A 288,358-nucleotide genomic window follows, 5' to 3' on the forward strand; every position below is an offset into this window, starting at 1 on the left:
ATTGATTGATTCTTGTATGTGCCCAGACCAGGGATTGAACTGGCAACCTTGGCATATCAGAATGATGCTCTAATTGAGCTACATGGTTGGGGATCCACTATAAAGTTTTGATCAGTAGAATATAATGATCTGACTTGTTTTAAAAGGGTCACTCTGGCTACTTACTCTGTGGCCTATAAACTTAGGTAGGGACGGAAAACAGGAATCACCGAGGAACCGACCACAATAATCCAGGTGAGAGAAGGTGGTAGGTTGGATCAGGGTAGTTTTGTGGTGTTAATGAGAAGTGCTCCCATTCCGGATATATTATGCCAAACAATTTCTGACAGATCGGATATAATTTCTCAGAGGAAGGAAATAAAAATGAAGGCAAGATTTGGCTCAAGCATTTGCCACTTGCAAGATGGCTTTTTGTTTTGTTTTAACTGAGATGGGAAAGAAAGGAATTTGTTGAGAGTCGCTGGAATTAAAGGGCTGTTTTTTACGTTACATTTGAATTGCTTATTAGACATTCAAATAAATGTTGAATGGGGAGTTAGATATATGAGTCTAGATTTCAGGAAAGAGGTCAAGACATAAGATATAAAAGTATAAAAGGAAAATACTCCCATAATCCCACTTGCCAGAGATAGACACTGTTAACATGTCAATTTGCTTCCCCTCAGTCTCTTCATGAAGGTATTTTGAGGGGGGAAAATTCAAAAAAATAGGACCTGTAAGTTAAGCCAAGCCAGAGGCAGTGACATTTTATTTCTTAATTTGATTTGGAAAGACATTGTTGAGACCCTGAAAATGATGGAGGATCACTTTTTATTGTGATAGAAATGCGAAATTTGAAATGTCCTGGCAGAGTATCACCTGGTTCCACTGCTGCTGCTCTGCCAGATGGATCTGGCTGCGTCTGTACTGCTATGCTAGGGGTTGGGTGCCTTTTACCTGGACCAAACTCTGTGATTTAAAATGCACTGCTTTTTGGCCATAATCTTTCCAATTGAAATAGAAAATGGGCAGATGTGGAAACCAGGCAAGACAAAAGAGGAAGTATGCTTTTTCTGCTTTGGCCCAGATACTGACAGCTCGTGACACAAACACTATCCTGTTAGGGCTTTTTAAGTGAATTCCTTTTAGTAGAATTTAGGTCCTAAGGGTAAAAATATAACCTAGAAATTCTGTAGCAACATGGGTGTTACAGACCCTGACATGGGTGGAGAACTCAGCAGGGCTGTGCTAGCTGTGCATAGTCATTGCCACGTGGTTGCTTCAGAGCAGGGTGGTGTGAGGCTGTGGTTCTCACACTGAGGTCCCCTGGAGAGCTTATCAAAACAAGAATTCCTAGGCCTCACTTCCAGAGTTTTTGATTCAAGAGATCTGATGTGGTGCCCAGGAATTTTAATTTCTAACAAGTTTCCAGGTTCTGCTGCTGCTGGTTTGGGGACCACCCTTTGAACACTGCTTAGTGATGAAGTTCGGGGACCCTGGAGCCCAGCTGCTCAGGTTCAAATCAAGGCTTCTTCCTGAACAAATTACATAACCCTCCCTGCCTGGTTTCCAGACCCATGTAATTGGGTGATGCTATTATCTACTTCCTATGTTTATGTGGGGATTAGGTAAACTGATGAACACGAGGTACTTTAAACAGAAGTTCGCACAAGGTAAATATATGTTTTTGCTATTCGTATTAAGACAACCTTCTTGAAAATATTATAGTGGCTCTCAATTTCTGGAAAATGTTTCCTTTTAATATCTTCAATTTTTGGTTAACATTTCCACTGAGGGCATAATGGAAGCTATGAACAAGGAAAGTGGCACAAAACTGAGAAGGATCAGCTACATGGACATCTAGTCATGACCAGGCTGAAACGGCCAAATCTAAACAAACTGAATTTGTGTCTTATCCCACCCCCACCTTGTGTGGACAATTGTAGAACAGCAGCACCTCGTGCACGTACATGCACACACACATGCACACACATGCACTCACTCATGAGTGATGGTACTTCTGTCTCTTGCTTTCCAGCTGTTCATATGGTGGTCATTTGGCCATTTCCCCCCATAAACTTCCTTTTATCCTGTGGCTGAAGTGAATGGCTTTACTTCAAGGTCAGGTTTGTTGACATTCAAGCAGTTAAGTGATTCTTTGGCTGCCCGATCTCTGAGGCATTTGCTCGATCATTACGAAGCCAGGAAATCTTACATATTGAGTTGCGATAATTATTTCAGTGTTTATGGTATTTAATGCAGTTTTCTGAGTGAGTAGGTATCTGCCTCTTTTCTCCTCACATGAAGCTAAGCGATCCTCTAAGAGTTGTGAACCACAGTGAAAATATGTGACTGTCATTGTGGTTCTCCAAATCCCACGGAGTTCATGGCTCACTGTGCCTTTTGACATAATTCTGGCCAAATTCAGTGTCCCTGTTAACTCCCTGGGAATTTCTCAAGCCCTTTCTCACCACCACTGCTGATCCTCAACCCAGAGTCCATGGAACAATCCTTTCTTCTTGGATTGCCAAGTGCTGACGTGGGCTTAATTGGTGCTATCACAAATCTGTGGCCTTCAATGTTGGCTGACCCCTTGATAGTGCATGGATGCCCGTAGGGGCCATCAGTCACTCGAGCTGCTCCCCGTCATGGCCACGGGGAGGAGCAGGGCTCCACTTAACGGTGACTAATGTTTCTCCAGAGGACAGTGCTAGAGAGGCAACTAATGGAACAATAAAATTAGTCACACAAGGCACAATAGTTTGGGACATTTTAATAAAACTCATGCTTTCATGGCCAAATTTCCTTTGTTGTCACATAGGAGCGTGCCAACCGCCTTTTTGGAGGCTGATCTGACAACCTCAGCCTCTGGTTCTTTATGTCATTGTTACTCTTTTCAGCAACAGGATCATATTTAAAAAGCTGCTCATTTTACTGCAAGCGTGAGGCTTCCAGGGCCCTAACAGCCTACCAGAGGGTAAATTAAAGGGCTCAGTGTGGTGACGGATCTGCAACCTGGATGTTTTGGTTATTTACTTGAGTCCCATTTCTTCATAAGCCATATTCTTTTTATTAATTCTGCTCCCCTAATGCAATTTCCAAACTTAGCTCAGCCTACACCTTTGGGATCCCCTTCACTGAGGACTCTTGGAGGAGGGTGCTTGATTCCTAGGCTGGCCAGCCGTCCTCATTGGCTCAGGACTGAGGGCTTCTCAGGATGCAGGACTCTCTGTGCTAAAACCTGGACAGACCTGGGAAAGCCAGGATGAGTTGGCCCCTTTCTGTGGCTCATTCTTTCCTATTACCCCAAAGTGGCTTATGTCAGAACGATACTCTAACAGCCTTGGAACGCAGCATCCCCCAGGGGCCACTCACAAGCCAGCCTGTTCTGTGGAACAGCTCATTCTAAAGGGAAATCTTTTAACGCATTTATAAAAGTTATAAAACCTCCTCTCTAGTTAGATGTAGTTGCGAACACCCTCGCATCAAATATTTTGCTCCCTTCGTGCTGAGGGTACAGCACCTGACTGAAGAGGTTGGTGTCCTCACAACAAAAGTTGCCTAAGTTGCATGGTCTCCACGTGTTTGTTTTCTTATTTCCACTGTTTCTCAGCTGGGAGGCCCGCCTAAAAAGGACAGAAATGGTGTGTCAGCACGGTGGCTCCTTCAGCTCCGCTCCATGTTCTGCAGTGACAACTTGCAACTTTGTCCCCAGGGCCTGACCACGCTTGACCACTAGCTTTGGATATGCCTAATGGGGCCAGGACACTCGTGCCTGGAGAGCGCTGTGTCCTGCTCCCGGTCTGACGGTGCACAGGTCAGCGTCATTATTCTTCACTATTCGGCAGGTGTGAGTCCCACGCTGATGTTCCCTCCCTATTTTTGATTGCTTGGATGGGCCTCGGAGGAGGAGTGGCAAAACACAAAACAAAAAAGCACACCTTTATTTGTCATCTTTATTAGAATCATTTGCTTGGGGAACAAATGACCACTTAGGCATTTTTCTGTTTCTTCATAAATGTTCGTCGTTTCTCTTCTCTTGGGCATGTGTGGCGTATTAAGAATGGACACGGACACTGGGTGTTTGGGGCCCTGTTGGAGCTCTCATCTCAACCTGACCATCTGGAGATGGGCTAAGCACAGATTCAGTCTATTTGTTTTTATTAGTTTTCTCCACCCTGCCACTTCCTTTTTCCCCATGTCCTCCCCCCAAAAAGGTATCATATTTTATCAAACTATAAATGTCACTTGAGAATTTTTTCAATATTGGTGAAGAATGTCTTTTACAAAATTCTTAGTAGTATTGAATTAAACACCTTTTTTCCCATCACTTTTTAGAAAAGTGCCAGTTAAAAATCTAAGTTTCTCTTGATCCTAATGAAAACATTTGATGTAAAATCAGTGAAATATGTCTGTACTTAAACATCAGAGATGGCATTCTCTCAGACACTCAAAATTCCCACTTAAAGAACATTGTGATAATTGATACTTGTTTATGGTTTCCAAATAAACTCTTTATGAGAAACAAATGCTTCTTTCTGTGTTGTTGAATATAAGTCTTAAATTTAATTAGGCTGTTATAATTAAAAATCTACATTTTCCCCTTATAAATCTGAATTTTACAGGCCTACATATTAGCTTTCTAAATGTCAGGCATTACTGCACATTTATTACTACATGATGTGGAAGTAAAACACTTTCAAAGGTTGAATTCTGCTTTGTAAGTAAGACCTAAACCCCAATGGCTGAGCTGTGTTAGCAGAGCTGAAGGTTTATTTTATTTGACTGGTACGGTGTAAGGCAAATGAAAGTGAGGAAAATTTTGTAAAACTAGTCTAACTCAGACTGCAAATTTGGCAAGTCTCGTGGCATTAAGAATAAAGGTAATCCCATTTATTTTTCTTTTGGTTCCCTTGCCTGAGGAGATCTATCAGAAAAAATATTGTTACGAGAAATGTCCAAGATTTTATTGCCTATGTTTTCTTCTAGGATTTTTATGGTTTCTAGTCTAACATTTAAGTCTTTAATCCATTTTGAGTTTATTCTTGTGTGTGATATGAGAAAGTTTCCCTTTTTTGCACATGTCTAATTTTCCCAACACCATTTATTGAATAGACTAATCAGAAAGAATATATGTGCCCCTTTGTTCACTGCAGCAATATTTACAATAGCCAAGATCTGGAAGCAGCCCAAGTATCCATCAGTAGATGAGTGGATAAAAAAGCTGTGGTGCATTTACACCATGGAGTAGTACTCTGCCATAAAAAGGAAGAACATTTTACCCTTTGCCACAACATGAATGGGCCTGGAGAACAAGCCAGTGAAACAAGCCAGTCAGAGCAAGACAAGGACCATATATGATCTCACTCATATGTGCAATTCAATGAACAAACCGAACTGCCAGGCAGAATAGAGAGAGACTCACCGATAGAGAGCAGGCTGTAGCTCTGAGGCGTGGGCACTGGAGGAAGGGGTGGAGGGATTGAGCAAAAGACAGAGCTCGTGGCCTTGGGCATCAGTGTGGTGATTGGGGGGCAGGGGGCGGAGGCGGAAGAAGGCATAAATGGTGATGGGGAAAAGGAATGAAAGAAAGCTAGTACTTTTTTCCTCAAAATGAACTTCCCTCCTAAGTAATCTTCCCGTGTTCTGTTCAATGTACTGAACCCTTTCGAGTGGCTGTGTTACACGCAGGTCCTGGGAACCACAGGGCAAGTCCTCTCAAGGGCTCACACTCGGCACTCCCCACACTGACCACAGCCACACAGTTTTTCATTCTCTTCAGTTTGGTTTCCCCATGGCTTCAAACGCGTGGGAAATGTGGTTGCCGAATCTATTCTGCGGGTACTCTTCTGAAAAACATAAGGTCCAACTCGTTACTTTTGAGACTTGAGGTTCCACCCCTTGCCCCCATGTTATGCAAGCATATTTGATTTTACTTTCAAGTATTTCTTTCCTTTGCCTTTCTTTTTTCTCTGATGTTTTCCTTCCCGTAGAAGCTTTAATCAAAGCTGACTATTTTGAATATATTCGCAGTAACACTGGAGAGGGTGACGGGACACCAGATCTCTGGGATGCCTCTCCACCTTTTCGGTCTTTCTCCCGCAGTCACCGTTCCTGGAGCCTGCTCGTCCCACCGGCCTTATCAGCGTTGCACAGGCCTTACGCTGTCCGCTACCAGCATGCTCCTTACCTTGTGGCATCCACCTCCATGGTTATTGATGCCACTTGTCAGCTGACGCCACGATGGATTTCTCTTCTCTGAGCTCAATTTAGGAACTGCCCTAATTGAATCCTGGCTCTGCCCCTCATCAGCTGTATGGACCTGGGCAAATTTCTTAACCTCTACATCTTCAGTTTTTATGTGAAAAGCAGGTTTAATAATAGCACAAAACTTGTAAGTTTGTTGTGAGGATTAAATGAGTTAATGCAGAAAAATGAATTTAACCATGACAGCAAATAGAAAGGATTGTTACGAGGCCTGCCATAGTCAATATATGTGTCTCAGTCAGTTTGGGCTTCTCTAACCAAATACTATAGACTGAGTAGCTTAAACAACAAGCATTTCTTTCTCACAGTATTGGTGAAAGATATGCCTTCTGGAGACTGGAAAGTGCAAGATCAAGGTACTAGCAGATCCATTGTCTGGTGAGGGCCCCTTTCCTGGCTCACAGGTGGCTATCTTGTTATATCCTCACAAGGAGGAGACCAGGAAGGGTGGGAAAGCCCTCATGTCTCTTACTAGGGCACTACTGTCATTCATGAGAGCTCTACCCCCATGGCCTAATTCCCTCCCGAAGGTCTTGCCTCCTAATACCATCAGCATAAACATTCAGTCCACAGCAACATAATCATACTCTTAGATCTGGAGCATAGTGACTCATTAGTCACTATTAGCTATTATATCCAAGTGCCTATCCCATGTTCTGCTTGGTTTAATTCAAAGCATCTCAAACTCCTGATTGTCTCTCTACCCTTTTGTGTCTTGCCCTTTCCCCATATCAGGAAGGCACCAACTTTAATGTAGGTATTCAAGCCGAAGCCAAGGACCATGTCCTTCTTTATCTTTGCTCCTAGTATTCTAGATGTCAGTGAATTCTCTTATCTCGAAAATTTTAAAAATTCACTCACTTCTAACTCTCTAACCACGTACTGGATGCTACTCTCAAGGCCATTGTAGAAGACTCCTGACTGACCTCACTGCCTAACCCTTTACCTCCCATCCTCACACCATTTGCTCCATGCTCATCACCGCCTGCTTAAAATTCTTCAGTGGATTCCAGTTTCACTTATATCAGGGCCCATCTCCTTCCTGTGGCGGAAAGGTACCGTGTGGTCTAGCCCCCGCCTGCCTCTCCAGTGCTCCTTTTGGCTCCCACCCTTTTGTTCAGTATGTTCCCTTATGTGACCCTGATGGTTCTTAGAAGAAATCAGACTCCTTTCCACTTGAGGCCTTCAACTTGCTGAGCTTGGACACCTTCCCCAGCTCTCATACACTTTTTAAAAAAATTTATCTTTATTGTTGAAAGTATTATAGGTGTCCTATTTTTCCCCCAATTGACCCCCTCCAACTCACTCCCACCCCATCCCCCCGTTATTGACTGTGTCCATGGGTTATGCATATATGCATATAACTTCTTTGGTTAATCTTTTCCCACCCTCCACCCCCTTCCCTCTTTCCTCTGAAATATGATCGTCTGTTATATGCTTCAATGTCTCTGGATCTATTTAGTTCATCAGATTCTTTTGTTCATTAGCTTCTTCTTAAAGAAGACCCTTCAACATTTCCTATAGTGCTGGTCTGGCAGCGATGAACTCCTTTAGCTTTTTCTTATCTGTGAAGCTCTTTATCTGACCTTCAGTTCTAAATGATAGCTTCGCTGGGTAGAGCAATCTTGGTTGTAGTTCCATGTTTTTCATCACTTTGAATATTTCTTGCCTCTCCCTTCTGGCCTGCAAGGTTTCTATTGAGAAATCAGCTGACAGTTGTATGGGTGCTCTCTTGTAGGTAACTAATTGCTTTTCTCTTGCTGCTTTTAAGATTCTCTCTTTGTCTTTAACCTTTGGCATCTTAATTATGATGTGTCTTGCTGTGGGCCTCTTAGGGTTCCTCTTGTTTGGGATCCTCTGTGCTTCCTGGACTTGTAAGTCTATTTCTTTTCCCAGGTAGGGGAAGTTTCCTGTCAATTTTTCAAATAGGTTTTCAATTTCTTGCTCTCTTTCTTCTCCTGGCACCCCAATAATACACATGTTGGGCCTCTTGAAGTTGTCCCAGAGGGTCCTTATGCTATCTTCAAATTTCTGGATTCTTTTTGCTCTTCTGACTGGGTGTTTTTTGTTTCCTCATGTTCCAAATTGCTGATTTGATTCTCAGCGTCCTCTACTCTACTGTTGATTCCCTGTAAATTATTTTTCATTTCAGTTCGTGTAGCCTTCATTTCAAATTGGTACTTTATTATGTCATTGATTTTCTCAGTTGTTTTTATAATACTCTTATTAATATACTTGAGCATCCTTATAAACAAAATTCTGAACTCTGTTAGCTTGCTTGGATCTATTTCACTTAGTTCCTTTTATAGAGATTTCTTCTGTTCTTTCCTTTGTGACGTGTTTCTTTGCCTTAACATTTTGGCTGCTTCCAGGTGTTTGTTTCTATGTATTACGTAGAGCTGCTGTGTCTCCTGGAATTTGTAGAGTGGCTTTGTGTAGTAGGTGTCCTGTAGGGTCCAGTGGCTCAGCCTCCCCAGTCACCTGAGCTGGGTCCTCTAGGTGCTCCCCTGTGTGCGCTGTGCACTGTCCTGTTGTAGTTGAGCCTTGGTTGCTGTTGGCGTCACTGGGAGGAACTGACCCCCAGGCCAATCGGCTGTGAGGACCAGCTGCAGCTACAGCCAGAGAGCTGCTGTGCTGGAGAGACCCCTGTGGAGCAGGATTTACTTCAGTGGGGCTTTGGTGTCCACCAAGTGGGCCCCTTGATTGTCACTCGTGGATGTGGTAGGGTTGTAATCCAGTGTGGTAGAGTCTGAGCACCAGGTGCACTGTCTCTGGGGCCTCCTGGGAGGTGCAAAGTCAGCCTCTGCCTGTGCCTTGCCCAGGGCCACCCAGCACGAGCTACACAGCAAACCGTAGTTGGCTGCTACTTGTGCTGGGCTTGGAGGTGCCCAGGAGAGGCCAAGCTATGAGCCAGTGCAGCTGCCACTAGTGCCAGGCCTGGGGCCACTTATCAAGCCGTATGGGGCAGCTGCTGCTTGTTTGAGAGATTTCAGGAAAGTCCTAAGCATGAGGCTCTAGAGGCCACTTGCACAGAAAAGCCCCTGGAAATGGCCTGGATGAGCTGCAGGTGGGGAGGGGCGGGGCCTCCGGGAATCACGGGGCGGGGCCAAAGGTGCGAGTCAGGAGCTGGCGACTCAAATATGGCGCCTGCCTGCCGGCTGTGCGGGGAGGACTCGCCACAGGAGCCATGGCCTCCGCCAGCCCTTCTGCCTGGGAGGAAGCCGCCCTCCGCCTCTCGCCCGGATCTCAGGCAGGTCAGTTCCTCCCCGAGTGTCCCGGGTCCTTTCCGGCTGCTGCCTGGCGCCGGGTCAGAGGGAGCGTCCGAGTGAGTCCGCGCCGGGCCCTTTAGAGGAGCTGCTGGGGCTCCCGCAGCCTCCGTGACCCTCAGTGACAGTCCCCGAGGGTTTCACATCCCGGAGTTGTGTGGACGTCTCTTCCTGGCCCTGGAGCCCTGGGCTGGGGGCCTGCTGTGGGGCTGGGACCCCTCCCTCCTCTGGGAAACCCCCACCGCCGAGATTCCCTCCCGGGTTTAACCCGCGGCACCGGGTGTGAGCCGGTGGCCGAGTCTCTGATTCAGCCCCGATCCGTCCACATTTCCCCCCTCCTCCCAGTCTCAGTGCCGCTTCAGTTCCCTGGTTGTGGGGCTTCTGTGCAGCCAGATTTCAGGAGGCTCTGAGTGAGGGTGGTTCTGTATCTTAGTTGTGATTTTGATGTGGTTGTGGGAGGCGGGGGTGCAGCTGTTACCTACCTGCCAGCTTGTTTCCTCCCGCACATTTTGAGGGTCTTCATCCATCAAGTATTAGCTTAGATGTCATCTCTTAGGGAAGTTTTCCATCACCACCTGATCTGAAGCGATTCCACTCATCCCAGCCTCATTATTTTCTATCACATTTTCCAATAAATTTCCTTCAGAGATTCTTTTCTCTATTTATTTCACTTCCATGTGCATTGTCTCTTGACCTAAAATGTGCATGATGCAGGGGAACAAGAACCATGTCAGTTTTGGTCATCACTGTGTTCGTGGTATCTAGCAATATGCCCAGCAGGTAATACTCGTTCAATGAATAGTTGTAGAATAAAGGAATGATCGAGTGCCTTGATATTTTCAAGATACCATGAAGGCTCTGAATGTCATCTGAATGACTTTCTTTGATCTGAGATGTATCTTTGCCTCGGGATGAGCAGCCTGAGGCTGGGCTAGTAACTAAATTAGGGGGTGGGGAGGGGGTTGTCTGCCAGGTGTGGCTAATTAATCTGTAGGTGTGGGTGGGGTAAAAGTAAATCTTCAGAAATAGCTGGTGTTTTATATCAAAACACTGTGATCAGAAATTCGCAGCCTCCCCCCCACGGTGAAATCCAGGACTGCTAATGTGCTTTATGATGCAGATGAGAATGAAGCTATCATTGTGGGGAATCATTGAGCTGATTTAGGGAGCCAGACATGCCAGCTTAAAGCAATCAGTAAACCCGGAGTGTTAGAAGTCATTTCAGCCGGGAGAGCTGAGAGAGGGCCAGCCAGTCAGGCACAGTAGCCAAGTGTGTGTAATTCAAGATCACTGCTTAACCAGCCGTTTTGGCATTTCCTGGGCCACTCTGCCTTGGGTATTATCTCTCCTCTTAGAGAGGCTGTGTCTGAAAAAAACAAACTGGTAAACCTTCAGGCAAGAGGTAGGTTTTTAGAGTTCTGACTCATTTTTAAAAATTGAATATTATAAAAATAAAAATGTTCAAAATCATATATAATGATCAGTACGTTTTCCTTTCTCTGTAGCCACCTAGTTCTCTACCCAGTAGAAAATCTCTAGTGCCAGTTTTATGTATATTTTAGTGAGATACTCCATTTCACATACAAATAAGTAAGTATATATGCAATGTGAAAAATACATGAGCAGAAGAAGCACAATGTTCTGCACCTTAATTTTTCACTGTAACAGTGCACACAGACACGCCTTATTCTTTTAAACACTGGCCAACTATTCCGTTGCATAGATGAGCACCCACAACTTATTTAGTTAGATCCTTAGTAATAGACCTTTAGGTTCTTTTCAACCTTTTGATCTTATAAACATGAAAAAATGATTGATTTTTATATATGTCAGTTCCCAATATAAATCAGGTTATATTTATAGAAGTGGCTTTTCTGGATTAAAGGGTATGGGCATTTTTCATTTGAGTTGTTATCTGAATCACCCTCCTCAGAGGCTATTTAAATTTACACTCCCACTGGAATTATGTGAAAATGCCTGTTTTTACACACTTGCCAGCAGTTTTTGTTTTTTTGAAAATGAAATTTTGTGATCTTTGCCTATCTAACAAGAGGAAATATCTATAGCTGTGTGTAGTTAAAAGATATTTGAAATTTTATTCTATTTTATTTAAAAGTTTGTTTTTTCTGATACAACATGCCGTTTATAGCCTTTGTGGAAATTTCAGTTGAGTTATTGATCCTTTCTTATTGACTGGTAACAATTTATCATCTATTCAAGAAATTAGCACACTGTCTGTGATATGAGCTGTAGATTTTTTTCCCCCCAATTTTATTTTGCCTTCTATAGGTTTTTTTCTTGACCTTGATGAATTTTTTGGTGGTTGAATTTATCAGCCTTTTATTTCGCTCTGGGTTTTGTGTCGCACTTAGAAAAAAATTTTAACTGAGGTAACATTGGTTAATAACATGCTTCATGTGTACAACGTAATAATTTGATATCTGTATACACTATAGCATGCTAACCGCCAAAAGTCTAGTTTCTATCTGTCTTATTACACTTGATCCCCTTTCCCCACTCACCTTTCCCCACCCTCCCTTCCCCTCTGGTACATCAGTCTGTTGGAGGTATCTATGAGTTTGGTTTTGTTTTGTTTTGTTTTGTTTGCTTGTTTGTTTCTCTTTGGCGGGTGTGTGTGTGTGTGTTTTATATTCCACATATGAGTGAAGTCATACAGTTTTTGCTTATTTCAGTCTGACTTATTTGAGTAGCATAATATCTTCAAGGTCCATCAAGTTGTCGCAAATGGCAAGGTTGCAGCTTCTGTGGCCAAGTAGTATTCCATTGTGTATGTGTACCATATCTTTATCCATTCACCCATCCAGCACTTCCGTTGTCTCCACGTCTTGGCTATTGTAAATAATGCTGTAATGAACAGAGGTGCATATATTCAAATTTGTGTTTTCATATTCTTTGGATAAATACCCAGAGTGGAATTGCTGGATCATGTGGTAGTTCTTAATTATTTAAGGAGCCTCCATACTGTTTTCCACGGTGGCTGCACCAGTTTACAATTCCATCAACAGTCAGTTCACTTTTCTCACATCATCTTTAACACTTATTTGGTGTCTTTTTGATCATAGCCTTTCTAACAGGTATGAGGCAATATCTCATCGTGGTTTTGATTTGCATTCCCCTAATAACTAGTAATATTGGACATCTTTTCACGTGCCTGATGGTATGTCTTCCTTTGAAAAATGTCTCTTCAGAACCTCTGCCCATTTTTTATTTGGGTGGTTGTTGTTATTGTATGAGTTCCTTATATATTTTGGATATTAACCTCTTATTGGAAATGTCATTTGCAAGTATCTTCTCTCCTTCCGTTGGTTGCCTTTTTGTTTTGTTTAAGGTTTTCCTTGGTATGCAGAAACTACTTAGTTTGATGCAGTCTCATTTGTTTATGTTTGATTTTGTTCCCTTACTGTTGGAGTCAAAGTCACAAAAACATAGCTAAGACTGATGTCCAGGAGCTGAGCACCTATGTTTTCGTCCATGTATTTTATAGTTTCAGGTCTTACATTCAAGTCCTTAATTCATTTTGAGTTAATTTTTGTATATGTATAAGACAGTAGTCTAATTTCATTCTTTTGCAAGTGGCTATTCAGTCTTCCAATATCACTTATTGAATAGACTGCCTTTACTCCATTGTATATTCTTGACACTTGGTCATGACTTAGCTTTTTGTATATGTATGAGTTTATTTCTGGGCTCTTAATTCTGTTCCATTGGTTTGTGTGTCTTTTTTGCCAAAACCATGCTGTTTGATCACTGTAGCTTTGTAGTATAGTTTAAAATCAGAGCGTATGATACCTCTAGCTTTGTTCTTTTCTCAGGATTGCTTAAGCTATATGGGGCCTTTATAGTTCCATATAAATTTTAGGAGTTTTTGTTCTACTTCTGTAAAAAATGACATTGAGATTTTTATAGGGATTGCACTGAATCTAGATTGCTTTGGGTAATATGGACATTTTAACAATGTTAATTTTTCCGATTCACAAATGTGAAATATCTTTCCATTTTTGTGTGTCTTCTTCAGTTTCTTTTCATAATGTCTTATAGTCTTTCACTTCCTTGGTTAAATTTATTCCTAGATATTTTATTCTTTTTCTCACTATTGTAAATGGAATTTTTTTCTTAATTTCTCTAATAGTTTGTTGTTAGTGTATAGAAATGCAATTTTTTGTATATTGATTTTGTACCCTGAGACTTTAATGTATTTATTATTTATAATACTTATTTTGTAAAGTCTTTAGGGTTTTCTATATATAGAATCATGTCATCTGAAAATAGTGACAATTTTACTTCTTCCTTTTCAATTTGGATAACTTTTATTTCTTTTTCTTGCTTAATTGCTCTGGCAGAACCTCTAATACTATGTTGAATAAAAAGTAGGAGGAATGAGTATTCTTATCTTTTTACAGACCTTAGAGGTCTTTTCTCTTTTTCTCTTAGTCTAGCTAAATGTCTGTCAATTTTATTTATCATCTCAAAAGAACAGCTCTTTATTTTGTTGATCTCTTCCATTATTTTTCAGGACTCTTTTACATTGACCTCTTCTCTGATCTTTGCTATTTCTTTTCTCTACTTAACTTTGGACTTAGTATGCTCTTTTTCTAGTTCCTAAGGTCTAAAATTGTTTGTTTAAAAATCTTGCTTTTTTATTTTTATTTTTAAAAATTATTTTAATTTTTCAATTACCATTTACATTCAATATTATTCTATATTAGTTTCAGATATACAGCAAAGTGGTTGGAAAATCATGTACTTTACAGAGTGGTCCCCTTGCTGCTTCAAGTATCCACTGGGCCCCATAACTATTTATCTCAAGATTATTGATTACATTGCCTATGCTGTAATCTATATCTCAGTGGCTATTCTGCAACTACCAATTTGTACTGCTTAATCCCTTCACCTTTTTCACCCAGCTACTCCCCAAATCCCTGCCCCTCTGACAGCTGTCAGTCTGTTCTCTGTATCTGTGAGTCTGTTTCTGTTTTGTTAGTTTATTTTGTTCATTAGATTCCACATATAAGTGAAATCATATGGTATTTGTCTTTCTCTGACTGGCTTATTTCACTTGATATTGCATAACTGTTCACATGTTTATTGGTCATCTGTATGTCTCCCTTGGAAAAGTGTCTATTCAGGTTTTCTACCCACTTTTTAAATGGGTTTTTGTTTTTCTGGTGTTAAGTTGTGTGAGTTCTTTATAAATTTTGGATATTAACCATTTATTAGATGTATCATTGGTGCGTGTCTGGTCCCATTCAGTAGTTTGTCTTTTAGTTTTGTTGATGGTTTCTGTTGCTGTGCAAATCTTTTTAGTTTGATATAGTCACATTTGTTTATTTTTTCCTTTGTTTCTCTTGCCTGAGGAGATATGTCATAAAAAATATTGCTATGATAAATGCCTGAGATTTTACTGCATATATTTCCTTCTAGGATGTTTATGGTTTCAAGCCTTACATTTAAATCTTTAATCTATTTTGAGTTTATTCTTGTATATGGTGTAAGAGGTGGTCTAATTTCATTTTTTTGCTCCCCTGGTTGCAAGTCTCATTGGAACCCTTAGAGTTTAGGGGAAAGAGAGCAATGATCACCTGAGGAAGGAAGCTGAGGGGAAGGCACAGGTGTGCCCAAGGGAGATATGGACACCCTGGGTCTTTTGTTTTGAGGATTTTTATCTATTTTCTAAAGGTGGGAGTTTTAGGGAAGGTCCCAGGGGAGGGTTTCAACAGAATATTCAACAGCTTTCCAATTGTTTCCTTTAATATGCTGATGCATCTGAATGAGCATATAGAGGAGATTGGGATTATTATCTGGTCAGTTTTACTGCTCTACTTTTATCTTGGGTCTGTCTGGCTCTAAATGGGTATTTTGTTATTTATTCCCCTGATTTCATCCATTCCGGGGTTTGGCTGGCACTAATGGCACCAACTGGGTCTCTGTTATCTCTCTCTTTGACTAGGGTGATTTAAGCTACTCACTCTCTGGTTGGGGAGCAGAGGTGTAAACCATTTGCTCCTAAGTGTCCCTGGTTAGGGAAGATAAAATCAAACTGGATATTAATAGCTCAGCCGTGTTTAGCTATCTGTCTCAGTTTCCCTCTTGCCAGGGATTTTCCTAGCTTCTTACTAACCTGCTTCACAATGCTAAGTATTTGTGCGATGTGCTGCCCTATGAAATCACAATGGCTACAGAGTCACTGGGTGGCAGGAATTTTTCAGCTCTGTTATAATCTTATGGAACCACTGTTGTACATGTGGTTCGTCACTGACTGAAATGTCATTATGTGAAGCATGACTGGAGTTCAAGTCTAATGTCTCCTTACTATTTTTTGTCTGAATGATTTACTTATTATTGGAAGTTGGGTATCAAAGCCCCCTACTATTATTGTATTGTTGTCTTTTTCCCTTCAGATCTGTTAGCATTTGCTTAATATATTTAGGTGTTTCAATGTGGAGTGCATATATATTTAGAATTATTATATCCACCTGGTGAATTGAACCCTTTATCATTATATAATGACCTTTTTTATCTTTTGTAACTGTTTGACTTAAAGTCTATTTTGTCTGATATAGGTTTAGTTACCGCTATATCTTTTGGTTTCCATTTGCATGTAATATACTGCTATTTTGATGACATCACCTTATTTTTCTTCAATAAAAATATTCTTATGACTGAATATAATTGACTTCATGGAAACCCAAATAACATTTTCAGTTGGCCTTTGCATAAACAAAACTAAATTAATATAATACTGCTGAAATCATTTTTATTTCTCATCATTAAGCTTTTCTTAGCCCATTTTGGTCCTCTCCTTAGTAACTCAAACATCTGTGGATGGAAATTGAAAATGAGACTACAAGGAAGGACAAGGGATAAAATGTAAAATAAAATTCTTTTGAAGAGAAAGGGGGAATGCATTTGGGGAACAATTTGAGGAATACAATTAAAATATTCAAAACCAAAATGAAAACACATGCCCTTATTTACTCCTTTCTTTTTCATACCCTTATCTTGGCACTGAAATGTAAGCATATGAACAACCAAGATAAACTTAAGATCAAGCCTTGTTGTTCTCTGGCTTTACATATATATATATTTTAAATATATCTTTATTGATTTCAGAGAGAGGAGAGGAGAGGGAGAGAGAGAGAGAGAAACATCAATGATGAGATAGTCACTGAGTCCGCAACCCGGGCATGTGCCCTGACCGGGAATCAAACCCCGATCACCTGGATCCTAGGTCAATGCTCAACCTCTGAGCCACCCCTAGCCGGGCTGGCTTTATATTTTTTAAATCTCTTTTTTTTTTTTTTTTGCTCATGATAATTTCCATGATAGTTTTGTGGATCTTCCAAAGATGGGTTAAACTAATGTTGTGGTAAAAAGAAAAATATCTTGACTATTTCTAAAATGCTTTGTCCAAGTCTGCTGCATAGTAGCAATATAAGTGTCAAAAAAAGCTTTGCCCTAGGTATGAAAGAATTTGATTTAAAAATTTCCCTGCAGAACATGAGTAGTTACATATGTAAAGCTTGTATTTTGGCATCCGGCCTTTACTCGGTCAGCCCTCAACAAATTACAGAACAAAATCCTTCAGTAAGTTATAGAATAAGAGCACTCACAAACTAAGGAACAAAAGGCAGGCCTCATTCTCGGCGGTAATCGGCTGCAGATGAGGAAGAGTTGTTTGTGCATCTGGGGAGTCTGGGGAAGGCCATTCTTGGCTCTTCTTGGAGCTTGGCTCCTGAGCTCTGGAAGCTGTAAGCAGGCTCTTTGACTTGAATGTCAGATGCCTATTGAAGTTTCCTCAGATGTCTCCCTGCCAGATCATTTTTTCCCAAGACTATTTATAGACAAACCAGAAATTACAGTAGAGGCTCTAAGTGATGTTTTAGACTCCTCATTGTCACCACGATGGGGAAAAAGGAGATGGGAAGCGGCAGAGTGGAGAGGATGAATTGCCCCTACTCCCTGGCTCTGGGTTCTTAGGTGACTAAGAAACGAATGCCCTAGGGTGACAGAGCATGTCTGAGGAGCTTCCTGACACTTTGTAAGGGTGCTCCTCAGAGAATTATGTAGTGGAAGGGGTCCATGTAAAACTGCTTCATCTTGAGGCAGGCGTGGTTGGGAGTTGGGGGTTGGTGACCAAAGTCTTGTCTCCTCAACAAGGTAAAATCATGAGCTGTAGTGAGAGTTGTCTCAGATGTTTGTTCAGCTGTAGGAGCCTCAATGGGAGGGGGTCCTGTTTTTCCCGCTTGTCTGTGGAGTCTCCCACAAAACCATTCTTTTCTCATCTCTGGATATACTTTTTTTTTTAACTCCCTAGTAGAGATTATCTCAGCTCTTATTTTCTCCTTAACATTTGAGGGTTGAACTTATGAGTAATATATGTTACACATATATGTGTGTGCATTACATATATAAATATAAATATATATACACATCCATATATACATATATACGCTATATACATATATACACATATGAATATATACTTAATAATTCAAGTAATATTTTACTTTATAGCTTCCGTATGTAACAATTTATTCTCATAAAGAATTATTTCAGCCCTGGCCAGTGTTGCTCAGTTGTTAGAGTGTCGGCCTTTGCACCGAAGGGTCGAGGGTTTGATTCCCAATCAAGGGCACTACCTGGGTTGTAGGTTCCATCCCCAGCCTGGTCGGGGATGTGCGGGAGACAACCAATTCATGTGCCTCTCTCACATCAATGTTTCTCTCTCTCTTCCCCCCTCCCTCCCTTCCATTCTCTCTCTAAAAAATCAGTGGAAAAAATATCTCTCACGTGAGGGTTAACAACAACAAGAAGGAAGAATGATTTCATGCCACTCAGCTGTCAGATGTCAGAGGAGGGTTTAATGCAGAGCCTGCCTCTGAGGAAAAAGAGGGTCTTCTGGCGAGTGATGATTGCTTCTCAAATCCTCTGTTACCTAAGGGCTAGTAAGAAATAATATGTATTTATTCTGTTTTATTTAACCACAAGTAATGAACATCTATTTAACACATATTTGTTTACCATTGACTATGTGTCAGACACTATTATCTCTTTTGCTCTTAACCCTACAAAAATCCCTCTCCTGTGCTGTAAGAATGTTTTGACTTAGTGTTGAAGGAATGTGTCCTTTTTAAAATCAAATCTTGGACTCCTCAGAGCAAAACTTATGCACACCCAGATCCTAAATACTTCTTACTGTCCAGTGATTTGCAATGGATGAGCAGTTAGAGTTACTTTTGGACAAGCAGTTGCTTCCTGATCTAAAGCTTAGCTAACTGTATTTGGTCTAGAAATTAGTCAAAATGCTTTAGCACTTAGACCGTGAAACAGTACACTGAGACTTCTCCTTCTGTCCCAAGATGAGAAAAGCAGAAATTTAGAAAAATAAGCAGTATAAATCATACCCAAGACTTCTGATTCTGAAAAATGTATCTTTTAACCCTGTGTTTGGATAAAATTACAGTCATTTTTTTGTCAGAGAAATATCTTTTTTCCTTTGTTTTTATTCCTTTCTGTTGGTGTCCACTCCTTGTTGTGATAGGTTTCAGAATACTTTTCAAAAATCCTTGCTCTAGCCAGTTTGCTCAGTGGTTAGAGTATCGGCCTGCAGACTGAAGGGTCCTGTGTTCGATTCCAGCCAAAGGTATGGGCCTTGGTTGCAGGCTCAGTCCCTATCCCTGGACAGTGCTCAAGCAGGAGGCAACCAATTGATGTGCCTTTTTCACATTGATGTTTCCTCTCTCTCTCTCTCTCTCTCCCTCCCTCCCTCTCTCTCCCTCCCCCTCCCACTCTCTCTGAAAAGCAATGGAAAAAATATCCTCAGGTGACAATTAAAAAAAAAAAATTCTAGGCTGAGATGTTTATTGACCATGAAATTTTTATTTCTTGAAAGTACAGCAAACTAAGTCAGGAATTTACCCATGTTAATAGAATATTTGAACATACTTATTCTAATAGACACTAGCTATACCATAATGACATGTTATAAAACTCCCTTATCAAATTTCTTAAATTTCAATTTACCCTTCTGTTCCTTTATTCATTGTAAAGTTAGTTGTTGTACCCCTTTTATGTTACTACATGGTAATTTCTATGCCAAGCTTTGAATGCACAAGTTGAATGAAATGCAGTTCCTATTCCCAAGCTTATTTTAAAAATAGATATGTTAAAAATTAATTATAATTGCTTGTTGCTGAGTACAAGAGCATTTACCATGATAAAATAGTACAGGGTGGGGCAAAAGTAGGTTTACAGGTTTTTTGTATGGAAAATAATACACAAATAATAACAAATAATAATATAAGAATAAACTTTGTTAAATTAAAGTGAAATGTGTACAATTAAAAAAAAAAAAGAATAAACTGTGTTTTGCGTACTCACAACTGTACACCTACTTTTGTCCCATCCTGTATATTGGTCAAAGAGGAGAAGTTTATTGACTGTTTGGTAGGGAGCTGTGAGTGAAGGCATTGGCAAAAGTGACACTTAAGCTGGGACAAATAGGTAAATGATAGACACAATGGACAGCAGCAGTGTGGTGTGGGTGTGAAGGTTTTCTGGACTTGTGCAAAAGAGCAAGGAGCATAAAATAATATTGTTTGTTAAGGTAAATACTTGCTTTTTTATTCTTTCACTTGAAAAACATTTATTAAGTGCACAGTTTGACTAAACATTGCGTTAAGAGAAACAAAGATAATTTAAAATTCTTCTGTCATTGAGGGGAAAGGTAGCAAGAAATAAGTCTGGAAAAGTAAACAGGATCATGCTAAATATGTAGATTTTATCATAATAGTCATGAAAAGTTATTGTTGACACCAACTAGGTGAGAAACAAGAACAGAACAGTATTTTTAAAAGATAACGCTGGGAGCAATTTGGAGGAGAGGTTAGAGGGAGGGAGGAAAAACAAAAGACATGAAGCCTCCTGAAGAAGCATTTCAGGAACCCTGGGAGAGATAATTAAGGCTGAGTGACAGCTGGAATTAAGAAAAAAAGTGTTTTATTGCAATTAAATGTAGACATACAAGTAGATGTAGAATCAGTGGGATCTGCGGAAGAGGAAAACAAGAGTATTAAACTTGGAAAATGGAATGGATGATATACTAACAAATCAAGATAGAGAAAATAGGTATAAGAATAAGTTGAAGAGTAAATTAATTATTTGGGAATATATTAAATTTAAAGTTTACTTCTAGACCATTCCATCTGACAGTCTGACTTCTGACTGCTTACTAGATGTCCCACAGGTACTTTAAACTTTGTGTCTCTATGATTTTTGAGTACCCTTGTTACCTTAGACTATCTGTTGGAGCACCCAGAGTCTTCCCTATTGGCCAAGATAGCGCAGGGGAGGTTCTTACACTGAGTGCACTAAAAGCTAGAAAGATGAATGAATAAGGCCCCCTTTAGCACGCCAAAAGCTAGCAAGAGCCATCCCCTCCCTATCCATGTAAGAACCTCTGGCTTGAGCAGGAAGGGGGGATGGTCTTTGAAGCTGGACTGCACCATTCTCCCTGGTCCCACAGCACCTGAATAAAACCTCTTTCCTTTTGTACCAGCACCTGTCTCACGAGTTTGGCTTTTCTTGCAGCAGGCAAGCAAAACATGAGTTTTTCAGTTATACTCTAAGTACATCATATAAGTGGAGTCATACAATTTGTTGCTTGTATGACTTGTTTACTTCACTTAGCATAATGTCCTCAAGGTTCACCCATATTGTAGCATATGTCAGAATTTCCTTCCTTTTTAAGGCTGAATAATAATCCATTTATGCATATACCACATTTTTCTTATCCATTTATCCATCCATGGACTCTTGGTGTGCTTCCATGTTTTAGCTATTGTGAAAAATTCTGCAATAATTATGGGTATGCAAACACCTCTTTGAGACCCTACTTTCAATTCTTCTGAGTGTATATCCTGAGGTAGAATTGCTGTATCATATGGTAATTCTATTTTTAATTTTTGGAGAACTGCTATACTGTTTTCCATAGCAGCAGAACAATTTTACAGCCATTTTACTTTCCCATCAACAGTAGACAGGGTTCCATTTTCTCTTCCTCCTCACCAACACTTGCTATTTTCTGTTTTTTGTATTTTTAAAATAGTAGCCATCATGATAGGTATACAGGATATCTTGTTATAGTTTTGATTTGCATTTCCCTAATTATTAGTGATGTTGAGAATCTTTTCATGTGCTTATTGACCATTTGTATATCTTCTATAGAGAAACATCTATTCAAGTCATTTGCCCATTTTTTGATCAGGTTTTAAAAAATTATTGAGTTTTAGAAATTCTCTATATATTCTGGATATTAACCCCTTATCAGATTAATTATTTGCAAATATTTTCTCCTATCCCGTGGGTTGTCTTTTTACTCTGTTAATATTGTCTTTTGCTGCACAAAATTTTTAAATTTAAAAAAGTCCAATTTGTTTATTTTTTCCTTTGTTGCCTGCACCTTTGGTGTCATACCCAAGAAATCATAAAGGAAAGGATTTTTCCTTTTATTAAGATATTATCCCAAAGTCATCTCATAACTGAGCAGATGATAAAAATATATAGCATTGCTTTTCAAATTCAAGAAATATTTTCTTTAATCAGATGTCAAATATGACTTTGATTTTTTTTCTGAGAACTTAAAAAATATCTTTTAATGCAACCTTTTCTGAAGAGACATTACACTATGTCTAGATCTCTTTGAGAAATCTTACGTGATCAGAAAGTGTTTTACTCTAATTCCCAACTTTGGGTAATATTATTATGCAATATCATTTTAAATTATTTGCAGTAGCTTGGGTAAAGTTTCCCCTTACATAAGCAAATAACTCTCAAATATTTAGTGGTAATGGTTTTTAACATGTGTTGAGTATTAGCTTTTACTTCTTTTCCATATTTTCCCCCCTTTCAACAAATAGTCTAGTAAAAATGGTATTGTTTCAACACCTTTAAAAATGGGGGGGTGCAGGGAAGAAGGTGCCAATGGGAAAAAGAGGACGTCTGTAATGCCTTCAACAAACAAACAAAAAAACACAAACGGGGAGATAAAAAGTTAAAGCCTAATTAGAGACTTCATATAATTGCACATGTAATTTTGAAATGTGGAAGGCATCAAGGTGGGTCTGAACAGAAGGATCCAAAACTGGCTAGACCTTAAATGAGAGGGATCTGTCATATCCTACAGGCCAGCTTCATGAGGCGGGCAGAGGTACAAATATGTGAACGTCTAGAATTATGGAGGCCCCAAAACTAACAGTATTGACAACAAATAAAAACATACACCAAGAGTGAATTGTATTACATACGATGGGCTGATTGCTCTTGATTTCTTTTATAGCCTTTGCTGTGTGTGGAGAAGCACATGAGAGTGGAAGCCTAAGCTCCCCGCTTGCCCTTTCTGGCATGGGTGGGGTGAGCCACAGGTTTCTTCCGTGTTGACTGCAGTAGAGTTGTTATCGTCTATACATTTCTGTCTTGCTAAACTGCCCCCTTCCTGGTCCTTTTGCTGGAGACAGCAAGTTTTTGTTTGTTTTGTCTGTGCCCCTTGGCTTTCCTAGGTTGCTGTGTGTTTTTTTCAATGCCAAGTCTGGGATATATGAGCCAAAAAGGAAAGCCAAAGAACTCATCCCATTTCTTTTTCTTAGGTCTGGAGTGCCCCAACCAGTCCGCCTTCTTCTTTCTAGCTTTCAGAGACTTCTTATGTTTCTTTTATACATAATGTTCAGGATTTTTAATTGTACTCACTGGGAGAAATGGGGAAAAGAGTGTCTATTCCATCTTCCTGGAAGCAAAGTCCATTATTCTATTTTTCAGGCTCTTTGGATCACTTTAGGGTTGTTTCTTGTACACAGAATATATTTGGGCCTTATTTTGTGAGTCAAATTAATTATTTTCTTTAAAGAAGAGGGTTAAATCCACTTACAGTTATTAATATGACTAATACATTTGGTCTCAATTGTCATGATATTTTGTAATTATGCATATTTTGTTGTATTTACGATGTGTCTTTATGAGATGTGTATTCTGTGTGTTCTGTTTATTTATTAATTCATTTATAGTTTGTCTCTAGGAAGGTTTGTATTTTTTGTTCTAAAGGTTACCTTAGTATTTATTCCTTTTAAAAATACCTTTAGCCGAATTGGTATGGCTCAATCGGTTGAGCATCTCCCATGCACCAGAAGGTCACGGGTTCAATTTCCGGTCAGAGCACATGCCCAGGCTGTGGGCTCTATCTCAAGCAGAGGGTGTGCAGGAAGCAGCTGATTGGTGTCGACGCATCAATGTTTCTATCACTCTCTCTCTCCCTTCCTCTCTCTGAAATCAATAAAAAGCATATTAAAAAATACCTTTAGTTCCCCGTTCTTTTCTTTAAACTTTTACTACCTGTTTTATACTATTTTTAAGCATACTTTTATGCCCACCTATTGTTTATAAAGCCATGAGCTTTTTTCCCCTTCTTCCTTCTTTGTTCTATTCCATTTTTTAAGTTGCTTAATTTTTACTTTGTCACAGTATATAATATTTGTACCTGATCTTCCACTTTTATCCCATTTTGTTTTAATCTTATATGTACATTTATATATTTTAATGCACTCACCATTCATCTTTTTGCTGAAGATTTCCCAATCACTTCTTGGTTGAAGGTCATTCTCTAGTAAATCCCTCAAGAAGGGCTGCTGAGTGAAGAATCTCTTAAGGTTTTCCTCACGCCCTGTTGGTGGAAATGCAAGTTAGTGTAGCCACTGTGGGAAACAGTATGGAGTTTCCTCAAGAAATTACAATTGGAACTGCCATTTGACCCAGTGATCCCACTTCTGGGTATATACCTGAAGAAACCTAACACACTAATTCAATAGAATACATGCACCCCTGTGTTCACTGCAGCACTGTTTACAAGATACAAGATCTGGAAGCAGCACAAGTGCCCATCAGTAGATGAGTGGATGCTACTCAGCTATAGAAAAGAAGGAACTCTTACCCTTTAAGACAGCATGGAGGGATCTGGAGATTATTATGTTAATTGAAGTAAGTCAGTCAGAGAATGACAAATAGCATATAATTTCACTTATAAGTGGAATCTAAAGAGCAGAATAAATGAACAAACAAAATAGAAACAGACTCATAGATACAGAAAACGGACTGATGATTCCAGAGGGGAGGAGGGTTAGGGGATTGTGTGAAATAGCTGGAGGGACTGAGAAGTACAGATTGCTAGTTATAAAATAGTCATGGGGATGTAAAGTACGAAATAGGGAATATTGTCAATAATACTGTAATAACTGTACAGTGCCAGGTGGGTACTGGAAATATTGGGGGAAACACTTTGTAAAGCATATGATTGTCAAACCACTATGCTGTACACTTGAAACTAATACAAAATAATATTAATTGTAAAGTGTAAATGAAATATAAAATTAAAAGAGTCTCCTAAGGCCTTATATGTTAGAAATTATTTACTATGCTGATATTTGAAATGTTACAAGATAGGAGAGGCCCTTGTCTCCCCCAGTTGCTCGTGGGAGTAGGGTTCTTGGGGTATGGCTAGAATAAGCATTTCTGGAGGCCCCCATGGGAGGATGAGGTATGGTAGAAAGCTTTGTTTCTATGGAATTACACCCCTGGGTTTCCAAAGTCCCATTTCCCTTAGCCCTGTCATAGAAGAAGTGTAGCTAAAATCAGAGTCCGTGTCCAGAGTTTCCTTTCCATGTTGGAGCCGAGTCCAGTCCAGCGTCAGGCTAGCTTAGCTTGTGTTTCCCGCTGCAGTCCATTAGTCCACTGTGTGTGGGGTCCACATGGCCGTGGGCCATATGGGCAAACTCCAGGAAGCAGGAGCAAAAGAGCCCCACAAGCCAAGAGTCAAGCACAAGAGAGAGAGCTCCTTTGTTTAGGAGACTATGTGTTCCTAAATTTTTCAAGCGCTTGCAGTGGTCATGCTCATTCTGGGCAGTGACTTCTGTTCCCAGGTATGACTGATGGGCACCCTCCCTAGTCACCCCAATTTTACTGAGCATGTGTCCACCTTTCATTTGCTAGATCCCTTCCCCAGTGTTTTGCAGGGAATAGGCTGGTGGTTCCCTGGGGAGTGCAAAGGTGCAGCTTCCTGGTGAAGCTGCCCAAGTGACATGCCTTTAATGTCTGGCCTTCCCTTTGCTTCTTGTCTGTTATTAATAACTAGTTAATTATTATGGTATCAGAAGAACACCTTGGTTGCACATAAAATTCTTCATTTATACATTTTCTTTTATTGAATATTTTTATAAATATCAAATCATAGTTATTTTGCATTTGGTTTTGAAAAGTCTGATGTCAACTTAATTATTTTGACTTTGTAAATTATTTAAATTTTTTGCTTAGAGGTCTTGAAGATTTTATCTTTAAAATCTAATTATTTTACTAAGAAAATGCTTTCATCATTTTCGGGTAATTTTTGCCAGCTAACCAGTGAAACTTTTCAAAATGTAGAGTCAGGTAATTTTTTTTAAAAATTCTGGAACTTTTTCTTGGAATTCACATATATACATATATATATTAATCCTCACCTGAAGATATGTTTTTATTTATTTTTTAGAGAGAGAGGAAGGGAGAGAGGGAGAGAGAGAAACATCAATGTGAGAGAGAAACGTCAATCAGTCTCCTTTCATTGTGCCTGACTGGGGATGGAACCCGCAACCTAGATGTGTGCCCTGACTGGGAACTGAACCTCCAACCTTTTGGTGTATGAGATGATGTTCCAGCCAACTGAGCCACACGGTCGATGCTGGGCTATATTTTCCGTATTATCCCTGTTCCATTGCTTTCTTTTTCTTTTTCAGTGACAATATGACTACTATACCCGTCTGCTATTTCCATCATTTCCTCTCTGGCCCTTCTTCTTTACATCATTTTCCTTCTCTTGCTCACTTTCCCATCTTTCCTGAATGTCCCTTACTACATTTTCACTTTACACTCTTCTGCCTTAGGCACCTTGTAATATATTTTTATTTCTGAGATAATGTTGGTTTTTTTCTTTCATTTTTCCTGAATTTAATCAACTCTTACATTATTTCTCCTCCCCCTTTTTCTTGTTCATTTCTGTTTTCATCTCTGATTACAGCAATTTTTCTATCCTCAATTGTTTGAGTATATTTACCCCCCCCCCCGCCTCTCTCTCTCTCATACAGGATGTCCCCAAAAATGAATGCACACTTTAACCACTGATAGCTCAATTTTGAAAATGGAATGTATTTTAATAAACACTGCCTTTATAATTATTCACAGTGTGTGCATACATTTTTTGGGATAACCTATGTATGGAATGGTTTCTTCTGGTTGTATGTAACCTCTGATCAATGTCATCATGACCTTGGAACTACCACGGTTCCTTCTTCCTTTTATATATTATCTACATTGAGCCTATGTTAAGTTTGCCCTAAACTTTCAATAAATATAAAATTCTCTGTTTTTATATCTATAGATTTATTAACTTGAATATTTCTTATGAAAATGTTCAATTACGCTATATTAACTGCAGCTTAAGAAAGGAAGCAGTACTGACCACCTTGCTCTGAACTTCAGAGACTGAAATATTTCTTAGCTGTGACCTAATGGCTTCATTCATCTATCCACTAAACAAGGTGAAGGAGTGTCTGTCTAGTGCAGTATTTCTCAGACCTGAATATGCTTATGAATTACTGATATACTTGTTAAAATGCGTAATCTGCTTCAGTATGTCTGGGGTGGCCTGCAATCTAGATTTCTATAAGCTCTCAGATGATGCCCATCGGCTGGTCTGAAACCACATTTGATTAGCAAAGTATTGGTGCTATGTGCTTCAGGCTTTTTTCAAGCAATTGAAATGGTCACTTATATATTTAGTTTCAAATTATGCATCTGATATCTTGTACCTCTGTAGTATTTTCTATAACAAAAGACCTCCTTGAGGGGTAACATCTGAGCTGAGATACAAGAAGTCCATAAAATTCTCCTGTGTCTGTGATGCTTTCTTCCTTCTAGAGAGATTTATGGAACCCTGGGCAGACCTTGTGTGTAGAGTTGTCCATTGGTATTTCCTGATGTTCCACTGGTCTTGGAGGGCACCTGGACCCTTATTTCGGTTTTCCCTCAACTGCCACAATATTCTGTGGTCTCTTCATTTTCATTCTTCTTGGAAGCCATGGATTCTGTAGAACCTATTGCCCATCCAGGTACTAGACTTGCTGATTATGAATCTGAGAAACATTTTCAATGTCAGTGTTGGTCAGGGAGCTTTATTGCCTGGAAGTCTTCTGTGCCAGGAGTGAAAGTGCCACCTCATTGAAGCCAGGTATCCTGCATTCAAGTCTGTACATTTTACATTTGAAATTAAGTTTGCATGTAATTAAGTTTTGCATGAAATTCCAGAGATATCTGACAGTGTAAAAGATGACCTTCATAATGGACTATACCACCCTTCTCATGTGTTGAATTAATATTTTTATAAAACTCCTAATTATCTTGGGAATAGTAGAATTATGTTTTATAATTTTTGTGTCAAATGTAAACATTTAAATCAAATCTTGCTTTTATAGACTTCTTTGGGCACATCTTCACTTATCAAAATATTAGTAGACTCAATAAGAAAAAAACAACCATACCTCTCTTCCCTGAGGAGGGGGCAGGAGCTGAGTGGAGGGAGTAAATGGGGGGGGGGGAGGGAAGGAACATCTGTAATACTTTCAACAATAAAGACATAAAAAAAAAAATAACTGTGCCTCTCTCAGGCTCTGAGAGACTCTGCTCAAAGTGTAGTTACTGTATATTTACCTTTTATGATATAAATCAACCAATATAACAACGTAGCATTTCTACTCTTTTACTTTTTTTTTTTTTAATATATCTTTATTGATTTCAGAGAGAGGAAGGGAGAGGGAGAGGGAGAGAGAAAGATAGAAACATCAATGATGAGAGAGTCATTGATCGGCTGCCTCCTGCACGCCCCCTACTGGGGATCGAGCCCGCAACCCGGGCATGTGCCCTGACCAGGAATTGAACCCCAATTGCCTGGATCCTAGGTCGACACTCAACCGCTGAGCCACGCCCAGCCGGGCTCTACTCTTCTTGTACTTTAATCTTTGCCTATTCCTTGTCATTGAGATAAATTAAGATTGAATATTGAAAATTGTGTTTTGAGAGGGAGTTGCTCATCCATAAATCAAATTCTTAGTAACTATGTGATAGCAAGTAAAGTGTAAGTTTGAGATAATAATACTAAGAGGAAAATATAAGTTCATGGAAGAGACTTGGGTACCAAAAATCTCTTAAAAGTAGATTCAGTAATTTGATGATGTAAGTGTAAATGAATCAGTAACATTTGGATTTGATTTTTTAAAGATTGTATATGACTGTTGAAAAATGGGATTCTGCCTAAAATAATACATTTGAATTTTAAAAATCATTTTGGACTTATGCCTAAAAATTATGCACATTCCTTTAATGATCATATTTGGTAAAGAAAGTTTATTTATTTTTTTTTTATGTTCTCCAAATTATAAACTAAGGGCCTCTTGTAGCATGAAGTTGAAGAGATTAACTTGGAAAAAAATGCCTATACATTTACTCAAGCAACAGATCAGACAATAAATAGTCAAATTTTATTTTTTAAAAACAATACTTGTTTCTCAATTTAGCAGGTTATTTTTCATGTCACTTATTTTGTTTAGAATCCTTTCTTGTGTGTGGTTTCTTCTCTTTTAAAGTAAGTATGTACTCATTATATCAAAGTGTTTATGTTGGAAAGAAGAAAATATGACCACATGGTAACCACTATTAATACTTTGATTAACATTTTCCCCTGTGTTTTTCCATACACATTTATGTCATTGAGAGTCTGTGGAGATATTTTGATTCTGATTGTTTTCACCTAGTATTTTAACCTAAGCATTTTTCCACATTATTATACATTCTTTGAAGATGGGTTTTTAGTGACTATACTATTATATCCCAATGCTGTACCATATTTTGCTTTTGCCTTCCTCTACTACTGAGCTGTTTCCAACCTTCTGTCTTATAAATATGGCTAAGATGAACATTGTACACAGTAATTTTCTTTGTATATAAAAGCTTTTCTTGTATTTAAGACGACCCAGAAGACCATGGAAATTGCTAGATCAAAGAATAAGAATATTTGTCAATCTCTTTTAAATTGTTTTTTTTTTAATTGAATTTTAGAGAGACAGGAAGGGAGAGAGAGAGAAACATCGATTGGCTGCCTCCTTGCACAGCCCCCACTGGGGATCAAGGCTGCAACCCAGGCATGTGCCCTGATCAGGAACAGAACCAGCAACCTCTTGCTTCATGGGTTGACACTCAACCACTGAGCCACACTGGCCAGGCTATTTGTCAATCTCTTGATGGAATCATTTTTCTCCAAAAAGATTTCACTAGTCTGCACTCATATTATCAGTGGGAATCCTTAAAACAAAAAAAAACAAGGCTTTTTCAATAACAGGCAAAGTATTTATCTCATTTTAACTTGCATCTATTTTCTTATAAATCTTTTGAGATCTTAGAGCTTTATTTTTATTTGTAGGAGTTCATCCAAGAAATGAACTCTTTTGTTATTTTTCTATTTACTCTTTTATGTTAAAAGAAGTTTTCACCCTGGTTGGAGCCTCCACCTATGCACCGAAGGGTCACGGGTTGGATTCCTGGTCAGGGCATATACCTGGGTTGCGAGTTCAAACTCTAGCCGAAATGCACATGGGAGGCAGCCGATTGGTGTTTTTCTCTCACATCAGTGATTCTCCTTCTCTCTAAATTTTCCTGTCTCAAAAATCAGTGAACATGTCCTCAGCTGAGGATTTAAAGAAAAAGTTCTCAGAGATAAAGAATGGACTGCGTACTTTCTTAACTAAGCTCTGAGGAAGAAAAATCCATGAATGGAGAGTATCTTTCTATTTATTTAGGTGTCCTTTTAATTTTTTCAACAATGCTTTGTAGTTGTCAGAGAATATGTTTTATACTTCTTTTGGTAAATTTATTCATAAGCATTTTATTATTTTTTGCTGGTGTACATGGAGCTTTTTTTAAATTTTATTTTTTAATTGTTCATGGTTAGTGTAGAGAGTACAGTTGGTTTTTATACAGTCATCTTGCACACTCATGATTTAGTTCAACATGTTCCTCCACCTCTGTGTTTCCTGCAAACTGGCAGCTGGATTAAAAGTCTTGGTCAAATTCGGGTTCCGTCTCTTTGGCCACACTGTAGGTGAGGTTGTGTTCTTCCATCAGAAGATACATGCTATCTGGGTTTTGCTCTTTTTGTTGTTAACAACTATTGATGCTTAATAATAGGCCTGTTCCCCGCACCTGGGGTTAGAAAAAGGGAATATTCTAATCGTAACACTTCTCTATCATTTGTTAGTTGTAGTGATTTTATAAAGAGCCTTCTCCTTTTACCTACTCCAAGGCTGACCAGTAGCAGTGTGTATGAGAAAGTCAATAAATTCTTGATCCTTCCCCTTGACATAGTTTTCAAGACAATGAATTGCTTCACTGTCATTCTCAGAAGGTGACTAGTATATTGGTTCACTTTTTAAATATTATGAACCCATGGCTTCAACTCATTGCGATTCTCCAGACTAAAGCTTAAATTGTTCCATATTTGGTCAGTGGGAGCCTCTCCCAGCTGGCTTCCGCATCCTTTTGTAATGACTCTTGCAGTATTTGATAACTTCCTTACTATCTGCTAAGACAGGGTGTTCTTGGCTCAACTAGGACATTTTTTTTGCACTGGAGTCAGTCATTTTCGAAGTTCTGGTTTCTTTCATTCTGAAATATTATTTCAAGTTCATGGTCTGGAAACTTAAAATGCTTATTGTCCCTGGGTTGGTTATTATAGATCATGTTTAGGCTTTTTTTAGTTGACTAAGCTAAAAAATATTATGCGTGTATGCACACAGATAATATTTACATTTAAAAATTAAACACATTGTGGTTTTTTACAATGACATGCCAAGTTACTAGGATTTTATGTGTTACTTTTTCCACAAGGGTAAGACAGTTAAACACATTTTACTACCCATGATAATTCTCTGCTCTGACCATGAGAGCCTCCTCTGGCCTACTGCTTTGTTCATGTTCTTCAAAGCCTCATGTTGTTTTTCTCAGGCTTCCAACCCACTTAACCTTAAAGAATGAAAACTTGAGGATAGATGTTTCCAGGAAGGTCCCTGTCTGTATAACAGCAAAAAAATTTTAAAATTAGAATTTATAACACTATAAATTAATATTGTAAGTGCTTATAATCCAGATACTTTAAGATAAACTTATTTACTATTGAGTATTTGTTTTCTTTATCTTATATAATGCCTTTGATTTAGGCATGTCTCAAAGATACAGCCTTTGAACACACAACTTTATAAATTTATAATAATGTGATATGTAAGGAAGAAAGTTTTTTAAGCAGCTTAGATGGTTCTCATCCACCTTGTACGTTATTTATTGCTTTTGTATGTAAAGTTCTTCTGATCTACTATTTTCCTGATTCTGTTTCATTGTCTGTCTAGTCTCTTATAGCTCACTGAGCTTCTTGAAGACAATTTTTGGAATTCTTTGTCAGGTAGTAAGATCTCCATTTCTTTAGGGTCAGTTAGTGGGGCTTTGTTTTGTTCCCTTGGTGCTGTCCTGTTTCCCTGGTTCCTGTGATCCTCCGGCCTTGCATTGGTGTCTGCGCCTTCGAAGACGACACGCCTCTTCCAGCCTCCTCAGGCCGGCTTTGGTAGCGGCCCTTGCCCCGGGGGCCCAGCCGGAGTGCAGGGTGGCGGCCGTGCCCGGGTCCGCAGTGAAGCCTTGGCTCCCCTCACTGTCCCTTCCCTGTGGGGACAACTATAGGCCGAGGGGATCACTCCTAGCTCCGCACTCGGAAGGGTGATGCAGGTAAAGTGAAGCTGTTCTTACTATTTTCATGCATCTTCGTTTGTTTCTGGGGTTCGCCCAGTTGCTGTTACCGCTCACCTGCAGACCCCTGGGAAGGTGTTTTCTGTTGTGTCTGGTTGTTAACTTGGTGTTTCCGTGGGGTCTTCAGGACCGGAGCGTCCTCTAGCATCTTGCTGACGTTACTTCTCAGCATTTTTTCTGGTTTGGGTTTTTTTTTTTTTTTGGTTTTTTAATGGAAGACACTTTGGCTTAGGCCTGACTCAAATACATAAGATACTTAATTTGAGTTTCTCTTTTCTGGAGTTGTATGTTTATTCAGATGATGGTTTATGAAATAAAGCTATTTGTTTCCATTTATGCAAGTCCTAGTCTGGTAATTAGTAACAGATGAGAAAGAAAGCATTCTCTTTGCATTAAAAACTTTCAAACAGCCCTTTTAATATTGTGGTCCCACTTAAAGATTCCCTTTAAAGCAAGTCACGTTAAGTTGGCTCTTCTGCAGAACAATCATTCTTACAAAGAATGTTTGGTTAGGCTCCAACTTCCCCCCAAAGAATGTTAGGGTCCTAAAAATTACCATAAATTGGTGATGTATATACTGTAATTTCTGACACAACTTGGGCAGCTTTGAATGATTTGTTGAAACTGCTAAGCATATTTTTATGGTAAGATATGTATTTGTGGTATTGTGGGATGGACAGGAATCAAAATATATAGAGCATGGACGACGACATGAGACAAGTTAGCTACACGCGCTCTCCCCGGGTCCCCTCTGTAACCCTAGCGGTGGCGCTGTGGGCGCTTTCCCGATGGAGGATGCTCGTTAGCGCAGAGTCTACAAGGAGCGAGCTTGAAACTTCCCAAGTTCTTTTAACCCCTCTTAATCCTACTTGCCAGTTTCAGTGTATTTCACGTGCTCTGATGTGAAAGGACACTCTTCACATGATTTGGTGCCTAAAAATTGTACCAAATGAGAGTTGATGATCTTTCCCTGGGGACATTTGAGGCAGATCATTTTCCTTAACCGCTGCCCTGTTGACAGAGGGCGGTGTAGACACTGTGTGGAGCCTCTGGCTCGCTGTTTTCAAGCGGCATGAATAGTTGAGAAACTTGGCCTAGGGGCACTCATCTCTTTAGCTCATGGTTTCTTCATCTGCCAAATTAATAGGAATGAAGCGCGTCGTGTTATCTTGGAGAGGGAGCTCCCCAGGAGCTTCCGGGGTGATCTTTCCGGACAAGGGGGCGCCCTGAGCTCCTCCGTCAAGCCCCCTCTTCCCCGCAGCTCGGGCGGGAGAGGAGCTGGCCCCTGTGCTCACCCGCGACTGCGACAGAGGAGCGCAGTCTGCATTCTGAGAGAGTCTAAACAATCTTCAACTACATGTGCTTTGGTGTATGTCTAAAAATAAATATGAATATATTTAAATTGTTAAACAATGAAAGCCTACAGAAAACAAAGAGGAAAATACAAAATTCAAAGGAAATTTCATCTGTGAATACAGGTGGCTCTTGACAGGCAGCCCTTCCCTGTCCTCTTCTTGTACAGCGAGGGCTTCTCACGCTCATCAACACAATCTCGCTCAAGAGCCTACGGATTTTTTTTTTGGTGTTTTTTTCATGCTTTTGAATAAATTTTTAATGAGATTTTGCTTCTGAAAAGGCTAGATTTCCTAATATTTCTTGTGTTTATTTTCCATCTAAAACAAGGTTATAACTGTTTCCTGTAACCATTTGTTATCTTTAAAATCTCATGACATGATGTTGTCTCCTTTTAAGAGAGACAACTCAAAACCGGAATAGCAAAGCTCTCAAGGTCCCTTTTACACCCAGAAAACTACTAGACAACATGAATAATTTTACTCACTATTTCATAAACATAATTGTGTATGCATATATGATCATGCTATTATTTTAATTAGCTCAATACTGCTGTTGAAACTGTCCTGTTTGCCAGGCTCATGATATAAGAAGAGTTGACAAATCAAAAAGAAAAGCTCCGGTTTCCTATAGCAATGATATACAAAATGAAGGTTTCTGTACATTTGTATTTTTTAGGCTGAAAAGAAATAGTCATGTAAAGTGCAAAGACTGCCACAGTAATCATCAATAAGTGGGTTTTAAAGTTTCTAGGTTAAAAGAGGCCAGTTGGTGACAATCATAACACATTTTATAGGATAAGTTAAAAGACACTAGAGATTTGTCAGTGACCTCACTGTCAATTATTTTTACTCTCAGGGTAAGCATTTACTAAATCATTAAAATATTAATATATATGAAACTCCAGTGGAGTGCTTTACTTATTTTGTTCGTTATTGTAATAAAAGTATCAGAGTCTTTCAATCCTATAATCAAAAAGTGGTTTCTGCTTTTCCCTCAATGCTTGCCTAAAGGCCCTGCTAATGCTTCAGAGCAAACTGGAAGCAATATAAAAAAATGACGACTTCAGTAAAGAACTTTACCATCCGTTCTTTTTTTATTTAAATTTATTGGGTGACATTGGGTAATAGGATTATATAAGTTTCAAGTGTGCCGTTCTATAATACATCATCTGTGTGCTGCGTCGTGCGTGTGTTCACCACCCAAGGTCAAGTCTCCTTTGTCACCATATATTGGACCTCCTTTCCCTCTCCTACCTTCCCCCATCCCCTCTCTCTTCTGTGTTGTTTGTGTCTATAAGTTGTTCTGTATATTCATTTGTTGCTTTCTGTTTTATATCACACACATGAGTAAAACCATATGGTTCCTGAATTTTTCTGTTAGACTTACGTTGCTTAGCATGGCCCATCCATGTTGTCACAAATGGCCGTATCTCAGCCTTTCTTACGGCTGAGGATGTGCCGTTGTGTCCATGTCCTACGTCTTCTTTACCCTGTCCCCTGTCGCAGGACACTGGTTGTGTCCATGTCTTGGCCGCCATGAATAATGCTGCAATGGGGTGCATATATCTTTGTAAATAAATGTTTCCAAATTTGCGGGGAGATACCCACAAGAGGGAATGCTGGATCATATGGTAGCTCCATTCTTAATTTTTTGAGGCATCCCCACACTGTTTTCCACAGTGGCTGCACCGTCTACGTTCCCACCAGCAGTGAATGCGGGTTCCCTTCTCTCCACAACCTCTCGACACTTATTGCCTGTCTTGTTGGTAACCGCCACTCTAACGGGTGAGGTGCCATCTCATTGTAGTTTTGATTTGCGTTTCCCTAATTGCTAGGGAGGCTGAGCATATCTGTTGGGCATTCGTGTGTCTTCTAGGGAGAGGTGCTCATGAACATGAACAGTCATGTTCTTAGCCCACTTTTTAATTAGATCATTTGGGTTTTTTAGTGTTGAGTTGCATGAGTTTCTTATATATTTTAGATATTAACTTCTTGTGGGAACAGTTGTTTGCAAATATCTTGTCCCATTAGGTTGGCTGCCTTTTTGTTTTGTTGTTGGTTTCTTTTGTTTTGCAGAAGCTTTTAATTTGATATAATCCCACTCATTTATTTTTTGCCTTTACTTCCCTTGCCTTTGGGGTCAAATTCATAAAATCCTCTATAAGACCAAGGTCCATAAGTTTAGTACCTATATTTTCTTCTATGAAGTTTATTGTTTCAGATCTTATGTTTAGGCCTTTGGTGAATTTTGAATTAATTTTTGTATATGGGGACAAACAGAAGTCTATTTTCATTCTTTTGCCTGTGGCTTTCCACTTTTCCCAGTACCACTTATTGAACAGACTTTCTCTTCTCCCTTGTATGTTTTTGGTTTCTTTGTCAAAAATTATTTGCCCGTATACATGTGGGTTTATTTCTGGGTCCTCAATTCTCTTCCATTGGTCTGTGTGTCTGTGTTTCTGCCAATACCATGCTGTTTGTAGTATTACAAGAGTATTTTCTCTTTGTAGTATAATTTGCAGTCAGGGCAGTGAGATACCTCTGGCTTTGTTCTTTTTTCTCAGGATTGCTTTGCCTGTTTGGGGGGTCTTTTGTGGTTCTGTACAAATCTGATGATTTTTGGTTACATTTCTTTTGAAAATGTAATTAGGATTTTGATGGTGATTGCAATAAATCTGTACATCGCTTTGGGTAATATGGCCATTTTAACTATGTTGATTCTTCCAATCCACAAACATGTAATATCTTTCCATTTCCTTGTGTCTTCTTCAATTTTTAAAAATAATATCTTGTGATTTTTTTCAGTGTATAGGTCCTTTACATCCTTTGTTAAGTTTATCCCTAGGTATTATATTATTTTTGTTGCAACTGCAAAAGGAATTGTTTTTTCTATTTGTCTTTCTGAAATTTCATTGTTAGTATGTAGGAATACAATGGATTTTGGTACATTGATTTTGTATGGTGCAAATTTACTGTATTTATTTATTTTTCCTAGTGTTTTTTTGTTTGTTTGTTTGTTTTGTGGGATTTTTTGTTTGTTTGTTTGTTTTGATGGACTCCTTAAGGTTTTATATATAAAGAATCATGTCATTTGTAAAAAGTGACAATTTTACATCTTTATTCCCAATTTGGATGTCTTCTTATTTCTTTCTCTTGCCTGATTATCCTGGCTAGAATTTCCAGGACTATGTTCAACAACAGATGTTTACCACCCATTCTTAACTATTTACTATATATGTAACAGCCCTAGGAATACAAGTGTCCTCCTCCTGGGAGCGGTTTGATTTCAGACAGGATGACTAGCACTCCTAGTGTAGATGCAGATGGCTTTGTAGCAGTAGACTACTAAATAACCCAAGATCAAATGAATAAAATGTAATTACCTCAGACTGAATGACTCTAAAGAGAAAATTTTATTGTGCTTAAATTTTTAAAATAACAATATGAGAATATGTACCTTTTTTCTCGATTTATCAATTTTAATAGGCTATCCTTTTACAAACTGGGATTTTAAAAAATGATATCTTATTGAATGGACTTCTTGCAATTCAGTATAATTCCTAAATAAATACCTTAATATAAAAAATAAACTAATAATAATTTCAAAAATGTTAGAAAGATAATTTTATAAAAATAAAGGCAATTATTGGTCCTTTTGAGAGAACTGCTCAGAATGGTTAAATATTAGGCAAAATACCTTTAATATGTCTTGTTGCTTTTTATTACAGTATAGTTATTTCCATAGTTTCAATAAAAATGTTATTTAGTGAGGCATAAGTTCACTATTGAGAAACAAGGAGCATTCTTCTCGTGTGGAAATAATGCCACAATATACTCCCTGGTACCCGCTCTAAGGTTTGTGTTTTCCCAGACTTATAGGTAGGAAAGATTGTCACTTTCTAGCAGGACTAGAATCTTAAAGGTCTTAGAGAAAGAGAATTACCTTTACATTTGTAAGTATTGTATGCAAAACTTGGTAGGGCTACATTGGATGGTTTCTGAGCCCTGGCCTTAAAGTACATAGTTATAAGGGCCATAAACATAGTTCTGGCAAATAAAAGTGATTAACTTATGGCCCTTGAAGCTCTACAAAGCCTCAAGAGAGAAAGTAAATCAAGCTCTAGTTTTATATGGCTCTGGTTATATTAACCATATTAACAAGGACATTTTTGTTTATTAATCACATTAAAATAAAATTTTAAAGCCAGCCAAATAAATAAAACATCAAAGTATTGGTACTGAAGTAGAAAATAGCCAAACAAATGTATGTGATCAAATCTTTACTTATGTGGAAATAACATTTGACTAGAAGGTGGGGCTGAGACAAAATGAACAAAATAAACTGATGAACAAAATAGACCCAGAGACATAGAAGCATGGAACAGACTGAGGGATCTCAGAGGGAAGGGGGGGGGGGCAAGGGAGCCGGGAGGAGAGATTAACCAAAGAATTCATATGCACATATGCATAACCCATGGACACAGACAATAGTGTGGGGAAGGCCTGGGGTGGGCGGATGCTGGGGGTGGGCGCATGCAGACTGAGCAGAAACCAAAAAAGTTTTTTCTGTTGGTCAGCTGAAATGTTTCCTTAGTTGATTTTGTTTAATTGTGCAAATCTGCCTTTTATCTTCAGAAGTGAGTCATGTAATCCTTACCTCAAAGTTTTTCTACTGAATTGGTGTCAGTAAAGCTACTTGCTAAAAATAGATGTTTGGCTCAAATAAGATCCTTAACAAATGTTAAATTCACCGTTTTCTGTCCTCAATGATAATAAATATTACCTCTATGATTTTGCAGTGAAACCATTTTTCTTAACACCACAGTTTTCAATTTTATAGGATGTGTTTTCAAAATAGTGTAGTTGGTGGTGGTGGTGGTGGTGGCTTTTGGTTGTGTAAAAAGAGAACCAGTAAGAATGAGATATCGCAGATGATTTTCTCATCCCTAATGTGTACTAAAAATTAAAAGGGTAATATTAATATGCTGTGGATTCAAAAGGAAAATTAAAACCTATCTTTTCATGGGAAGAAATTTTTAATTTTTGGGACTCTACTGCCACTCAGTGGTTCATTTAATATTTATTTTAACTATAAAATGTTCTTTTAAGAATTAAAAATCTAAAATTTGCAGCAACAGATTTTCCAGTATTTTTATTTTGGTGAGTGCCTAAGAGTAGTAGTAAAATAATTAGGTTGGAAAATTTCACTTCTCTGAACGTTCATCATTCCATGTCCACTGATTACTAAACTTTTTTAAAAAATCTATGTTTTGGTGTCCTAACAAAAAACACTGTTATTAGAGAGCTAGATTTCATTTTAAGACTCCTGCCTGTTAAGTTCATTTAATTCAACTTTGTTTTGTGTGTGTGTGTGTGTGTGTGTGTGTATGTGTGCGCGCGCGTGTACATGTGTGTCTGTGAACAGGGGAATACGCCAGGAACTTCTAGAAAGACAGAGGAAAATAAAGTATTATTTCAGTCATCAAGGAGTTCATCATTTATTATAACAAAGTGAATACTTAGCTTTTGTATTATTAAGCTAAGTGAATACTTAGCTTTTTTGAATACTTAGCTTTTTTGAATACTTAGCCTTTGACATTATCCAGCATGGATTGGATAATCAAAACTACTCACTATTTCTCTTTTATTATGTTATTTTATAATTTGCTGAAAGATGTTATGTTAAAAATAGTGAAAAAATGTGGAAAAACTGGTTTCAAAAATCTATGGGATTGCTCTATATTGGGTAAAGACCCACAGTGTGGTGTCTGATTGAGGTGTTATAAAGAAATGCCTCAGTGCTTCAATTGATTTCTGATTTTAGAGACATAATTGATTTATGATCTTGTAGGCATAATTTATTCAAGAATGCCAGTGGTTAGGCATTCTAAAACAGACAAGTAAAATGGAAGCTTCCAATAGTGTTGCAAGAATAATCTTATTCAAATTTTTACAATTTCATTTTCATAAAAGTTTTAGAATTTGAAGAAACAAGTTGTTGTGGAAAAGAGTTAGAAAGAAGAAATGCACTGAATAATTATTTACCGGGTACACTTTTTGGCACTGGAAATCAGTAGATTAGAAATAGGTAAGAATTGGCAGAAGGTTAACAAAGTGACATCAGAGAAATGTTGGTGTGACAGTTCCCCTTGGTCTCTCCCCTTGAAGTTTCAGCAATTTAATAGCTATAATTCAACAAAGGATTCCCTACTGAACACACAAACACACCTGAGAGATCTGCACATTGAAACGTCTGAAAGTGGGCAAGTGGGAGCAAACCCAGGAGCAGAGAAGAGAGAAGGGCTGAGATGGTGCCACAAAATGCAGCCCAGCTCACTGTGAGTCTAAGCCCGGAGAGGCTGGAGACCAGGTTGCTGCTGGTCCTCCAGCCAGGAGGAGCAGAGAGATACAGTGAGCATTCCTGTGGGAGTAACGGGTATGCACTGTGGCTGAACCCAGTGACCTGGGCAGGGACAAACCACAGAGGTGTGATCACAAAGCCACAGAGCTTGGCCACCTCTCCTCACCCTTCCAGAGCTAGCAGCAGGCCCCTCTCTATATCTGAGAGATTGCTCATTTTCATTTAGCTCATTTTCTGGAGACTTCTCTTGTTCTTTCATTTGGGGCTTGATTTTTTTGTCTCCCCATTTTGGCTGCCTGTTTGGGTTTGTTTCTATGTATTAGGTAGGCCTGCTAGGACTCTCAGTCTTTTGGAGGGTGTCTGGTGCTGGCCTATGTCAGACGCTGTTTGTGACTGGCCTTGAGTACCCTGTCTGGAGCTATCAACAACCCACAGGTTGTGGTTCCCTCTGCTGTGGCTGGGTCCGTTTGGACAGGACCAAGATGCACACCAAAGTCTGCTTTTCCAAGGCCCAGGTCCAGAAGCAGATCAGACAGTCTCAAAGCGCCCGGAGTTCTGCCTCTGTTTGGGGGCTGATTAATCTGATTCTCTTAATCCAATTGATTTCTGAATATTAATTTTGTATCCTACTACTTTATTGAATTAATTAAGTTTAAGGCATTCTGTTCTAATAGTTTTTTTGTTGGACTCTTTAGGGTTCTTTCTGTATAGTATCATGTTATCTGCAAATAATGACATTTTTTCCTTTATCTTTCCAATTTAGATGCCTTTTATGTTCTTCTCTTGTCTGTGCTACTGCTAAGACTTCCAATACTATGTTGAATAAAAGTGGTGAAAATGGACATCCTTGTCTTGTTCCTGATCTTAAAGAAATGCTTTGAGCTTTTCCCTTTTGAATGATATTAGCTGTGTGTTTTTCATATGTGGCCTTTGTTATGCTGAGATATGTTCCCTCTATTCCCACTTTGCTGAGAATTTTTCTCGTAAATGGGTATTGGGTTTTGTGAAATGCCTTTTCTGCATCTTTTAATAGGATCATATTATGTTTATCTTTTATTTTATTTGGTGTATCGCATTAATTGATTTGCAGATATTGAACCAACCTTCCATCCCAGGAATAACTTCCACTTGATGATAGTTAATGACCTTTTAAAAAAGTATTGCTGAATTCATTTTGCTAATATTTTGTTGAGGAATTTTGCATTTATGTTTATCAGGGATATTGCCTATAAGATTTTTCATAATGTCTTTGCCTGGTTTTGCAATCAGGGTAATGCTGGCCTTGTAAAATGTGTTCAGGAGCCTCCTCACCTTCTTCAATTTTTCTGAATAGTTTGAAAAGAACTGGTGCCAGTTATTTGAATGTTTGTTAAAATTCATCCGTGAAGCCATCTGGTCTATGATGTTTGTTTGTTAGGAGTGTTTGTTTTTTTTAATTACAATTATTTTAATTACAATTATTATGGGCCCAATTTTGTTAGTATTTATTGGTCTGTTCAGAGTTTCTGCTTTCTTCTTGATTCCGCCTGGAATGTTGTATGTTTCTGGGAATTTATTCTTTTCTTCCATATTGTCCAAATTGTTGACATATCACTGTTTGCTGTATTGGCTTATAATCCTTTGTATTTCTGTGGTGCCAGTTGTCACTTCGTCTCTTTTAATTCTAACTTTATTTGAGCACTCTCTCTTATTTAAGATTTATTTATTTATTTAAATATATCTTTATTGATTTCAGAGAGAGGAAAGGAGAAGGAGAGAGAAAGATAAAAACATCAATGACGAGAGAGTCACTGATCGAGCCCACAACCTGGGCATGTGCCCTGACCAGGAATCGAACCCCGATCGCCTGGATCCTAGGTCAACGCTCAACCGCTGAGCCATACCCGGCCGGGCATGATTTAAGATTTATTAATTTTATCTTTTCAAAGAACCAGCTCTTGGTTTTATTAATTTTTTCTACTGTTTTCTAGACGCTTTTTTGTTTATTTTACCTCTAATCATTATTATTTCCTTCATTCTCCTCACTTTGTGCTTTGTTCTTCTTTTCCTAGTTTGTTTAGGTTTAAGGTTAGATTGTTCGTTTGAGATTTTTCTTGCTTCTTGAGGTAGATCTGTATTGCTATGGATTTCCCTACTAGAACTACTTTGGGCTGTGTTCCACAGATTTTGAATTGTTGTATTTTTATTTTGATTTGTCTCAAGGTATCTTTTGATTTCTACCTTAATTTCATTGTTAATCCACTCATTGTTGTTTAGCTTCCATGTGTTTGTGTGTTTTTCAGTTTTGTCTTTGTAATTGATTTCTAGTTTCATACCATTGTGATCAAAGATGACGGTTGATATAATTTCAGTCTTCTTACATTTACTGAGACTTGTTTTGTGACCTAATATGTGATCTATCCTGGAAAATGTTCAATGTACACTTGAAAAGAATGTATATTCTGTTGCTTTGGGGTGTAATGTTCTAAAAATATCAGTTAAATCCATCTGGCCTAATGTGTCATTTAAGGTCACTGCTTCTGTTGCTTTTTTTGGTCTGATGATCTATCCATTGATGTCAATGACTATTACTTTTCATCTCTCCCTTTATGTCTGTCAGTATATGCTTTATATATTTAGGTGCTCCCACATTGGGTGTGTATTTGTTTACAAGGGCTATATCCCTTTGTTAGATTGATCCCTTCATGTAATGTCTTTTTTTGTCTTTTGTTATAGCCTTTGTTTTAAAGTCTTCTTTTGTCTGATATAGGTATTGCTACCCCAGCTTTTTTCAAATTTCTATTTTTGTTAAATATCTTCTTCCATCCCTTCATTTCAGTCTGTGTGTGTCTTTCTATTAGAACTATGTCTTTTATAGGCAGCATATTTATGGGTCTTGTTTTCTTATCCATTCAGCCACACTATATCTTTTGATGGAATCATTTAATCCATTTATAATCAAGTATTAATAGGTATATAGTTACTGCCATTTTATTATTCATTTTTAAAATATATATATATCTTTATTGATTTCAGAGAGAGGAAAGGAGAGGGAGAGAAAGGGATAGAGACATCAATGATGAGAGAGTCATTGATCGGCTGCCTCCTGCACTCCCCCTACTGGGGATCGAGCCCGCAACTCGGGCATGTGCCCTCACCGGAATCAAACCCTGATCGCCTGGATCCTAGGTCAACGCTCAACTGCTGAGCCACACCCAGCTGGGCATATTATTCATATTTTTAACCTCTTCTCTTCTACTCTCTAAAGAAGTCCCTTTAACATTTCTTATAATACTGGTTTGGTGGTGATGAACTCCTTTAGCTTTTTTTGTTTTTCTGGGAAGCTCTTTATTGGTTTTTTGATTCTAAATGATAGCCTTTCTGGGTTGAATAATCTCGGTTGTAGGTCCTTTTTTTTCATCACTTTGAATGTTTTATGCCTATCACTCTGGTTTGCAAAGTTTCTGTTGATAAGTCAGCTGACAGTTTTATGGGATCTCCTTTGTACATAATTAACTGCTTTACTCTTGCTGCTTGAATTGGGGTGTTGAACACACAGTACAGTGTATAGATGATGTATTCTAGAATTGTGCACCTGAAACCTGTATAATTTTGTTAACCACTGTCACCCCAGTAATTTCAATAAAAATGGAAAATAAAGGTTTTCTCTGCCTTTAACCTTTGGCATCTTAATTATTATGTGTTTTAGTGTGGGCCTTTTTGGGTTCATCTTGTTTGGGACTATCTGCACTTCCTGAATGGGATGTCAATTTCCTTAGCCAGATTAGGAAAGTTTTGAGTCATTATTCTTTCAAAAAGATTTTCAATCCCTTGCTCACTCTCTTCTCCTTTTGTTAACCCTATGATGTTAATGTTCTTACACATGATGTTGTCCCAGAGGTCCTTTAAAATATCCTCATTTTTAAAAATCTTTCTTTTAGCTGTTTTGATTGGGTGTTTTTCACTACCTTGTCTTAAATCATCGATTTGGTCCTCTGCTTCATCTAGTGTGTTCTTGATTCCATCTAATGTACTCTTCATTTCAGTTATTGTATTCTCCATTTCTGACTGTTTTTTTCTGGTTTCTCTCTATTTGTGTAAGATCTCACTAAGTTCATCCATTCTTCTCCTAAGTTCATTGAGCTCCCTTACGCCCTGTGTTTTGAACTCTACCTGGTTGATTGCTTGCTTCAATCTTGTTTAGTTCTTTTTCTGGAGTTTTGTTCTTTTTTAAAATTTGGAACATGCTTCTTGTTTCCTCATGTGTTTTTTTCCTATGTATTAGGTAGATCTGCTGCATCTGTCAGTCTTGGCCAGATGGTCTTGTGCTGTAAGTGTCTGGTGGGTCCCTGTGACACAGCTTCCCTGGTCTCCTAGCTGGGTGTCCCTGTGTGGCTTGTGTGTTTCCTTCTATCAAGTCGAGCCTTGATATCTGTTAGCACATCACTGGGTAGGATTGACCCTCAAGGTCCGGTGCTCTGGACTGGGGAGTCTGGTGTGGAACTGGAACCCCTCACTCTTCTGGGATGACCTCCCCAGCCAATATATTCCTTCAGATTATTATCTGCCACACGTGAGTGTAGGACCAAACTGTTTCATGTCTTCATCTTTCCTACCAGTCTCAACATGGCTTCTTCTTTATATCCCTAGTTATGGGAGTTTTGTTCATCTAGTCTTCAGGTGGTTCTCAAAGGTGGTTGTTTTATCATTTATTTTTAATTTCGATGTGGTCCTGGCAGGAGATGAGCACAGTGTTTACCTACACCATCTTGTTCAGAAGTCTCAGATGAAGGTAGTTTTGAATGCCAATCTTTTAGGTAGTTTCGAATGGCAGTCTTTTAGGTTGATCCCAGTGGAACTCTTCTTAGCTCTTTTCCTGGTTTTCTTTAATATAGCTCTTCTTACCTCTCCTACTATAGCTCTTCTTAGCTTTTTTTCCTGGTTCTTTTTAATATAGTATCTGTCCTACAATTTAGCTTATTGTTCTCATAGAGCTATCAGACTTCGATTAATTACCACCAAAATCACTGTTTTTGAGAGAGTACTTAGGCTTGGACTTTGCCATATTCTGTTGCAAATGAACTCAGTTGAGGGAGAATTTGAAGCCATCTCTTCTTATGTGATATCTTTCTCTGAAAAAAAATCCACTGCTCTGGGAACTGTGTGAGTTAACCCCATTGAGGCCCTGTTTCTGTTTCCTCTTGTTCTTTGAGGGTAACTCTTCAAGGTACCAGCACAAGGCTTTTCCCAAGGTCTCTCTTCATGTATGCGTCCTGAACTCCAGTTCCCCCATCTGATCCTCTCATCCCTATGAGTCAGCCTAAGGCACTGCTCAGTTTCCCCACCTGAGTTGCCTCGTTAGGAATTGGTAAATACACTGAAGATCAAAGCAGTACCTGATGCTGAGCTTATCTACTTTCACTTTCATTCTTTCCTGGATTCAAGCTTGCAATGGTCCTCAATCCTTGTTATTTAGGTAGCTCTCAAACGTGCCTTCACATTAGTGTATGTACTTTATTTTGTGCAGCTGTTCTTTAAACAGAGAAGTTTGCTCTAAAGGAACTGATTGTATCATTCCCAGAAATAAACTCCACTCAAAATTTTAGCTCTTTACCTTGGGTTTCTAAGTCTATTTTGGAGAGTTTGGTTTTTTAACCTCAAGGTCAAGTCACTTTTCACCAAGCTTATAGAAGTCAATGAAGAGAACATTGACCTCCTTGTGCTACTAGAGACGACCTTGATTAGAATCAGACCTGCTGACTCAACCTCTGTGTGAAGTGCCCAGATTTGCATTCTACATTTTTTCTTTTATTTTTAAGCAAAGATGTGAGAACATTTGTACTAAAAGAAGAGACTAAAAGGATATTCCAAGCATTGGCTTGCATATTAGTTTGCTAGGGCTGCCATTACAAAGCACCACAGACTGAGTTGTTTAAAAATGGAAATTTATTTATCACATTTTGGGAAGAGTCCAAGATTCAAGTGTTGACAAGATAGGTTTCTTCTCATGCCCTCTCCATGTAGATGACCTTCTTCTCCCTCTGTCTTCACATAGTCTTTCATCTCTATATGTTTGGGTACAAATTTCCTCTTCTCATAAGGTCATCAGTAATATTGAATTAGGACCTACCTTAATCACCTGATTTTAATCAATCTCTTTAATGACCCTATCTACAAATGTAGTCACATTCTGAGGTGCTGGAGGGTTTAGGCTTCAACATACGAATTTTAAGGGGACACAATCAAGCCCATAGTAACACGGGTAGTGGATCTTGGCTCAGGAGAAATATCCTTTCTGTACGTTGGAGCCCATTACAATTTAGGGTGAAACCCATAGAGCTCCTACAAACCCTTCAAGAAATGGCTCTTAAACCACTGAATTTGGTGATAAAGTAGAGACATCTTTTCTAGGGAATGTCAATGGGTTTTTATTGCTAAAGGTCCTGAGACTGCCATACTTCCTGCCCATTCAAAGGCCTGGGTGTTCAACATTCACTTGAATGCAATGAGATACCTCAGTAGTTTTCAAAAACTATCCTTTTTAACTTAAAATTATCTCACTTATCCTGGCCAGTGTGGCTCAATTGGTTGAGAGTCATCCCGAGCACCAAAAGGTTGCCAGTTCCATTCCCAGTCAGGACACATGCCTGGGCTGTGGGCTTGATCTCCAGTAGGGGATATGCAGGAAACAGCCAATCAATTTTGTGCTCTCACATCAATGTTTCTTTCCCTCCCCCTCTCTAAAATAATAAAAAATATATTTTAAAATTATCTCAACTTAATTTCTTAATTTCCAGAACACATTAGAAAGTTTAAAACGCTTTAACATTTAAAAATAAGTGAAATATTTATAACTTTTCAAAAGAATTTACATTATTCCATTAATGACCAACACTATGAAAAGCAAGTATCTTCAGATTATTGACTACTAAAATACAACAAGCATTAAATTACCAAAATAAGACATCTCACACTGTAAATACATCATCTCTGGGGTGAAGATTTTGAGAAGTTAATTATTTAAATTTACACAGCATATTTACATATCATATTTATCAAACATTTACTATATAATTTTACATAGTTTAAAGCAGTCATTGTGGTAAAAACAAACAAACAAACAAACCCTTCAACCCCTAATCCATGTACCCTGTCCTCAAAGGGTATACAATTTAGCTGGAGAGACACTGAACACCTGGAATGTTACACAAATGTTACAGAAAGACCATACTATTCTCTGTTATAATCTTAGTACATTATATTACCAAAGAGAGCATGAGGACTAGTGAAATGTAAGATAGAAAAATTAAGACTATATTCAATTCAACTAGAAATAGCTGGATTTCCAGCAGGTCAATCATTTATGATATAGTTCAAAATAGCAGCTAAAAGTCGAAAACATTTTGACTGTAAAATAAAGGTTATCATGGTTATAATGACAAGTTCTATATTCCTGTTTGACTTCCAGGACAAGCACAGTCTCTTTTTTCATGTGTTGAACGCATGGGAGTAAAAGATCACAGGAAGTTTTTTCTGGAAACATTTTGGATATCCCGTTCTGTTGATTGTTTAGTATTGTACAACTCTGGGAAAAAAAAACAATAAAATGCTGTCATTTACTATAAACTTTCTTATAAAAATGTAACAAGAAATATGGCATAAATAATGTGTTTACAATAGTGCTATCTTAGAAGAAAAATATGTAAAAATAAAAATACCTATATTTGAGCAAGCATATTACCTTTTCCTTCTTTTTCTATTTTATTAAAAACCAAAAATAATACACCTATTCCCTAAATGCAATCCTATGGCACCACCTACTGGAAATTTAGAATACAACAATCAAGTTATTTCAGTGTAATTACCCTTCCTCGACCACAAGCATTTTAAAAATTATCAATAAAGTGATCAAAGAAATATTCAATATACACATACTAGTGAAGACAGAGAAATTTTACAAAATTATTAGTAAATTTTTATGTTAGGGGAGTCTCTAATGCAATCATTTTTTATTTTGGGTACTATTAACCAGATCATATCTAGATGACCTACTCTGGATTAATGAAACTGGTAATAGATTTATTAACCAAAACACCCACTTACTAACCTATAATGAGAGATAATTGCTTATAAGGTGAATTTGGTTCTATTTGTGTATCAGCGTACCCGAGGAACCTAATTAAGTCTAACTGGATAAGCGTCCCAGGTTGGGTGTTCAGGAAGCCCGCACTGAGGCAGAGTTGGGGTGCAGAGAGATCAGCCCCAGTGGAAGCCCCAGGGAAAGCTCGGGTGGATAGAGAGAGGGGACGGCTGTGAGCACCAAGGCCGCGGCCTGTCCAGGGCAGAGCCCTGGGTCACATACGGCTCTGCACTTTCCCTCAGGCATCAGGGGGAGCCCATGCCAGGAGCTCCAGCAAGGACATGCCCTTGAGGGGCAACTTTCTGCACTGAGGCAGACCCTGGAGGGCCTGCCAGCAAAATGCCCCTTGAAAGGGGATCTGGGTGGCTTCTCTCTGTGTCTGCCTCGGCGTGGGGTTACAGAGAGACTGTAAAGAGATTTTAAGGCCACATTCTCAGCATCGACATCTGAAAGGGTGATTTATGCTGATTTCTGTGAATGTTTCTATTTACTTCTTGGTCATGGTTTATATAAAATCAATTTAAAGACCATGTTTCTGCGGGCTGACCTTTCCTTTTCTGTTTCCTACCTCTGTGTGGGTTGCTTGACCCACGAAGGATTTGAATTTGCTGCCAGATTCCTGCCGTCACCACCGACCTGTAGCTACTGCAAATGGAAGTTCTCAAGCTGAGATGTTTCAGAACGTGTGCAAGGTAAGTGGTAACCTCAAACCCCCAGCCCCGCGTAAGCAGCTTGTAGTTGTAAATTGCTCCCTCCAGAGGAAAAGATGAAAAAGACACGTTTCTTTACGGTCTTCCCTGGGTAGAAGGTTTTCTCCCTTTTCCTGATGTGTTTTCCTTTTGCCTGGGTCCTAGGTTTAATGCTCTTTCTCTGCTCACTGGCCTCAATTACAATTTTGTGGGCCCAAAGATCCAGGTACAGCGAGAGGAGCAGTTTTTCAATTAAAAAAAAAGTGAAATTAAGTAGAAAGTTAATACTAGAATAGGAAAATAAATAGCAAAGTCATAAAAATATGACAAATGCCAACAAATATAACTAAATCCAGCCATCTCAATTTTTTTCTGACATTTTTGACCGAGTCCCTTCATATGCCAGCAATTTGGTAAATTTTTTTAAAGGGGTGATTAGGAAAGTAATTCAGTCTTCCTTTTGGCGTAGTTGATGAAAATGGACTCGGGCTTTCTTCAGTTCTTGGCCATTGAGGCTTTTCTCACTTTCTTCCCAGACTAAGGGAGGCATTAAAACTGCTTTAATATTTTATCCAAAATTGCGAGTATCTTGTTAATGGGGAGTATTGGCCAGCTGCATGGGCAGCCAGGTTGTTGGGAATCTGAGTCCACTGAATTCTTGAAGCCCCGCCAACATGCGTGTCTCCACCGCTCCACTGAAACGGCCCTTGTCGAGACAGCCTGGACTCGGTCCGCAGTTTACTCAGAAGCATTCGTCGTAGGTGACCACTTCCTACTTTTAGAAAATTCTGTCTTCCACTGAAAGACACCAGCTTTCCCTACTTCATTTGATATTCCTCTCTGTTTCCTTTGCTGGTTTACCCTCCAACAAAGCACGTTAATGCTCCTGAGAACTCAGTCCTGGGGCCTCCTCTCTTCTCGCTACATAATCTTGTCATGAATTCCTTGACTTCAACTGCATTTCAGAGCTGCTGATTCTTAAATTCATGTCTCTAGGGGGACAATTCTTCACACTCCAAACTTATAACTCCAGCTGCAAACATATATATACAGAAAATTAAAACATATCAAAGCATATGAAACTGGGAGCAAGTCCAGGCGCTGTGCAGATGTCCTTTTGCAATAACATCTTTCCTTCCTCCTAGAAGTAGCCATCACCCAGACTTATATTATATATGTGGCAATTCTCTTTTTTTCCTTTTTCTTTTTTTAGTTTTAACATTCACGAATGCATTCCTAGAATTTGATTTTAGCTGGATTTTTTTCTTGAACAGTAAATAAATGAAATTATTCTCTATATAGTTATCTTGCTTCTTTCACTATTATCTTTGTAAGATTCACCCTTGTTGATATACGCAGCTGTCGTTGGCTCCTTTTCATTGCTGTGTACTATTCCACCGCATGCAGATCCTCCAATTTAGGTGTCCTGTTGTTGCATATTTGGGTGGTTTCCAGTTTTCGCTAGTATAAACAATGCGTCTAGGAACATTTTTGTATGTGAAAACTGATACACGTATACCCAAATATTAGGAAAAATACTAAGGAATTACTGAGTAATGTACTCCTAACTTCAGATGTTTTAAAATAATGTCAAACGCTTTTCCAAAGTGGTTGCACTAATTTACATACCCACAGTACAATTTGTTCCTGTTGCTACATACACACCCCGCCACCATTTGATAGTGCCAAATGGTAACTTTTTTGCCAATCTTGTGGGCATCTGCTGGTATCTCATTGTGGTTTTAATTGCATTTTCCTGATTACTAATGAGGCTGAGCATTTGTTCACGTTTAGCAGTCACTTGGATATATTTTTGTAAAGCCGCTGTTCAAGCCCACTTTTATAATGGAAGAAAAGATTGTAAATCTGCTCAGTGAAAGTTTGAATTGAATCACCAAAGGGAAGAGTCACGGCCCCTCAACCAATTCCAAGACTCCAGTCAGTTCGAATGAAGGGAAGACCTCGTCCCCTTGAGAAGGTTCCCCGTTTTGCAGCAGAGGTATTCACACTCTAATTCATAACCTCCCTTGAAGGGGCTTGTGCCCATTTGCCAAGGTGGCTGTGCACTGGGGGAAACAATACAATCATTTCAGATATTCTGGACACTGTATTTAAACTGATAAAATTCCTAGGGGTGCAGGAGTGCCATCGGGGTACATACACCACCCAGGGTGGAGATTTATGTAGGTTAGATGATTGGAGTTCCGGGTTAGGTTCAGAGGAACTGAATTCTTTCCGGCAGCTTCTTCCGCAGGGTGGTCTGTGGCCTTCTGCGCTAGTTTGTTTCTGTGCATTCACTTCCTTGCGGTGGGGCTGCCTCGCGCCCGAGCCTCTGCGACACTGCGGCGCGCACTGCCTTTGGTACCCACCCGCAGACTCAAACTCCTCCCTTTGGCCAGTTGTTCTCAGGCCTATGCCTTGCAGGGGATTCCAGTCAGATTTGAGTCCTGTTTTATCAAAATTTATTGGCAATTTCTGTTTCCTGGGGGTCTTAGGACACACAGAATGTCCCCCTTTTCTTTACTCTGCCTCCTCCTATCTGCTAAACTTGATAAAGTCTTGCCAAAGTATTGTGGTTGCCTGTAACCTGGCTCCATCCACTTGTATTTTTTGGCTGCACAAGAATGCCTTGTCACTTAGTTTGTTGAAAATGCTATCTAAGGGTTCTTTAGCTCTCCTTGTTGCTTTTTAAAAAAACAAAAAAAGGACCTGGGAACATTTTAGAAAGCATGGCACCTCACCTAGGCCCGCCCTTCGGTTTTATTATTGCCCGTCCTCTTGCGCACCACAAATGCCTTCTCCCACAGCATTGCGTCTTTTTACCCCTTAGGGAATCTTCTGGTGGACAGAATGCTTGATGTGTTTACATGTATCAAAAATTTCATGTTGATTTATTTTTCTGTGTTAAGAAATCCCTTCGTATTATAGGTTCTTAAAGATACTCCCTCCCCTATGCTATCATCTAACAGACTTACAGACGTGTGATCTGGCCGTCGCGGAACAGCCGAATCAGAGTAACTTCCCTGCCATCAGTGTCCAGGAAACTGGATAACACTTTTTAGTGTCTGGACAATGGAGAGTGCCAAGTGGCAATACCTGAGGGCAGCGAAGCACAGCAGGTAACCCTCCTGGGGACGCTGCCAGACGTGGGGCAATGCAACCCCGAAAGGGAAGCTTTCTTATTGAGAGATTTCCAGGGCTCTTGCCCGCACACTGAAGTTACAAACTGTTACATTTAGAGTTTTTAGTTTTCTAAGAAATTAAATTGCTTCTCTGAAAAGTGATTATGTATTTAAATAATCAAATTTCTAGTGATTGCTAGTCCAAATTTTAAGTGATGTGTCGTGTGGAAGGGTGAGCACAGCATAATGTTCATGTTTATTGTAAGGGGTGGGCATGATTATAACTAGTCCTTTATTTCCTTTCAAGCTTGTGATTTAAGAATACCAGGTTCCAAAATAAGACCAGGCAGAAATTTTTGCTACTTTTCACATAAATTACATTAGTTTTGTTAAAATGTTATGTTAATATTTTATCACTTTAAAATTACTATAATTTTTTTTTACAGTTTCAATTTCTAATACAACAAATAGCAGTAGATATAACTGGCCCAAACAAAAGTTCCTTTAGGTCCTCAATAATTTTTGAGTGTGAAGAGGTCCTGAAAACAAAGTTTGACAGCAGTAGTTCTCTATCAATAATATCAATTAGAAACTTTTTTTTTCAAGTTGGAAAAAAGCTCATTCATAAACACCACAAAAACATTAAAACACATTAAATACCTAGAACTAAAGACAAAAATAACTTTAAAACTTTACTGAGGGACATATAAATATAATAAAAGAGGCAATGTTCTTTTTAGATAGATTCAACAGTGTAGGACACCATAACTCTCTGTATACCAACCTGTGTAAGTCAATGAAATTGCAATAAAAATGCCAGTAGGATTTTTATTTGAAAGACAATTGAATAATTCTAAAATTTATCTGTAAGAGTACAGAGAATTCTGGAAAAAGTGAGTATAAAGGGTGTGTGTGCTGGTGGTAACACTTGACTTATTAGATAGGAAAACATGTGTTACAAATAAAAATATCTTAAATCAAGGTTAAGACAACAGTAACTAAATTGGTAATGGCAGTGAATAGATAATAACAAATGGAACTGAGTAGAATGTTTATACATATCAAACATAAAAATTTATTATCTAGTGAAGATTACATTTTAGATCAGTAAGGGAAAAGAGGAATCATTTTATAAATGGCATTAGACAACTAGGTAATCTTGGGAGAAATTTGTGAATCCTTACCTCATCCCTTAAATTAATATAATTTTCAACGGCATTAAAGACTGACATAAAAAACAATCATAAAAATATCAGAAGAAAACACGGGTATTTCTATAATCTTGGACAGGGAAAATTCTTTCTAAACATGACATCAAAGGCAGAAAGTATAAAGCAGTTCAACAGATCTGATTAAAAATAAAGTCATAAAACAATATTGTAATAAAATAAATGACAGAAGCAAAATATTTGCAATGTGTGTAATAAGGTTAATGATTCCTAATATGAACTATTGCAAATTTATCGACATGAATACCGACAAAGAAAGTGCAAAGGGCATAGAAAGGTAGTTATACAGTAAATGAAAACAGCTATTAACATATTAAAAGTATATTCACTAAAAATAAAAATAAAAATAATCTTTTGACTGTCACTGAAAATTTAAAGACTGATTATGTTGTTCAACTTGGGAGAAACACTCATTCACTAGTGTAACAACGTAAACAAGAATAGTTTTGGTGAAGATCAATTTGACGATTTAGCTCAACATTTTAAATCTGTATACTCAGTAACTCAGAAATTATACATCTAGAAATTAAGCAGAAAGACAAAGGCATAAAAATAATATACACACATATAAGTAGCAGCCTACACTGTATGTTCATGAATAAATACAGTACGTTTTCCTTATAATCAAATACTATAGGGCAGTAAGACAGGTAGATCTATACATACTTTCTTAAAACATGTCCACATTAATTTTTTAATGAAAAGCATTTTTTTAATTGCATGTGTGTGTGTGTACATGTGCACATGTATAGAAAGATGTCCAGAGGCACCAACACAAATGTGTTCAGTGTCTAGTTTGGGTAGATGAATTTGGGCAGATTATTACTTTTGTCTTAATACATAAGCTTTGTTTTATATATGTACTACCTGGCAGATGGTGGGCATGTGGCATGCATGCAAAAAAGTGTGGATGGGCATGAATTCATATTATAGACATCCCTCCACTGCTAATTTTAAAAATAAAGCATTAAATAGCATCATTAAAAGGTCTCATTTGATAGAAAAGAGCAACAGTTTCAATCAGAACCAGTGCATTTACTCTTGAGGTCCCAGAGTTTACAACTACATTCCTGAATATTCAGCGTTCTAGGGTTAACGTTTGGATAAAAAGGAATCTCTGAACTAGAGTGTTGGCTCTTTACCGATTCTCTCAGCTCCAACTGAACCCCACCCTTCGATCCTCTGCTCTGTGATGCTGGTGCTGGGATTGCAAACTGCATTTTCCTGACCTGTTTGCTGCACCCATTTAGGTTCTGCCAATAAGGAGTCCTACTAGATGACAGAAAGTAGGAAAACAAGATTTAATTCCTAGTCATCGCTTGCCAATCCTACCAGTGTTGGCCTAACAGTGTCAGTTGATTCCAGTCTTCAACCACTTCAAGAACTTCTAGAACTACCTTCATTGCATCCCTCTGAAGGAGAAGCGCAGAGAGGCGGTGAACCTCCTCAGACTCTGAGCAACGACTCCACGGGCACCTGGAGCTCCAAGTTTCTGGTAACCCCGACTTACCACCCTTTTGTTTTCCTACCCCTAGGAATAATAGCTGCACCCTGCAGGTGGGATCTCTGGTGTGGGTTTCCCTACTGGACACGGGCTGCTAGAGGTGCTATGGATGTAGTGGAGAGGTTAACGGCAGGATCAAGATGAAGAAACGAGTGCTGAAGGCCAGCTCGCTCAGGCTAGCACTGTGGACGGCGTGTGACTGCTCCAAAGGTACTAACAGAGGAAGATCTCCACATCAGGAAGGGTCCGGGGAGCTCTGTCCAGCAGAGCTTCTGCAATAATGGAAATGTCCTAAAACACTTTGTCCAATGGTAGCCAACAGTCACGTGTCACTATTGAGCATCTGAACTGTGGCTAGTATGCCAAAGTAATTTTATTTGGTTTAAATTCAATAGCTACACGGAGCTGGTGGCTATCGCATTGGACAGTGGAGTTCTAAGGTGACTGGAGGGCTGTAGAACCTGCAAGACTTTATTAAGTTGCCAGATATTTAAAAGGTGCTGGGGTTACGAAAACAAGAGATACCATCTTCCTCTGAAGCAGCTTAGTCCCGCAATGCCAGACAGACATGTAAAAACTCTGAGAGGTTATTCTGCCAACGGTGTGGAAGATGGGTTGTAGGGACAAGGTGAAATGCAGAGGTCACCGGAGCCAGGTCCAGCTGTCCACATGAAGGTCAACAGAAGTAAAGGGATGCATGAGAAAGCAGCAAAGCATTTCACCTGTTGACGCTTGGCAATCAGTGGGAAACAAGTAGAATTGAAAATAATTTCCCATTTCTGTGTTATAATTAACCAAGGGAATGAGAATCAGGCTTGGGAAGCAGCGATGAATTCAGTGCGGGATGGCAAAAGGCAAGGGGCTTGTGAAACACCCAAGTCTGTATGTTGGCCGAACGACTGGAAACATTTACGGGCCCAGAACGCACAGGGATGTCTGCCTAGAAACACGGATCTAGGAGCCAGCACGCAGGCAGTGCAGGGAGTCGAGGTAGTAGACACGGCACCGGGCAAGGGGGAGTCACAAGGGGCCTAGACCACCACGATATTTAGGGGGCGGAAAGAAAATGACCAGGAATGCAGGTGGGAATGAGAGTAGTTCCAAAGAGCCTGTCTCAGGAAGGCAGATTCTAAAAATCAGGAGCAAGAGTAACCGAGTGGCAAACTGTGAAAAGGGCTGATTAGTGAACACCATGTAGCAGAGATCACCGAAGTGTTTCATATACAGAACCCCATCTAATCTTTTAAGAATCCTATAAGGTGGCTTATACTGTACTTCCATTTCATAGATGGACAAACTGAGGCACAGAATGGCTGAGCGCACTCAAGGTCCACACACGGCTCGCTGACCCAGGGTCTGGCCCTCGGTGCTCTGGCTCTAGAGCCTGCACTCTCACACCACTCAGAAGAGAGGTCCCGAGAGTCAGGACTGAAAACATCTGAGTGCAGCTGCGGCTGGAGCACAGAGCAAAGCAAGTCTGCCCTATGCCGCGGCGGCCGATCGGCACCGTGAGCCCAGCCTCTTCCGGGACTCACGTGGAGAGCAGACCTCCCCCAAACGCTTAGCCAGGTTCCTTGGTCCCTCGGGGTGGGCCAGGACGGTTCCTGGACTTGAGGTTGGAGAAGCACTTCCCCACTGCCCTCACTTTCAAGGCTCTCAGGAGCCCACGTGATAGGGCCTGGCTTAGGAACACGCCGAGCTCTGGATTACTGGAAACCAAGGGCCACTTGCTCAAGGACAAACTGATGCACAGGCCTTGGGCTAGTACAAGGCCAAAAAGTGAACTTTTTAGTTTTGTAGAAAAACAATTATGTCCCAAAATAATGGATGTAATTTGAATTTGTAAGTTCATTTTATATGTTTGATTTTTATTTTTTCCTCATAACATAGGGTTTTCAATAGTGTCCATCCTCTTATTATATCCTGGTTAACTAGTAATTACCTGTAAACTTACAGGCGTGGGTGAGGAATCTGAAGGGGAGGATCCTACCCAGTGTCCCCAGTTGTCTTAGTGACACAAAGGCAGCCTCCTGCTCTCACTGGAGCTGGCCTTGGGGAGGCTGAGGATGGGGGCCAAGGTCTGAGACAGTCATTGAGAACTGCATGGAATGAAGATGATTTTCTGAAATTCTGGGTCATGGGCATGTTTGTATTCAATTGTATATATCATGCCTCACTTTGCTTTTATTAGTGTTGTATTATTTATTATTTGATTATTGTTAAGTCACCTCTAGCAAAGATAATTAGAAAAAGGACTGGAGGTTAGAAACTGCCAGAGGGGAAAGGAGAAAGGATGTTTACAATAGATAGTACCTCATTTCTGTGAAAGCAACGACCCTCTCCTATAACCCGTCCCCCTCCCAAACCCACTGCTGCTTACTTGCATACACTATGTAACTATCCAAACGTGGAAAACTACGTGGTCACACTGGTTAACGGTACCTCCAGGCCTGGGTGGGGTAGGGAGTGGGAGAGGGATGTGCAGGAGGCGAGATCAGAACCACTAGCAAAACAGAAACATCCATGATGTGTTGAGTAAACCTGATGAAATAAACCCATGAACCAGGACAAGTCAGCGTGGATTCAGCATTCATCCGGCAAAGGCTCGTTCAATAGAAACACACTGAACTGATGAATGCCCTGTGAGCACTTACTAATTGATCTGTTCTAAGTTTTTGGGAAGTGAAAGTTAAAACAAAACAGATAAAAGAACAGAACTATAATCCTGAGGCTAAAAATCGTATTTTTGTTTTTGGAAAGGAGCTATGAACTGGATCATCACATATTGCTATGGACTAAACTGTCTCTCCCCTCTCCCAAATTCATATGTTGAAGCCCTCACCCACAATGTGACCGTATCTGGAGATACAACCTTTAAAGAGGTAATTAAGATTAAATGAGGCCATCAGGGTGGGGCTCTAATCCAGTCTGACTGGTATCCCTAGAAGAGGGACAAGAGATGCTTGTGTGTGAGCACAAAGAAAAAGGCCACTAGAAGACAAAGCAAGAAGGCTGTCTGCAAGCCACGGGGAGGCCCCAGGAGAAACTAAACCTGCCAGGACCTTTTTCTTGGACTTCCAGCCTCCAGAACGGCGAGAAAATAAATGTCTGTTTTTAAGCCACCAGTCTATGGTATTCTGTTACAGCAGCCTTAGCAAACTAATACCTATACTTTGGATAAAGTTATCATGGACACAACAAATGGTACTTAATCTGCTTAATGAATTTTTTTTTTTTTTTAAGAGTATCCCTAACTCACTTTCCCCAAGCATCAGAGTGACTGGACTTTTGGAAAAGAACAGAGGGACCCAGAAACAGAGTCAACAATTCTGAATCATAGAATAGACACTGGCCTTCTGGAGAAGCAGATAAAGGAGGAAACCCACCTTAGTCTCAAATCTAAAACTAAGCAAAATAGTTTTTAATCACATCCTTGGAATTACAAGTGAGGGAAATACAAAAATTTTCCAACAAACAAGGGATCATAAGTAAATGGAAATTAACATCGACTTAAGGTACATAAAATGCAGGTAGTTTCATTTAGTGCTGTGGTTCTCAAACTTCAGCAGGCATCAGAATCATCTGAGGGACTTGTTAAAACAGATCACTTGGAGAGCTTCTGAATCAGTAGCTTGGTGTGGGACTCACAAGTTTCCAGTCCTATCATGTTCCCAGATGCTGCTGAAGCTGCTGGCCTGAGACCACGTTTTGAGAACTACTGATGCAGTGCATGGTCATTCTAGTATTTTAATGATTCTGAATAGCAGTAGCGAGGCCTCACAGGTTCGCTCACGGCTGCAGTGTTTATAAGAGGTTCCTACAAGTCTTAAATTCTATGTATTTGAATTCTATCTTGTATTATTTCAAAACAATCTGGGGGGTGGAAAGGGGGGACTATAGTAATCAAAATGAGTGTCATTTAAATCAAAGCAAAATCTACCACAGACAACAGTTTTATGAGGTTCCAAGTTTTAAATTACTGCCTATAAATTACATTTAACCCAGTAAGTAAGGTAAGGAAATGTTGCTGACTTAAATCTTAAGACTAGATTAAAGCTGATATAAAAACAAGCAGTTTCTCCAGGTCTCGAAAAAGGTTACTCCTATAAATAAGTACTTCGGGTTCATTACTAGGAATGAATAAACTGGCTTTTAAGTAAAAGTAAATATAATAGTAAAACTTACCTTTGGCACAAGAGCCACACATAGGATTCTCTGGATGTGGCCTGTAAGAGGAGAAATATCCAGGTGGTGCTTGAGTACTTGTTTCTCAGCAGTCAGTGGACACATAAACATAAACCACTTTACCGTTATGGTAGGATATCATTAAATACTGCAGATAATTTACAAAAGCTTTGATGATAGATATAAAATTTTTAAAGTTTTGATAGAACTTGAAGACCAATGCAGAACACAAACTCTGCTAAAGTGGAGAATATAAAATCTGAACCAAAACCCACTGGGATAGCCACGGTATGCAAAATCTACACTCACAGCAGAAACAGACCAAGTCCTGGTCATCAGTGCCGTAGCAGCACATGGAGACCTTCATGAGGAGCATCCTATGACAATTTCGTATTCTTTCCTCCTCTGTCCAGGATCTTTTGTGAGAGGCACTTATACAGAGCACTTTTGGCGGCGCTATAACAAACATACACGTAGTATAATGATATATTTTACTAAGCTAACAAAGTATTGTTTATAAAGAAATTTTTATAAATTCAAAAATAGGTTGTTGGTAACATGATTACCTCTAAAGCATTGATTTTCATTCACAATATTATTTCATTAATCTTAAACAGAAGTTCCATCTATAAAATGTTCTACAGCTTTTTCCTTATTGAAAAGGAGGTAAATAAAAGCAGGTCAGATACTCATAGATTCTAGGTCAACAACAGCAACTCCATTTCACAGCACTGATTAGCAGAGAACATTTTCAATTAAAGTGGTATACAATTTACAAAAATAGAATGATATGTAATGCAAAACATTGTCCTCCATTATGAAGAATATGTGTGTGCGCATTGTGTATATATACATATACATATTTCTTATAAGTTTCACTATTAAGTAGCTCTTGTTCAAGTATTTTTTTCTAGTATTTTTTGAAATAATCACCTTGCTACATTATTTGTAAATACATAAAAAAATAAAAGGTTAATCTAAGAAAAGGTTAAAAGTTTCAGTGTGGTTGACTCAGCCGCTCAATTCAGTGAAAACCTGATTTGAATTCAAAACAGGTTTGGGTGCCATATTAAGTTTAACAACTTAGTAAAAAATATATATATTTAAGTGTCATATATTTAGTAAATTTCCAATGTGCTTTTAGAGCAAAATCAAAAGTTTGTATTAATCTACTCATCACCCAATCTTAATCCCCAAAATTTGTTTATATATTATGACTAAAATAATACACTAATATACAATATACCTGCTTACAAACACATAGGTAGCCATAAATAAAACTTTATTCTTTAATTCCATTTACAAGCTACCAAATGTTATGTATCGTACACAGTGCTGAACACTTAAATGGCTGTAGTCATGGAAGGATCCAGACTGAATGGAAAGCTGTAGATAAAGATAAAAGCAGTAATACTGTAACAGAAAGGTGGCAAAAACATAGTTTTGCCATAATAAAATCAATCAGATTTGTAATTATACATGAGTTCTGTTTAAAACAAAGTCTGAGCGCCATGCGATTCTCAGCTTTATTATTTGCAGTCCAGCTAAAGTCTGTATAGTTACTTTGTATTTTGCAGTCATTAAAATAAAAAAAAAAGTTAAAAACTATAGCAGCAACAAGCAAACCCTGTGACAGGAAGGCAAGGGTTAAGAACTGAAAAAAGTTTACACAGTGTGTTTAGGGAAAGTGTGCGCTGTTTATCTTCCATCAGCAGGAGTTCGACTGAGGGACAACATGATCCGGGCAAAGCGCTCGCACAGTTCAAGCGTGGAATAGGAAGGTAACTTCGGTGGTTCCTGGAAACCTTTAATCTCCGTAGAACAATCGAGAAGTTTTGGCAGAAAATCTGTCAGCTTTTCTTGGAGGTTTGCTGCAAATATAAACAATTAGAGGTAACTAAGGATAGAGAGCAAGTGAGAGAAATTATCGTCGTCAAGATGATTTATTAACGTGGAGTGGCGAACTGATGATTCATTTTAAAATATATAAAATAATTACCATTTTGAGGGAAGAGATAAAAGTGGCAATGGCAGAGATCATAGCTTAGTTTGTAAATAAGAAAAAATAAAATGAATTTTACATAAGGAAAAAATGATATGAATAAATGACATTTACTTCTAACTTCTTTTAATTCCCAACTCAGGTGTCCACTGGGTTACTTGAACTTACACTCCATCTCCTGTCCGAGGTAAGAGCACCATCGGTTTCTCATGTCCTCCACAGCGAGCACATCCTTCTCGTCCATCTCATCCACCAGCAGCAGGGGCAAGAAAGGGACGATAAACTCGTTCATAATAATCAGGCCATTGTTTACTTCTCGATCCTCTCCAGATTCAAACAGCTCTGCAGCTTGCTCATTCAATTTCTTAATGCAACGAGAAAAAGAAGGGGTTTGTTTCCTTTTTTAATGAAATTAAAATACCTGTAAGTGTAAATACTGAAGACGACATAAGTAAGTTCATAAACAGTACTGAACAAATGGCAATTGGGAAAAATAATCTCAACCATTCTAGCGTGGATTAGAAAAAGCTACCTGTGTAACAAAATAAAAGAAAAAAGTGGGGAAAATACTGTTGTCATGTTTTTAAAGTTCAGGTTCAGCTTATATTGATCATCACTATAGGGGCCAATTTTTTTTTATTCTCCAGGGATGAAATGCCCCAATACTAAAGTTTAATAAGCACTCAAAATAATTTTTAAAATAAAGCAATTCAAACTCCGTATTAATTTTGGAAAACTCTTCATCATGTGCCAGAGACTGTTCTAGATGTAGGAGTACTCAAGTGATTAGTCCAGAAAACTCATGGGGCTTACAGTGTGGTACAGGGACCAGGAAGTTTCTTCTGTAAAGGACAAGATAGGAACTATTTTAGGCTTTGAGAGTCATATTGTTTCTGTTGCAATTACTCAACCTTGCCATTCACTGTCTCACAAAGGCAGCAACACATAAGTTATAAATGAGGATGGTTGTGTTTCAATAAAACTTTATTTACAAAAACAAGTGACAGGGCTAAAGTGCAGGCCAAGTACGCTGATCCTTAATCTAGTAGAACAGAGATCCTTAAGAAATACAGATATAAGAGATAGATAAGGAATCCAGGTAAAAGAAGAGCTATAATATTTAAGGGTTTATGTTTATAGCATAACTATGATTTTAAATAATCATAGTTTTAAGCTGAATTTCAAATATAAAAATTATTATTTCTTATATTTGTATTATATGATTCTTGTGCAGTTTATCTTTTAGTTAGGAGAGAGGCTTAAATGATAATTACTCACGCTCTATGCAGCCTCTCCTTTCCCACCAAAAAAGAGAGTGGTAGAGTGATGAAGAAATCTAAATATAAAAATGTAATCATTCTGATCCCATTTTAAGAACATTTATGGTTTATCACATACAATACTTAAGCTCCATAAAGAAGAAGGGATAAAGAATTGAGTGTATTCTCTCATCTTAAGGGAGCAGATCCAGATTATAGACATCATCATGATTCTTACCTCATCAGAGTTTATAGAGTCAACCAATTGCTTATGTATGAGTCTGGAGAATTTGCTCAATGTAAGACAAAAAGATAAAATACACAAATATTATATACATTCAACTTACTAGTAAACATTCTCTCCTATAATGGGATACCAACTCTTCATCATGTCCTCGGTAGGGGCCTTTGGACAAGAGTTCTTTGTTATTCTGATAAGCACAGATAAGGAACAGCAAGGAATCTATATAACTTAAAAATTATAAGAAACAGATAGCATTAGTATTTCATATAAAAAAGTCAACTATAATTATAAAACAATTTAAATAAACATTTACGCTTTGATTATCAAGAACATTGTAATAAAAATGATCTGATGCACAGGAAGCCTGAGAGCCTTGCTTTAAAAATAGGTACATATGAAACCAGGAAATAGTTATGTCTTAAAAGTGAAATACAAAAATCAAAATAATGAAACAAAACAAAAATTGGGAGGAAACGACATAACTGATGAATTCAGGCAGTTCCTTTAGTCTGCTTTGGGATTCATTTTCCTGATGTCTTTCATTTAGATTCAAAATTAAGACTGATGTGAAAAGTCAATAAACTACTTGTTTAACATAATTCCATTTTTGTATGAAGAAAGAATGTTACTTTGTTTTTTGATCACATCACTGGTTCATTCAGTGACTATTTGGTCAGGTTTTTTCTATGCCACAGGCACAGGTCTAGTCACTAAGAAAAATTTCATGACAGAGGGGAGAATATCCAAGGGAGAGGAGGGAAACAGAAAGCGAAAGAATGCTTCTTAATCTGGGAACCCAAGGAGAGGAGGATGCACAGAAACAAAACACTGGCTTTTATGTAGGAAAAGTTATACTTAATATTACTTTATAATTAATACAAGTAATATTCATTTATAATGTTACTTACATCTAGATATTATGAAGTTCAAACTAGTTTTAATAAAGGGGGGAGAGGATAAATGTTTGTGTGTGATATTTGCCTCTGAAATAATTACCCTTCTCTTAACATGCTATAGGAAAAAATGCATATTGATATACATTTGTAAAACTGAAATATGAAAGATATTTTAAGATATCTACAATCGTAACATACCTTTCTATAGATTAATTCAGAAAAATAGAACATCCTAAAAAGTGAAATATTATAAAGAAAAACTCTAGGGTGCACTGCCAATCGGTGTAACTGTTTATTATTTAATTTCATGTGTTCAGATTAAATCAATTCTATACTAGAAGAGTTAAGCGTAGAATTATTTGGAAATTAATACATTCATGACAAATCAAATTACATCCTGAAACTGTCTTGAAAAATAAGTTATTTTATGCATTTACTAAAAATTATTTGTTTTTGAGAAAACCTAAGACTATGAAACTTTATTCTGAAATAATATGGACACAATCTCAGCTAAAGATTTTTTGTTTTACTTATGAAAGAAAAGAAGTGATAGTTAAGTGTTGTTTTATGCCACTTAAACTGAAGTAGTTTGCTGGCACATCTACGTTTTCTTTATACCTATGAAGTTTCCTGTTACAAAGGTCTCCCCTGAATGACATTCATATCTGGCCTCCTGGATCTGAGTCACCTCTCTGAGAATAGCCCTGAAGCCATGACCTCGTTCCAGTTTTCTACTGAGGTGCACAATATGTTCCATATTTTATTACCTACAGTGTGGTGATTGCTGGAGGGGAGAGGCATGGGGGAAGCGGAAGAGGAGAGATAAATGGTGATGGAAGGAGACTTGACTTGGGGTGGTAAACACACAGTACAGTGTACAGATGATGTGTTGTTGAATCGGGTACCTGAAACCTGTAGAATTTTGTTAACTAATGTCACCCCAATAAATTCAGTGAAAAGGAAAAAAATGAAGTTTATAAATATTTTTTCAAATTAGAATAACAGCAGCCCAGTTACCACATTCTTATTTAAGATAAAATAAGATTGTGTGGCCTGGTGGACCCTCTTTTTAGCTTTACTTACACTCCTTACATCACTGTAAAACTATGGTTACTAAAAACATGATTGTACGTCACTACTCACAGAGCTCACAAGGACCCATCAATAAGCAGTCCACTCATAGCTTTCAAGTGTCATGTTTTCATTAAAAACAAGTTTGACAGAACCTTTTGGCAATATTTTATATGCTGCTAGCTATGGTAACTGCTATATTTAAAGTGATAAAATTAACATTTCTTTTTACGATATCCTATAAACATTATTTGTCACCATTACTAACTTTCTGGTTGATCTTCCCAATTTAATTAACATTTGTCATACTAGAATACTGACCTTTGAACAAATATATATTTGAGATAAGGAAATTATGAAATTTCAACTTATTTCCAAATAATATCTTAAAGACCTTTAACATGTTAAAAAAAAAAAGAGCTGATGTAGGTACTATGCAGAAAGTTAGAAAGTGACCGTTTCATCTTTTTAATTTTTAATGAGATAAATGAATAACATTTTGTGTTTATCTGATTTCATTAAAGAATACCTGAGTCATACAAGAATACAGGGGTCCTACTTTAATTTTTCTCTTCCTAGTTAGTTGTGTGACCTTGACAAAGTTACTGCACTGGGGAGCTTAGTTTATCTGCAAAATGCCATTCTGGTCTTAGACACTCTATTGAATTGTAACATCATATTAATATTTCTCTCACATCAATACAAATCTGAGAAATCCTAGTATGAATTTAAATATTTCTGTTAAAGAAATAAAACCATGACCAAAGTAGTAACTTATAAAATAGGGCTATTCATCAAAATAGTTTTCTATTTCAATGACCAATGTGACGTGAATTATCTTATAAACTACGCAATTAGGACTTTAATAATCTGCAGCCAAGTATTACTTTTTACTTCTGTGTAACTTCAAAATTGTGATAAGTGTAAAAATAATAGCTTTGTACACTGTCCACTGAACAGAGTAGCACTGCCCAAGAGAACTTTCTGGAGAGATGGAGGTGTTTTCCATCTTGGCCAACACAGTAGTTAACATATGGAGATACTAAACATTCAAAATGGGGCTAGTCTGACTGAAGAATTAAATTTTTATTTTTGAAAGTTTTAATTAATTCAAATTGTCAAATGTGGCTGGTGTCCACCATGCTGGAGATCATAGCTCTAGAAGTAAAGGTCTATGTTATCATTTAAGAAAAAATAATTTCATTACCTCATTTGGGGAAAGGGAAAGGGAAGGGGGAAGGGAAGAGAGCCGTGAAGGAAGAATTCAATATACCTTTTACCTGGTTGCCATATGGCACTATTTAAAATACGGCACTTTTTAAAACAAATCACTAGTCAAGTAAGTTCATGGTGAAGGATATGAATTAAGAAATATGTGGAGAAACAAGGCAAACTAGTGAGTAATCTGTAGTGGTAAATAAATCAACATCCATCCCTCCTTCTTGATAACAATTAAAATAATAATGAACAACATTATAGTTTAATAAGTAGAAATGCCTTTAACACCATCTGCAATTTATATGAAAATAACAATCTAAAATGTGTTTGCAGTCACAATACATAGAAGACAAGAGATCAGTTTTTATAGTACCTGAAAGTTCAGGCAAAGAGACAGATTGGAAAAACTATATTTGAGGTCAGGATTAGATACAGGAGGAGTATGAAAAAGGAAGGTACCTGAAGGTAGAGATACAAAAAATCCCATGTGCTGGGCTACCAGCTTCTCTGGTCTCCGGCAAACTTTTTGCTTCTATCTAACTCTATGTCATTCTAAACTTCAGCTGTAGTATTTCAGAGCTGATAAAAATGGACACTAATACCAACCTTACAGATTTGATTTAAAATAAAACATACATTATATCTGTAGTATATGGAACTCTGTATTAACTGTGCAATTTCTCTGTAAATCTAAAACTGTTGTAAAATAAGACATTTATTAAAAATATATATTGTGAATACATTTTTCTATATATAAGGTCATATCTGAATATAAATACAAAAATTAAGCTCTTCTTTTCAGCTATGTCCACTTTTCCTTACCTTTCTCTTTGAAAATTTTCTAGCCCAATTATGAGATACATGGTTGTTTCCCTGAATTTCCTATAATCCTGATGCCACTCCTGTAAGCAAAAGAAAATATTAAAAGTATATACAGGAAGATATTAAAACTACAATGAAAACTCTTCATAAAGTAAAACACTGTTCTCATAACTATTTGTGTGGTTTTTTAAAACTGATTTTAGAAAGAGAGAGAAACATCAGTATGAGCCCTGACCAGGACTGAACCGGTTACCTTTCGGTTCATGGGAAGACAATCAGCCAACTGAGCCATGCCGGCCAGGGCTGATAACTATTTCAATTAATAGAGACAAAGGGTTCAAAACTAAGGTAAACTAAAGCTAAATCAAGACTTTAATTTTTGACAAGCAAGACTATTTATTAGTAAAACAATAAATACAAAAATGATTAGACACTGATGAAAAATTAAACAACAAAGATCTCACTAGAAGATAACAGAAATACAAGACAGGATAATCAATCTGGTTATCTCTCAAAAATTCTTCAGTACAAAAGCATATTATGAAAATACAGGCTGGGGCAAAAGTATGTTTACAGTTGTAAGTACATGAAACAGAGTTTATTCTTGCGTTATTTATTAATTATTGTATGATTGTCCATAAACTGTAAACCTACTTTTGCCCCACCCTGTAATTACATGTCTACATCCCACTGAATGCAGAAGGTAAATGAAGTTCCTACTCTAATGTGAGTCAAAGCTTGAAGACTATTAGTTGATGCAGAATATAAAGAAACTAAAAGAAAAAAAGGTTTTAGCATAATAAATTTATTTGACCTTTTACTTTTGCCAAATTTGTGTAAAATTTGATTTTAAATGTGGCAGGCGAACAGTCTCTTCATCTGAGCAGCAGTGAAAAGGATTGATGCACGACCCATTTCACTGCCCCAGCTCCAAAAGCCAACTGCAGGGCAAGTAGCAGGACTCAAGTCAGAACTGACATCAGATAACTCTAGAAAACAAATCATGATCTTTTTCTTATTTAACAAAAATTGACTCAAGGAAATCCATAACTAAAATACAATATAGGATTAACCTAAAAAAGACACTGATAATAAAAGTGCTGAAGCTCTTATATACACACTATTATACGAAAATGGCCCGGCCGGGCATGGCTCAGCGGTTGAGCATCAACCTAGGATCTAGGAGATCATGGTTCGATTCCCAGTCAGGGCACATGCCCGGGTTGCAGGCTCGATCCTCAGTCGTGGACGTGCAGGAGGCAGCCGATCAATGACTCTCATCACTGATGTTTCTCTCTCTCCCTTCTCCCTCCCTTCCTCTCTCTGAAATCAATAAAGATATATTTTTAAAAAAAAGAAAATGAAAGTAAGAAACCTACAGACAGGTTACTCGCCACTATATTCTCCCTGAATAGAAATCATTTTCATTTTTAAGTTTTTGAGGCATAATTTTCATAGCATTAGTAGACCTTAGTAACAAAGGCAAAATTTGTTTTGCAAGTATAAAGTTAGCTTTCTTGGGAAAGTATTCAAATTGCCACTCTACTGTCATTAGAACTGCTTTATAAGTTGTGAGTCATTAAACTCTTTCTGTAAAAGGCTAGACAATGTTTTAGGATTTGCAGTCAACTATGTGACTGTAGTGTGGAAACACACACAACTAAATGGCTGAGTTCCAATGAAATTTATTTATAAAAGTGGGTGGTGAGCTGCATTTGGTTTGTAGGCCATGGTTTGCTGATCCCTGACTTAGAGCAAGACAAAGACATGTGAAATATAAGAAATTCAAAAACATGTTATGTGAATACTGTAAGATTTAATGACTCTACAGTTAGAATATAAGAAGTCTTCAGATAAAAATGTGCTGAATCCAATCTGATGAAGCAGCCTTGAGGAGGGACTGCAGAATCAAATCACAATTAAAATTAAGTCCCATGTAGCCCTAATTTTGGGGACAAAGGTAGAGTTTCAGCAACCAATTTGCTTGCCATCTCTGGCATATGTCATGTGTCCACTGATTTCTGGATAAGTCCCTAGATCCCCTATTATGCCTTATTGTTCTAATTTACCTATTCTTATACTAATATTATTATAAACATAATAGTTTAGGCAGTATGTCTTGATTTCTAGAATAAGCCTCCTTAGTTTGTTCTTCTTCAAGAATGTCAGGACTAGACTAACATCTTTGGATTTCCATAAAATCTTTGAATCAGCCTATCAAACTCCCTAAAATGTCTTGCCAAAAGTCTGATAGAAACTGCAGTGAACCAATAAACCATTTCGGGGAATACTACATCTTTGTAATACCAAGTTTTCCAAACATGATACATATTATTCGTTAAGTTTAAGTCTTCTTTAATGTCTCCTAAAGTCATGCGTATCTTTTGTTAAGTTTATTTCTAGGTATTCCATAGTCTGGGATGTTACAGTAAATGGGGTCATTTTTTAAAAAAATTCATTTTTTGATTGTTACTGGTCTAAAGGAATAAAATTGATATTTGGCATAGGTTTTCATGTTGCAAAGCTCTTACTAGTTCCAATAAATATATCTGTAGATTTTGTTTGTATTATCTAGGTATAAAATTGAAAAAAAAGGTAACTTTGTTTCTTCTTTTCCAATCTTCTACTTTTTGCTTATTTTTGTTGCCTTACTGCCCTGTGTGAACTTTCAGTACCATTCTGAGTAGAAGTGGTGATAGCAGGTATCTCCATTTTCCTGACCACAGATGGAAAGCTTTCAATGTCCACAATTCTATATATTTGTTGTAATTTTGTTTTTGTCTGTCAAAGCACTCTTTAGCAGATTAGTTACCTCGTATTTCAGGTTAACTAAGGGTTCACATAAAAAATGAGTGTTTTCTGTAGCTTTCCTTTTATCTATTGTAATATGGTAAATTAAAATAATTGTTTATGGGAATCTAAAATAATTAAGTTTGTAAATAGGACCAAACATTAATCAAAGGCACTCATGAAAGCAACTAAAAATTAACTGGATTTGTAAATCTAAAAAGACACTATATAGTTAAATACATGTATGAATAATGTATCATAAATATTACATTTAATGATATACATATAAAATATATAATGTTATAGTATAAATTTAAAGTTCAAATAAATATTAGGTATTTGAATTGGTGAATTTAAAAAAAGGTATTAATTTTAAAGCCAAAGTTAGGACAGAAAATTTTGTGCACAGAAATTACTGCAAGCACAATCTCAGTCCTTGTGTGTGCTCTCTCACAAGCGAACACAATCCAATAACAAGTACATAGGGGATTCAATGATTACAATAAATTTCTAGTATCACCAAAATCTGATGAAACAAAAAAAAAATACAGCATGGCTTCAGTAAAGTACAGCATTTAAGAATGCAGGTTCTGCTAACCAACTTGTAACCTGCTGTGAAAACCTCTGGTGGGTTAGTTCGCCCCGGGTGCCGCATTTTCAAGGCGCTTAGCTGCTAAAATGGAAGGAAGATCAGTGAACCACAGAATCCCTGTCTATAGTTTGGCCTCTCAAAAAGCGCATTACCTCGTATTCCTCCAGGTTTACTTCTTCAGGTTTTATCATTTCAAGTTTGGCCTGAGCCACTTTCATTATGTTGTGACACCTTTAAATAAAAGAAATACATTCAATATATTCCTAAATTGAAAGCAAAATCCACAAAACTGAAAAATGTGTGTTACACAAAACTAAACTATCCAACACATATGAAAATAAAATCCAATGTCACTGAGGAAACAACTCCCAAACAACCTTAAGGAAAAATGTACTTTTGAGACCAATGTTGGATAATTACAAAGTACATTAAAAAAACAGCACCAATGATTCTAAGTCAAATTTACCATGTTATATATATTTTTTGTTTTAATATTATAGTCTATTAGTAAAGATAGCATTAAGTAAAAACTGTATTTCTAAAAATAATGTATATTTATTTAGCAAGCTTGAGACACATTAAATTTTATTTTCCCTCAAATGGCATTACTTGCAAATAGTGAAAAGGAATCCAAAATGTTCCTATCATTTCAGGGAAGAACAGAAACAGTTCAATAAATTTGTGATCAGAATCAGAGATAAAGAAATCCCCACAAAATATATGTAGTTATCACATGCATCCTATTCTCTTTTAAGCACAACAGAAATAGTGCATTGACATAGATATTAAGGGTCATACTCAGTCATACTTCTGAGCTCTTTGTGGTCATATGTAACAAATAAATGATGCCCACAATACTACTAGTACAACTGAAATAGCCAACACCCACTGAGCACTCAGTGTCTACTAGGTACTGTTCAAAACCATTTACTTGTACTATTTCACTTAATCCTAAATTTCACAGCAGACACATGGTGAGGCAGGAATTAATACTAGATATTCGTTTTTCCTCATATTCTCTCCTCTATTAAATGTATTTTTCATTCAGTATTTTTGAAACTGTCATAAAAGGATAATCACCTATTTCAGAATTAAAATGCGATTACAATGAACTCCAGACAGCATAAATTTCTATATTCTAAAATAACTTCCAATACTTTGAACTTTAACTGAGACCTTTTTTTTAACAGTATTCATTGTAACTAAATTTAAAATTTTAACATGAGTAAGTAGTTTTATAGGAGCTTCCTCAGAGAAAACATTTTTTGGTAAACCAAAATTAATGTAACCAATTATGTGACTCAAAATATTCATAGTGTAAAGGCTGAAAAATTTTTTTCTCTAAAATATTAAGTCCCACAAGGCTGTGATTATAGCCTCTTCTGTGTGTCATTATATTGCTTAGTTCAGTACCTTGGTTCACAATTAAAGTGTACTAAAATGATTTGAATTATTTTCAGTTCAAGCTTTCAAAGGTCATGATTATAACCTGTAGATAAATTACAAAGCAACTGTTCAAATTAAGTAGTGTCAAATTTTGTGCTGTATTTATTGAAATGCCTTTGTGTATGTGTAAAATAAACATTAAAAAATTACACTGGGACCTATAAAAGACAAGAAAAATTTGAGCCTATGAATTAGATATTTTGTATTTTTAAATTACCTTTCATCAAAACTCAAGTTTCTATCTCCAAACTGTTCCAGTAATGTTTTCTCAATGATTTTCTTTGGTGCCTGATTCTGGATAAAGTAGACCACTACATGATGTAAACGATAATCTGTTTCTGGTGGGGTATCTTCTTGGGCCAATTTAACCAACCTTGAATACTCCAACTTAATGGCCTAGGAAATGTAACAAAATGTCAGTTTTGGTTAGTTATAACAATTAAATCCTTCAGTATTATAACTTTAATTATTCTTACATTCAAAAATGCCTTTTTCCTTTTAAAGTATTACAACAAGGTAAGCACATCTAAGAACACCGCTCCATGTTCCATAGATTAAAAGAACTTTCTAAAGAACTGACCCCATAAGCCTTTCCTTATCACTCATTATATAAATGTTCTTTTTGTTTCCACACAGAGAAGTGGTAAAATAAACAATACATCTAAGTTTAGTATGTATTTTGTAAAACTTAACAAAGCCCAGTCAAAGCCCTTTCAGAGGTAGCCCAAGATTGAGACACTAAGCATCTCCTATCCTCTGCTTTCTAGTATCAGTTTGATATGGCTTCTAATATCCCAAATTCTAGGGCTGAAATACAGTTCCTGTAGAACACCCACATCTGAGAGAAAATGGCTGGCTCTTGAATGGCTAATAATATTACTACAGTTAACTTTTAGCTGAACAGTCCACAAATAAGGGATTTTGAAAAAGCAAGCCCAGAGACTATAGTTACCATAGAATGAATTCCTTGTTGCTTAAAAAAAATTTGCATTTTATTAGTATAATTAATGAATATTCTTACTATTACCACCTTGATGCTGGAGCTTACTTTTTCTTTATAGATAGAAACACCTCATAATTTAAACTAATTATGATAGAAAATAAATACTAATATGTTTCCACAGATGAGCAAATGATTTGAAAAATATTTGCTCATATAGAAATATATGTAGTTATACATCAAATACTGCTGTATACAAGAAACCTATATGATTAACGATAATAATTTTTAAAATACTCATTTGTATTACACTTATATCTAAATTCTAGCTCTATTAACCATAAAATCTTTCGGGTTGCACACAAAATACAGTAAACCTTGGATTTTGTAGATCTCAATTTAATGGACTTTGGATTTAATGGACAAAATTTCTAGTCCATATGTCATATGTGAAAAATAACACCCTGTTAATTTTTAAATGCTTTTAACCACGATTTGCTTATAATTAAATTGACAAATTATTTTTTGTTATTAATTCGCTGTTATTTTTAATGAATTTTAGCAAACAAGCCTTATGTTGGAGAAAACAATGTAGTAATTTCATGACATAAATATTACATATCTACAACTACAGTTTACATATTTAAACCCGAGAGTCACACCCACAAACAATGTTCAGCAACTGATTAGCAGGTGATCACACTGCTTTGCCTGTGGTAATTGGTTCTGCTGTGATGTGGGGTGACTTTCTGCAGCAGTATGAATGGGTGACAGCTAATATTCCCACGTGCAATAGGCCACACCCCAGCCATTTGCATTTGTTTACTCGAGGTGAGTGGTGAATGCACGCATTTACTAGACCTATTCGGTATAAATTTAAAATTACAGTAATACATATAGAAAACTTTTCATACATAGTTAATTTTAATTACACAAATGTGTCTACATTAGTAAAAACAGGTGAACTAATTTTTCAATTTTTTAACATAGGCATTCAGAAAACCTACTTTATTATATAATGGACTTTCGACTTTAACAGACACCCCCCCCTCACCTGAATTAGTCCGTTATATTGAGGTTTTACTGCATATTTCAAATTATCCATTCTACAGAAGGGTTTTTCTTTGTTAAATGTATGCCTTTCTTAAGCAATTCTTGGGCATACAAACATTACCACCTATACAACTGTATTTCATAGAAGGGAGAAAATATAATTAACAAACATTAAATGAAATGTTCTAGTTATATATTGTTATACTTCATTAAGGGGGGAGGCCAATAAGGCCTTTCTATACAGCTTAGCATTATAAATAGAATAAGAATTACCTTATAGCTTAAAATATATACCTTTTTTAGGATATATATGTCATTCTAAAATCTTAGAGCTATGGTCAAAAATAGCCATTTACATTAACTTATCTGGACACATAAGATTATCAAGGTTCACTTCTTGGCATACCTAATTAGTGCACATAAGCTTTGCTTAGAGCTCTTGAAAATCTCCCTATTTTCCCAATTTGAAAAAAAAGCACATGTTCATTTAATAATCAAATTATACTGATTTCGAGAAAAAACAAAAAACAAAACAGTAACTGTTCTTCCTTATTATGGGCCTTAGACAATGAATATTATAGGCTATTATACATGTGTTGTGGTTTTTTTAATATGCAAGTATTTTAGATATTGTGCTTTTGGCCTAAATTGGTATGGTCAAAATAAAATAAATTTGTATTGAGCTTGTTAAAATAATATTATGGTTTAGAGATATAAATAACAACACTAAACAGTTATCCATTTTCCTGCCTACTTTCAAAATAGAGGCTGTGGTTATTTTATAAATAGTAAATATGTTTCTGTTAGAGAGCTGGAACATATATATCTTCTTTTACTCTAAGATTATGTTTATTACTTGTTTTGGCTCTATATAAGAGTCTTCTAATTTTCACAAGTAAATGCCAAATTTACAAGCTATAGGTGTTTAAACCAGTAGAGGTTTTAATTTCTAGGAGTAATTTTTCAAACACACAAACACCCCCCCCACCACCACTTTTTACCAGCATACATTCCTCATTTTTAAAATTTAGTTTTCTAAGTTTTAAAATATTCTGCAATCATATTTATTCCTTCAAATTATCAACAGATTTAGCATGCTGATATATGTAGCACAGTTCTACACAATGTATCACTAATACAATTAACACTGTTAAGTCGGGCTCATATTAGTTTCTCAGAATTCTTGATACTTAGAACTATGCTTGTTCTTTCCATTCTTTAAGTTAATTGTCACAGATACTGCAATGAAACCACCACACATTTACAAAATGAAATGTGGCACTGGTCATCAGGTGATAGAACAGCTTTGCATTTAATTTTTTAACTTCTTTTTCACCAGCCCTTTAACAGGATCCCACTAGTCAGGCGCAATGTTACCTATTTAGTCTTATTTCCTATTACTCTTCAACAAAGACCTCCTCCATCTACTTAGATCAGGCTTGTCTCCAGATACACATGTGCCTTTGTTTCTTAAGTTCTCCACATGCTGATGTCTTTTCTTGTTCATTCCCCATCTACAGATGACTCATTCAGTAAGACTAGTTTAAGTCTCTCAGATCTTCAGTTCTATAGATTCAAATAATTTCTACCTAAACACTTTTTTACTTTTTAAAATCATATTATAAAATCATTCTAAATTTCTAACTTCTTACAGACTTTATTTTGATATAACTATACATATGTATTAGAAGATACCAAATCTACAATATACTCTGTAAGTAGTAAGACCTAAGGGAAAATAGGCTAGACTAAAAGTCAGGAAGCTAGTATATCATTTACTAATTATGACATAGAACCAGTCACATAATTCTCCAAGTGCCATTATCTCTAAAATAATAATATTAGTTGAATACAGAGAGAGTCTATATATATAAATATATGCATATATTTAAAATGTTTATGGACTATTTTTTAAAAACTGACAGTGTAACAGGGATGAAGAAAACCCACTTCACATTCCAGAGGGTCAGCATCATGTTCTTTCACCACAATGCAATACACACAGGATTAAAAATAAGAGGTAGCTCCCAAACTAAACACTTAAATGGAAAACACCAGAAATAAAGGTGATACCAAAAATACAAATTAAAGTTTTAAGTTATAAAATAATAATACATATAACCTTATGCCAATAAACTGTAACATCTTGATTAAACAGATGATCATCTAGAAGAATATAAATTACCAGGATTGCTTTAAGAGGTAGAAAAACTGAAGAGACCCAGCAACACTACAGAAGAACTGAAAACGTTGCCTGAGATATGTACTCAATAAGGGAATCAGGCCCACACTGTCTTAGAGCTCTGCTGTTATGTCAAATGTTCAAAGACAGGATGATTTCTATCATATCTAAACTGCTCCAAAGCCTGAAAAAACGGAAGAGTCTCCTTAATGATTATATAAAGCTAGTTTAATCTGAATATCAAAAATTGGCAAATATAAAAACAAAACTATAATATCAATTTATCTTTGAACACAGATTTCAGCATCCATATTCATTTTAAATAAACACTGTCTACAAAAAGACTATAGAGGAATACATGGTGTTTACAATGATTTTTTTTAGAAAAAGTCAAAGTTAAAATCTTTACATTTTCAGGATTAAAAATTAAGGAGAAACCTGTTCAGCATCTCAAATAGATGCATTAAAAATTTTCTAAATTCCAGCACCAGTGTCAAAGAAAACTCTTAACTATGAATTTAAGAGCGGTTTTAGATTTATAAGAGGAATTGATTTAAAAAACCAATATACTTATTAATAAAACACTAGAGACATTCTCATTAAAATAAGGAACCTCTAAAGTTTTTTTGTTGTTTAAATTTCTTTGCTCTGCTAAGAAATTTGATTCATCTATAAGTCGCAAATTGTATTTTATTTGTCATTTATCTTTAAATTTGTTTTCAGTGACTTGAAATATCATCTTTCTCACATATTAAGCACTATTTATAAGTGGATCTGTTTGGGTCTCTCCATTCCACTGATATATTTTATATCTATGGAATAAACAGAGGAGTAATAATAATAGGCATTTCAAAATTTAAAAAGAGTGATAAAGTTATGCCACCAGGAAACAACTGTTATGAAGCAATGAATTAAATACTAAAAATAGTTTCATAATAGAAAAGTGTTATTACATCATTAAAATCCTAAGGGTGCTTTACTAGGTGTAGAAAAAGATATACAAAAAAGAAATTATGTCTTTTTAAAGTAATTTTAAAAAGTTAAACTAACCCCACGATTATAATTATCATGACTCTCCACCTCCCACCCCCTGTATGCACACACACAAGCAACTAGTGCTTTGAAAATATTCTTCTTTTTTTTCCTTCTGGCCTTTATTTTTGCTCATCATAGTAGTCCAGCACTACCTTTCTCTGGATTTCATTTTTGCATGATAGAAACTTCTGTCTTTAAGCCACTATTTTGGGGGCATTTTCCTGTTACAATGAAAGCTAGTTCTAACAAATAGTCAAATTGGGAGAAGGGCTTAGGTAAATGTCTTTCCTCATTTATTTTTCCAGATCTGCCTGGCCATTAACTCTTTCATATATGTTTACAGGAGCAGACTCCCAGTGGGAGGTTGACGTGGTAACTTACTGCTGGGTTGGTAACTCTTCCTAATTGAGAGGTTAAACCTTAGCAAGTCCACTACCCCAACCTGATGTAAGTTTCACTTTGCAACTTACACTTTTGTCAGTAACAAAGCTAACATTTTCATCACATGGTTTACCACTAGCAACATATATAACACATAAAAAATTGCACTGATCATAATGCATAAGGAAGCCCATATCTAGAAGTACTTAGGCACAGAGTTGAAAAGCTTCCTTCTGAGTTCAAACGCACCCAGCCCCAGCACTGGAGATCTCAAGCCTGGGGTTGTTGATAGCCCCAAATAGGGTACTCAGGGCCAGTCGTAAACTGTGTCTGACACTGGCCTGCACCAGAGACCCGCCAAAAAGACTGAGAATCCTAGAAGATCTACCTAACGTTTAGCCAAAATGGGGAGACCAAAAAACAAGCCCCAAATGAAGGAACAAGAGAAGTCTCCAGAAAAAGAGCCAAATGAAACAGAGATAAGCAACCTCTCAGATATAGAGTTTAGAATACTGATTGTAAAGATGCTCAACAGCATGAAAAAAAATTTGGAAACTATGAAAAATGACCAGTCAGAAATGAAGAATGACATAGCAGAAATAAAGACTACATTAGAAGGAATAAACAGCAGATTAGAAGAAGCTGAGGATCGGATCAGTGAATTAGAAGACAGGGTAGAAAAAATCACTCAGTCAGCGATGCCAAAACAAAAAACTATTAAAAAACAGGAGGACAGTTTAAGGGAGCTGTGGGACAGCATAAAACACAATATTCATATTATAGGAGTACCAAAGGAGGTTGAAAGTAAACAGGGGTTAGAGAACCTATTTGATGAAATAATGGCAGGAAACTTCCCTAACCTGGTCAAGGAAAAAGGCACACAGGTTCTGCAGGCACAGAGAGTCCCAAGCAAGAAGATACCAAAGAGGCCCACACCCAGATATATCATAATTAAAATGTCAAAAATCCAAGACAAAGAGAGAATCTTAAAGGAAGCGAGAGAAAAGCAAACTGTTACCTACAAAGGAGCACCCATAAGGCTGTCATCTGACTTCTCACTGGAAACTCTACAGGCCAGAAGGGAATGGCATTAAGTATTCAAGGTAATGCAAAAGAAGGATCTGAAACCAAGACTACTCAAGATTATCAATCAAGCTGGATGGTGAAATAAAGAGCTTCCAAGACAAAAAAAGGTTAAAAGACTTTATCGCTACAAAACCAGTATTACAGGAAATGTTAAAGGGACTGCTATAATTAGACATAAAGAGAATGAGAAACAGCTAAAAAGAAACAAAATGTCAGTAGATAAGTATCTTTCAATAATAACCTTAAATGTAAATGGATTAAATGCCCCAATAAAGAGATGTAGGGTGGCTGAATGGATAAGAAAACATGACCCAAATATATGCTGTCTACAAGAGACCCACCTCAGAACAAAAGACTCATACAGGATGAGAGTGAAGGGATGGAAAAAAATTTTCCACGCAAATGGAAATGAAAAAAAAGCTGGGGTACCAATACTCATATCAGACAAAACAGACATCAAAATGAAGACCATAATAAGACAAGAAAGGTCATTTCATAATACTAAAGGGATCAATCCAGCAAGAGGATATAACCCTGATAAACATATATGCACCCAATATAGAAGCACTTAAATTTATAAAAAAAACTTCTAGAGGACTTTAAGGGAGAGATCGACAGCAATACAGTCATACTCGGGGACTTTAACACCCCATTGACTTCACTGGATAGGTCTTCCGAACAAAAAATCAACAAGGAAACAGCGACCCTAAATGACACACTAGATCAGATGGATTTAATCGACATTTACCGAACATTCTTTTTTAAATATATCTTTATTGATTTCAGAGAGAGGAAAGGCGAGGGAGAGAGAGAGATAGAAACATCAATGATGAGAGAGTCACTGATTGGCTGCAGCCCGCAACCTGGGCATGTGCCCTGACCGGGAATCGAACCCTGATTGCCTGGATCCTAGGTCGACGCTTAACCACTGAGCCATGCTCGACCGGGCCAGAACATTCTACCCCAAAGCTGCAGAACATACATTCTTCTCAAGTGCATATGGGATATTCTCAAAGATAGACCACATGTTTGGACACAAAACAAGTCTCTATAAGTTCAAGAAGATTGAAATCATATCAAGCATCTTTTCAGATCACGATGGCATGAAACTAGAAATCAACTACAATAAAAACACTAAAAGACATTTAAACACATGGAGACTGAAAAGCGTTTTTAAACAATGAATGGGTTACCAAAGAGATCAAGAAATAAATAAAAAACTTCCTGGAAACAAGTGAAAATAAACACAAAACAACTCCAAATCTATGGGACACAATGAAAGCAGTACTGAGAGGGAAGTTTATAGCACTACAAGCCTACCTCAAACAATAAGAAAAACTTCTAATAGACTCTTTAACCCTACAACTCAAAAACTTAGAAAGGGAACAACAAGAAAAGCCTAAAGTAAGCAGAAGGAAAGAAATAATAAAGATTAGAGAAGAAATAAATGACATAGAGATTAAAAAAACAATACAAAAGATCAATGAAACCAAGAGCTGGATCTCTGAAAAGATAAACAAGATTGATGAAGCTTTAGCCAGACTCATCAAGAAACAAAGAGAGAGGACCCAAATAAACAAAATCAGAGACGAAATAACAACTGACCCAACAGAATACAAAGGATTGTAAGAAAATGCTATGAACAACTATATGCCACCAAGCTAGACAACTTGGATGAAATGGATGAATTCTTAGAAAAATACAACCTTTCAAAACTCAATCAGGAAGAGTCAGAAAGTTTACATAGGCCAAGGGCTAACTGCTGATGGTGTTGAAGCAGTAATCAAAGGGCTCCCGGCACACAAAAGCCCTGGCCCAGATGGCTTCACAAGGGAGTTTTACCAAACATTCAAAGAAGAATTAACACCTACCCTCCGCAAACTATTTCAAAAAATCCAAGAGGAAGGAACACTTCCAAACTCTTTTTACGAGGCCAGCATTAGCCTAATTCCAAAACCAGATAAAGACTCTACAAAGAAAGAGAATTACAGGCCAATATCCCTGATGAAAATAGACACTAAAATCCTCAACAAAATATTAGCATATCAGATCCAGCAATATATTAAAAAGATCATACACCATGACCAAGTGGGATTTATTCCAGGGATGCAAGACTGGTACAATATTTGCAAATTAATAAACGTGATACATCACATAAACAAATTGAAAGACAAAAATCACATGATCTTATCAATAGATGCAGAAAAAGCATTTGATAAAATCCAACACCTATTTTTGATAAAAACTCTCAGCAAAGTGGGAATAGAGGGATCATACCTCAACATAATAAAGGCCATATATGACAAACCTACAGCCAACATCAGACTCAATGGGCAAAAACTAAAACCATTTCCCTAAGAACAGGAACAAGACAGGGTTGTCCACTTTCACCACTCTTATTCAACATAGTACTGGAAGTCCTAGCCACAGAGAATAGTCAAGAAGAAAACATAAAAGGGATCCAAATTGGAAAAGAGGAAGTAAAACTGTTATTATTTGCAGATGACATGATATTATACACAGAGTATCTGAAAGACTCCACCAGAAAACTAGATTTAGTAAATGAATTCAGCAAGGTAGCAGGATATAAAATTAACACCCAGAAATCAATGGCATTTTTATACACCAATAATGAACTCTCAGAAACAGAAACTAAAAAAAAAAATCCCATTTACCATTGCAACTAAAAAAATAAGATACCTAGTAATAAACTTAACCAAAGATGTAAAAGACTTTTACTCAGAAAACTATAGGACACTGAAAAAAGAAAGAGGAAGATATAAACAAAGGGAAAAATATACCGTGTTCATGGATTGGAAGAATTAACATCATTAAAATGTCCATATTACCCAAAGCAATCTATAAATTCAGTGCAATCCCTATTAAAATACCAACAGCATATTTCACAGATCTAGGAAAAAACACTTCGAAAATTTATCTGGAACCAAATAACACCCCGAATAGCTACGGCAATCTTGAGAAAGAAGAACAAAGTTGGAGGGATCACAATACCAGATATCAAGTTATATTACAAAGCCACTGTCATCAAAACAGCCTGGTACTGGCACAAGAACAGACATATTAATCAGTAGAAAGGAACAGAGAACCCAGATATTGACCCATGCCATTATAGTCAATTTTTGACAAAGGAGGCAACAACATACAATGGAGTAAAGACAGTATTTTCAATAAATGGTGTTGGAAAAATTGGACAGATACATGCAAAAAAATGAAACTGGACCACCAACTTACACCATACACAAAAGTAAATTCAAAATGGATAAAAGACTTAAATGTAAGGCATGAAGCCATAAAAATTCTAGAGGAAAACATGGGCAGTAAAATCTCAGACATCTCTCATAGCAATATGTTTGCTGATACATCTCCTAGGGCAAGAGGAACTAAGGAGAAAATAAACAAATGGGACTGCAACAAAATAAAAAGCTTCTGCACAGCAAAGGAAACCATCAACAAAACGAAAAGGGAGCCCACTGTATGGCAGAACATATTTGCCAATGACACATTGGATAAAGGGTTAATATCCAAACTATAAAAGGAACTTATACAACTTAATAAAAGGAAAAGGGATAGAGGGGGGTGGCTGGTGGAGGGGGAGAGAGTAACTAAAGAATTTATATGCATATATGCACAACCCAAGGACATGGACAATGGTGGGGAGAGTGACGGGGGGAAATAGGTCATTGGGGAGAAAAAGGGACATCTGTAATACCTTAAACAAAAATAAAAATTAAAAATAAAAGGAAAAAAAATTATGCAATGGAAAAATAAAAATAATAAAAAAATAAAATAAATAAAAAATGAGCAACGGACCTAAACAGACACTTCTCCAAAGAGGACATACAAATGGCTAAGAGACATATGAAAAAATGTTCAATGTCGCTAATCATCAGAGAAGATACAAATTAACACCACAATCAGGTATCACTTCACACCTGTCAGAATGGCTCCATCAACAAGTCAAGGAACTACAAGTGCTGGCGAGGGTGTGGAGAAAAGGGCAGTACACTGCTGGTGGGAATGCAGACTGGGGCAGCCACTATGGGAAGCAGTATGGAGTTTCGGCATAAGATTAAAAATTGACCTGCCATTTGACCCAGTGATCCCACTTCTAGGAATATATCCTAAGGAACCCCAGACACCAATCGCAAAGAAATTATGCACCCCTATGTTTACAGCAGCGCAATTCACTATAGCTAAGATTTGGAAACAACCCAAGTGCCGTAGATGAGTGGATAAAAAAGGTGTGGCACATTTACACCATGGAGTACTATGCAGCTGTGAAGAGTAAGGACCTTTTGGCCATTGGCACAGCATGGAGGGAACTGTGGAGTATTATGCTAAATGAAATGAGCCAGTTGGAGAAGGACAAGTACCAAATGATCTCGCTTATATGGGGAATATAATAAACAAAATAAACTGATGAACAAAGTGGCTCCAGTAACATAGAAGCATGGTACAGACTGAGGGATCTCAGAGGGAAGGCGGGGAAGGGGATGTGGGTGGGGAGAGATTAATCAGGGAACTTGTATGTTTATGGGCATTGGTGTGGGGAGGGTCTGGGGGTGGGATGGATGTGGGGTGAAGAGGATCAGTAGGGTTAAAAGGGGGACATCTGTAATAGTCTCAACAATAAAGATTTAAAAAAAAAGAAAAAAGCTTCCTTCTTCTGGCAAAAAAGCCAATATAAAATAAACCCAACAAAGATTTTTTTGGTAATGTGATAGGATAAAAGAGATATTAAAAGAAAATCAACCTTCTCCCTCAATTTGTAATAAACTAAGCATTAAAAAATGAAAATTAAAAATATACTATATCTATTTTAAGAAAAATAGGAAGACAGAAGTGGCCATCATTTTAGATACTGTGCTATATACATATGCTATCTGGGACACCTCTATACTACTGAGTGATTGCAGTTTGTATGTATTACTTTTTTTATTCACATGACAGATTTCCTAAAATTACATATTATAAGCTAGAATTTTCCAAATGTTAGTCATATACCTATACATTATTTATAATTATATACATTAATTATAAACAAATAATAATGTTTACATAAGATTACACCCATATATATTCCTCAATTAAAGATGGATAAAAATAAAATGTACAAAAACTTCAGAAATTTGCTGCTGCATAAAAATTAGAGGGTAAACCAAAAGGGAGAAATATATGAGAGACAGAAAGTACACGAAGGACAAAAAGCACAAGGCACCCCAGGGTGATGGGGAAAGGAGATCTTGGAATAAAGGAAATCCAATGCAGGCCATGAGGCTCCAGAACAGATTTCCCCAAGGCAAAATTCACAAGAACAAAACAGGAGATTTAAGCAAATGGTGGAGAACTTAGAAGTGAAATAGTGATACACATAGAAAATTAAGTAAACCAAAAAACAAACTGATTCCAAGGAAAATGAAAGCTGAAGTTAAAAAAAGTATAAGTAATAATGTTTACAACTTTATATACATTATATAAGTGTATAGCTTAATCCTGAGTAGCATACATAGAAATAATACAGAGAATTCTACTTTGATCAAAATGACAAGATTTTAGATGTGTGTGTGCAAGAGAGACAGTCACAGAGACTGTAGGAGGGATAGGAACTGTATGTGTCAGTGTACGTGGGGTGGGAGAAGAAAGGGCTCATCCTTCACATTCCATAGAAGGGAATTCAAAGAAAATGTGTAAACTAAGAATTGTAAAAACACAAGCATTCTAGTTAAAGTTATGGAAATAATGCCAAAAGGTCTACATGAAATAATTGAAAGCTGTTACCATGGGGGAAGGGGTGGGGTGAGTGCTGTTTGTAGTATGTATAATTGGCTCTTTAAAATACATGCAGAGATTAATTTAATAAAAATGAGACCCAATTCAACATACAGATGCCCAACTTAATAAAAAATGACAATGGCACTGTAAACAACAGATAACTTTTCCACAAGAAATAGATGAAAACATTAGAAGACATATATTCAGTGTTTTATACGAAAAGAAAATGTAGACTAGGAACAAGGATGAATTTTTAAATATAAAAGTCTGTTTTTTTGTTTTAAGAGTAGTTTTTCAACCTTTCTTAAGGGATTTTATTAGGGTGATCAACTCATCCTGGGACCATTTTGCCAGAACTTATACAGTTTAGCACTTTCAGTTTCTTCTCCAAAAATCCTCACAGTCTTGGGCATACCAGGATGGTTGGCCATGCTAGGCTACTGCACACAAGGCCTTTGTTTTGTTTGCTATAGTGAAAAAACTACTGAAAATAAACAGTTTTTTAAAGACTGAGTTTGATGACAGCAGAGTAGAAAAAATTAAGAGAAAAATTTAGATTTTTAATGTCAAGTAAGGGCACACACACTTATTGTAGTGAACTATATACCTCAATAACCCCGTTGTGTGTTTTTTAATAGAAAAAAAAACAACCACTAACAAGGTGACAGGAGTGGAAAAATACTGGTAGATTTTTGGTTAATCCAAATAAAATGACAAAATATACCATATTTTCATTTTTCAAGTAAGTAAAAGCAAATAATACTGTAATCAAAATATTGTAAAGATCTGGAATTAGAGGTTTTGAAACAGACTGAGTCATCGAGTAATATGCCAACTTCATGGTCTCACATGTCTTGAGGTGACTAGGATATCAAATGTTAACCACGGGGAAAATGTAAGTGAACGGAGACATAAAAAGATAGTAAATGAATGAGTAATTTTAGAAACAACCCAATAAAAAAGCAATTTAGTATATCATGTAGCAAAATGAAAGAAAAATATTGTAAGACTGACCAACAGTATTACCAATAAGGAAAAAATAAACTATTATCAGAAAATTACTCAATTCCTAGTTTTGCTTGTCAATGCCCTTTACGCCCTTCAAATAAAAACAAAATTCAAATTTCTGCTAACAAAACAGAGGTGCACTATAGGGTAAGTCAGGTAAAATGTCTTGTTTCTGTTGAATTACCTGGATTAAAAAAATAATAATCAGTCTTAGATTCATGCACAAAATAAACGCCCAGAATGTCAGGAGACCATGGCTACAAGAGGAAAAGAGAAATTATACAGGAAAACAAATTTAACTCAAGGAAATAAAACATTTTAAGTTTAATTAAAAAAATAAGAAAATAAATGAAAATGTTAATTATACCTTAAAGAACCCTGCTTCAGGGCCACACCTGTCATATACACTCCTGGATTTACCTATTGCCATGATAATACCTTGCATGTTCGGTGTCATCATGATCTGCCATAAGGGATTTAAAGTAAGAGTTTTTGAATGAGTAACATAAAAAATTAAAAAAATAATTTCTTTACATGCAAGTTATTAGTCCTTTGTTTTTCACTATGTATAAACCAAACGTTGCAATTTGTACAGCAAACGTGATCCAACATGCATTTAAGTGTATTTCAAAACCTCTACAGGACCACATCTAGTTCATATGGTGCCTCTGCGTAAAAGGCAAAAAGGCATCATCTCTGAACCAAAGCATATTAAAAAGACACCTGCTTCTTGACAAATCAGAAAAATGTACTGCTCTCTGAACCATTAGAAGTAGCAGCAATCTTTTTATTTAAAAAGGTGCCTCTTCGTTAAAGCTTGAGGAGCTCAGTAAGCATAAGCTCAATTTCAGCTCTATATCCACCCACTGGCTAGGCATCCTGTACAACCGTACAACCTGAGCATCCACTAGCAGCAGCCCAGTGTCCACAGAACTTAGTGCCAAGGCACATGCACCGTTAAACTGTCACTCCACTGAATTAAAAACAAAGCTGGCAGTAACATAAGCATATGTACAAAAGATAGTGTTAAATGATTAACCACAATTTTGCTTTGTTAATGCCAGAAGGTTCACCCTAAAACACACACTCAGGTGCTTGATAAATAAGTTACCATTTTTATTAAAAATGTAAGTTTCCATAATTTTCAAGTACTAACATGGTATTAAAATAGTTAACTAGAACAGCATACTGCTATTAAGTACTAAATACTTAAGTATATTCTTTGTTTTCATAACAGCTTATTATTCTTAGCTATTTACATTTTAAAATATCTGCAAAATGAAATAACTCAAGGCACTATAAAGCTATTATATTAGAGCTATCAAGAAAGCATATCCATTGCCTCTGACTCACTGAAACTATTACTCACAGTACTTATTTTGAATTATATACTTAGAGTTGCAATAACATTACTTCTTGAGAAAATCCTTCTGATCAGTTCCTACCTCACAAACCTGCTTCTTATTCACATTATGGCCGTGCTTTCTGACACTGGTGCAGTAAAATTAATGTCTTTGTGACACCTCTGATTTTAGTGTCATAAAGACATTTTAACTTATATAGTTTAATTAAAGTCTAGAAAAAAGTTACTTGGACAAAACTCTTTAGTATATAGTCGATTCTCATCTATGCCAGTAAAAAATAACAAATGACAGAATCCAAGGATCCAAGGTCTTCTCTATGCCCTCCCCGAAATATGAGGGGGGAGGGGATCTGATGGGACCAGGAAAACAGCACATTTTCATCTGGATTCCCCAAAAACCATATCATGAGAAGCAAAAATGCCTCTATACTGTTAGAAAACTAGATGAGAATTAACAGTGAAGAGATAAGAAAAGATAAGATGGAGGTCCCACTATGTATAAAACACTGGTAGGCATTCAGCAATGCTGATGAATCATTCAATTCAGTCACATGGAGGTTGCAGAAGCAAAAATATCAATTATTTGCAATCAGGATGTATGCTCTTCTGGCAGGAAATGGTGGGCAAAGTAGTATAATAAATAATTCAAGTAAAACAGAAAATAAAAATTATTTTTAAATGCTCAAAATTTTTGCTATTTAATAACTGAATAAACCTTATTGTAATCTATTAGCCTGAGAGTCAACCAATCCTATGTCTGCATAAAAGAATTAACACTAGAAACATAAAATTATTATTCTGAAAAATTCTGTAAGCTTTCTGCTTACATTTTTATTAGAAACTGAAAGCTCTGTTAGCAAGTGGTAAGGTAATTTCAGACCATGGGTGCAACACTGTATGTCACACAGCAACAGACAAAAGTGTGAGGGTGCAGGCGTGCCCAAAGTAATGGTATTATATAACGAACAGTGCAGAGTGCTATGACAAAGGTACCTCGTCATCATAACCCCCCTCCTTTGACTCAACCACAAACTTCCCTACAGGAGGAATCGCCACCTCTGCAACTTGCTGGTTAGAAGGTGGTTGGCTTGAAGTACTTTCAGGTTTCTGCAGGAAAAAATCATTAGTATCAACATCAGAAAAGAGAGCAATGGAAGCACCAGGTTAATTGCAGAGATCCTTGAGTCTTTCAAAAATCCCTGCATCTGCTTAATATAAAATAAAACCACTTACAGCTGCGTATTAGGAGCAAATAAATTAATACAGTTATCTCCAGCCTTCCCTTTTAATCTCAAACACTAAATTAAGTTTTCATTTTCTTCCCCCTCAAAACATCTTGGACTCTAAATTCTTAAATATAATAAACAGTGCAGTTGCTGTGGCTATCTTCATAGCTGAAGTTTTTTTAAAAAAAAAAATTCCAGTAACTCCATAAAGCCTTTCCTAACACTGTATCTCCATCAAAATAAGATATTCCTCTGCCTTGGACAGGTGGCTCAGTTGGCTGGAGTGTCACCCTGTGCTCCAAAAGAGTGTGGGCTTGATTCCTACTCAGGCCACATGCCTAGGCGTTGGGTTCGACCCCCGGTAATGGAGCATACAGGAGGCAGCCAATTGGTGTTTCTCTCTCTCCCTCCCTCTCTAAAATCAATACACATATCCTGGTAAGGATGAAAAAGAAAAAAGATATTCTTCTGGACCCAGCAGAGTCTGTAGGTTTTCTTTCTTAGAATTTTACTTTCCTATCCTTTCTAGTAATCAACTGTATATCCACCTGCTACCCATACTCTACTGTGCTCAACTCTCTCTCTAACAGCCTGAGACCTAGTAACATTTATTTAGATCATAAGTGTCCCATGAATTCTTGTTTTTTAAAAAGCTGTTGGAAAGTGTACCATTTTTAACAACTCAATCAGGTTTCTTTCTTTTTCTTTTAACAAATTTCACTAATCCACACTGAGTGGAACCTAGCATGAAATCCAGAAAAGTCCACTTGAAGACACTAATACAGCTCATTCAAAAATACCGCTCAGACCTTATTTTACTGAATAGATTTATAAGTAGCATATTCACTATTTACCTATAAACAAATTTCAAAAGTACCTAAAATGCTTCAAAACAGCTTGCTTGAGTAATTTCAAATTGCACTATGAAAGTTTTTCTAAGCAAATATAAACTTTAGTTTTGATATAAACAGAAAACTTTAATAAATAAAGGGTTTTATTTCCATTTAAAATATAGGTACATTTCAGGAATGTGAACACATTCTGACTTTCCAGATGTACCTTTGCAGAAATAATTTAATTAAAAAATAAAACTAACGGCCAAGAATGGCGCTGCTCTTCTGAAAAGAAGTGCTATTTATAACTAACATTTTTAGAAAAGGTATCCTTACTTTATTTGAATCCTCAGTTTTTCAAGAGAAAATAACCAGCTTGCATGTTTGTCATCATCATGAGACAATATTCAGGTTACATCATACCTGGGACATAATTGGTATTCTATAAGTGATAGGCATTACCAATATTATTATACTGTTATGCTATTTTAAATTGCTTATAGTTGAATAATTCTAATCCGATATTATCACCACAAATATCCCATAGAGATACGCTTGGCCCATGACATTTAATTAAGGGTTTTTAATTCATCTAGCATTTTAGAGAGTAATCACTGTTCTAGCTCTCCATTCATGAGCGTGAAATAGAAGCAGATAAATTAAGAAATCTGTCTAGACATTGTGGTGAAAAATTTCTCACAAGAAAATCAATCCCAAACAATAGCAACTTAAGAAAATACAGGTTGTCTCAAAAAAATGTATATCACACTTTGAATAATTATAAAGGTAGTTTATTAAAATGTTATTTCATTTTCAAAATTGAGCTGTCAGCTGTTAAAGTGTGTATAAATTTTTGGGGGGACACCCTGTTTAAATTTAAGGCAAGTAGCAACTGAGAAATGTATTCCTTAGAACACTGATCCTTATAAAACAACACATTCCCATTGGGGGGAAAATGCACTTAGAAAAAAAAAAAATCAGTGTTTTATAAACCTTCCTACTTACCACAGAAGAGTTTCAACAGCACAGCACTGATTAATTATATGGGTGAAAGTTGAAAAATGAAAGAAGCTTTGGGTGCATGTAATAATTCTATAGAATTGTTGTCAAGTTTAGATATCCGAAGGTGCCATAAAAATGTTCATATAAAGAATTTAAGGGTTCACTGAAGTATAGTGGATGCAGTTATCTTTTTCAATTACTATCATGCCCTGTATAAACACCTTAGCCAAGGCTGAATTTGAAAGGAGTTAAAAGTAAATTCCTCAGTAAGTTGCAAAAAGAATTAAAATACAAAGATTTTATTGACTGCCTGAAAGCCACTGAATGTATATATATATTTTAAAAAATCACATAAAAGGTAGCTAGAGAGTATATAACTGCATCACTTTTGCCTCCCTTAATATGTTCAATTATGAGGAAGCTAAAGAAATAACCTAAAATGTGACGAATGTTTCATTTCTAGCAGCCTATTTAGTAAAAGTAGAATTGAATATACAATGGGGGAATAGGTTAAGTAAACAAGAACTTAATTACTTTATGGAATAATACTCAGCCATTAAATATTTTTTATAGAGTTTATAACATGGGAAATGGTTACGTTATAGTGTTCAGTGATTTAAAAAAGTTAAGATACAATATTTTATATGCAGTAATAACGCAACTATAAAGGTAAATCCTAAATCTGTATATAAAAATAAGAATGGAAGAAAACACACTAACATATTCACAGTGTTTTTTCTTGGAGTCCACTTTTCTTTGTATTTCAAATGAAATATTTCCTAAAATATTTAAGTTTAAGGACAGTCTTCTAAAAAGCAAGCTAACACTTGGAGAGTATCTCTCTATGGTTTCTGTGATTCTAAGATTTCCAGGGAATTCTTCTTACACTAAGGTTGAAGCTTAATACATTTTTTATTTGTGAAATGGTTAGGATTTAAACAAAAGGAAACTAACAGCTATTTAGTACCTATACTACATGCTAGGCATTTTCAAAAAAATGATCTGAATTAATCCCACAATCACCTCCATTTTATGTAAAAGAAAACTGAGGTTTACAGAAATTGAGCAACTTATGCAAGTTTTCACAGCTAGTAAAAAGTAAAACCAGTATTAAAAAATCAGGACTATCTAATCCCAAAGTCTGAAGACTCTTTTCATCTATGCAATTTAGTTTCTAAAGTATACCTTTGAATGAGAAGACCCAATAGTGGTTACTATGATTCTAAGCAACTGACCATGAGACCAAGAACACAGGCTGCTTCAGACAGCCATGATTAACATTCTTAGACATGCTGCACGATTTATATAGGCAATGGGGCCAAATGTTCCAGAAGATAGCCAAATGGAAAAATATTTATGCTAGCTGTCAATTATATTCTCTCCATGCCATTCTCCTTCCTCAAGTAAACGTGAAGTATTAAGTTGTTAGCTTATAAGATTATATCCATATTAATAAACTAAGCAATCAAAATTTAGGTGCTGATTTCTGCAAATTTAAATTACACATGATTAGCCAAACTAAAAAAAAAAATCATGATTCTAAATTAAGCTAAGTAATGCTTTTTGGCTTTCTGATACCAGTTAAAAGGATGCTATTTATTAACCATAATGTAAGCTCTAACAATAAAAATCCTAAGTAGCAAAGGCCCTGGCAAATTATGCTACTGATAAAAATATTCTTCCCTGCACCTACTTCTCAGCCCTTTCTCCCTCCCAGTGTTTTTCTATTCTACCATCCCCCAAGAACTAAATGTCCCAGGTTCATTAAAAGAAGCATTTCCCAGCAAGTGTTCTATTGTTAGCAGGTGTTCATCTCAAACTCATTCAGTCTCCAGAGCATTTGCAAAATTTGGGTTAAAAAAACTGTATTAAAACATTATGTTTATGATAAGATGACATATCAAAATTATTCAAACAGAAATGACATAAAAAAGTAATTTCTGATTATTTTGTTCATCAAAACGTAATTAACACAATACCCTATTAAATGGACATTTTGGTTAATTAAAATCTTATACTAAACACCTCAGTGCATTTAGCAGGTTATTGTTTGAATTTAGTTCACTTGTAATATAGAAAACTGTGTTGAAAAACTTTATCTCCTGTTCCCTTTAGTTTTCTAGAAGGGGAATCTTCAAATACTAAAATTAGCTACCATGAAACCTACACTAGAGCTGCTTGTGCTAATAAAATAAGACTAGGGCAAATGAATGACTTTATAATACCAAATTCTTGAAATAACATCTCCCAGAATGTCATATTCATTGAAAACATAGTACAATACCAATGTGCTTAATTTATTGTTATAAAAAGACACAACTGAGAACTACCAACAGAATTATCATGGCCATTTTTGGACAGAAAGCTATTGAAATATGCAGAAATCATATTGTAAGATCCTGCTTACGACTCTAACCTAAGGTATCTGGTATTTTATTGTTAAACATATCCCATGCAACAATGAAAATTATACCTTATTCCCAACTATTCCAGTGTAATAAGACTCGCGATGGAGGGAGGCATGAGAAACAAGAGAAACACAGTTGACCCTTGAACATGGATTTGAACAGTGCAGGTCAGTTCACTTACATGTGGATTTTTTTCAATAAATACTGTAAATGTATTATTTTCTCTTCCTTTTGATTTTTCTTAATAGCATTTTCCTTTCTATAGTTTATTTTATTGTAAGAATACAGCATATAATGCATATCACATAAGGAATATGTATTAATCAACTGTGTATTACCAGTAAGGCTTCTGGTCAATAGCAGGCTAAGTTGTTTAAGAGTCAAAAGTTTATGTGAATTTAGAAAATTTATCTTTATTTTCAAAGTACCACATATGTCCCCTTTTTTCCCCCTTTGACTCCTTCCACCCTGCCCCCACCGCCCCCCCCCAGGCCTTCACCAAACTGTCCTCTGTCCATGGGTTATGCATATAAATTCTTTGGTTAATCGCTTCCTGTCTCCCCCTCCCCCCTTCCCTCTGAGATTCCTCAGTCTGTTCCATGCTTCCATGTCTCTGAATCTATTTTGTTCGTGAGTTTATTTTGTTCATTACATTCCACGTATATGTGAATTTTTAACTGCACAGGGGGCTAGCGCCCCTAACCCCCATGCTGTGCAAAGGCCAACTCATAATGCTAGACGTTCTAGTTCTCCTTTTAAGTTCCCAAATGACCAATTTAATCTATGACTATATTTTTCATAATTCTCTAACAGGAAGATAGTAATTTATTTTTAAAAAGAATCATTTTTTAAATTATAGCTGAGAAAACTACAGCTGGGGCATTAGGTGGTGCCTTCACTCACTGTTCATGTGGATGGAAGACCCTTCCCTTGGCACTGCCTCTCAGACAGCTCACTCTCCACCACAGAGCAGGAAATGTCGTGAGCATGGCTATGTTCAGAGGGCTAAAAGAAAAGTTCTTACCGACTGCAAAACTGTTTCAGGACTTTTATCTTCGTGATCATGGGCTGCCTTGGTAATTGTTCGAATAGTTTCTTCCTTCAAGTGCTTTGAGAGATCGCTTCTTGATGGTTGCTCTAGATATTCTGCTTCTCCCGCTTGTGCTTCATGAGAAAAGAATCAATTGTATATCTAATAAAATCAGAGCGTCTATACTAAGATGACTCTTATTTATTTCTAATTCAAAATTAGGCAATAGTCAATTTTACTATTCTGTTTCAAGTGATATATCCTTCAACACACAGCACCTCCCCCAGAATTTACCAAAAAGAAAAAAAAATCCAAAAGTAATCAGATAATTACTGAAGAAAGTACCCATTATAGTTTATGATACAGATTTCACAGTACATTCTTTTTCCCTATGTACCACTAGCATTCTACACACACACACACACACACACACACACACACACACACACACACCCTGATCTGTACAGCAGCCCTGGACTAGGTGTCCACAGAGAGCACACTGGCTGTTTTTCTGGCCACAGTATTCTTTTTCACACCTACCTGACAAAACCCTAACCCTGAATGAGCCCAACCTTCTCTCTTTTCTAAACCCTGGTAGATGAGTGTTGTCAGAGGAAAAACAATTACAACCTGGCAAACTGGTACCAATATAAATTCAAGACTTCAAATATCATCCCTGCTAACAACTCCCAAAATGATATTCACTACCCATGTTCCGACAGTAAGACCCACAGATGCAAATATACTGTTTACTGGGTGTTTCACAGAAAACTCCAAAGACTTTAAATGGGCCTCTTCTTATCTCTCCAACATAATCTTGTGTCTTTTGCCCTGTGCTCAAAAAGGGACACATACTAACCTTTTTCAGCTTATTGAATACATTGAAGAGATTTAGTTCATACCTTCCATCTTATTTTCTTCCCTCTGCCTGTATGTTCACTCACTCTCACTCCCCTCATCTAATAACTAATTTATCCTTTTGTTTAAATACTACTTCCTTGTAAAAGTATTATTACTAATTACACCATATCTCAGCACCAGTGACATTTGGTGTGGAAGGCTGTCCTGTGCACCCTGGCGTTTACCCATGAGATGCCAATAGTACTGTCCCCAGGTGTCACTTCCAGTATTGTCAATGCCCTTGGGGACAAAATCACTCCCAGATGAGAACCACTGCTCTAAAGGAACTTACACTTCTCATATTAATGCACTTACCACAATTATAACTTAATCATTGTTGTAGGTATATGTTTCAAGCCCATGTCCCCTGCTGGATTTAAGAGCAGGGGTGCTAGCTCCCTTTTGTACTGCTATTTCTTCAACACCTACCACATAATAAAGCAAACAATAACTTAACGGAACAAATGATTAATAAATTAACAAATGAACATGAGGAATAAGAAAGTGTACTAAAATGTTCCATGTTACTGAAATGGATTAAGTGAGTCCTTCCTCAACCTACTGGTAGGACAAACAGGGCTCCTGTTATCCTTTCTAATATTTGATTTTTTAAAAAATCTCTCAAAGTAAAATATTATTAAAAAAGAAATACTATAACTTCAAAATATATGCACAGTCATCCATTTATTCAATAAATTTCAATTAAGCATCTGACTATGTGCCAGGCATAAAGCTCGGGGCCAGGGCTATGATTGGGAGCAATACAGCCAGTCTCTGCCCCATGAAGTTCGCAGTCAACTGTGGAGAAAGTCATTAACCAGAGAACCACAGAGGTGAATTGTGGCACTATTACAATAATACATCCTAGGAATTAGGAATAAAATGGAAGAGGGGTGATTGAAATGATGGGAGTTGAGATAAATGACTCTAGCTGAAGGGTGATGGGCCAGGATGGCAGAATGAGCAGCCCAGGTAGTGAGTGTGAGCTGGATCCGAAAGGCCAGTGTGGCTGGACTACAGCACAAGAGGAGAGATACGGAAGTGAAAAAGTGTTTCAATAAAATGGCAACACGGCAAATTTAAAAAACTTTATTCCAGCTATACTTCGAGGAATGGATTAGGAAAGCAAAACTGGAAATCAGTGAAAGCAGAAGAGCAATATTTTAAGAGGAGAGAGAGTCAACTTGACAACCAATTGGTTTTCTGTTCAAGTGTAAGGATCTGCTCTTCAACTACTAAAAAAGCAACATCTCATATCTTACAGAAGTATCTAAAACCTTGACTTACTAATGAGTCATACTTATTATATTCACAGAAGAATATTTAAAAAGGACTATTTCAAAGACATATAGTCCGTTTGTTGCTAGAAATATAATTAAAATGAACAAGTCTTAGAAGTGGTCTATAAAGAGCCATGCTAGGTTGGCCACTTTGACTCACCAGAAACTTAAAATGTCAGATTCCTGGGTGCCACCACAAACAGAATCTTGGGAATGGGGGATGGGGTAGAGGCTTAAAAACCAGTTAAGCCTAAAATGTATCCAGGACAGAGCACCACACATTTTTAGCCTGCTTCCTTAGTGCAGAATTCTGGCTGTACTTTTTAAATGCTGGCATTCCCTACACAGAGGATCATCCTAGGAGACTCGTTATTGACATTTCCACAGGAAATGACTTCAATTCAGAAAACGTTCAAAGGGCATCTACTCTCTGTCACTTACTGGGCTAGATACTGGAGATTTAAATAGGAACTTCGCTCAGTTCCTGTTGAAGGAACCTGAGAATACAAAGAGCACTGTTCCTTCCACCAGGTCTTACTCTCAGAAACCAGCTGGCCTTTCCTGGAATATCAGCTTATTTTTAACTTTTAGACAGTTATTTGTAGCAAAATCCCAGAGCCAATTCTGCATTACACCTCTAGACAAATTTATGAAATCTTCGGAATGCATTTCATACCAATACTAACCTTTTTAAAATTTTGTTAATCCTCACCAGAGAATAGTTTTCCGTTGATTTTTTTTTTTTTTTTTTAATAGAGTGGAAGGGAGAAGGAGAGACAGAGAGAAACATTGATCTGAGAGAGACACGTCGATTGGTTGCCTCCTGCATGTGCCTCGACTGGGCCGGGGATCCAGCCTACAACCCAGGTACGTGCCCTTGACTGGGAATTGAACCTGAGACCCTTCAGTCTGAGGGCTGATGCTTAACCACTGGGCCAAACGGGCCAGGGCCATTTTTACCTTATTTTTTTGTTTTGGTTTCTTTTTTTTCATTTGAGTATGCTATACGTGTTGTAGGAACTTCAAATAAGTTTTTAGTAAAATAGGAGTACCACAAGTAAAATCATACCTCAGGCATAGCTCTTTTCTCCTTCAGATTAATTTCTTTATTTTATAAATATAGCCTAGCCTGGCCGGGCGTGGCTCAGCAGTTGAGCGTTGACCTAGGATCCAGGCGATCGGGGTTCGATTCCCGGTCAGGGCACATGCCCGGGTTGTGGGCTCGATCAATGACTCTCTCATCATTAATATTTCTATCTTTCTCTCCCTCTCCTGTCCTCTCTCTGAAATCAATAAAGATATATTTATAAGTACAGCCTAGAGCCATGCTGCTTAGTCAGAGGGACACCTCAAATTATCTTAAGATCTTTAAATACATACATATTCTGGACCCTTCTGATCCCAGTTAAGTCTTAGGTGGTATTAGGTGAGGTATGCTGTTTACACGGAGAAAAAAAACACCCCAGTAATTCTGATGTATACACCTATAGTAATGAACTGTTGGCTAGCCATGGCTGGGTGGCTCAGTTAGTGGGAGCATCGTCCTATACACTGAAAGGTTGCCGGTTGATTCCTGGTCAGGGCACATACCCAGGTTGAGGGTTTGATCCTCGGTCAGGGAGGGTATGGGAGGCAACTGATCCATGTTTCTTTCTTACTTGGACGTTTCCCTTCCCTCCTCTTCTCCCTCTAAAAATCAATAAAATATATCCTTAGGTGAGAATTATAAAAAAAAAGAGAGAGAACTGTTGGCTAGATCTCCAAACATAAGAGTCCAGGTAAATTCTCTTTCCTTTCCAGTAAGCAGGTTAGGAAGGTAGCATGAGATAAATCAAATAATACTTTCCCATCAGTTATTACTTTGTTACATAAGACAATGAATGATATTAGATTAGTGATGCCTATGAATGTCATGTTAGCAGAAGAGCAAATACTGATTGAATTAATATTCTTATTGGAATATCACTCAGAAGAAACTAGATTTTAATTGCTCTTATGTTACAGTTTTATTGAGAACATCTTAAGGGAGGAAAGAAAATCACTCTGATGGATTTTATCAGCAACATTTCCTTGCATTACACTTCACTAATCACTCATAATCTTAGTGCACACCTGAGAGATTTAAATATAGATTTTCTTTGATATTTTGAAAGTATTATACCAAATTAAACAAATTATTTGGAAAACTGTGAAGAGAAATAGGAAGATGATGACATGGCATTAAAATAAAATTTGTCTACTAATGAGAGCAGATAAGTGGTTCCAATAAACATTATAATAAGTTTCCTTATTCAACTGTGATTATGTTAAATTCCCCTGCAACAGAGGACAGATTTTAGTATGACATTTAAGATAATGTAGTTATAGAAACCAAACTTTTAAACAATAATCTCATGCTCAAATTTATAGAGTTCGCACATTCTATTTCTACTGACTCAAACAAAGTGCGTATTTCTAGCATTGCCATGCAGGACACAATGTTTCCTATTAAGGTAGTATTGCCACTGCTTTCTAAAAACCCAGTCTGGAAGATAACTATGATAACAGTTATATGTGAACTGACATTTCAGTCTCTCTATTTTTTAGTTATTCTAGCCCCTTTTTGAAATATTTACATTCTCTTCAAGTTTTGTTTTTTTTTAAAAAAATACTAAAATGACAGACATGAAAATATATGCCAAATACCTACTACTGAATTTTTTAAAATTACAAAATAGTGTATGGTAGACTGTACTGATCAGGAAAAAAGGGTGTGGGGCATACAGACATGGCCTCTTATATAGAAAAAATAGAAGATGACAAATGTAAATGATGGGGCAAAGCTGGCTAGCTCTATCAGATAGGAATTAATATTGTCCATTCATGTGGGAATATGTATTATTTTGACTTAGTAGAAATGTAATGTGTTAAGTCTGTAAAGTTGGAGAGTCTCGTGAGAAACAGACAAGATAAAGAGGAGACTCTAGGAATTTAATATTTTTGGTGCCATAAAACATAGACGAACCAAGAATAGAGGTGTAGCTTAACCTTCATCTGAGTGCTTAAGTAGCACTTACACTGATTATGCAGCCCCATTATCCCACTAATAATGAGAACAGCCACATGCAAATGGGATGTGTACAAGTTAAGGGAAGAATAAAACAGTAGCTACATCTTGGGGCAAGTTCGGGGGAGTGGTATGGGGAGGATATGTAGGGAAAACAAGGAAGGAAGTCACAAAGGACTGAAATTGGCTGAAATTGAAAGGAAATACAGTGTAGTTACTACACTGTGATTAGAGCTCAGAAGCCTCTTTGATATCTGCTGAGCTATTTCATTTCCTACTGAAGTAGACAAAGTCACTGTAATGAAACTGCACTGTTGTGAAACCACAGCACCTCACCTGCTCTACACAGTGACCCTAGATGAATGGAAAGAAAGTGCAGTCCTGCTGCTAATAATGGCAGAGCTCACCAGATGACAAGGGAGCTATTTAGATACACTGTATTGCATCTACGTATCAAAACATTGGTATCTTTGCTGGCATAATACCATTATCTTGGTCTTTAAAAAAGTCTAAATCATGCCTCTTAATATCAAAACCAAGGACTCAACTATTCAATTTATATAAAAGCAAGTTACAAGTCTGAATAGAGCTGTGTGTACCTGCACCAGTCACAATGCCATATTGTGGTAATGTAAATCTCCCAATGAAAGAATAATTCCTTCTAAAGTTCAAATGACAATGCTAAAGTCCACCTAGGAATCTGTAAAAGATATTAAACACCTAAAACGCTTCCTAAAAACATGGAGACCTTGCAAAAAAACAAACAAAAGGTCATTCAAATTGAAAAGATCGATCCAGAGTTATAAAAAAAAGAGCCAAGTGAGTCTGGAAAAAAATGTGTTTAATTGATCTCTTTTCATTTCTCCAACTACGACAGAGAAATAGCACTTTTACACAGTAGGAAATACAATGTCCTAAAACATACTCACAATTCAGTGATGATGAAATTAATCTTAAAAAATCAGAAGACATTCTATTTTCAATTTTGCTAGAACATATTTTATTTTTGTATAGTGTTTATTCTAAATATTTTACTGTCTTCATCAGCTAATAATTTTAGAATATTTTAAAAAATTTTTATTTTATACGTTTATTTCTTTGTTTTATAGATCTATACATTTTACTTGGAATATATTAATTATTTAGTTTGGGCTAATTTTGTTTTTAATCTTAAGAACTATGAAAAAAATCAAGTATATATATATTTGAGTATACTCAAAATATATATGGAGTAGTGTTACTTCGCTCAAATATAAAACCAATAAAGTTTATTTTATTGATAGCTTTAAGTGAATTGGTTTGGGTTACTTTTTGGTTTCACAGCTTTTCCAAGCTTCCTGCCAAGAAGGATCAAGCCCAATTAAAGAGGCAGGAGAAGCAGAGGGAGAGTTTGCAGAATCATCTCATTTAACTTGAAAAAGGTACACATAGGTATACATGGATTTTTGACTGCACAGCTGGTTGGCACCCAACCCCACGTTATTCAAGGGTCAACTGTACATGTGGTACACAGTGGTCTCTGGCAAAGGGGAAAGCTAAACTGTGGCCTGTGATTACCTGAGTGATGGAATTTCAGATGATTTTTACTAGCTTCTTCACACTTTAAGGTAGCTATGTTCATTAGTCAATAAGGATCTTATTTTATAATAAAGTATAATATATTGATAATAAAATATGATTTCATAAAATGGACTAACCTGTTGTTACAGAAGACTCTGACTCCCTCAGTTTCTGAGATGCCAGAAGTTTTTCCTGCAGAGCTTTCTGGGCAAGTTGTGCATCCCATTCTTCTAGTTCTTTTTCAAATCGCTGGTTGTCTTCCTCAACAAAATCTCTTAAATCCGGTGGTAATGTTTCTATTCCAACAAGGGCCTGCCCAGTTTCTTTATTAAACTCTTCTGCAAATTATATTTTAAAAACTAATATAAACTTAGGAATTAAAGGAAAAATGCAAAGCTCAAAATAGAATGCATTTCAAGTGGGATTTAAAGTATAAATTATTACTACTTAGCAAATCAATATTATCTAAAAATTAAAAAAACCCACAAATACTCAGAAAAGCAATAATGCAAATAGTTGATAATCCATTATAGGTAATGTTCTCAGCTTTCATTTTTAATCTGAATAAAATATGCAACAAGATATAAGCCAAAATCGCTATTCAAACACTGACATAGTACTACTTTGTCTATTATAAGAAAATACCAGAGGTCAGGATTATTCATGAAGTAAAACCTATCACAAAATGAAAAGAAATAACTCATAACCTTATTAAGTTCAAAAGAGAATTAAATTTTTTTCATCTGAGGCAGTTAAATATAGCAATATATTTATATAAAATTTGAAAACTAATCAACATAGATTTTTTTAAACATTGCATATTATTTAAAAGAGGCAGGAGAAGCACATGAAATAAATTTTCTTTCAGTCATAGGTGGATTGCCTAACTAGTGTTGCTGAATGATTAAATACAAAAGGAAAGTTGATTTTATCAGTTTCAACAAACCTTTATTAAGTGTTTTCTATACGCAAAGCATATACTAGAATATAACAAATAAAAAGGTTAAGACATAGTGTGAGTGTTCCCTGGCTTTAAGCAAATCAGAGTGAAGTAGGAAAGGCAAGTCAACGTACAACTGCAACACAGAGTAAGTGCCTGACGGAGGGATGCTGCGAGAACACAAGAGGCTTCCTTTCGGGCAAACAAGGAAAATTTGGCAGAGCAAATGATACAAAGTGAATCTTGACAGATGATCAGGAATTAGGCAAAGAAAAGCCAGAAATAAGAACATTACTGACAAAAAACAACAACAACACATAAGAGCATACAGATATAAATGTGTGAAACGATTTGGTGTGAACAGAATACAGCAAGAAGTTCACGTATCAGTTTGAAGTGGATGGACAATGGTCATAAAAGAGGCTGGAGGGACAATGAGGCCAGAAAATGGAGGTCTTATATGTCAGGATAGGGAACTTGAAACTAGTCAATGTATGATGTAGTCATTACAGAATTTTAAGCAAGGAGAAACACATCAGATTTACATTCTATAATAGTTAAGAAATAGTTAACTTTGAATACAAAATATATTCCAATTCTCAGCCCTGGTCATATTACTTTCAATTCCAGTTTACTCACAGTAACCCCAAAGTACTTTCTAATCATATCCATCACCCTCTAGATGAACTATACTTAACTAATCATGCCAGAGATCAGAGTCATAAAAAAGGGCTACTTATTTAAAAATATACACCACCCAGTACATTTCATATTCTTACCTTGTATTAAGAATTGTGCCTTATCATTTATATACATTAAACAGTATGCACTGGCATTTCTATAACCACCAAAAGAGTCCCTCACTAGCTCTTCCCATGTTGATTTTGTCACAGCAATATCATTGTACTTCATCCATCTGTTCTCATGGTGATCAAAAATGTATGCCCAGTAGTGCCCGGCATTAGCTTGGCCTTCATGAACTAAAACAGCATGTAAGCGATACGGAACCTAAACATGAAAACGTAAGAGTTAACAGCAGTCAAGCAGTCTGTTTATTGTATCACATTCCATGAAACCCACAAACTATGAGACTGGAGGATACATAGGAGCATGTTTTTTAACAAGAGAAAATTGGCTGAGATTAAAAGTTTAAAAAAAATTAAACTATGAAATAATAACAGAAGGGGAAGAAAAACTAAAGACGTGGAAAGCAGACAGGTATGTAAATAGGGTGATTTTCAAAACTTTGAAAATGTATTTATATGTATGTATTTGTTGACCTATTTCAGTTATTTCTTTTGAATAAAGCATTTATGAATATTTTTAAATAAAGCACATGATTTGTCTAAATCTTTAGAATTATAAACTAATGGCAGTTTACCAAAATGGCTTATTATAGTATACCAGAATTTAAAATGTAATTGAGCCCTATATTTTCTATCATAATCTTAATATCCTTAAACAACCTTATAATTCTTTCATGATTTTATTTTAAATGTTAAGGAAAATTCTGATATATTTCATTATTAAAAATAATAAGAGTAAGCAATAAATACAGTATGTGAATATAACTGAATGGGACAAATATTAATATGACAAGTTCAGCAATTTTAACAAAACATGTAAGAAGAATTTGGTAAAGATTACATAAAATATGTAAATACTTTTTAAAATGCTTACTAGCTCAAATTTAACTTACTTGGATCATAGATTTGTCCGAGTACATTAGTTCAATTGTTCGATGGATTCTGGATATGCTTTCCTGCAAATCTAAGAACAGAAGATGTCATTTAATAATTAACATCAAGTATATTTCCACTGAGACCTGCAAGGTAGAGATTAAAGGTTTTCCAACCAATATGTTAGAAGAATAAAAAAAAAATTCCTAAAACAGTTCTTAAAAACATTATTATGAAAATCTGTATAAAAATATATTTCTCTCTAACTTAATAAAAGATACAGCACAAATTCATAATTAAAACAAATATGGTTCATTTAGGAAACTGTGGAACCAATAAAACTGAATTTTGTTTATAAAAAAGTTTTCAATGAAAATTAAAGCTAACCCCCTTACATATTTATATAAAACAGAAAAACTTTAGAATAAAATAACTTCACTACATATCTTATATAAACATGTAACTGAATAAAAATTCACTATAATCACTAATGGAAATGAAGTTCTGAGACTCCCATTATTCATTATTTCTATTTCCAGTAGAATTCTATCCTACAAAATTATTCAGACAGGGATGTTCACAGGTATACAGTCCATGTAATTTAAAAAACTAGAGACAATCTTAATATCTATCAATAGGGAAATGGTTATAGTATAGCAGCATAACCACACTATACTATAAATATGTTGAAAAGAATCAGAAACAAACCATGGAAGACCACAAAAAAATATTAGTTACTTTAGAGTGGGGAAAGGCCTTCCTAAGCCTGATAGAAAATCAAGTAACCATAAAGAAAAAGACTTCCTCCCCAAACTTAAGAAAATCTACATTATAAAAACAAAGCAAATCCAACATAAAAGACATCAAATAACAAAGACAAACAAGGAAAATAATATCTGAAGCATACACTTTGGGCAACAGGTTGATACCTATAATGTTAGTTTCTATTAAGCAATAAGAGAATGACAAATGGTTCAGTATAAAAAATAGGCAGAAGTCACAAATTTACAGAAAAATAAAATTTCACTCATAATTAAGGAAACATAAGACACTGAAATACCATTTTTATTTTCAACTATCAGGCTACCAGACTAAAAAATACCCAGGGCTAGGGAGGATGTTGAGAGACAGGCTCTCTCACACCTTCAGTGGTGCATTTTTACACAATGGTATACTACTCGGCAGTAAAAAAGAAAAGTGTACCCTTTGGGACAGCATGGATGGACCTGGAGAGCATTATGCAAAGTGAAGCAAGCCAGTCAGAGAAAAACAAGTACCTTATGATCTCACTCATATGTGGAATCTAATGAACAGACTGAACTGGCAAGCAAACAGAGACAGACTTATAGAAAGAGAGCAGGCTGACAGCTCTCGGGGGCCGGGGCCATGTGGAGGGACTGAGCAAAAAAGAGAAAGAACTCATGGACATGAACAACAGTGTGGTGATTGTGGGGGAGAGGGGAGTGGGTGGAGGTACGTAGAAGAGGGTATGGGGGGATAAATAATGATGGGAAAAATAAAAATACATAAAAAATAAAACAAACGCAATCTGCCAAGTCCAATAGAAAATTATCCCAAACTTAGCATAGTGTTCAGAAAAAATACATGCTTAATTGTGTGCTGATAAATTTAAATGTAAACAATTTCCTCAGACATGAAAAATACTAAGAGAAATCTTTACAGTTACTAATGTTAATTGTTAGTCAGCATCATATCCTATTAACTCTCTATTAAATTAGGACTCCTCTTTATTTACATATTGTCTGTAAGGCATCAAGTTGAGCACATAAAATCTAACAACAGATATTGTTTAATATAGTTCCAACCTTTTGGTATAAAACAGTAGTTATTTTAAAATTTAAATCTTTAATTTTAAAAATTGTCAGGACAGTAACAGGGTATTATATTTATGATATATAAGAAAAACTACAATAAAATCATAAAATATTAATGTCACTTTCGTTAAAAAATAAAAAAGGACATTCTAACAACAGTAAAGTATGAAGATCATTTCAGAATAAAGGAGAATTCCTTCCAAGAAAGGACAGATGGCAACTTAACACCCACACACACATGCACATCCCCCCCAGCACTGTCCTTATTTTCTTATTTTGCTACATGCAAGTTAAAACTCATTGCAGGCTGGCTCTGAGCTCATATCATACTTGGAAGTCTCATTAGAGCAGGTTGAACAGTAAAATTCACATTTCTAATTCTTAAGCCTAAAGAAAATTTTTATCCCTTGAACTTCACTGCGTAAACATCAGGGTAAGCACATAATTTCTATGTACAAATATGACGCTGTATGGTGTTTCTCCAATGGAGTAGCTGTGAATCCCAGTTGGATATGAACTTAGAGCACTAAACTAGAAAATCAGACCATCTGCCCTGTCATTAATCAGCTAAGTAATCCAGGGAAAATCCTTCTGTCTCTCTGAACCTGATATTAAGATCATAAAAATGGAAAGCCAGACTAGTTTCTCTTTTTAAAAACCCTTTCCAGAAAAGAATACTTTATAATATTTACACATGAAATCCAGAGTGATTTCCATTTTCAATTTTATCTTTATACATACCCATCTGAGGCAACAGTAAGTACACTATGAGAACCTTCTTACCTCTGGTGTCATTTTCTATTTCTGTCCTCCAGCGATGTAAACAGCTTTCCAGCACAGAAAGTTCTTCTTCTGTTATGTGCCTTGGTGCTGGATGCATGGGCAAATCTGGAGGTATTCGAGACTGAGTGAATGGTTTGTGAATCACCGATCTTGATGAGATGGCAGCTACTGATGTAGGTGATGTGCTTGGCAATTCTGAAGAAGGAGCTCCTTGTTCCGTTGTGCTGTATTTTTTAAGCATAAAATATTACTAAACTTTCCAAACTGAAGTTCTAGACAAAGACTGTGCCAAATACAAGCAATAAGTTGGCTTATAATTTCAAAAGGAAAAGGTCTTTTAAAAAAGGAGAGATGTGGAGTTAATCTAACATCCTAATGAGACCCTTAACATACGAGGGCTACATTATTGTAAGGAAGAAACTACGGCTGTATAATAGAAATGACTTGATCATATTTACCTAAAAGCACCAACAAATCTTATGTGTACCAGAATTATAATGACCTTTCCTTGCTAATACTTACCAACTTTCATTACAGAAGAAAATTCTAATTTAACAGTATTATTTTCATGGATAAAAGGTTGAAACTGTTAACATACTAAAACAACCTAAAGTATAACGCTGAATAGAAAAAAAATTGAAAAATTCAATCCACAACCAAAAAAATCTATTAAAACAATGAAATAAGGTAGCACCCACAAGACACACAATATTCTAAGTGAATCTCATCTTTACAGAGTTCATTAAAATCAATCACAACATGCAACTCCTAAAACCTTCTTCAAAGGGCATCGATTACATTGTGATGTAATATAGGTAGCACAGCTGTCTTTTGTATCAAAAAGACTTTTTACCTTGGTAATGCCTGTGATGGTACGGAACCACTAGGTGGGGAACTAGCATCAATATCATCAACAGGAGAAGTGCAAACAGGTTTACTGGAGGCAAATTCCAATGCATACTGCAGAACATCTACCAACGGAAATCGCTTGGGACCTGAACCATAGCTTAAATATCTGTTAACCATAAAATGTATGAATTCTTTAATTTGTATAAAAAGCAAATTTGTTTTTTTCAATGATTTTTATAAAACAATACAAATAGTTCAATAAATCTCTCAACAATGAAATTAATTTTCAAATGAAAACAGTAAGAATATACATTCAAAAATTAAATGTCCTCCAAAGAAAAGAAACCTGATCAGATTTAGAAACCTTTCTAAAGCTGATTAAGACTGAATGTGTGCATACACTGTTAAAAATTTTAAATGCTGCTCTAACTTGTAACCCAATAGGAAAATGAAAACTGACAGTTTCATCTCCTGAGACTATTTTTATTTTTTAGATCTGTCATCTGGTTTCATGGTGACTAATATTATCTTTCTACCTTATTACCTCTAATTATTTTTCAATATTATTACTGACACCTTTTAAGAATAAGAATTATTGAAATGTGATATATTATTTTTGTATAAAAAAGTTTCAGGGTATTAATTTTCAAATTAACACTAAAACAAGGGAATAGAGATTAGATCAGAGGCTGCAAACTGGCGCCTGGCAGGTCACACTTCAGCCTGGGGACTTTATCTGAACTACAGAACATTTGACAGTCTAGGTTTTGGCTTTTGGAAACAATCTGACACTCTAGACGATACTGAGATGACATTCATCATGACACCACCCACTAGTGTGGTTGGCAGCCACTCCCTCTCCAAGGGTGCTCTCTAGGCACCCCTGCCCACTGCTTACGTTTGACCTGCTGCCCTTCTTCATAAAGCCTCCACAAGGCCCTGGCAGGCATCTGAGCTTGTATCTTCTGGGTTACAGAGGAAAACTAAGTCACCATTCCTCTTAAAGGAAATCTCAACAGTAGTATTTAAGTATCATGAAAGAAGAAACCTCAATCGTAAATTAGTTTATCTTTATATCTATTTTCAGCACCATAAGCATTACCTGTTGTTGGTGAGAATATTTAATTTTAAATACTAAAATATTCTAATGACAACTGTAGTAAATTATTTTAAGTTTCTAACAGAACTCAAAACTAAACTATACAAACAAAAATATCAATTCAGAATGATTATTTACTCCTAGGATCATAAATTACTCAAGAAAAATGTAAAATTAAAGATTACAGATAATCACTAAAAACATGAATCTCTATAGTTAGCTCATAATTCTGTAAAAGTTACAATACCTTTCTAGTCTTTGTTGAAATACTGTAAGGTAATCTTTCAGTCTCTTGATCTCTTCCCTCTTAATTCTTGTTATTTCTCTGTTTCTGTGCATGTATCTTGGCGGAAAAAGAAAAATAGCAATCATTAGTATTTCTAAATATCATGGAAGTAGATACAATACTAGTCTAGACAATACCACATATCAATTCCTTCAAAATTTTATAATAAAATATTAGACAGTACAAAATAGTATTTTTGAAAATTTCTGACAAAATTATAATACCAAAAAAAAAAAATCTTTTATAAAACGTCCTTATAACATTACTTCCAGTAACTATACCTTACTAAACAGAAAAGGGACTACATTTTTTCCTTCACAAATGCTACTAGATATATTAAGCAAAAAGGATTAATTCTAAGGCAATTAAACAAAATTCTTCTCTAAACACAATAATGCTTCACTTGGTTACTAAACTGTTTCAAAACTATGTCACGATGTATCCAAAACCATACCTGTCCAGATATAAAACTTGAGGAAATTCTAATTTGTTGTGAATTTTCTCTGGTCTTCCCAATGCCTGATTAAATTCAAATCTTGACAATTCAAATGTTAACACAGGTGGCAATTCGGTAAACCAATGCTGAAAGAAAATAATAATTAAAAACCTTAATATCACCTTTCTGTTTTCTCCATTCCAATTTTAGGCACAGGATGTCAGCAATGGCATTTTTATATCCATCGTCACAACGCTGACATCACAAAAACTGACTGGGTATGTATTTAGATAAAACTCAACTTCTTCCTAAAAATTTTCACATCTTTTGAAAATTCCAAGGATGAGGGTAACATACAAGCAGGAAAGAGAAAAATCTTCTAACAACTCTCCTTCTTCTATGACAATTCTTTACATTAGAATTTCTAACCCAAAGAGAAAGCCATTGGTTAAAATCATAACTTAATAGCTAAAGCAAGTCTTTTGGCTCCTTCATTATATCACTATTACTACCATGAATGGTACATATATTCATTAGAATCAACTGTACTGTCAAAACCTGTGACAAAGTTGCAAGATGTAGTACATGAAGAAAAATAAAATTTTATAGCATAAATGATCACAATTCTCATACTAAAAACTAGAAACTGTTTTAAACTTAATTTTCCTGCTTAAATTTTGATTAATTTAAGAAAAAGTTTTATCACTAATAAATATGTAGTTCATACTTATGGTAACTATATTTGAAATCTTTTTTTTTTTTTAAATCTTTTAAAATAACTAATAATTAACAAACTAAATGCCTCCTTCTATGAACCCCTCTCCACAAACTTTGGCAACTGTTAAGCATGAAATACAACAAAACTTCAAAAAAATTATTTTCGTAAAACAGATTCAAGTTTTATATAAACACTACTTAAAGACAAAGAAAACTGAACAAATTGTGAATCAACAAATACAGAGGTATAAAATTATGTAACGGATATGTTTAAAGTGCTTATGATAAGCCATGCAATGTATGGCTTTTTACTACTGTAAAAATAAACTGCCACATACTAAGTTATGTGTGATGCTTTCAATTGCCAAAAAATGATACTACATAAATGTCAATAAGCTGAGAGTACACTAATTTAAATTCAAACATTCAAAAAAAGCAGGAATGATGCAAATTTGGCAAGATGGATTTAACTAAAATCTTGAAAGTTGCTAGTTTTCTCTAAATAAAGCTAATAAAAGTAAACAGTTACTCAAACTACTTTTCCCTCCCCAAATGCTAATGATTACCTGACCTGAGGTTTCCTAAGTTGGATTTGTTCTATCTTTTACTAAAAATTGAGGTTTAAGGAATTTGTTTTATTTTATAAATGGGTATTACCTGAAGTTGAGTAGAGAAGTTATGAAAGTTCTAATATCAGAAACATCTCTTAAGTTTTAAAATTTCTTGAACAGATTTGCTTATTTATTTTGTTCTCTCATGGCACTGGCAAAAATCTTAGCTCCAATCCACACCTAAAATTACTATTAAGAATTAAAACAGCCTGGCCAGTGTGGTTCAGCGGTTGGTTGAGCATCAACCTATGATCCAGGATACCCCATATATGACAAAAATACCACTTTTAATGCCTTAGGATATCATTCTCTACTCCATTTTAAAAAAATATATATTTTTATTGATCTCAGAGAGAGGAAGGAAGAGGAAGGAAGAGGGAGAGAGGGAGACAGAAACATCAATGATGACAGAGTCGTCACCGATGGGCTGCCTCCTGCACGCCCCCGTTGGGGATGGAGCTCTCAACTGGGCATATACCCTGACCAGGAATCAAACTGTGATCTCCTGGATCCTAGGTTGATGCTCAACCGCTGAGCCACATGCCCAGCTGTGCTCTACTCCATTTTATGATACTCAAACAAGAATAGAAGTAGATTTCAAGAAGTATTACTTTCATATTTTATTACAGCACTTTAGAAGTGATCATTAAAATGAAATAGTCATATACTTTAATTCATGGGAACCTACAATGGCCAGTGGAAATGAAATGACCTAAACTGGGGGTATGCCTCTCTGGAGACCATAAGAAGTCCAGGAAATAGCTTACGTGCCTTATGAAAGGATGTTCATAATATGTTATGAAATATGTGTCTGTTGTGAATGCATTTCCTGTAACACCAGTGACAGCTTCTCCTTCTATAAACAAGAAAGCTTTTCACTTTCTCATTCTCAAGCTAACAGGGAAAAGAAGAGGTAGTGAGACACCCCCTAAATTTATTTTAGAAAATGTTATAGGTATCTCTAGCTCTGTGATTTTAGGATTATAAGGCTACAGTAATCAAAACAGCATGATACTGGCATAAAAGCAGACATATAGATCAATGGAACAGAAGAGAGAGCCAGAAATAAATCCACACCTTTATAGTCAATTAATATTTGACAAAGGAGGCAAAAACGTACAATGGGGTAAAAATAGTCTATTCAATAAATGGCGTTTGGAAAACTGGACAGATACACGTGCCCCCCAAGTGAAACTAAATCACCTTCTTACACTGCACACAGGAATAAACTCCAATTGTTTACTGGATTCAAGACTTAAATGTTAGGGAGGGGGAGAGATTAATCAAAGAACTTTCATGCATATATGCACAACCCATGGGCACAGACAATAGTGTGGAGAAGGCCGGGGGGGGGGGGGGGGAGGGGCAGATGCCAGGTGGAGGGGATCAATTAGGGAGAAAAGGGGACACCGGTAATACTTTCAATAAAGATAAATTTAAAAAATAATAATAAAATAAAAATAAATTGTGCTGGAAAAAAAAAGACTTCAGTGTTAGACTTGAAAACATAAAAATCCTAGAAGAAAACAAAGGCAGCAAAAATCTCAGACAGTTCTAGCAATATTTTTTCTGATATATCTCCTCGGGCAATGGAAACAAAACAAAAAATTAAACAAATAGGACTACATCAATCTAAAGAGTTAAAGGAAACCATCAACAAAATGAAGAGACAAACCACTGAATGGGAGAACATATTTGCCAATGATACATCTGATAAGGGGTTAATATCCAAAATTTATAAGGAACTTATAAAACTCAACACCAAAAAAACCAAACAATCCAATTAAAAAACTGGGCAAAAGACCTGAATAGATCCTTCTCCAAAAAGGAAATAAAGATGGCCAATAGACATAAAAAGATGCTCAATGTCACTAATCATCAGAGAAATGCAAATTAAAACCACAAAGAAATATCGCCTCACACCTGTTGGAATGGCTGCCATCAATGGCAAGAATGTGGAGAAAGGGGAACCCTATGCACTGTTGGTGGGAATGCAGATTGGTGCAGCCACTGTGGAAAGCAGTACGGAGGTTCCTCAAAATATTAAAAATAGAACTGTCTTATGACCCAGTGATTCTTCTTCTGGGAATTTATCTGAAGAAACCCAAAACCCTAATTCCAAAGAATATATGTACCACTGTGTTTATTGCAGTGTTAAGATCTGGAAGCAGACCAAGTGTCCATCAGTAGATGAGTAGATAAAAAAGATGTGGTACATTTACACAATGGAATACTACTCAACCATCAAAAGGAAGAAAAGTTTACCCTTTGGGACAGCATGGATGGACCTGGAAAACATTATGCTAAGTGAAATAAGTCAGTCCGAGAAAGACAAGTACCATATAATTTCACTGATATGTGGAATTTAATGAACGAACTGAACTATCAAGCAAAATAGAGACACTCATAGATAGAGAGCAGGCAGACAGCTCTGCAGGGGGGTTGGGGGGGATGCTGGGGTGGTAGTAGAAGGATTGAGCAAAAAATAAGAGAGGGAGAACTCATGGACATTGACAATAGTGGTGATTGGGGAGGTGGAGGTGGAAGAGGGCATAGAGGGGATAAATGGTGATAGAAAAAATAAAGTAAAATAACATTTTTTAAAAAGTACAGTAGTATATAACTAGGATATTAAATAAAACCGTGACTTTTTTCTTTCAAAATACTATTTTTCCATGCAATAAAAACTGTATTTATTTTTTTAATCTAACTGGTATGCAAGGCTTGTGAGACATAGGATATTAAAGATAAAAATGATGTTTATATTCCCTGAACATATTTCTTACATAATAAACCTACAGGAGAAATAGACTAATCCAATTTATGAATAAATAACTTATATAATTAGTATTGGCAACAAAGGTGCTTCTAAGTTTATCATGATTATAAATCTGACCTGTTAACAGAAATATTTTCTAGAGAGAATACAGGCATTTTTATGAGTTGTAACAGCTGACTTTCTATTAATAAGTTTTAAATCTTGCTTTTGTGAGTTTATGTTAATGGGGGGAGCAGGAAAAAAAAAGACCTGCCATTCCGCATTCCCCCTAGAACAAACAAAGCCAGGATGTAAACTGAGAACCAAAATCTCCCTACTCAAAAATTAGTTTTAGTCACTTAATTGTCTTTACTCATTTGCCCCTTTATCTGAAAGACATATTTTATACGTGTTTATCTTACATATAATCATTTTTAATTTATTGTTGTCTCTTACATCATTCCAGAAATTTAAAATCTTATAGCCCACTAAATGTTTTAACATGAGTGATTCTGGAGACTAAAGGTCTTCCTAATTAGTTGACAACAGCTATTTCAGTAAAAAATATGTTTTCTGTATCGAAGCACAATCAACAATTTTTATTAAATAATAGTGTAAGAGGTGTTATCAAGGATTATGCCAATTTAGAAAGAAGCCTTAAATGTTTTTCATTGGTCTTTGTAGAGACTCAAGAAGAAATAAACTAATTAAGGATATACTGAAATAAAACTATAATTTAAAAATGTTATTAGAAACTCACCTAGGCAACTGGTAGGTACTAGAAATCAAATTTGCTATTATTGAGACTGATTAAAAACTGGTGAATTTAGAGAAGATGGCAAACCATTGTATTCCATAGGTTAGATGGAAAAACCCAGGAAGAAAGCAAATAATGCAATATAAGGCAATAGGGTATGAAGACAAAGATGAAGGACAAACTAGATTTTTAAAAATAAACAGCAAAATTCAGATTCAATGTAAGAAAAACATTTCTGAAAGCTAGGAATATGTGAGAAAGACTACTTACTAATAAACCGTAGTGTGTTTCGCTTAGAAGCTACTCTGACAAGGAGTATGCCATCCTGCTTTCCCTGCCCCGCCCCCATGCAGCATCCTCGTGGTTGCCAGAGAACACATCACCCTTTAGAGACATCTGCTTTCCTATCCCCTCAAGAGATCCTGGGAAAGCCCCATTCTTGGAGATCTATTTCCCAATCAATAAAATAAATAAGCTTAATTTAAATATTCTTAATTATAGGTCTGTATCAGAATCACTTGAGGAGTTCTTATGCCATGTACCATATTCCTGCCCTAGATTCTGATTTGATAGCTTTGAAGTGGGGCCTTGGCATCTGTTAACAATTGCTAAAGTAGATCTGTGATACAGAGAGAAAAATTATTTCAGGTATTCTCTCTTTCCCTCTTCAAAAAATCCCCAAATAATAAATATTATTTATTTCTGGTTTTGTTTGGGTGTTTAAGGGAAGAAAAGGAGTTAGAATAAAAAATGGTTGATTACATCTTTTAAAAGCACACAATTCAGATAAAATCAATTTATTCTCAAAGATATAAGAACCCACTCCCTTTTTAGATAAATACAGAGAGCATCACAATATTTATTAACAGAAACTTTTTTAAATAGCACTGAGATATTTCATTCATTCAGTATCACACAGTTCTATTTGCAGCTACCACACCATCCACTAGGGACACAGCGGGGAATGGCACAGATGAAGATCCTGACCTCATGCATGGAGCTCACAAAGACACTACCAGCAACTGCTTAGTGATGACTGATTTTAGAGACTCATATCTGTCCTTTGCTTTCTACTATAATAACATTCCCTGAAGAATAAGCACATTTATGGGTGGATGGATATACAGATGGAGCTGGAGAGACAGAGTGGCAAGACAGAGACAAGTGGACACAGATAAATAAATCTATAATATATAGTGTAAATTCTTTCTTTCCAGAAAAAGCAAGCTCTCCCATCTGCACTTCACACAACTATATAGCCATTTTACAAGAAAAGGGGCCTAGTGTTGCCTATTTAGGCCTGGACAAATTCCAACAGTATCTGATATAAGTAATATACATCTATATAAAATTCCACCTTAATATCAGTGTTTTTCTTCTTTACTTCCAGAACTAGCATGCTGTAATGACTGGTATCTTAACTGAAAAGTCTAAAAAAGACTGAAAAATGTCCTAAAGGAGATTATGGCCTATAGTAACTGTGCAGGTTTCCCAAATATGTCTAAGTTACCATCATTCAATGCAAACACGTATTTAGAGTACAGCTATAGAAAGAGGGCCTTAAATTGTGCTTTATGCCACTGTAAGAAAGACATAGTGGGAGGGGGATAATGCAGATGCTAAACTCACCTCTTGGCCTGATTTTCCTGAATTCTCTGAATGTAAAGATTCAATTTCTCCTTCAATCATAGCAGCTTCTAGGCACTCATGTAGATCTTTGAATCCATTGACCTGAAGTGGATACTGACCAAACATCTCAGTATTTTCAAATTTTTTACCTACAGGAGGGGGGAAAGTTAATTAAATTACTGTTCCTCAATGTGGCCTTTTGGCTACTAATTGTATATATGTATATTTATTTATTCTTTCAAAAAGTACCTTCTAAGGGCAAGATACTGTGCTAAACACTGAGAATATGTGTAACAGTGAACAAAAGAGATGGTCCCTGAACTGAGGAAACTCTCAGGCTCTTTTGGAAGAAAGACATTATACACATTAATTGCACATATAATTATGAACAAGTAATTGTTTGGTACTGTAAGTTTTATAAAAGGTGTGGTGAGACAGACTGCTGTGAGAGCAGAGAAAGGGGACCTATCCTAGTCTTTAGGGCCAGAGAGAACAGAGTAGGCTTCCATAGCAAAAGGACATTTATGCTGAGACTTGCGTAGGGGGTGGGAGTCAGGGAACTGTAGAGAATTCTTGGCCAAGGAAAAGCACACACACAGACTTCAAAGCTTCAAAGAACTAGGCATGTCTGAAGAACTAAGAGAGGACAGTACAGCTTGGGGAAGCAACGGAGAGATGACAACAAAGAGGTAGGTAGGTGGGTCAAAATCTACAAAGTCTAACAGCCCTTGTTAAGAATTTTTTCCAGTATATTCTGAGTATAACAGAAAGTCACTGAATTGTTAAATCTAGGAATAATAACAAATGAACTAACAAGCAAAACAGAGACAGACTCATAGAGAGCAGGCTGATAGCTGTGGCGGGGGCTGGGTGGGGTGAGTGGAGGGATTGAGCAAAGAAAAAACTCATGGACACTGGACAACAATGTGGTGATTGCTGAGCGGGAGGGAAGTCAGGGGAGGCGGGAGGAGGGTGTAGGGGGAATTATAGATGATAGATGGAGACTTGATTTGGGGTGGTGAACACACAATACAGTGTACAGATGATACGTTATAGAATTGGGCACCTGACACCTGTATAATTTTGTTAACTGGTGTCACTTCAATATATTCAATACAAGGAAAAAAGGATCAGATTTATGTCTTTGAAACATCTTTATGGCTTTGGTGCTAAGTGGGTGGTAGACTGTTAGGAGACTATTATGGAATCCATTTAGAAATAAAGGTAGTGTGGAATAGGGTGTTACCAGTAAGTGTATGAAAACGGACAATTAATTTACATACACGCACGCACGCGCACACACACACACACACTTATGCATACATACAAGAGAAAGCACCAGTAAGACTTGACTGACTTACAGGCAGGATGGCGAGAGAGGTAAGGAAGGTATCAAGAATGAGACTCAGATTTCTAGCATCAACAACTGGACTGATGTTTAGGTACTGAAGGGGGCCTCACTGAAGGAAGCACAGAGGATTTTTTCCTTTTGTTTTAAGGTCGTAGTGGCCATCATTGTTTCAGAATGTCCCAAGAGATTTCAAGTTGAGAAGATAGTTGGACATATGAGTCTGTTAAGATCAATCCTCTGGTCTGAAGCTATAAATTGGAGCATTGTGGGCTTGCTGGTAGCGGGAATCAAGGCAGCAAATGAGACTGCCTAGGGAATTAGTAAACAGGATAGGGAGAGGGCCTACGCTGAGTCCCAAAGATGTCCTACCTTTAGATATAAGAAGAGACTATAAACATAACTTCTAAGGATCCACACAGAAATTTTAAAAAGCCAAGAAAATATGGTGCTGTATAAGCCAGAGAAGAGTTTTTGAGAAAAGAACAGGAAAAAGGAAGAGGAGACAGGGGAGTCAACAGAATTAATAGCTGATAAGAGTTCAAAACAAAAACAACCGAGAGGGATTCAATGAACTTGAACACATGTAAGAGAGCAATAACCTTAAAAAGATTCCCCTTAGAAGAGGGCTGTGCCAGAAGGGAAAGTGGGATGGTGTGAATACATGGGGAGTTAGCAGGTGAAATTAAACTCTTTAAAGGGGCTTAACTTTAAATAGGATTAACTGAAAACAGTGTAAAGGGAGAAGTTTCTTTATGATATGAGATGCCAGACCAGGTCTAAATATCAATGAGGAAGACACACTAAAGAGGGAAAAGCTGAAGATACAAAACAGCAGCAGCAGCAACAAAAAGCTATCCATAAGACAGTAAGTACAGAAAGGGCTGAGGGAAAGCATGAAGGAATGAGACTCGGAGAACATATGAAGAACAGCCTGTCGATATAAGACTGAATATTCCTCTACAACTGGAGGGACAAATAAAAATAATGTAGTGGTATTAGGAATGGATCCAGGTTGTGGAATCTGAAGCACATATATTTGATGATGTTGTTTTTAAGAACTATGATACAATATTTTGAACACAAAATTAGATTCAAGGCCTTAGGACCCATGGTTAGGTTTTATTAGCTTCATGGTAAATTCATGAAATTTGAAGTGTTTTTCAGACAATGAAGAAACAAAGACATCAGACTTAAAGCAGAACACAGAAATTGTTAACGCAGAAAATGGGATAGAAGACAGTAATTAAAACAAGTATGACTGCCAGGTAGGGTTAGAGAACTAGGACCAGTGAGGCTTGGTATTGACTACAGATTCTTCCCTCTCCACTTTTGTTTCTCTTTTTGTTAATCTTCACCTGAGGATATTTTTTTCTATTGATTTTCCGGGAGAGTGAAAGGGAAGGTGGGGGTGGGGGGAGAAACATCAATGTGAGAGAAACACACCAGCTGGTTGCCTCCCACACCCACCCTAACTGGGGTGGGGAATGAACCCACAACCCAGGTAGGTGCCCTTGACTGGTAATTGAACAGGCAACCCTTCGGTGCGTGGGATGACGCTCCAACCACCGAGCACGCCAGCCAGGTTCTCTACTGCGGGTTCTTGATCCACCACGACAGTGAGCCCACAGACGTGACTTTCCCTCAGCAATTTCAGACACTCATTGAGTGGGGAGAAGATGCATAGCTTAATGAAGGTCAGAGAACAGCCAGGGATGTGCCAGAAGGGAATGTGGGAAAGGGAGTTTTAGATATTTACACAAATAATTATAATGGAAAAGGAAGAAAATGAAGAAGAGGGCTGAGAGGAGCTAAATGGAGGGCTCAGTGGACTATAAGTGCTGGTCAAGTTGAGGGACTTTTTGCCAGGGGGTACTTTAATTAATAAACAAACTGAAATCACCCCACTGCAACTCACTGATCTGACACCTCAATATAACCTTTTAAATGAATGACCAAATCCTCAGCCTCTGTCTTTTTTTTCCAAATTCTAAACTATAAAACTATATTCCAGCATTATTCATCCTAAAGGAAAAACAATTTTCCAAATTTTATACTTTGGCACTTACAAAAGTTGATATATTGGACCATTCAGGATAAACAAGTTCTTAAAAATTTATGTTCTATGTCTTAGTAATATTATTATTTGAAGTATACCTTTGGTCCCTTTTTAGTAAAATCAAAGAGTAACTGGTTAGGCCAACATTTTAAGTAACAAGCATTTAAACTAGATGGAGTAGTATCACTCTTCACTTTATCAAAAGCTAGAATAAAACTCCTTCTTGAAAACTAGAGTCTAAAGAATTTTATTATCTTTGCAAAACTGCAATATGCCAACTATGCTAAATTGCTAAACTCAGCTTTCAACATTCGTAGACTCGAAACCCTCAAAAACAGTGATCATCATAACCCAGTATTCAACTCCAGGATTATTTTCAAAAGATACACCAACAACTGCTCCCATAACCCCTGAATCACAGAAGCCTTCCCAGGGAAAGAACAACAGGATAATATTAACTAAGTATCAATTAGCCCGTGATAATGCACTCTGTAATGCATTCGTTTTCATCACTCAATTCTGTGCTTTGTATATAAATCAGTGGTAGCAATGTAAAAGGAACTCTAGACAGAGTAAGTCATATTAAAATTAAAAACCATTCAAAAAATAAAGAGTTAGTATCAAGACAAAGGAGCTAATAGATATCTCAACTGTAATAAAAAGCAAACGTGAAACTGTACCTTCAAGTACCCCCACAGCTAGGAATCTTCCATAGAATAACTCTACCATGGGGTTCTTTGGCTTCTCTTCATCCCTAAAGCATGTTAAAAAAACATAAATATGGTTATAATTTTGGACCTGTAAATGATAAAGGAAACATTAAAAGAATAATGGCGTAAGCCAAAACGATAGCATGTATGTGTGCTATCACGCCCTCAGCTGTTATTTAGTGTCACCTTGGGTAAGGTAGTTAAATTGACTCTTCCATTTCTTCACCTGTCAACTGAAGATAACCACGTGGAATCCAGCTCGCACGGCTATCTTAAAGGTTGCAATGAATTACATGGGATGCCTTTACAAGACAACCTGACACAGTCTGTGCCCACGAAGTATCTGATCTATTACCATCACACACTGCAGTCTCAGACCTTCAGTCTGTACGATATATGCTTTTTTGGACTTGTTGAGAAGGGGGAAAGCCACCCTTGATCAAATATGCCTTGTCCACCTTCGAGCTGAAGGACTCCACCAGCGGTACTGTCCTGTCAGACTAACAGAGAGCCTCTGTGTGAACCTGATCTCAGCTTGCCCACCCTGGTTCCTCGTTCTTAAAAGCTCATGTTCCTTGTACCTTCAAGGTTCTAATACTAAAATTTACTGCGTGAGTTTCCTTAAACAGTATCTGTATCCAATCTATGATAACCGAGTCTCTGAATTTCTCTCAGGAACTGTTCAAATGCTTTCCCTGAAACCCCTAGCCCACTTCCCAAGCCTATCCAGGTTTTCTGCAAGCCCTTCACACATGACTCCCCACTTGCTTTTTGTCTGTAGACTTAGGAGAGTGCACTTGACTCTTTCCTTAATCCTTGTGTCTTGTGAGTCACTGTATTCTGATTTTGAAGATCTTATTTATTATTTATTTACTTTTTGTTAATTTCCTTTGGGTCCCAGTCACCTTATATGATCTAGTAACTATCAATTATCTCCCCTTTTTCTAAAACGGTTTTAAAAGGTGCTAGAACTTTTCCATTTCTTCAGCATTCTTAAGTCTTACTTGAAATATGTCCCTTTCTCCTCATTGAATCTAATGAAAAGAACTAGGCATGTGGGATTAGCCCTTTCAGGGATCACATTTTAGATTTTTCTGGCTAGATTCTGACCTTATAGTGGAAATCTAAAGCGACCAGCATTTGTAGCCACAAATTCCAAACAGCCTGTCAATAATACAGAGGTAGCATTTGGGCTCCCACATGTCTATCTCAGATTCCTATTTCTCTGTTGACACTAAATACATTAAAGAAAAAAAATGAGTGCTGCTTTTAGATCTCTTAAAACACCATGACTAAATGTTATGGTAACTTACGTCTCCTCTTCAGCTTTCATTTGGAAGGCATCTTCTAACCAGTCTAACAACTTGTGTGTAAACTCACTCACATCTTGCTGTAGAAAGAAAAAAACTAGTTAGTTTTGAGCCTAATAAAAATACTAAATACTGCAACATAAAACTTGCGGCCAGACATTTAAATGTATAATTACTGACTCCTCACAAAGGTATCATATGAAATCTTTTACATCAAATGCAATAAATACTTATAACTTAACCAGAGCATAAAATCAGTATTTGATTAAAAAAAAAAAAAAAGCATTTTATTGATAATTATTGTGACTGGGTTTCACTTTAGGGAAAAAAATACCTATTAAAATTCCAACTTACAAATGAGATTTCTATTTTTTTCCTTTTTATTGAATTTATTGGGGTGACACTGGTTAACAAGTTATACAGGTTTCAGGTGTACAATTCCACAACACATCATCTGTACATTATTGTGTGTACACCACCACTAATGCCCCCATACCCTCTTCCACCTCCCCCAAATTCTGCACACCCCTTCCCCCAGCAATCACCACACTGTCATCAATGTCCATGAGGTTTTTTTTCCTTTTTTGCTCAATCCTTCCACTTCCCCAAGCCTCCACCCCCACAAGAGCTGTCTGCCTGCTCTCTATGAGTCTCTATTTAGCTTGTTGATTCATTTTGTTCATTAAATTACACTAGTAAAATTATAAAAAGTATTACTACTCTCTCAAAAAATCTCTGTAATAAATCTTTAAAAAAGGACCCATGTCACCAAAAAGTTCTTCATTTTATAAAGATTACTGACTTCTCTCTTAGAAGGAAGATGTGCTTTTCTTAATTCAACTTTTTAAAACCATATCCACTTAACTAAGATATCTGCCTGAGTTCAATCAATCACTGACTGCCTGAATACTGAGTCTATCATCTAAACTTCAAACCGATCCTCCACTCAGAACCAGCACATCCATCAACTTCTGGCATCCCTTCCTTTGGTTCTACCTCCTGTAACAGAAAAGCAGGAATAGCCAATAGTAGTTGTACTTATCAACTACCATAATTTCTTCAAATATGTGAACTGAAACAGAAAATTGGTTCATATAGAACCTTGTGGAAAAAATAAATCAATCCTACTAAGACCATCAATCAAAGATAGATAAATCAGGGTAAGCAATTTGTCTTTATTGATCAAAATAGTACTAAATAGCCCAGCCAGTGTGGCTCAGTGGTTGAGCATCAACCCAGAAACCAAGGTCACAGTTCGATTCCTGGTCAGGACACCTGCCCAGGCTGCGGGCTCGATCCCCAGTGGGGAGTGTCCAGCAGACAGTTGACCGGTGATGTTTCTCTCTCATCAATGTTTCTCTTTCTCTATTCCTCTCCCTTCCTCTCTCTAAAAATCAATAAAAACATATCTTAAAAAAATAGCCCCAAATATAAAATGAATTTACTATCATATATTTTTCCATCTAGAAGATGTTTAAAGAGCATCTAGGCCAACTTACACACCTTTAAAATGTTGAAACTAAGGTCTAGAAAGAGTAAGTAAATTACTCCAAAGTCATGTAGCTCAAGACCACTAAACTCAGCACAAAAATCCAGTTATAAACATCTGTACTACCTGCAGCAGGTTAAGTAGTGGCTCACCAAAATATACGTCTACTTAGAACCTCAGAATGTAAACTTATTTGGAATAAGAGTTTTTGCAAATGTAATTAAGGTAAGAATCTCAAGATGAGATCATTGTGAGAATTCTTATAAGAAAATGACCAAACACATGCACACACAGGGAACAGGCCATGTAAAGATGAAGATGGAGACCAGAGCTGTGCAGCCACAAGACAATAACAGCAGAAGCCTACAGAAGATGGTGGAGGCAAGGAAGGCTTCTCACTTAGAGCCACTGGAGGAAGCACAGCCCTGCCAACACCTTCATTTAGGACTCTGGCCTCTAGCACTAGGGAGAGAATAATTTTCTACTGTTTTGAAGTCCCTCAGTTTGTTGTAATTTGTTACCATTGTCCTAACAAGTTATAAGATCTTGAAATCTTCCACACTTTTCTACAATTTTACTTATCTTGCAAGGTTATCTGACAAGAAACCAAAAGGTTTCCTCATTATCATAATACTCTTCAGAAGAAATTAATCCCTTTTTTAGCAAGCCATCTAAAGTTTAAATTATAAAATAATTCTATGCCTGGCCAGGCGTGGCTCAGCGGTTGAGCATCGACCTAGAATCCAGGTGATCAGGGTTCGATTCCCGGTCAGGGCACATGCCCGGGTTGTGGGCTCGATCAATGACTCTCTCATCATTGATGTTTCTATCTCTCTCTCTCCCTCTCCTTTCCTCTCTTTGAAATCAATAAAGATATATTTTAAAAAAATAAAATAAAATAATTCTGTTTTCAAGAGAAATAAAAAGATGAGGCCTTTACTACAACATTTTAGTTTTAAATGAAAAGTTGTGTGATTAAAATTGGCAGTACTATATCCCAATACCCAAGACTCACATATTTCAAAAGGTTATAATTAGAAAGAATATAAAATGTAAGTACAAATTCACTTTTTAAAAAAATATGATGCTTACTCATGTACAGATTTACTCTACTATGTCACTAATGTGTACTTCAGATTCAAGTGTCGAGGAACATAAGAAAATCAAACCTATATCTACCTCAACTGATGTGCAACTACTTCATTGATTTTTTTCCTAGAGAGCAAGAAAGGGAGAGAGAGAAATATCGACACAAGAGCAAAACATCTATCAGGTGCCTCCTGCATGCCCCCTACCGGGGATTAAGCCTGCAACCAGGGCAGGTGCTCTCACTGGGAATCAAACTGGTAGGCTTTCGGGGCATGGGACAATGCCCAATCAACTGAGCCACACCAGCCAAGTGTGCAACTACTTTAAAAGACCTTGTAGAGGTAAAAACAAAAAAATCAATGAGAAAACTAGGTATTCTACACTGCTAGCCCAAACAAAGGTATTTGCATTGTGGCATTCCGGAGGATGTAGCAACATTAACAGATAGTTGTCTCCTGTCCATTCTAACGAAACTAAAGTCTACCCATGTACACACAAGGCTCAATGAAGCTTGTGCTGCCTCATTCTGAAAAATGGAAAGATACATAAAGGTCACTATACATCTGTAGAAAGCTTCAACACAAAAGAGAGTAGCCAAGAAAAAGCAATTCCAGAAGAAAAGATAAGGAACAGAAGTGATTTTTAAAATTTAATTGTATCCTCTGTAGCCACCAGAAAATAGAGTACACATACTAAATAAGAAAATGATGCTACAAAAAATAAAAAATCACACTTAGGATACTGTTGTAATAATCTGGTTATTATTAAACACCTTGGTGACTGGTCAGGAGTATACATGTGTTTCAGGGTCTGAACGCTGCTGACTGGTCATGAAATAACTCCTATCTGCACTTACATTAATTTAAGTACTTTTAAACACCTTGTAGACTGGTTACAACAGAAAAATAGTAGACACAGGGGAGCGTTCTGGCTCAAAATAGCCAGTCAGCAAGAGTAAAGGGAAGACTAGGTAATACAGGCATGCCATTTACACAGCTTTGCTAACTGAACACTAAGTCTGTTCCCCAATGACTGAAGAGGGAACGGACTGGATAAAGGCAGTTTGGAGCATGCCCAGTAAGTTCTGAGTGATGTGGGAAGACATTTACCTGTTACTCACACCTAGAAGTGAAATCAGTGGCCAGAGCAGGCCACTGCAAGGGTGGGAAACCTGAATATTTAAACATCTGAGCAAAGGAGCTGCTCTCTAGGTTTTTGCTCTCTTGGCTCTTGCCTCTCCTGCTGTCTGTGCTCCTGTTGCAGGGGGCACCCCGCCTGGCTCAGGGCCATGTGGGACCCACACAATGGACTGATGGACTTTAGCCTGAATCTGAACTGGACCCAGGGGCAACATGGAATGGGCACTCTGGACACTGGCTTTGCTTTTGGCTCTGCTGGAACCCCAGATGCACCTTTTTCTGGACTGTTAAGGGACACGGAACACTGCAACCAGAGGAATGTAACAAATAGAGCCTTTTATCACATCTCATTCTCCCTTGGGGGCTTCTGAAAATGCTTATTTCAGCAGTAACCCAAGAACCCTACTCTCACTCATGTCTGGGAAATTGGCCCACTAATTTCTCCAGTAACACTTAAACCCAGAAGGAGTGCCCTAAAATGGTGGTTTGGGATCATTTTTAGGAATATTATATTATTTCTTTTGATCTATTTAAGCACTGTTTTAAGACATTAACCTACCAGGCACTGGAACACTCTTAGAAATTAAAAAACAAACAAAAAACTGAAAACAATAAATAAAAGCAAATGCTGGTGGTTATTGTTAGCACAGACTAGCTAGATATTAATAAAAGAAAAAGGAGCAGAACTGGCTAAGCTTAATTAGGTCGTAAGCCACAGCTTCACACACACCAGGGGAGAACAGCAATCGCCCCGCCAAGGAGATTAACACCCCTCCGAACCCCCATTTAGGGAGGACACAATGGCTTTCCAATCTCCCCAGGGTACAACCAGCCAGTACCATCACTATGGGGGGGAATTCCTCGGTGGGCACATGCGCAGGGGAAGCCCAGCAGGCCCAGGGAGAGGTCCGTGCACTAGGAGGCCAGGCAGGAGGAGCTAAGATGACGACGCTGGGGGGAGGAATCTAACCTGGTAAAAAGACCAGAGTGGTTAAGGGGCTGGCCTAGCACAAGCCCTGGAAAGACTGGGAAAGAAAATGGTCAGTCTGAAAGCCCTAGGTAATGTAATCAAAGCTTAGCAAAGGCCTCTTGTTCACCCATCAGCAGCCACGCAGGGTCAGCAGCAGCAAGGGCCCCAAGTGCTGGCTCCAAGCCCAAGGGCGGGTGCAGCAGCCCAGCGCAGGCAGGAACAGAGGCGAAGCTAGCTGGATGGGCCAGAGCCTGGACTAAGAATCAATGGCACAGAATTTCTGGAACCTGGCCTTTCTTCTTGGCTTAACAGAAACAAGGCTGGACTTCTTCCACAGCACGATGGACGAGAAGAGACACATGGAACCTGAGAGTAGTCTTTTATTTCTACCCCAATAAATCTTACCACTACACCTCATCCTCCCATGTGTGGGTCCCCAAAATGCTTTTCTTGCAACTCTGTGGAAGGACCGCACTTCCACATCATGAGCACCGTTTTTGTTCATGTATCGTTGCCATTAAAACAAACAAACAAAAAAGCACAGGGAAGGTAGTGACAGAAACACACACCTTTCAGACCCTCCTCCACACAGCCCCTCCACACATCTACATAACAGAGGTACATCCAAGTGCTACAAAACTACACTGCAAGTGCAGTGGCTTTTCTGAAACAATGTTTCCCCTCCGCGCATTCCTCCTGCACAGCCCCCACGCCTCCCACTGCTGCTGCTATCCTCTGCTACCCTCTAGCTTCTCTCCTGTCTTCCTTCTTCAGTGTTGCTGACCTCTTAAACTATATGTGAGAATGCTGGTTTACAGAGGTTTGCTACTTTATAAAATATTCCCAATATTATTTTAAAGAATAAAAAGCCACCAAATAACAGCACTACATAAAGATTGGAAAATAAAAGCAACAATAACAAAGTTAATGTGGATCAGAAATCTTTTCTGAGTAATTAAGGAAAACTATTCCCTGCCAGCAAAAACAGGCATCTCAAAAGCAGGTACACTGTCCTGGAGCTGGGTTATCATGTGTTTATGAAGATTTTTAATTACACGTTTTAGAGTATTCTTAATTTTACTCATTGTTGTAACTAATTCCAGTCATAATATAAATTATACTTTCATTTATCTTAACACTTTCAAGATCATTGCTTTTTCTTAATTTAAAATAAATCTTCCAAGTAAATAATGTTTTAAATGGCTCCAGTCATTTTTTTTTTTTTAATAAAGATGAATAACATCTTCAACTGCATGAACCTTTGAAAAAACTGCTGCCTGAACAATCAGATTAAGCAAAATACAAATGGTTAATAAACAAGTAAGCACAATAAAGCTACCTGCTGGGAGTCATTTGATTTGAAAGCATCCTTAAGAATCTCAACTGCTCTTGATGGATCAACATATTTTCTTTTTGTACCAACAAGAAGTGCAAATAGATATCTCAGTTCACGCATAAAAGGCAAATTCCGATGCTCCTATTGGGATCAAAGGAAAAAATAAGCCTTTAAATGGAGATTAACAAAATCTTTACTGTTAAACAGACATTCATTTTAAAACTAACCAAAAATTTAAGTAATACAGATTAGGAATGAGTCCAGTATCATAATTAAAGAAGAGTGTTGGTGTCACTGAGGAGAGTCAACGGGGTCAAGCACAAAAAACAGCAAAGGACCTAGGCTAAGCTCACAATTTCAGCATAAATGCCATATATTCATAGCAAATCATGTCATTACCCACCCAAGAATATCCTCCTCATTCAACTCTGTTTATTATAATCCCTTCGATTCAGCAAGGCCCAGATGCTGCTGAGGACAGCAGTAACAATCCTCATCATTCAGTGAGTGCTAACTACGTGCCAGGCACTGTTTAAGTACTTTGCCTCAATAAACCCATTTAAGCAAAAATCCCTTCACCTCCATGAAGTCTTCCCAGACCCCTCCAAGTAAATGATCCCTTCAAACTCCAGATCTACTAAAATAAATGTCTTTCATTCAATAATGAATCACCAACTGCCACTGTCACATGATGATCCTGATTGTCAGACTAATATTAGTTTAATAATTCATCTAGATCCTAATATTAGACTACTGTATCATCTACTTAGTGCTCCTTTGAAATTTTTTTTGGTTCTCAATAAGACTGTAAACTTCTTAAAGACAAGAACTTCTGTATCTCTTTCACAACTTTTTGATACACAAAGCGCACATTCAATTCTTACGGTTGATTAAACCAAAGTATAAAAACAACCCAGTATTATCAATCATGAGCAATTTAGTTTAAAACAAGAAGGAAACTTTTAAAAGGAATGTAATTCATATATGTTAGTAAAATACTTTATGGCAACAAAAGTAGTTCTTATACAGTTAGCTCTTGCAGTAATAATTTTAACATATAAAACTTATACTATTTAAATATTAGAAAAATTTTCCAAGTTTGAAGAGTTGGAGTTCTCAGCATTATATAATTGTAGGGGTGTGTGTCTATCTGTATAATTGCTTGCAGACTAATATAAACAATATAGAAATTAGCTGCTCCCAGAATGCATTAAAAAAAATCCTAAGAAATAGGTGTAAGGGAATAAAATTGATTCCAATATTTTCCATTTGATCCAAAACTATATAGTAATCACAAGGTGCATTGTCTGACATAAAAATGCTAAGTTATGGGAAACATGGATTTTATTTAAGTATAGTAACTTCCATCGTTGATGATAAACATTAAATGCGAAAGTTCTAAATCAGATAGAAAACTAATCCATGATTTTTCTGTGGTACTTCTTACTCCCCTATAATTGTCCTACATAAGTAAGTTTAAAAAATGTAAATACTAAAAATTTTAATCCACAAAATAATTTCCATAAACATCCTTAATTTCCTGAGACCAATTTCTTCATTTATTACTATATCTAGTCAAGTGCAGTGTTTTGAGACACTCCTTGCCAAGTCACAAGGATAAAATAAATGAATGACTTCTGAAAATTAAGTGGAATTATACTGAAAAACATATTTAAAAAGTAAAATGCTTTAATAAAATATTTTTCACTCAAAATTCCTGTGGCTTTTTGAATTTCAAATGGCAAAACTGTAAATGAGGTTAAAAGCAGCTACTGCATTTAGCTAAATTATGCAAATACCGCCACATATAAAAAACTATTCCAACATTGTTCTTTGACTTCCTTCAAACACATTTATCAAGGTATAACTGATGTACATACACTGTGGTATATATTATAAAGAGTATAATTTTATGAGCTTCAGACATGAATATTCATGAAAGCATCACCACAATCAAGATAACGTACCTATCGATCATCCCCTGAAGGTTCATCCCTCATTCCCCTTCCTAATGAACCACAGTCCCTTTTCTAGAAATTTATATAAATCAAATCATGCACTATGTACTTGTGTTAGTCTGGTTTCTTGCAGTAGGCATAATTATTTTGAGCTTCATTCATTACTGTGTGCATCAATAATTCATTCCATTTTACTGCTCAGTGGTCTTCCAATGGTGGTCCACGTTCTACACCACTTACTGTTACATTTTGAACTTTAGTTCACAGAACCTTTATTTTCAATTTGCATTTTCCAAATGACTTCTAATGTTGAGCATCTTTTCATATGGGTATCTACAATCTGCATACCTTATTTGGTGAAGTGTATGTTCAAATATTTTTCCCAATACAGTAATAGGTTACTTGTCTTATTATTAACTTGTGCAAGTTCTGTGTATATTCTAGATATAATTCCTTTATCTGATACACATTTTGCTAATATTTTCTCCCAGTCTGTGGCTTGCCTTTTCTTTTTGTACACATTTTTCAAATATTACTAGTTTTTACTTTAATGAAGTCCAATTTATCAATTTTTTCTTTTATTTGTGCATTTTTGTTACCCTACTTATGAAATCCTTTAAACCCAAGACACTAAAATTTTCTCCGATGTTTTCTTCAATAATTTTTATAGTTTTAGTTCTTCCTTTTAGATCTATAATCCATTATAATTTTTTTCACATACAGGTTCTCTATGATATCCTAAAGTAGAGTGTTCCTATGAAGCCTTTCCTAAGGCAAAATGGTGTAAAGGGAAGAGTGCCCTCTGCTTTCCCAAAGTCTGAGTTATTGCACTTCACTTTTACAAAAGACCTACATTATTAGTACTGAAACAGCTATTTTCATAAATGCAAAAAATCCTCTGGATTTCTAAAGCAGGGATACCTGTATTGTATAGTGTAAGAATTGAGGATTATTTTTCTGTCTATGACACCATTAATTTAAAAGATCTTTCTTTGCCCACTGAACTGTTTTGGCAACACTGATTAAAATCAATTCTCTCTCTATGTGTAGGTCTATTTCTTGACTCCGCTCCACTGGGCTATATGACTATCTTTTCACCAATAATAGAGTCCCTTGATCACTATAACCAGATAATTACTCCTCCAACATTGTCTTTGTTTTTAAAATTGCTATGGCTATTCTACATATTTTTATTTTCCATATAAATTTTTGAATCAGTTTGTCAATTCCTATAAAAAAGCGTCCTGGGATTACGATGGGGATTTTGCTGAATAAACAGATTAAATTTGGGACAAGTGATGCTTCAACAATACTGAATCTCCTGATCCATGAGCATAGTATATATCTCTTTATTTCTTTAATTTCTCTCAGTAATATTCTATAGTTTTGCATATATATCTTTTATCTACCTTACTCCTAAAAGTCCATATTTTATGCTGTTGTATGTATTTGTTAAATTTAAATTCCCAGTTGGGTATTACAACTATTTAGAAATGTAACTGGTTTTTGTATGTTTGTTTTGTATCATGTAACCCTGATAATTCATTTCTTGCTTCTAGTATTTTTTTTGTAGAATACTTGAGATTTTCTACATAGACAATCAAGTCATAAACACAGAAAAACCTGCTTTATTTCTTACTTTCCAATCTACATGCTTATTTCTTGTATTTGCTTTGCAGTACTGGTTAAAAACCCTAGTCTAATGTTCGAAAGAAGTGGTGAGGGCCGGCATCCTTGCTTCCTCCTGATTACTGGGAAAAAGCGTTCGGCCTTTTGTCATTAAGCATTGTATTAGTTGTATATTTTTCATAAATGAGTTTTATTAGGATAAGAAAGTTTCTTTTTATTCCTAGTTTATGATTTTGCCATAAATAGATGTTAGCTTTTTGTCAAACTCTTTTTCTTCATCTACTAAGATAATCCTATGGTTTTCTTTTTTAGTCTGTTACGTAGAATTCACTACCTAACACTAGTGATTCAGCACTCATTTCCGAACATTAACCAATCTTGCAGTCCTGGGTAAATCCCACCTGCCAATAAGGAATTATCCTTTATACACATCCCAGAATCCAACTTGTCAAAATCTGCTACAACTTTTGTTTCTATATTCATGAGAAATACTGGTCTGTAGTTTTCTCTTCTTTGAGTATCTTTTTCTACTGTTGTTTTCAGGGTAATCCTGGACTCAGTGAGTTGGAAAGTTTTACCTCTTCTTCAATTTTCTGGAAAAACATTAAGAGAACTGGTATTATTTGTTTCTTAAATGTTGATTATAATTCACCAGTGAACTATTTTGCTGTTAAATTTTTGGTGGCTGTTCAATTATTATATTTAAAAATTCAATTGAGAAAATATAATATAGTGATATTCAGATTATTTTTTCATCACTAAGCTTCAATAGCTTGTGGTTTTTAAAGTATTTATCTGATGTTTATAATATACCATTATTCTCTTTCATTATCTATGGAATATGCAGTGGCACACCCTTCTTTTATTGTTTATATTGATAATCTATTTCTTCCTTCTTTTCTTTTGCTCAGTCTACCTAGAAGTTCAATTTTACCGATTTTCTTAAAATGTAGCTTTTGATTCCATTAATTTTCTCTATTTTCTGATTCCTATTTAATTGATTTATGCTCTTATCTTTATTCCCTTTCTTCTGCTTTCAAATTAATTGCTTTTTTCCACCAAATTATTGATGTGTAAATTGCTGTCATTCATTTGAGACCACTCTTATTTTCCAATAAGGTGTTCAGTTCTTATATTTTCCACTAACCATGCTTTAGATGCGTCCCTCTCATTTTACTACACTGTGTCTTAATTTTCACCTGGTTCAGAGCATTCTCAACTTTCTTTTTAATCTGTTTTTTGTCCCCTGGGTTATTTAAACGTATATTATTTAATTTCCAACTATCAGGGAGATTATCTGGATATCTTTTTGTTAATTTCTAACTTAATTTCATTATAGTTAGAACACATAGTTTTTATGCTTTGAATCCTTTAAAATATAAAGACTTGTAAATCTAGCCGCTGTTACTTCATCATGGCTAATGACGGAAATTCCAGAATAGCTCTTTTATTTGTAAAATTCCAAATTCCTTCAGGTATTTGTGTTATAATGCAGTTTGGTATTCAACTAAACACATTCCCTTCCCATATGCTTCTCACTTGTGAGTACTGAAAAGTAGGGAGATATTTCTTTGGAAATTGCCTTAAATCAAGACTTTAAGTAACATGATTAATAAAAAGTTAGCTATTTATATGGAGATTATTTCTAAGCATTATGAGCTTATGCATCTTTGTGTTGTCAATATTTAACATATGCTTTACCATCAGTTTGTAATTTTTTAAGCCAAAGATAGTACATGTGAAGGTAGGTAGGGGTGAGATGTTTACAGTGAGAATCTATCTTTTAATTTCTGGTACCTCACAGTTCTACTAGACATTAAAATTATGAAGAGTACAAATAAATATGAATGTATAAAATTAGTTTCAACTTCTAGAAACAATAACCAAGTCTACCTAAAATACAAACTGATTTCAAAGACTCCATCTCTTTCTCTCAATATGTATGCAATATTTATGGCAACCTTTAATTGTTGATAAAAATTCCCTACTTAGCAGTGTAAGCAAATGGTGTCTCCATGATTTGATTAAAGTGATCCCCAAGGGTACGCTATAATCTTAACACAGTTTTCAAACTCAGTAGCAGTAAACATGAGTTACATATAAATGCATTATTAAATAATAAGTGACTAAAGTTACTGACATCTTTTTAAAAACCTGTGTCTTTTATCACCTAGCTGAATGTAGCACCAATCAGTGGCTGGTTAACTACCTATAAATCTCACATTTGCCTCAAAGATGTCAAGTTATAGTACGTGTTGCTGTCACCATGCCAAAATAAAGAATAACCTCATTTGTGGAACAATCTTTTACAAAATTGTGCAGGATTCTAAATAAGTGTCTTTTCTGAATGGAAGTAGAGGTTCTTTTTATTCCTTAAGCTAAAGGAACACCTGGATATGCTAACCCTTCCACTGCAAGAAATAAATTTTTAGAATGGTGCTAAAGACTGAATTTATGTATTTCCCTAGCATTCAGCTGAACCTTCTCATGACACCCAAACTAGCTCTGGTACATAAGCATGGATATCACGATTGTTTACTAGGTAGATTAGAAAAGTAACTTTGTTTAGTAAACATTTTGAAGAATAAAAGAAATTAAAACTCTGTAAAGCACTAAAATCCAGGAACATAAAAAAAAAAAAAAGGTCAAGATACATATGAATATGTAATTAGAAGCAGTAACTTTTAAATAATGCTATGTAAATTATAAATGTATCCCAACGGACACATCAGAAGAGAGAATTGTAGTTATTAACAAATTGTAATAAAGAGCGGCAGCAATCCCAAAACTTTTATGTGAACACTGTGATGACTAAAGGGGTTTTGCTCAGTTTCTCTGGAGGTAGGAGGAGTTGTCAGATGTCGTTAGTTCCCTTTTGAAAATGGCTTGTTTATCAGCCTGACACTTTGTAACCTAAAGATTATAGCCTGTAAAGCTGGTCATAAATCAAGCTATATTCCCATTAGCTTGCATTATAAATGGTTCATATGTTTGCAGAAAAAATTTTCAAAGTTATACACTAAAAGAAAAATGTAATTGAATTCATCATTACTACTAACAATAGGTCACACAAAGTTCAACACTTTAATGAAACATAGCTCCCTTCAGGGCTACAATATGTTTATGAGAAGATCACTGAATACCTACATTCAAGGATATAATCTCCATAATTAATTCTTTTCCATTAAGCATGAATTACTGCATGCATATCAGTCCTATATTTTGAAAAGCTAATATGAACAATATAATAACAACAGTTGACACCTGGTACTTGCTATGTACCAGGTGCTTCTAAGACTGTTACTTGCTTTATCTCATTTAATTCTCACAGCAACTTGATAAATTAATTGCTATTATTATTTACACCTTCCAGATAAGAAAACTGAGCAGACACAGGTCAAGTAAGATGATCCATTTTGCTTTAGCTGCACAGCAGAACTAAGCAATTTGGCTCTGGTGTCTGCTTTTCAGCATTTATATTGCCTAACAATACTGACTTACAAAATAGATTTGCACTACAGAGACTGCCACTACAAAAGCAAGCTCTTAAAGGGATGCTCTACAGAAAAACTTTTGATTTCAACAGAATTTTTCAGGAGACAAAGAAAGATCTTGAATAGTAAATTGCAGCCTATGAAATTTCCTGAAATTGGACAGTCCAAAAAGAAAAAGAAAAGGCAATTACTAAAGTTATACAAAAAATTGGCATAATACTGCCACACAGGTGAAGAAAAATTCGTATTAATACACAAAGAACAGAAAGTTACTGTAGTAGTAACTGAGATAAATGAGTTGACATTCAAATTTGAAACTCAGATTTGATGAGAGGCAAGTGCCTCCCAAATAAACATGATTAAAAATTAAGACCCTCTGTTTAATTTTACCTTTTGATTGCGAGGTAAATCTTGAGCATTTGATGGAGGCTTGTAATTCAGAACTAATCTTCTAAATTCCAAAAGATTAAATAATGACTGAAAAAGAACAACAATTTGAGTAATGTAAGGAAAAATTCTATTAACAGAACTGTAAAAATATGCATTTCAGAGATTTTTGACAACTATACACCTTATCCTAGAATTATTGCAATTGATGCAAGAGGCCTATTTTCTCCCCAAGAAGAAATCAGACTACTTATATTTGGACATACTGTTCTTGATCATTAACAATATTTATTGTACTGCAAAGCCTAAATTACACAAGGACAACTCAAACAGACATACATTACATAATATTAAAAGCTTTCTTTATTTATATTACTCTGTGCCTAATATGCAGTTTCCTCAAAATGAAAGATATACAAATACAAAGACCAGAACTTTTTAAACATATTATATTCACTATAAATTATCTAGAGGTATCAACTGTACAAAAACACAGTACAAATAAATTTATGGGCCAGATGCCTGGTGATAGAGCCACAAAGAAATTACATATTATCTCTAAGCTCAAGGAGACACATAACCTGAAAGGAAATATATAATTGTAACACTATAAATGTGACTACAAGATACAGTAGTATTGTTCACACAGTATAATGAGAGCATATAGAAGTTACGCATGATAACACTTCCTGAGCTGAATTTAAACTATACCTTATAATCCACTGTCATCATGATAAACATTTGTTGAAAAATTAAATAAAATACAATGGAAAATATCAGAACATAATCATACATAATAAATTCACCAGAGTATTGTTTGTACATTGTAGATTTTTTTACATACTTGTATATGTGTAAAGTGCTTTACAAAGTAAAATGTACTCCATTCGGTGAGTGAACAGTTTATAAAGTTTGAAAGTCACTGTACAGGATGTGATAATGTATTAAATCTAAGTAAAGATGGGTTACCAATTTGCTAGAAGATAAAGGACGCTCCACAAATCAATAAGAAAACAAAGGGCTTTTGGGGGGAGTTGGCTATTGAGAAAAGTGGCCCACTATAATAGTTATAGATATATAAATATACATGTGGCATAAGGAACTAAATATGAAAGGTAAAACCATAAATCTGCTAACAGAAACGGTTGGAAAGCATTTTGGTTATCTTGCGATCTGCAACTATTTCTTAATTAAACATATGCACACAAGAGATCCTTCACTTATGCATCCATTTAACGAATGTTTATGGAACACCCACCCACTACATGCCAGATACAAAGGCAGACAGGCAGCAAAAACTAAAATGTATCAACTCTCTGCCCTTGAGATTGCAATCTTGGATGGCAGGTTAAAACAGTGAAAGTAAACGTTATAAACCAGAAATAACGTGAATACAATAATAGACAGGGAATCAGAACTTTAAGGAAAAAGAAACATTTAAAAGCTACAGGAAAAAGGGTTATGAGAAAGATTAAATAAGAATAGTAAGTAAGTAGAGTATGAGATCACAGAAGAAAACAAAGTAGAGAAAGCAAGGGCTTTGAAATATAACTAAGTATCAGAATAACTGTGGAGCTTGAAAAAATACCTCCACCAGGGGCCCCGCCCCTCACCAAAGATACAAAGTACCACAGAAGATTCTCCAGTACACCATAGAATCACTGGCAAATTTCAAGAACAAGATTAGCAATACTCTCAAAGGGCACCACATCCTAGTAAGGTAAGGGGAGGGAAATAACCTCTGGATTCGGGTTTGGGAAGTCACTTTCCAGTAGGATGGTACAAGTGGCAATGAATACTGAAAAATGGGATATAAGTAAGGGAAACAAAATATAGACTGTTCTTATGAGGAATTTAAAAAGAAAGAGAATACTGATAAATTAGAAGAATCCCCACCCTGCTTCTATGCTGCGAGCCCCCACTGGAGAAGTTTCCTTCTTCCTGAACCCCCAGTAGCCTCTCCTCTGGTGTGGGGCTGCTGGTGATGAGTTATTTCAGCTTCTGCTTGACTGAAATAATTTCTCTCTTCATCTTGGTAAGATTTTTGCTAGTTCCAGATTCTAGATGGCCAGTTATTTTCTCCTGCACTTTAAGACAGCATTGCTGTTGAGAAGTCAGCTGTAAGCCTTATTTTTGTTCCTCCATAATGGTGACATATCTTTTCCACGTGGCTACTTCTAGTCCATTGTTTTTCTGTTGTATTATGATGTGCCTTGGCGCAGAGTTCTTTACGTTTCTGTTGTTACTTGGTTCCAACTGCTCCCTAAATCTGTGGCATGGTCTTACTCCATCAAGTTTGGAACATTATTATCTCTTCACTAATATTGCTTTTTCCCTTCCCATTTTTACTCTCCCTCTAGAGCCACAAAGGCACTGTACTAGTGCCATTCACACGTCCAAGTTCCTCTCATCTGTTTCCCCGCCCTCGCCTCAAAGTATCCTTCAGACCAAGTTGACTAATTCTCTTCAGTTGTGTCTAATATGCTGCTAATGTCAGCCATAGATTTCTCAATTTATTTATTTTAATTTTCAGTCCTAAAATTTCTATTTTGTTCTTTTTTATAGTTTTCTACCAAATTTCTCAATCTTGCTTTTATTTCCTGGCATGACTCCATATAAATGATTTGAGTAATAGACATTATATGGGAAAAACGAGAAAATTTAAAGTTCTTATCTTCTAACAAAATTTACATTTGCTCTGGAAGGGAGTAAGACTGGGACGATTTGAAACCCTAGATCAACTTATTCCAACCAACTGTGAGGTGAAGCTGGGATTCAAAAACTGAATTTTTCATAGCTTTTCACTACTTTTAGTTCTTGTTTAACCCCAGGTTCTTCTGTCCCTTCAGAATTCTAAAAATCTGAGGTGCTTACTAGGCTCCGAGTCTGTCAAAACTGTGCTTAGCTTCCCAGCCACTCAGCGGTCTCTTCTGGAAACGTCTCAAGGATAAAAATCAGGCCCAAATTTGAAGCCTACTCTCTGAACTTCCTGTTCTCTCAGAACTTAGCCTCAATTTCTCCCACTTCAGAATTATGGGATGCCTTCAAAAAGTTGATTTTTGTTCTGTTTTGGGGTCCAGGAAATATGACTAGCAAAATAAGAACTAAAACAAACTACTAAGCTAGTACTCAAAGTAGAAGTTGTGATCATTACAACACAACACAGAAATTATTTTTTTTAAGTCCTAAACACTCTATAACCTAAATTACAGTCATAATTGTACTGGTCAACATATTCCTTCAAAAGGGGTAGGACAGGGTAATCGTCACTACTTCCTAAGTTGTGCTTGTGACTGATGCACATTGCAAACAAGCATCCTTTCATTCAGTCCAAAGCTAAGACATGAATTCTGAAGAGCACTTGTTAAAATGGAGTTTGGCTAGATTCTTGGAAATAACAGCTATGAGAGATGCAAGTTCAAACAATTTGTAGAAAACACAAGGACTGAGGACAAGAGAGCAAAGGGCTATATATATAAACTGTCTATAATAGAAAGTACTGAGGGGAAACAAGATACATTCTCCTAGGGGGATTTAAAAAAAAATAGAATGGTATCATATCATATACATATTTCAAGGTGAGGTGGGAACTGAAAGCAGGTAACATGATTAAAAGATAAAGGTCTGCATACAGAGCAATTAAAGTAGAACCATGCTTAACTGACCCCCAACCTACTGTCCCCCAACCCCCTTCTTTACATCTGCTCTGGAAGTCTAGCAACCACGCTCACAGCACACAAATCAGAATCCAGTCTGGTTCTGAGGCGGATAAATCTTCTGTGGTAAAGGGCCAAAGAGAAAAACACTGAGCCACTATGTCTGTGCATATAGAACATATCATTGGTAAGACCGTGGCAGATATGTTGGAGCACTTAAAAATTTTAAGAATAAGTACATAGAAAACAGCAAGAAAAGAAGGTGGCAGCTCTGGGAAAATGGGTTACAGAGGGGAGTCCTGGTGCACCCTTGCAGTGCTCACACAGCATGGGAAACGCAAGCCCTGACGCCTGACTCGCTTTAGCTCTCGGGCTGTACCTGGCGCCGTGGATGAAAGGAAGGGCGATTCCAAAGGGGAGTAAAGAGCTGAATCCTCCTCTGCCTCAGCAGGACGCATGGTACATCACTGACAAAAAACGAAGGTAACAGGAAAAACAGCTAGAACTGGTTGTAGTTGCCGCAGGACTATTAAATAGGGAGGTTTAGCGCAGATTACTGTTGTTTTCTGCTATAAGCCTTTCACTGCTATGAAATTCTTGGTTTTCTCATTGAACTACATATTTGGGTTCTTTGAGGGAAATTAAAGAGACATGAACAAGTGAGGTAACATGTTAAATACCCTGAATTTTTTTTGAAAACTCGTGGAATCTTTTCAAACCCATACATCATTAGGGTGATAGAAACATCTTAAGTCTTAAATTCTTCCATAAATTATATAGGCTCCCTTTTGGTTCATTTATTCACTCATTCGATAATTACATAATGGGCTCCTCTAAGGAGTCAGACACTGGCCTATCTTCTGGTACAGAATAACCTAGAAGATGTGTTCTCTGCCCTCCAGATGTTTGTATTTTAGTCAACCAAGAATTACATGATTTATGAGTGTGGTGAAAATGAAAAGCTACTTAGAACAGAACAGACTTTAAAATTACAGTGAAACATAAAACTTGAAGTGGTTTTTAGACAAAGTTCTCTTTCCACCCATAATTTTCCAAAATCTAGAACTTAATGCTTTACCATCCCTCCCCAAATCGGTATCTTCATACTTCATAATAACCCAAGTTTTTCAAGGTTAGAGGTTACTTCTAGGTGTCTAGATTTCTCTAAAATAATAATAATAATAATAATCATCCCAAGTGCCCTATACTTCCCTATGTTAGGAGTGTGGTAACACCACACTACCAGTTAAACTGAAGAAAAATTTAAAATTAGTAAAATTACTTCAACTGTTAAAAAGGACAAGCAATTTTTTCCAGTCCATTCCCCATCCCAACTAAAGAAACACCAAAAATATGAAATGTTAAGCTAAAGCTAAGGTAGGCAAATGCCACTTAAAGTATAAACAGATGCACAATTCTTTCAAATTTGAACTAAGATACTGAGAGAAGTTTATCCTATGAAAACAGAGTGGTTATCCTCAAATCTACTAACACTAATTTAATTATCGTTTCAATGGGTCTTTCTTACAATACGGTGTGGAGAAATAAGCACCTATTCTAAGTAACAAATATAGATTATTTGCAAATGCTTTCTTTCTTCTTAGAGTTTTCTAAGAGAAGCTTCTAGTCAATGAGCCTCATTTACTGGCCATAGTAGTGCAGAGATAGCATTTACTTGTCTAAATTCTGGCACCAAAGCATACTCATGAACACTCAGATCAAAGCCTTAAATCTATGCTTCATATTTTAAAATGATGTCAAAATTATTTAAATTGAACAATGAAATGCAAAAGTCTTACTAAAAGTGCAAGTAAAGTAAAGCAAGAGAGTCTATCCTAAAATAGCAAATAAAATTTTAGATACTGTTGGCATGTAAGTAAATAATGCATAATCAAGACTAGGAACAAAAGTTTCACTACAAACTTATATTAATCCAGGTATTCCTTAACATTTTAATGGCCTGGAGAACAAATAACAGCATATTAGTTACTAACTAATGCATACCATAGTATATTAAAGAGTGAGGAATAAATCCAGAAAGCCAAAGGAAATCAAATTGTATGGCTTTATGTGCCAGAAGCAAAAGGGGAGGGGGGGAGTTGAAAATTACATCACTGAAGTAGAAAAAAAATTAAAAGTACATATTAATTGCCTAGAAAATACAATTAACAACCTTGTAGAAAATGTAAAAGCCAGTTAGTTGCTTTAATATTGTATCTGTTGTCATTCATACAGGTTTGGAAAGCTACAACATTAACAGATACTTTGACTATAAAAAAGAAAGGGCATACGCATCCAATGATTTAAAAAGTAATTGGGAACACTAAATAATAAGTTGTAATTCAACTGTATTAGAAAAATAAATACAAAATGTTAATTTTCTTAAAGGGTAATAAAAATTAAGAGGATGTTATTATTCATAGATTATTTCATTTCCGGAGATTCTTTAAGGTTTTGAAATCTGAGGGATAACATTATCAATGTCTGAGAATGGTAAAGAATCTGACAACAGTCATATGACATAAAAATTAAAGAAAGAAAACTAGTTGAGATTAAGAAGAGGATGGATATCTATGCACACAAACATTTTTCACTTTGGAGTAAGGGGCTCAGGGAACATTAAGGACTTTCCAAGTTAGAAGAAAAAAAAATGTTAAAAATCTATTCTCTTCTCAAATAAATACAATGTTCCCTTATGCTAAACAATAGTACCTAAAAGACTGTAATTTTATGAAAAACATTTTCTAGTACATACAAATAAATCTGGTAAATCTGATCTAACTCACAAAACACACACACAAAACAACAACAAAATACTAGTTTCATATCTTGGTTACCTCCTTCCCTAAAATTGCAGGGAAATACATACAGAAATATTTTCTTTCTACTCTGACAATTCCTAACAGCAGGAAGGAAGAAGAAATTAGTTTCAAGTAAGAAATTAATTCCAAAGAAGGCATGCTATTCTGCTAAAACTCCATCCTGGGACTGAGGAATGGGAGAATAAGGAATGCTGCAATCTCCAAACTAGTATAGACAGAAAATTACATTAAAACATTGTCTGCAGTTAAGTTTCAAGAGCACAACTTAAAAGAAACACAACCCAACCTATTTCTACTGCTATCATGACCACCAAGTAATCTGCATAAAGATCCTTACCTGAATAACAGCACTAAACCAGCAAGTGTTGCCAACATTCTTTAGTCCAACCGGAGCCCGGTCCTGCCTTTTTCTGTCATAAGGGTTTCGAGAATCCCTCCACAATTCAGTAGGTGTCCTCTTTAAACATGCCTTGTTTTCTGCTATGCTGGCTTCAAGAACTCTTAAGCAATGGGGAGAAAATAATGAAAGAAAAAGAAAGTATTAATTTAGTGCTGTACTCTAGGAAATAGCATAAATTAAAGATTTTAATTACTTAAGCTCTAGATAATGTATTTGGGGAAGTAATATTTAGGGCTATTTTGACCCAAGCAGAGATTAGTTTTCTTTAAAAACATAGCAGTGGTAATGTCAAAGGATCAAGAGACAAGCAGCATTTTCTCTCAGAAAAAGGAAAATTTAAATATAAAGACAATGTTTTTAATAGAAAATATGTTAAATTATGTTTCAACAAATTAAAGGCTTAGCACTAGGAATATAGATAGCACCCAGGTAACTTTTCTGGGAAATCACTGTATTAAAATACATATTTACAACAATTACTTTCAATCATCAAGAAAACAATAAAAACTGAAAATGTACTTTTTTACTTCTGACCATTAATTTGCTTTGCTATAAAAAAAGTGAAGGTACATGCTAGGGCTCCTTTCAGTCCCAGAGATCTGACTCTTTGACAGCTAAATAAAGGAAGGGAATACTTATGTGTATATTTCTTCACCCAAAAGTCTGTCTAGGGAAAAACCCAGTGAAATAAATATCTACATATCAGAATAATGAAAGATGAACCTCTTCAAAATAAACTCACCTACAGAACATCTAAACATATCTGAACACAGCAAGAGCAATGCTATTTTGCTCTTTGATGTTTTCTTGCAACAACATGCTGGGAAACCCTAATTCCCACATATGAACTAACAAGCCTGCTCAAGACATGTATTACTTATTATTCCAAATAAGAATAAATTATATTTAGGTGTTTTACCCCCTTTTGTTCATTACAAAAACCTCAGCAAGAATGAGTTTTTCAGCTCTTTGGGTTCACCATCTTTATCCTAAAGACTTTTATCAGTTTAATGTCAAAACAATATAGCTATATTCTTTAATTATGGGGAAAAAGTAAATGATTCCGCTATCTCTAACAGCATTATTTACAACATGACATTAACTACAATGCAGTACAATTCCAAGTTATTACTTAAAATAACTTATATGAATTGAGGATAACTTTGGGAGTCAGTTTTTAAAAGCAGGTAACAACAACATACTTTAAAATGTAAAGATCAAAGTAAACTCGCATCTTTAAAAATAAAGTTTACACCTGTCACTATTAAGTGTGATAAAACATTAGCAATATACTTTGCCTAATAATCAACTCTCAAATGCAACTTGGGCTGCTAGAGGCTTTTTCTCAAACTATTTACCACTAAAAGGTACCATAACTCTTTGGAAGGCATTTAATTAGATGAAATACCTTCCACGGAGAGATAAAAAGTCAAAGAGCCAACTGAGACTTCCTGCTGTTCAAGTTGTACAGGTCAGCATAATATTACCCAATAATAATAATCAACTGGAAGAAACTGAATTTGTACAAGGTAACTAATTTATACTCAACAGAGAAAGTTAATGCGTAATATACAAAACATAAATGTAACACAAAAGACTGTTGCACGTAAGATATGTTGAATTTTTTATTGACTTTTATAAATGGGAGTGTTTTCTTTTGAAAAAATTTTCCCTTTGTAATGCATAGGTATATTTAGAAGTATAAATAAAGAAATCTTATTTCTATCTTGGTAATTAAAGATGAATGAACTAAAACAAGCAATGAGTTCTGGGAAAACTTCCAAAAATACCTCAAACAGGAAAGAAGAATTAGCACCAGTGGTCACATACAAGCAACAGAAGAGGCACCTTGCAACTGGACACATCCTGGCTAGCATGTACAATAACCACTTAGAGAGAGGCTCCTAGAGCTTATTCTTACAGTATAAAATGGCCAAAAGTCTAGAATTACACTCAATCCTGAATCTCCTGGTGCCTGAGCCTCTACCACTATGCATTTTTAACAATTACAATAAAATACTAATATGATCCTTTCTTAATAATGCCAACAGGCCAGATCAGATTTACCATAATGACTAGGCAATGGGTTGCATAAACATTAATTATTGAAAACCTGAGAATTCCTGATTTCCACAAAATACACCCAATCTACAAAAAGTAAAATACATACGTAAGTCACATGAAGTAATAACGAAATGAGATTCAGCCTCAAGGCCAGATTGAGAAAAACTAGGTCTCATGTTCCCCATAAGTGTCAACAACCTAACCAAATCTACATCTAGACTGCACTGAGGTAATGCTATTCTTCTTATTCTAGGTTTGGTTAAGATTACTAAAATCCAGGAAGTCTGGTGTTCTTAATGTTTCCATATAGTAATTCCTTCACCCTCCTCTCCTGCTCATCTCCTCCCCCAAAAATACACCTCTCTGCACTTGCATGTGTTTGCACAAACAGCGTAATGTAAATGCTTCCTTAATGTAATGAGATATTCAAAGTTTTTTAGTTCCCTGGTTTACTCTCTCCCCACAGGACCTAGGAGGGTGTATGGCCTCAAGTGTACTTTCTAGGAGCAAGGCACTTGCCTGTGCTGTTTGTATTACTACAGGAAAGATACTGTTTTCCCAGCATTCTTCTATACCCTTCATTACAGATTAAATTAGGTACAAACTGTAATAACTGATTAGGGCAGAAGAGACACATGTTCATTGCTCCTCAAAGATACCTAAGATACAAAACCAAAGAATATCCATTTCCTATATAGTATCTATATTTGGGGTGTCATATATATAAAAACATTAAATATTCATGTAACCCTCAATTCAGTCATATGGTAATCATAAGTCATTGGTTTTTAAAGAAATGTTTATTATGATATTCCTTAACCACACCATATGGTAGAATTATGGTACTAAAAGCTGGTGGATGAAAGGTTGCCACGACTTTGCAATCTCCATGATTTAGAGATTATTTATACTCATGCAGTTTTATATCACCAGGGACTTAAAACATGCTTCAATAGGTTTTCTCCTACTACCTCCTCCTGGCTCCTAAGGGACTTAATAAACATATCTATCACACTGCACCAAAAATACTTGTTAATCAACCCCTCTCTCCTCAGCATGTGGAATTTAGAAACACAGATGTTTCATCCCTAGAGCACACATGATAAGTAGGAGGGGCTAAATAAGTTTTTAAAGTAAATAGATGATTAAGATACCTCTTTATTATTTTTTATAAGCAAATGCCCAACCTGTAAACCAAACACTATTCCTAAACCCATGTTCCTTTCTATAGTCCAGTACTGGCATAACATAAACTTTCTATAAAGCCAAGTTCTACATAAGGGTTCCTTTCCTGGCCTCACAAAAGTAAGGCCAGTGGTACTTAACCAGGCTTCAAAGTTTAAAGTATGCAACAGCTACACTCCAGGTATTAGCGTTGCCAGTAGAGAATTTAGAAGGGGGGGAACACTGCAAATTTCAAACAGCTCAGAAATAGCTTATGCCAAAACGTAGCATGCCAAAAGGCAACTTCTAAAGCCACAAGTCAAAACCCAACCCCCCAACGCCCACTACACTTCACAGGCTTTCTTATCTTCCCAACACTGGTCATGACCATGGCATTCTGTAATATAAACAGATAAAAAGATGCTGTCTCTTCTCTTCCACACATCACAGCGAATATTTAAAGCACCTCCTCATGGTAAATGTTCATCTTTTCATTAACATTTTATTGTACTGATTGCGGGTCATTTTTTTTGCTTGCTTTACTTTGTTTTGTATTGTTATTTAAATTGCATTAATAGCAGTAATAATGGGAACATCCCACTTAGATCATCTAAGTCCATTTTGAGGAAGCATCACACTCAGTAGAAAATATGAATTTCATTTAAGCTGTACAGACCCCCCCCCCCAAAAAAAAAGGGGCAGGAAGGGAGGGCGGGAAGGAAGGAAGAAAAAGAGGGATAAATCATAATGTTGATTTCCTTAAAAAAAAAAAAATAATAATTGGTATTTTTATTGGTATCACACGTAAACCCATAAGCCAATTTAAGGAGAACTGACAAGTTTTATAGTGCCCAGCCTTCCAATTTATGAAATAAAATATACTTCCAATTATTAAATATTCATTAATCTATCTCAATGATATATAATAATTTTATTGAAAATTCTTGCACATTTTCATTACATTTATTCTTAGTCTTTAATAGTTTTGTGTTATAAACAACAGCTTTTTAAAATTTCACTTCATTTGTTTTTATATATAGAACTAAAATTTTTATATATTGATTATCAATTAACAAAGCTAAATACATTTTTTTTCTTGGTAAGAATACTTTATTGAGAGACAAATTACACACAATTCTATACAAATCTTAAATATATAGATCAGACACATTTTTTACACATGTACACACCCATGTGACTACCACCCAGGTCAGGATGTAGAAAATTTCCATTATTCCAGAAAATTCTCATGGCCCTTTTTAGCCAGCAATGTCTTCTCCATCTCCCAGAAAGTCACCATTCTGACTTCTAAATTAGTTTTCCTGTCCTTAAACATCACATAAATGGAAGAACACAGAGTAGTTATTCTGCTATGCCAAGTATCTTTCCACTCAATGTGTTGCTTTGGAGATTCTTGCAAGTACCAAGAAAATGTTTTACATTATATTGCTCAGTATTCCACTGAGTAAACATACCACCAGTTTACTATTCTGCTCTTATGAATACTTTTGGGTGTTGTTTTTTTCTCACCAATTTTTATTACCAATAAAGCTACTATGCACTCCTTTCTCAAGGGTCTGTACCTAGAGTGAAATGCTAAGTCCTAGCATAGTATATGTTAAAATTCATTAGAAATTCCCAGTTTTCCAAAGTGGTTATACCATTACACATTTCTACCAACAGCATATGACAGTTCTAGTTGCTGTACACGCTTACCAACACTTGGTATTATCAGTGATGCACAGCGGTGCCTGTTCTCTACTGAGATGACTCATCAAGCCTGCACCACCCAGACTGCCACCATTGCTGCAATCTATCATCATATCCAACATGGCAGCATGTCCACAATCATATACTGAGTAGACATTAAGGAACTCTATTTCTGACACAGAGGCTACCACTGCACATCGGACATATAACTCCTGCCAAAAGCTGACCTGTTTCTCCCACAGTGAGGGAGGCCGCATTGTATGGGTTGTGACTCCTGCCTACTTTTGGCAGACTGACCACATTGGACCTTTGACCACTCCCCCACCCCCTCTGACCCTTCTTAGGACTACTGGTGGTACCTCAAGTTGTTGACACTTTTTCTACTTAAGAGTATTACTGTTCAAGTCTGATCAGCCAACTCTGGCCACGCCCTTGTGGCCCTTAAAACTAATGTTTCATATTTTGAACTTTTATAAACCATTTGTAATCTAACAATGATGTACCTTTTATCACAAAAAACACTCAAAAACAGAATGATAGTCAAAATATTTGATGAACCTTCTATGCTCCCTACCATCCATGGGCATCTGGTATTCGTTGAACCTTAAAATTATCCTCATAAATCAACTTAAAATTTGTTATTGCCCCCCTCACCTAAGCCTGTTCCATACACCTTAACGCAGATCCCCCTCACAGCTGCTTCCTAGGTAATAATCAGGATGAAAAGGGTGGGAGTTATAACAGATATATTTTTAAAATTCAGAATTCCGCCCTAACCCATTCCTGGACATGATGCTTTTTTCAGATCTAATGGCAATTCTAGGCTATCCTGGTTGGAAAACCCTCCAGGTGGATCCCAAACTTAATTCCAGTTGAGACACCTAGATTTCCTTGTTGGACTGAATGGCCTTCAAGAATAAAGATAATGATTACTTGGTTGAGTATACTACTCATCCAGTTCCTATATAGTGGCCTGTGTTGACCAAAGTGGGAGGCACAACTAGTCCCTGTAATTTTATAAAAATGCCTTTGTTCCTCTTGCACCTAACCTTCTGAATGAAAGGTAGGTTGCAAGTAGGAAACTGTTAGAAAAAAGATGAAATTATAACCACAGGAATGGGACACACTGGGGTGTGGAAGACATGGAAATAGGAGAGATAGTAATAACCCTTGTCTTTCAGAACTGCGTTGGGGCCTTAATCACAAAGAGAAATGCAATGGTGAGACCACCCCTCATCCAGCTTACATGGACAATCGTCTGAGACTTCTTTTTCCCACATTCTAAAAGCTTATTATAACTAAAGGTTAAGTTTATACACACAAGCAAATCCATCATATTAAAAAGTGACTTTCAGTGTTTCAAACTTATTCTTTTGGGTTTCTTCTTTCACTTTGATTTTAGTCTTTATTATCTTAACAATTCTGTAATACTTTTAAGATCTTGATAAATTTTATATTCAACAGAAACAACACATTCTGTTTTTTCCACCAGAAAAGATGTCTTGAAACAGCTGGAGGTATGCTCTTTTTAACAATTCTAAGTAGAACCTAGCCTTAGTAAGCTAGTTCAGTCATTTCATGAGGCAAGCCATTTTTACAAGAAACATGCCATAGACTCAAACCAGTCACAATGTAGTTTACTAGCAAATTTCAATGATCCATACTCTACTTGTTCCCAATTAAAGCAGTAACAACCAAGAGACAGTTAGTTATAAATACATCTAATCTTGAAAGTAAGAAGTAATTAAGAAGTACACTTTAATGATGTGTGCAAGCAGATTCATAAGTGACATATATAACACAATTATTGATATGTATAATTACAGATTTATACATAAATGTTTATATGTAAATACTGCATACATTTCTTATAAAAGTGTTCGACTCAAGAAATCATACCATGAAATTCATGGGTGCCTAACCATAGGACTGTAAGATATAAAAAGATAGTCTTCATCTCATCTAATTGTATACAATAATGTAGTATTCCAAAAGTGTGAACTCATATTAAAGTACAGGGTGGGGCAAAAGTAGGCTTACAGTTGTTCATAGGGAAAATAATACAATAATTAATAAATACAAGAATAAGCTCTGTTTCCCATACTCACAACTGTAAGCCTACTTTTGCCCCACGCTGTATGTCTACTAAATAAAAACAGTCAAATGATTCTATGCACATAGTCAAAGGATTTAATTTGCCAACATTTTGTCAAATGAACAAATAGTTAAATTTACCTTTAAGCATGATTTATAATTTTTTTCCATCAAAATGCATCATTTTCCCTTTTGAATTTAAGTCCTAGCCTTAATAAAACCCAAATAAACAAATCTCTGCCAAAAGTTTAGCTAGAATTCTTACATTCTCTTTTTTCTGATACAATGTGATTTATATTCATGCTTATTAACTGCACATTTTGCTTTTAACGTTTTTAAACTGTAAATTATAAAATCTATATATACCAAGAAAAAATTAATTTGCAACAGTAAATTAATGACTTTTTACTTTGACAAAGTATAATTTTACATAAAATTACACTACTCCAAATCTCTGCAATGTTATCTACAATAAAAATATTCACAAAATATTTACTACATTGAAAGTACATTAAAAATTAAAAGACCAAGAATATAAAAGAGCATTATCTTAAGAAAATTTTTTTCCATTTGGACAAAAATGAGTATCTAAAACAATATATAGGTTGAACTTAATAACAGATTAGGAATAGTCTTAATCCTCTGCCTTTTATTTTTACTTTTTACTACCTAATTAATTAGTGCATACTATTTTAAAATTAGAAAACGGGGACATAAAACTGCTGTTGCTATTTTACAACCTTTTTCACATAGTAGATCATCACTCCCCTTAAATATGAAGTTCTGTCAAGTTTTATAATTATTCAAAATTACTATTTCACTTCAATCTATTTTTTTAAGATAAAAACTAATTTTATAATTTCTCCAAAATCTTCACAAAATAAGTCTAAATGTCAAAAGACAGCCTATGCATTTTGGGTGTGAAAATGAATTTTAATTAACTCTATTTTAATATAATGTCTTACAAGGTAGTTTCCAAAGTAATATTTAAAAATTATGCACATAGCATAAATATAATATTTTGAGACATCTCCTACTATACAGTAATTTCAGATTACTTAGAAAGAAGTACACTATAGATATTGTGCCACGGGAAATTACCTGAGAGACCTGTTATATTCTGCTACCAACCTATGTTGTAGGGAAAAGAATGCTGCAGTCATAAGACCCATCTTAGCTGTGCACCTTTGGAAGATCATTTAGCCTCTTAAAAGATAAATTTCTTCCTCAGAGAGTTAACCAATGCCTCCAAAGAGTTGTTTAGATTATACTTATAATTTAAATAACTTTTTTTAAATTGGCATTGTTTTGTGATAAAATAAAATTTACTTATGTCTTTGGTGGATCAAATTGTTTCAAACTAAGAAGTTTTGACTATTAAATCAAAGGAGGCATTCTATCACACTTCTTGGGATCTTGCCAATTTCTTAAAAAAAAAAACACCTTATACCATCATACTATGAGAGGTTGGCAACTATGGACCATGAGCCAAATCCAGCTGGCAGCCTGTTTTGGTAAGTCAAGATTTACTGGAACACAGTCACACCCATTAAATTGTGGATGAGCTATGGCTGCTTTTGCACTACAATACCACAGTGGAGCAATTGTGACAGAAACTACATGGCCAACAAGCCTAAAATATTTACTATAGGCCCTTTACAGAAAAAGTTTGCTAACTCCAGCTATAAATGACTATAAATTAAATTGGACAATGTACGCAAAAGGGATCGGGGAAGAAAAAAATCAAACAAATATTAAAATATACACCTAAACGTATGCTCCATAATACCACCTCAAATACTAAAATCTAAGCATCAAATGCAACAGGAACTAGAATGTGAAAATTTTGGTTACATAAAACATAAAAACAATACTGAAGTATATTAACAGTTAACTTAGAATAACAGTGTATCTTTGTGCTTCTTGAAATTTAAGCCAATTATTATTTCTATTACAAATAGTACTTATATCTACTTTATACAAATTATGTTTTTACCTGCTAATGGCTTGCTCCTCATCAGTTATTCCAGTCTCCCTGAATGCCCTGTTTGATTCCGCCAAACTCAAGGCAATTGCTCTCTGAAGATCATCTTTATCATCTCCAGTGAGATCAATCACATCTGAAAAGCAAAACTATCTTACTCAAAATTAAAAGTAAAACAAAATGAAAGGTAATTCTTATCAATATACCCTTTCAAACCAAAGTCAGCACCAACTTAATTTTGTATAAGAGCCTCTCTGAAGAGAATGCAAACCAATTATAAATTGGTATACTTCAAAACTTAATGTTCTCTAAAATATATCTAAAACAATATGAGCATAAATATTTTTCACTGCAGAGGAATCTCAATATTTACTACAAAGTCTCTGATTACAAGCTAAGTTTCTTTACCAACAAAAATGGAAATCAACATAAACATCTACATTTATGCTTTCCAAAGTTAACACAAACCCACACATGCTACAGTGTGTCCACACAACCACCTAGATATTATCTATCACAGAATAATAATTAACATCTGAGCTCTCAAAAATTAGGTTTCAGGAATTAACTGACCATATATACACATTTTTAAAAGTCTGGAAGTGTGAGCCCGGCCGGGCGTGGCTCAGCGGTTGAGCGTTGACCTAGGATCCAGGCGATCAGGGTTCGATTCCCAGTCAGGGCACATGCCCGGTTGCGGGCTTGATCAATGACTCTCTCATCATTGATGTTTCTCCCTCTCTCTCTCTCCCCCTCTCCTTTCCTCTCTCTGAAATCAATAAAGATATATTTAAAAAAATAAAAATAAATAAATAAAAGTCTGGAAGTGTGTTCCAGACTGTCGACAGTGGTTAAAATTTTGAGGAGGAGGGGTAAGGGCGGAGGAAGTGTAAGGGTCTTTTACTTTCTATATTAAGCACTCTACCCTCTGAAGTATTTAATAAACATGCAGTCCTTTAAATTTAACTAAAAGATTTCATTTCACAAAAAGAAATATACAAATAAATGACACTATTTTCTTTTCTAACAAAAGAAAATAGTCTTGATGCTATAAGTATTCTTTATGCAAAAAATAAAGGCTATAATTGTTACCATCTTCAGAAAAAAACACTTTTTAATCTAATTCACCAATGTAAACTGGTCAATTTCCTTAACCCAAAAGATGCCAATAATACTCCCATTATCATTTAAACCATGATAGGAAGCACAGCATATTGCTAAGTAGGGGTTTACAAAACAATATAATGAGACAGAGAAAGAAGTATAGCTGTTATTACCTTATCTTTGTGTGGCTGGGATTATGCTTATTGACATTTTTGACAAGTTTTGTATTCATTTTTTTATTTGTATTTGAGACATGTTAAAAATTATTTTTTCCTCTGTAATCCTGGAATTTTACAGGAGAGAAACAAACAAAAAGGGGTAGGGCATTGGAAATAAGGTACCTGCATTTTACCATCTGGCTAAAGGGTTTTATACAGATACCAGAAAATATTATTCTACACTTAATGAGAAATAATGTATATTGACAGTTTCAAAAGCCTACTTCAATTGTTATCCATACTTTTTTTCTACAAACAGCAGCTTACAAGAATATTAAAAATATTAGAAACAATAGTTAGCTATGGAAGGTGTTATTTTAATATCCTCAGTATAATAAACCTCACAAAAAATGTATTAAATAGGATCCAAAAAAATTCCAAGTAAAATGTGGAACAAGTTATAGCAGGGTAACCAAAATGTTGGTGCATGCCTGCATATACTGGCAGGCCAAAGGTTTCCTCAGTCTGGCTTACAAAAACCCAAGTCCACCCAGACCACCACGCCTGGGTATAGCCATCCAGTCCAGTTTAAAAACTGATGAAGAAAAAGGCAGGACTAGAAAGGCATGAAATGCCCTATAAAAATGAGTCATTAAACCATGGTCATTAAATAATGACTACAACTTGGGTGAGTAAAGAATAATGGAAGTAAAGGAAATACTTTGAAAAGCACAAAGCAGCAGAAAGGTTTTGGGGATAGGATCGACTGGCCCGCAGGCTCCACTCTTCCATCCTCCTGGTGCGCCCTCTTCAACTACAGAATCTGGGAAGACTCAAACAAACCAACCAACCCATTTCCCAATCCACTTGTGCTTAAAGTTCTAAGTAAAACTTAGGTTCTACCAACTGGATGCACTAACGTGAGATCTGGGAGAGCGGGGGGAAACCATTATATGACTGCCCTTGGCTATGGTCTCCAATTTGACTGAACAGATACGGGCTGTTCCACAGAGCCTTCCAGTGTCCAGTTGCCAGTCTAAGGGATGTCGGAGACAGAGAAGTGGCACCCCGCCTCTGCATTCCAATGTCCAGGCATAGCTCAGCAGCAGTTACCTAATCCTGGCTGCCTGTCCCCTGGGCTAGAGCCACAGAGGTATGTTCTTGAAGGCAGCAGTCCGAGAGGCAGCCTCCTGATTCACTACATCCCGACTGTGGCAGAGGGAGTCGCTTCTCTGGCTGGCCAGTCCTGCAAGAGTCAGGGAGTCATTCCAGAAGGCTGAGCTACAGTCCTTCCAGGGATTTCTAAAGAACCGAAAACCCCGTTTTAAATTTCTTTCGATCAAGAGTGTTTACTGTTTCATGACCAACAAGTAAACCAAACTAGCCAGAGCAGAAAACTAAATTAGAAATAGCAACAACTTATATTTAGAGCTTTTCATAATTTATCATCTGAACACAAGCAACAAAAAAGCAAATAACAAGGCAAGATATTAAATCTGAAACACTCGCCGAAATAGGAAGTACTTGTGCTGTGCATGCAGAGCACCCTGCCGCTGAAGAGCAAACACGAGGGCAATGCCTGGGCTGCAGGCTGAACTGCTGAGATTTTCATGGACCACTATTTTCACTTGAAAGAACACTGACCAACTACAAACTATGAGTATTCTTACTTCAGCATTTGGCAGACATTTTCTCAAAAGTAAACAAATTGAGCCTGTCACTTGGAGAACAAATTAACAGTATTTGTTGCCAATGATTAATATGGAATTTTTCAAGCAAAAATTGGAACTCTGTTAAACTTGTTTCCACCATTATGAATTTAATATCTTCCCAGTACTTAAACACTTTTCTGATGAAATCAAGTGACACTAACAATTTCAATTTGCTTTATAATGTAGAGATTCTTCTAACATTTGAAAGAAAGTATTTTCCAAATTACCAATGCATATGTTATAAAATCATGCACAGGGCAAGCAATCCATTCAAAGAGCAAGGTAAGTGATGATGATGCTAGGAGCAACTTTTTGTTCTAATGTCTGGTCTTTGACCCTGGTTCCTGACACAGAGCTCCAAAATCACTTAGAATTTCCTGGGTGACAGAAGCACCTTTTGTCCTAGTGAGGTGACTCTTGGTGGGCTCCTCTACAGTTCCAGGTGGGCACTGGTTGCCAGAAAGACCAAGCCATGATGAAAAGCTTAGAACTCATCCCTACCTTCCACCCTCCAGGGAAGAGAGAAGGACTGAAGATTAAGTAAATAATCAATCATGCCTCCTTCATGAAGCCTCAGGAAAACCACTAAAATTCAGGGTTCGGAGAGCTTCGGGGTTGGGGAGTATAGCCACATGTTGGGAGGGGTGGAGCACTCCAACTCCAGAAAAAAAGCCAGAAGCTCCTATGCCAGGGACCCTCCCAGACCTTGCCTTGTGTTCCTCTTCACCTGGCTGTTCATCTGTAGCCTTTATCATATCCTTTATTATATAATAAACCAGTAAACTTAAGTGTTTCTCTGAGTTCTCTGAGCCATTCTAGCAAATTATCAAATCTGATGAGAGGGTTGTGAGAACCCCCAATTTGTAGCCAAGTCAAACAGCAGTGTGCATAACCTGCGGACTCACTACATGGCCCCTAAAGTGGTGGCAGTCTGTGGGACTGGGCCCTTATTAACCTGTGGCATCTGATCCTAACTTCAGGTACAAAGTTTCAGAATTGAACTGAATTGTAGAACACCCCACTAGTGTCAGAGAATTGGTCATGTGTGTGGGGAAAATTCACACATCTGGTGTCAGAAGTGTTGAGTCTAGGCAGAGAAAGAAACAAGCAATAGTAATCGTTAATGCTAGAAAGGTTGGTTGACCAAAACTACTGGTCTTCATCTGAAAAGCTGGGACTTCCTCCTGTCGGCAATGGAGAAGGTTTCCTTATTATCTGTAGTTTCAATATAACTACAACAATTGTCTTCATTATATTCCCATTACTTAATAAAGCTTCTTCTTTCCATAGGATACATATATATATTTTTAAACATATCTTTATTGATTTCAAAGAGAGGAAAGGAGGGGGAGAGAGACAGAAACATCAATGACGAGAGAGTCATTGATCGGCTGCAGCCCACAACCTGGGCATTTGCCCTGCCCGGGAATCGAACCCCGATCTCCTGGATCCTAGGTCAACGCTCAACCGCTGAGCCATGCCTGGCCGGGCTCCATAGGATATTTTAGAACACTACGGCAACCCTGAAAGAAGACTATTATAACCTACTCATATATATACCTACCAAACATTTACAGGACCAGGTATTAAGAAAAAAATGTTCTTTAAATAGAATGGTTAAACCTAAATTTCTTTTTCAGGATTCAGGGAGATGATTTCCATAAAACATGTAATGAACTACCAATTTCACAATGAAAACTACCCCTCTGTTATTTTCTTATATGCTTACACATGAAACAGAACAGAGAATAAGCTTGGCTGTAAACTATTTCTAACTGGTAAAAGTCAATTATAAAAATTTAACCTTTGTAACAGTCCCATCCAAATACCAAAGTATTATGAATATTTTAATATCTGTGCCAAGGGAGGACCTTGATAAAACACTGACCCTCCCTCTAGTATTAGTGTTACCCACTTCAGGTACACAAGCATGTTAGTGTTGGCTGAGTAACACTGTAGAAAATCACGTTACAAAAGCCTATAAACAGTAATCTCCAACAATTTCAAGACTGTTCAATTAAAGCATTTTTGCACAAAGTCAGAAATATATACACCAAAACATAACATTCATCCTAATAAATCTTTTACTTTCCAAAGAATTACCAACTGAGTAAAACTTTAATTACCAAACACTTCTCTAACTCCAAAAGATAGGCAGTCATCAGCTTACCAGTAAGTTAGACTTCAAATGTATACAACTGTTAAACTCATAATTCATTTCCCCAGGAAAATAGTATATTCAATGACAATGAGGCATCTACCTTAGTTCATAAAAGCCAATTCAGCCCATAATCTAGCTGAACTACAATGTTTATGAAGATTTTATTTTAAAAGGGAAAAAAAAGTTGTTCCATTGTTTTCCTTATTTACATAGGGCTAAACCTAGGGAAAATACTTCTCATTTTTTAATAAGCCAAATTTGTATTTACAACCAGCAAAAATTTCTAGGCAGGGGAGTGGTATTAGAAAGAACTCTGTTTAGAGAGCTAGGAGTTAAAGTGCTGAACAACAGTTTGAGAAGAGTTGTATGTGAGAATATGTACCAGGGCAGGAGCAACTGAAGAGAGAAAAAAATGGACACAAAAGATGATAGAATTCAAACAATTGGTTGTTTTGGGAAATTAGGAAGGGCTGTAAAAAAGGAAAACCAACCAACAAACCCACACTGGGCCACCAGGAGGATGGGAGTGCCCTTAAGAGAGAAAGGCAACTATGAACACAGGGACGGTGAGTAGGAGACTGGAGATGAGAAACTACCATCCTCTCTCACTCGGTCTGCTCCAACTGTGGTTGTGCCCTCACTATTTTGTCTTCTGAGCCAGATCCACTCTTACCTTGAGGCCCTACCTGAGATGCACTTTCCCAGACATCCACAAAGTTCACTACCTCACTGCACTTAGATACTGTATCTGTATAAAATGTGACCTCATCCAACAGACACTCCCTGACTGGCCCTGTATCTAAACTACCATATCCCATGCCTGACGTACAACCACATCCCAGTCACCCTGTCCCTTGACCCTGTTCTATTGTTCTCCATGAACTTATTACTACCTGACATTACTTATTTATTGTCTACTGTCTGTCTTCCCCCTATGGAAACTGAGACTATGTTTTTTTAATGGCCTAAAAAAGTAAAGCACCTGATACATATTAGGTAATCAACAAATATTGGTTAAGCAAATAAAAATTAGTATCTAGATTCTGGAATACAAATAAAAATTAGTAAGGCATCTTCATAGTAGAACTAAGTAGAAGACTTGAGAACGTATGCTTTATCCATCTAAATTTTTTTCTAGAAAGTGAAAAGACAAATAGCACAATAAGGCATCAGGTTAAAAGAATACTTAAAAGGAAGGTGACCTAAGCAATGTACACTGCTGCCCACTCCACTCTCCCATTCTCCTCTGCCAGCTCTCTTAAGGTGTTCCTACTTTTTCAATCTTCCCACTGCTGAACTCAGCTCTCTAAAACAGTGATGCCCAATACAACTTTCTGTGATAATGGAAATGTACTATTACCTACACTATTATCTATCCAATATAGCAGCAACTAGTCAAATGTAACTGCTACTGAGCCCTTAAAATGTGTCTAGTGCAACAAAGAGACTGAATTTTAACATTATTTAATTTTAATTTATATTTAAATATAAGTTGCTACCTGTGACTATACTGAACAGCTCAGCTCTAAATGGTCTTGTTCTATTTTTAATAACAGCTGCTAAAATTATAATGGCAGCATTGATAAGTAAGGAAAACAATTTTCTGTCATCAATTTTACCATGTTTTTCAACTTGGATTGTGGAAAAAAAAATTAAAGTTAACATTCTATATTAGTCAACAAAAAATACAAAGACCATGACTATCATTTTGGCCTAAAATTAAAGAAAAATCCTAAAGTTATATAAGTCACTCTATAGCGCACCTCTAATAGAATGCAAACGTAATTTCATCTAATCAGTTACAAGTAACTTCACATCATTGTAGCATCTCATTTCTACGATTAACTTGTATTTTTGCTTAATCTTCAAAATAGTTTTATATATTAGAAATCTTAACAGAAGAAGAGATTTAACTTTCACTGCATTTTTTTCTATCTGCAGTTAGTTAACGAATTTGGGGAATGGGAAAAACATCAGTGTTCTTTTAACAGAAGCCTACTGCTTAACGTGACTTCCCTCAGCAGTGGTGACAGCACTAGACTTGGATCTGTTTATCACTTGGTGCTTTAAATAACTTTTAGGCGGCCAAGCAATTGAACCAAGACCAGAGCTCTAGGACAGAACCCTCAACATTTTTCTCACTTTCTAGGCAATCCTTACGAATTATTCAAGTTCTCTGAGGGAAGGGATACACTGATGCTAAATTTGTGAAGGGTTGACCACTTAATACTCATTCCAATGTGTTACGCCAAGTTCTCTAAAACTTAAGCCAGTATGTGGCATTACTTTCTGCGATAAAATTACCTACCTAAATCCCTCTTATCTTTTGATCCATACTTTGATTGCTCAATTGTGGCACATCTCGTTCTGGTAGGCATACACTGATTTTTTCCTGTTTTAAAAAAGTTCAAAAGAATTTAATGGTCATGAAAGAAAGAATATGGCTATTTAATTTCAAGTGAGGCAACAGCCTTATATGGTCATGTCTATGACAGTTTGCCATGACACAAAAACTTCAGAGAATTTCTCTTCAATTAAGTACACCTACAGTATTCTCAATATCTTGCATTGTTTCCTAGTCCCCTTTGCATTAGTACTTTTTACTGCAAAATTCCAACATGATTTTATTTTCAATTTAAGCTGGAGGTGGGAGGCACTCAACTGAAAATCCACAATATCCAATCTGGACAGAAGATCCAAGTAATGAAAAAAAAAGGTGCCTAATATTTTTGCTAATAACACTACAAATGATTTGGACATTTTCCCAGAATTCAACGGAGTATTAAATTAGTCTGGAATGCTACCAAAGCATTATAAGGGCACCAGGTACACTACTTTAGATTTCTTGATATGCAGAGTACAGCTTTCCTTGAAATGTTTCCTTTTTCTCTCAAGAATGAAAGGTAAAGATGCACTAAAAAGCCTAACTGTTGTCCTACTAACCATTGAAAATGTAATTACTTTTTTTTTTTTTATATATTTTTATTGATTTCAGAGAGAGGAAGGGAGAGGGAGAGGGAGAGAGAGAGACAGAAACATCAATGATGAGAGAGAGTCACTGACTGGCTGCCTCCTGCATGCTCCCGACTGAGGATGGAGTCTGCAACCTGGCCATGTGCCCTGACCGGGAATCGAACAGCGATCTCCTGTATCCTAGGTTGATGCTCAATCACTGAGCCATGCCTGGCCAGGCTGTAATTACTTCAACAGTAAATGAAGGTTCACAAATATGTGTTCTTCAAATCAAATGGAATGATTTACTTTACCTTCTGATATACCCAGGTTGCATAAAGGAAAATTTCCCCACAAGCCCCAAATATATATTCTATGGGATATTAGTTTAAAAGCAAAATTTTTCTAGTCACTAAAAAATTGTTATTTTATTCCTTATAAAAGAGACCCATAGTTATAAAGTTATATTCCAACTTATATCAACAAAAAAATCATATATTTTTCATTAGAGACTTTAATTACAAAATATAGATGTTTTGTCCGCACTGCTAAAGATGACAAGCTGGTAAGGCTTTAGTTATGTTTGAGCCCTGGTTGTAACAGACATATACTTAAAAAAAAAAAAAAGTAATTAAAAAATAAAAACCCCTGACATATTTGAAGGAAATAAGTGAAATAGTTAAACTATAGTCAACTTTTAAATAACAATGTATATCACATAAAATTAAGGAAATGCTCAAAAGGGTTTTTATATCTAGAACAAACCCTCAAAAACTTCCTAACACTCTGATCACTCCAACACTACAAATTCCTTCAGCACTCAACGCAGATTTTTCAAAAGAGGCCTGCATTTCAATACATTTTCATTTGTAACTATTTCTCTTCCCTACCCACATTTTACCACTCTTTCCCAGAATTAAAACTACACAAAAGGTTTTGATTCTTCCAGCAATAAGAGCAGAGTAATTTTAAAAATCTGCTGAATGCATGACATTCTCAGTTTTAAACAATGTAACATTATTATGATACTTTGGAATTTAAATATTGAATCAACACTATTTCCTAAAGGCAGTCATATACTTCTTAAAACTTTATAAAATATGGTACAAGTTTGTTAAATGGAAAAGAATTATTGTTACCTCGTCAGCTACTTTTCCCAGCTTGACACTTAATAATACATCATATTTCAGAAAGTTTCTTCTCAATTATCTCAAACCAACTTTATGGACACACTATCCAAATTATTGAATGATCAAATATGAATTAGCATCTGGTTAGAAGGACAGTACATTTTATCAATAAAGAAATTACAACAGCAAGCAAGCTGCTCAATATAAGGGTCAATCAGTTGAGATGAAACCAGAAAGTCTATTTCTCTACTTCTTCCAAGTGAAATGTAAAATTACTTAGTGGATATTTTTCAAGAGCCACATACATAAAAAATTTTTTAATTATGAAAAATGGGACACATGCTTTCTAAAATTACGTTGCGCCCAGCCAGTGTGGTTCAGTGGTTGAGTGTCGACCCATGCAACAAGAGGTCACAGGTGGTTCTATTCTCAGCCAGGGCACATGACTGGGCTGAGGGCTCGATCCCCAGTAGGGGGCGTGCAGGAGGCAGCTGATTGATGTTTCTTTCTCTCATCAATATTTCTCTCTCTGTATCCCTCTGCCTTCCTCTGTTTATAAAATCAACAAAAACATATAAAAATAAAATCAGTTGCCCTTTCCCTCAGAGTACCTATTCAAATCTCTCTTTTTATCCATAACATTTTCACTATTCCTTTGTCAAAAATCTTGAACAGGTGGTTAACATTTGGCTTAAACAATATTTCCTGACTTTCTTACAGCAAATAAGACATTTTTGGTTTGTAACAGTCTTATAATCTTAATTCCCCTGAATACCTATATATGCTATCTCATGTCAAAGTCTACCATCTATATTAAGAATTCACAGCTCTCATTCTAAAATCTTTTTATCCATTCAACTAGAACACTGAACGATGTTTAGTCAATTTCCTGTTTCCTTCACTTTAAGCAGTTGCCTTCAATAAAAATCATTTCATTTTTCCTTTACCTACCTAATTTTGTTTTTCCCCCAAGTCTCAGAACCTTGAAAGATATGCGATTCTCACATACTGATTCCTCCTCTATTTATACACTTCGTCTTTTTCGCCTTTTTTAATCACTTCTTTTTTCTCTTTTTTTTTTTGCAACAAGCTCGTTCCCTTTCATTGGTTTTGCAATAGCTTTTTACATATATAAAAATAATTCAGCAAACACTTCTGAGAAACTATGACATTCTAGTATGATGCTGGGAACATCAATGCTCTCTTGCCCTGTTAAACTTCCAGTTTGGAAAGCAAAAAAGGCACAAATAATTTGAAAATAACACAGTAGTGCTCTTAAGACAAAAGCATGCACTAGGTGCTAGAGAAGCACTTGGTCCAACTTAGAGGCCAAAGGAGCATTCCAGAACAAGCAGTTCCTGAGCTAAGTCTTACACCAGAAGAAGTAAGTCTGGAGATAAAGGCTAGAGGGAACTCCAGACAGAATAAACATCACATATAAAGATAAAAAAATTAAGTAGCACTGGGGATCTAAGAACTTCAAGCCATTCTGTATTATCACAGTGCAAAGTGAGAGGAGGAAAACAGTAGAAAATGAAGTTAGAGATACAGACAGGTCAAAACATATACTTTTTCCTGAACTTGGACATAAGCAAGGTCTGTCTAATGTGTATAAAAATTCTCCCATCACCTGCTGTCTATGAGACAGGAGTATTCTAGCTTTGGTTAGCCTAATGTCACTTGTGAAGCAAAAATATAAAGATTACCTTAAAAATTTGAAATGAAAACGTTTTATTAACAAACATTAAGCAGTGTTTAATGCCAATCAATAGCTATAAACATCTATGTGGATGGGTTCTTCCTGGTTGCTGTCTAACTATGAGAAAGTCTATAAACAAAATCAGAAATTCTCTAAATACAAGTTAGTAATCAAACTTCTCAAATCCAGAATGCATAAAAATACCTACATTTTATAGAGTACAGTTATTACACCATAATGATATATGGAAGTAACTGTTTATAGTTTTAAAAACTCATTGCTGTAAGCATAAAGTATTGATATATACTATGAAAAAAAATTAGAATCCTGTGCAAAACTTTCCATATGTATGTGTGTGTATGTGTCTATGTGTGCATGTGTGTTTATTTATACATGATAATAAATCTTTTTCCAAAATCTTTAATTTGGGGAAGGGCAGAAGTTGACGGAAAGGAAATTCTATTAAATGGTAAACCTATCAGTAATTAGAAATAATATTTCATCTTCAAAAATAATATTAAGGCCTCTACAACACTTATAATCCATAAAAGAAATTACTGTTCCCATTTAAAATTGTAGAAAAGTTTGTTTCTTTATGAGCAACACCTATAGCTGCTCCCTATTTCAAAACAATGAATACTATGTGAAATGCTCTATGAAAGGATAAATAACTTAAATACAATCTTTTACTCATAAACTGGAAAAAATATATAATGCTGCTAATAAAACATATGCTCCTTTCGCATACACTAAAAAGAACCAAGTTTAAAGTAGTTCACCTCTCTGCTTAAACAGATAAATATACTCCCACAGAACTTTTCATTACATCCGCATTAGATACTAAGAAGGAGAAGTCTACTCACTTGTGTCTGCCTGGCTTCCCACACTGATGTAGCGGTCATTGCCGGGAAGCGCGGTCTGGTAGTAAGCTGTCTCTTCCTGCTGAGGGGTCTTGGCATACTTTGCAGTCAGGAAAGCCACTGCTAGTTCCAAGTTTCCATTACTGTCCTTCAAATATCAAGAACAGAACATCAAATATTTTGAACTATTTCTATACATCCTCACATGACTTATGTAATTTTCTTCATAACTAATACTTAATAGCAAAAATCATTTTGATTTGAAATTATTGTTGCGATTCTAATTCTTCACCATAAATTCACTGTAAACAAAGTATACTATAAATTTCAATAGTAATTCCTGTTTCTATTCATTAAAACTACTAATTTAATGTAAAAATCAATTCTATAACTAATTCCTTAGTTTTTCCATTACTTTCATATACTTCTGAACCAATGCATAAACTAAAAAAATGTTTTCTGGAGCTTGCTATATACAGGGGTAAAAAATGAGTATTTATAACAGTACTTCTATAAACAAGGACAATAAAAGATGTTCCCTTTAGTACGGATGCTGAATCCATACCTACAGGCAAACTTAAGCAAATGCCAAAGGCTTATAGAAAGAAAACAGTAAAAACGTTCTGAAGCTTGACAGTATGAAGACACACACAAAACTCCCAGATTGAAATGCTCAATAATGACAAGATTACAATCCTACTCAAACTATAAATACTATATAGAGTTTCTGCAGTTCTCATCCAAAGCATACCTGGACACAACTTTATTCTACAGTTAATTTAGAAGAAAGCAGAGGCTAGGAAACTAAGAATTTCTAAAACAATAAAACAATGACTTGCTCAATTTTATCTCTATATTCTCTGAACATTTAACAATACATGTAACAGTAGCTCTATGGCAGCTAATGCAAGCAACATTAAGAAATCCAAATATTAATAACAAAGTTATCTTTGTAACAGAGGCCAGAGCACGCAAGGCTGTGCAGGCCTTAGGAACTTCCCCACACACTAGGAAGTGTAACAGGAAGCCAGTGGAGGGTTTTGGACAGAAATTACATGGTATGACTTACATTTTAAATGGACCACTCTGCTGTGTGTTGAGAATAGTTTATAGGACAAAAAGGGCAGCAGCAGAGCCCAAACTCATTTGCTATCAGATTAAATATGGGGAGGGAAGACTGATAGAAGGAGGAATTTCAGGACGATTCCAAGACATGAGCCCCAAGCAATGGAAGAATGAAGTATCCAACCCATACCAACTCCAATTCTAGTAGCTAGTGAGGAGAGAAAAAGCCATTAGAGTGCAGTTTGAAAAGCACCACTGCCTTAAACTTTATCTGTCACAATTATTACAAGATTCTTGAATGATTCATCCAAAATATGAGTGTAACATATTTTATAGTTAGATAAGTAAATTAGCTGTAAAATAATTTGCAATAGTAATGGCTAACATTTACTGAACACTTACTATGTGCCAAGAAGTGTGCTAAGGGAGTTTCACATACTATCTCGCACAATGACAAACTGAGAGCAACCAGTATTTACACAACCTGAAGGTTACTAACTTTAGAGGGCTAAAAATAGATACTCAGAATAAAATAAAAGTCCTGAAATCAAACAGTAACATTGTGGCTCCTGAGAGTAAACTACCTGTCAGTATATAACTGAGTCAAGTCATTAAACATCTTACAAATTTATACTGGGCAACAGTTAAGGTTTAAGCCCACTCTTTCTCCTGCCCCCATGCCATACTTGAAACAAAAGTTAAAAAAACAAAACAAAAAAACTATAGTCACACAACTTACCTCAAAGAAAATGTGGACAAGAATTTAATTAATTTTTTATTCTTATTTAATTAAACATATTCTAAATATTTCCCAAATTAAAAAAGAAAAGTAAATTCCCTAAATTTGCCCTGACGAGGGAATAGGTATAAACTCCCACTCAATGACACAGAATGGGAAAGACACTTTCTGAAAACACACATGGGGTGATTTGGTCATGTTATTAGAATAAAGAAAAAACTAGCAATCATCCAAATGTCATAATCATAAAAACTGAGGTACGACACTTTTGCTTCCTGTCCAAATACTTACACTGGCTTCATAACCTGTGCATTAAGGCTCTAAACAGAACTGTCTCATCATTTTTCTAATGGGGAAAAAGATGAAGCAAAGTTTCTAGTAAAAGTAGAAGTTCAGTGCAGCCCCGTGGAATCAAGCTGCTCAGTTTCTATTCTAAGCTCCTCCACATAGTAGCTGTGTGATCTTGAACAAGTCACTTTAACCTCTGTTTCCTAATCTTTTAAAAAGAGGTGAAAATAATACCTACCTCACAGAGTTACCAGGAAGATGTTATCCACATAAAGTATTCAGAAGAGAAGCTAGTATTGGAAGCACTTAAGTGCTGGTATGATCACTATCATTATGATGTTATGATTACACTCATCTAAACGGTAAGTTACTTCTAGAAACAGATGAAGAACTTGGGGCTCAAAATCTAAAATTACCTAATTAATTTTGTCTCATGGAGCAAGTTCCAAAGGACTGAAGTTGTGTGCAGGCCTAGAGTAGCACAAATGCTGTAAGCTTAAAATGCAGTTCTAGTTCGTAAACATCTTTCAGCCACTTATCATTGTCACTGTACATATTCATGCGATCTGGCTCATCTGGTGCCTCTGTGCAGAAACGAGGCTACTTCATACGATAGAACCAAAACAATGCACTCTATTTGTTGCATATACTGAACAGTTTGATGTTGACTATTCTTAAGGTACAGTAAGTTGAATGTTAGCCACATTATATTTCTCCTTCTTGGAAGGAAAAAAAGTAAGCTTTTGACCTTCTATTAATTTTCTACTTCTCCCTCCTCTTCTTTCTTTACTCAACCCCACCCTCCACCCCATTTAAACTCTAACTCACGGCACTTGAGTAAAACCAGCCATCAGCATTTGGATTCACACCTTTCCATTTTGCATGAAAAGTGTTTCTTATGGAGTTATCGGTCACTCCACAATACCTTGTAGCACTGGGCTGCTGAAGCTGTAACATGCTCAAAACTGTAGTATGGTATAAGTTTCTTATGTTACAGAAGTTCTACCACCACCACACGGTGTAACAAAAAACTCAACTTTCAAACATGGTAGGCAGTAGAACTGAGGGGGTTAACATGAACTGTGTCATAAAACAGAGGTCATACCTTCAAGGCTTGCTGTAGTATCTGGGTGTCATTAATCCCAGTGATTTCTCTCAGCTGATTCAAAAACGTCTGCTGGTGCTAGAGAAGAGGAAAAACCAAAATCATTACGCTGTGAAATCTGAAAATACAAATGACCTTGGGGGGAGGGTGGTGACGGAAAATGCAAAATAAACTAGAATAAGAAAGAGCTTGAAACTGAACAAATTTCACTCTTTTAGGAAGAATGCACCATGCTGTGGGAAGCCTTTACTCCATTCTCATGTGTCCACCAAAAGGGAATTTTTACATTACTCCCCAAGAATAAGTCCTCCTGAGTTAACAGTTTCTGGCCTATTTTTCACTACCTCATTTATGAATCCCAAAATGAAAAGGAGCGATGTGCATGACGGCTAAGCCCAGGAACAACTAAGGAAAACAGGTACCCACTGGACTACTTCAAGGAGGGGACAGCACTACCGACTCAAGTCAGGCAGTTCTGGTAATTCCTCCCTGTCCCTTGGGTCAGCCAGCATCCAGGCACCTGGAATGTCTGAAAAAGACATGCTTTTGGCAAGCCATGTATATTACATCATGGGGGATGCTAAGATCTATTTGAGGAAAAAAGAGAATCATCTCATTCTCTAATCTGTCATAAAAGGTCCTAAATAGAATTGATCATTAGCTCCCATTTGCTTCAGACCTATTTATATCCTACTAGTCTATATAGTAATTATACTCTATTGGAGAGAAAAAGAGGGAGATGGATAGGATCCCACTATCAAATCCTTCCCTGAACTACCCTAATTAAGGGCCATGTTCCTCCCTACATCTCCGTATTTCTTAAAAGAAGTTCCCAAGACAGCACCATGAAATAAACTCAGATAGATGGATATGACATGAAAAACCAGAGATCACTACAATAAAAGGATCTGATGAAATCTATCTTGAAAATGTTTCACATTCATCTCAATAATAATTCAGTCAAGGATCATCAATGGATGCTAAAACTATTGGGTGAAAGTTTAATGAGAAACAGGATAGTTACATAGTTTCAAGCTCTCAGTTCCTAAGAATTCTAAATGGAGAAAATAACTATAAAGAAGAAAACCTAACAGAAACCACCCGAACCAAGAGATAAAAGTTAATATTACCACTAATGGGGTAAAATGACAGTGTGTGCCTCCTGATACATAATGATACACCAAGAAGACAATACCACCTGTGGTATTGCTGCCACAAAATAAAAAAATTGAATCTAATCTTGAGGAAGCATCAGACAAATCCAAACTGAAGGACATTTATCTTCAAAATGTCTACAACAGGAAAGACAAAGGATGAGGTTCCAGATTAAAGGGAACCAAAAGGTCATGGCAACCAAATATATTGTGAGAAACCAGGCTGCTTTTCATGGTAAACTATACAGGATATTATTGGGAAAACTGGAGAAATACAAATATGGACAGCTTAGTAACAATACTACATTAATATTAAATTCCTGAATTTGATAACTGTACTATAGTTCTGTAAAAAATATTTTTTTTCTTAAGAAATAGAACCTGAAGTATTTAAGTGGTAAAGGGGTATACAACTTACTCTCAAATGGTTCAGAAAAAAATAAGTGATGAAAGTTCTTTATACTAAACCTGAAACTTTATATTTAAAATTATTTCAATATACAAGTTTTAAAATGCTCTGTATGTAGATTTGTTGATGTCAGAATTGCAAAATGTGCATTTCAAAACATGCTTGATAATTTAAATATGCATAATGTATACACATTCAGATGGAGAGTCCTAAACAAATTTCACAATTAAATGAAAAAACAACAGCAAATTTAAAGTCGAGTTTCAGATAACCTAGTCTAAATATCTTTTATAGAAACCACATGTATAAGTTCAAAATTATATTTAGCTACATATCAAAGAGTCCCATCTAAATAGTTGCTTCAACATACTGACATGTCTCCCTTTCCTAATATAAGTAGACTGGAGATGAGCAGTCCAGATCTGATAAGGACATTGCATAGGATGCCACAGATCTAAGGTCCTCCTATCTTCCCACTAAACAGACTTATATGTGACAGTCATCAAATGTTGGTCACTCCGTGTCTCCTCTTCCAGCATTCTGTCCAAGTTTTAGGTAATATGAAGGAAAGAGCAAAGGACAAAAGGTGTCTGTGAAATAATTATGCCTTCTTTAACAAACTCCATTTATTCAAATAACTTCCACTTAAAGTCTCATTTCTCATTGAGCACAACAGTCACATGGCCAGTCACAGTTGTAAAGGAGGTTGGGAAATGTACTTTTCAGCTGGGCAAAAGAGCTGCTCTAAAAACGAAATAGGGTTCTGTTTATAAGAAAAAAGAAAAGAATTATATTGTATCTGCTGCATATACAGTATCTGCCACCCATCAATTAATTTTCATTGCTATAAACTCCTAAAGAGCTAAAATAACCAAGATTATCCAACAATACATACACAATAAAGTACATAAACAAGGTTATATCAAATGCCATGAAAAATCAAAACTGTTGAAGAATCGAAATGCCAGATTTAGAGAGCTGACATATGAGAAAAATAAAATTCTCCTTAAACCTGTCAACTTTTCCACTTTTACTTAAAAATTACCCATAACTAGCAATGGAACACTGACTACACAGTACCCGACATTACCAATTAAAAATGTATAAAAATATTTCAGAAATTCTCCTTATCTAATTCTCCTTATTTTAGTAAACATAAAATACTTGGAAGGTTTTATAACCCTGTTTGTATCTCACCATCCAGCACTCCAAACTCCATTCTTTACTCCAAATATTATTTTCCTCAACTGCAAATTAATCAATCACGGATCAAAGACTATTGAATAAACACCTCCAAAATTCGTCACCTGTACAAATATTACTGGCTACTATAAATAACGCTGGAAAAACAGAAAACAGTGCAAAAGTCCTTCCACTAAGGAAGAGATTCTAAACTTCAATGTTCTTAAGAATGAACTGATGAGTTTGTTAATAATGAAGATTCCCAGGCCCCACCCCCCAGAGGCTGTGTTAATAAGCATCTCAAATGATTCTGATACAGATGGACCTAGACACACAGTCTGAATTAAGCAAACAACTGTATATTACAAAATCACATTAACCTAATGTGATGGAATTCAACATAGTATGTATACACATTGATGACTTCAAGGTAAAATGGAAACACAAACATAAAGCCCAGAAAAGATTACAGGGCCCATGTTAGACTTCCAATTCTTCTCCCATCTCTATATCCACTACACACCCTCTGCCCTGCCATTTTCCACTTGCGCCTACCAGAGACAGGCTCTGTTTCCTTGCTGCTGAGGATGGGCTTGCCTTGTGACATGCTTTGACCAATGATGTATTAGCAGACAGCACACAAGCAGACATAAAATGTGCTTGCCATGGTTGGGCTTGCCCTCTTGAACTTCTGCAACTTCCTCAGAACATGACCTTGGTAGCCCAGTTGCCCCAGAAGAATGAAGTACATGTGGAGAAGAGCCATCCAACCAATCTGCAAACCTGTGAACATGGCAATAATATTTTGGTATGCCACTAACTTTTGGAGTGGCTGTTACGGTGACAGTTGACTGATACAGAGTGCAATAAGAATACTGAGTATTTTATAAGAAAAAGAACATCTTCGAAATGTTGTAAGGTTTGGCATTTTGTTCACTTTCACAATAAAGCCAGCTAAATATCCTAGAAAAAGTCCAGGCATACCTCTAGCATAGTTCATGATCTCACGAATTTTGACTGAAAATGAAACAATGAAGAGAAAAGCATTGGGTGGAGAAGGCTAAGTGGGAAAGAGAAAAGGTGAAAGAATTTTCTTCTAAGTTAGCAAGATATGGGAAACATGAAAAGAGGTGAGCTATAAGCAGAATTCTAAGTTTATGGTATAGAAGCCACCTCATTTGTAAAGTTTTCCCCATTGTTATTGGCATATTCCAGCTGTGATTCTTCTGTCTTTGAAAACCTGCATCTTCATTTCCTGCAATTATATGTGTTGTTGCTGCTATTTCTGTTGTGATTAAGACCCTGGTCTTTCTTTCAAGATTTGCACCTTTCTATTTACCAAACTTCTGGTCTGCGATTCACCTGATAATCAACTAACAACGTCCTGTATATAGTCTCTCCTTCTGGACCAGTAATTTTGGATCAAGGTGGATCCAACCACTTCCATCTCTAGAGCTCCATTTCTGAGCTCTGAGGTCTTCCTTGTGTGAATTTCCTATCTACTATGAGGTCAGTGCAACCTGTTCACACTGCTGGGCCAAGAAGGGCAAGACACAATGTTCAAAGAGAGTCTGTGGCTTGCAAAATCACAAATTAATAAGCAAAGAAGCCAAGACTACATACAGGCCTTCTGGTTCCTTCCTCAATGTTAATTTTTACTGCTTGATGACATCCTTAAGTGCCTACTATGTACTACTGGGAAAAGGAGGCATCAGTAGTTTTAATATAAATTAAGGATTAGAGGATTTCACAGAAATTCTTTCCCTTCCCAGTTAACCCTACCTACTGTTGGGTCTATTTCAAATCTGTTTCAGTAAAGACTACAACATATTAAACACTGGTATAACTCTTTGAGGCTACAAAAAAAGATCACTGGTTTAGGCCAAGGACAGAGAACAAGCTTTCATTATGCTCTTGCTGTATGCCAGACATTGTTGTGCTTCCAGTATATAATCTCATTTAATACACGTGCACACACTCTAGAAAGTTACTCTCATTTTATAGCTAACAGAGTCTTCAAGAGATTAATAAGTACAGAGTCAGAAAGAAAAACAGGTTGTTTCAAATTCCACAGCCCACGTTCTTTCCATATTTGCTCTTCTCTGCATCTGATTTGGAGATTAAAGATTCAGTAAAAAAAGAAACTTCAGCCCTGAATTCCACTACTCTGTTGCTGTAAAACGTTTAGATAATGGTATTAAAATGTGATGCACCGCTGACTACCAGGCAGGAAAGCTTTCTGAGTTAAGGGGTGAATGACTCATAAGTTAGTCACTGGTTCCTCTAACTGAATTTCCAAATATAAATAAAACTTGGTTTAGTGCAAAGGAAAAGAAAGTCAAAGGTTCCCATCTTCAGAGGGAAAAAAGGCAACTCTTACAATGACACCCATAAGAAAGCTTTCAAATTTTCCAACAAAAGACGGGGGGGGGGGGGGGGGACAATTTCAGAAAATCCCAAGGTATTCTGAAACTTCAAAATCACATGCACTAAACACTGCTAAGCACTAAGTGATAAGCATTTCAACGTTACCTATCAATGAAAAAATTAATTATACTACTGCCATTAACGTATGTAACCATATACACATCTATTTTTGTGAATACCTTTTGCATCTACCTGCTAACACTAAACTGCCCTAGTTCATGTTATCTCTTATGGTAACAAGAAATCCTCAAACTTCACTAACAGGTCTTTTCAAGTACATATGTACCTCCTGTAGCTCTTTGTAAGCCCGAAGCCTGCCTCTAACCAGCTATACAAGCAAAAAACCAACAACAAACACCACCAAATAAAACCTAAATCACACAAAAACAAAACTTTTATTTCCTGAATCTGCATTTTTAAATCTGTAATTTAAAGGGGACAACATAACCTTTGATTTCCCTTCATATGTAATACTCTGACCCCTCTGAGTTTTCCTGTAGTACAATCCTTATGGCTTAAAAGCCATTCGCATGCCACAGCTATCTGTAGTGTAGCCTTGTCTTCCTCTTCCCTCTGTCATTCACGGACTAAAAATACCATTCTGCTTTCTAATTCTAAGGTTTTTTTTACATATATTCAGCTGCCTTCTCTTAAGGTGAGAGGCTCTACTGGCACCACAGACTATACTACTATGCCACGGTTAATGACCAGACAGTAAGTCAGTCCAAAGAGAGCACAGACTCTCTTTCACCGGTCGATGCATTCCTGCTAACTAGTAGTGTCTGGCTAGTACAGTGTCTGGCATGTGATAGGCACTCAATGAATAATGATTGAAAAATGAATACAGCAGAGTTCGCAGAAGTGAACTGGGGCATGTCAAATCACAGGGCTTGAACTCACCCACAGGAAAGAGGTCCTAGCTAATTACTGGAGATGGGAATAACAAGCATACATAAGCCAGGCCCACTTACTAATAAGCAAACTTTCTATGCTCTCCTATGTTCTCCTTAGAATTTCACAGGCTTTATTTCCTAGTTCTGTCAATCCTGCTTCAACTTAAGTATACAGTATATATAGTATTGTTGAAATTCCCTATTACAGATAATCTATATAGTACTCCCATGAATGGTTGGGGTACCTTGTATTTTCCACTGCCACAGACTTAAGGCTTATCTTAATCACTTTGGGTTAACAACATTTTAGTGCTAAATTAATCACATACCTCTGTGGGTGTGTAAACTGAAGGTATGCTTTTTTATTCTTTACTATGTATATTTAGGCTTAGAAATGGCAGAAATTCTGAATTTAAAAACTATTTTCCTATCTTTTTATAGAATCCAAGAGCAACATTCTTAAGCTTTCATGTAATTAAATAAAAAGCAATGAGATATTTATGGGAAATAAGTAGCAAAGAGCAATGAATATAGTTGGTCCTCAATAAATGTTTGTTTCCATCCTTCCTGACCTGAGCTCATATCCTTACTTGCCACCCCAACCCTTCAACCAATCTAACATCTGCATGTCCACACCCCCAATGGAATCCCCCATTCCTATTAACTAGCAGATAGAAGAAATGCACCATAAGTAGAAATTCTAAATGCAATATCCCCCCCCCCCAATACTGTTACACAGCACTTTAAGTTCACACAGAATTAAACACATTTCCAGGCCAAATAAGAACGCAACACCATGAAACACAGTTTCTATGGGAACACGCATTTTGAGTTCCGAAAACCCAACTTGCAAAATCTTTTGGAACAGTGTGTTTTTAAAATTAGAGTGCTTTTATTTCTGATTATTTTTTATTGAAGTTATTGGGGTGACATTAGTTAATAAAATTATATAGGTTTCAGGTACACAATTCTACAATAAATCATCTGTGTATTGTACTGTGTGTTCACTACCTCAAGCCAAGTCTCCTTCTATCACCATTTATCCCCCCATTACCCTCTTCTATGTCCCCTACTTTCCCACTGGTAATCACCATACTGTTATGTGTCCAAGTCTTTTTTTTTTTTCTTTCTTTGCTTAAATTAGAGTGCTATATTCTGGAAAACATGTAGTTAAACAAAACTTTGGTGAATGAAATTATATCCTTAAACTATGATCTCTGCAGTTTAAATAAAATATGTATTTAACTTGTTTTGATGCTAATTAATTTTACTCCTAAAATATTTCTCTCTTTACAAATCTTTAGTTCCCTTAAATTTTCAAAATTAACTTGCAGGCCACTGAAAATTCCTTATGTTAATAAAGCAAAATAAACACGCTCTAGGTAGAACTTTCACACTAGAATACTATATAATTCCTAGCAGCTATATGTATCACAAACAATTCCTGAAAGCCAATACAGTTTTTGGTTATACTAATTACACACACATAATACACCCTACTGACTATTAGAAATGCCATTCATCTAGATATAATGTAGGTTTAATAAAGCATATGCTCTATACCACTTTCTTCCCAGGGCCCTTAAAAGAGCTATTTGCAGAAGTGTCCCGGCCTCCAGCACTGCATCCCCCACTCCCCCAAAATCCAGTGGGCTTCAATCATAACCTTCCTTCATTCCTCAGCCAGTCATCTGTTACTAGTCAATATTTCTTTGTATTAAACTTTCCCTGTTCAAATTATTGTGTGGTTTCTCTTTCCTAACTGGACCTTTACTGACTGAACTTCCCTAAAAGGAATTTTTATATCCTAATAATATATTGATATAATTTAGTATTTTTAAAAGAATGAGTCTCAAAAACAACTAGAAAGAAAAAAATTAACCATGTATGATAAACTGAGACCTTATTAGAAATATGTAAGGCACCAGAGATTTCATTATGTAGGCATGATTGGTTAAATTATGGGCCACTGATGACTGGACTCAATCTCCAGGCCCTCTCCCCTCCCTGGGCTGGGGGTTAGGCTGCAAGTCTAACCCTCTAATTACAGTGGTTGGTTTTGTGAGGTACAGCCCCTAACCTGAACTAGTCCCCCAACCAGGAGTGATCTCATTAGCATACAAAAGGCTATTTATTTTTTATTATATCACATCTAACCACATAAAGCAACTTGTGGATAACAGAAGGCACCAAAGTGGTTTGTTTCTTTGTCCTGTCCATGGGCTTCTCTTTGGCTATTAGTCTTCCACAGTTCATTTCAACCATTACTCCCTGCTCTGAGGTCTTTCCTGTTCTTCTTAGATCCTCCCCTTGGTCATACCAACATAGCCTAAAAATATTGCAGTTAACTTAAAATATCATATATGCACCTCTGATTCCCACCATCACCAAACTATAAGCTTCTGGGGTGTATTACTTATTTCTCAATCTGTTTAAAATAAATAAAGAATTAGCAAATGTATGAATATGATAATGAGAGATGACTGCATATTTAAGCAGAAACAGGCAATTAAAAATCTGAAATGAGAATATATGTGAGGGTGTACATTTATTTAAAATATAAAATTTTGTAGTAATGAACACACATAATTGAAAAAATGCATGATCTCTCAAAGACAGAGCTCACAAAGAAGAAGAAAATAAAAAAACTAAGCCTAGGAAAGTTCCCAGTTAAGAAGTAGAAACATAGCATACTGCAACAGCAGTCACATTTTATTGTGCTGTATAGCCCAAATGTAAACAGTTTAAATATATGTACTGAGTGTTCCCACAGCAAAACCTGACAAGCTCAAAGAAATCTTGCCCAATAGCTAGGCTACTTTCTGTCTTCTTACCCCAAAATCCTCAACTTCTCTGTGTTTTAATATGTGTTCAAATACTAAATATTTTGGCAGCACAACTGAAAGGTTTAAAACCTTCACCACAACAAAGTTCAACAACAACTCTAAGGGAGGTAGCAATAACTACAACACAATTACTACTCATCATAATGCTGTCTCATGGTGTCGGCAAAAGCAGTTGTCTCACTGCACAGCAGTTTCACCCTCCTGATTGCCCAGGGTATCTTCACAAGGCAAAGTACTTACAAGTTCTAATATATAAAATTTATTTGGCACTAACTTAAAAGTAAACTATAATCATTACCTCTTTTCCACAGCAACTGTGCCTCACTCTACACAAATCACACAACCTATTCTGTTCAACATTCTGTATGAGACAATGCAATAATTATATGTTTATTGAGTTATAGAAAAAAATGTTTTAAACTATGATTAAACTTGACGGTACATTTGTGAAGACATTCATCTGTGAAGGCTGAGAACATCACTCTTAAGACAGTGGCTATTAACTGAGTACCGAGGTCACAGAGGTAATGTACATGACAACGGTAATAAAATCTACTCCCAGAGTTTAATAACACATTGCAAGAATATCCTGATATTCACATATTAATTACCCTGGTTGAAGGTGCAAGTGCCAAGTTAGCTTCTATAAAACATGACCACTGTCAAATTAAGTTAACCTTATTACTCTAAATTTTACTAATTTTATAGTTTTGGTTACATCTAAGTTATTAGTTGGTTTTTGGTTTTAGTGCACAAGAGCTATACAACATAACATAATAAATTTATGCCTAGTTTCTATTTATGTAAGCTTCAGTAAAACTATAGTAAAAATTACTTTAATCAATGGAAAATCCATAAAACCTATTTTCCTTAAAAAAAGTCCCAACTCCAGGATAAAAAAATAGTCATTAGGAGTATTAACAGGGAGGAGAAACTTTTCAATAGAGTTGCTAGTTCTTCAGAGGGGAAAACGGAATTTGAACACCTACTGAAACAATACACAAAACTTAAGTCCAAGTAAAATAAGATTTAAACACTGAAGGTAAAACTAGAGAAACACTTGAGGGCAAAAAAATAGTATTTTTATGAAGCGGTATAGAAGTTCAAATAATAAAGGAAACATTAAATATGAGACTAAATTGGAATGAACTTCCAGTTATAAAAGGACACCATAAAGGGAGTAAAAAAAAAAATCCTGAAAATGGGAAAAGGTATTTACAAAATGTGTAATTTCACACGGAAAAAACCCAACGGTGCATAAATATATAAAAAGATAACAAAATAGTTCATCAACAGTAGCATGGTTAAGTTCTGGCATCTACAGAAGTATAACTGAACGATAACACAGGGTTCATTAATTTCATATAAACCTTGGCTTTTACACTTTGGAGCACAAACGAAAATAAACTCCATATAGATCATAGACCTAAACATAGAAGCTAATTTTATAAAACATTTTTGACAAAAGCATAGGAAAAAGTTTTTGTGGAAAAGATTCAAAAATATTAGGTTAAAGCACATTAAAAGAAAAAAAAATAGTATAATGAACTTTACCAATGTTAAAGTACTTTGACTTCACAGAACTGACAAGAAACTGAAATGAAAATAGGCTACATACCAAGAGAAAAAATATATAATAAAAGACGTATTCAGAATATATAAACTCCTAAACTCAATAGCAAGATAAAAACTACAGAAGATAAAAAATGGCCAGTAAGGAAGAGATAGAGGAAGCAGGTTCCCAGTACCTCCCTGCCACATCCCCTGCCTGCCTACCACCCACCCCTCCCACAGTGCTGGTCCCCTTAGCTCCCACAGACTGCCCCTGAAACCCTATGACGGGGGAAGAGAAACAGAGGCACTGACAGTCAGGCCCCTCCCTTTGCACATTAAACCCAGAACCTGCTCTCCAGGCAGTGCGAGGGTATGAAGAGTACCTAATACCACCCACACAGCCAAGAATGCACAGAAGGGATTTACTTCCACCTGAAAACTGCAGACCCTGAAACTAGAATTTGCCTGAGCCAATCCCAAGATGGCCAAGAGTAAGCTAAATGGCAACACCAAATAATATGAATGTTCACAGGGCCCTGGGACCTTACCTCCTCACATAGGACCCTATGCCCTGAGTGGCTGCTTTGATCCCAATTCCCAGAGGCCTGGTCACCCTACCTAGGGAATACCTCATAAATCAGAGCTAACCCTAGCCATCTCATATGCTGCCTTCTTCTACCCAGCCACAGCTTAACATGCTCAGATGCACTGGTGCCCTCCCTCTAGGGCCACTAGCAAAGATGGAAATATTGTCAGAACTAAATATTCTATTAGTTCTATAGTCTTATCACTAACTTGAAGCCCACTGGGGAAGAAGCCAGGAAGTCAGTTCTGAGAATCTGTATTGGTGCAACCAAAATAGGTACAAGAGTGTCCACTGACCCCAGGAGGCTGTGCAGAGCGCTGCGTCTTCCCTCCTCAAACTGGGTATTTTAAACCTGAGGCATTGGGCTGTTGCTGTTTCCTCTCAAGCCTCTTCTTCAGCCATGCCCTTCCCTTATGGGAAGACCTCAGGGACCTCCTTGATGAGTCCCAGAGGAGTGAACTCCTTCAGCTCTGCAGCTAACCCGCCCTCAGGCCTAATGAAGCTCACCCCCCTCCACCCACTTCTAGACTGAACAGCACCAACAAAATCCCAGCAAACATTAAGTGTTTTCTGTTCCAGTTCAAAACAGGCTGAACTTCTTATTTTCACATGGGCTAAAAACTGTGAGGGGAAAAAAAAGTACTTCTCTGCCCTACTGCCTACCAACCACCCAACGCCACAGTTCATTCCACCTGCCATCAGTCCTCTAAGTTCTTTCCAAACCAACTACAACGTGAAAGTATTTTGTACCGTGAACAAAATATACATCATAAAGATTTCTACTGTGTGTGCAACTGATTATCAAAGAAATTAACTTAATGTTAGCTTGAGACATGAATAAGAAAAGGGCTTTATTCTTCAGCAGTTCAGCCTTTTTATCAGGTGTTAGTTTTTTAAAAAAATGATGGGAAAATTGTACAGTTACATTTTGTTTTGTGAGCATATTAATACTTGCTCCCACAATGTTTTACCTCCAGCAACATCTTTAACTTTTTAGCCATTTTCATATTTGGAAGAATAAGTAGTGACTGTTATTGCTGATCCTGTGAGAATTTAAATGGATAATAAATGGGAAACATCAATATTTTAAAATCATCCAAAAATGGCTAATGAACACATAAAAATGTTCAAAACTATTAGTCTCTAGATAAAAACAAATTAATCCAACAATAAGGTACAACATATTCATTAAAATGGCTGAAACATAAAATGTGATAATACTGTCAACAAAAATGTAGACACTTATGTAGGATTCTCATACACTGCTGATGGGAATGTACAATGGCACAACCATTTTGAATAACCATTTAGCAATGTCTTGTAACAAATGCATCTAAGTGTTTGCTCAAGAGAAATGCAAATATGGCTACTCAAAGACCTGCTTACAAATGTACATTGTAGCAACATCATTCGTAAGAGCCACAAATTGGAAACAACTCAGTCCCCTGAAAGGTACATGTTTACACAGATTTTGAAATAATAAAATACTACTCAGCAATATGGCTGAATAGCAACAACATTTTACTGCGCAAAACAATCAAATGCAACAACGAAAATTTATGATTCCACTTATGTGAAGACCTAAAACAGCCACAACTGATCTATAGTGATAAAAATCAGATCGATGGGAGGGCGGGGGTACTAAATAGGAAGGGTGACACAAGGAAATCTTGTAGAGTGACAGACCTATTCTATACCCCAAAATTCATCTAATTGTAAATGGGTGTTTTCATTTTATTTTTTGTAAATTATATCACACTAACAACTTCAAAAAGTCAAGATAGCAGCCTGTGGTATATCAAAGGGAGGGACAGTGTAAGTGAGACACAAAGGAAATTTCTAGAAGATATTCTATTTCATGTCCAGGTAGTACAAATGGTAGTAACTTTATTACTATTTTAAATATATCTTTATTGATTTCAGAGAGAGGGGGAGAGAAACATAAACAACGGGAGAGTCATTCGTGGGCTCCCTCCTGCATGGGGATCCAGCCTCCAGCTGCAACCTGGGCATGTGCCCTGACCAGGAACCAACTGCGATCTCCCGGATCCTAGGCCGATGCTCAACCACTAAGAAATGCCGGCCTGGCAGTAACTTTATTATGTTTCTTTAAAATATACACAAGTTTTCATATGCTGTTCCACACACATTTAAAAGCACTTTCTGAAACTATCCATACACACACACACCACCAAAAGAAAAGACCTAGGGGGACAGAAAAGTGGCTGAGAGACAAGGTATCTCCCCCGCCCCCCAGGATGCCTGCAGAGAAACTTCCACCATCACTCCGACCCAAAAGAAAAAGTATAAGCAAGGATCAAAATTTAAGATAACACAGTAACTTTTAGTTCTTTGGAAACAGAACCCTCCATATAACATATGTTTGTACAGCTAACACGGAGTGCATTAGGTACCCAAGTAGAGAACTGCCCTTTAAAATCAGCAATAAAACATTATCCACTCCCACCACTTTAATCAACCTTTATCAGTGGTCTTACCACTAGTGGCCTAGTACAAGAAAAAACGTAATTATAGACATTAAAATTGGAAGTTAATAAAAACATCATGCCTTATGCATATAACCTTTTAAATACAAAAAAAAATCCAAAATTATCTCTAGATAAGTATTAAATTAGAAAAGCTTAGCAAGGTGGCAGGAAATAAGGTTTACGTACAGATGTCAGTTGCAGTTGCATACATCAATAACAAATATACAAATACTGGTTTATTTGGATTCGGGACTATGGACAGTTCTGTCTCTCCTTCCTGACCACCTCCCACCACGACTCCTGGACCCAGAGGGGCTCGGGCTCGGGCTCGGGCTCCGGCTCGGGCTGTCCCGGGCCGGCTGCGGGCCCCTTTTGTTTCTCTACTTCGTGAACTACGTACGCCTTTCGTGACTTTTTGCTGTGTGTCTGTGAGATGTCTTACCCCTGTGGCTTCCTCCTCTCCTCTCAGCTTCTCCATTCCTTCGGTGGAAACGGGCCAGACGCGGGCTTCGCCTCCCGGGCCCGCCGCCGAGCGCGTCATGGCGGCCCATCCTCTCCCCGGAGTTCTTACCCAAGGCAGAGCCAGGCCGCGGTGGAGACAGGAAGCCGCCCCCCTCAGCTTCCCAGAACTCCTGCTGGGATTTCGGAACGCGTGCGGAAAGTTGCAGTGTCTTCCTCGTAGGCGCTGCCATAACTTCACCTAAACCACAAGCCGCCATTCCCCGCCGGGCCACCGGGCAGGGTCCTGCACGCCGCAGTCCCTGAAACCCGGAAAGGCCGCTCCGCAGTCTCCTGCCACTCGGTGCGGAACAGGCACGTGGCCCCTCACGTGGGCCCAGCGGCAGCTGACCCGGAACTGGCTCACCTCCCCTGCGTGACCCCGGACCAGGTCCCCGAAGGCCTGGAAGGCGGTAGGCCTCGCTGGCCTCAGGCTCCGTCAGTCCGTCGGTCCACGCAGCTCCCATCCACAGTTCCGAGGAGAAGGGTGGGCTCCACGTCGGGCGTGTTTACGGGCGCACCATCCCCGAGGCTGCAGCCTGCTTCTCAGCGGGAGGGACGCTCGGCTCCGGGCTCCGTCACCGCACCGCCGGCCGGGTGCTGCGTTGGCCACGCGGCGCCGGTTCCCAGCTCGCCCCAGGCGCTCGGGCACCTGCACTGCTCGTCTCTCCCCTCCGCGGCTCTTCCCCTTCCTCCTACCTCGACCTTTCTCTCCCGTTCCTCCTGCCCTTCTCTAGCTGCCTCTTCCTTCTCCTCTATTCCGAATTCCTGTGCCTTCTGCTCCCGCGGCAGCCACTCCCCGTGTAATCTCTGCCTCTCCATCTGCAACAGCTTCTCCCCTTCTTGTTCAGTAAGGGCCGCCTCGTCCCCGCCTCCTGGGGGAGCCCGGCGCCTCGGCGGAGAGCGCGGCCCCGGGGCGGCGTCTCCCGCGCGGCCGCAGGCAGCTCGGCCTGGGCGCCACCACGCTGCGGGCGCCACAAGGACGCGTCAGAGCACCGCATGCAATTGTCATCGGAAACGATCAGCCATCTAGAACGAACACTGTGTAAGAATTCCACAGTTAAAGTTATGCACTGCACGAGCGACAGGAGAGACCTAAATTAGAAGGTATATGCCCTGTTCCGGGAGAGGCTCCGTAACGAAGACGCGGCTGCTGCGAGCTGGCCCGCGGGTGCGCGGCAGTGACAGGAACCGCAGCCGCGGCCTCTCGGAGAACCCGCTCTGGTTCCTCCAAAATGTCTACGGGAGACTCAAGTGCACGACGCCTCGGGAGAGGGGAGGCGAGCCTCCTGCCCGAGCGCTGAGATGACAGGGCGGCGGGCGGGCGGAGGGCAGAAGCCCGGCCGGGAAGCACGTTCCGCACGGAGCCCGCGCGAGACGCCGCCTGCGGCCCGGGGGCGCTAACGGGTCAGGGAGCCGAGGCTGACGTCATCACACGCGGAATGTGACGTCGGGCCCTGGCACCGGCTACGAACGGAAGTGCAAGTGGAACAAGGTCGGAATGTTGCAAACGTAACTTTAAAAGCTCTTAGTAGAAAAGATGGATGAGTATCTTTTATTTATCCAGGTGGGAAGAAGTTCCTAAATTTAAAACGAGTAAAATAAAAAACATGTACCTTCAGGAATTCGGAGAGAGGCAAGAGAAAGGAATGAAAGGGAGCGCGAGGGCAGGATGCAGGACGGTCACAGCCTCTTACGGAAACAGGTGGTTACGCACAGTTACTTTCAGAGTTCTAGCTTTTGTTCTCAGAAGCGGGTTCACATGGGCTTATTACTGAAAATTAATAGGCAGTTTCATAAATAAATGAAAACACTGCATATACAGCTGATCCTGAAGCAGTGTTTGTGATTAATTCTGTGCACTTCAGAACAAACTTAAATGTATATTATTTATACAAATCCTCCAAAAATATCTGGCTAACTAAGAAGGGAGTAAATATGTAATTGGCATTACAAAGACAATAATCTGGACAATCACACTAAAAAGTTATCTCAGCATATAGGACAAAAAGAGAAATTATAAAATAAAATTTGAAGCAAGGGAGGTAAATGATATCTAATATTCAAATAATGTAGTTACAGAAGGAAAAAAAAAGGAGTAGAAGCTATAATTTAAAAATGTCTTTTTCCTGAAAAGAACACTAACATTTTCAGATAAAAAAATCCTAGGCAGGAATGTTAAAAAGACACAATAAACACACACACACACAAAATTCAAAAAGTAACATCAAACAGTATTATACTATACAGAAAAACAGAAGTAAAATGCCTAATTTTTAAAAAAACTACGAATGTGTCTGCAACACAATTAAGTATTATTTTTCACATAAGGTATACCTTAAGAAATTAAAAGGGTATTGCTTAGAATTACAATTCTACGTTATCCCAATAAAATCAGGAATGCTATAAATAAAAAATATACTAAAAGTCTTATCTTATTGATGGCTGAGGGAAGGAAGAAAAACCAATTACTGATTTTGACACTCAAAAAAATATGAGCTTAGATATAATGATCTAACATTAAAAGAGAAAAAATGAGAAAGATTTCCAAATCATTATAGGATATAGACATAAGGGTAGGAAAAGTGATACAATGAAAGCCTGACCAATACATCAAAACTGAATGGGAAAAATATGACTAATACATGGAAACTTAAATGACAATAAAAAATTAAAAATTTATCAGTTAGCACCATATATGTAAATGATGAACTCTTACTAAAGACCAGTAAATACAAACAAGTTTAGATTAGATCCATTAGAAGTATGCGGAGAATTTGATGAAATTATATTAAAAGACATCAACATCTCCCAGAATTTAAGAAATAAAGAAAAAAACATTAAATATTCAAATCACACTAAGTGTTCATTTACTATATATACAACTCTATAACTTTCAAAGAATACACATCCTTTCATATGTTCATTAAAACCGCATGTACTTAGTCATAAGAACATCAATAAATTTCTAAAACTATTACTAATCATATTTTCTAAACAGTGGATCAAAACTAAAAATTAACAATTTTTAAAGTGCAACATCTTGGAAAGTTAACCAAAAAAGATATTTTAATAAAAAAATAATAATGTCAAAACTAAAACAAAATCAGATGAAAATCCACAGCCCAAAATGCTTTTCATTATTATACATGATTGGAAACTCATTAAATGTCAATAACCACCAGAATGAGTAGAAAGGTGGAATTATTAAGGACAAAAGCAGAAATAAGTTGTAGGACAAAAGTTATATATGAAGCAAAGAGCTGGATTTTGGAAAGCCCAATAAAATAAATCAACATCTGGCAAACATTACGGAGAGCAATACAAACAAGAGTAGGAAAGGGATCTATCTATATAAACATAAATTTAAAAGAAAAGATCAGACTAATATATATGGAAGTCTAAGTGAAATAAAATTTGAATCTATAAAATAAAATAGTCTTAAACTTGACCTGCAAGAAGTAGAAAACCTAAAAGATGATAAAGATTTGGAAAGCTTATCTAAAACTTGCTGTAAAAAAAATGGGCATCCTGAAATTGTTATATTCATCAAAACTTCAAAAAACAAGTACTTAGGTTGAACGATAAAAAGTCATTTAATACCACCAATTCTGAAGGCTTTAACCTAATCCTAAAGTAGACAATTCCAAAAGCACAGAAAAACACAAAAAGCTTTCTAAGGATTTTATGACCTAACCTTGCCTCAGAAGCCCACGTGCACAAAAGCAAACCGTGTAACCAATCTCATTTGAATGCAGATGCCAAATTCTAGATTAAAATTTAGTACGAGGAATTTGAGGTATCATGACTAAATGAGCTTTTATCAGAAAGCCATACAGCAGAATGGCTAAGAGCAGGAGCCACTGAGCCTCATGACCCTGAGTTTAAATGTACAATAACAATGTTGCTCTAGTTCCTAACTTCTTTAATACTTTTCCTCAATTACAACATGATGGAAAAACAATAGTGTTCATCTAATAACGTGGCTGGGAAGATTAAATATTTAAAAACAAAGTTTAAAAAACTTGTAGCATAATTCCTTAAGCACATAATGTTCCATGTTATCTATTACAATGTTTTTATTATTTACACAAAAAATATTGCATCAGTTGTTGCAAAAAAAGGACATTTGATAGAATAAACATCCTAATCAGATGGCAAAACGTTTTAAAAACTTCGAACTGTAAGGAAATTTCCATATCATCATAAAACAATACATAACAGAAACTAACATTAATCCCAGTAGTATCCTGTAATCTTAGCTAAAGCAATAAAATAGTAAATAAAAAGAAGTATGAATACTGACAAGGAAGATGTCAGAATGATAATTATTTGCAAATGATACGAACTGTCAACATAAAATACTGAAGAAAATCAGTCAAATATTTATCAGAACTGATGAGAATTCATAAAGGGAGCTGGATACAATGTTAGCATACAAATCAAAATTAGGTGAGAAAGAAAAGGAAGAAGAAAGGAATGCACAGCTGGATGCCCTCCTCTCAGCCCAAACCAAGTCTTAGGCTAATAACAAGATAAGCAACCATTTAGGACTGAAGAACATTCATTTCATGTAATTTTTGCAGTGATTTATATAATGTTAACCGTCCCTTGAAAGGTTGTATTGTATTTTTGTAACTTTAGATGATACCTAAATGAGAAAATACTACATTATTTTACCTAAGAAATTTGCCCTGAATCCAGTTTATATTTTTAAATTTTGTTAATCTGTGACATCGTTCCCACCTAACCTCTATGTAATTAATTGAAAGTTGGCTACTGATCCATAAAATTCCTTCTTCCCCCACCCTCTATTATTTCTTTTTTAATCCTCCCTATTTGGAATAAATGCATGCTTATACCCACGAAACACTCAGATCTAGAAAAAGTTGTTCATGTCTAACCATACTAACTTTGAGGCTTTAAAAGATGATTCAGAGGCATTTAATGACTTGCCCAAGGTCATAGAAAGGTGGTTTAAATCCTACTCACATCCTACTGTCTTTTCACTATACTGCCTATATCCCAAAGGTTGTCTGGTTCAAACTTTCATTGTTTCTCAATAATGTTAAGTCTTGAGATTCAGTTAGGGAACTAAAACAACCACTGCTCTTGCATCCCTTTTAGAAAACACTCACTCTATTTCATCATCAAATATTTACTGAAACCTGCTGTGTCCAAGGAACTCTTATAAGCCCTATGGTAAAACAAAACAGTCAAAACATGAACATTACATTTTATTCAACTCAGAAGGATACAGTTAACTAAAAATAGTATCCAGCTCACTTCACTCTATAAATTAATTTGGTTCCTGGAAGCCTCCTATTGCTGCCCTAAAGAATACTCACTTGGAACCTGAATCTATGTATCAGGTTTCTAAGATCTAAGGATCCTACACTTAGAAAAATATCAAGCAATAAAGGCTTAAGATACATGTTCAAGACCCAATGACAGGATTTAACTATACCTAATCTGCCTCGAGCTCACTTGTATCATCTAAACCTCAGAAAAGCAGCTCTCTGCAGTTGTACTATATCTCATAACTGTCATGGCCAAACCTCAGCATCAAGCAAAGATCACATCAGAGGAAAACACAGCCCTTGTCACGTTATATTGTGACAAGCTACTCTGTAGGTAAACAAAGAGCTATGAAAGTTTTGTGTTGTGCTGCTTAAAAAAAAAAAAAAAAGATAATCACTAATCATCCTCTAGCAGGAAAAAAAAAATCTTGAAAATATAGGGAACTGTTCCAACCACCAGAATATAGCTATTTTACATAAAACTAATGTTATACAAATACATACACACAATTTTTTTTTAGGAGAGCAGAGAACAGATTAAAAATTTTGGTTGTGCAATATGCACTAGACAACTCGGGTTTTACTGATCATTCATAAAGTTTTGAAGTGAAGACAAAGAGTTTCACTTTTGTTTCTTCTCAAGTATGAAGTTCACTTCCTAGTTACTAGCTTGTAGTCCACTTCCTAGTTACTAGCTTGGTGGACTTAAATCTATCAATTTATTTGAAGTGATATAAAGTATTCATAACCATATAAATATTTTTAAAATAGCTCTAATATGAATAACAAAGTAATAGTATATTAATACAGAAAGTAAAGAAACAGTGTTTCTTTTTAAAAACACAAATACTATGATGAAAGTTCAAAAATAATTATATTGCTCTAAAAAAATTCCCCAATATCAATGAAATAACCTGACATAAATTAAAAATAGCATCATAACTGTAAAATTTAAATTAACTACTACTCTCTTTATATAAGGAGAGGGTTCATTAAACTAGGAAATTGGACTTGATGGCCAAGATCACTTTCAGTAATATGATTCTTAATCCTACAACTTTATGTATAAACCTTTGAACCAGGCAGATCAGTATTATGATTCTATGCTAAAGAAGTACTTTAGTCAAAATCAATTTAACAAATTTTTGCCATTGTTCAAATTTAAGAGATGTAAAAAATATTAGCTACTTTATTTCCCACTTTGAAATACGCTTTCTAATATTCAACAATGAAAAGAACTGTAAACAAAAAAGATACTAAATCTATTATTACATGCTACTTCGTATTCGTGACCATGAAATTCCTGTTCTAAGTATTAACCCTTTATCACATACTCAAATATCAAAAACTAAAGTTTAAGATATTCAAAATAGAATAGAGGGGATTAGGAGATAAACTGTTCTAAACTCCCATTATTAAATCTAGAATTATTTCACTGTAAATAAACTGCAGTGTGCTTCTAAATTTACCAGTCAACTATAACACACGAGTTACAAGAGAACTTTCCCAAGGGGCCTAAAATAACAATGCACTATCCTTACTTTCCAAAATTCTCAAGCATCTTCAATTACCTCAAGTACTATCATAAAATTCTAAAAATAATCTCAAAGCAAAAACTTAGCAAGCTGTGAATATATAAATAGACCATTTCAGGACTGCAGGCCTCAGTCTACAACCAAGCGCAGGTGGGATAACTGTGCCAAAACGACGACAGGGTGGGGCACTCATCACGCACCCAGATAAACCACACACGCTTTGGTAGCTGCTCAGAGTAAAGCGAAGTTATCCCCCCAATTCCAACAGGACCAAAGCAATGTTTTCCTTTTACCCAAAATGCTTCTCACACAAACGACCTCCCCCTACCCCCCCCAAAATTAAGGCGTACCTAACGACTCTTCTGGATACAGTTCAGGCCACGAGAGTGCACTTGAGATTCTGAAAGCAAAATCTAGACTAAAAGAGCATCTCTCACTACAGACTATAAAAGATCTGAAGCTTCACAGAGGTTTTTGTTTTTTTTACTTAAGTGACCATCTGAATGTGTGACTGAGGCCAGAGCAAAGGGTGAACGACGGAACAAGGTCAAACTTAGGGGACAAAAGATTCCTGAAATCAACATGGCCAGAAAGGTTTCCTTTCTTAAGGGGCAGTTCCTATACTCAGGGGAAAAAAGCGGGGGGGAGAGGGGGAGAGGAAAAAGAAAGAAAAAAAACGGAGAGAGGAAAGGACACCGCCGAGTCCCGGGCTAGCGCACCGTCCACCTGGCGGCCGCACCTGCCCGCGAGGCAGGCAAGTCCATTCCGGAGGCGACCCCTCGCAGCACAGCAGGCCTGGGGTGTCCTCCCTTCGAGACAAACTGCGCTCGGAGGAGATGACACTGGCTATTTTTCTAAAGGAGGGGGGTAAGTTTAATGAAGGAGCCACACGGACGAGCGTAGGAATGTGAGGGTCGCTCCCAGTCGATCCCCGGCGCCGGCTGTTACAGGAAAACAATCGGCAGAAGGAAGCGGACCGACACCCGCTAACTGCCCGCCGCGCCCCACGAGCCGCCGGCCCCGGGCGCGCGCCCCCAAAGGCGAGGGGCAGCGGCAGAGGGCGGCGGGGGCGCAGCCCGGGGAAGCCGAGGCCCGAGCGGGGGAGGCCGGGGCGGGCGGCACGTCGGGAGGAGCGCGGGCCCCGCGGGCGCGCCTCACCTTCTGCACCGCGCTCTGCTGCAGCACGTTCTGCTCCACGGTCATGGCCCCCGCGGCGCCCGCGGCGACACAGGCGGCGGCGTCCGGCTCCTCGCGCCCCCGCCGGCCCGGGCTGCCCCGCTCCGCCGAGCTCCAGGGAGCGGCGCGGTCCGCCGGGGACAGCGCCCCCGCCAGCCAGGCGCGGAGGCGAAGGCGGCCGGCGTGCGCGGGCACCGCGGGCTGGCGGCGAAGCTCGGGCAGCGAGGGCCACGGCGGCGACTTCACGACTCCGCCCGCGCCGACTCCGCGCGGCCGGCCCGCCGCGGCCCGCGCCCTGCGCGCCGGCGGACGCTGGGGCGGGAGGGCGCCGAGCCGGGCCGCGTGACGCGCGCGCTCCTCCGCCCGCGCTCGCGGGCCGCTGCGGGGAAGGGAGCGGGACCGGAGGGAGCGGCCGGCCGGAATGGCGCTGTCCTCCTCCTGCGCCGGTCCTCCTCCCCTCCCCTCCCCCAACCGCCGTCACCGCCCCGGCCCCGCGGCTCCGCCCCCGCCGGGCCCCGCCCGCCCGCCGCCCTAACCCTACATTGTGACCCGCGGGCGGCGGGGCGAGGCGGGGCCGCCAGGGAGTCCCGCCCCCGGTCCCGGCCCCGGCCCCGGCTCCGCCCCGCCCCGCCCCGCGCGGGCCCCGCGCTCCCGGGTGGGGCGAGGGCGCGCCCCGCTGGCCGATCCCGGAGCCGCCTGCGCCGCAGGTAGCGCGACCTCCGCGCTCGGCCCGCAACATTCCAGGCCGCGGCCCAGGGCTGCGTTCCTCCCGCTCCCGGGACCAGCCCGGTCGCCGGCTCCCCAGACCCCGCCGAGACGGAACGTTTCCTCTAGGCCCCATGACGCTGTCCCCAAGCCGTCTTGGGCCCTAACCCCGGCTCCTTTCTATGCCTCCCGCCCTCTGCCTTCGCCTTCTAGGAATTTCCCAAGCAATAAACTTGCCCGAAGGGAAAAGTCAAGAGTGATTTAAGCAAACGGCTGTCAGAAGTCCTTCTGCTAGACTGTACTTTTTTCCTTTACTAATCATTCCATAAATTAATATTGACATTCTCCGTCTACTTCATTCATTCAAACAGGTGCCAAGAACTGCTAGGCTCTGGAGAAATAAGGTTTATTTCCCGAAGATTTGATATAATTGAATCATGGTCTGTACAACAGGCAACATTACAAAAGTATCACTCTCTAGATGCTACATTGTTCTAATACTCCGGTTTCCAAACTCATTGGAATACTTGACAATATATAATGGTAAGGAAAACCTAACATGGAGAAAACATTTTACGAGCTAACCTGGGGATAGGAGGTGAGGGTGGTGCAGTGGGAAGGGGTGGAATAAATAGTGCATATTGTCACAAATTCAATACACACATGCAAACCTGGGTATAAGTTTTAATTTGTTGACAAGAGAAGCAAACTTGGTAAATGATCATTGAAACATTATCTGGTTTTATTTAATAAGCATAGATCAAGTAACTCTTAAGCTTTGTAACAAATCTGTGTACATTTTTGCAGCCGTTTTTTGCACCTCAGATTATTTTCAACTACTTATTGAGATCTTTTCCTCTAGTCTTCATATTTTTTGGTCATTTGATTTTCACAAATTACAAATTTTATTTTATTGATAACTTACGTCTTTGCCAGAAGAATTTCAAAAACTGTGAGATGGTTGGAAACCCAGAATTTTAGTTCTGATAGAATGCACACTTTTTATGTGACCGCTGAGACCCACAGAGTGACTTGTCAAGGAAGGCGTACTAGAATGCATTTCCCCTCATTTATAGACCAAAGTTCTTCTCAACATACCAACTTCATGTTTCTCAGTATTCTAGATTTAAAAAGAAAATCTACTGGGTTCATGGTATTTGAACTTAAGAAAGTTAAATCTAGCCTTGGCAGTGTTGTTCAGTGGTTAGAGTGTCGGCCTGAACACAGGGCCTGACCAATGATGGTTTTTCTCCCTCCCTCCTTTCCACTCTCTCTAAAAAAAATTTTTTTTCTTCTGGGGAAAATAAAAAAGATATTGCCAGATGCTAAAGATTAGTTTTAAGAATTTGGCAGTAAGTGTTCCTCTGGGTTAAATTTTTTTAGTTCTACCAAAAAGTTATCTTCCCGGCGCTTACTAAGTAATCGTCAAAGTTCTTTACAGGGTAGTCATACTGGCCTACTTTGGTCATTCATTTCCAGCTTACTGCTGATGGTTTCCTACTTATTTTTTTTAACCTTAATAGTTATTTTGTAGAACTTTGAGAAGAAAACTTCAAGTTTCCTTATGGTCATTCTTTTTTTAGAAGGAGTACAATTGGAATGAATAGAAAGTGGAAATTTGAGAATTTGAGATAAATTCGCACATAAAACCCATTGCCAGTTATTCTAATTTTAAAAATTTGCTCCGACGTCAATTTTGCTGTTCATGAATCAACCTTAATATGGGTGTCCCCAAAAATGTATCCACACTTTGAATTTCAAACTGTTAATTCCAATGGGTTAAATCTGAAAAGAAACTTTGGAATTAATAGTTATTCAAAGTGTAGGTACATTTTTTGGGGACACCCTATATGTATAGTTATTGAAATGAAAGCCTAGGGATACTATTTAATAATTCTGTTCCTTTACCCTGCACTGTGGACATTCAGGTAAACACGTAAAGTGATAGATTTCATATAAATTTTAAATTTAGTTTTTAATGCTAAGCCTATTTTTCTATTTTGGATCAAAATTATGTCTCTTACAAATATTCAGTATTGTTCTTGTATGTGAACCAAGGAAATTGGTATTCTTCTATTTTAATTATTCATTTATCTTTGTTTAGAAAGGGCTTGAAAATCCATTTCTGGACACCAAGAATCCAATACGTTGCTAAAGCACATTTGTAAGACACGAATGAGAGAGAGCCATTCAATCCACAGTGTAGATTTGAACAATTTCCATGACAAAAGAGTGGTTCTTAAATCCACTTTCAGGAGAATAAGAATTATTTTCCTTCTTTAGATGTATTGACAACCTGGAATGACTTCTTTCCACCAATAAGGAAACCGTAAGCAATTTTCCAAAGAGGAGCTCTCTGTGACGTCACAATGGAACCATTTAGTGATAGGGTGCTCATCGAGTAGAACCTAGGAGAGCACTATTTGCCTGATACATGCACAACAAAACGCCTATTGAATTCAATGGGAAGCCATCAAGGAGAGCAAACAAGTTCACTGACGCTTTTGCGTGTCTAACTTGAACTTCTCATCCCACGGGGGCAGCTCTGTGGTTCTGGCCGCCGTGTTGATCTCTCTGGCCCCGCCTGCCGTTGATAGTATCTTCAGCAGTCAGTGTGCCGTACACATTGAGAGTCTCCAGATATTGCTTCTTTGTTTGCTTGGGGCAGCCATAAAAAAATGTCATAGACTGGGTGGCTTGAACAACAGAAGTTTGTTTCCTCACAATTCTGGAGGCTGGGAGTCAAAGATCAAGGTGCCCGCAGGGTTGGCTTCTCCTGCATCCTCTCCTCCGCTCGCAGGTGCCACCCTCGTGCTGACTCTTCACATGTGGCTGACCCTCTGGGCGCACAATTCCCTGGCATCTCTTCCTGTTTTTATAAGGACACCAGTCATATAGGATCAGGGGCCCCCTCTAACAGCCTCATTTTAACTTAATCACGTCATTAAAGGCCTTCTCTCCAAATACGGTTATGTTCTGAGGTGCTAGGGGTTAGGACTTCAACACAGGAAGTTTAGGGGAACACACTTCAGCTCATAACAGTCGTATTTAATCTACTTAACCCTAGAACTTATACCTTTGTGCCATCCAATATCCTTTTTCATACTCCATCCCATAAGCTCTTAGATTCGTAAAGATGCATTGACACTTTAAAGAACAGTAGTTCTGCGTTTTCTGCCAATTGTGACACTTCCAATTAGAACAGTTTTGGGGGAAGGAGGTTCTGTGAATCGAAAAAGGAATCTAGTCCAATGTGAACTATTTTTTGCAAAGTCTATTTTCAAAGCAATGTCTGCTTGGATAGAAAGCTACACTTTATCAACTGAGAGCCAGCACAAAAGTGGAGATTTCTTGCATGAACCCTTGCTCCCCTCACCTCGAACATGCCCAAAGGCCTACTCTGACAATGAAAATGGTTTCGAGTCCCTGGCCTTCCTCATTTCTTTCTCTTCTACGGTAGTAGGCAGACATTTTCCTAAAGTTATCTATAGTATATACGGACAGAGGAGGCTACATAAACTACTGTCACTTCTCCAAGACTCTCTGTCTCTCATATTCAGAGCACATGATCACTACCCATATGCAAATCCCAAAGAACAACCCAGGGACTGCTAGGTCTAAGCTCCTCAGCAACTCACTTAAGCTTTTTGCACAGCCCTTGCCTATTTTCTATCACGTACTTTCCTTGCACTTCAGTTGCTTTGCTCTGAATCACAGAAAAAAGGCTCTCCCTGCATATTCCATGTTCTCAGGTCAGCTGGCTTTGGGATGGATTTGGTCAATGAGGCATAGGTGTGGTATTGGGGGGTGGGGGCTGGAAAGGAGAAACCAGGCTATTTCTCTTTCTTTCCCCTCTCCCCTTGGCAGCTATGGCTTACTGTTTAAGTAAATTGCCCAAGGCTATATTTCTTTGGGGGTTCTAGCTCTCACCAGACTGGCCTACCTTGGTTCAAGTTTCTGCTGGAAACCTTGCTTCCTTCCATCATCCCTCCAGATTAAGAGTTATAATGAGTTCTTGCTGTTGCTAAACTCTGGTTTAACTTACAGTCCTTGTTTGGCTTCTCAGCTCTTCCATTACCTGTATAACAAATTCTTTGGATTAAATATCCCTTGATTTAAATATTTAGAGAGTATTCTGTTTTTCTGACATGACCTTTACTGAAATGTATCCTCTAGGTGAGTTCTGTCATCTTATAAAACAAGTATAAGAATATAGGGTTATTTTAATGATTAGGTTATTAAGAACATGTAAAGCATTTGGAATACTATAAGATAAAAAGTAAGTACATAATATATATGAGAAGTTCTTGCTATGACATTAGTAGTGCTTCCTTGAGACCTATAAATTGAGAAGTTAAAACCAGTATAGATGAGCACCAAGAAGAATTAGTCAGCTGGGACTGAATATTCTAGTCTAGGAAAAAAAGACAAGAAGCAGAGTTAAGTAGTAAGTTTACAAAATCTAACAGTCTAAGAAGGGACTGTTTCACTGACATTTCTGTAACAATTTCACTTATTGTTATGTACAAAAGAACTTGTTCAGTTATTCCTAGGCAGCTACTTTCCCAGTAGTTTTAGACTCTTCTGATTATTTGTGTTTTTTCTTGGATACTAAAAATGATACAAAATTCAGATGCAAATGTCTTTAATTTTTAAAAATACATACTAAAGATACGGCAAATAAGAAATTTATTTTTGGACAAATGATGCTATTAGCAAGTAGGAACAAAACAAAAGGGAAAAATATTAGGCAGAAATGCTACTCATACTTAGATTCTGGACAATGATATTTATACTGAATGGGTGCTCAATAAGTGTCTTTGAAATGAATTTATGAACAAAAATAAAAACAAATTAATAAAATCTTTCCTACTTTCTAGGCTTTCAGAAAATGTTTTTAATATATGTAGTATGTCTAATATTATCTCATAAAATGAGATATGGCTCAGTGTATTAATTAGACCTGCTTTTCATCAAGAACAACACAACTTTTTAATGTGAAGATTAGTTGAATGGCTCGGTTCAAATCTACATAGCCTTCACTTTGGCCTAGCATATTATAAACCCCCATAATTGAGTGGGAATGCTGACTGGGAATAACTCTTGTATAAGTAACAATAGGACAGCATATTTTAAAGTGAGATCCTATTGGTTTTAATTTCAGAACCTTCCCTCTACAGCTGGTCCTACAGGCAGGCGAGCTGGGATGGCTGTTCTAGGCCTTCCATTCTGAGGGGCGTACAGAAAACAGCCTATGATACAATAGAGCCAGCTATTATTTTTCCTACTAGTTTTACTATGTGCCAGAACCTGTACTAAGCACTTTATACTTCAAGCATTTGATCTTTCCAACAACCCCCTGAAGCTGGCATTATTACACTATTTTCACAGAGGAAGAAGCTATGGCTTGCTGTTTAAGGAAGTTGCCCAAGGACACACAACCAAAACACTAAACCAGTCTGAATCCACGTAGGAAGTCTGCCTGACTTCAGCGCTTCTGCATTGAATCCCCTGCAGTGCAAAGCCATTTCTAAGTATGATGCGTGGATTCCTGAGAGCCTCAAAAACCATTTCCAGGGGTCAGCAAGACACCCCCTTTTCCAACTACGTACATAGCTGAGTGAGACCACACTGTCCTCGTATACTTCAACCCAAACAATATGTGGTAACAGATACAGTGCGGAAGCAGATTAGAGAATTCTGTTGTCTTCTGTTAAATCAGACATTAGAGATCTGCAAACTGTCAAACAATGTCAGTCTTCTCACTAATCTTTTTTTGAAGATATGGTTATTTTCCATAAAAGTAATATTTATATTAAAATGTAACTGGTTTCTTGTTTAAAAATAAATTAATTAATTAATTTTTTGAAATTTCTCAGTTTAAACTTCTAATGCAATGAAGAGTAATAGACATAATCTACAGATATAATTGAGGTCCTCAAAAATGTTGAGGCCACTGCTGTAGACATCTATCGTCATCAGTCTTTTTGTGAAAACTAGAAACAAAACTGATCTGACAGCTCTTTATGTCTCGCTGGTGTCATGTATCACTATTGAGATCCTCAGGAAATTGAGGTAGAAATTAATTGAATCAAAATTTCTTTCTCATCTGAGCAGCATTCAAAATCTAGCTTAGTTCTCCCTTTAGAAATTATTATGTAGAAAAGAGGAGCCCTAGAAATGTGTGGATGAAAGAATAAAGCAGAAAAAGTGCTTCCACCTTTTCAGCTGTTAAAAGAATCAACAATGAAGTATTTGAAAGTGCTCTGAAAATGGTAAAGTACACTTCAAATGTATGATATTGTTATAAGTTATAATATTTGATAGTAATAAAATTATGGAAGTTAGGAACTGGCTTTGAGAGATAACCAAAGTGTATTTGATAAATATACTTTTATTGCGCTATTATATATGCATGTGCTATAACTAACATCATAAATATAATAACTTCATATATATTTGAAAGCTTTACTGTATGAAAATCACCTGAATATATAGTGTGTCTCATTTGACTCTCACTGACTATATTATGAGACAAGGCTGGATGAACTGGATATCCATTGTACAAATATGGAAACTTAGTCTGAGAGTGGTTGGGTGACTTGCCAATAGCGCACAGAGAGTACACAGTTGTGTTAAGTCTTGTACTTAGCATAATACCTCAGCAAATATTTATTGAATAGAAAAATAAAGAAATCAGGTCTTCTGACTCTTAGTTTGGTGTCTTAGCTCTGGCATATGCTGATTTAAGAGGGTAATATAGTTTGCAACACTGCCTCTTTTGCTAACATTATTAAAAATGGATTAAAAAGGCATGTTGTGATATTCAGTTAGCAATCACTTATGCAGATCTTGGTCAGGAGAGCAATAACAGATAAAGATGATATGCATCTTACATTAAGGGCTTATACTCAATTCTCAAATTTCTTTTTTCCATCTTCAGAGAATAAGTGATATAATGTTCTAACTCTTTTTCACATTGCATGTTAGGATTAACCTCCAAAAAACAGAAACACACATGTAGGGCAAGTGAGAACACTTAGGCTCTCTCCCCACTGTCTCAGGGCAGAAGGCCGCAGTTATGGAACCTGATACAGCACAGTCACAACAGATGCCCTGTTAGCTGACTGAAGTCTCACCCATGTTGGCTGAGAGCCACTATTGTCCTGGTTCCTAGAAGACTGGCCCAGGACTTTCAGAGGTGCAGGATTTTGGTTTGTTGGCCCAGGGAGTGGGTTTGCGGGGTGCAGTTTGTCCACCAGGGCTCCAGTGTGTCCCCTGAGGTGTAGTGAGTCCCCCGTGTATGCCTGGCCGGCCGCCACCGGGAACATGGTTTGTTTCTCTGTATGTCAGCCTGGCTGTCAGCTGAATAAAGTAAATGTGTCATCCTCCTTCAGCTCCATGCTTTTCTGTGGACTGTCCCCGTATCTAGAGTGAACCTCCCTGGCCCTGAGTGGCCACTACAGTTGGCGTAGTCTCTGGCATTACAACACACACACACACACACACACACACACACACACACACACACACACAGAGTTTCATTGCAATTCCAAAAGTATGGTATTTGGCCAAATAAATGGGAATATAGTATACATCTTGTTTAAGACAAGTCCATTTAAGACTAACCAATGATGCCATGCTTTGGGTTCTTTCAAATTTCAGTACCATGGACAAAGACTGAAGGAAAACAAATGATTTCTGCACCCCACCCCCTCCCAAAGCCTACAGCCTGGGGGGGAGTTAGCCGCAGAAACAATGTCACAGCGCCCAAGGTAATGAGGAAATGACAGTCGGGATTACCTAACTCTGCCAAAGAACCCAGGCTTTGCTCTGACACAGTTTACAATTTGGTGGAGAATCAGACATACTGTCAACAGAATATGAGATGTTAATAAGCAAATTTATTTACAAATTACTGCAAGTCAGAGGAAGGAAAAGCCGACTCAGTCTGAGAAAATGAAACAAGGTTTCAGAAAGAAAGCGACCTTGGCAGAGGCCTTGGTGAAGAAAGAATGAAGTAAAGTGGTTGAGAGCATGGGCCTCAGGTCCCGGCCTGCTGGATGGAGGTACAGAAAACTTGACCTTTCCTTTACCTTTGCTTCACAGAAATTTGAAGTAAGTGATTATGAACCTGTTGTGTTTGTCTGAACCACTGACCTGCATGTGGTGAGCAGGAAGTTCTATAGCCAGAGTCTCTGCAGCAGTTGAGCTGCTGAGAAGAAACACTGAGGGGAGGGGTTTGTACTCTTGGAAACGGCAATCACTCTTCTTGAACATTGCAGAATCCTCATTCCACTTAAATGGGACCGTCCATAACTGTGCATATGAATGGCAACTTTTGGAAAGATGAGAAGTCTGCAGAACCATTTTGTGTCGTCTCCTTTACGTAACTATTGACAAAAGCGGCCATACGCTTGGCCATTAAATAATCTTACCCTGATGTTCTAAATTTCTCTGCCCATATGGCAAGTCTTTCTTGAAACTCATATACATGCTTCATGTTTTCTTTCAACAATACCATAAAGTAAGCCTATTTCTAGAAAGCACCAACTCTTTGTGCTGGAGGTATCGGAGGTTGTGATTTTGGCAGAGCCTGAACCTCCCGTTTGAACTATTGGTCATTGTGTCTTGGTGAGAGGTTGAGCCCATCTACTGCCACAGAAACCAAACTGCTGACACTTGTTCCCTCGAACCCACAGAATGCACTTTGCCAATAACATGCTTCCTTCGACCCGCTGAATCTTTAGCTAGAGAGGCAAATAAAGGAACAATGTAGAATTATTTCTGGTGATGGGCGTGCTGAGGGGGGAGGTGTGTAGAAGGAGGATGGTGGTGAGGGTCTCTTGAGTGGTGTCCAGTGTCACGCCAAGGATGCAGCAACACTGCACTGGCTGCTGGAAGGCCGCCTCTTCAGCTGGAGTTCTAACCCTCCCCACACACGTCTCTGGTTCTTAGCTATTTTCCACGCTGAATTTTCTACCCTTCCTTTTATTCTGTCAGCTGCCAGACAGGTTTCCAACACATTTCTTTCTTAAAGGCAGCATTGATTTCTGTCACTTTTAACAAGGAACCCTGGCTGGCCTAGTTTTTCCTAAGTAACAGAATGTATAATGTAATTGTGTCTTGTAGTACTTCTAACTGGACAGGTTCTATGGGAAATGCACTTGAAGAATGTCCTAACAATTGTTAAGTGACAAGTGATGATATCTGAAAGGATGTCTATGTCTTTATGATTGAATATGAAGAAAGATACATTAATTTGAATAGCTCACGTGGACTCCCAAACCCAAGGGGATAAACTTACATTAGACTTTGCAGGCTAATGCTTGCTAATTAGAACCAAAACCTGGCTGGTTAATGGATACAACTTATCCTCCAGCTGGGAACAGTCAGAGGAAGGAATAAAACTAGAAGATAGAAATAGCAGTTTGTTGGCAGAAGAATGGAACATAAAAATAGCTAGGGTGCTACAAAAAGGAACTCACCGATTAATTTATTCATTCAAAGAACATTTAAGAAATATTTATGTGCTAACTGAAGGGAGACACAAAGAGAACCAAAGAGGAGTCCAGCTCTCAAGAAGTGTATGAAAATACAGACGTATAAAAACATAATCATACAAAGCTACCAGAGTTTCCTATACTATTTCATAGGCTTGTGTATTAGCTATTTATGGTTCATAATAAATTAGCAAAAACTCAGTGGCTTAAAATAACTTGCTGTCAGTTTCCATGAGCGAGGAGTCCAGGCCCACCGTACCAGGGCCCTCTGCTCAGGGTCTCACACAGCTGCACACAGGACTTGGGTCTCATCCAGGCCCGGGGCCTCTTCCAAGCTTGTGTGGCTGTTGGCAGAATAGATTTCCTTGCGGCTGTAGAAGCCATAGCAGTTTTTTTCTTCAAGGATAGCAGGAAAGAGTCTCTAACCCTCATTAACAGAGCTCAGGTGATGAAGTCAGACCCACAGGGGATAATCTCCCTTTTGATTAAGTTCAAAGTCAATTGATTAGAGCCTTAACTGTATCTACAAAATCCCTTCACCTTTTCCCTATAACATAATCTCAGGAGTGACATCCCAAAACATTAGCCATATTCTCCTGGTTAGAAGCAAGCTCCAGGTCCCACCCACACTCAAGGGCCCAGAGGGGAGGGATAATACAAGGGTGTGGATCTCTGGGGTCATCTCAGAATTCTGCCTGCCACAGCCTGGCACTACCTTCAGTCTTAAATGTATGAAGGAGAAAGAAAGCTAAGTAAATGACAAGCCAGAGAGAGAAGTCACTCAAGCTATGAGCCAAGCCCTTGCACTGGAGTAGAGGCCTTCTCGCCTTCAGGAATCAGGCCATGAGACCTTTTAATTTTTCAGTTCCACTCAACAAAGCCTTGTGCCATACATTCTAGTCCAGGGAATCGCAGGAGAATATGAGAAGTTTCTGTTTTTAGTGAGGTTATAGCTAAAGAGCGAGATGGACAAGGACATCCTTCTATCCAACTTGCATTGGCAAGCATTCAGATTAGCAGGGTTTCAACACTTCATCACTTTTGAAGCTGATATATTTACCCTCTCTTCCCACGCCCCCACATTTCCACATATCCATGTATGTGCTCCCTTCCAGAGATAGGTTCTTCTCATAATTTAGAGAAAAGATTGAGCCCAACCTCAATGAACTAATATTAATGAGCTTCCATGTGTATGAGGTGAGGAATGGAGTCCCCTGTCAGCTCCCCCACCCAGTTACCATTCTAATTTCAATGATACGGCCAGATAACATCTGGCTAATACCATAAAGATGTGAAAGGGTTCTGGCCATTTTAATGAGACCTAAAGCTACAAGACTTACCTTTCATTGCCTGAATAATGTGCCTTTTGCTGTGATTTTTAAAACCGTACATTCAGAACAGCTTATGAAAGGCCCAGTTGACCACTTCCATTTTCTCCCCCGTGAGATGAGGGTGGTCGCTGCTCCCATCCTGTTCCTGAATGGACCATCTGCTGCTTCCCCCAGGCTGGCGCAGTTGCCCCTGTGGCAAGATGGGCCTTGAAGCTGCTTTCTGGGCATCCTGGAACTTCCTGCATTAGAACCACCTCCAAAGGGGTTGATCAATGGAACAAAAAGACAGTGTTTAGGGCACATTACCATATTGGATCCTGGGGCATTTTGGAGACCATCCTTCCCCCAAGCACTGATCAGAGGACTGAGGTTGCCTAAAGGCTGGAAAGGGTCTGATTTTTAGCACAGTGTCCAAAAAAAGAAAATTATAAGATACCAGGTCTTCATGGATGCCATGCACAACCTAAATATGTGCATCCTGCTGGGGACCTAACAATAGAAAAGAAGGCAGTGAGCCATGGCCCTGTCCCATATCTATTACCCTAGAGACTGAGAATCACTCTGGGATGTAATGGGACTTCTGTATCTGGTAGCCACACATACTCAAGGCTACAGTCTTAGCTTGGGACTTTACTGTTTGTCCTCGCAGGTATCGAGGGGTGGATTAATTCATTACTATGGCTTTCAAAAATAAAGATCGTGGGGATATCATAGTGTTGGCACTTAATGACATTTGGTCAGCAAAATAAAAAATTTTAATGTTATGTTTAAATTTATTTTTAAAAACCCTTCCTCATTATCACATAAGGTAATAGTAGAACAGCAGTTACATTTCTGCACCACCCTTGCCACCAGGAAGCATCAGATGCCCTCGCCTCCGTCCCATGTGCTCCTCAGTGTGGGGGAATAAAAGTTATACTTGCATGTGAACGTCTCCTAAGAGAAGGCGGTAAGTTCCAAATGGGGGTTACAGCTTAGACAAGCTCAGCTCGCTCAGCTGACCCCAGGGATTATGATGCAGTAGGGCTGGGTCTCCAGCATCTGTGCAGATTTTTAAAACAGATAATACTGCAGATAAAGTCAAACTGTAAACTTCAAAAGGATACACAGATGAAAATACTTATTTCATGAAATCCTCTTGTTTTCCTCTGTGGGGACACTTGTTCTTACAGTTTCTTTTCTATCCTTTGTTCAGATAAGAGCAGATAGAGACCAGAGAAAAAAGATAGTATCACATACTCTCTATCTCTTGCTTTGCTCTTTTAAATTTAATAATATATATTGAAGATCATTTCATGTCCTTAAAAACACGTTCCCTCAATCCACGTCAGCAGATTCGTGCACTGGCAAAAATCTTTAATGTGCACAATGCTCTTGCAATACTGTACAGGGCGGTCCTGTGCCAGAACCACGCTGAATTCAAAAGGTTACATCTAATCCACATTCTCTTTATTTTATCTACCAATCCAAATTTACCAACCCATCGAAGTTTGCAACTTTGTCATTAAAAATACAGAGTTCTTATGAGACTGGCTTGCACACTGGGACCTTTGTCCTAACAGGTCTAGGAAATACTGTCCCTCATAAAATTCTAGCCTTCTTATTACCTTCACTTTTAATATTTGTCAGGAAGACAGTTAACAAGAATTAAAAAAACAAACATTTTGTTTGCAAATATTTAGACTCCAAACTGTATGCTTAAGGGCAAGATATTAGTCTATTATCCAAGATAAGCAATAAATAAATAAATAATAAATAAATGAAAGCAGACTTAAATACCAATGGCTAAAACTTTGGACTTGAAAAGGATTTTACTTCACTCTTGACATTTTCATTTTGTTCAAAAGCATATTCCTAGACAAAAGTTTGAGAAGAGTCCCTTCAGTCTTCCACTAGTTTGGTTGCTTATTCAACTTGAATCGAATTAATCTGGAAATTACGTTGAATAGACTGAAACGACAGCACACACACAGCAAGAGGCCTCGTATCTGCGGATCCCCGCCCACTCGCTGTTAGTAAGCGGGAACAGTAAAATAGTTTCCATCTCACTTTAGTTAGAATTTACCCAGTGCAGGTACTTTGCTGTTTAAATATTTAGTAATGTGTTTAAATATTGAATAGAAAACGTCTCTGATACTAGACATGCACTAAAACAAATTGGAATTGGTCTCCGAGTTTCAATGTTGGTATTCTCTTTGGAAACAACTGAGAAAAAGAAAACTTAATGACAAGAAATTGCACTCAGGGACATCCTCAACGCCGATAATGAGATATACACACTGTGTATTGATAAATAAACATCTAGAGATAAAGAAAATAAATGAAAACTTACTACATTTCCTCATTTTTGGACTAAGGGGCTGTGGAATGCAAGTAAAATGTACATAGTTGAGAATTATTGTCTTTGCTTTTTAGAGGTAAAAAGGTTTTTGGATTTTTGTGGTTTTTTAAATATTTTGTTCTTTCTTGAAATAAAATTGGCATTTTAAAAGAGTATACTTTACCTTTATTTTGTGACACAAACAGCATTTATTGGATTTACAAAGGTAAGTAGTTGGCTTTCATATTTTGGATAAAATAGCAGAAAGTTGGGGAGGGGTCGAAACAAGCACCATTAAGGACTTGTCGAGACGTGCCATTAACTAGTAGGCGCCATTAACTAGTAGGCACCCTTAACTAGTAGGCACCATTAACTAGTAGGCATGCATGGTGTTCAGGGAGAAGTGTGGGAAAGGCTCCCAGCTTTCTAGCTGGGGTAAGAAGACAAATCTTTGGGACAATTTGCAAAGATAGAAAGTAAATGGAGTAGGAGTAAGTAATAAAGAGTAGGAGTAAAGTAGGCAGGAAATAGACGGCAATAAGATTAATTCTGGACAAGCTGGAAGTGGCGCTGGAGCCAGGTGACCACAGGCAGTCGGAGTGCAGGCCTGGAGTTGAGGGCCACGCGCCGGACCACAGACGGGAAGCCGCCTGCGTCTGTGCGAAGGCCCTGGAAGGGAGCGGGTCTGTCGGGGAAAGCAGGGGAGGTGCGAGGTGGGCACAGAAGGAAGGCCGGGGGAGACGGGCAGGGACGGTGGGAGAGGTGGAGAGTGAAGAGAGAGGAGCGGCGGAGGCGGGGAGAGGGCTGAGGGGAGGGAGCGGACAGCCCAGAGCCCGGGCCTTCCCCAGGGCCTGCCTCTGTCACCACCGTGTCGTGATTATAGTCTCGCCGAGCCCGGGCCCACTGTCCTGCCTGCCTCACCCAGCTCCCTCAGGCTCTCCACTTAAGGCACTAGATCTCCGTTCTGGTCCTTTCTCTCCAAGTCCAGTTTCAAATGCAAGGCCAATACCCCTGGCTGCGGGAAACTCTCTGTATGCTACAGCTGGGCCCGGCCTCTGAAATACCTTTTCTCACTGAGCCATATTTATTGTCTTCCACACTTTATAAAGTGTTTCTTAACTTGAAAATTGTGTTTTGTTTAGGAATATGACCATCTATGTATTCTGAGTATTAAAAAATGCAGGACAGGGGTTTTTAAGATGGCAGTGGAGTAAATGGACCTTTCTTTTTTAAAAAAAAATACCTTTATTGATTTCAGAGAGAGGAAGGGAGAGGGAGAGAGAGAGAGAAACATCAATGATGAGAGAGTCATTGATCGGCTGCCTCCTGCACGCCCCCAACTGGGGATCAAGCCCACAACCCCGGCATGTGCCCTGACCGGGAATGAAACCGTGATCTCCTGGATCCCAGGTCGATGCTCAACCTCTGAGCCACACGCCTGGCCAGGCAAGTGGACCTTTCTTGCCCCTTCTTCCAGAACCAAACTGGAAATAAAACTAAACTGGGGGACTCTCACCCTACATTACCAACTGAAGACTAGCTGAAGAGGAGACTTTTAACAAGAAAGGACAGAAACCACCTCAGGACTGGTAGGAAAGGAGGGGGCGTGAGAGGGGCTGGCCCAGATCCCACAGGCGGCAGCTGAGGGTGGGAGGGATACCTTGGTTGCTGAAAGTGGGGATTTCACTGAGAGGAGTGAAGCCCGGTCCCTGGGCTGGGCTCCCCAGCCTGGAGCGCCAGAGCCAAGAATATCAGCCCATATAACATCCAGCTGTGAAAGGCAGTGGGGCTTCCATCTGCCAGGGAGAGAAGGAGCCTATTGGATATAAGCCACTTAAAAAAAATCCCAGAGGACAGGATTTTCATTTGCAGCCCTCATTAGAGACTTTGGTGGAAGGAGGGTGGTGTGGGCTGGACTCACATGAAGAGAGGCAGGGGTGGGAGGTATTGGGGGGAGATGTGGAACAGTGCTGGACGGGAGACCTGCCCTTGGTCATCCCCCACCCCCAGATTGCAGCAGCCATTTGTCCTGAGAGGCACAAGCCCCCCCAGGCAGTAACAGCCTGGGGAAAGGCAAATACCTCACCCTCAGGGACACAGCTCACCCCACCCTCAGGAATCCCGCTCGCCCCACCCTGCACCTCCACCCCTGCTGAGGAGAGGTCCCGGGCGGGGGCAGAGGCCAAGTTTATAGGTCTGGGGGTTCTCAAGGACAATCAGTGACTGGCTTTGAGATGGGACCATTCCCCCCACACTATTCTGGGAACTAGGCTGGTGCTTCCCCCTCATGGGAGAGCTGATAGAAACTCCCAGCTCCCAGCAGACCCCACCACACTGCATATGGGGTGCTCTGCCTTGCCCAGGTCAAGGAAACAATCTGGGACAGACTCAGACCTGTGGTTCTGGAATGGAGTCACCCCCCCCACACACCTCCCCTGAAAGCTGAATGGCACCTCCCCCCACAGGAGACACACAGGCCTCATCCTCCCAATTAAACCAAAAGTCCTTTCACAAACAGCCTTTTCAGGGACTAAGGCTTACAGCTGACGGCAGGCAGAGGTGGATCCCGAGGTACCTGGGGACATTGGCTGACCCGCCCCTGGGCCCTGTGCTGCTAAAAAGCTGGCTTAGAGCACAGCCCAACCCTGCGAGGCAGCCCAAGCTGTGGATTGCTTGAAGCTCCGAACAAGTTGCTGAAAGCAAACACGGGCAGCTTCTGACAGAGGCTAGCACCAAAGTACCTCCCAAGAGGCCCAGAAACAGCAGACAAAACTCTCAGCTTCCGTCACCGTGAGGGCAGGAGCCAGGGGGAGCTCCCGCAGGCACTCAGGTCTGTTGACACAAACTCCACTTGGCTCTTTTTCTTTTTGCATTATTTCCTTTACTTTTTATTGCTCTGTTATTATTTTGTTTCTTTTTTTCTTTCCTATCTTTTATTTTTCTCTTTCCTTTTCTTACTCTATTTTCTCTCTTCTCTTTTCCTTTCCTTAATGACTCCTTCCTCTTTTCTTTTATACCATTCCCCTTTTCCTATTCTTTTTTTCTTATTTTTTTCTCTCCCTTCTTTCCTTTCATATCTTTTTTCTTCTGCTTTTTTTTCCCTCATATATATATATTTTTTCTTTTATTATTCTCATTCTCTTTTCACTTTCTCAATTCTCCTTACTCTTGCGGTTTTGTTTTTGTCGTAGGCATCCTTAGTATGCTTTTGTTTTGTTCTGTTAGCACCTGCACAGTCGCTCCCTTGACCTGGTCGAGGTTGAGCCTCACAGTCGCCAGCCTGAGGGGAGCCCCCGCTTGTGAAGGGGACAACAGTCAAGACCAAATCATAACAGGGGGACCCAAATAACCCACATGAGGGACATTCTTAGAGCACCCAGCTCTGGAGATCAAAGAGATTGCTCCATCGGGTCCCACAGGACACTTACTGCATAAAGCACCCCACGAAGACTGGGAGGCACAGCATTCCTATCTAATACCTAGAAACAAATGCAAAGAGACAGCTAAAATGGGGAGAAAAAGGAACAACCCCCAAATGAAAGAAAAGGTGGAATCTCCAGAAAAGGAGCTAAATGAAATAGAGACAAACAACTTGTCAGACATAGAGTTCAAAGTAATGGTTATAAGGATGTTCGGGGAACTTAGTGACAATTACAAGAAACTTAGTGGGAGCTACAACAGCATGAAAAAGGAAATAGAAGCCATAAACAAGAACCCGTCGGAAATGAAGAATACCATATCTGACATTAAGAATACACCAGAAGGATTAAAAGTGGATTGAATAAGCAGAGGATTGAATCAGTGATTTGGAAGGCAAGGTAGAAAAAACTTCAAATTAGAGCACCAGAAAGAAAGGATTAAAAAGCCAGAGGATAGTTTAAGGGAACTTTGGGAGAACATGAAACATAACATCTGCATCATATGGGTACCAGAGGAAGAAAGTGAGCAAGGAATAGAGAATCTATTTAAAGAAATAATGACAGAAAATGTCCCTAACCTGCTGAAGGAAAAAGTCACACAAGTTCAGTAAGAACAGAGAGTCCCAGTCAAGACTGGGACAAAGAAACCCACACAAAGACACATCATAACTAAACTGACAAATGTTAAGGACAAATGATCTTAAAAGGATTAAGAGAGAGACAGAAAGTTACCTACAGGGGAGTTCCCATTAGACTGTCAACTGATTTCTCAGCAGAAACACACTAGGCTGGAAAGGATTGGCACGAAGTATTCAGACTAATGAAAGGCAAGGACCTGACTACTAATGAAAGGCAAGACTACTCTATCCAGCAAGGCTATAATTTGAAATTGAAGGCAAAATAAAGATATTTCCAGAAAGAAATGGCTAAAAGAGTTTATTACCACCTAACCAACATTGGAAGAAATGTTAAAGAGACTGCTTTAAAGATGAAGAAGAAAATGAGAGAGAGAGGAACATAGTCATAAAGGAAAAATGCAATAATTATCTATCAATAATAACCTTAAATGTAAATGGATTAAATACTCCAATCAAAAGACATAGGGTAACTGACTGGATAAGAAAACATGACCCATACATATGCTGTCTACAAGAGACCCACCTCAGAACAAAAGATTCACACAGGATGAAGGTGAAAGGATGGGAAAAATTTTCCATGTAAATGGAAACAACAACAACCAAAAGGCTGGGGTAGCACTGCTCATATCCGACAGTACAGACTTCAAAACAAAGGCAAAGAAGGTTACCACGTAACACTAAAGGGATCAATCCAAGAAGAAAATATGGCCCCAGTTAAAATATATGCACCCGGTAGAGGAGCACCTAAATATAAAAAAATACTCTTGGTGGACTTTAAGAGAGAGATCTACAGTGACACAGTCTTAGCAGAGGACTTTAACATCTCACTGATATCCCTGGATAAATCTTCCGGACAATAAATCAACAAGAAACAGCAACCTTAAACAGCATACTAGATTAGATGGAAGGACAGTAGTGACAATTTCCATGTTCTTTACATGTTAGAGCTGAAAGCATACTGGCATAAGGACAGGCATATTGACCAATGGAACAGAACAGGGACCCAAGAAATGGACCCACATCAATATGGTGAATTAATATTTGACGAAGGCGGCAAGAGCATACAATGGAGGAAAGACAGTCTCTTCAGTAAATGCTGTTTGGAAAATTGGACAGGTACATGTAAAAAAATGAAATTATACCACCAACTTACACCATACACAAGAATAAATTCAAAATGGATAAAAAACTTAAATGTAAGTCATGAAACCATAAAAATCCTAGAAGAAAACATAGGCAGTAAAATCTCAGACATCTCGCGTAGCAGAATTTTCACTGATACATGGCCTATGGCAAGAAAAACAAAAGAGAAATTAAACGAATGGGACGACATCAAACTAAAAAGCTTCTGTACAGCAAAAGAAACAATCAACAAAATGCAAAGGGGAACCCACTCTATGGGAGAATATATTTACCAATGATGCATCTGATAAGGGTTTAATTTCCAAAATATACAAAGAACTCATACAACTCAACACCTGGAAGAGAAACAATCCAATTAAAAATGGGCAAAGGACCTGAATAGACACTTCTCCAAAGAGGACATACAGATGGCCAAGAGACAGTTGAAAAAGTGCTAAATGTCACTAATCATCAGAGAGATGCACATTAAAATGAGGAATCAGCTCACACCTGTCAGAATGGCTACCATCAATAAATCAACAAATGGCAGGTGCTGGTGAGGGTGTGGAGAAAGGGGAATGCAGACTGGCACAGCCACTGTGGAAAACAGAATGGAATTTCCTTTAAAAATTAAGACTGGAGCTGCCATTTGACCCAGTGATCTCCCTTCTGGGACTATATCCTAAGAATCCTGAAACAGCGATCAGAATGAATCTGTGCACCCCTGTGTTCATTGCAGTGTTACTTACAGTAGCTAAGATCTGGAAGCAGCCCAAGTGCCCATCAGTAGATGAGTGGATAAAAAAGCAGTGGCACATTCACACCATGGAATACTACGCAGCTGTGAAAAAGGAGCTCTTTTCCTTTGTGACAGCATGGATAGTCCTGGAGATTATTATGCTAAGCAAAATAAGCCAGTTAGACAAAGACAAATATCACACGATCTCACTTATATGTGGAATCTAATGAACAAAATAAACTGAGAAACAAATTAGTTCCAGAGGCATGTATACATGGAACAGAATGATGGATTCCTGAGGGGAGGAGGGTGAAGGGGCCAGGAAGAGTTTAACCTAAGAAAATATATGCATATATGCATAGCCCACAGACAGAGAAGTTAGTTTGGTGAGGGCCCGGGGTGGGGTGGGGGCTGGGTAGAAGAGACAAAGGGGTGGAAAATGGGGGACATCTGTAATACTGTCAACAATAAATAATGAAAAAAATGCATGATATTAATAAACACCAAATTCAGGATGATAATAGCTATGCAGAGTGTAGGACAGTTATGATTAGGGAAGGGAAAGTAAGGGTTTCAACTGCATTAATAATGTTTAATTCCAAAGCTAGGTAACAGGATTATGGATTTCAGTTTCTGTATATTTAAATAATATAAGTGAATTATTTAAGAAATACTTTATAATGGCAGTGTCCTGAAATTCAAGTTTTTAAGGTCTTCTCAATTTGGGACCCTGTTCCCTGTCTTATTTTATTTCCTACAGTCTCTTACAGTGTTGTCTTTGGGGTCCATCCCCTCTTTATATCATTCAAAAAGGTGGTTGTCAAGTGCATTTCTTTATCATCTTTAGTCACACTGCTCCCCTCCAGAAATGCATTTCCACTCTATGTCTCTCTAAAATCTTTGTTGCTGATTTCTCTGCTGTATGTAAACTCCCCTCTAAAATCTCGTGTGTGTGTATGTGAGAGAGATTCTACTCTATTTGTGTAATATATATTTGTGTAATATATATTTTTTACTAAATAGTTCATTAATTCTAATCTTGATTGTGATTGCGCATTAAAATTACCTGGGGAGCTCTTAAAAATATTGGTGCCTGGGGCCCAACTCAAACAATTCTCACTTCAAACAGGCCTGAATAACAGAATTTTTAAAAAGCTTTTGAGGTGATTCTTATACCACAGTTATACCCTGACCATGCTGTAAAGACAGGGACCACCTTTTCTTAGCTGTCTCTACACCAGCACAAAGTTTCACATACATGAAATGTGAAATGTGCAGAGCTCAATTCCAAGTTCAGTCAATGAAAGGAGGAAAAGCTAATATTCTTAAGAAACTGCTGCACTGTTTTTCTTCTGACATTACAACATATTAAAAGTCCACTTAAAAGTAACTTGACCTTTACTAGTTCAGTGTCATGAACATTTGGAAGCAAGTTACCTAAATGTGCAAACATGAACAGCTGGACCGAAATCAAACACTGCCTGAAGTGACGTGAAATACTGGTGACCAAGGAGCCAAGGCCATAAATCAGAGCTTGCAGTTCCAGCGTTTGACAAGTGATCCTTCATCTCAGAAGGGATCAGAGTAGCAGTGTGCAAGTGTAAAGGAGGGAGCATGAAGGATATAGGGCATTTAGTTAAAAAGAGGACAGTGCAAAGGTGTTAAAAAATTGGCCAGGATGCTATGCAACAGTGGGGCAAATGTAGGATCCTGTTCTAAGCCTCCTAATTAAGTATTAACTGTATATAACTTGTGTCACATTGTTTTTTAGAGTCCAAATGATATTCAAATGCCTAAAGTTGTTTTATCTATGTTAGTTGTGTTAAAATTATTTGTTTCTATTTGCAGTATTCTTAAGAGCAAGAGTTAGATGATTATTTACATCACTGGCATCCTATAAAAAGAGACTGTATTTTTAATCTAACTTTTTGGAAGGAAAATGAGTAGATAGACGAGGTATATGTATGAGTCCCTCTCTAAGCAGTGTAGAAAAGCTAATCAGTTATTTTAAATTCCTTGTCTGATAATCCCCGAATCTGTGTCATATCTCAATCTGGTTCTAATGCTTGCGTTGCCCCTTCAACACTATTTTTTCTTGCCTTTGGCAGGCCTTGTGATTTTTGTGGTTGTTGAACGGTGAATGTGAAATTTATGGATAATTAGAACTGAGGTAAACAGGCCTCCAGTGTGAGGATTTACGTTAATTTTTGCTGTAGCTATAGGTGCTAGAAGCTTCAAATTCCTCTGGTGTCCTCGCTTTCCTTCCCCCTTGACATTGGGCTTCCCTGGGTTCACCTCCTCAGTGAGAGCCTGCTCCGTGCAGGGCTCAAGGGCATAACCGCTGTTAGGCCGGAGCCCTGCTGGCGTGGCCGAGGCGGCGCCTTCCGTGATCTCGCAGCGAAGTGTCCGTGTTTCAGCAGGCCCGTGTCGGTGGGCTGTGGCCTTCACGAGAGTTTCCCCAGGGGTTAGCTCCCCCCAGGGTCCTGTTCTCTCTTGTCCAGCTGCAGCCTTCTGAGTCTGCTTCCTCCAGGCTCTGGGCCCAGTTAATTATGTTCTGGTTCTCACTGTTCCCCACTTTAGGTGAAACAGAAAGCCTGGAGTGGGAGGAATTTTCTCCTATCAGCTGTGATACAGATCTAAGAAAGTCCATTCCCCAGGAGAGGAGTCCTTCATTATGGCTAAAAGTGGTGGATTTACTTCACAATAATTACTCTTCCCCTCCCCGTGCCAGCCACAGTGATCTTTCTTAGATCTCCACAGGGAGAACCTAGTGGAGGGACTAAAACCGAAGCCCATGAAAATGGGGCACGCTCTTAAAACTGCAACCCCCAGGAGGTCCTCACACGTACCTTAGTCCCTGCTCAGCTTCCAGCCCTTTACCCAAATTACTGCTCTGGTGCTCCCACCAGTTTATGGCTCCAGCAGCTTTTACTCCAGGTCAGCAAGTCTCACCTGTGTCTCTCTGGATAAACCCGTCTTTTCAGGTTTTCGGGTTCTGCCACCTCAGTTGTCTGATGAGTTCAAGGATAAGCATGAATTTTTAATCTGTGCAGTTTTTTCTTGTTTTAAGGACAGCAGTGACGATTTCCATGTTCTTCACATGTTAGAGCTGAAAGCATGCTGGCATAAGGAGAGGCATAGAAGATCAATGAAATAGTATAGAAAGCCCAGAAGTAAACTCATGCTTTTATGGTCAATTAATGACAAAGAAGGCAAGAGCATACAATGGAGTAAAGACAGTCTCTTCAATACATAGGGTTTGGAAAATTGGACAGATATACGCAAAAAATAAAAGACCATCAACTTACACCATACACAAGAAAAAACTCAAAATAGATACAAGACTTAAATATAAGTTGTGAAACCATAAAAATCTTAGAAGATAACATAAGTAGTAAAATCTCAGACATCTCTAATAGCAATATTTTTGCCAATATATCTCTTAGGGCAAGGGAAACAAAGGAAAAAATAAACAAATGGGACTATATCAAACGAAAAAGCTTTTGCACAGCGAAAGAAACCATCAACAATATCAGAAGGAAACCCACTGTATGGGAGAACATATTTGCCAATGAGATATCTGTATGAGGTTAACTTCCTAAGTTTATAAAGAACTTATATAACTCAACACCAGGAAGACAAACAATCCAATTAAAAAATGGGCAAAGGACCTGAATAGACACTTCTCCAAAGAGGACATACAGGTGGCCAAGAGACACATGAAAAATGCTCAACATCACTAATCACCAGAGAGATGCAAATTAAAACCACAATGAGATGTCATCTCACATCTGGCGAGGGTGTGGAGAAAGGGAACCTAGTGCACTGCTGGTGGGAGTGCAGACTGGTGCAGCCACTGTGGAAAACATGGAGTTTCCTCAAAAAATTAAAAGTGGAACTGCCTTATGATGCAGCAATTCCACTTCTGGGAATATATCCTAAGAAACCCAAAACAGCTGTGAGAAAGACTATATGCACCCCTATGTTCATTGCAGCATTATTTATAATAGCCAAGATCTGGAAACAGCCCAAGTGCCCATCAGTCAACGAGTGGATAAAAACGATGTAGTACATTTACAGGATGGAATACTACGCAGCCGTAAAAAAGAAAGAGCTCTTTTCCTTTGTGACAGCATGGAGGGACCTGGAGATTATTATGCTAAGAGAAGTAAGGTAGTTAGATGAAAACAAATATCACAAGATCTCATTTATATGTGGAATCTAATGAACAAAATAAACTGACAAACAAATTAGTTCCAGAGGCATGGATGTCTGGAACAGAATGGCAGCTGTCAGGGGGAGGGACTGGGGGGTTGGATGAAAAAAGTGAAGGAATTAGCCAGAGAACATATATGCAGAACCCATAGACACAGACAACAGTGCAGTGTTGGCCCGAGGGGGGGGGGGCGAGGGCTGGTTAGAGGCGGGCGAAGGCCGGGGGCACTGGGGACATCTCTAATAGTGTTACCAATGAAAATAAAGTTTAAGGAAAGCTGAAAGCAGAAGGCAAAGTTATTTCTAATTGTATATTTCTAAACTTGTAGGCACATGTAATACAGTAATTAAATTCAAGATTTAAAAGTATTATATTGGAACTAAATATCTTGTCATTTAAGTATATTTTATTTTGTTTTTTAATTTTTTAAACTTATTTGAGGTGAAAGCAATAGAGAGAGGGAAACATCAATTTGTTGTAGTTATTTATGCCTCATTGGTGGCCTTTTGTATGTGCCCTGATCAGAGACAGAACCTGCAACCTTGATGTATTGGGATGACCCTCTAACCAACTGGGCTACTGCCCAGGACTCAGTTAAGTATATTTTTTAAAAAAAGCATTATTTTTTAAAAGCTGTCCATGCTTAGTATTAGTTGAAGTTTAGTATTTAATTTTTGTCAATTTTTCTTGTTGATAGTGAAAATTGTTTTTGGTTACTTATTAAAAAATTGCTTTCAATTATTAAATATAGCAGTCTCAATCACTGCCATTTCATGCAATTTTCCTCATACGTTACATTATTTATGCTTCCATTAATCAAGAGAATATTGGTTTTTATTTTGTCATTTTATTTTGGGTATTAATATATTTCTTTAAATAATTCATGATATATGAAAACATTGATCAAGTTCATCATTTCACTGTATATTTATAAAACTATTTGTTCTGGTTTCTGAACCTAAAGTATTTTGAAGATCACATGTGGAGCCAGCCTCAGGATTATTTTGATTATTGATGCTTCTCTAGAATAAAGAGAAAGTATTGTTGCTGTTGGGGGTTAGAATATGCTCCCACAGAACACGGCACCTTGAGTGTCGTAGGCTGAAGGAACTTGAGAAACAGGGGGTGCTGAAAGGCCTCTTTACCCTCCCCCCCAGCAGGTTACTAGACTCTCAGGTGCAAGGCGCCCCCCCTTCATCTCTGAAAGTGAATGAACAGGTTTTGCTAAGTTTCCCCCAGTTTCCTACATTAGCTCGCATCCTTTTTGTGCTCACATTTTCCCACGAGTTAACACTCTTCATCAAGCCTAGCGTAGAAACACTTAGTTATGAAGGCTCTCATGTCACATAAAATTCATATTACACAAACTCGCAGCTTTTCTATTGTTGATCTGCTACTGTTACAAAGATCTAGCCAAGAACCTAGAAGGGTAACAGGAAAAATATTTTTCCTTCCATATGTTATAAATAAATAAAGTTTTATTTTTGTCTTTTATTTTTGGTTTGTATGAGGTGGTCACTTACAGATGTTATCCAACTTGAAATGATCATTACTTTGGCATATTATGCTGAAGGATTTCCTCTTCTGAGTGGCTTTATGATAATTTGATATTTTGTTTCATATTCCAGGCCAGTTGTGACTAGGAGGTGAGACACTTTCTCTGAAGCTGCACTTTCAATCAGCCAGTCCTGGGAAGCAGGGTGCCTGCCTCTGTGGGACTCAGTCACCTTGGATGTTTCCAGAATTGCTCTGTTGATATGGGCTTAAATAGAAATAAATTTAAATGGGCCTGTATTATTTGTGGAAGTAAACTAAAACCCTGGAATTCTGTAGGGCAATGAGGAAGGCAAATTGTGGAGCTGAGTGCCTCTGTATGCTGTTTGTGAAAAATGGAAACTAATTGCGATTCCTCGCTTGTTGCAGTGGAATGGAACTCTCCAGAAAGGCCCCAAACTATTTTATCAGTCTGAGAATCCCCTGGGTAAGTATCTGACTTGCCTAAGAGGGGAGTTTGTGAGTCTCTCTCAGTCAGTTCAGCCTCCCACTCTCCTAACTATTTCATATTCTCCTCTCTGCAAAACCTCCAATATCCCCACCTTCTTCCCCATTCTTAATCGATGGCCTTGTTTCTTATTTCATGGAAAAAATACCAGTCTGCCAACCTGTACCTGTAATCACGTGTCCTGTATTCCCCCCTGTAGTTAAACTTGATGGATTATCCTTGGTCCTAATGTAACTGTTGCCTCTTAGCACCTCTCACCTGCTCCAGTACTTCACTAGTGCAGTTGTCCCCTCTGTCTTCCATGCAAAAAAAAGCAAACAAACAAACAAACTAAAAAAAACAAAAGAAGACAAAAGCTCCTCTTGATTGTGCATCTCCTTTAGCTCCATTTTCCATTTCTCTTCTCCCCTTCACAGCCAAACCTCGCAAGAAGAACTGTCTCTTCTCATTGTCTACAATTCCTGTTTTCCTACGCTGTCTTGAACCTACCCCAGTCTGCCCCCCGTCTCTTTCTCCCCATGAGAATTGTTTGTTCAAGGTCACCAGTGACCTCCATGCGGCCAAATCCAGTGATCCATTCTCAGGGTTGGCATTGCCTCGCTTATAAGCAGCTTTTGGCCTAAGGATAGCTTTTGACACAAACGATCATCTCTTCCTTCTTGAAGCACTTTCTTGCTCCTGGCCAGGGCTCTCCTTGCTCTTGACTGTCCCTGTCTCACAGGCCACCCTTCCCACTTGTCCCCCTGGAACCGGCACTGCCTTACCTCGATACTGTGTGAGTCGGTCAGCCTCCGAAGCTCTTTGTTCTCTATGTATAGTCACTTTCTAGGGAACATCATTCAGTTCCCTGGCTTTCATGCTGTCTCTGTAAAAATTCCAAATTTAGTATCTGCCTGTTCCCCACGGGTATGTACAAGTACCTAAAACATAGATTGTCCCAAACTGAATTCAATTAAACCTCTTCTTCCCCAAGCCTCTCCATTGTATACATTTCAGTATTATTATTTGCTGGGTACCAAATGTAGAAGACAGAAAGGTGGTTTTCAAACCATTTTTAATAGTTAAATTTTGTTTTTAAAAAATATAGTATGGTAGAGTTTCCCCAGTGTGAACTCTGCCTCTGTAAGTGAAACTTTCTCCTATTTTAAGGTGATGAGAACTGACATACTCATGTAGGACTTTTTTCTTCCTCTTTTTCAAGCAAGAGACATTGGTTCTCTTATTTGGGCTGTGCATGGAAGTGGGCTCAGTCGGGGTCTGGGTTCCAGAATGCAGCTTAGTGCAGGCAAGTTTATCTGGAACATTAATAAATGATTGTAATAACCAGTGCATTTTGGGGAATATATCAATTATGCAAAGTGCCATTTATCTTTAGTGTGATTGCTACTTTTCTGTTGAATTTAAGTCAAAATGTAAGCAGTAATATACCACTTGAATATTATGTCTCCACCTGCAGGGATATATCTACAAAATCATGCTTCTTTCCCCCTTGTGGAATAACTCTACCCCCATCAGAGTGTTGCTGCATCGCCCAAGCCCTGGTCCCCAAGCACTCACCCTGAACTCCCAGCGCAGGGCCCTCTTCCATCTGTACATACCCGCTTTGGCTAGCTCTGTAGAAGCACTTTATTTTTCTCAAGAAAATGAATCCTTATTTCAAAACCATTTTGTGTGTGTGTGTGTGTATGTGTGTGTGTGTCAGGGCTGTGACAGAGCCTTGTAAGTAGAATATTTCTCAATATCAGGGAAATACGACTTTTTAAGAGGCTATTTGCTATTTTAGAAAACCAGCCTCAGCATTATACAGGAAGTAGAGATGGCAGTTTATCTAATGTTGATAATTTAATTTTCCTTCTGAAAAACTGCCCCTAACTAAAAGAAATCATAAAATAGCAGCTATAGTCGAATATTTTAGTGTCTTACTTTCGACTGTCCTTCTGTCCCCCATTAAGTGGTTCAAAGTGAAGTTCGTAGGCACAATTCCTCTCCCCCCTCTCCTCTGCGCTACACTGTACTGTTCCCACTTCAACAGCATTTTTCAAATCAAGTGGGCAGGTTTGCGTTCCTAGAGCAGCAGTAACAGGAATGTCTGAGAGAAAATGTGTATGGGGACAAGGATAAGCCATCATATCTCTCATACCCTGTTCTTTACAACAAAGCCACTTACAATCTCTGTAGACTTGTTATTTTTCTAATTACAACGTCAGCCCTCCGAAGCAACGCCTGTGTGTTTGAAGCAACTTTTTTAGGTTGAATCCTAATACACTGATTATAAGACACACTTCAAATATTTTTTTCAACACACAAAAAAATCTATTGCATTGAATAAACTTTAAAATGAAAAAGAATATGAATGCACACTAGAACACCGATTCTTGTTGGAGAGCTGGAGGGAGAGGAAGCTGAAAGAGATGCGGGCTTGGCCAGGGAGCTGGGAGATCCCATCTCACCAGCCTGAGGAGAGAGGAAGATGGTATCTGCAGCGAAAGTTGTTACCTTCAGCAAAAGCGGTTTTAGGCAGGTCTGCGGGGAGCATTTGGAACTCAGCTAAGAATTGGAGGTAAACAGGATGTAAGGAAGCAGAAAAATCTAGTGTAGGGAATCTTCCGGAGAACCGTCAAGAAACTGGGCTGGGAAGGAGAGAGAGAGGAGGCCGTAACAGAATGACGCCCCGGGGCTGGGGCTGATCCTACAAAATCATTAATCATAAGAGACATCAGAGAGCTCGTTTAAGTTCAGAAAAGAAGGATCTAGAAGATAGGAAAAGACCGAAGACTTGGGTGGGAGAAAGGAAGCTGGTGCAGCCGAGAGACCCTTGGACGGCACAGTGGATGGAGTCAGGTGGGATTCGTTTTTATAGGAGATGGAACTGTACGTCTTTGTGACAGAAGCAAGAAAGGATTAATAGGCCACAAAGATAAAATTGGAGATCTCCGGTGTCTGTGTCAGGACTGCACATTTGTACACATTGCTGTTTGCTCCGGGCCGTGTTGCCACGTGGAGCTCGGGCATCGCTCCTGGAGAGCCTTCCTCGGCGTGTGTGTCAGCCCGCTGTGCACGGTCCCCTTGTGCTCTCACATGCTCCCTGAAATAGGCAATTACTTATCAGTTTCCTCCTTCAGAATGAAGAAAAAAAAAGCACATCTTATCTGTCTTTATATCTCGGAGACTGTTGTCCATGGGGAGCGTTGCCTGCATTTGATAAGTCAGTGATCGCTTGCACGTAACGGAAAGGGGCTGTGCCAGGCCTGCCCCTCAGCCCTGCTGTGAGTTCCTGCTCCTGGCCTCACCCGCCTTTAATCACCTTCGCCCTGCAGCTGCTGTCCTGCCCGTGAGCGTGGTTTCATCCCAGCTTCGTGAACGTGGCTTCCCCCGCCCTCTTTCTTCATTACAAAAAGCCACCCTACGTAATAGCTTTTTCACGAAATGCTAGGGCTTGACGAAGAAATGCAAAAATGTGCAGAACAGGACTCAAAGCAAAGTGGGATATAAAAAGACATGATAAAAACCAACTTAAAGCCTCACTGACAGTCAGTCCTTACCCTAGGGAAACGCTCACTGGCTATTTTTCTCACGAGAACACAGCCTGCCGCCCTGTGCAGGGGCTGCCAGTCCTGATCTCTCCCCAGAATTCCTTTTCGGCTTTTCTCCCATCCCATGGTGCCCACTCCCCGCTACACGGACTGTGGTAAGCAGAATGGTGGTCCCTCCAAGATGCCCATGCCTTAATCCTCAGAACCTGTGGCTATGCTACGTTTCCTGACAAAGGGAATTCATGTTGCAAATCAGCTGGCTTTAAGACAAGGAGAGTGTCCTGAATTACCCAGGCCGATCCAGCGTAATCACAGGGGCTGGAAAAGTGGCGAGGGAGACAGGGGTGTCAGCAAGGCTCCGCTGGCTGTTGCTGGCTCTGAGGGTGGAAGGAGCCACAACCAAGAAATGCTGGTGGCCTCCAGAAGCTGGAAAAGGCAAGGAAATGCTTTCTCATCTCCAGTCTCCGGAAAGAGACTCAGCCTTCCTGATATCTTGACTTGAGTCCCCTAAGTCCTGTGTTGGCTTTCTAATGTATAGAACTGTGATACATTTATGTTATTTTAAGTCATTAATTTTTTTTCATTTATTTTGCAATTTGCTATTACAGTAAACAGAACACATATACAAGGACCAAGATAACAAACCCAAATTCATTTTGATATGACATATTATAATTTTTTTTACTCAAAACTAGCTCCAGCCCAAGTCCTGGGACTTTCCTTTGCCAAATTAAAAAGTATGTTAACAAACTTTCCTTTATAAAATAGCCATCTATCCCTAAGATGAATGGAAGAGAGCTCTCTCATTCTCAAGCCCCTTATATTTATGCCATTCTTCATTTCTGTCATTAATACACTGTTTAATGCTTGAATTCAGTGCTTCATAAATTAAACATCAAAAGTACATACTTGTTAAATCTCAGTTTATATAGCAAAGAGACAATTCTTTGAAATTATTTTTTGGAATTGAATATCATTTTGTGACAAGACCTCAAGTTTATGAATTTCATTTGCAATTGCTTATGGCATCACGACTCCATAGTCATGACAAACTCTGTGTCTTCCTTCCCCTCCCTTCCCCGCAAGTGTGTACATCCAGTATATGTTTCAAAGTATGTTTCTGCTACCTATGAGAAGAGCTTGTTCTTCTGTGTACCAAGAAGAGGTAGGGTGAAGAGGTCAGATGCCATTAGCTGGCTCCCTTTCCCACCACTGTCATTGTCTGAGAGTTTCCAAATCCCCAGGAGAAGCCTTTCATTGTCTTAGGTTCCATGTTCAGCAGACTTCAGGACCAACAGTACAACAAATCTGATCCTGTTACCTAGACTTAAAACATATCAACGGTCCCTTAACAGCATCTACACAACCTGCCCACAGTCTATCTCCTGCCCAGCTCTCCAGCCTCATCGAGGGCCAGCCTCCCCCCCTCACGGCTTCATCTCCAGCCACGCTGATATTTTCAGCTCTTTCAATACTCCATTCTCCCACCTCAGGCCTGTGTTCACATTCTCCTATCCCCAGAACTACGACTCTCCCAAACTCCTGACTTTATTTAATTCCTAATCATTTTTTCCAGTCTCAACTCAAAAGTCACCTTCTTGTGGAAGCCGTCTTTGACTCCTCAGACTAAATCATGAGCCCTTGTCACACACGCAGAGCTTCTTTAAATGCACTTATCATAGTTCATAATTATATACGCGGGTGATTCTCTGAACACACTTTTTCTCCTTAGGTGACCATATGTTCCGTGGGGGCAGGGTCTGTGTCTGTTGCTCACCACTGACCTACCCACATTGCCCAGCACGGGAGAAAGCATGTGATGAATGTTCATGAAGAATTGAATTCAAACTTTGCTTTCTAAATGGGCTGCTTAGACTGCTAACATTAGAACCAAGGATCTATTTTCTAATAGAAAAATGGCTGGTTTGGAAATGAAATTTTGTAACAAGCTTTTTAATTCATCGCTGATGGCTCCTGCGTTAGGTTGATCAATTCTCGCCTATGCGATCTGCGCATTTGTCTGTTTTTCATTCATCGCCAGGAGCTATGCCAGGTACTGGGGACGTAGATGTGGACCTGCAGGCTCCGCTCCTTGGGCAGCTGCTGCCCGATAGGCCTGTTGACCGCAACGCTCAAGCGACCTGAGGGAGATTGTGCATAGTTTTCATTCGCGTCTAAACCTATGATTACAATGGAAAATATGCAGCCGGGGCACGATCAGAATCTAATTCATGCCATTTCTAGGATGAAAACCTGTGTGGACTGTCTGCTCCACATTTTCAACAATAGGATGACTAAATATTATTCTGTAATGAAGCAAGACACAGCCTTCTGCCGCCTCCTCCTCTCAGCCAAGTGTTGTTTACAAATTCCACAGCGATCAGAATCTGCGTTATGTAAATGCTTAAAAAAGTAATACCTACACACTTCATAACACTAGAGCAACAACATTGCCACTGTAATTGGATTTGAACGCGAGGCAGACATTTTGATGTTTTCCCTAAACTCACAAAACAGAACTTTACCTGTATATATATTTAATTTGAAAAGGAATGAAAATATAAACATTGAAAGCTGATGCATTCCACCTTAGTTTTAAAGAAATTCTTTGTTAATGTACAGTCAAGAGGCACTTGGTGAGACGTCAGGGTTTCACTAAAAGTAATAGTTCTACCCAGAAGGAGAAAAATCATACTGATTTTAAAGAATCATTCATAAAACAAGTATTTATTGAGTTTTGTTTTTATATCAAGCACTGTCCTAAGGGCAAATATCCTCAGACTTATGGAGATTATGTTTTCATTAAAGGAAACTGACACAATAATGACAGATAGTGATAAATATTATAAAGACAATGCAAGAGTGTATCGAGACGGAAGAGTTTATAGGGAAGGAGACACTTGGCCTGAGACCTGAACGTTGGGAAGAACACAGTGCGAAGAGCTGGAAGAGCAGAGGGGACAGGATACAAAAGGCTCCAGGCGGGAACCGTGCGGCATTTCAGGGGAACAGAAAGAGAGCCGGACGGCCCAACACCGCAGGGGGAGGCTGTGGCTAGATCACATAGGTTTGAATTTTAAGTGCAATTAAAAATCACTGGAGAGTTTTCAGCATGAGTAATGTAATGCTGAAAAAATTAGCCTGGTGCTATGTACAAAATAAATTATAATTGAGCAAGAGAAGATGGAGAGAGATCAATTAGGATATTGCATCAGCCCAAGGAGGAGATGCTAGTAGCTTGAATCAGAGCAACAGCCATGGAACTGAAGTTCTTTGAATCAAAATGCAACTCTACACATAAGTACCACAAATAAATTCTAGCTGAGCAGACGTCGTACATAGGAAGGTACTCCCTTTAGGCAATGCCATTCTCCACAGACCATTTTATGAAAACGCGTTATGGTCGTGGCTAAAGTAATAGGTTTATTCCATATGTAGGTTTAGTTAACAGGCAGTACTTTGAGTTTAGCCAGTACTCTGAATTTTGTCAGCACCTTTGCAACACTTGCTTTCAGTCACAAATAGGCGAAGGTATTGAAAAGGCATCAGCACGATTCTATCACAAATTTCTGAAAATGCATATCCTATTGTTAATGAAAAAAGGAATGACAAAACTGTCTTATTAAGGTATTCGTTTTACTAAAAGAAATGGTAACTTCACACATTGACAAAACTATTATCTTCTAATCAGGGAATGGAAAGGCAACTGAAAACTATTTAGTATAATGTGTATTTTTAAATCAGAATGCATTCTCTACATATAAGTACTACCAAACAGCACTTAGAAAACAGAATAGCTTTCTAGTTATTTCACCCCGTTATCCAAATAGTTGTCCAAAACACCTGTGGACAACTGCATCTATTTTTCTTACATTAGAAAACCTAATACTTTAGTGTATAAGATTCACCTCTATGACATGGTTAAACCTTTCATGCTAGGCCTGATTGGAGCCTGTTTTACTTTAAAGGCCAAAGACATTAAGATTGTTAATCACCGGAGTATAACACACCAATACGTTTCTGATTTCCTGAATTAGGATCTATGTGATAGATGAAATTTTACATTGCCAATGTACTAGATGGGATTGCATTTATAAGACTATTAAAGAAAATTACAAGTACTTTCAGTAGCAGTAAATGATGTTTAAAGAAGAGTAATTTCAGATTCGTATTTTCCACTGATATGTAATTCTTCATGAAATAACAATTGTTATATGGAAAACTTTGCACTCGTATTTGGAGCCAGAACCGCACGGTTTCCAATGGTATTATCTATCCATTTCCAAAAATATGTCAAAATCTCTGTTCTTCTTTTTTAAATAAAAAACTCTACATTCTCCCCAAATACTCTCTTTATCCATTGGTATTTTTGGTCTCTGAAAGTGTAACTCAGAATGTGTAACTCACAGACACAGAATGTTTTAATTAACAATATTGAACAAATAATATTTCTGGTTTGAATTTTCCACATTAAAACCAGAAATGAAAATTGAAACTAATACTTTAAAGAATGAGTTATTTCTCCCCAATTATTTTCTGAGCTTTACTCTGCATTAAAAAAACACAGCGTTAGTCAGTGGGTAGAATCATAAGGGCTGTTCTCTTTCTGTGTTCTTATAACTAAAAATATTCCCAAGTCTGTTTGTATCATAATTACCTTCTGGAGAAGTCTTACTCTTTTAAAACTCAACATATACAGTGATAATCTGAATTCAAATGGTTAACAATGTTGTACAATAGTTTACAGACAGCAAGGGTCATAGTGTTCATCTGGGTAAACAGGGCTAATTTACATTGCTTAATGTCCAAATAGAAGAACATGCCTCTAGATTATTAGCCTAGTCTCCTAATTCTGAACACTTTTCAATTAGTTTTGTGCTCCTGGGTGATCTGCAGCAATTTAGAACCTATAAGCCATAGGTTTCATAGTAATCATTGGATCAAATGAAAATGTAACAGTGGGAAAGAGAGCTCCCAAGTCCCTTAGAAAATTGAGTGGTGGGGTGTGTATTGAACTACATGTTGTTCATAACTATATGCACTGGTTCTGTTTCTCTGGGTGACTTTGACCAATGCGATCCATTCCTCGTAAAACTTCCACTCCCTGGATTTATTATGCATTGATGATTCTTCACCGAACCAAACATTGCTCTGATGGTTGCCCACTGCTGATTTTCTGTCCACCCCACTACAGTTAGTTGGCATCCCAAGGAAGAACCCTCCTTTCTCCCCATTTTTTTATTTTTAAAATATTTAATTTTATGGGCATAGACTTGTGGATTCTTATTTCATTCATTAGATTAGAGTCAGTTACTATTGCTATTCACCTTGCTGACTATACTGTTCTAGTCTGATTGCTTGGAGCCCCTTGGAGCCAGCTCTGGTGTCTTTTTGGCATGTCTACATCATACTTTAAATACTTCTACACTTTCTGTCACAGAATGTTCTGGGCATATCTTGTACTTTCCCTGCCTCAGCTGTGGATGAAATCATTTCTCTAAGAATTCCATTTTTATATTTAATGGAGAATGGTACCTTGAAACCAAGGTCTGAGCTCTAAGTAGTTACTGTATATTTTAATGGCAGTTGACACAAAACCTCACAGGTAATTTAACTGATTAAATTAAACCAATATTTATTAGTTACTAACTATACAGAAAATTGCAGGCAATTCTAGTGAGAAGGAAATGAAAGATTCAACAGGGTTTACCTTCTATGGGTTGATTTAAAGCCATCTAAAAATATTCCCTATTTTCAGATTTGGAAGAGTTTTGGTTTTGTTGTTGTTAATGTCGTCTCCAAATTTGATCTGTAAATTAATTAAACATTATTAGAAAAGTTGCAGGTGATTTAAAGACCTAAACAATTTAAAAACAAAACTATAGAAATTAGAAGAAATAAAATGTTGTTAATTCATGGGGCAAAAGAAGAGGGTGGAATGTGTTAAAAAATGGGAAATATCTAGTGTTGACATAGGTGTGGGTGAAAACCAGTATTCCAATAGACTGCTGTGACAGTGACAAATGTTATATATTAAAAAGGACAAGCTGGGAAATCTATCAAAAGAACACCACATGCTTTGGGAGAGTTCACATATACAAGCCCATATTTGGGACATAATAGTGCACAAGCACAAAGAGATAAGCACAAGTTTATTAACTGCAACTGGCAGAGTAAAATACTAGAAACAACCTGAATGTGCATCAGCACAGGGCAAGTTAAGTAAAATTGTGTTATAGGCATGTTGTGGATAAATATTTGTGTGCATAATGTACCATAGAAGGTAAAAGAACAAGTTAGATATCTACGTGCAGCTGTGTGAAGATCTTTAGGACAGGTTAAGTAAAACAAATGCAGAATATTCCATATAATTTCTGTACAATAGAACATTATATATGAAAATGTTAATTCCCAGAAAAAGGTCTGGAAAAATAACAATGATTAACTTAGGAGAGGATACGGATTTAGGGAGATTAAAGATTGAATTTTACTCTTATACCTCTTTAGTATTTGATCAAGAAAAATGTTTGTATTACTTAAGTGAACTGTCTCTAAGTTATTAGAAAAACTGACTTCTAAACCCATGATCTTAACTTTATATTACAATAGAAAATCTTTGGCCTTTCCCCTTTCCTCCTTTAGTTGTCTGTGGTTGTGTAACAAATTTCTTTGCAATTTGTAGCCTAAAGACTTAAAACAATAAACATTTGTTATCTCAGACTTTCTGCGGATTGGGGACCCCGGGCATAGCTTAGCTGGGTGCCTCTGGGTCAAGGATGTAGGTAAGCTGCTGACTGGGGCTGCAGTCTCATGTGACGGCTCAACTAGGGGGGTGAAATCTGCTTCTCAGATCGCTCATGACATAAATACGCCCACAGGGCTACCCGCAGAACACAGGAGCCAAGAGAAGTGACAGGAGCGCAAACAGGAAGGAGGCCACAGTCTTTCACACCTTCGTCCCGGAGGTGGCATCCATCACGCTGGCTGCATTCTGTTTATTAGCAGCAGGCCACCAAGGCCAGCCCACGCCCTGTGAGCACCAGGAGACAGAGTTCACAGGGGCCACCCCAGAGGCTGCCTGCCACAGCCCCCCCAGTAGAAATTCCCCTGCTCAAAAACAAACACGTTTGTGTATTTCTTAGAGTTTTTGAGAGGCACAACCCTCTTTTTTTTTTTTTTTTTTTACATTCCTAACATATAATTAAAAATGAAGGTATCTTTAAAAAATTGATTAATACAATTTACCATTTCTGTTTACATTAAACAAATTAACCCTTTGAAGATGAAAATATAATTTTTCTGTTTACAAGTTAACTTTAGAATTTATAAAGCCAATTAATTAATTTCTTACTATAGATTGTATGGTCTGGTACTAGGATCCAACTTTAAAGTTGTGAAACACACAACTCCTTTGAATTCTGTATGACTCCCATTAGAAAATTACTTTTCAAGTCAATGCTTAACATCCTTCAGAAACCCACAGCTTTAGCCAAATGCCTCTCCTGATAGCTCTTCCTGTGATGAGCCCTAAATTACTCAATGCAGAATGGGTTCAGTGATGTGGGACCCTAAATTCTTTTCTGTTACACAAAATATTGTAGGCAGTTTTATCTTAAAATTAGGCGAAAATTCTGTAAAGCGTAGAACATAAAGTTCTGCAGAATATGCAGAATAAACTATCTGCACATTTATAATACAAATATTGAGAAAACATCCTTAAAATTAAACTATAGGAGAAATGTTCTGAGCTTTACTGGTTGTATTAACAATAATGAAAATGTCTCGAAAGACGTATGAAGTTACTGTCATGGAAAAACTTATTCCCTGTTCCTGATGTTTCTTTTACGTGGAGGGAGCTCTACTAGCACAATACTCTTGAGCCTTTCCTTCCCCTTTAATTTTTTTTGGGGGGAAAGGGGGTCAGCCAGCCTGTGTACATAAAGAATGCATTTTGCTCTGCTCCTGTGTGCTGGGTCCTTCACGGGCAAGCCATCACAAGAAGGGATCTGTGCCAGCCCAACGCTGTCTACCACTGAGTAAGTAAGTTCATGTAATTTCAGTTTCTATGACTGGGCACCTCATCTGCCTTCAGGTACGTCAGGTTTTGCAAAATGAGCTTTATCATCAATGAAAGTGGCATTTTACTCACCATTTGCCTTCTGCTTAGGTTTATTTCTCAATTAGTTCAGAACTCAGGTGGGAAACCAATGTGTTATGTTGGTAGCTGCCTGTTATGGGTTGAAATTTGTCCCCCAAAGGATCTGTTGAAGTTCTAACCCCCAGTGACTAAGAATGTGATTTTATTTGAAAGTAGGGTCATTGCAGATTTAATTAGTTAAGTTAAAATGAGGTCATACTGGAGCAGGGTGGGCTCTTAACCCGACGTGACTGGTGTCCTTCTTAGAAGGGAAGAGAGACGCAGGGAACATGGTCATGGGAAGACAGGCAGAGGGTGGAGCTGCTGGCGCTCACCACGGAGCACCCAGGGCTCCCAGAGCCTGGAGGTGGCGGGGGGCCCTCTCCAGGGGCCTCAGAGGGAGCATGGCCCTGCCAACACCCCGATTTCAGGCTCCTGACTTCAATGGTGTGAGAGAACACGTTCCTATTGTTTTAAACTACCCAATTCGTGGTACTTGGTCATGGCAGCCCTAGGAAACTAAGACAACCCCATTATAATATCAACAAATTTAAGATGTAATGCACTAATCTTGAATTTTATTTTCTGCTCTTCATAGCAAGATGGAAAGAAATTGCTGAAAGCCTTCATTTACTGTTGGTGGTAATAAAACCACTCTACCTTAAATTACTTAACTTCTTGTTTTAGTATGGAAGTAGTTCAAAAAAGCCCCGTGATGATCTCATTTAGTTAACCTTAAGGATCGACTGTAATTAACTAACTGCAAGGAAAAGATCTGAGCTCAGGAGTGAGCATGCTAAGGATCCATTGCTTTTCCTGTGTATGGATGCACAGTAATTGTACAGCATGAAGTGCAAACCTCCGAACAGAAATTGCATTTCTCAGAAACTTTTCTTTTATTACAATGTGCTATTTCTGCACATTAAGACACTTACTGCATAATTTGTATTTTAATGCATAATTTGGCGTTGTTAGATGCATTTTGGTGCAAATATTTTCTCTTTTCTTAATCAGAGCAAAGAAAAATGAGCACTAAAGGACTACTGGGTTTCGGAAAGCATTCCTTTCAATGTATTGAAGACAGCCTGACACCAGTGGTTAAATCTAGCTACAGGTGTAGACAGAAGGAAAAATGCTTCCCATAGTAAATAAAGCATATCGATGTGTATGCTGGACAGAAGAGCTTTAGTTGACTGAATTATCATATTTAAACAGAAAACAAAAAGATTGTGAGTGAAGTATAATAATTTATAAAAACAGAAATGGACTCAATGCCTACTCCTGGTACCTCCAGGAGAATCTGTAACATGCATGATGCAGAATCACTCTGTGAATGTGTCACCACTTTGGAGATCCGGGAAATGGGCGAGATGGCAGGGGAGGCATTGACAGATACTACAAAGGGGAAAAATATTTTCATCCAGATGTAAATAAAACTTAATTATATTTTCCAACACATTTTGTTGTGCCTTTGACTTAATTTAGTCTGGAAGAAACAATGTAGCACTAGGAGAGGTCATCAGCTAAAAATCTCCACAATAAGTAAACAAGGTCTGGATTTAATTTAATTTGTCATTTAGAGTGTTTAGTGTTGCTAAGTACTATTCTGGCATAATAAATGTACCCCCTTTATTACTGTATACTGATATAAGTAGTTAGCATATTAATTAGCTGTGTTTCAAGAGCAGATACTAAATTGATTATTTGGAACAAAGGATATGTTGCTTCATTGTAAACATTTTAGTTCCCAAGGCAGCCTACAGAAGCCTATTCGATACGTGAGTTAGTGGAGATAGCATAGTTATAGTAAAAATACAAAAGCAAACATGTTTATAACTGTCTGTGACTTTTGTGATATAAAGCAAGCAAGAAAAAAATATTTTCTGTTTTTTGAAATTTTAGTATTTGAGAACTACATTTAAGTAAGTAGAAAATGGATGAAGCTTTTTTCTAAATTCCAAAGGAATCCTATTTTCAAGGCTTTAGACGTTAATGGAGCCAGTTCTCTTCTTTCCTTCCTCCCTCCCTGTAACCATGACAGTAAGCATTGGGATCCATAAGTTTAATGAAATTTGTAAGCCATATACACAGACCAACTGAAGTTCAAAATTCTTATAGTGTGTGAGAGCAAGATCAAAAGTCTTTTAGCTGATGCGATTCACCTCTCACAATACACTAGCTCCATGGTTTTAATTACAAATTCCAGCTCAGAGGCCCACATGGAGTCTTCTTACAAGATGGCACCATATAAACTATCTGAATGTTACAAAGTAGAAACATATATATTAAACACAAAAATAAATTTATAAATAAATTAAATAGAAATTTAAAATCCAGTAGCTCTTGGGAATAAATATTAATTGTACACTACTCCTCTATGAGGAAATTACACTGAATTATTATGGTTTCCCCCACCTGCACCCCTAGAATTTTTTCTTTGAGGGAAAGGTATTTTGAATTTATAAATTAGTTTGAGATTCCTTTTTTGACAAAATTATCCAGTTCTATCATTAATGGTTTTTCTTTTTCTCAGATTAAGCTCATCAACCCCAAGTAAGAGCTGTTTTTTATGAAATATCATTTTCATATATGGACTTCAGATGCATTGTGTTCCTTTATTCTGTTTAAAATGTAATAACAAATTCAAATAAGCATTTAAAAAAAATTTTAATTTCAAATGTATTATACTTAAAGTCTTCAGGATTTTCTAGAACTTTTATTCAGATAGAAGCCCTTAGCCCTTTTCCTAATAATTAAATTTTTGTTGGCAGCGAAATAAACACAAGGATATGCCACTTAATTATATCAACAACTATAACCTGTGCAAAATGTGCTGTTCTGGCGGAGTACTTATTAATCAAATATTATTTTGGTTTTTTGTATTGATTCACATACTTCAATATAAGCATAACTGACCTTCTCAACATATTCAGATTTAATGTTTAATATTCAATGATCAAAGCCTTATGAATCACCTATTACTAAAAACAGATGTAATATATTTTGTCCGAACACCAAGTGAAGTGAAAGCAGCTGCTGAATTTTTTGTTCACATGGTGCCTTTGAATTTGGTTTCTATCTATCCCTTATTGAAAGCTCTCACAATAACATAGAAATATCAAAGACATGCTTGAGAAAACATCAGTTTTTGTGTTTATTTCCCTCATAATATCCTTGTGCCTCTCTGCTGCAGCGGGCATTTGCTGGCTGCTCCCCCAGCACCCATTCCCAGTGGCATCAGATTTTTGTTTAGTGGTGGTGGGTGGGGAGGGTCACCCATATGGTTCCATATGGTTCTAGGAAGCAAAGAAAAAATTCTCGGTGTGAAGTATGTGATCTGGGCCACTCCAATCAGCTGATCCCACCTCCCAGGGTGCAGGGCCTGCTTCAGGAGGCGGGCGTGGGGCCGGCCAGGGCCAAGCCAGTTAGCCCTGAAACATTTGAGTAAACACACTTGCCAGCGTTGTGCAAAAGATGACACGCATGTTCCAGCCACCTGCATGTTGTCATCACGGTATTATAAGAAGAGCCGTCGTGAGCATGAAACCAGCTTGGCAGAGGCAGGCTGGAAAGGCCGAGAAATTGGATCCCTGGGGAAGTGCGTGTGCCCGAAGCTCAAGTCTCGCTCGCACAAGGCCTACTTTTGTGTTTTTTAATCACACGAGCCAGTGCATTCTCTCTAATTTTTACGCCAGGTTGATTTAGATTTTCTCTCATTTGTGAGCAGTGTTCTAACTGATATTAGCACCGAGGATGGGAGAGCCACTCCTATGTGCTGTCCCTCCATGTGGACTTGTCCTGTGGCACCTGGGTCTCACTGCCAATTGCTCTGTTTCCCGCAGACTACTCTTCAATTTAGACACAAAAGCTTTTTGTCCTGATTTTTAGCCCATTTTTTTTTCTCTTTTTCTATTTTATTTAGGTTTCTTCTTAGTTCTCAAAAAGAATTCAACATTATTTATACTTTTACTTTTTAAAATGCAAAGCCTGTGAAAATGCTTTTGGAAGACATAAAACTCTCGTAAACAATTTTATGCACTTTTTAAACTCAAAATAGTTGGATGTGTATAATACAGCAACGTGTGAAATTCTGAGCTTAATTTCAAGAAGATTTAGCAAGCATTGAAAAAATACACATAATCCTTATGTACAGTTATTTACATACTTATTATTTGACTCTATTAATTTGGTAAATTAATAGTTATATTTTTACCATGATCACTCTGTTTAACAGTAAGTTGGCTGGAGTAATCACATAAAAACTGTACCTAACAGAACTGGAGAAAGCACATCTAATTATTTTACATATGTAGAATAAGGAGTGTAAAGTAATCAATAAATGGAAATTTCAATACTGATATTCTTTAACATTTCGGCTTTACTCTGACCTTTAGCTGTTATCAGGAAATCTTGGTGCAGATTCCTGAGGTAAAATTTTATTTGCTACATTTATATGGGAATGAGGCTGTAATGGACTGAACATTTGATTAAATATTCCATTATTTCACACATTAATACCCTTGGTTAATATGGCAGCCAAACTATCAGAATTTTTGTGAAAAGCAACAGAATTTGTTTTGACATTATTTTCATAGGAATCAAAGTTTCTGGGAAACAAACCACAGCTACCCAACATTAGACTGCTAAAGGATTGAAGCAGAGTGAAATATGTAGGTAGCAAGCGACGCAAAGGCATGTGACACTAAACAGGCATGTCCCTGCTGCTTGTCAGGCAGAAGCTCAGGCCGCTGGAGACCATGGATGGAATGTCATCAACAGTTGAATTATAACAAGGTGGGGCTGTAATTCAAGTGGTACACACGTTGTTGGGCCCATACAGGTTGGTAGAGTAATGAAATGCATGTTAAGACCTAAGCTAGCCCAGCCCTCCTCCTACTCCCCAGCCCTGACCTCCTGGGGCTGTTTTCCAACACTCTGGCCTGTGTCTGTTTTAACTGGTCATTACCCATGCTGTGCCAGTTGCAAAATATTTTTTTAACCATCCCTGGATCAAAGTAGTAACACCATTTTTAGACTGGTATATTCTATACTGATTTTTTCAATGAAATTTTCGCATTGTAAATACAATTGCAACACCAAGCTCCCCTTTGACTTAGGTGACTTCTTGTGCTTTTGACAGTTCTTCCACATGCCTGATATACACATGGCTTTGTGGGGAGGTGGGTGGCAAGCGTCTCTCCCCAAACCATCTGCCAACAACGTTAACCTGTTCCCTATAATGGAGATTATGGGAGGCGTCCCCAAGCATTCTGGCGCCCATCTCGCAAACAGGTAAGTAGCTCTCTTGGGATTGCAGGTGGGCAGTTCTGCCTTTATAGAAACAGTTTCTGATTCCTTCTTCGGAATGAGCCCAGGAATGGCTGCCTGTGGGATGAAATCACCAGCTACTTGGCTGACAGCAGGAGGTCCTGCTACTCCTTCAGCCTGAGTGCCAGTAACAGCAGAAACGTTAGTCCCTCTGCCTCCTCAAAGCCTCAAAATTCTGGCCCGCTCCACTCTCTCCTCTGGCATCTCCCTCCATGGTGCTCCCCGGCCACTGAAGATTCTTCAGGCAGCAGCAGTGAAATGAGTGGGGAAATACATGAGGGAAAAGTAAAGAAGTGAGATTTATAGAAGCGTATATCTCTGGCCTCGTGTTGTTCTCAAACTGAATTCTTTAGCATACATCTGCCCACTCTCCCCATCTGTTTCAAATTCACATCGACATCCCTGTGTCCAATCCTTTTAATATTAATATCTCTTAGTTATTACCATACAGAGAAGCAACATTTTTCCAATTTGAAAATTTCGTGATTCTAAGCAAATATAAAATTTCCCCCAAATAATAAATAATGAATCCCCATATTCTCTGGGCTGGTCATGACATGGCTTTATAGATTATCATGATAATATTTTGTTTAGGCAAATATGTGCTTGCATTCTCTAGATACAATGTAGTTGAAAATACAGAGAGTTCATAACTTGAGTGGGTGGGTGGGGGAGAGCCACAGCAAAAAATGAGCCCTAGTAGCTGAGCAAAATGAATGGACCACACGGATACTGATGCAAAGCTGACTACAGAGCGATCACCGCAGGGGTGCCTTCTGCACCCATCTGGGTTCCCAACGCTGTCAGTAATAGTAATGGAGACTGCAAATCATCTCTTAAGAATGTCTCGGCTAATGTCCATTTTTGGATAGAGAGTCAGAGAAGAGACTGCTGAGCTTGGGAGAATATAGGAATTATTCCTGAAAGGGATCAGAATAGATTTGGGGGAGAAAAAGTGAGACATTAGGAAACAGAGATGGAGGTGCCGCTGGAGATGGCATGATCTATTGAGGTGAGTGGCACTGAAAATGATAAAATCTGTTGGGTTAGAATATCTGAGTTGGGAGGTCTGGCAGTCTAGCATTCCATAGGCCTGAGATTCTAAAACAGTAGCAGCTAATCCCCATTCAATCCTCTTGAAATTTCATCCCTGCTTAATCCACAATCTATTCTCAAATGCTTTCCATCAACACTTGACGCAGAAGCTATAAATTATCCATGGATAGTCTGATTTGTATTTACGTGCAGTATTAACTGATTTCTTCAAGATGACTTAACTCCTTGAATTAGAGCTCAGTTCACTACCAGGGGATGAATAACGTTACGCAGAGCACGGTGTGCCACAGTCCAGAGGTGAGGTCTGAACGGGCATCTGAGAAGGAGTAGTATTATTAATTTTCAGTGTATTCATGAAGGAAACAAACGATTGGCTAATTACGTCGAATTGGTATAATAATTTACAACCAAGTTGACATGCTTATAAAAATTACATTATCTAAATCAGAGTTGTTTAGTGTGTGTGTGTGTGTGTGTGTAGTTTTTCAAGGTCTCAGAAGGAAAAATGTGTTAACTTAGTTCTAGTTTATTGGCATAAAAATAAAGTTATCTGTTTTTAGGTTTTTAAGATAAACTGTGTTTCAAATGTATAGAATTTTACTTTCATTTAATAATAAACGTTAGCGTTTAAGGTTTTATTTAAAAAATAATATTTGGAGCTAAGTGGGGAAAACATGCAATGACTTTCTAACTAGACTATATATAAATGATAACCACTGGCAATCTGAGAGCATATTAATTCAATAAAATTATGTCTAGGTTCCTCTTGGAAAGTTATATCATTATCATTTTAGTTTTAGAAATTAAAACACAATTAAAGATATCATTGTCAATGATTCTTCTTTGAACACATAGCATCAAATTCGAATTAAATAGGAGCCTCTCAGTCTAAAAAGAGACTTACCTACCAATTGTAAAAATTTCAAAATCGTATTTGCTTTACTCTGAAATCACATCCAGAGAGCCCAACCAAAAGCAAACCAAAATGAAAAGAAACGTTGTTCAATAACCAGTTGTGATCATTTTTTTCACTAAAGAAATACTGATTACTTGCTCAGATTTATTTTGAGTTAAAAGTTTTTTATTTTATTTTGGAGACTAAATTTCAATGGGTTTTGGGGACAAAGAGAAGCTGAATTACAGTCCTCCCACTCTTGGTGGATATTTTAAAAATTACTCAGCTATGAAGAATATTTAGGAAAAAGAAAACCTTTCCATTTGTTTTGTTTTTTCATTCCATTAGTTGAAGTATGGATTATGGTTTGTTTTTGAAGTGTTAGGTTAGGAGTAATTCTTTTTTCTGGTTAAAATGAGAAGCTTAATCATGCCACCATATATGTGCCTATATATAGCATTTTTATAGTTGGAAAGCTCATTTACATAGAGCATGTTATTTTAGCCCCGTGCTACTTCTTTGAGACTAAATAAGAAATTGCAGGCTCAGACTCCAGGTTTTCTATAACGTATCCCTCTTCTCTTTTAATTAGATGACTTGAACTGCTTGAAAATTATTTTATATTTTCCATTTTACAGATAAAGATAGGAAAAACCTTTTTCAAAGCTGCTGATGAGATTTACATAGTACTCACTTTCTTATTAAAGTGGCACTTTATAGAAAAAGGTGAAGTTTATTTTGAACAATGCTATGCTGAATAATAAAAAAATAGTGAATAATATTTAAATATTACTTAAATGATTACATATCAAATGAGTTAAGGGAACAGGAATAAACAAGTCACTTAAGATATTCAGAAAAGATACTAAGAACAAACAACGTTTACTGGGGACCTACAGCTTTAGTTTTGTTACCAGAGAATTTGTGTTTATGAAAATGGACTTTTAAAATAATATATGTGTGTGATGTCTTATGATTTGAAAAGAAAATAAATCAATTTAAAACACTGTGTAGCCAAAATCTGTAATATTCCTGTGATTTCGTTTAAAAAAATCTCTAGAGGTTGCTGAAAATGTTTTCTCTTTTCCTCCTTAATATGAACCCCGCCTTTAAAAACTCATATTCAACTATACATATTTTTCTTGCTTCAGCCTTTTATTCTATTTGTCCTTCAAATCTCTTGTCCATGATAATATGATTGGAGGCCCCTCCTGGGCAGCCTCCCGAACATTTTACAAACAGCCCCCCTGCCCTGGCACGTCCAGCAGTCCCCACCCGTGTCCCCGTCCCACAGAGTGTTCCTCGCTGCCACCCCGTCTCTCCTCGGCCTTTGGCCCACAGCCAGGCTCTCCCTCCAGGGCTGAGCCCAGGAGAAGGGGGTCAGCTCTCGGGGCCGAGGGGCCTGGCCCACCCCTCCAGCAGTCTTCTGTAGCATGTCCAGAGCCTCCCCGAAGAAGCCCTTGTGCGCAGCAGCAGCAAGGGCCTGGGCCACCACCCCCTGCACCTTGCCTTGCGGCCCTGCAACGTGGGCAACTGTATTTGTAGTTTGAAAATGTTACCTGCCTACCGTTCTTCTGTCTACTCTTGCCCTTTGTCTATTGATTATTAATGCTTTAATACTCTTAAAAGTTTTTGTTTTGTCATAAGAGGAATATTTAATGTTTTTAAAAGTTAAAATATAGTTGGAAAAAGGGGGGAGAAAATTAAAGAACTGAATGTGTGTTACTTGCCGTTGAGTCAGTGCTGACTCCTGGCAACCCTGTGAATGAGTGATGTTACCAGACACTCAAGTTACCATTGCTCAGGGACAGCCATTTCCTTTGGGTGTGGTCTTCATATACATATTTTCTAACTCGAGATAACACGGTACAGTGTTTTATAACCTGTTTCTGTCATTCAGAACTATTGCAAGGAGAACATTCCTCATATATTAGATTTTGACGCACAGCTACTTCTTTGCGTAATTAATTTTGGACAATCTAGTTTTTTGACTCAATAAATGTATTCTGTTATTAATTTCAGAACAATTTCTTCATATTTATTATAAAAGTATGTGCTATTTTTCACTGGCTGGCCTTTCTCTTTTAAGTTTTAACTCAAAGTACCTTTCTTTCCTCTATGTTTGATGACCGAGGTGTAACAGCTCTACTCCGCAAAGCCCAGCAGAGGCAGTGCAGTGTTAATGGGAACAGTTGCAAAGGAAACCCTTGTAAGCAAGTTACTCCTCCTAGCACCTACTCTGTGTGTGATTTTAGACTTGGAACAACTCCAAATTGTAAGTTTCCTCCTCACTACCTCTCTCAGTAGGTTCTTATGAGGATACATCACTCCGACAGTAAATGTGTAAATAGGGTGTCACCTCAAAATGCAGACACACTTCAACAGCTGATAGCTCAATTTTGAAACTGAAATGCATTTCAATAAGCAGTGCCTTTATGATTATTCAAAGTGCATGTATATGTTTTTTGGGGACACTCTATATATTGAAGATATTCACGTCTGCATCCTTCTAGTGGGCCTCTCTGTGCTACAAAGGCTGAAAGGCCAAACACCACAGTGCCCAGGCTTTCTTGCATCTTTGGTTCTGTATTTAAAATAAATTCCCCTAACATAGGTGCCAGAGCCGGGGCATCTCCTGCTTGCTCTGTGCTGTGTCCTGCCAGCAGCACACTTGAGGAGCAGAGCTGGAGATGTCAGGGGGAAACCGCCCTGGAGGAGGCGGCAGGTCCCTGGGGCAGGTTCCAGAGCAGTTTCCTGGGAGCTGTGGGAGCTGCTCTGGCAGAGGCTTTTTCATTCTCCGAGGGCTGCAGTGGTGATTTTTTTGTTTTGTTTTGTTTTTTGTTTTTTAAAGTAACTCAGTAGTTTATCAGCGATTCCTCGTTGCCTGCCTTCTTAATTCTTGCAGAGGCTAGATCTGGAGGTCCAGCCTTCAATCCATGCCTCCAGTTCTCCTGAGAATTTTACACAATTCCTCAATTTGATTCCTTTCCTGCTTAAGGCACCTAGAGTGACCCCAGTTCCTAAAGCGAACCCTGAACTATATCATCAATTATAAGGCAGAGTCGAAATGGGGGCCACCAATTAACTGCATGTCTTGGTATTTTCTCTTGAGCCTTCCAGTTTATGTATTTACAAACAAAATTGTAGAACTGAGATTCTGAAGTAATCCATGATTTTTTTTTTTTTACGATTCATAAAAGCCCCCTTTTATTTTTAAAAAATTTGTAATTTATGAATCATATCAGCAAAACCCTTCTCACGCCTCACTGGCCACATTTGAACTCCTAGCTCGTTTGGCTTAAACGATTGTACTAAATTTCCTTCTTGTTTGGGAGCCACTGAAGAGTTCGATCTTAATGATGTATGAAATAATCCTCATTGCTAGGCTCCATTGTATTTTCGCTCCACATTTATGTTAGCAAATCCAAGAAATAAAACAGAGGATGGTTTCTAAATTATTTTTCACACTGCACTAGACTGACCTTTTTCAGCCTGTATGTTTTTAATGGAGCAAGAATTCTCAGATGACAACCCACAAAGACCATGAAGACAGGGAAGACTGTCAACCTCATTTGTGAGCTGGATTGAAGGACACACTCACCAGCATTGATAAATGGAGCACAGCACAAACCAAAACAGGTTATTTAGAGTGTTAGTCACTTTACAAATACAAAAGGCCTATGGATGATCGAAGCTGGGTACATTTCGAAACACCTTGGCGTGTTCCTGGTCATTAGGAGACGGCTGTGTCCATGTGTGTCACTGACTAAAGAATTCATCAAGGTTGCCATTCTGTACGCTCAATAAACCAGCACATGGTGGGTGACAGTTTCTTCAAGGTGACATCAAAAACGTTCCGTGGAATCCCTTCCTGTTTCCTTCAACACCAGCGTATTAGAATATATTTTCATTTGCAAAATGGAAAGAAAACCAGACATTTGATTGACTTTTATGTGCAGAGACAGTGAATGTCCAGGACACATTTAAATTTGCCTCAATGGCCTTGTGTGAAATGTTCTGAAAATCATCAGATGAAGTTCTAGAGGCAGAAAGAAAGAGAATATAGAAGAAAAATGGCTCTCATCACACTTGAGTATGGCGTGCTTCTGGCATGTTTATGCTTACCCAGAAATTGGGTGAGGTCACTTGAGTTTGAAAAAAGGCTGAAGGTGAATTTTAACTACTCTGTTTTCCTCCGGAGTGAGGTGGGACAGGAGTGACCGCAATACCTGTATCCCGAGGCAGCTTAGTTTGTTTACTTGGCGAGATGCTGAAATCCTGCTTTTATACCAGTTTTCCATTAACAACCATTAGAACTAATAAAATAAAACACCAATATTAGTGATTTGAAACAGTTTACATACAAATTTATAAAATATTTGTACATAGGTATTTATTGTTATAAACATAAAGATACTATATAACATAAGTTAAATTTGGTAACAACAGAATCAATATTCTAATGAATGGTTGGCAGGTAAGATGAATAAAAGTAGTTTCAATTAGCAATATAATCATCACTATATAAAATGAGCACAATGTAATCATGATATATTAACAATGTGACATTATTGATTTTTTAACCAACAGGAATCAATTGTGTATAGATGGATAGTAAGCTTACTTTTGTGAAAAAATTTTCAGTTGCTAATAAAACTTTTTCTGCCTTTAACTAGTTAGGGGCAGGGCCAGTATACTGAGTTTGTTTTTAGCCGATCAGAATGTTTTCATGTCACCATCTTCAACAGTTCACTATCTTATTTGATAACTTTGAGAAGTGCTTTTTGAACAACTTTTGCTTTTGAAAATGCTGTCACATTTTACTGTATCAAGCTGAGGTTATTCATTTGTTTTCAAATACAACATTTGGGGTTTGCAAATCCCTTCAGTTTCACTATGTATTGATGGGGATTTTCGCACACCACCATATTTACATTTAATTTCACTTGTTCTGAAGGTCTTTGGACTCGAAAAAAATGTTCTTGACTCTGGATGAGGCCAGGATGCTGCTCACTGAGATTTACAGTGGTCCTGGTCTGTCCAGGCATGAAAAGTGCCCACGGTTTGTCTTTTTTTTTTTTTTTAAATGAATTAAGTCCTTGACTTAAAAATGAGTCCCCAAAACTTAACTCAGATGTCAGATTTTTAAAGTATAGACCAGTAGAATTCTGCTGACAAAATGGCTGGAATTTTAGTATTTAAAGCAGTGCTACCTATTAGAAAGTTGCAAGGTTGTGTGAGCAACACCACACAAAAATACTGGCACTTTGAAGTGATAAAAGATTGCTGACAGATTAAATTAAGAGAATATTTTAAAACTAGAGAGGGCAAAGAATGAGAGAAAGAGAAAAGGAAAGGAACCCTGACAAACTGACACAATTTCAGCGGCAGCAACGTAGAATTTAGGGGGAGGGAGGATAAGGGTGGGAGTGGGGGTGCAATAAGGAAACACTCTGGTTTGACTTTTCTAGTTATGGTGTTAATAGTAGTCGTATTTAATAATTGTGAATGCTTTGCCATTCAGCAGCCCAGATACTGTGCCACCTACTCTATATGAATTATCAAATTTAATCCTTAAAATAACCCTATGAAAGCAAGTCCTGCAATTGCTTTACTGAGGCTTCTGGATGTTAAAAAATTTACCCAGGGTCACACAGCTCAAAGCTCATGAACTCGGGGAAGATAAGCGACGGCTCGGCTGGGGGCTCAGCTGTAACTCCTCGGAACGGCCCTCCTAAGTCATTAGGTTGCTGTTACAGCGAGAAGGGGGCCTTTTCTTCACCTTGTGAACAGCTAAGCGCCTGCATGCGTTTGAGCATTAAAATACAGTCCGTAGTGTCATTAGAAAAATGGTCAAAATCTGTTTGTAGTGACAGTGCCAACAGAACCCCTAATTTAAGGTGCTACACTTGAAAGTGGCTTAGCAGGAGCCTGTGTGTCCTGAGCAGGGGATGCGCCCGCCCGTGAGCCACACTCACCAGGCTGTCACCCCGCGGGCGCTGCAGCTTGGAGACGCCGGGTGCTAGGGACTGTCCCGATCATCATAAGAGTAGCAGGTTTCAAACATGGAAAAACAAGGGCAGAAATGTGACCAAGGAACGCTTTGCAGGGAGAGGGTTCAAACACAATCACAAAACCGGCTCAGTTCAAGGTGCTTTTGATTATGACCAGCATCAGCGTCTCCAAACTTTGTCAGTAATAAACTACTCCTACCCTGACGAGATCTCTTGGTCTAAATTCTAAACAATTGCTGTGGTAGCGATGGTACTGAGTTTTAATGACAAGTATGCAAGCTGAAAATGGCCCAATTTTAATGACTAACCCTTTAATGAACATTATATTCTATATGGAAGTAACTTTCAAACATTTTTTGGATATAGTTGCCTCTCCCTGAGCAGGTGCACACATATGTGCACACAGAGGTCCCCTAGCTGCTAATTTAAACTCCCAGTTGAAATGGAGAAACAGGTCTAATCCAGATAACTTCATCTTTCCCTGTCCTTCAGAAGTACCAAAATCAAACTTTTGCCTAGACTTTGAATATTTGAACGAAATGCTTTGTGATCCAAGTCCCTGGATAATTGCATCAATTTAGCGTAGGAGGGAACCTGAGGCAGAAGAAAAGTAAAGAACATGTGGATACACTCCAAAAATAACTTGAAACTTGTAAAATACATTGTTTCACTCTTTCTTTTTACTGCCCTTGGTAGCAGCTTTTAACCCCCCAATTCACACACTTCACTCTAACCTGTGGTTCTTTAGGGATAAAAATTCTTACCACAGCTTTTGGAAAATGTTGGCAATACTTATCAAAATGTAAAATGTACACACTCTTTGATTCAAAAATCCTACTTCAATACATTTATTCTATAGATAAACTCTCATGTGTAAATAATGTATTAGTAAGGATATTTACTATAATACTTCATAAAAGCAAAAAATTAGAATGAACCTAAATGTCCATCAGTGTGGTTTTGGTAAAGAAATCCTTGGATGTGTGGGTTTTATTATGCGAAGCAGGTTATCTCTAGTGATGGGTACAAGCCCTCAGCTCCACCACTTACTGCTGCTGCGTGGGCAAATTATTTAGCCTCTGCTTCCATTTCTGCAGCTGCAAAGGGGAGAGTAATAGTCCCTGCTTCATTGGATTTGTGAGAGTTAAATGGGTGCAGTGAGAGCTAAGTATTTGCGATCTTTAGCACAATGCCAGCCCAGAGGAAGCACTTGACAAATATTAGGTCTTCTGTGCGGCTGAAAATATCTATCACAGGTGGGTGAAGAAAAGCTGATACACCACCCCTGGCAGTGTGGCTCAGTGGGTTGAGCGCCATCTCGTGCACCGGGAGGCCCCTGGTTCAGTTCCCGGTTGGGGCACATGCCCTGGTTGAGGGCTCGATCCCTGGTGGCCGCGTGCAGAAGGCAGCCGATCGATGTTTCTCCCTCGCCTTTGTTTCTGTCTCCCTCCCCCACCCCCTTCCTCTCTCTCTCAAATCAATGAAAACATATTAAAAAAAAAGAAACGATGATACACTGGTAGCCAGTGCTATTGTAGAGAGAACAGAGAGGGGAGCGGCTGAAGTTGCCTGAGATGCAAGCTCGCACGTGTTACTGTACATGAAACTAAAAGTAGGTCATGGACATATCGATTAGGGAAGGGTTAACTTTACCAAATCACAACTTATAGAAGGAAAAGCAAATAACTCCAATATTTATTTTCATAACTGGCACATGATGATGTGATGACATTCAAGATGATTTGTGACTTTCCTCTCTGGATTATTGCTCAAGTCCTTAGGGGCGAAAAGCTGGATGGAGGGTAAGTAAAATAAAAGTTGGGTCACTAGTCTTAATACTGAAAACTATGGGGACAAGGCGATGCTGACGGATGACCAGGATATAATGCTGAGGGGGTAGAAATGTTTTACCCCGCTGGAGTAATGAGGAGAGGTCAGAATATCACATGGTAAGAGAAAAATATTTCACAGAGATAATGAAATGTACCGATGGTGGTGGCAGCTGTGTTATGGGCACTCCCAGGGCAGCCTCATGTCATCAGAAGCATAAGGAGGCATCACTTAGGGGGGCTGACAAAGTCACCTCTGGTGACAAAGCCCAGAGGAGAAAGGGAACAAGGAGGTAGGTGATATGCTGAAGAATCTTTCCATAATGCACTTGGGCCAGATATTTAAACAATCTAAATTTGTGGCACAAAACAACTGTTAAATATATTATATAAAAATATGTCAGAATCATCCGTTTAGGCTTCTGAAGTGTCAGGGAAAGGAGGGATGACACCAGCCCGGGTAGGTCGTCGCCTGTGTGTCCTGAGAGTCTCACTCCAGAGGCATAGCACATGTTATTTCTTTAACATTTTTTACTTTATACTTGGGTTTTTGGAACTGATTTTGGCAAGAGTTATTTTGCTTCGTGGAATCTGGGAAAGATTTTTTGACGATGTAAGAAAAAGGAAGAGTGGTTTTTAGTTTTGCAACTCATGGAATCAGTTGCTTTTCCTTTCCTTGTACCTGCACATAGATTGTCGTGTGTCTTTAAGGATGATGGTGATTTCCAAGCACAGGGCCTTGAATACAGAGAAACTAAAACGTTAAGCGCAGGAGCTGAGTGAACGCCAGCAGCCCCGGCAGAGACCCTTGACATTTTTGTGTGTGGAGAAATTCCCGAAGGAGAAATAGGCGCTTCCAGTTTTAAAATAGCAGACGTTGCTTCTTCCTTGTTTCTCTTGTCTTAAACCAGTCAAGCACTTAATGAAAATAGGGACCTAGAATGGGGAATGTCAACTTTAATGAAATGATGAGACCCTTTAGCCCCGCAGCTCAGTGTATATGTATAAAAAGGGGGAGTCGGGCAGGCAGATTTGGTCCAAGTAAAGGAGGACCGCAGACCTGAAGAGAATGCCTTGTGGAATGATTGTTGGTTTTAGAAAAGATAAAGGGGACAAAGAGCAACGTCTGCTCTTTTAAAATTGAAGTTTGGTATATTCAGGTGTCTGCTGCAAATTCCTGAGAAGCCTGTTTGAAGAGAGATCTTTTGCAGCATCTCTGTGGTTGTCTTAGTGTTTATAGTATAAATCCTTAATTTATAACCAGCATATCGTGGTATTATACTCAGTGAAGGATAAGACTCTACCGCAGTGTATTTCCATCTCTCCTCTCCTGCCTTCCCACTATTGTCCACACCCTGCCTTTCTGCACCCACTGCAACGCTGCGTGTACCACATACCACTGCAGGCCATTTAGGGGGTAGCTTGCAGCAGCTGAAAAAACCAAACAGAAAGGGGCCACTTTTTGAATTGTATGGAATATTTTCCAAACTATACTATTGAATGAAAAAAGAAGGGTGAAGAACAGTACGTGGCCTGTGTGTGTGTGTGTGTGTGTGTGTGCGTGCACAGAAATATTTACATAGATCCTTCCAGAGAAGGAGAAAAAGACCATCTTGGAAAGAGATGTAACAGAACAATAACTGGGGAGGAAAGAAATTGGGAAACTTACATTCTTGCCTTTTGTGCCTCATTTATGCATCATGTAGTAAAACAAACAAGTAAGTAAATCATGGTAGGTAGAGAGGGTCTAATCTGAATGGGGAAACATTACTAGAAGTCTCTACCATCACACACTTTGTGTGTGTGTGTTTATTTTTGTTTAAACTATTAAAGATGTCCCTTTTTCTCCCCAATGACCCGTTCCACCCCTTCCCACCCCCCTCCCCAGTCCCTCTCCATACCATTGTCCGTGTCCTTGGGTTGTGCACATATGCGTATGAGTTCTTTGGTTAATCTCTCCCCCTCCACCCACCTGCCTTCCTCCATCCCTCTGACATTCATCAGTCTGATCCATGCTTCCAGGTCATTGAATCTATTCTGTTCATCAGTTTATTAAGTTCTTTAGATTCCACATATAAGCGAGATCATGTGATGTTTGTCTTTCTCTGCCTGGCTTATTTCACTTAGCATAATATCCTCCAGGTCCATACATACTGTCCCAAAGGGTAAGAGATCCTTCTTTACAGCTGCATAGTATTCCATGGTGTGAATGTCCCACAGCTTTTTATCCACTCATCTACTGATGGGGACCTGGGTTGTTTCCAGATCTTAGCTATTGTAAACTGTGCTGCTATGAACATAGGGGTGCATATATTCTTTCTGATTAGTGTTTCAGGATTCTTAGGATATATTCCTAGAAGTGAGATCACTGGGTCAAAAGGCAGCTCCATTTTTAATTTTTTGAGGAACCTCCACACTGTTTTCCATAGTGACTGCACCAGTCTGCATTCCCACCAGCAGTGTACCAGGGCTCCCCCCTTCTCCACACCCTCGCCAGCACATGTTGTTTGTTGATTTGTTGATGGAGCCATTCTGACAGGTGTGAAGTGATACCTCATTTTCTGCACAGCAAAAGAAAACAGCCTCAAAATACAAAGGAACCCCACGGTCTGGGAAAACATATTTGCCAAGGATGAATCTGATAAGGGGCTAATTTCCAAAGTGTACAAAGAACTCATAGCTCTCAGCAAAAGGAAGACAAACAGCCCAATTAAGAAATGGGCAAAGGACTTAAATAGACACTTCTCCAAAGAGGACACACAGATGGCCAAGAGACACATGAGAAAATGCTCAACGTCGCTAATCATCAGAGAGATGCAAATTAAAACCATCACACATTTGACCGCAATGTCTGAGCGATAAGAACCATAGGAAATGAAAAGAGCAGGAGGGGCAGATAGAGAGCACTGAAGAGCGCGTTAGGTTTCATGAGTGTTACCCTTGAAAACATAGCTTTAGAGATGTGGGTGCAGAGCAGGGGTGGGGAAGGTCCGGCCCACAGGCTGTGTACAGCCGATGAAATCATCTGGTTTGGCCCTGCCAAGACCTCACCAGAGAAACAGTTCCAGACATCACATTAGGGGTGAGTTAATTAAATGCTATATAGCAGGTTAATTTTTAAGTTGACAATTTGCATGACCTGTGAGTGATGTTATAAATATCTAAATGGCTGTTGGCAGATAAAAGGTTCCCCACCCCTGATTTTGGGGGTTAAAGAGACAGGTATGAACTAAGATGAGTATTTTACAATATCTTATGTGTAGGCGCTAAGTGAAACATGACCGACGGAGCCAGTAGTGAAGAGGGAAGAGGGAAGGAGGTGGGATTCTGCAGCAGGTAAGCGAGAAGTGCTGTGGGAAAGAAAAATGAAAAAGAAATAAAATCCTGCAGAGACTTAAGAGAGGCAGTGATAGAAAAGGAAACAAAAAGAATGTGAAATGTTATGTGGACTAAGAATAGAAACAAATTTAGGGATTAGGAGAAAGTACATGGCAGAGATTTTTTTTTAAAATATATTTTTATTGATTTCAGAGAGCGGAAAGGAGAGGGAGAGGGAGAGACAGAAACATCAATGATGAGAGAGTCCTTGATCGAGCCCGCAACCCGGGCATGTGCCCTGACCGGGAATCGAACCCCGATCGCCTGGATCCTAGGTCGACGCTCAACAGCTGAGCCACGCCCGGCCGGGCAATGGCAGAGATTTTTGATCTGCATCTATCTCTAGGTCCAGGGATCCTACAACATTATATATATAGAATATATATATGGAAGGTGTGTATATGTATATGTATATGTATATGTATATGTATATGTATATGTGTATGTGTATGTGTATGTGTATGTGTATGTGTATGTGTATGTATATGTATATGTAAATGTGTATGTGTATGTGTATGTGTATGTGTATGTGTATGTGTATGTAAATGTGTATGTGTATGTGTATGTGTATGTGTATGTATATGTAAATGTATATGTATATGTATATGTATATGTATATGTATATGTATATGTATATGTATATGTAAATGTATACACCTTCCATACCTTCTACTTAAGACCAGGATCCTATTAAAAATAAACTCTGTTTATGTCTTATCCATGAACAGAATGTGAGGCTTGTGGTCAGGGACATGACCAGAAGTGTCATTCAGCTTGAAAATACTAACAGTTTTTCTGCCAATACCATGCTGTTTTGATTTTGTCCCTCTGTAGCATAATTTGCAGTCAGGGAGAGTAGCCCTGGCTTCATTTTCCCCCTGAGGGTTGCTTTGGCTATTCAGGCTCTCTCGTGGCTCCATGCCAACCTGATATCTTTTTGTTCTATTTCTTCAGAAAAATGTCATTGGGATTTTGATGGGGATTGCATGAAATACACACCCCTGTGTGCACTGCAGCACGGTTCCTGGTGGCCAAGGCGTGGAAGTGTGTTTCGACAGAGGATTGGTGCCTCTACACAATGGAGCGCTGCTCAGCCCTAAGAACAGACGCAGCACTGCCATTTGCAACAACATGGGTGGGTCTTGAGAGTATCGTGCTAAGTGAAATCAGTCAGACAGAAAACGTCAAGGACCATATGTTTTCACTCACCTGTAAGATATAAAACTGAAAGCAACAACTAAACAAAAACTCAAATATACACACAACAGCATGGCGGTTACCAAAGGGAAGGGAGGTTGGGGATAGTAAAGGGCAAGGCGATCAAATACATGGTTACAGAAAAAGATGGCTTTGGGTGGTGGGCATGCTGTGCAATATATAAAGATGATATATCATAGAAGTGTACACTAGAAATCTATATAATTTTATTAACCAATGTCTCCCCAATAAATTTAATTAAAACAAATTAAAAAAAGAAAATACTATCGATTGAAAATAAATGATAGGCTCTGAGGTCAGGCTCCATATAGGAATAATTTGAACCTTTTAGAGATACGCATAATCCTTCTTGTCTGGGTGAACCTGAAGAAGATATATTTGCCATAATCTAGGAATTTAGCACGGTGTCCTCCCATCCACTTTCACCACTGCCTCACCTCAAAATAAATATTTTTTTTTCCTATGGTGTAGTGTAACCTTTCTTTTTCTGTAAAAAAGAGAAGAAATGGAAAGGAATATGAATTAGTTTGACTTGTGGAAATTGAAATCAGTGACTTTTCACTGAAATGAATCTGGCTTGTTCTCTAGGGATTTCCTAAAGAAAGGGTGTGAAACCAAAAGGCAGAGGTATTTGGTTAACGCTTACAAATAATTTTTACTAATCTCAACATTAAAACTTAAAATTAAAATCTTTTCGAACGCAATTTAATTAATTTCAGTAAGTAAATGCAATAATTTTATTGGGATTGTATTTATTCCCCAGACACTAATTTTGTGAGAAATAAAGCTGCCTAGCCTATTTTTAAAGAGCCAAATCACAGTTCTGTACTTTTAAGGTTAGTGTATCTTAGCAACCCACAGAGCAAAATATGTATGTGTGCCGGAGACAAGGGAACATTCACACTCCTCTATGCTACATTTTATGGAAATGTTAAAATTTGTGATTTTCCATTATATTTCTGGATGAGATAGTCCTTCACCAAAATACAAGAAAAGCATTTAATTGCCTTGTATTTCATGGCAAGAAGGCACTTTGAAGTTTTCTTTGGGTTACAGAATTTACATAATATTTTAGGGAAGTGAATCAAAATTTTCACCAGAGTGTATATATAATTACAGATTCTTATTAGGCATTTATAAATGTGAGAATGTTTGTCAGTATTACTTATCTAACTTCATACTTAGAGTTAGCAACTTTTAGGAAAATTAAATATCCTGAGAGTAGACATTATATATGTGTTAGTCAATTCATTCTATATTTATTGAGCATCTACTGTGTGTTAGGCACTGTGCAAAGAGTTAAAGAGATCTAGATAAAAAGGGCAGTTTCTGTCTTCAGTGCAAGAACATTCTAAAGGAGAAACAAACTAAAAATGAAAAAAATCATACACTGTAATGAAAGCATAAAAAAAGATGTGTACTGGGATATTGTATCAATTAAAGTAAAATACAAGAGCTATACTGGCCTACAAGAAATAACTTCTGTCCAAAAAATACACATGTTGAGGTAATGTGTAGGGTGGATTAAGAAATGAAAAAACGTGTAAGAAGAGGGGAAAAAAGTTATCTTGAGTTCTAGATAGATATTTTGAGTTAATAGATATTTGGGTAATTTTTCTCCCATGTAGTTTGCTTTTAGAGTATCATTCATGTTACACTGTATTTTTGTATATTTTACCTTGGCCATAAAATGTGCCAAATTATATTATAAAATGTTTATTCCATGGGAAAACAAAATAAATGCCTAAAATTGAGGGGCTCTTTTTGTGATGAACTCAGTCATATAATAAATGTACCTGATTCCTTTTTTCTACAGTTTAAATGGTGCCTTGGTCTCCTTGATGAAAACAATGAAGCTGAACTATCCTTTTTATTTTCGGAATTCATTTTTGTTTTAAAATCTCCGTCTATGGCATGAGTTGTTGACTTAAGCAGAACACTTTCCTTTCTCCATATCTTTTATCACCATTTATACAAAACATTTCCTTAATAGATTTTTCATATTTTCTCAGAAAGCCCTTGTAAATATTAAAAGAATAAATTATCCAGCCCAAAGAGTACTCTACAAACCACATCTATGTGTTTCAATATATTGTTTACTTTTATTTGCTATGTGAATACTTGAGAACTGTCAAAAAAAAAAAAATAGGTTCAATCCATGTATAATCCTAAAAATTAGTTCAATCCATGTATAATACTACTAATTATAGCAAGTCATGAACAAGAGGGCCGTTGGTCCTTCAGGTTTTACTAGGCTACAAGTGACGCTCGCTCTGTTGCTTCCTGCAGGCAATAGCAGAGTTTGAGGCCCCGTTGATAATTTGTCTCCACTAATCTGTAGCTTTCATGTTTTCAGTTTGCTGATTTCCTCAGTGTAGACAGTAAGTTACGGTTTAAAGGTTTAACTTTATCCACCCACTTTTGTACCAAGGAGATGGTGGCTCACCTTTCCACCATTCCCTCTAGATAGCTTTTCATCTACTAATAAGCAAGGCTTTGGGTACATCTCTCTCATGTCTGTCCCCTTTCCTATTTCACTTCTGTCACCTCCACTGCCTTGGTTCAGAACATCTTCTGTATCTGGATTAGTCCATGAGTCTCCCCACCTCTCTACTTGCTTCTGGCATCCTAAGCAAACAAGACGTTCTAAAATCTAAATGGTCTCTTTTATTTAAAAAAGAGGTATGGCCCTGGTCAGTGCGGCTCAGTTGGTTGAGCACTGTCCCATGCACCCAGGGGTCACCGAGTTGGATTCCTGGTCAGGGCACATACCTGGGTTTCGGGCTTGATCCCCAGGAGGGGGCATGCAAGGAGTCAGTTGATCGATGTTTTTCTCTCTCATCTATGTTTCTTTCTCTCTCTCCCTCTCCCTTCCTCTCTCTAGAACCAATAAAAGCAACACATATTTAAAACAAACGAAAAAAGAAGTCTGCATTTCTCTCAGCCACCGTTTCAGGATTCCTGACAGATGCCTCGAACAGGAAAAGATGAAAGGTGTTTCTGGCAATGATTGGCCAGATTTCCATTAGAAGTTTTTCCATTACCTCTGTGTTCATGACCTTGGACAATGTGAAGAGGAAGGAAGCTCTTGCGAGGAAGGAAAAAGCTCTGGGGTGAATCCTCAGGGAGGAAGGCTTATCACAGCATTGGAGGGCCCAGGCGTGTAGACAGGGACATTTAGAATCTCTGTTGTAACAGTGAGAGAAGGGAAAAGAGAGGACTGTGTTTCTGCCGAAGTGGGTGTGGGGCCAGATCTTGGGACCCTGTGTCATATGAGGCTGAACTAGGGGGATTATGGTGTTTTCATTTCTGTACTTTGGACCAGATAATTTAAATGGAGCTTCTGATGAGATAACCATAAAAAGAGGCAGGGAAATCTCCCAACTTAACAAACTTAGCTCTGATCTTGGGAATCCCTCGGTACATTCAGGTAACCATGCTTCCTGGGTATGGTTGCTGATGCGAGTGGTAAACCACATTCCCCCTCTCTCTTTCTTTTAATCTTTCTCTTCCTTTCTCCATCTCTCCATTTCTTTGCATTTCTTTTTACTTTTTATTTTTTTTATTATTATTATTTTTAATATATATTTATTGACTTCAGGGAGAGGAAAGAAGAGGGAGAGAGACAGAAACATCAATGATGAGAGAGTCATTGATTGGATGCAGCCCGCAACCCGGGCATGTGTCCTGACCAGGAATCGAACCCTGATCACCTGGATCCTAGGTCAATGCTCAACCGCTGAGCCACGCCCTGCTGGGCTCTTTTCATTTATTTTTATTAAATAGATTTAAAATAATATTTATACCCTATATAATATATAAATTATAACAATACACCCATGAATCCACCATCCCATCAAAACAGAACATTGCATTATTTTTAATGTTCACTGTATATTACTCCCCCAAACCTTCCACAGAGCTGATAGCTGTGAGAATTATGTTTACCATTCTCATGCTTTTCTTTAGGGCTTTCCCACATGTTTGTAATCCTAAATACTGAATTGTTTAGTTCTACATTTTAAAATTCTGTGTAGCAAAATCATACTTTATGCATTCTTCTCCAGCTTCCTTTCCACACCCACCCGACGTATGCTCTTGAAATGCATCTTTGTTGTTGCTCGTCACTATCAGTTTATTTTCATTGTTGGGTGGCATTGTGTTGTGATTGCTTCTAGGTTTTATTTTGCTATTACAAATAGAGCTTCTGAAAGTATCTTGGAACGTGTTTCTTGATTCACATATAGAAAAGTTTCTCTAGGGTATAAACATAGGAGTGCCATTGCTTTGCCATGCGTGGGACGGACACATCTTCAACTCTAGATACAGCAAAATTGTTTCCAGAAAGACAATACAGCCTTACACGCCCACCTGCAGTGTATAAATGTCTCAGTGTTCCACATCCTTGATGACACTTGATTTCTCAGTCTTTAACATTTCCAGGCGGGAAAACATAAAATAACATCCCACTGTGGAGTTTTCCTGAATAGTAATAAGGTTGAACGCCCTTTATATATCCATCCATCTTTGGGATTTCCTTCTCTCTGAAGTGCTTATTTAAATCTTTCTCATCTTTCTATAGTTTCTTGTCTTTTTCAATTTGCATGGCAATGGATCTCTGCCATTGAAATGTACCTGTTGTAAAGATCTTCTCCCAGTTTGTGACTTATAGTTTTACTCTCTTGCAGCATTTTTTGATGAACAGACATTCTAGAATTTCATGTAGTCAAACTTATCAATATTTTCCTGCACTTTTTTCTAGCCTAAGAAAGCCTTCTATATCTTAATAATATAAAGATTTTTTGATATTGTTTTCTAAGTCTTGTAGACTTTTTTAATACACTTTCTATTTTGAAATAGTTTTAGCTTTGCAGAAAGGTTTAAACAATACTACAGAGAATCCCCATACAGTATGTCCCTCCCTCAGTTCCACCCTTTGTTAGTATCTTCCATTACAGTGGTGCATTTGTGAAAGCGTAGAAACCAGCATTATACATTACTGTTTAGTTGAACTTCAGATTTTATTTGGATTTCACCAGTCTTTCCTCTTTCTGTTCCAGAATCCAATCCTGTGTGAGACTGCATTTCATGGTCATTTCTTCCCATTCTCTGCTAGTCTGTGACAATTGCTGCGCCTTTCCTTGTATTTCATGCTCTTGACAATCTTGAGGAATACTGGCCAGGTATGCTGTAGAATGTCCATGAATCTAAATTTTTCAGATGTCTTTCTCATGAGTGGAGTGGGGTTAAAGGTGTCTTGAAAACAAACAAACAAACAAACAAACAAACAAACAAACAAAAACACCTCATAGGTAAAATGCTGTTCCCATCCCCAAATATCACATATCCACAAGACATTACTGGGGATGTTACCCTTAATCACTAGGTGAAGTACACCTGCCAGATTTCTCCACTGTAAAGTTAGTATTTTTCTCATTCCACACTCTAGTTCTTGGAAACAAGTTGACACATCTAGCTCACCCATAGGGAAGGCTAGTGGTGGTAATAAAGCTCGACCTCCTCGAGGAAGAGGCGTCCAAGTGTGTGAAACAGAATTCTTCTATGTGGGAGATTGTACCTTCTTCCCCATTGATTTCTTTATGCATTTCTTTACCTTTACTCCTGTATATATATCCAGGTGTACTTATTATATATTCATATGTACTTATTTTGTATTTTGGGTTAGTATTGTTGTTTTTCATTCCCATATAAGTTTTTTTGTCTATCGGCAATTGGTATTTTTAAGGTGTGGGGTAGGAGATCTGTATGTTTTACATACAGATAATTAATGGTCACAGCACCTTTATGGAAAAATCTGTCCCCCAACACACACATGTACTTATCTGCGGTGCCAATATATTCAGAGAAAGGTTCTGTTTAACACATTCATGTCAAGCTAATTAAAAAATTATGCTGATTTAATTTTCCTATATTGAATTTTAAGTTTAATATTTTTTGTGACCTTGTTCTATTTGATATGTTGAGTGTTCCTTGTGTATGTTAAGAACTTTTCACAGCATGTATAAATTTAAAATCTTTTAAGAATACTTGCAATTTTTTTAAAAAAATTATCTTTATAGTTGAAAGTATTACAAATGTCCCCTTTTTCCACCATTGACCCCCCTCCACCCTACTATTGTCTGTGTCCATGGGTTATGCATATATGCATATAAGTTTTTAATTAATCTCTCCCTACCCTCTGAGATTCATCACTCTGTTCTGTGCTTCTATGTCTCTGTATCCATTTTGTTCATCAGTTTATTTTGTTCATTAGATTCCACATATGAGTAAGATCATGTGACACTTGTCTTTCTCTGACTGGCTTATTTCACTTAGCATAATACTCTACAGGTCCCACCATGCTGTCTCAAAGGGTAAGGGATCCTTCGTTTTTACAGCTGCATAGTATTCCATGGTGTAAATGTCCAAGAAGATGGTTGATATGATTTCAATCTTCTTGAATTTGTAGAGACTTGTTTTGTGTCTTACTATGAGGTCTTTTTTTTTGAGAATGTCCCATGTGCACTTGAGGAGAATGTATATTCTGCAGCTTTGAGTGGAATATTCTGTAAATGTCAATTAAACAATCTGATCTAGTGTCTTATTTAGAGTCACTATTTCCTTGTTGACTTTTTGCCTAGAAGATCTATCCAGTAAAGTCAATGGGTGTTAAGTTCCCCTACTATGACTGTATTGCTGTCCATGTCTCCTTTAAAGTCCTCCAGAAGTTTTGTGTGTTTTTTTCCCCCAGCCTGTGTGAGTCTTTTGTTCTGAGGTGGGTCTCTTGTAGACAGCATATATTTAGGTCTTGTTTTCTTATCCATTCAGTTACCTTGTCTTTTGATTGGGACATTTAACCCATTTATATTTAAGGTTATTACTGATAGGTACTTATCTATTGCCATTTTATTTCTTTATGCCTATGTTTCACATTCTCTCTATTTCAACTTCTTATTACAGCAGTTCCTTTAACATTTATAGCAATGCTGGTTTGGTTGTGATAAATCCCTTTAGCCTTTTTTTTTGGTCTGGAAAGCTCTTAATTTCACCATCTATTTTGAATGACAGTCTTGCTGGATAGAGTAGTCTTGGTTTCAGATCCTTGTTTTGCATTACCTTGAATACTTCATGCTATTCCCTTCTGGCCTGTAGAGTTTCTGATGAGAAGTCATCTGACAGCCTTATGGGAGCTCCTTTGTAGGTAACAGATTGCTTTTCTCTTGTTGCTTTCAAGATTCTCTCTTTGTCTTGAATTTTTGGCATTTTGATTATGATGTGTCTGGGCGTGGGCCTCTTTGGATTCTTCTTGCTTGAGACTCTGTGCCTCCTGAGCTTGTGAGATATTTTTTTTGACCAGGTTAGGGAAGTTTCCTGCCATTATTTCTTCAAACAGGTTCTCTAACCCTTGCTTACTTTCAACCTCTTCTGGCACTCCTATGATGTGAATATTGTTACATTTCATGTTGTCCGACAGCTCCCTTAAACTGTCCTCCTGTTTTTAATTGTTTGTTCTTTTTGGTTCTCTGATTGAGTGACTTTCTAGCTTGTCTTCTAATTTGCTGATCTGATCCTCAGCTTCTCCTAATCTGCTATTTGTTCCTTCCAATGTTTTATTTTTTATTTCTACTATGTCATTCTTAATTTCCTTCATAGTTTCTATTTCTTTTTTTCATGCAATTGTGAATCTTTATGATCAGTATTCTGAACTCTATATCTAATATATTGCTTATCTCCATTTTCATTTAGCTCTTCTTCTGGAGAATTGTTTTGTTCTTTCATTTGGGGCTTGTTTTTTTTGTCTCCCCATTTTGGCTGCTTGTTTGGATTTGTTTCTATGTATTAAGTAGATCTGCTAGGACTCCCAGTCTTTTGGACGGTCTCTGGTGCAGACCAATGTCAGATGCTGTTTGTGACTGATCTTGAATACCCTGTTTGAAATTTTCCACATTCTACAGCTGTGGTTTCCTCTCCTGGGGCTGTGTGTGTTTGGACAGGACCAAGATGTATACCAAGGTCTGCTTTTCCAAGCCATGGGTCTAGAAGCAGATCAGGCCAAGACTCAAAGCACCCAGAGGCTATCATTCAGTCTCTTAAGGAGCCTCATGTTGTAGAAACTCCACTGGGTGGCGCCAGAGGTTTTCCAGCAGGGTGGGGCAATTGCTTGCCCACCCACCCACTGCAGACAAAAGCTGCTTGGAAGGTAAATGTCTGCCTGAGAAAGATGTCCTCTGCTATATGGGGAATGACTCAGCACCAGGGTCCAGATGGGTGCCCTCTGAGATCTATTCCCCTAGCCAGCCTCCCTGGATTCTCCTCACACTGCTGTAGTCCACTCTGCCTCCTCCGGAGCCCAAGGTGAGTGGCTGCACATAGAACTTTGTGTGTTGGCCCTTTAAGAGGGTGCCTGCATTTCCAGTTGTCTCTCCCTGGCAGACAGAAACCCAGCTGCTTTTCACAATCAGATTTTATGTGGGCACCTTTCTCAGTTCTGGTGCTCTGGGCTGAGGAGCCCAGCTTGGGGTTTAGACCCCAGGGTTCTCAGTGGGAACTCCCCCACAGCTGAGATATCCCTCCAGGCCTTCAGCTGCTGCCTGTGGGAGCCCAGCCAGCCCTCCCATGCCTCCGCACTTCCTACCAGCCTGTATGTGGTCTCTGCTTTAGGTCCTTGGTTGTGAGGGTGCTCTCCAGCTTGTCTTCAGTTGCAGTTGATTATTCAGGATGGTTTTTCTGTATTTTAGTTGTAATTCCAGTTTGGTCCTGGGAGAGAATCAGTTCGCCACCATCTTTGAATCTCTCAAGGTAACTCTTTAATGTCTTTCATCTGGCAAGACTGAAATTTTTATTGGCACCTATCAAGCTTGGAATTTTTTTAAAGCCAAAGTAAAACATTTAAGGTAATAGCAGTTACTGTTGATGAGATGCTTACTTTAGGCTTCATCCTAAAGCTTCACCTCCATTCTGTCATGTGAGTTTCACATCATTTTTGTAAGATAGGTGTTTCTCAGATTGCACAGATGAGAAAACTGAGGTTCACAGAGAACAAATAACTTACCCCAAACCATTGCAATAAACAATGGTAACTCCCAATCAGTGGAAAGGTCAGATTGAAACCAGGGCTTGACTTCAAAGCTCATAGATAATTTCTTCCAGATGATAGTAGAAGGTCTGCTTGGTTTACAACCTAATTCATTTGACTCATAACAATTTTCAATGAACCATTAGTGTAAACATCCCAAGAAATATTTATTGAATAAGGTAGATTCTGCTACATCTGCCTTGGCTAATACCGATTACAACAATATTAGTTTCAAATTGAAATAGATGCACAATTTAAAAACCAAACTGAGCCTGAAATACAATAGAAATGTTAAACTATGCTTGAGAGAGGAAATATAATCACTTATAAATAAAACTATTAGAAAGAATCAAATTTGCAAGACTTCTTCAGCTATTAAAATTATTTTTAGGGGAAGCAATAAACCAAGTGAAACCGGCAAGTACACCTTGCTTTAAAACCATGGAGAATTAAGATGAGATTGGGAAAGGAGATGGGAAACTAACTTATAAGAGGAATTTAACATCTTTAAGGTAATAAGAAATACCTTCTCCTTTGATAGATGTTTGATACTTTGAATTTTACTCTGCAGAGCACATTTTATTTTAAAAGGAGACATAATTAAGTAAAGGACCACAATTTCTGGCCAAGGATCTGTACTGTTGATAAATCCTATGATTGGAAAAATCTGATTGGCAAGACCAAATTCTCATAGAAAATAGGAGGCTGGAGGAAAAAAATTAAAATGCTGGTCACTGAAAAAGGAGTGTTAGAAAATATTGGCTTCCAAAACAAACCAGAGTAGCCACAGTTAGAATGTTCTGCCAACTGGTAGCAACTCCTATGAGTCACTTCCTTCGATTGTTTGGGAAACACTGCAGTGACTTTGCTCTGGGCAGCCATACTCTTTCCCCAAAGTTTGATATAATGCAGTCAGGAAACTTTATAAACTATCAAACCATATTTTACTGGCTTAGAATTTTGTGCATTATACTTCTATTCTCCAATTCTTTCATTTAAAGGTATTAACTAAACAATATGAATGTTAAAAGTTATTAATTTTGAAAATTTTGATATAAGAATTAGAATGTTACACAAATTTCAGCAAATTATCAAAACCAGGGATGTTAAAATCATGGATGTAAGATGTTACTGTTTTGGCCCTTGTCCCCAAAGTCCTATGAAATCAGAAAACAGGTTGTAGGACATTTGTTGGATAGTGATATCTATAAATCAAGTAGAATGAAATTTATCCAAAATGCTTTGCAAATGGTCATTCCTTGGACCAGTTCTTAGATACTAGAATTGATGGATGTGGTAAGCAGGATAATTGTCCCCCAAAGATGCCTAAGTTTTATTCCTGGAGCCTGTGAATAATAAATGGCTAAAAGGGAATTTTCAGGCATGACTAAATAAGGAGGTTATTCTGAATTATTTGTATTTGCCCAAAGTAATCACAAGGGACCATACAAATGAAAGAAAGGGGTAGGAGAGTCAAAGTCAGAGAAGGCAGATGTGATCATCCAAGCAGTGGTCAGAGTGCTATGCCACTGGCTTTAAAGCTGGAGGAAAGAGTCATGAGCCAAGGAGTGCCTGGAGAAACTGGCAATGGTGAGGAAACACACTGTCCTCCAGAGCCGCAAAACATGCAGCCATGGGGACATCTTGACTTTAGCCCAGTGAGACTCACGTCAGAGGCTTATTTCACAGACCTAGAGGATAATACATTTGCATTGTTTTAAATCACTATATCTTGTGACAGTTTGTTACAGCAACAATAAAAAAACTAATTATTATTATTTATAATCTTCACCCAAGAACATGTTTTTATTGATTTTAGAGTGAGAAGGGAGAGGGAGAGAGAAACATCAAAATGAGAGAGAAACATTGATCAGTTGCCTCTCAAATGCACCCTGACTTGGGATTGAACTCACAACCCTTTGGTGCACTGGACAACGCTCCAGCCAACTGAGCCACATCGACCAGGGCGATGGCTATTTCTTTTTTTTAAATGCAGAATCCTGTGGTATAGGAGAAAGTAAACTAATTACAGTTTTCTTCAAATTAGAGAGATGGAGAACACTTGTACTCTTTGGTTCTACAAATATCAGTTACAAATGCTTATCTATGCTCTGTTTCAGAGTCTACAAATGGTTTAAATATCTTTGGCTCCTCTTTACAGAGAAATTCATTTTAGCAGAAAAATAACATTCATTCAAACATATTCTGAGCATATAAATATATGCTAAACCCTGGAGATAACATAAATAAGACTGCGTTTCTGATTCCTTTATTTAGAGGAATACAATCATTACAGTGTTTTTCTTTTTTAATCATGATCCAAGGTAGAAAATACATTTTCCATTAAAACTCATTATACATACCTTTATAAGACTGAGCCAATACTTGATACACTCTAATATTTTCTATTCTCTTCTAGTCTATTTCATGAGAAATGATATGTGGAAACTGTTAAATTGATTTTATAACCCATTCATGAGTTTGAAAAACATTAGTTTAGTGACCAAGTTAGATACGTAGAGAAGTAGCTGAATGTGGCATATGCTGTAGTAGAGATGAACAAAACAAACATGGTAATTACAATAACAGTAGTAATAGCTATCATTTGAATGCTTACTATGTTCATTGTTCTAAGAGTATATTTAATAGGAAGTACCCTAATCAGAGGGAGCAACAAAAAAACTTCAAGAATCTTTATGGAAATATACATCAGATTTTTAAGTTAGCATAAGAACTAGTAAAAATTATTTTTAAATAGTGAGATCAGTTGTGCTTGAGCTATGTGGTCATATAGGAGTCAACAAGCACCAACACCGATGTATTACATGGTGTAAGGACATGGCAAGTCAGCAACAGCTAATATGTTGGAGCAGCGTTCTAGGTTCCCAGCTCCATTTGGCCTGCACCTTCATCTCAGAGCTTGACCCAGATTACATGGTTGGCTACTCTGCTCTCAGAATGTCTTAACAGCTTTCATCCCCCATGCTTACAAGCACAGTTTTCATGGCTATTTGTTAGTAAATGTTAGTCAGGACTTAATCTAAAGCTTGCTTTCATTGTTAACATACCATGGGGTAGCAAGGTTGTGTGGGGAGATGTCAGTATTTGCCAAAAGAACCTGATGATTGTTAAATAGTCAATTTGGCTTCTTTCAGTTCCCCAAAGGACTTTACATTCTGTTTTAAGAAACTTGTACTTCATCTCTCAGCTGGTCTTTCTTAAAGAGAAGTATGCTGTCAGAAACACTTAAAGGGAGTGTAGCATCTGCAGTTCCCACAAGCACCCTAATTCCATGAACCCTGAAGTCTGAGCACACTGGTGACGGAGGAGTATTACTATCGAAGTGCACTAGTTGTACAATCAGGTCTGCGACAGTCTTACCTCCTTTCTCCCTCCCCATCCCAGGCTGGGGCGGCACTAGGTCTTGATGACTGCTTTCAAGACTATGGCATTTTCCCTTCTCACTACACCTGGACTTCCTTTCCTTGATGTTTCTTTGTCTCTTAGCCTGTGGCTGAAATTTCCTCTGACTGGTAGTATCAGAAGGATAGAGTAGTACAGAATGGACATAAAAGAGCTTAGGGATACTATTATCAATCATTTGCTATTTATCGTTTTAAACACTGTCATATAAGAAAAGAGAGAAGGCAGCATTGGCAGTGTTGAAAACACGACGCTTAATATATCCTTTTCCACCCCTGCTAAGTGACTCCTGCTTTCTCTGCAATGCCGTGGAACTTGCAGAGTGGACACAAAAGAGTGGCTGCTAGTAACAGTGTCAAGTTTATCCCTCGTAGAGGTATAGGGTTTGCAGAGAGAGAAGGGAGAGAGAGAGAGGGAGAGGAGGAAGGGAGGAAGGAAGGGAGGGAGGCAGGGAAAGAAAGAAAAAGGGTCCTTGGCTCCTTAGAGAATAAAGTGAATCACCTAATCATCCCATAATCGTGATTTAAAACTAAAAACAAACAAGCAAACAAAGCTTTATGATTCAAGACTGCACTTCCCAGGTACTCCTGAAACATTGTCCTTCTTTCCGAATTTCAGTCACCAGCATGATGTCTGAACCATGTGAAGATCAATAGTTATTCTAATGGGACTGGGTTATTAGAGCATTTAAATCCAGTACCTCCCTCCAACACACAGCACTGAGCTGCTGGTTTTTTGTGTTTGTTTTTTTTTTTGCCTTCTGAAAGTTATATATGCTTAGGACACACAAAGATTTCAATAATAGTATCAGGAAAGTTTACATAGAAAGACAATTTTATGATACTGCTTTAAAATGTTTCAAATTTTGATTTCTACAATCTTCTATTGCCTCTTTACAAGCATTCATCTCTTCTGAGAAGACTTCCCTCATCCCTGGTCTTTGGGGGTGTCCCCTAGTTAGTTTTCAGAATACCCCTAGATTTTCTCTTTTAGAGTCCTTAATGAGAAGTATTTCTTTCTCTGTTTAGACCAAAACTGGGCACACAGTAGATGTTTAGTAACCACTGAATGGAGGAATAAATGAATTATTGCCACTGCCTAGATTCATCCTCCTGCCCCCACTTGTGTGACTCAGTGATTTTCCTTCCTTTTTGACATTAAGGCATTGTAGAGGAATGGAAAAACATTATTTAATGTGAAAAGCCACTATTATGATCTTTTATAATCTTCACCCCAAAATAGAAAGGAACAATTTGTCTTTCCATCTAGTGTCTAAATTGTGGGCAACAAGTTCTGGCTTCTAAGTGTAATTGCTGTGCAGATCTTATCCACTGTGTTCTTAGATCTCCCTGAAGCATTCCTCTCGCCTTCTAGCTCCGAGTTTTGTTTTAAGAACACTCCTGTCAATTGAGATTAAGATAACATTTCTATGTGAACACAGACGCTAAGAAAGAATTCCAGTCATGCTGCCTGAGAGCCAGCTTTGCTGTTCCTCACGTTTCTCTCTGTTCTTCTGCAGAGTGGAGGCTGTGTCCTCAAAAATCCAGAGTCCACAGGTACCACTGCTGGGTGAAGAAGGTGTCGCACAATGTTCCCCTGACAAACAAGGGCAAAGTCCTGGGACTAGAGCTAGCTTTTTGTCATCCCATTAAGCATTCTAGAAAATCTAATTTTTTCAAAGAAGTATTTCAGAGTATAGGAAAGGCTTCCACCATACTCTCATCTCTTGGTCCATTTTCTTCTGATTTAGTGAAGGTCCGGGTGTACTTTTCACTAAAATGTCTAGAATTTTCTTGACTCTAAAATAATCTGAATTCTTTGTTAACATAGTCATATGAAATATTCATTTCATTCCAGATTCCTTTGTCCACATACCTACTATTTTCTGAAGGGACTTCAAGGTCAATCAGAGCTCTGTAAAGAAAATTCTTCATGTGGTACGAAGTGTTAGAGAGAGTAGAGAACACGGCAGAGAAGGTGCCAACCTTCATAGTGACTTCATAATAATGATTTCCTGTCCTGAAACATCACAGTCCAAAGTGCTGAACGAGTTGCTTCCCAAATCCTGCTGTAGTATATTTTCCCTGTGTTGTGCAGCCTCCCACTGAGAAAGGAATATGAAAGCTCCATAGCAACAGCCTGGGATGTTTATGAAAAGTTTTGATTCTCAGCCTGTTAAGCCCAGAGATTCTGCTTCAGTTTCAGTAGGTAGTATGAACCAGGAATATCAATTTTTAAAAAGTTTCAACTATTTTTTAAAAGTTCCTTTAAAAAATTTTTTTTTTTAAAAAAATTTATCTTTATTGTTGAAAGTATTACAGATGTCCCCCTTTTTTGTTTGAGGGTGGGGAGGGAAACATTTGAAAATAAGAAAAGTCTCTAATATTTAAAAACTGGGTAAGCACATGAAGTCATGTTCAGAAGGAAATTATCAATGATAACTTAACCCAACATGGTAATGACCATGATAATAGCATATTACGGGGGATAAATGGTGATGGAAGGAGACTTGACTTGGGTGGTGAACACACAATACAGTGTACAGAAGATGTGTTGTTGAATTGTGCACCTGAAACCTATAGAATTTTGTTAACCAGTGTCACCCTGATGAATTCAATAGAAAAAGACAATAATAGCGAATCCTCCCAAATAGCTTGACAATTGCACTTTCTTCCAACTCATGCAATGCAAATTTAAAATAAATTACACAAATTAGTAAGAATTATATAAGAATTGTGAACATAAAATGAATGCACACTTTTTTTCTAGTTAGGTGTAACATAGCAGATATCCTCTCTTTAATGGTTTGTATAGGACTTCAAAAAACATTTCTGTATAAATAGGCACTATAAAAACACTTTACTGCCTGGCCCACATGGCTCAGTGGTTGAGCATCGGCAATTGCAGTTCGATTCCTGGTCAGGGCGCATGCCCGGGTTGTGGGTTAGATCTCCAGTAGGGGGCATGCAGGAGGCAGCTAATCAGTGACTCATCACTGATGTTTCTATCTCTCTCTCCCTCTCCCTTCCTCTCTCTGAAATCAATAAAGATATATTTAAAAAAACAAAAATGCCTTACTATTACATAATCACATGATTATCATCTATCATCTCTATCTATCATTTATCTATCTATCATCTATCATCTATCATCTATCATCTATCTATCTATCTATCTATCTATCTATCTATCTATCATCTATCTATCTATCTATCTATCTATCTATCTATCTATCTATCATCTATCTATCTAATCTATCATCTATCTATCTACTCTATCATCTATCTATATCTATCTATCTATCATCTATCTATCATCTATCTATCTATCTATGATCATCTATCTATCTATATCTATCTATATCTATCTATCTATCTATGATCATCTATCTATCTATATCTATCTATATCTATCTATCTATCTATCTATCTATCTATCTATCTATCTATCTATCATCTATCTATCATCTATCTATCTATCATCTATCATCTATCATCTATCTATCTATCATCTATCATCTATCTATCTATCATCTATCTATATCTATCTATCTATCTATCTATCTATCTATCTATCTATCTATCTATCTATCATCTATCTATCTATCTATCATCTATCATCTATCATCTATCATCTATCTATCTAATCTATCATCTATCTACTCTATCATCTATCTATATCTATCTATCTATCTATCATCTATCTATCTATCTATGATCATCTATCTATCTATATCTATCTATATCTATCTATCTATCTATCTATCTATCTATCTATCTATCTATCTATCTATCATCTATCTATCATCTATCTATCTATCATCTATCTATCTATCTATCTATCTATCTATCTATCTATCTATCTATCTATCTATCTATCTATCTATCATCTATCTATCTATCATCTATCATCTATCTATCTATCTATCTATCTATCTATCTATCTATCATCTATCTATCTATCTATCTATCTATCTATCTATCTATCTATCATCATCTATCTATCATCTATCTATATCTATCTATCTATCTATCTATCTATCTATCTATCTATCTATCTATCATCTATATCTATCTATCATCTATCATCTATCTATCTATCATCTATCTATCTATCATCTATCATCTATCTATCTATCATCTATCTATCTATCTATCTATCTATCTATCTATCTATCTATCTATCTATCATCATCTATCTATCATCTATCTATATCTATCTATCTATCTATCTATCTATCTATCTATCTATCTATCTATCATCTATATCTATCTATCATCTATCATCTATCTATCTATCATCTATCTATCTATCATCTATCTATCATCTATCTATCATCATCTATCATCTATCTATCATCTATCTATCTATCTATCTATCTATCTATCTATCTATCTATCTATCATCTATCTATCTATCTATCTATCTATCTATCTATCTATCTATCTATCTATCTATCATCTATCATCTATATCTATCATCTTATGCATTGACAGAGCCAAAGGCTAGAATTAAATCTAAGTAATGGTTTTCTCCTTAGAATAGTTACAAATCCTTCAAAGGGGATCTATAGCCAGTGACTATAATCTTAGGTAGAACTTTGCCTTATACACACAGCCTATTATGCCTCAAAAACAATTGAATAATAACATTTGTTGTTTGGCATATTTTACTTTCTAGAATTTCCATTACTTAAATTAAGATTTAAGGATTCTTCCCCAAAGCCTTTACATTTCTAAACACAACAAATAAAGTAATTATTTCTTATTATCTCCTTCTTACCAAGTGTCTAAATCTTTGTCTATTTATTTCTCCATTTTAGATTTGAGCCATTAAAAAATTAGCAAAATGCCTCTTACCTTTTTACAGAGATACAGGATTCATAAAGTAAGACCAAAAAGAACTAAAGCATTATTTACATTGGGCAATAAAAATGCTCTGACATTAGATAGTGGTGATTCCATGTTGTGAACATACTAAGAGCACTGAATTGTATACTTTAAGTGGGTGATTTTTATGATGTATAAATTTTACCTCAGTAATGCTGTTAGAAAAAATTTATTAGGTTTATTTTAAATGCTAAAAGCACTTGCTAAACCTTTGGTGGCACATCTATGGAGAGAGAGAATGAGGAGGCAACTAGAGAAGTAGATTTTCTTATGTTTTTCCCTCTTTTTTTTAATATTTTTTTTTTACATTTTAAAACATAGTACAATCATGTAGTAATCCTCCACAAACAAGGAATACTTCTTGTAAGCTTGGACATTTTAGTTAAGATAGATATTATAGGTAAGTGTAACAATAACACATGTCTAAAAACAATGGATATACATTTTACTTATTTTAATATGTTTCTTGAAAGGCTACATGCCGCATCTTTGTAGGTATCCAAACAGACTTTCCATTACATCTGCAGAGGTTGCTTTAGAGAACGTCTATGCTGACTAGGAAATTGGGCTTTTAAAGGCCCATATAATTCGGAAATAAGATGTCCCTGGAGAATCAGCCTTACTGCAATAATTTTGCTGTGGTGTCTTTAGGTGTGTACTTAAAAAAAGCTTACTAATGCTAGCACATTTTGCAAGAAATGTACCTTTTAAAACATATTAAAAGAAGTGCATTTAGAAATGAGACTTGACTTGGGGTGGTGAATACACAATACAATATACAGATGATGTGTTATAGAATTGGATGCCTGAAACCTATATAATTTTATTAATCAATGTCATACCAATAAATTCAATAAGAAAGAAAAAAACTCATAGAAAAAAGAATTTCTAGGCCCACCTTGAGGAGAGAGAGAGAAAAACAAGTGCTTTTATACAGCAGTGTAAACTTATTCCCGCCTAAGTCAGTAGATGCTGTCACCAGTATTATTGTCCTCTCTTTATGGTAGTCATGACTTTTCTGGGAAAACAAAGACCAGGCTGGGCTTAGAAGACTGTTGGCCCCATGAGTCATGCCAGTGCCATGGCAACGTGGATGCAATACTTCAAGCTCATCACAAAGAAGTCAGTTTATAAACTTAACTAGGCTAAGGTTTTTCCCACCATACGATTTTAATCAAGGCTTCCAGATCATTCCTTTTCTCATCACTTAAGTAACCCACATCCCACAAGATGTTTGAGTATTCTCAGGGGAGCTGAAGGAGTCAGTATTAGTATTTATCTCTGAGATGCCCATTTGGTGATTTCCCAAGTTCTTAACTATGCTAAGTACACCAATGGTCAGTATTTGAAAAATTCAATGTATGTCAAGACACTCTCAAAGCCTGAGTACCCTGAGCATTGCGCAGAGCCATTCACATCCTTTGAAAAATGAGACACTGATGCTAACCTGGGGTCGTAGAGGTTCTACAGAGCAAGTGAAGAGCATGTCTTTCCAATTCTACGTTAGACTGGACACAAAAGGCAGCACATTCGGAAGTCAAAGGGTAAAGAAGAATGTTGGACAGCAGCGATGGTTACACAGACTTATCAGCCAGAGGAGTAAGGAAGGAGAAGCCCCCAGACCCAACTGATTAGTATGGGCTAGGATTATTCGCTCTCTTCCTGGACTTCTTAACTTAAGCTTCTAATATATATTCCCAGATCTTTCTAAGTAGTCTTCACCTAGGCCTTCCTCACAGTAGAACATTTCTCTTCTGTCACACATGCACAGTGCGGCAGGCACTCTCAAACTGAAAAGTCAAGAGACTTTTTCTTTCTCCTGCCCCCTTTTCAGAGTAAAATGATAGAGAAACTTTCTATTACAAGAATCATGATGCTCAGGACGAATTCTCTCTCAAAGAATAGATGCCCATTTGATCTCATTGTGTGGGTGCCTGGAAATAAAGATAGGTTTAAAATACAAACAAAATTTGAAGCCCAGGCTGGGTGGCTCTGTTGGTTGGAGCATTGTCCTAGACACCAAAAATGTTGTGGGTTTGATTCCTGGTGAGGGCACACACACCGGACCCCAACGGGTATGTTCCATCCCTGGTTGGGGTACATACTGGAGACAATCAATCCATTTCTCTCTCACACTGATGTTTCTCTCTCTCTCTCCCTTCCTCTCTCTCTAAAATCAATATCTTCAGGTGAAGATTAAAAAAAAGTTAAATGTTAAAATACAAACAAAATTTGCTTCAGAGGCTGTATCATCACAGAATGTATCCCTTAAAGTGAAATACTCATGACCTGACTTGGTAAATGGTTATATATAGAAATAAAAATATTAAGCAGCCTTAGTTAAGTGCTTTGCATGAGCTTGCAATGATAAAGTAGTCAACAGATGATAGCTATCATTACTATCAGTAGAAAATGGACTAAAATAGCTATTCTCTAACTTTGCTTTTACCAATACCTAAATATTTGGGCATCACTTTTTTAAAATATGTTTTTATTGATTTTAGAGAGAGAGAAAGGGAGAGGGAGAGAGAGAGAAACATCAATATGAGAGGGAAATATCAATTGGTTGCCTCCTATACACAACCCGACTTGACTGTGGATCGAACACGCAACCTGGGTTTTTGCCTTGACTGGGAATCCAGCCAGAGACCTTTTGGTTCATGGTTCCTGGGACAATGCCCAACCAACTGAGCCACACTGGCCAGAGCTGGGCATCACTTTTGATGTTTACTTGATTTCAATTTTTGTAACAAAGAAAATGTAATTATGTTAAAAAACAGGAATAATCTATGAATGGTTAAGAAGAGAATCATTGAACATGGGACAAAGCATTTTGGAATATGTTATAAAGACATATGACCACCTGGTAAACTTTTTCTGCATTGCATGAACAAATTTTCATGGTAGTAATAAACATTTTGAAGATTAAGCTGCAAAAATACTAATTATAAGACAGTTTCTACGATAAGCCATCTTTAGATAGTGAAACTCAAATCTGCTCACGTATGCCTTCTCAAACGGAAGATTTCAGTAAATTATGACCCCTGAATAACTGTGAAATGCATTTGTATTTTGGAAGAAGCAGAAATGGCACTGATATCATGATATCATTTTACAAAACAAGAATATACTGAAGAATTTTCTAGGTGAGACAGCAAGATACCAAGAACCACTCTCATTGGAAACAAAGGCAATTTTACAAGCCCAAACTTTATCCCTAATATTTTTTATTTTCAAATATTTTATCATTTATTGATTTATTATGCTAAAAGATGGACAACATAAAATTTACCATTTAAACCATTTTTAAGGGTACAGTTTAGTGCCACTAAAGTACACTCACAATTTTGTGCAACCATCACCACCACCCACCTCCAGGACATTTTTCATCTTGCAGAACTGAAACTCTACATTCACTAAACAATGACTGCCCATTCGCCCCTTTCCCCGGGACCTGGCAATCATCACTCTACTTCCTGTCTCTATAAATGTGACTCCTCTCGGTACCTTATGTAAGTGGTATCTAGGTACCTCAGATAAGTGGCATCATAGAGTCTTTATTCTTTTGTGTTTATTTCATTTAACATAATGTTTTCAAGGGTCATTCATGCTGTGGCATGAGTCAGAGCTTTCTTCCTCTATAAGGCTGAATAATATTCCATTGTGTGTATATATATATACACACCACATTTCATCTACCCATTGATCTGCCAAAAGACACTTGGTTGCTTTCACCTTTTGGCTGTGGTGAATAATGCTGGTATGAATATGGGTGTACAGATATCTGTTCAAATTCCTGCTTTCATGCCTTTGGAGTATATACAAAAAATAAAATTCTGAATCAATGGTAATTCTATGTTTAATTTTTGAGGAACCATTATATTATTTCCACAGCAGCTGCATTATTTTACGTTCCTACCAGCAATGCACAAGGGTTCCAATTTCCCCACATCTTTGCAAACAATGATCTACTGTTTTGTTTTGTATTATGATAACTATCCTAATCAGTGTGAAGTCGAATCTCATTGTGCTTTTGATTTGCATTTCCTTAATAGTTAGTGATGTTGAGCATCTTTTCATGTGCTTATTGACAATTTATCTTATTTTAAGAAATGTAGATTCAAATTCTTTGCCCATGTTAAAATCAGGTTGTTTGTTTTTGTTGTTGTTGCTGAGTTTTATTTATTTATTCTGATGTTAACCCCTTATCAAACATGTGAATTTCGGATATTTTCTCCCATTCAGTGGTTGCTACTTAACTATGTTAACAGTGCTCTTTAGTGCACAAAAGTTTTTAATTTTGATGCAATCCAATTTATCTTTCTCTTGTGGCTCTGATGTTTTATTTTATTTTTTTAATTTTATTTTTGCTTAAAATATTATAGATGTCCCTTTTACTCCCCAATGAGCCGTTCCAACCCCTCCCATCCCCCTCCCCAGTCCCTCTCCCCACCATTGTCCGTGTCCTTGGGTTGTGCATATATGCATATAAATTCTTTGGTTACTCTCTCCCCCTCCACCCACCAGCCCTCCTCCATCCCTCTGACATTCATCAGCCTCATCTATGCTTCCATGTCATTGAATCTATTCTGTTCATCAGTTTATTAAGTTCTTTAGGTTCCATGTATAAGCGAGATCATGTGATATTTGTCTTTCTCTGCCTGGATTATTTCACTCAGCATAATTTTCTCCAGGTCCATCCACACTGTCCCAAAGGGTATGAGATTCTTCTTCTTTATGGCTGCGTAGTATTCCATGATGTGAATGTCCCACAGCTTTTTTATCCACTCATCTACTGATGGGCTGTTTCCAGATCTTAGCTATTGTAAACTGTGCTGCTATGAACATTGGGGTACATATATTCTTACTGATTAATGTTTCAGGATTCTTAGGATACATTCCTAGGAGTGGAATCACTGGGTCAAAAGGCAGCTCCATTTCTAATTTTTTGAGGAACCTCAATGCTGTTTTCCATAGTGGCTGCCCCAGTCTGCATTCCCACCAGCAGTGCACCAGGGTCCCCTTTCTCCACACCCTTGCCAGCACATGTCGTTTGTTGATTTGTTGATGGAGACATTCTGACAGGTGTGAAGTGATACCTCATTGTGGTTTTAATTTGCATCTCTCTGATGATTAGCAACGTGGAGCATTTTCTCATGTGTCTCTTGGCCATTTGTATGTCCTCTTTGGAGAAGTGTCTATTCAAGTCCTTTGCCCATTTCTTATTGGGTTGTTTGTCTTCCTCTTGCTGAGTGCTATGAGTTCTTTGTACACTTTGGAAATTAGCCCCTTATCAGATACATCCTTGGCAAATATGTTTTCCCTGACCGTGGAGTTCCTTTGTATTTTGAGGCTGTTTTCTTTTGCTGTGCAGAAGCTTTTTAGTTAGATGTAGTCCCATAGGTTTATTTTTTCTTTTGTTTCTCTTGCCCTAGGAGATGTATCAATGAAAAGTCCACTACATGGGATGTCTGTGACTCTACTGCCTACGTTTTCTTCCAGGATTTTTATGGTTTTGTGACTTACACTTAAGTCTTTTATCCATTTTGAGTTTATTTTTGTGTATGGTGAAAGTTTCATTTTTTTGCATGTATCTGTCCAATTTTCCCAGCACCACTTATTGAAGAGACTGTCTTTACTCCATTGGATACTCTTGCCTCCTTTGTCAAATATTAATTGACCATAATGGCGTGGGTCTATTTCTGGGGTCTCTTTTCTGTTTCATTGATCTATATGCCTGTTGTTGTACCAATACCAGGCAGTTTTAATTACAGTGGCTTTGTAATACAGTTTGAAGTCTGGTAATGTAATCCCTCCCACTCTGTTCTTTTTTCTCAAGATGGTTGCAGCTATTCGGGGTCTTTTTTGGTTCTATATAAAATTTTGAAATGTTTGTTCTAGATCTGTGAAATATGCTGTTGGTGTTTTAATAGGAATTGCATTGAAATTAAAAATGGATTTGGGTAGTATGGATATTTTAATGATATTAATTCTTCCAAACCATGAGCATGGTATATTCTTCCACTTGTTTAAATCTTCCTCTATTTCTTTTTCCAGTGTCCCATAGTTTTCCAGGTACATCCTTGGTTAAGTTTATTCTTTTACATCCTTGGTTAAGTTTATTCCTAGGTATCTTATATTTTTAGTTGCAATGGTAAATGGTATTGTTTTTTTAGTTTCTCTCTCTGAAAATTCATTGTTGGTGTATAAGTACGCCATTGATTTCCAGATGTTGATTTTGTATCCAGCTACCTTGCCAAGTTAGTTTATCAAATCTAGTAGTACTTTGATGGAGTCTTTAGGGTTTTCTATGTACAATATCATGTCATCTGCAAATAATGACAGTTTTACTTCCTCCTTTCCAATTTGGATACCTTTTATGTTTTCTTCCTGTCTGATGACTATGGCAAGGACTTCCAGTACTATGTTGAATAAGAGTGGTGAAAGTGGACAACCCTGTCTTGTTCCGGTTTTTAATGGAAATGGTTTTAGTTTTTGCCCATTGAGTATGATGTTGGCTGTAGGTCTGTCGTATATGGCCTTTATTATGTTGGGGTATGATCCCTCTATTACCACTTTGCTGAGAGTTTTTATCAGAAATGGGTGCTGGATTTTGTCGAATGCTTTTTCTGCATCTATTGATATGATCATATGATTTTTGTCCTTCAGTTTGTTTATGTGATGTATCACATTTATTGATTTGTGGATGTTGTACCAGCCTTGCATCCCCGGAATAAATCCCACTTGGTCATGATGTATGATCTTTTTAATGTATTGCTGGATCCAGTTTGCTAGTATTTTAGTGAGGATTTTAGCGTTTATGTTCATCAGGGATATTGTCCTATAATTTTCTTTCTTTGTAGTGTCTCTATCTGGTTTTGGGATTAGGATGATGCTGGCCTCATAAAAAGAGCTTGGGAGTTTTCCCTCCTCTTGAATTTTCTGGAATAGTTTGAATAGAATAGGTGTTAATTCTTCTTTGAATGTTTGGTAAAACTTAACTGTAAATCCATCTGGTCCAGGACTTTTGTTTGCTGGGGGTTTTTTGATTACTGCTTCAATTTCATTAGTTGTTACCGGCCTATTCAGGTTTTCTGCCTCTTCTTGATTCAGCTTTGGAAGGTTGTATGCTTCTAGGCATTTGTCCCTTTCCTCCATGTTGTCCAATTTGTTGGTATATAGTTGCTCATAATATTTTCTGACAATCCTTTGTATTTCTGTTGGGTCAGTTGTTATATTGCCTCTTTCATTTCTGATTTTATTTATTTGGGTCCTCTCTCTTTGTTTCTTAGTGAGTCTGGCTAAAGGTGCATCAACCTTATTTACCTTTTCAAAGAACCAGCTCTTGGTTTCATTGATTTTTTGTATTGTTTTTTTAGTCTCTATGTCATTAATTTCTGCTCTGATTTTTATTATTTCCTTCCTTCTACTTCCTCGGGGTTTTTCTTGCTGTTCTCATTCTAGTTCTTTTAGTTGTGTTAGATGGTTCATTAGATCTTTTTCTTGTTTCTTGAGATAGGCCTGTAATGCTATGAATTTTCCTCTCAGGACTGCTTTTGCTGTGTCCCATAGGTTTTGGGTTGTTGTTTGTTCATTTTCATTAGTTTCCATGAAGTGTTTGATTTCTTCCTTGATCTCATGGGTAACCCATTCATTGTTTAATAACATGCTATTTAGCCTCCATGTGTTTGAATATTTTTGAGTTTTTTTATAGTGGTTGATTTCTAGTTTCATGGCATTGTGATCTGAGAAGATGCTTGATATGATTTCAATATTTTTATATTTGTAGAGGCTTGCCCTGTGCCCTAACATGTGGTCTATTTTTGAGAACGTTCCATGTACACTTGAGAAGAATGTGTATTCTGCTGCTTTGGGGTGAAATGTTCTGTAAATGTCAATTAAATCCATTAGGTCTAGTGATTCATTTAAGGTCTGCTTTTCCTTGTTGGTTTTTTGTCTTGATGGTCTGTCCAATACTGACAGTGGGGTGTTAAAGTCTCCCACTATGATTGTGTTCCTGTCAATCTCCCCCTTAAAGTCCACCAAGAAATTTTTTATATATTTTGGTGCTCCTATATTGGTTGCATAAGGGTTATTTCCTCCTGTTGGATTGATCTCTTTAGTAATATGTAGTGACCATCTTTGTCTCTTGTTATGGTCTTTATTTGAAGTCTGTTTTGTCAGAAATAAGAATTGCTACTCCAGCTTTCTTTTCCTTTCCATTTGAATGGAATATTTTACTCCATCCCTTCACTTTTAGCCTGTGTGAGTCTTTTGCTCTCAGGTGGATCTCTTGTAGACAGTGTGTATTTGGGTCCTACTTTCTTATTTATTTAGCTACCCTATTTCTTTTGATTGGGCCATTTATTCCATTTACATTTAAGGTTACTATTGATATAAACTTATTTAATGCCATTTTTCTTCTTTATGCTGATGTACCTTTCTCTCACTATTCCTTCTTTTTCTTAAAGCAGTCATTTTAGCATTTCTTGCAATGCTGGTTTAGTGGTACTGAACTCCTTTAGCCTTTTTTTGTCTGTAAAGCTCTTTATTTCACCTTCAATTTTAAATGATAGCCTTACTGGATAAAGCAATCTTGGTTGCATGTTCTTGCTTTTCATTACTTTGAGAACTTCATGCCACTCCCTTCTGGCCTGAAGAGTCTCTGTTGAGAAATCAGCTCTCAGACTTGTGGAGGTTCCCTTGTAGGTCACTGCTTGTGTCTCTCTTGCAGCCCTTAATATTCTCTCTTTGTCCTTGCCATTTGCCATTTTAATTATGATGTGTCTTGGAGTGGGTCTCTTTGGGTTCCTCTTGTTTGGAACCCTCTGTGCTTCCTGAACTTGTGTGGCTTTCTCCTTCGCCAGCCTAGGAAAGTTTTCTATCATTATTTCCTCCACCAAGTTCTCTATCCCTTGCTCTCTTTCCTTCCCCTCTGGCACTGCTATAATGCGAATGTTGTTTTGCTTCATGTTGCCCCAAACCTCCCTTAGACTGTCCTCATGCTTTTTAAGTGTTTTTTCTTTTTGCTACTCTGATTGTGTGATTTGTTCTACCTTGTCTTCTAAGTCACTTATTCTATCCTCTGCTTCATTGAGCCTGCTTTTAATTCCTTCCAGTGCATTCTTGATGTCAGATACAGCATTCTTTATCTCTGTCTGAGTTTTGTTTATGGTATGTATCTCTTTTTTAATGTTTTCACTAAGGTCCTCCATCTTATCATCTAGTGTTTTCTTAAGTTCATTGAAATCATCATCCATATCTGAACTCTGTTTCTGATAACTTGATTAACTCCATCTCATCAAAGTCTTTTTCTGGCGATGTTTCCTTTTCTTTAATTTGGGGGTTGTTTTCTTTGTCTCCCCATTTTGGTAGGTCTTAGTGTTTGTATTTATGTATTCGATATATTTGCTGCCTCCCAGTCTTGTGGGATGGGATTTTGTCTTGTGGGTCCAGTGGAGCCCAGAAGTGTGTTTTCCTTATACTTCTGAGCACTTTGCTCTAGGCATGTCCCTCTTGTGGGTGTCCCTTTTGTGGTTTCTTTATGTTCTCCTTTTGTGGTTAGGTCTAGATTGTCATTGATCAGTCCTTGGGAGGACCCTCCTCTCAGGATGGCTAACTGTGTCTCAGCCTCACTGGGTAAGCTGTTGTACTGGTGCTGGCAAGGCAGGACAATACACAACTAAACTTCCAGGAAACAAGAGGTATCTTATGAAATATCTTGACAATTATAATGAAAACAACCCACTTGAAAATAGAACTGGGAGAGTGAAGGGAGAACACATACACAAAAAAATGCTTAAAAAAAAGTGAGGAAGGAAAGTAAAGCTTAGAGAGAGAGAGAGATGTATATAGTTGTTAATACTGGTGAAAATTTAGAAAATAATAATAAACTAAAGTGTAAAAAATAGAGAAGCTACTGGGAGATAACAGAAGCAGAGAAAAGATTATGAAAGAAGGGCCAGCAAAAAATTAAGGGAGAGAATAGGAATAGGATAATAGGTGAAAATGAGAAAACAAAAGTGCGATAAAGAGAATAAGAGAAACTAGCAATCGAACAAAAAGACAGGAAGACAGAAGGGAGGATAACAAAAGAATGAAAGAAAAGTAAAAAAGAAAAAAGAAAAAGGTAAAAAAGTTATGCCAGTGGATTGAGAGGAGAGAGAGATACAGCCCAGGCAGGGAGGGAGTCTGGTAAGAGATTTGGTGGAAACTATAGAGGAAAGCTGTAAACTTGGTTATAATGATAAAGTCCCAGTCATTAAGCATGGATATCAAGAAAGTCTTGATAGTAGAAGCAAGGATAAAACAAAACAAAGCAAATAAACAAAACAAAACTAAAAACAAGCTAAGCAAGACAAAATTCTTTTATAAAAAAGAGAAAAAAAATTTAGTTAATGTTTAAAATAAATTAGAAGAAAATTATTATAAAATTTAAAAAAGAAGAAAAAAAATTTTCTTCCCTTTCTCTTCTTCCTAAGGAATAAAGAGAAAAAATAAATGCACAAATGAAAAACAAACAAAAAACCCCCAAAACCAAAACAACCAAAACCAAAGCCAAACAAAACAAAAAAACAGAAGAAAAAAAGGTAGTCAATCAGCTGAGTTTCTTCTGGGCAACTTATGTTGTCTGAGGCTCACTGTTTTGTGGGCTGATTTCCGTTCTCCTGGGAGGTGCTTGTGTATCACCCAATGTGAGGAGCCATCTGGGTTTGGCTCTGCTGTCCTTAGATAGATGGTTGATCTGAGGCTCTCTGTGGACCACCTCCTCTTGTCAGGTATTTTGCAACCTTGTAGTTGCCTGGTCTTGCTCCAGAGTCTTCTGTAGAGTCTTTAGGGTGCAGGGTGGCTAGTGTAGCCCAGGGTGTCACTGACCTTAGAGCTGCTGCTGTCAGGTGCTCACTCTGCGGGCATTAGTCTCTGTTCCACCGCCAGCTCCTCAGTCCCTACCCTGTCCTCTGATTCTAGTTCCCCAGGCTCTGTCCTGCTGCAGCTTCAGATTGATTTCAGCCTGTTGCCTTTTCTGTATGGGCTGTTTCAGCAACCTGGGCTCAGTGGGTTTGATTAAAAAGACATTCTGGTGAGCCCTGTGCCTGCCCAGCCCCCAGCAGCGGTTTTCAGCGTTTCCTCCAGCTCCCAAACAACAGTCTCTGAAAGTCTTATTCTTGTGATGTCCTCCTGTGAGCTGCTCTCCCTTCCCCCTCAGGACTGTGCCCTTCCGGTGTGTCTGGGGCCTCAGTGAGCGGGACCCACCCCTTTCCTGTTGGGGGCGGGGCTCCTGCTGCAGGAGAGGCCAGCGGGCCCCGCCCCTTCCTGCTCAGCTCTGGTTGGCTGGTCACACCAGTCCCGCCCCTCAGACCATCTACTGCGCAGACCCCAACCCCAGCCTCTGCTGGTCTGTTCCCCAGTGCACGCGGGGAAGGTGGGAGCCAGTTCCCTGATCAAACTCACAAACGCACAAAGCAACACACAGGCAGAGAGTCTGCCCTGCAAGGTCCCGCCGCCCCCTCACCAAGGCCCCCAGCGGGAGGGGACCCAAAGTAAGCTCCACACAGCTCCCCACACTGCTGGTCTCAGCAAAGCTGGGACAGCTTCATGCGCCACCACGGCGCCCCGCAGAGCTTGAGGGCTCCTCCCCTCCCCCGCGCCACGCAGATTCAGTGCTTTCTGGGGCTCAGCACAGTGCCCCACAGGGAGGCAGAGGGTCTCTGTGTGCGGCTGCTCAGCGCAGTCCTCTGGTCCCTCACCACTTGGGTGCCACAGGCGTTGGTACAGCCTTCCCTACGGTCGGCACCCCGAGCATTAGAGACAGGTCGCAGCCGCCACTAGAGGCTTTGCTTCCTAGGAAGGCGCCGACCCCTCTGGGACTCACCGCTCCCCTGGGGCCCTCTGCCCTCCGCGCGGGGCGCTCCGGGTGTGGAATCCCTGCTTTGGATGCGGGTCCACACTCCCGAGGGGCGGGAGCTTTGCAGCCTCCAGGCCTTGGGGCTCAGCGCCCAGCACAGGCTTCAGGAGGCCTCCCCCATTCTACGCCCCCCGCTCTTACCGGCCTCCGTGATGTCTCCTCAGTGCCCCCCACTCGTGCTCCGTCCACTCGGGTATGTTCCTCTGGCTTTTCCAAGCTGGCTCCATAGGATTTTAGGCGGAAATCGAGTCCGTGGCTGGGAGCGGGGCCTCTGCTGCTTCTCCCAGGGCCGCCATCTTTCCTCTCTGATATTTTATTTTAATAACATGACATTCAGTTGAATTGGTCATATTTATAGTTATAGTCAGTTATACTCAGTGTTTTCATATAAACTAGATAGAATTAAGTACGTTTTGATTGCAAACTCTGTCTCCCATACGTTCTGTAGAATTGGTTTACAGTTTCAACTGAGTACAGGCAGTTTTTCTTACTTTTGTAATTTTAAAAATTTGATTTCTACTTATATTTTCAAATACAATGACTATTTTATCTGAAATCTTAATTTAGGTCAGGGAACACAGTTTCTGAGAAGGATTTTTTTTAGTTGCCATTATTTATACTTCTTGGATTTACTGCGCGTGAGGTAAATCAGGGACTTACCTCTGAGGGTGGTGCTGTTCAGACCCATTTGTTCTGTTGTCACCTCAGCCTCCAGTCAGGTGTTGTTTACGGAAAAGGTGCTGAAATATTCTGGAACTCTACCCGGCCCTTTGGGATTCCAGAGTTTTAGAAAAAGTCTGTTTCAAAGATCTCATGATAGTTTGAGTACATTGCATAGTGCTTTAATTAAACATAGGTAATGGGCTCCCAGATTTAACCAAATACCAATGGGTAAAGTTTGACAGCTTTCTTAGCATGTGTGCATGTGTGTGTGCGTGCACACACACACACACACACACACACACACACAGTAGAAATAATCTAGTACTTTTAGCCAAAGGCTATCTGCAGATATTTACAAAAGTGGTGGATTTCAAGAATGCATCAAAACAAGCAAAATATTAGATTGTCCCATTTTCTATTTGGATGGGTCACTTCTAAAGCTTTTAACATATAAAATGTCTAATGTTTGAAATTGTCTAAATTAAAAAGTTGTGAGCAGGTTCCAAATGCTAACATATTACATATAGGAGTTCAAAAACATATTTTCAGAAAGGTTTCATGTAAGTAAAAACTGGCTCGTTTATAAGTTGACTGAGGACTAGTTGGTAGGATTTTAGGATTTGGAGGTAGGAGCTCCAGTTCAAATCTACGGAGATATTTACTTATTATTTGCAATTTAAATAATTTTTTTATTATATACCCAGGGTCCGAACTGATCTGGGTTTTCCAGTATCCCTTGTTGAAAACTAAAGCTGAAAGAATTGATATCCCTATCAGCTGAAATAAGCCAGAAGCCAGCTGTGATCTCTTGTGGAAAAATAGAGGACTGAGAGGTCAGAAAGTTCCAAGATGGAAGAGAGATGTGAAAAGAGCATGTGGCCCTGCATCTCACACAACTGAAAATTCAGATGAATTCGAGAGTTAAAGTTAAAGAAACTTTAGAATAGAAAGATTCAATAATTATTTTTCAGATATAAAAAGAAAACGATGTTACTACCAAAAATCATTATTCAAAAAACTACAAGTAAAATTAAAAGACATAGTAAGGACACAATCAATCATCTCAGACATGAGAGCTGATACTCTTGATTTAAAAAACAACATCACCCAAGAGCTGAGATCTTTAAAATTGCAAATTCACGGAAGAATAAATGTCATATACTTCAGTTTTTGACCGAATCGCTTGATCACTGGGGAAAAGGTACAACTCCAAAATAATAATCTTTTATTGACAATAATGATTTAAAAAGCAAACGTGATAGAATATAAGGAGCCCCAGTTCATTCTCTGGGCCCTTCTATTTTCTCAGTCAATATAATCACTTGGATCAGAGTTGGTTCTAAAAACAGTGCCTGCTCATTACTGAGCTATTTCTCAAAGGCCATTAGAGCTGAGATGGTAAACAAAGGTGATTAATGGTACCATGGCTGCTGTCACTCTTGCGACAGTATAAACACATAGGTTTCCCCAAGACTTCGCAAGTTAAGTTTTCTTTGGGATGTATTTTTTAAAAGTAAAATGCCTCTATGTGCCTGCATTATTTTGAGATAATTTTCAGGGGCTGACTGGTTTTCTAGTGAAGGAAAACACTTTTTTTGGTTTCCATTTTTTTCTGTAGTCTTTTTCCTAATAACCTGTTAAAACAAACGAAGAGAGTTAAAATATGTGTGTTTACTTTTTAACCTCTCCATTAACCTCATTATGATAGCTTTTTTTTTTTTTTTGCCTCAAATCCGAAAAGGTTGTCGTTCTAGCAACAGACCATGTCAGTTTTCTCTAATTTACCTAAATTGCATATTATCTGTTGACTAGTTATTATCTCTTACTCTAGTTATTGTAGGTTAATTAATTGTGTTCTCTTTTTCTAAGATAATAGATCTTAACCACTCTGCTCTTCTGTTGTCTTAGCACTAACTGGAATTTACTTTAGGTCACAGTATCTGAGGCTGAGGCCATTAAATGGTATCTTAAAGGTCTCAAACTGCTTTTAAGAAATTCTGCATCATCTAGATGCCCACATTATAATGGACCATCCAGTCGCATCAGTGCCCAAGTCTGTGTTGGTGTATGATTGTGTGTTTTGTATAAAGTGGAACCTAAATCACCACACAATAAAGGTTTTACAAGCACACTTGAAATAGACAAGACTTGAGTCAATTGGTACAAACTCACCATGTTCACTAGCAAATGGCTACTTTATGTAAATGTTTCTAAGACTGATTTGCAATAATTCAGCAATAGTAAATGGGCACTAAATATGCAATGAAGAAATGTGCTGCTTTTATTTTCAATAAATAAAATACAAAAATATTTAAGTTAATTTCAACAAAGCCACAATACTTTAAGTGAACGCAACAGCTTTGCTCATTTTGCATGTGTAGATTGGCACTTGAAGATTGCTTGTTGGCTAAATTGTCATTATTCTGAGCTAGTAATGTCTTGAAAGTGCTTTGCTTCATACAATACATATATGTGAATAAGCAATTTTTACATTTGTAGGGTTTATGTAAAAATTCAGAAACAGGTAAAATCTAGAACTAGATCCAAGGCAGCATTTTTCAATTAAACTCAATAATATTTGCCATTGCAAATTCAATTAGTTAAAATTTTTTGTTTGGTTGTGCTTACTTTGAAAACTTGTTTGGTTTTATGGTTGTGCATATACTGAAAGTATAGAATATTTATTCTTAGTTTTATTTGTATTTAACATTATAGCTAAAAGATTTTAGTCTAAACATCTTTTTCCTTTAAATTGGATCCAAATATAATTAAAAATTGAGAAAAAAGACTTTTGGCAAAGAAAAAAAAAAGAAAGAAAAAAGAAAAGAAAGGTTACATTTCCTCTCTTTCATTCTAAGGATTATTAACAAGAAAGTCCAACCATAAAAATAAGTAGCCTTGGAAAAAGATGAAAACATCCCACATATTGAAGCTGTATTAACACTAGTGGTAGCCAAGTAAAATGTACATTTTTGAAAGTAAACGTTTTGTTTGATAATTTTTAATATCATGAGAGTAAATGATAGAAGCCAGTGATTTTTTTCATTTTCAAATGGAAAACATTAATCTTTATATCTGATTTTAGACAAGTACTAAAGTCTTGCATTATGAAATGCATCTTCATGATTGCTACACCACATTTTTTTAAAAAACTTTTTTATTATAAGTATCAATTATCACTTGTTTCCTCATCTGCCTTTGGTAGATGTTTTCAAAATATAGGCTTTGTTAGGATGATGCAATACTAATATTCCTACTGCTAATGACAATAACGCAATACAACTATTAAAACCTTGTAGTTTTATAGGGTCTAACACCTTATGAAGTACTTTTTTATACATTAATTTTTACAATGGTACTTTGAAGAAGACCCATGATTCTCAATTTATAAGTGCAGAAATGGAGTAGAGTTTTATCCCAGATCATAGAGTTAGTGAGTAATTTAACTGGTCATCTGTACCTAGTTTATCCTATATTGTTTTAAATCCATGAACCTCTCTGTTTGTAGACACAGGCCCCTTAAATATTAATGGGAAACTTCCAATGCCTGAGTACCTATCATAGGTTGAGTGATTTAACTTTGGGCTTCTGGAACACAAATAATAGGAATTTCTAACATGATGTCATTATTTGCATAACATTTGGGGGAGTCTCTGCTGTGATAGTCCATACTTGACTTTTTCCACCTGAAGGCTCTAATCTGAGTCTGGGAAAGTCCTCTTGTGAGTGAGATCTAGCAATCAAGGACCACAGCTGTGCTCAGATTATTCTTTATACTTAGAATATTTTTCTTCCCAAAGATATCAGTAGAAAGAGCTTTGGTTATTCAAGAGAGAACATCAAGTTCATGAAATAAAGCCTCTCCCTCCATTCCTTGTTCTTTCATCTGAACAAAATACAAATAAACATTAGGGAATGCCAAACCTTTGGAAGCAAGCAAGTACATATTGATGATGTAAAAGTGGAAATGGAAAGTTAGGGGAAGGAGAGAGCAGATGTGAATTAGGTTTTCCTTTAATTGAAATATACCAACAGACTAAATTTGAGATTCATAAGGGTAGTATTAGAAATTTATTTTCTTCTCAACTATTACAGAAAGTACGACCAAGGTAATTTGCCAGGGATTTGTTTAGTACTGTGTGAATGAGTGTGACTGATTCAGAAGAATGATTCATTAAGCTATGTCAAAGTAAATGCAATGACTATTTGAAAATGATAATTTTGCTTCTTAAGTTTTGTTTTTTTAACAATTACCTTCCTCGTACATTTATACCAGGATGGGAGCTTACTAGCTGGGATACATACATAGGTACCAAGAATTGCTGTTTAATCTGAGAAGATGGAACCCCTCTTTTCTTGAAAAATGCCTTCTCTCAGACTTTGGTGAATATTGGTACCATCCTATCCTGACCTTTACTCTTCTCCAAACTAAATAGGAAGGGTATTGTTTCCACTGTTATTCACAGAATCTTAGAGTTCTGCTCTTGTCTTAAATCATAACTTCTCATTTGTGAGCAGGTAAGTCTTTTTCTCACTTGACCCTCCTAACCATGTAGAATGATGTTTTTCTCTATCCCATGACTGAGTTAAGTAAGGCCAAGAGTGTTTAAGTGACCTACACAGTAGCACACTGTTTGTGAGTAGACAGTATGAAAAATGAAGGCCTCATAAACTCTAGTCCATATTCTCATAGACTTATTGAATCAACCTATTGTCATCTTGGGGGACCACAGATGACAGTGTCAAGGATGAGACAGAGGCAGGTAGATATTCATGTTGGTAAACTGGGAAATACAATGCACAGAAATAAAACAAACAACAAAACAACAGCAGCAACACTTTTGGTCTAAATCAATACATGTAGACAAAATAAAGTTAGCAAGTTTAAGAACATTGAATCAAGTTGTAGAACCAAGGTGGCTGTGCTAATTGTGTTAGCCAGAGGTGAGGGAAATGTCATGTGGAACAAGTAGGACATAAACCACACAGAAGATACTCCAACATACTTCATAGTGATCTTAGACAAGCATGTAAGGAAACAAGAATATCTTATCTATTGTCCATCATGGATGACTACTAGGTGGAGTCTCAGCAGTGAAGATAACTTTGACCATTCTACATATAACTAAATGGAGACCTCTTTAATTTGGCTGAGGCATGAATTTGATCGCACAATGGGAGTTTAGACAGCCCCTTACTTGGTAAGTGGTCCTGGGTCACCACTCAGCACTTCCATCTCTACTGTTTCTACTTTCTGTGATAACTTCTAAGGAGGGCCAAATATTGTTGAAAATTTGAAATATGGCCCTCAAGGGAGAGTTAAATCTTGTATACAAAGCAGGTATTGTAATAAACAGAAATGTTATGAGAAAAATAGATTTTTAAGAAAGCTAAAAGTCTGTATAAAAAACTCTATTAGGGGATTTTTTAAAAAAGAGCTTGTACATGCCCTTGTTAAAGTCACATTTACTATATTACCATCAAAAATACAAACCAAACTTCTTTGAATTTGGTTAATTTATATAAAGTTCACTATCTCATAAAAAGCAGGGAGTCTCTAGGGCCTGTAGCAAAATACATAAATAAATTTCAAGGCCCTAAGACAAAGTCAAACAAATTTATGATTTAACGGTAATCACTCTATAGAGTCTGCAGTAAGCACCACATGATCTGGAAGTGACAATGTCTATTAAAAATGCCCTCCCTTAGATGACCTATTTTATATTAATATGAAAAGGACTTCCTGTGTTCAACATAAACTGCTGTGGTTCAGAAGACAACCCAGTTTCTGCCCTTAAGTGCCAAGACATGCCTGACCAGTAATGAACAACCTCCCAGTCCATTTCTCATGGACAGATGGTGAGCTGTGACCTGACCTTGACTTCATATGGTCATCTGAATATTTCTTCACACAAACCCTAATGGGGTCAATTAAAGGATTATAGCTTGGGAAAACAATGTGTTAAAAGTTCATTCATAATTTTTATTTGATAGATCTCTTAAAATGGAGAAAGTTGATGTACAAGGGGAGGGGAATACTTCTGTTTTTCCAAGATCACTGTGATGTGTTAATAATTTTTTGACATCCTTTAACTCAGAGACTCCTGTTAGTCAAGTGCTCCTTTAAAAGATGGCCAAGCAGGTAATTCCCAGTAATGTTTATGTGAATCAATTATCAGACAAGACAATTATCTTAATACTGAGCTTCAGGCCTTCATGCTTGAGTTCATTGATTATAAAACATCTGTATCTGAATCAAGTTCCAGGCAAGTAGCCTCTGACTCTGGCCGTGTTTTTGGTTACATGTTTTAGAGTTGTATAGCATATTCCATGAACAACTCATTTAATAATGTTGTCTTCTTTACATGATTCCTTTAAGTATTCAAATGCCTTATCTGCTTATCTGACTTCTTTTCCTTAAAATGGATTTCTGAAAATAAATACTGCCATAGGAATAAAAAAATTTGCATTTATCATGTAGCAAATTATGTACTTTGACCATCTAATGCAAGGGTGGGGAGTGTCTGGCCTGTGGGCTGTATATGGCCAGTGAAATCATTTGGTCTGGCCCTGCCAAGGCAACCATAGGCGGGACTTGAAATTCAATAAATCTAGGAGCTTTTTTCACAGCTAATTTTTAAGTTGATAATTTTGTATGGCCTGTGAATGATGTTATAAATATTCAAATGGCCCTTGGCAGAAAAAGTGTCCCACCCCTGATCTAATGGGAGATGTATTGGTCACCTACTCAAGGTTCACATTTGTAGTTTTAGATTGGAATTGGAATTCAAGAAGATATCAAGGTATAGTGATCTGCCTCCAAGTGTCTTTCCCAATTCTGCTTGTTAGAGTCAATATAAAACCCCAACTGTACTCATTGCAACATTTACCATATTCATTCTCTTTTTTTTTTTTATTTTAATTTTATTTTTTTTAAATATATATTGACTTCAGACAGAGGAGAGGGGGAGAGAGAGGTAGAAACATCAATGATGAGAGAGTCATTGATGGAGCCCACAACCTGGGCATGTGCCCTGACCGGGAATCGAACCCTGATCGCCTGGATCCCAGGTCGACGCTCAACCGCTGAGCCATGCCCGGCCGGGCCATATTCATTCTCTTGATCAAATACTTGCTCAAGAGTGTTCTGTACTGGTGGTTTTATGGTAGGTGTATTATAGACAAGATTTTCATTTCAGTTTTCCCCTTCCTTGGTAGTAGTTACTCGCATGCTCTCAAGTCAATCAGCAATTGCCTAGTTAATTCAGAAAATTGAGAGAGGTGGTATAAAATAGTTAATTTGCATGAATGTTGAGAATCATGTGAAAATCTCTGTTTTATTCTCTTTGCTATTAGACACATCTCCTCTCTGGAAAGTTCTCCTTTGTCAGTTGTATGCAATGCAGTTTACTTGTTTGAACTCTCATACTCTAAGGTGGTCAATTATTAAAGCAACACCTACTGGTAAATTGGAGGTCCTGCAATCTCTCATTTTGCGTTTTTTTTTTTTTCTCTTCTCATGACTTCTGTTACTTGATGGTGTGCATGAATTAAATGAAATCTTAGAATTTTGTTTTGTTCTATTTTCTGAGACTCCAAGACCTAAAAGTACATAAATTCTTTACTGCTAATGATGATGAAGGGGTTCAGAACATGCCACTCCAAAATATGTCATTTTGGCATATTGATTATTTTGAGCTGAAGGCATTTGAGAAATGGCAGATGCAGAGAGGACTCTTTGACCTCCCCTTTTCTATCTAAAAGCAGGTCATAAAGTTTCCCATGAGAAAGGTGCCCTCCCTGTACCAAGAACAGAACATTCTTATCATTAAAGTCTGCAAGTTGAAGTCAAATGGATCTGTACAAACAAACCTACTAAAATAACGTCTGTCTTCCATTAGTTTTCCTGATATCTGTTCTAGTCTCTTTCCCACAATTTACCACCCCTAGAAGCTTGAGCCTTTTTCCTTTGTCTTGTCCTTTCTCCACAAATTTATCATTCTTTAATTTAAAAAAAAGTATATAAGCTCTCACACCTAATTGCTCCTTTGGGTGTTCATTTTTCCTATTGTAGTAGGCAGTTAGACAGACATGAGCAGAGCAAGGACTATAGACCAGGTATAGAAGGGGCCTAGCAATGGACAGTTGTAGGTTGGGACCTCACCCCAGGGTGACCTTTCTTTCCCTAGTATATAGCTGGTCATGTGGTTTGGACCCTCCCTTGACCTTTCCTCCCCTAACATGCCACTAGTCATGTGATAAACTAGAGGAGGAACAAGGGGGCTGGAGAACAGCCTCATATGACTCTCAAACAAGCCCTTCCACAACCGCTCCCTTAAGCATTAAGCCTTCAGGACAATGAGGTTCTGGCCCACATCAAGTAATCTTAAGAACAAAGCCTCAGATCTGCTTACCACAGAGTCAGAGTTTTGGTCCAATTAGAGATGACATTTAAGTCTCAGTTTTTGTTTCAGCTCTAGGTCCAGATAAGCAGCAAAACCAGATGAAGCAATGCCATGGCTGACATCAGGACCAGATGCAGTGACTAATGACCCACTCACGTAGTGCCAACCAATCAGTAGAGACCATGACCTTGAAAGGACACACTTTGGAAAGTTGATGAATATTCTATTGAGATCTACCTCTGGGACCTCCCCTAGGATCCCCTCCTTTAGAGAGAGGAGAAAACCCTCAGGACACAGGACACAGTGCACCCTCTTTCTCTTTTTGGAACCCACACATGCCCTTCCCCCTTCTTTCCCTGAGGTTCACACCTTTGCTCTGTCTTTTTCCTAAGTTCCAAGGGCCCTTCTATTGCCTCTGTAACTTGTTCCCCAAGCCCACACAGCCCAGCTGGCTCATTCCTTTCTACCTCTGCAACTTTCTAAATAAACTTTCTCCTGCAATTTGACTTCCTTGGCTCTAAATTCTTTCTTTGCTGAACTCAAGTACCAAGATTGCTGAACCAAGGTCTGGTATAACTCCACTGGTTATACCTGGTGTAGCTTCACTGCTAACACTATGAAGGCTCTCATGTGCACATAAAAATATTAAATAACATTTGTATGCTTTTCTCATGTTAATTTGTTTTTATCAGCTTAATTCTCACCCATATAACCCATAAAACTTAAGAAGATACAGATAACATCTTTTCCTCCCCTACACTGGTCATGGTTCAAATCCATGATTATGTCCATCTGAATATGAGATGAGAATAATATGTTTAAGGAGATAGACAGCTAGAATGTAGTATTTCAAAATGCATTGGATGGGTCCTATCTAAAACACAAATTCTTACAAACCAGAAAGACATGTATGAAGCAACCTAGATTTTATAAGTATGTGCTCTTTGCAGCGTTATACTTCCACATCCAAGGCAAACCTTCCTCCTCAGATTGGAGGTAAAATGCCTCATTCTTAAGCTTGGGATTCAGTTAATTTCTTAAATTATTTAACCTGGCTATTATGAAGTTAACAGATAATAAGTGATTATTATCAACAAAATAAGATGAGTTTCTATAGAAATCAGTGATAAGCTATTGCTAGAAGGTTACATTGAAGGCTATTTTGTAAATTCAAGAATTGAAGGGAGCTCTGTGTTATAAAGGGTTAGTCTGCAATCTCCAGTTAGATGAATTTGAACACTATTTTCTTAATGTGGATGGGAATGCAGACAATTTCTCATAATGACCACAAGCATTCTAGGAATGCTGCATGGCCCTTCCCAAAGAAGGGATGACCAGCAGGGAGCATTACTACGTGGATGAAGATTCTTCACTTTCTTCCCCAGGGGATGTGATGTGAAGGTTCACATGATTCTGTTTTCAAGGGCTTTGTTTTGGCTCAGTTCTGGGAACTCCCTTGTATAATGATGATGGCTTCTTTCCAAAATGTGTTGATGCTAAGATAAACTTATGATATCTTAAAATAGGAAGCTGTATTGTAAAAATTGCCTGTTTAACATAACTGCTCCTGTGTTTTCTATATTTGGGGAAAACTTTGAAACACTAGAAACAACTGAAAATGACACAACTTTTGCAATAAATAAGACTTTAAAAAGTCCACAAAAACCTTGGGTTTGAGTTCTGTCTCCAGCACTAACTAGTTATTTGATCTTCAATAAATTGTAATCTCTCTACCTTTTAGTTTCTAAACTTGAAATGAGAATAATAAAACAGTATGGTTGCTGTAAGGATTTAATGATAATAATATGTAAAAGGACCGAACAGAGCTGGACAATAGTTAACAGGATAAAACCAGATGTTATTCAGAACTATTGCAACAGGAAAAAAGAGAACTTGCTATAGACCTGGGCTTATTTCAAATACAATATCAACAAGTGGAAATTTATAGCTGAGGAGCACAGTTGGGGTCAGTGAATGAAAAATTACTAAGAGGAAACATCAGAGGTAAAGGAGATTCTGGCTAAACCAACCTGACAGGATCTTTGCTGAAGATAGGCCAGGGTGATCAGACATCACCTGGGGTTGATGGTGTTACTGGAAAGGGGACCTGGCCCTTGGCAGTCTGCCTAGGGACAGCCAGTAGTGTGTGGGTTCTTGACTTCATGCAGGAAAAATTTCACAACACGAGTCTATGAGGGAATCTTTATTAAAGCTGGGGACAGTAAAACAAGAAAGGGCTTAGCATAGGAGAAGCAACAGGAGAGCCTAGGCTGGTCTGCCTTAGCTCTCCAGGAAGTCAGAGAAAAGGGGGCCTTGGGAACAGGTTTGGGGATTAGACTGGGATGAGCTGCCAGTGCCCATTGCTCCCCTGGTTGCAACTCTCAAGGGGTACCTTAGAGTTTAGGAGATGCACGGCTATGGGGGAAGAGGAGAGGGAAAAAGAAGGGAAAAGGAATGGTGGGGGCTGCTCCTCAGAGGTAGGGCTCACAATGGGTCCTTTGTCTTGAGGCTTTTATCTCTTGCTTGCAGATGAGAATCTTAGGGGAGGTCTCGGGGGAGGGTTTCAACAGAATATTCATCAGTTTTCTAGGTGTGCTCCTTCAGGTACGTGGTCTCCACTGGTTGGTTGGTGTCAGGGCAGGGGATCATTAGTAATTGCAGCTGGTCCTGGTTTTGCTACTCTTCTGGTCTGGAGCTGAAATACAACTGAGGCCTAGATGTTATTTCTAGGGAGGTGAACTTCTGTGTCTGCTATAAATTGTTCTGCCAGTTTGTTCAGCTATCTGTCTCAGTTTTCCTAGCCCACTTGTCCTGGCTTACTGGCCTGTCTCTGTGGAGGATCAGTAACCCAGTGAGATATCTGGGATGATCAGGTATGAAGGATGGGGGACTCTTGCTACACTGACTTAGCAGGGTTCTTGCTAAAACGGAATTTTACAAGGATGTGCACAGGTGGACTGAGGAGAAGGTTCAGGAGCCTGACTAAAGTTTGGTCAAGCGAAGAATCTTTGTCATTGGTCACAATATGCTCAGTAAGTCTTGGTTCCTGCACTTCCTATTTTCTTAGTATTTGGGAACTCATTCTATTAATCTGTAGCATCAGTATGCTTTAATTTCATTGATGTATTATTTTAGATTTTCAAGAAGTTAATGAAGTAAAAAGGCATTGAAAATAATTTTAATATCTCTTTTAAAAACATTTTTATTTCTAGAGTAATGTCACAAGCTTATATTGGATGTCTATGAGTATATGTTAGTTATAGAGAAATATTAGTAAAAGCTTTGAAATTTAGATTCTTTCTATTTCAGAGTATGTGAGCTCAGATGTGACAAGGTGGCTGTGCATTGCATTCTCTGCTTACTCCCGCAGAGGCTTCCCATTTAAGCCAGACAACAGCTTGTCATCCATTTGGCAGAAATTTTACCCTTTCAGAACAACCAAATTCTAAACTGTGGAGGTGTTTTTGTGTTTTTTTTAATGGGACATCTGGTTTTTATTCTTCTGTTTTTCCTGCATGCATAGAATAAAAGGAAGTTCAAATACTTAAAGGTAAATAATTTAATGAGAATAAATTCTATCTTTTGATCTAAGTTTTATTTCTGAATTTAACACTCAAAAGTACATTGATTTGCAATTACTTTATAACAAAGAGATAGCACAAACTGAATTCAAGCTGGCAACACATTTCCTCTTTGAAAATGGCTTTAGCCTTTCATACAATACTTGGTTTTAAATCTCTGATCACAGTAGCTCACTCATCTTAGTTTCCCTCCAATTGTCCTGACTTTCACACTTAAGAATCATTGAAGCTGCCTGGCCAGCATGGCTCAGTGGCTGAGCACCAGCCTGTGATCCAGGAGATCGAGGTTCAGTTCCCAGTCAGGGCACATGCCTGGGTTGTGGGCTCAATCCCTACTTGGGGGCAGGCAGAAGGCAGCCGATCAATGATGTTTCTGTCTCTCTCTGTCCCTCTCCCTTACTCTCTGAAATCAATAAAGATATATTAAAAAAAAAATGAATCAACGAAGCAAACAGGGATATAACAGGATTGCTTGGGAAAAAATGGAAAATCCTGGGAACTTGGTGAGATTTTAATCAATTTTTCCCTATAGACCAGGCACAAGTTTGATTTACATGTAAAATCTGCAATTCCAACTTCTGAAAGGAGTATAATTCTCTATTTTGACTTTGATTGGCTTGTTCATATCTATGTTACTATCTTAGTGAATTCACTTACTTTGATGTTATTATATAATAGTGTGTTCTCTCAATGAGAACTACTGGTTCTAAAACCCAAGATAAGCAAATAATTCAGATGATAGAAGGAAAACACTTAGAAACACTATTTTGAAGGAAAACTAAACACATATCCCATAAGTCACAGTTTTTCATTTTCACACACACAAAAAAACCCACAAAAAACCCCCACAGAACTTCAAATATCTATAATTACAATAGACTTTGCCAACGCAGTATTTGTCACAGGTTTAGAATGTGACTAAGCTTTGACAATGAAATCTAAAAATCATTAAATATTAAAATAACTTTTTGGAAATCTTGTAATTACACACACACGCACACACACACACTGCTTGTCTCTCGCTACATTTTATTCAGAAACAGAAATTTTATTTGCCAGATGCTGACCTAGCCAAAGTAACTTTATTCTGGATTTGCAAACAAGATAACTAAACTGAGAAATTGATTAATTTTACCAAGCTCACAGCTAGATGGTGGAAGCTAGAAGTCTAATCTGGGTATTCCTAATACCACAGCTTTTATTTGTTCCACCATGCTCCATGCCTTGACATGGACAATTAAGCTGTGATCTCTGCCCATGAAAGGCACTGTCTAAAGGTAGAGACAAATATATAAACAACCATTAATAATACACTTGAAAAGCAGGATGAGTTTTACTAGTTTAATGGGAACTTTTAAAATTAGTTTTATTATTTTTTTACTGATGCATAATTGACATTGAAACTGGACAACAAATGGTTGGGGGCTACCTGTCACTACTTGAGTCAGTTAAGCAGCGACAGGGTTGAATCATATATGAGCATTTATTCCAATAATCAAGGCAGTATAGGAGAGTAGCAGGTCATCCATGAAAATCTGCTTTAAACCCCCCCTCCCCCCGTAAGCCAGCTGCTTATATTGGGTAGGACAAAGATTACATGGGAAAGTAGGAATCACGGGCATGGGGAAGTAAGCAAGGTATCATGGTTACAGGTTACAGGCAATAGGGGCTGCAGGTCACAAAGGGTGGGTGCCCCCAGGGCTCTGCTGTTTGGGCAACAAGGTTGTTAATCTTTCCAACCTTGTTAGGCAATTGTTGGCACAGGAGAATGGGCTGCATTCCCAGGTTAACTCGCATGTCCCGGGGCCTACAACTCTCAGCCAGGTGAGAATGTGCTTTCTCTAATCAGAACAGAACAATCAGGGTTAACAGAGCACGATTAATATTTCTGCCCCTAACATTATAATACTGTGCAAATTTAGGGTGTACAACACATTGATTTTATACATTTATGTATTGCAATACGATTACCACCTTAGCCTTAGTGAACACCTCTGTCGTATCACATAATTATCATTTCTTTTTAGTGGCTAGGACATTTAAGAGCTAGTCTTTGAAGTATATAATACAGTATTGTTGATTATAATCAGCATGCTGTGCTTTAGATCTCCAGAACTTATTCATCCTGTAGCTGCAAGTTTACGTCATGGGAACTTTTTTATAGGACCAAATTAATCTGTCTTTAGAATCAGGGAAGATTTCATGAGGAACAGGCCTGAGGAGGATTAGAAGTGTTCAACACAGAATAGGAAGATGGATATGACAGCAAGCAGAAATAACACATGTACATCATTTGAAACATAAGAGAGTATCTCATAGTCAGAAAAGAGGTACATGGGATAAGAGGCACATGTGGTAAGGTACATGAGGATTTACTATGCTCTTCTTTTTTTAGTTTCCACTAATCTAAGTAATTGCTTAGATTTTTGATTTTAGATCCTTCTTCATTTTTAATATGTGCATTTGGTGCTATAAATTTCCCTCTAAGCACTGATTTTGCTGTACCCACAAATTTTGATAAGTTGTATTTTCATTTTTTATTAGTTCAAAATAGTTTAAAATTTCTCTGGAGAGTTCTTTGATTCATGTGTTATTTAGAAGTGTGTGCATATGTTTTTAAATCTCCAAGTCTTTTGGGATTTTTCAGTTATCTCCCTGTTATTGATCTCTGTTTTAATTCCATTGTGGTCTGAGAGTGGACATTATATAATTTCTGTTGTTGTAAATTTGTTAAGGTGTGAGTTATGGCCCAGAATGTGGTCTATCTTGGTGAATGTTTTATATGAGATTGAGAAGAATGTGTGTTCTGCTGTTGTTAGATGAAATAGTCTACAGATGTCAATTATATCTACTTGATTAAAAGTGTATTCAGCTATGTCCTTACTGATTTTCTGCCTGCTGTCTGCCATTTCTGATAGAGGAGTATTAAAGTTTCCAACAATAACAGTAAATTATCTATTTCTTCCTGCAATTCTATAATTTTTTGCCCCACATATTTTAATGTTCTGTTGTTATATTCCTACATATTAAGGATTGTTGTGTCTTCCTGGAGAATTGATAACTTTATCATTGTGTTAGGCCTTTCTTTATCCCTGATAACTTTCCTTACTCTAAAGTTTGCTTTGCCTAAAATTAATATAGCGCCTTTCTCTTTTCTTTTAATTAGTGTTAGCATGGCATATTTTTATCTATCCATTTATTTTTATTCTATAAGTGGCTATGAATCTAATGTGGTTTCTCAGGTAAACAGAATGGCTAGAGTGAATTAGAGTTGGTTATTTCCCCTCTCCCAGGTCAGATAGGCTGTGATGGAATCATAGCAGGTAGGCTCTGGTTAAATAGT

At 37.6% G+C, this 288,358-nt stretch overlaps 1 protein-coding gene and 1 pseudogene across 2 annotated transcripts; both read right to left on the bottom strand.

Annotated features, from left to right (window-relative positions):
* Positions 1-59,488: 59,488 nt before the first annotated feature.
* On the bottom strand, positions 59,489-185,759 carry USP25 (ubiquitin specific peptidase 25). Of its 2 annotated transcripts, XM_087818091.1 has the most exons (26): positions 185,673-185,759; positions 163,642-163,719; positions 160,448-160,592; positions 148,681-148,804; positions 139,590-139,752; positions 132,778-132,864; positions 125,310-125,447; positions 119,287-119,363; positions 117,944-118,017; positions 113,857-114,005; positions 107,403-107,530; positions 106,910-107,005; positions 105,568-105,729; positions 104,715-104,938; positions 102,117-102,187; positions 101,197-101,425; positions 99,615-99,815; positions 92,686-92,825; positions 87,186-87,299; positions 85,197-85,292; positions 71,569-71,747; positions 70,058-70,136; positions 66,524-66,603; positions 62,620-62,743; positions 61,182-61,377; positions 59,489-60,882 (listed from the first exon to the last, which is right to left on the bottom strand). In XM_087818091.1, the coding sequence occupies exons 1-26, from the start codon at positions 185,715-185,717 to the stop codon at positions 60,710-60,712; spliced, it is 3,372 nt and encodes a 1,123-aa protein (XP_087674217.1). In that variant the 5' UTR covers positions 185,718-185,759; the 3' UTR covers positions 59,489-60,709. The 2 variants fall into 2 exon arrangements, with proteins under 2 accessions (XP_087674217.1, XP_087674215.1); XM_087818089.1 differs by lacking the exons at positions 85,197-85,292; positions 87,186-87,299.
* LOC148092850 (uncharacterized) lies at positions 177,418-184,540 on the bottom strand (annotated as a pseudogene).
* Positions 185,760-288,358: the final 102,599 nt, after the last annotated feature.

The sequence above is a fragment of the Miniopterus natalensis genome, chromosome 6, assembly GCF_054644295.1.
Source record: "Miniopterus natalensis isolate mMinNat1 chromosome 6, mMinNat1.hap1, whole genome shotgun sequence".
Taxonomy (NCBI): domain Eukaryota; kingdom Metazoa; phylum Chordata; class Mammalia; order Chiroptera; family Miniopteridae; genus Miniopterus; species Miniopterus natalensis.

What these genes read in the sequence shown, in the direction of transcription:
- USP25 (XM_087818091.1), bottom strand. Translation starts at nt 185,717, where the DNA reads ATGACCGTGGAGCAGAACGTGCTGCAGCAGAGCGCGGTGCAGAAG. An exon ending in GGTTTAGTGCTGTTATTCAG is followed by an intron (nt 132,865 to 139,589) that starts GTAAGGATCTTT and finishes GTTCTTTTTCAG; the next exon opens with TCATTATTTAATCTTTTGGA. An exon ending in ATTTACCTCGCAATCAAAAG is followed by an intron (nt 125,448 to 132,777) that starts GTAAAATTAAAC and finishes TGATCCCAATAG; the next exon opens with GAGCATCGGAATTTGCCTTT.